The sequence below is a fragment of the Melozone crissalis genome, unplaced genomic scaffold, assembly GCF_028551555.1.
Source record: "Melozone crissalis strain CALT ecotype California unplaced genomic scaffold, PUWL_Pcris_2 ptg000026l_1, whole genome shotgun sequence".
Taxonomy (NCBI): domain Eukaryota; kingdom Metazoa; phylum Chordata; class Aves; order Passeriformes; family Passerellidae; genus Melozone; species Melozone crissalis.
Genome location: NW_026535804.1, coordinates 1,332,344 through 1,619,547, shown reverse-complemented (window position 1 = coordinate 1,619,547; position 287,204 = coordinate 1,332,344). Strand labels below are relative to the sequence as shown.

The 287,204-nt window shown below is 45.4% G+C and overlaps 4 protein-coding genes and 1 pseudogene across 8 annotated transcripts; all 5 read left to right on the top strand.

Moving 5' to 3' along the window:
* The first annotated feature begins 1,831 nt into the window (after window positions 1-1,831).
* Window positions 1,832-2,755, top strand: LOC128938570 (olfactory receptor 14J1-like). Its single transcript, XM_054278887.1, has one exon. It carries the CDS (start codon window positions 1,838-1,840, stop codon window positions 2,753-2,755), a length of 918 nt encoding a protein of 305 aa, XP_054134862.1. The 5' UTR covers window positions 1,832-1,837.
* Window positions 2,756-21,320: 18,565 nt separating this feature from the next.
* On the top strand, window positions 21,321-23,620 carry LOC128938427 (UDP-N-acetylglucosamine transferase subunit ALG13 homolog; annotated as a pseudogene).
* Window positions 23,621-64,525: 40,905 nt separating this feature from the next.
* Window positions 64,526-75,332, top strand: LOC128938428 (hydrocephalus-inducing protein homolog). Of its 3 annotated transcripts, none has more exons than XM_054278640.1 (4): window positions 64,526-64,838; window positions 72,330-72,429; window positions 72,900-73,068; window positions 73,277-75,332. In XM_054278640.1, the coding sequence occupies exons 1-4, from the start codon at window positions 64,721-64,723 to the stop codon at window positions 73,361-73,363; spliced, it is 474 nt and encodes a 157-aa protein (XP_054134615.1). In that variant the 5' UTR covers window positions 64,526-64,720; the 3' UTR covers window positions 73,364-75,332. The 3 variants fall into 3 exon arrangements, 2 of the variants coding, with proteins under 2 accessions (XP_054134615.1, XP_054134617.1); XM_054278642.1 differs by lacking the exon at window positions 64,526-64,838 and adding an exon at window positions 70,051-71,773; XR_008483144.1 differs by lacking the exon at window positions 64,526-64,838 and adding an exon at window positions 70,051-71,828 and having other exon boundaries at window positions 72,562-75,332.
* Window positions 75,333-152,888: 77,556 nt separating this feature from the next.
* LOC128938477 (protoheme IX farnesyltransferase, mitochondrial) lies at window positions 152,889-249,669 on the top strand. Of its 3 annotated transcripts, XM_054278754.1 has the most exons (8): window positions 152,889-152,976; window positions 154,167-154,291; window positions 155,765-156,089; window positions 163,070-163,194; window positions 215,657-215,727; window positions 233,818-234,050; window positions 247,272-247,747; window positions 248,786-249,669. In XM_054278754.1, the coding sequence occupies exons 1-7, from the start codon at window positions 152,934-152,936 to the stop codon at window positions 247,712-247,714; spliced, it is 1,365 nt and encodes a 454-aa protein (XP_054134729.1). In that variant the 5' UTR covers window positions 152,889-152,933; the 3' UTR covers window positions 247,715-247,747; window positions 248,786-249,669. The 3 variants fall into 3 exon arrangements, with proteins under 3 accessions (XP_054134729.1, XP_054134730.1, XP_054134728.1); XM_054278755.1 differs by having other exon boundaries at window positions 155,849-156,089; window positions 247,272-249,669; XM_054278753.1 differs by having other exon boundaries at window positions 247,272-249,668.
* Window positions 249,670-259,263: 9,594 nt separating this feature from the next.
* LOC128938604 (heparan sulfate glucosamine 3-O-sulfotransferase 3B1-like) lies at window positions 259,264-285,539 on the top strand. The gene is made up of 2 exons (XM_054278923.1): window positions 259,264-259,706; window positions 284,886-285,539. The coding sequence occupies exons 1-2, from the start codon at window positions 259,264-259,266 to the stop codon at window positions 285,502-285,504; spliced, it is 1,062 nt and encodes a 353-aa protein (XP_054134898.1). The 3' UTR covers window positions 285,505-285,539.
* The last annotated feature ends 1,665 nt before the right edge of the window (window positions 285,540-287,204 follow it).

Genomic DNA, 287,204 nt, shown 5'->3' with positions numbered 1-287,204 from the left:
GTCTGTGCTGCTCAGCTGGGCTGGGCTCCTGGCACAGAGGCAGCTCCTGGTAACCAAGCAAAGCTTCAAAAGCACATTTCTCTTGATGAGCAGCTCTTCTGCCAGCCCGGCAGGGCTGGGGCACTGCCTGCAGCCACCCGGGCACAGCACAGAGGCACAGAGAGCTTCAATCAGTGAGGGCTGGGAAGGTGCTGAGAAGTGCCTGGGACAGAATCACTGCCAGCCCTTGGCACAGGAACCTCTGGCTGCAGGACGATGCAGCTGCAGCTCCTGGAGTGATCTCCTAAAGCTGGAACATCCCTATGCCTGCAGACTCTGTGAGTACAACTCTGAGTATGTCTGGTGTCGTGTAGATGAAATGCTCATGGAGCTCTGACATGCTGAGGGGTTTGGTTAGTCACAGAATATTTCCAAGTCAAGGTTTTCTATAAAAATGAGGAAATTTCTTAAGACTTTTTATTCAGTTTCCTACTATTGGAGAGTGACGGGAAGAGAGGGTTAAATATTCAAGGTAGTATGAATTATTAGTTATGAATTTTGTCAAGTGCCTAAGACATCTGAAGTATTACTTTTAGTAATCAATAGGTTCATAGGAGATCCCTAATGTGCTTTCAGCCACTCTGACCATGGACAGCACCAGCCTCACCTTTGCTGGAGCCATCAGGCTCAGGTTGAGCTGTCCTTTCTCCAAGCTGCAAACAGAACCTGCCCCCAGTCAGTGCCCTGCAAACAGGTGGGGTTCTGTCAGACCAAGGAGAGTGCACAGAGATTTGGGGTCTGTGATTGCTGGCATGGAGAGATCAGGCACAGGGAAACACCTGCAGCAGGGAAATCTCCAGGAAGCAGAGAGAAGATCAGGCAATGAGGCAAAACAAAACCCAGAATTGCTGTGGCAGGGAGAGTTTAGAGATGTCCACAGGATCCCCTCCAGTGCAGCCCCTCCCTCTGAACAAGCCCCCTCCCTCCTGTGCCCCAGCCCAGCCTCTGCCCTCAAGGCAAGGGCTCCAAGGCGTGCAGCCCCTCCTGTGCAGGCAGAGCTGCAGCAGAGCCGTGGGGCAGCTCTGCAGCCCCGGGCCCAGTTCCCTCTGCAGAGCACAGGGCTGGGAGCAGCTGCCCGGCCCTGGGGGCTCTGGAGGGGGCACAGCTGGCTCAGGGTGATGCTGTCCCCAGTGCCCGGCTCTGGGCAATGCTGTCAGTGCAGCCAGGGAAGGAGCTGCATCTCCCTTCATCCAGTGCCATCATAAGGACACTTGGAAGTCTCCCTGAGATTTCAGTCCAAGCTAGGAGCCTCAATCCAGGGTGCAAACCTGTCCTAGAGTATCTGTGAGTTATAAGATTGATGGGGAAAGGCAGTGGTGTTGTGACACTGAAAATGCAGCTGGGTTGGTGAAGTAAGCAACGTGAGTCCTTGGCTAAAAATGTGAAGCTGGGCTGTGGTGGATCCATCTGCTCTCAGCAATACCTGGTGACATTTTTGAGGAAAACATGGGAAGTTGATTGAAATCCACCTGAGCACGGTTAAAGCCCACAAAAAATCTGAACAGATCAGCATGCCAGACCACCTCCCCTCACTCTCCTCTCGTCACTTGGCCTCACAGAACTGGCTGTTCTTCCTGATTGCAGAAAGAATGTTAAGGGTTTCTGATATCCAAGAATACCAGGAGAGACATGGGAGAGCTCAAAAAGAAAACCTCAGAACACTTAAACACAGAAGCAAGTCTCTGTGTGTTACAGAGGATGGTATATGGGAAATGGCTTGGATTTCGGTTACAGGTATCTCCTCTAACTCTTCCCTGTCCTTTATGCATGAACAGATACCCATGGCCAGAGACGGCAAATGTCCAACAGCAGCTCCATCAGCCACTTCCTCCTGCTGGCATTGGCAGACACGCGGCAGCTGCAGCTCCTGCACTTCTGCCTCTTGCTGGGCATCTCCCTGGCTGCCCTCCTGGGCAACGGCCTCATCATCAGCGCCATAGCCTGCAGCCACCACCTGCACACGCCCATGTTCTTCTTCCTGCTCAACCTGGCCCTCAGCGACCTGGGCTCCATCTACACCACTGTCCCCAAAGCCATGCACAATTCCCTCTGGGACATCAGGAACATCTCCTACACAGGATGTGCTGCTCAGCTATTTCTACTCATCTTCTTCCTTGGATCAGAGTATTCCCTCCTGACCATCATGTGCTACGACCGCTACGTGTCCATCTGCAAACCCCTGCACTACGGGACCCTCCTGGGCAGCAGAGCTTGTGCCCACATGGCAGCAGCTGCCTGGGCCAGTGCCTTTCTCAATGCTCTGCTGCACACAGCCAATACATTTTCCCTGCCCCTGTGCAATGGCAATATCCTGGGCCAGTTCTTCTGTGAAATCCCCCCGATCCTCAAGCTCTCCTGCTCACACTCCAACCTCAGGGAATTTGGGCTCCTTGTGTTTTCCATCTCTTTACTATTTGGATGTTTTGTGTTCATTGTTTTCTCCTATGTGCAGATCTTCAGGGCTGTGCTGAGGATCCCCTCTGAGCAGGGACGGCACAAAGCCTTCTCCACCTGCCTTCCTCACCTGGCTGCGGTCTCCTTGTTCCTCAGCACTGTCATGCTTGCCTACCTGAAGCCCCCCTCCATGTCCTCCCCATCCCTGGATCTGGCCCTGTCAGTTCTGTACTCGGTGGTGCCCCCAGCCCTGAACCCCCTCATCTACAGCCTGAGGAACCAGGAGCTCAAGGCTGCAGTGTGGAGACTGATGACTGGATGATTTCACAAACATTAAACTGCTGGCCATTTCCTGCAAACCACTTGTAATAAAAGTCATCTTTGATATTTCTTGTTAGTTTGGTTGTGGTGGCATTTTTTGCTTCATTTTAGGTATTCATATTGTCCATAAAACCATGTCACTGTTTCTAACAATTCTCATTTTGTTTCTCTCCACCTTCCATGTGGTCACAGACTGTGTCAATGAGGGGCTGCACTTCTGGTGACTTTAAAGGAACTAGAGGATCTCCCGGCAGAGTTTTCTGCAGAGATGCCCTTTTGTTGCCTTCTCTGGAGCTGTAGCAGCAATGTCTGTGTGCAGAGCTGGGGCAGATCAGTGCTGGCCCAGCCGCTGTGCCCAGCAGCAGCAGCACTTGGTGTGGCCAGTGCTGCTGCCATGGCCCTGCCCTGCTGCCCTGCTGGCCCTGGTGCTGCTGCAGGGCCTGAGTGCTCTCGGGGCCGGGCACAGCCCTGAGGGTGGCAGTGCCAGGGCTGCAGCAGAGACAGGCCATGAGCACTGCTGGGGCAGCGCTGATGCCTCAGCCCAGGGCCTGGGGGCTCCAGGCTCCTTGCCCAGGCTCTCTCAAGAACACGCCCAGGCCAAGGCTCAGCACAGAAAAGCTCCGTGAGCAGCCCCAGGGTGTCCGTGGGTAGGCTGGGGGCAAACAGCATGGCTGGGGCTCTGCAAGGGCCCTGGGGCAGACGGGAAGGAGCAGCAGAGCAGGGGCTGATCCATCCCCAATGTGCTGCACAGCCCAGGGCAGCGTCCCAGAGCGTCCTCATGGAGCTGCCAACAACATCCCCCCTCTGCAGCCCTGGCCTCTCCCCCATCTCACACAGGTGCCCCATCCTTGCAGGCACAGACACGGCAGCACTGGCTCAGCAGCCCCTGTTTGCATTGCACACAGCAGGGGAAGCACCCCCATGCTGTTGCTGTGGGGACATGAACCTGAGGAAGCACAAATGCCACCAGCCCCTGGGGCCAGCAAGGGCTGAGGGACACCAGGGGAACCACTCAGCTTTGTCCTGGCCTCTGCACTCAGCCAGAAAGTTTGTTCCCATCTGCTGGGAATTTCCTGTCCCACTGTAGATGCTGTTGCTCAGGGCCAGGGCTGCCTGGCAGCCACCCCCAAACTCCCCTGAGCATTTCCTTGGCTTCACCTTTGCTTTCTTTACTCTTCCTGATACAAAGTTCTTCCTCTTGCCCACCCCTGTTCCCTCCCCTGCAAACAGCCCATCCCTGTTTACCCTTTCCTCTCTGGCCCCACTCCCCACTGCAGTTCCTGACTTGGCCCCATGGGAATGTCCCTTGGGGAGCAGGATCATCCTACAAGTGCTGCAGGAATTGTCTGCAGGCTCCTGCAGTGCCTGGTGCTGCTCCCTTGCCAGAGGCACCCCAGGCCAGGAGGGCACATCTGGGCTGCTGTGTCTGGCTCTGGGGCTCCCTGTTCTGGGCAGTGAGGAGGAGCTGCAGAGGCTCTGCAGGACTGACAAGATGATCTTTGGGGCTGGCAGGAGAAGCTGAGGGACCTGGGCTGCTGGAGCTTCTGAAGAGGAGGCACAGGGCTCATCCTGCAGCTGCTCCAAGGGTGGTTTCAGAGAATCACAGAATCAGCAAGGCTGGAAAAAGACCTTGGAGATCATCAAGTCCAACCTGTGCCCTGACTTGGCCTTGTCTCCCCTGAGCCTCCTCTTCTCCAAAATAAACAACCTCAGCTACCTCAGCCACTCCTCACAGGACTTGTGCTCCAGACTCCTCTCCAGCCTTGTTGCCCTTCTCTGGACATGCTCCAACCCCTCCATGTCCTTCCTAAATTGGGGCCCCAGAACTGCAAACAGCACTCGAGGTGCTGCCCAAGCAGTGCTGAGCACAGGGGAAGAATCCCTGCCCTGCTCCTGCTGGTCACACCATTCCTGATCCATAGGAGTGCCAGGGGCTGGATAAGGGAAATGGTCGGGAGCAGGTAGGGACAAAGTGTTATTGATTGTCAGTCGTGAAGGGTCTTTTTTTTCATATCTGTTCAGACTGCATTAGAAGGTGCTGAGGGTCAGTAACAACTGGATATTGCTGATACCAAATATAAAGAGGAGATGTGTAGTGGACAAAACAGTTCTCTCTGCTTTTTTTTTTCAATATAGCAGATTCACTTTGAAGGCACTTCTGAAATATATCTGATAAACCACAGAAGAACTGAAAACTTAGATTACTCCCTTGTCCTTTTTTTGTTCAGGTGTTTTGAATAAATGTTTATGAGCTTTTCTCACTGAATTCCTTAACTGAAGAGCTCAAGAAAGAAGAGGCCTCTTGAGGATTAAAATTCATCAGTAACCTCCCCATGGCTGAGGATCCATCCCCATCAGAGCCTCAATGAACAGAAATGGGCACAGCTTTGTGGCTGCCCCAGCTCTGGGATGGGCCCTGGGCCTGGAGCAGGAGCAGCTCTTGAGGGCCCCAAGGCCGGGGCTCTTGTGCTGCCCTGGGCAGATGGGATGGCAGCAGGGGCTGCAGAGCTCTCAGCACCTCAGGCAGAGGGGAGCAGGGCAGCCAGGGAGCCTCCTTTGGCCTTGGCTTATAAAGCCTCTTCTCTGGCCTTATTATCAAGCAGTGCAAGTTAGCCCGGGAGCTCAGTCCTCAAGGGGACAGGGTGCCCAAAGCTAGGCTAGCTCGAGGCCGATGCCGCAGGCCAACCCCTATAGCAAGCTTGGTGATTATCAGCTCTTATAGTGATTGCAGGCTCTCTTAGGATTTCAGCTCTTGCTTGCTAGGTAGGTTACCCTTGGCTGAGGCTGCAGCAGATGGCGAGAGAGGAGAAGGGGAGGTGCTGGCAGTTCCACAGAGATGGCTTTATTGGGGGAGTCTGTGAAGGGTCCCAGCGACAGCTCTTCTTCTGTCGAATGGGCTAAAGTATGCCCCTTTTATAGGGTTGAGGAGAATCCAGATTTGACCAATGGTAAGGATTAAGTGACATAGCTTATAGGGTTACAGAGACAAGCTATGGGGCGAGGGGCCAGGGAGACAGGAACTTTTGTTACTGTCTCAGCAATTCCTGTTGTTCTACTCTCCACCGGGCTTTGCCTAGGTCCCTGTGGTTTACTACACAGCAAGACTGGCCAGTTTGCCCAGCTGAGGATTTCCCAGATGGAAACTGGACTGCAGGCAGCAGCTTACTGAGAGGACAAGAGAACTGCAGCTGCAGCCCAGCCCCAGCCAAGGCTCTGGGAGCACCTACACGCATGGCAGGGCTCACAAAGCAGCAGCAGCTGCACCCCAGCCCTTGCTTTGCCTTGGCCTTCCCACCCAAAAGAGGCACAGCCCACATCTGCTGCAGCTGCAACAGAGGCACCTCTGGCATGCCTCTCCCTGCACGGGACACTTGGCCTTCAGTGTCAGTTCTCCAAACACTCTTCTCTTCTTTCCCATCAAACAAAGCCTCTTAGAACCTACAAAGCTTCCATTTCCTCACCACAAATGCCCCTGCAGGAGGGATTCTTCCCAGGAAAACAAGCACCCAAACTTGGCCAACACAGGCTCACACCTTTTCATCCTTACCAGGGATAACATTTTCATTCCCTATTCTTTAGGAAGTCTGGTTTTACCAAGCAAAGCCTTCCCTGTCCATTCACAGCTGAACTCAAGAAGCTTTTCCTTCTCAGCCATGCAACAACATTCACAAGCTCTCAGCCCAGCCTCTTTCTTCCCCGCCCAATGCAGTTACCTGAGCAGAGGGAGAAAACATCTCCTCCAGCATCTCAAGCACCATGTCCAGATCCAGGGTTGGCAATTCCTCTTTCTCAGGAGTATTCCACAGCCAGCTGTGGCTGTCCATGCTGCAGAACCTGCACTGCCAGCTGGAGTGCTGGGGGCTGAAGTGTCTGGGGTGGCTGCAAGAATCCAAACACATTGGTCAGGCTCCACAATGTGTCTTTGGGACGCAGAGCTCTAGTGCTGCCTTGGATCAAACATCACAGGAAGCACACAGCAACCTCAGGTCCAGAAATGTATTCAGACTTCCCAGGGGATTGGAGGAGTGAGTTCTTCCTCTTAAAAATATTTATCTGAATTGACATGTACATAGATTAAAGCATGGACTGGAAATCTGATATATACACACACACTCACACACAAACACACACAAACACCTTATAATCACAGCCTTTTGCATCTTCCCAGCAGCTTTGGGATTTGGCTACATTTGGTTTCTCATCACAAAAGACCACAGAAAATGGATTCACCCAGGAAGAGCCAAGACCTGCAAACATGCATGCTAAACTTGTACTGTGAGTTTATTCTAATAACAACTTTGTGGGTGAGGCCATATTCTGCAGCTGTAGCTGTTGTGGGGCACACAGAGCTCATTTCAATGGCACGGCTTGATTTGCAGGGCAGACAGTCTTAAACATCTGCAATGTCCTATCAGAGTCCTAGTTTGGCTTCATTCAAAGAAAGAGGGGAGTGCACCTAACACTGACCACTTGTTAGGCAATATCTTCCACCTTGCCCTTGCACCCCTACAGAGAGGCTGTCTGCAAAATGCCCAGAACACCATCCAAATCTGCAGCAAGGACAGGAAATGCAGGCAGAGAATCTTTCTGCTTTCAAGGTCCCCCTTCCTAGGCGACTTGACCCTTTCTACCTGATTCTCACTTGAGATCTACCCATGATAGAGCACTGCAGGAAAACACTTTAAAGGGTCATTAACCAGGACCTGCTTGGAAAGCAAGGGTAGAAACTCTTTCCCTCCCTGATGGGATGCGGGCTGGCAACTGCTGCTCTGAAGATGTGCAGCTGCTCCTCTCTGGAGAGGCCATGGAAGGGCTGTGATGGTCTACGGGAACCAGAGGAACGATGAGCTCAGGTTGGCATTTAAGCTTCATGGGAACAGGCAGAATGAAGAGCTCACAGTGGAGATGAAATTTGCCTGTGCCTGGCTCCTCCAATGAAACCCCAAGAAGTCCAGATGAAGCAAACACCTTCTCCCAAGAAGTTAGGAAAACTTCGGAGTCCTGAGCACCTGCACTTAGCCCGGAAGGGCCTGGAGGCAGCTCTAAATGCTCAGGTGAGGCAGCACTGAGGTCCTGGTATGAGAGCGCTGTGTAGCAGGGTGTTGGGAATTTAGCTGACTAGAGACTGGAAAAGTACAAGGCCGTGGCTAATTCCAAGTCCTGCACCTGCAAGGTAGCGTGTCCTTGGGCCTAGCTGGGTATGATAACAAGTAGACAGAGAGAAGTGGGAAAGAGGGAATGTAGGCCCAAAAGAATGAAGAAGAGTTGATGGTATAGTTTAACCAATAGATTGCTTGGCTTACAGAATATTCATGAGCTTCTTACTTGCTGTATAAATGTCTGATGCTGTCTTCAATAAAGGGAACTTGCTGTTAACTCATATTGAGCCCCGAGTTTCCCTGCACCTGACAAATGGCTCATCCCCGACAAACAGATCATTCTGCAACACTCCTGGCAGTGGGGGGTTACAGCTTGAGGCATGTGAACAGACTCTGTTGGTGTATAGGGTTTGATCAGTCTCTTAGGGACCCATCCGACACCTGAGGGCATGGATACGCAGGCATATCCACAACCCCAAGTGATAAGCTGGAATGGACCCTGGATCTCTCCAGAGTCTGGGTCCCTAATAAGGACAGGTGGCTTTTCTTTGAATCCATCATGTTGTTGTTGGTGGAAATGTCTCAGGATTGGTGGTTCCGGTCTGTCGAAAGAACAGTTCAGAAAGTTGATAGTAAAGAGCGCTTTACAAAGTCTGAGATGTGGGGACAGAGCTTGGACATCTCCTCGTTGGCAGGCAAGGACTTGCTTTAAAGTTTGATAAGTGCGTTCTATTACAGCCTGGCCAGTGGGGAAGTGTGGAATTCCCATCCAATGTTGTACCCTCCATTCCTGCAAAAACTCACCAAACGCCTTGGAGGTATAAGCTGGGCCATTATCTGTTTTTATGGTACCTGGGATCCCCAAAACTGCAAAGGCATGCATCAGATGTTTTTGTGAATCTGCCACTTTTTCCCCGGTGTGGGCCGAGGCAAAGACTGCTCCCAAGAAGGTGTCCACAAATACATGGGCATATTTGAACCACCCAAATTCTGACACCTGGGTGACATCCGTTTGCCAGACTTCACAGCTGCGGAGTCCTCTAGGGTTCACCCCGGAACCCAATGATGGTAAAGCCGCCTTCTGGCAATTTGGGCAGGTGGCCGAAAATCGCATTGGCTTGGTCTCACCGCAGATGAAATTGGTGGACCAGTCCTGGGGCATTCTGATGAAATTGATGATGGCCTCATTTGGCCTGCTGGAAGATGTTAGGTAGGCCAGCCAGCTGCAGGGGTACAGCTAGGGCGTCTGCCCTGTGGTTTCCCTCACCAATAAACCCAGGGAGGTCAGTGTGTGATCTTACATGCATTACGAAGAAGGGTTGCTCTCAGTGGGAAACCAGGTGTATTAAATGCGAGAGCAAGTGATAGATGGCAGGATTGGAAACTTCCTTAAGCACTGCATGTTCTGCCCGGGACACTAAGTCTGCTACATAGGCCGAATCGGTTACCAAATTAAAAGGTTGTGGAAACTTCTCAAAGGCCCTGACGACTGCATCTAACTGACGAAGTGAAGGGAGATGACCCATCCTTTGATCACCACTGAACTCCGATTTATTGATCCACCAGGCACATTTTATAACAGTGTTAATTAAGTTCATACATATTGCAAAACCCGAGCTCATCATAGGTTACAGATTACACATTAACCCCTCCTTTTGTTTTCAATACCTGTGGTTTGTTATTGAGACCAAGACTTGTTTTCTCAAGCGGTTCTCAAGGCCTCCATGTTTGTCACTTTTGCTTTCCCATACCAGCCAAGGATAGACTACTTACTTGTTATTAAAAAACAGCCTGAGAACCCTGCTGTTTACAGAAATGTGCCTGAGAACTTTGTTGTTTACAGAAACCGGCTTGAGAATTGCTGCTTACAGCTGCCTTTTACTTTTCCATCAGCTGTATATTTTCATGGCCTCTTTCTTTGAGCCATGTTTGAACCAAGCTCTCTACATCTAACTGAGCAACTTGTGGAGAACCCTCCACAATCTGAACATCGGCTTCCCACTGCTGAGTCTGAGGGTCCTTCCAAGTAATGACGGACTTGTGGGATCCTCCAGATGCGTCTGTAAAAACTGTCAGGGCTTTGAGTGGGCAGTGACTTTGAACCTCTTTTGGAACCAAATTAAACTCAACATTAAACAATTTGTGGCCTGGATGGTCGACTGAAATTTGGCCTGTGTAGCTGTCTGTCTAGGGCGAACTGCAAATTCTCATTAGACCGGTATAAATTTTCCACAGTGCCCAAAGATATCCTCCCCATGGATGTCTGGATAGGGAGGTGAATGCATGCAAAATCACACCCAGCTAACACACGCAGGTGAGCCCTAGCCCTTGTGATCAGCTGAGCCATCAGCTCTTGTGGCTTGGTGATGCTCTTGGAGAGTTGATGACCCAGGAACAGCTACTCTATAATTAAGAGGGGGTCCTTTTGGTCTGTGTCCCATTGGAAAATCAGTTCTCCCAGTTGCCCCTAGTCCAGTCCTCGTCACTCCCGGTATGATCCTGTGAAATACAAAGTTGTGTTTCGTGTCAGGTACAAACAGGCAATGTATGTAGTTGTGAATGCGAAATGTGTAGACCCCGAAAATGAGAGAGCTGTGAATTCTAACAATAACTGAGGAGAATAAAGCATGGAAAAAAGCCTTTGAACCTATCTTTTGTTTGCAAATGAACTCTAGTTGATTTAAGAGCATTAGAATTAAAGTGTTAAAGATGTTGCTTTTTGTTTGCATTTAATCCATAAAGAGTTCTGCAATAATAACCTTTTGAAGTATAATTTTAGAATATTACTTGTATCTTTGAAACTATAGCTTTAGAATATATATAAAAGAAATATGCTTATCTCATGCCTTATTGAAGCAGAGAAAAACAGCTTGAGAAAGGAAGATGAACATCACCTCAAGGGTTTATAGCTTCAACCAAAAGGAAACTGGACCGCCACCATCTGGGATCCTCCTTTTGAGATACATCCTGAGAAACTAAGATTACAACAGTGTATAGAATCATGATGTAATAATTTAGAATAAAAAATTGCTGATGAGTAAAAAAATTAGAAATAGAAACTGCAGAAAAAGCTGATGACTACCCCTATAAATACCTGTAACCCTCAATTATCAGTGTGCAGTTGGAGAGAAAACTTCCCGCACTGTACCCAGCGCTGTATTGCTCATACTTTACCATATTAAATAATAAATTAATTGCTGCTTAGAATATTAGCCTAATCAAGCTTCTTATTCATAACAATCCCAGTCTCTCCCATTATGAGCCTGGTCACTTCCCCTCACTCCCTGAAGGATCCCTGTCGCTCCCAGTATGATCCCAGTCTCTCTTACTTGCCCCCGGCATGTTCCCAGTTCCCCCAGCACATTCCCCGTCCCTCCCAGTGTGGTCCCAGTCACCACACCTATGGTCTCAGACACTCCCAGTATATCCCAGTTGCCCTGAACATTCTGGCAGTCATTGCCAGGCACTCCCAGTTCCCTCAGTGTGGTTCAATTGCCCCAGTTTTACCCCAGTTGTTCCCAGTTCCTCTAATTATGTGCCCAGTTGGCTACCAGCATGGGCCCAGTAGCTCCCAGTAACCCCGAGTCAGGATCCAGTCACACCCACTCTCATCCCAGTATGATTCTAGCCACTCCAAGACACTCCCAGTCTAATGCCAGTGCCCCCAGTGTGACCCCAGTGACTCCCTGTCTCTCCCAGTATTTCTCAGTCACCCCCACCATGCTCCCAGCCTCTTCTACTTCCCCCCAGTTGCTTTCAGCACAATTCCAGTTGCTCACAGCCACTCCCAGTCAATCCCAGTATGATTCCAGCACCCTCAGTGTGATCACATTCTGACCTAGCATGGACTCAGCTGCTTCCACTGTGATCCCTGTATGATCCCAGTTGCCCCCAGCAAAGTTCCAGTTGTTCCCAGTTCCTCCCATTATGATCCCAGTTGCGCCTAGAATTGTCCCAGTCCCTCTCAGTGGTGTCCCAGTCATGCCCACCTGCCCCCAGCATAGGTTCAGCTGCCAGAAGCAGGGTCCCAGTTGACCCCAGCATGATCCCAGTGTGGTTCCAGTCACGACCCGTATTGTCTCAGACACTCCCAGTATATCCTAGTTGCTGCAGGAAGGTTCTAGACACCTCGGAATGATCCCTGTCTTTCCCAGTTACTTGCAGTTGCCACCAGCACAATCCCAGTTCCTGGGATTTGGCAGTTGCCCAAATTATGGTCCCAGTTTCTCCCAGTATGATCCCAGATGCCCCAGCTGTAGTCTCAGTCCTCTCAGCATGGTTCCAGTACCTTCCAGCTGATCTCAATTGCTCCTAATATGTCCACATTTTCCTCCCAGAGTGGGCCCATTAGCTCCCAGTAACCCCCAGTCAGGTTCCATTCACTCCCAGTATAATCCCAGTATGAGTGTAGCCAGTCCCAGTATGATCCCAGTCACTTGCAGACTAATCCCAGTTGCTCCCAGTCACTCCCAGTCTGATGCCAGTGCCCCCAGAGTGATCCCAGTTGGTCCCAGCATGGACCCAGCTGTTTCTAGTGTGCTTCCATCACTCCCCTATGGTTACAGACACTCCCAGTACGGTCCCAGTTGAACCCAGGTGCCCCTGCCCTAGTCCCAGTCACTCCCCATATGATCCCAGTCCCTCCCAGCATGGTCCCACTCACTCCCAGTTGCCCCCAGTGTGGTCCCAGTTCTGCCCATCATGGTCCCAGTTGTTCCCAGTGTGGTTCCTGTCACTCCAGTATGGTTACAGACACTCCCAGTATATCCCAGTTGCCCCCAGCATGTCTGTAGCCATTTCCAGGCACTGCCAGTGGCCCCAGTGAGGTGTTGGTTCTCCCAGTATGATTCCCCAGTCATGCCCAGTATATCCCAGTTGCCTCTAGCAGGCATCCAGTCCTTCCCAGTTGCTCCAGTTTGCTTGCAGTATCATCCCAGTTTCCCACAGTTGTTCCCAGTAGCCCAAAGTGTGATCCCAGTCACTCCCTTTCAACCCCAATATGATCCCAGTAAGCTCCAGTTTGATCCCAGTCACCTGCCAGCCCTCCCAGTGTGGTCCCAGTATAATCCCAGTTGCTTCCAATCTCTCCCAGTATGGTCTCAGCTGCCTCCAAGCATGGTTCCAGGTGCTTCCTAGATCAGCCCAGTCAGTCCCAGTATGATGCCATTTGCTGCCAGCGTGCTCCCAGTTGCTCCCAGTCAGGCCCAGTAGGGGGGATGATGCTCAGGGTGTGTTTCCAGTCGGTCTCAGATACTCCCAGTATTAGTCCACTCCCTCCCAGTATGACCCAAAGATGAGCCCAGTGTGCTCCCAGTCCCTGCCAGTATGAACCAGTTGTGCTCCACATGGTTCCAGTTTCTCTCTTTCACCCTCACTTTTGTTCCCGTCACTCCCAGTATCTCACAGTGTAGCCCAGTTCCCTCCAGCATGTTCCCACTCACTCCCAGTTGCTCCCAGTTGGGTTTTTGGGGGGATGTTTGGAGAATGAAGAAGTCCAAGGCTGAGCAGAAAAGGCCCCTCGGGGGGACATCGGGGGGTGGCGGTGGCGGCTGCTGGCAGAGGCAGCCTGGAGGAGCAGAGCCCTGTGTGGCCCAGGAGCCCAAAGGGGGGAGCCCAGAGAGGGGGGAGCGCTGCCATTGGCGGGAGCCTCAAGAGCCTGGAGAGGGGCAGGGGGGACTCCTTGGAGCCGCTGCAGCCCAGAGCAGAGAATGAGGGGAGAAGGGAGCCCGGGAGCCCAAACAGCCCCGGCATCCTGTAATGGGGAGAGAGAAAAGGGGGGAGCTTTTGGCATTGCTGGGACTGCCAGCAGCCTGGGCAGGGCGGGCATTGAGGAGAAGGGGGGCCCCCAATCCAAGCATGACCCCAGCAGCTGGGACAGGGGGGAATCCCTGAACACCAGAGGGGAGGGACCAGGGATGGGGAACTCCTGGGAGGCTTTTCCAGGGCTGAATCTTGGTGTTTGGGAGGTTTTTATCGAGCCCAGATGGCCGGTGACTTGTAGAGATGGACTCTGGCAGAGGGACCTTCAAACTCAACGTGCTCATCCCTTGTTTTCCCCAAACCAGGATTTCCCATTGCCAACCCCAGGAGGCTGTGAGAAAGAGGAAGATGCCTCAGGGCACTGAAGCAGATGTGGAGGAAGTCAGTGTCTTTGGAATGCTTAAAATCACAGGGTTTTAGGAAAGCTGCAAAAGACAAACCTAAGAGACAGTAGAACTATGATTAGAGCTTTGCAGCAGCCATAAGATTGGTCAGTGGAAAAATTATATAAGAGGTAGAAAGTAAGGAGAAATAGAACAATGGTCTGTGCATTAACGCTTATCTAGAATAACTCCCTAACCTGCAGAAAAGTATATCTAGCAAGATATTAGAAAGTTCCAAGCTTAATAATGGAGCTCTGTGCATCATGTTTTAAGGCTTACAAGCAGGTATTTTATCTGAAATAAGCAAGCATTGTTTTAACCGAAGGTACATTTGCTTGGATGGAACTGTGAATATGCTTTTGCTTTGTGTGATTGGTCAAAATCCTTTAAAGTAAGTTTTAACATTAGGTTCTTTGTCCGCTACCTGGCATGTGAGCTGCTGGCATCTTCCCATTGTCATAACCATGTAATGAGACTGATGCTGGAAAATAAAACAGGTCAAGACACGTTCCTAGCAGTCCAGTCCTGTTTGTGATTTGTGCACAGCCCCGAGCTGGTGATGAGTTCTCCTTTCCCCCTTCTGTGCTGCTCCATCTCCCAGCCCAGCATGGCCCCAGCTGCAGCACAGCCCTGGGGGGATCTCCTTGCCCTTGCCTGTGGCACGGAGGCAAATCCCATCCTGTCCTTGTCCTTCCTCCCCCAGAGCAGGAGCTGAGCATGGAGAGCAGGGAGGACAAATGCCCGTGGCAGAACCTGGTGGAAGAGGCCGTTTTGAGTGGCTCCACGGCGCAGGAAGCCAATGGGGAGGAAAAGCCCCGGAGATGCCGCACAAGGAGGGGCTGCAAGCACAGCTGGCGGGGATCTGAGGGGGAAAGAGCCAGCCTGGGCCGGGAAGGTGGCCGGAGATGGAGCCAGAGCTCGGAGCTGGTGCTCCATGAGCAGGCTCCATGATGGGGAGAAGCCCCACACGTGCGTGGAGTGTGGGAAGAGCTTCAGGTGAAGCTGTGACCTGATCAAGCACCAGAGGACCCACACTGGGGAGAGGCCCTATGAGTGTGGGGAGTGTGGGAAGAGGTTTCAGACCAGCTCCTGTCTCCTCCGGCACTATGAGAGTCACACAGAGGAGAGGCCCTTCCAGTGCCCTGACTGCAGGAAGGGATTCAAGCACAACTCCACCCTCATCAAGCACCGGCGCATCCACACTGGGGAGAGGCCCTACGAGTGTGATAAATGCAGGAAGAGGTTTCTGACCAGCTCTGATCTCCTCAAGCACTATCGGATTCACAAAGAAGAAATGCCCTTCCAATGCCCTGACTGTGGGAAGGGATTCAGGCAGAACTCCCACCTTATCACCCACAGGCGAATCCACACTGGGGAGAGGCCCTACGAGTGTCCCCAGTGTGGGAAGAGCTTCTCCAGGAGCTGTACCTTGACCCAACACCAACACAGGCACCGGTAAGGGAAGCCCTGCGAGTGCCCCAAGTGCGGGAAGAACTTGGTGCGCTGCTCCAGCTCCATCCCCCACTGGAGGAGGCACTTTGGGCACGGCCCTGGTCACTCACATTCCCTGTGAGTTGCGAACACACCTGGCTACTTCTCCTTTTGGTTCGACCTTAATGTTTCTCTCTTCTCCATCTCTTTGCACTCCAAAAGCCAAGAGGGATGGATCTGTCACCTCAAAAGCACCCAAATCCCAGTGAAAACAGCTCAATCATACCCCAAAAGGGCTCAATCCCACCTCAAAAAAACTCAATGTCATACCAAACTCACTTGATTCCTCAGCCATCTGAGTAAGATGGGGCTGGGAGGAGATTGGGAGAAGTGGGATCTCAATTAGAGCGGTGGGATGGGGATTGTGTGGGGCTGGGTGTGTGGGATGTATTTGATAGCAAATAAAACTCTCAGACTTACTGATTTCTCTCCCGTTCATGTTCAGTCCGTTGCAGTTCTGTTTGCAGAGTGCCACCTCCCCGAGTGTCCCCTCACAGTTGCCGCCCTTTCCCTGCCCCCTTTCCCCTCACAGTTCCCACCCTTTCCCTGCCCCCTTTCCCCTCACGGTTCCCTCCCTTTCCTCGCCCCCTTTCCCTTCACGGTTTCGCCCTTTCCCTGCCCCCTTTCCCTTCACGGTTCCGCCCTTTCCCTGCCCCCTCTCCCCTCATGGTTCCCACCCTTTCCCTGCCCCCTTTGCCTTAACGGTTTGGCCTTCGGGAACGGGGGAGGAAGAGGAGGAGGGAGGGAGGAAGAGGCCGAGCGGCCGCAGCACAAGAGGAGAGGAAGAATCTCATGCCTCGGGCGCTCCCCGGAGTTGCCGCAGTCCCGGGAACATCGCCCCCCGTTTTGCAAGTTCCCAGGGAGGAGGAGCGCGGCCCAAATATCCCAGGGGGTGCCTGGGTTTGGGGGGGTTTGGGGGGATGTTTGGAGCTGGCAGGGCTCCAAAGCCGAGCCGCAGATGGCCCTCGGAGGTGACCGGGAGGTGTTTTTGGGGGTCCCGGGGCCGGCAGTATAAGCCCAGTTGGTCCTGCAGTGTGCTTCCAGTTTCCTCGTCACTCCCATTATGAGCCTGGTCACTTCCCCTCACTCCCTGCAGGATCCTATTCGCTCCCATTGTGAGCCCAGTCCCTCCCAGTGATTCCCTATGATGATGCAATTTGATCCCAGCGCGGTCCCAGTTCTCCCCAATTTCATCCAGTGTGTTCCCAGTTCTCCCAGTTGTCTCTAGCATAGTCCTAGGCACTCCCAGTATGATCCCATTCTCTCCCAGCAGGGCCCCAGTCTGTCCCACTTTCCCCCAGCGTGTTCCCAGTTCCCCCAGCACACTCCCAGTTGCTCCCAGTGTGGTCCCAGTCACCACACCTATGGTCTCAGATACTCCCAGTATATCCCAGTTGCCCTGAACATTCTGGCAGTCATTGCCAGGCACTCCCAGCTCCCTCAGTGTGGTTCACTTGCCCCCAGTTTTACCCCAGTTGCTCCCAGTTCCTCTAATTATGTCCCCAGTTGGCTCCCAACATGGGCCTGGCAGCTCCCAGTACCCCCAGTCAGGGTCCAATCACACCCACTCTCATCCCAGCATGAGTGTAGCCACTCCCAGTCTAATCTCAGTCACTTGCAGTCTAATCCCAGTTGCCCCCAGACATTCCCAGTATGATTCCAGTGCCCCCAGTGTAATCCCAGTTGCTCCCTGTAGGTGCCAGCATGACCCCAGTAGCCTCCAGTATGATCCCAGTGACTATCTGTCTCTCCTAGTTTATCCCAGTTGCTTCCAGCTTGTTCCCAGTCACTCCCACTTCTTCCCTGTTGCTTTCAGTATCATTCCAGTTGCTCCCAGTCAATTCCAGCATGATTCCAGTCAGCCTCAGAGTGATCCCAGTTGGTCCCAGCATGGGCCCAACTGTTCCCAGTGTGCTTCCATCACTACCTTATGGTTACAGTCACTCCCAGTATGGTCCCAGTTGAACCCAGGTGTCCCTGCAGGGGACAGTCCCAGTCACTCCCCATATGATCCCAGTCCCTCCCAGCATGGTCTCACTCACTCCCAGTTACCCCCAGTGTGGTCCCAGTTCTCCTCAACATGGACCCAGTTCTTCCCTGTGTGCTTCCAGTCATCTCAGTATGGTTACAAGTTGAGAGTTTTTTGCAGATTGAGGGGTTCTTGCTAGACAAGGGCCATATTCAGCCGATGCACAATCCAGCCTGCTTGTACTAATGGACAATAGACACGTTCACAAACAATGAATAATGGACATATTCAGAAATGGGGTCGGTATATCCTTGAAAGAAATACAACAAGAAGAGTCATTAGGACTCAGCAGGTTTGTCAGTGAGTTTGGGAAAGTAAGAAAAAAGTGAGCCATAGGTGGGCCAGACAACCACAGCAAAACGCGTGAAAAATCAGGTGATCCAATCAGCATTCTAATTTAGACATGGGAACAGCTAGGATTAACCAATTGTGTATTAGCTAGAGACGCATGGACAGTAGAGATTTATTATAAATATAGTCTTGTTAGGGATAATAAATTTGGCTTCACTGGATCATGTTGGTCATAGTGTGATGTCCCTGAACCTCCGTACCCCGCATCCTGCCTTCCTTTGTCTGCTCCTTTTCCCTTCCAGGGTTGCCAGCTGAGGTGCCCTCCTCACTCTCCTTCTCTGCCAGCACTGAGCCCTGCTCTGCCTCTTCCAGCTGCTCCCTGGGGGTTTGGGCTCCCAGTGGGCTGGGTGAGGGGCTGGCAGGGCAGCAGGGGCTGTCTGGAGCAGGGACTGGGCTCTGTGTCCCTGCTGATGGCACCTCCTCCCTGGGGGCAGGAGAATGTGCCTGCTTCTCCCGGCTGTTCACATTTCCTTCCCCTCACTGGCTCAGCTTTGGCTCAATCCCCTCCTTTACCATTGGGGGCAGCTCCTGGACTGTTGCCCTTTGTTGCCCCTGGTAGGGCTGTTGCTGTGCCCCATCTCCCCACAGCACCCTCACAGCCACCTTCCACTGGTGCAGCTCGTGGGCACTCCTTGCTCTGCGTGGGGACGCTTCCTTGGCTGCCATTGCTGGCACCGACTGGGAGAATTCACAGCTTGTCGCCTCTTCCCTCAGGCCAAGCTCTCAGGCCCCAACATCTCCCCACTTGTCATCAACGTCTGGTTTCTTCTCTTCTTCCGTGATGACAAAGGGTCTCTCCTCCTCCTCCTCAGTGTCTGACCGTGGCCAGGCTGAGGCACCCACTGCCCCCACCAAGTGCCCGCTGAGGGCCTGGTCTTGCCCCCAGCTGGGCAGGGGGCTGGGTGACTGGAAGGAGTTGAGCTTTGTCTTGCAAAGGGAATTTTGGGGCATCAAGGGTGGCTTTGGTGTTACAAACTGAATGTAAAAATCCCCTGAGCAGTCACTGGCAGGTCAGGTCTGTGAGCACTGTGTGGTTAATGTGCAGGAACACGGGGCAGAGGCAGCAATGAAACAAGGCACAGCACCACACCTGGATTACCTGACCTCTTACCTGCCTCAAAACTGCACAGGCTCAGCTCCAAGCACCTCATTTTGAGAGTGATGTGTAGTTCTCACAGACCTCAGCCTAAAAACTCATGGGCAAAATTCTACTTATGCCCCACACAACTTCTAATTAAAACAGCAGGTACAAATTAGCATGAAATTGAATCCTTTAATGGATGGTTTTCCCTTTTCTCTTCCATTTAAAATCACCCTAACAAGCCTGATTCAATGTGCAAGTGGAATGCATCCTCCAGTGAAAATTCAAATTTAAGTCACTGCAATATTACATGTGAATATTTTTTCTTCTAGCCCCTATACAGTATGAAGCTGGAAGTGCCAGCTGCAGAGGACACTGACTTCCAGTGACACACAGGGAAAAAAAACCCCAAAACCCCTAACATTTAATTATCCTGTCCTTTACCAGGTGCTGAACCTCATCTCCAACACCTGAAAAATTTAGTATTTTCCTTTTCATCCCAAATCCACCTTCTTCTCCTACAGCTGTCAGGGCCCTGACTGCACTAATTGTGTGACCAGCCTCAGCTGGGGCTTCCACTCACACTCTTGGACAGGGACTTTAGCCTTGGGGTTTAAATAGAACCATAGAATGGTTTGGGTTTGCAGGGACCTTAAGTTCATCCAGTTTTAACTCTCTGCCATGGTCAGGGACACCTTCCTGCTCCAAGCCCCATCCAGCCTGGCCTTGGATGCTTCCAGGGATCCAGGGGCAGCCACAGCTTCTCTGGGCACCCTTTGCCAGGGCCTCACCACTCTCACAGGAAAGAATTAATTCTCAATATCCAGTCTAAATCTGCCCTTTTTCAGTTTGAAGCCATTCCCCTGTGTCCTGTCACTGCAGGCCCTTGTCCAAAGTCCCTCTCCAGCTCTCTCTTGGAGTTCCATTAAGCACTGGAAGGAATTCTAAGGTGTCCCTGGAGCCTCCTCTTCTCCAGGCTGAACACTGATCTCTCCCAGCCTGTCTGCCCAGCAGAGATGTTCCAGCCCCTGAGCCTCTTTGTAGCCCTCCTCTGAACCTACCTGACCATGTCCTTCTCCTGCTGGGATGACAGAGGTGACTCGTGGGTGTCTTTGCTGCTAATTCTGTTCGTGAACTGCTGTTTGGGTTTCCTGGGCTGACGTTGTGTCCGTGTCTTTGCCGGATGGTCACTGGACCATGTCCTGTTGGTGAGCTCTTTACCTGGCTGGTGTTGCGGCCACCCTCAGCTCCCAGATTCCTTTTCCTGAGGGACAACAGCAAGAGCTGGATGAGGCTGGGCAGAGCCACTAAGTCCCTGTGCACTCAGGACACCAATAATGTTTTGTTCTACAGCATTTTCCCCCCAGACAGTGTCTGCTGTCAGCACTATTTGCTTTAATCAAAAAATAAATACATTTCAGCGTGGCTCATGATGCTAAATGAAAACAACAGGGGGCTAATGAGCATTGTGAACAAGGCATTAACATGGCAGTCAGAGGTTTCCACAAGAAGCTGCATCCTTCTTCCAACACCATGTATACACAACTGTGTATACAGTTGGGACCTCATCTGTTGACTTTAATTCAGGGAATAAATAGATTTAGATGTCTAACTTTGGTTTATCTTTGTAGCAAATAATGCACTGTGTTACACTTACTAATAAGGAACAAAACTGCCAGCTCTGTTTGTGCAACTGTTCAGGGGTCATTCTTACTCTTCAGTGAACACATTTACCACATCTAATATTCATAACTGTGTTAGCACATTTAATATTCATGATTTTGGGGTAGAAGTTTAAATGTTACTCTCCCAGTAAGTGTTGTGGGAGGCTTGGGCCAGTGTCAGTCTGTAAAGGGAGGGTGGCTGTGGCCCTGCTCTGGCAATGGCACTTTTGAACACACCCACACAGGCCGTCCGCGAGTTATGTGCGTCCCCAAGGCTGAAATAACACGTGCAGTCCAAAACTTTCCGAATCCCTTTTCCAAATTTATTTTTTACCTCTTCTCCTTGGAAATCTAAAAACCTGGAACAGTCTTGGCTACCCCTCTAAACGCTGCCAGACCACAGTCGCTACTGGTACGGTACCGTGAGGGAGAACCCCACGGCGCAGTGGCACCAGACCCGCCGAAACGGGCGGACGGGAAAAACCCATGAAGAGAAGCCACGGTAGGGGACAAGGAGGGACAGGAGGGCCAGGGAGGGACAAGGAGCGACAGGGAGGCACAAGAAAAGACAAGGAGGGACAGGGAGGGAAGGAGGCGTTCCCGCCCCCCCCGTCCCTCCCCTCAGTCCGGCCGCCATTTCGGGAGCTCTGCGCGGGCGCGCGGCGCCCCCTGGCGGCCCCACAGCCGTCCCGTCCCGTCCCGGCGGCCATGCAGTCCGTGTTCGTCACCGTGGGCACCGCCAGCTTCGATGAGCTGATCGCCATGGCCCGCTCCCCGCCCGCACTGCAGGTCAGCCGGCCGAGACACCGACACCGGCCCCGGTCCGGGCCCGGGCCTGCCCTCCCAGCAGCGGTGCTGGGGTGCCTGAGGGTGTCGGGGCGGTTCGGGGGTGCCCGGCGGAGAAGCATGAAGTGTTGCTGGAGGAAGGGGAGGGACGGCCTGTGGGACGGGGAGGGGGCAGTGATACCGGGGCCGGGGCCGTGGGGGGGTTGGGCACAGCCCTCAGACAGCCTCTCTATCCCCGCCTCATCCCCTTCGTTCCACCTCCGCCATCCCCCCCTTCTTCTCCATCTCTCTCTCCATCCCCCCTCCCCACCATCTTCTCCGCCCCCGTTATCGCCTCCATTCCCCGGTGCCGTGCCCGCAGGCGCTGCAGAGCCGTGGGGACCAGAAGCTGGTGCTGCAGGCGGGCCGGGGCTAGCTGCCGCAGCCGCAGCCCAGCAGCAGCCTGGCCGTGGCGGTGGAAGCGTTCCGGTTCAAGGACCCGCTGGCTGAGGAGCTGCAGAGCGCAGACCTGGTCATCAGCCACGCAGGTACAGCCCGGCTGCTTCTGGGGCTGTGGGAGCTCCGTGGGATGAGGTCTCTCCATCCCGGGGTGAGCTGGCTGGGAGTGCTGAGCTCCACAGCTGGGTTGTTCAAGAGGCTCCCCTCTTTCAGCAGCGAATAGGGGGATATTTGATCTCTCACCATGTTTTCTGTTCCTCTCGTAGGTGCTGGTAGCTGCCTGGAGACTCTAGAGAAAGGAAAACCACTAATAGTAATAAATGACAAGCTGAGGAACAACCATCAGCTTGAGCTGGCCAAACAGCTGCGCAGAGATGTCTGTGTCCTCTACTGTAACTGCAGGTATGGAGCTGCTGGGGCTGTTCCTGCTGGGCAACAGCATTCAGTCCATGTGACTGCACAGCTGAGAACGCAACAAGGAAATTTACATCCTTCTCTGTCATCTCCATCTGGATACTACATTTTCCAGAGTGAATAGACTAACACTACATAGAAATTTACCACACTTACCAAGCCTTTTTACCAACCTCTTATAATTATTTTTCTCTATTTGAGGTAACATGTATTTAGATTAAAAAAAGAAAAACACTTCGATTCAGGAGATTAATAAAGCAGATATAGATATTATCTTGTTAGTAATTTTAAATACCCCTGTCTTTCAAGTCCTCATTCAGGCTGCCCTTTTAACTAAACTTCCTGAATCCACTATACCATCTGACAAGGAGTTTCACAGATCTACTGTCTGTCACTTCAGGAGAAAAATTTAAACTAAACTAACAAAAACACACAAAAAAACCCCTATCCCACAAGCAAACAATGCGTGAAAAAATCCCACCATCACCAACACTCCTAGCTCCTTTTTTTAGAGTTCATCCTGACTCCTGTTGGGTTTATTTCTTCTCCTGGTTTTGACTGTATCTTACTCTTTTCTCTTTACTCGTGATCGACTCCACTCTAAAAAAAAAGATGACTTTTAAACTGAAGGCAGAAAAAATGTAACTCCCTTTACTTAGTCTGCATCTTGTTCCTTTGCCTTGCAAGCAGAATTTCATGTGTTTCAGACTAGCTTTCTGAACAGACCAGGCCTGGCATTCATTTAAATTGAGCAAGTTTCTTAAACCTATTATCTTGGTGCTTCTGTCAGCTTTGGAATTTTTATTTCTTTGTGTTGGGCAGTGCCAAGCATTTAAGCCTTATTTGCAGCCTGATAATAGCAAGTGACAGCTTGATGTAGCTGTTCTTTCTGGCTCTGTGATCAGGGGAGAACTCTGCCATGTGTTCAAATAGGATGGATCTCCTCTTATGGTTTATGGAGCCGAGCCTCAGATCTTGCTCAGTCTCCCAGCATTGCAACCACAGAAGATTAAAAAGTGTCAAAGTTGAGTTTGTCTCAGAAAGCTGAAGGAAGTGTGTTGTCAGCAATGCTCCCTACCAGCCAGTGCTGGCTAGGGCCTGCTGCTCTGGGCATTCTCTTCTTTTCCATACATATCCTTATTTAATATTTCCATGCTAAAGAATTATGTATGGATGCATAGAAAGAAAATTGTATTTAAAAATTTCCTATGGGATGGCTATTTCTTCTTTAATTTTTGCTTTTGGTCTCTTTTTCCAGCACTCTTGTGGAGACACTGCAGTCGATGGACTTGTCAGCTTTGAAACCTTTTCCTCCTGGACAGGCAGAAAAGTTTGCTTCATTCTTGGATAAAGTTTTTGGGTTACAATAAACAAAACAGAGAAATAAAAAAGTTGGAATACAATGTCTCATCTCCTCCGCTTAAGATCTGCAGCTGGGCCAAACACTCAAAGAAAATATCATTTAATATTAACTGATATTAAATGGCTTCCAATTTAGTGTCAAACTCATTCAGCTTTATGCATAAACGAGTACAATGCCAATAAGGAGGGAGTATGAACTGTCCTGGGGCATGGACAGACATATTTCTATCACAAAAGCTGCACTGGGATGGGAATTCCACTGATGAGGACAAGCTAAACTACTTCTTTACAGGCATGACATATGCCTTGTGGTCTCTTGACCTTTTTTTTCTAAATACAGGTGGAAACGTGAAATACAAAGCTATGTTTCATGTCAGGTACAAACAGGCGACGTGTGTATTTATGAATGCAAAATGTGTGGACCCCAGCAATGGACAGTTGTGAATTCTAATAATAACTGAGGAAAATAAAGCATGGAAAAAGGCCTTTGAACCTATCTTTTGTTTGCAATTTACCCTGGTTGATTTAAGAGCATTGAAATTAAGGTGTCAAAGATGTTGCTTTTTGCTTGCATTTAATCCATAAAAAGCTCTGCAATAATAACATTTTGAAATATAATTTTAGAATATTACTTGTATCGTTGAAACTATAGTTTTAGAATATATATAAAAGAAATATGCTTATCTCACACCTTATTGAAGCAGAGAAAAGCAGCTTGAGAAAAGAAGATGAACATCACCTCAAGGGTTTATGGTTTCGACCAAAGGGAAGCTGGACATCACTGTTATGAGATTTAGAATCTCTGCAATTAAAAGGTGGACACACATCTGGGGAGCTGGACCCACCAGATGGGATTCGTCTTTCTTCTTTCGGAAACTGGACTGTCACCATCTGGGGATACTCCTTTGAGATACATCCTGAGAAATTAAAATCACAATGTATAGAATCACAGTGTATAGAATTGTGATATAAAAATTTGGAATAAAAATTGCTGATGATTAAAAAATTGGAAATAGAAACTGCTGAAAAAAACCTGATGAGTATCCCTATTGAAATAAACAAAAGGGCCAGGAGACTTCTTCTCCTTTTTAATGCCTTTATTAAAAGTGATCAGCTCAGGATTGGGCGGCTCGACGGGTCTGCAGCATCCGTCGTCTCTCCCAAGGTGACTCAGAGAAGGAGGATATGCACAGCTCTGTCCACTAGGGGCAGAGCTGGGGATCACGTCCTCGTGGGAGCCTTTAGGGCCTGCTGATCCCGTCAGATGGTACTTTTGCCGGCTCAGTCGGCCTGGTCTCACCGCCGGGGTCGTCTCTCATGGTCAGGGCGAGGGGCTCTGAAGGTGTTTCGCATCTCTGCAGGCTCAGCATTCGGCTCCTCACGTCCAGACATCACTCCAGTCTCTCAACTCTTAGGTGGCTCGTCGTTTTGGGGTCTTCTCTGTACACCGGGGGACCCATGCTGCATTGTGGTCTTGGAGTCACTTTGCATAGCCCCCCTCACCTTCTCAGGTCTCTTCTACTGTTCGGGAAGGTTCCCACCCTTCTGGGAAAGGTACAACTTAGCCTCGGGCGAGGCTCTGCTGATACAAAAGGAGCGATTAGCCACAACGACTCGTGATTACAATAACAAAACACAAAGAACTTCAGCAGCTACCTGTGGTCTGGCTGCTTTTTTGTAACTTTTTCTCTCAAAAAAAATATTACCCGAATTTTTGTTCATAACACCTATAAATACTTGTAACCATCAATTATCAGTGGGCAGTTGGAGGGAAAACTTCTCCCACTGTGCCCAGCGCCGTATTGCTCATACTTTACCATATTAAATAATAAATTGATTGCTGCTTGAATATTGGCCTAGTCAAGCTTCTTATTCATAACAGAAACAAATTGTCCTTGTTGATGTTGCTGTGATGTTTTGCCAATGCCTTCAGCTCTTGGTTCATGTGTTTACAGAAGCATTGAACAGACAGCTTAGAAGTGAGCTATTTAAAAAAGGCTCAAAAGGGGAAAAGGCATGTGGTACATCCAGGCGAAAAAAGTTACAAGCTGCCAAACTGCCGCCCTTTGTTTGGGTGATTTACCCACAAAACATAGGACAGGAATGGACTTGGCAATGCAATGGCTGCTTTTGCATGGTGTTACCCATCATAACCCATCACTTGGGGCTTTTGCACACCTAGTGTTTCCTACTTACATTATATGTAAGGAAGAAATTCTCCCCTGGAGGGTGGGCAGGCATAGGTTCTGGTCAGTGTCAACTTCTTCCTTCTAATCCTAACAGCGCCTTTGAGGCGGGAAAAAGGTAGTTTCTTCTGATAAGAGGGCAATAAATTCTTTTCCTCTAAAAGATTTAGGTGTCCTGTGGCTGATATCTTGCTGCGCGTCCTTTCTTTAAAAAAAGTATCTTACATAGCATCGTTTCTATTTTAACAGTTTTTATAACCTAAAACCATATTTAACACAGTACTTAAGAGACTTAATACAGCATTACTTTCTAACACAACACATATAACATTCATTTTAATATTTGCAAAAAGGCAATCATAAAATACATGCATTTTTCACAAAGTTGAATTCAGGAGCGAGCTCAGCCCAGGCAGGTGCGGGAGGAGCCACTTCCCACGGCTTGGGATGCGCACCCACGCCGGGCGCCGGGCACTCTAAAATCTGTCCTAAAGCACCCTAAAACGGCTCTGGCGGGATCCGGGGGGCCGGCGCCGGGCTGTCCCGTCCCCCCACAGGTGGGCGCGGTGCCTCATTAGCGGTGCCTCATTGGTGGTGCTTCATTGGCGGTCTCTCATTGGCGGCGCCTTGTTGGCGGCGCCTCATTGGCAGTCTCTCATTGGCGGTGCCTCATTAGCGGCGCCTCATTAGCGGTGCCTCATTGGCGGTGCCTCATTAGTGGTGCCTTGTTGGCGGCGCCTCATTAGCGGTGCCTCATTGGCGGCGGCCACGTGCCTTGCTTGCGTCTCCGTGCCCGCCGCAGCCACCCCAGCCGGGAAGATGCACAAAGGCTCCAAGAAGCACTTCGGGCAGAAGTCGCACGGAGGGGTGGTCATGGACGACTGCCTGGCCAGCCTGGGGCTGTCCTGCCAGAGGATGGCCAAGGGCACCTCCTGCCTCTTCCGAGCCGTCTCCAAGCAGGTGCGCAGCCGGTCAGGCTAGGGCAGCCGGGGCGTCTCAGGCCCAGGGCAGGCGGGGGTGCTCCCAGTGAGCGAGGAGGTGGCGCAGGGATGGCTGGGAAAGTGCATGGAGATGGGTGCGAGTGGCTCCGGGCGCTTGGGCTCCCCTCAGGTTCAGGTGTCCCCAGGTGTCCCCAGCCTCTGCACCGCCTCCTGTTGTGGTGGCGTTGGAGCGCAGAATTCATGCCTAATGCAAGCCGTGAGTTAAACTATCGACGTTATCTCTTTGTTACCGTTGTCTCAAATGTATCATGCAGAAGTTAGGAAAGCTTGTGTCCCGTATATGAGGCGGCACCAGTCGAGGTTTGAATCCGTAAGTGCCGTGAGATCTGTGTCTGAGCTGGATGCGTGCGGTTGGGAAGTGCTGTGGGAGGGGGTCAGTGGTTTAGCACCGAGAACATGGTGGTTTGTCATGCTTGATGCTTGAAAGACAGGAGAAATGATAGGGTGACTGCTTCCTTATGTTGAGGTGCAGTTGCACAAGTTTTATTTGCCTTTGGTTCTGAAGTTCCTGAAAATAAGCAAGTTACTAAAACCTTAGTAGTGAGTGGGGCAAGTTATTTGTGTAGTATATTCTCTGTGGAGTGCCCATTGCAGAATTTAGTAGGTGGGAAATGTGTGGATTTTTGGAGCAAGAAAAGAATATTGAAAGATGCTGGGAAATTCTGGAATAATTAATAAAGTCATGAAGTTCTGAGGTGTGCTTTTTTGTTGGTTTTGTCTGTGGCAATTTGTGTGTGTGCAGTGAGGGTTTGTAGGGCATTGATGTGTTTCGGGGGGATTGTGTTTTGGGGTTTTTCTTTGTTTTCCCTGTAATCGCATTTAAGCGCTTCATCTCCTTCATCTAATCTAGGAGGAACTTGAATATTACTTGGACTCATATGCTTAATATTTTTTTAGAGTCTCTTGGTATTCTCACCTTGATACCTCAAATCATTCCTATGTTCTATGTGCCTTGCCCCCTCCAAATCAACAGCTGATAGCTGTTAAGTAGTGTTTAGGTTTAATTTTAACTTTGCTTTCTAACTGCCTGGGTTTTATATCTGTTTTCTTCTTTTTTTTTTTTAAGCATGTGGAAGGCTCATTTGAGAAATACCTAGAACGACTAGGAGATCCAAAGATAAGCCTGATTTGAGACTTATTAAGAGATTTAAATTTGAAGAGACTAGAACAGGAAGGTGTTTAGATGGTTATTTGAAATGTGGTTATTTGAGTTTGTCGGTTTTTTTTAGATAGACCCAGAATCAATTACATAAGTAATATAAGGGTTTGTACTGATAAATGTGAATAAAGTGTACATGTATAAACAATACCAGTTTTAGCAGGGAATTTGCATGGGTGCAAAGGAGCAGTCCAGTCTCTGCAGGCTGGACAATAAAAGGTTATTCATAACTGTAGTTCTTTAAGAAGAAAAAAATGAAGTATTTGGAGTGTACCTTAAATGAAATGTCTGTCAGACTTTACAATCCCCTGCTTCCTTCTTGTCCTGATTTAGGGGAAATTTGTTAAAGAATCTGCAAAGGAGGGCCCCTCCAGAAAGCAAAACCCACATGGCCCCTCCCTGCAACCGGTTCGGGAAAAAATTTCTTGGAGAGAGGTGGAAAGAACCTGTTTATTTGACTGGCCCAGCACCCCCCCAGCACACAAAATGAACAATACCCGATGACACCGCTCTGAGAAAGATGACAAAATCAGAAAGTCTCTTTCGGGGGTGGTTGCTCTGTTCTCAGTCCCTCCGGCACTGGGGCAGCTGCTGCAGCCAAACGGTGCAAACCTTCGGTGTTCCTGGGTCCCAGTCTGGAGCAGGTTCGAGATGGTCACAGAAACAGGAGAGGAGAAACAGTCCAGGAAGGGATGTGGACTGTTTAGCTAGAACTAGTTAATAAGCAGAAGCAAAAGCGAGAGCAGAAGCAAGAGCAGAAAAGCCAGCAAGCAAAGCAGCAAGCTGAAAGCAAGAAGTGAAAAACAGCCCTATGTATTGCCTGTCTCTGTGTCCCTGATAAGAGAAACCCAAACAAAACTTCCACTGTTCAGAGTCGGTCTTAAAGGCACAGAACAGATGAATGGGGATACAAGCATCATAACCTCACCCCAGGACACTTCTTTACTGTTCAGACTCCTATTTCTTTAGTCTTTAACCAGTAACCTTGGTGAGTGCAGCAGTTTCTGAAACAAATGTGGGTTACAAAAAAAAAAGTATCTAAAGTGATGTGTTGGGGCAGCTCGGTCTTAAAAATGTTGGTAATTGTGGCCACCCCATGTAGCAGACTCCTTTTACCTCACTCTCCCCCAAGTCCTTATATCTCAACTTTCAGTCCATTATCACTTTAACAAACTGATGATTTTGAACAGGTATTTTAATAGTACAGAATTTTACTACTACAGAAATGCAGAATATAGTTTTTGATGTTTAGATTCTCCTGCTATCTCACATAATCCCATCATGTTGCATAGGAAAGTGCTGGCCTGCTCGAAATGAGTGCCTTATCAATGATGTATAAGTACGTACCTCTTTCTTAAGGTTTACTTTGTTTTGCCCTTGGCGTGGGGAGTCTGGCCCCAAAACTTTGTGTGTTTGCCGCTGAGAGGTCAATGTATGAAACAGGATGAAAAATGCTTCCCTAAAAACTTAACTGACATGTACATGGCGCCATCACATCCCCTGTTCTAATGGAGATTGAGGGCAGGGTCAGTTTCCAGAAATGCTTGTTTGTTGTCTTTTTGCTGATAGTGAACTTGAATGTCAGGTGTTTGCTTCTAGTGGCCGAAGACTGGAAAATGGATGAAACTGAGGAGCTGTGTGCAGTGCAAACACTGTGTGATAGTTACAAGCTTGGCTAAAACTCATGTGGGTGTTCTTGAAAGCTCCAGGAGTGAGGAGTACCTGCCCTACCTGGTGTGCAAACGCTGCTGTTTATTTCAGAGGTAACACAGAACTGTGCAGGTGCTGCTGCCTTGCTGAATTAGGCTAATTAATGATGCCAATTGTAAAAAGCAGTCTGGCTCTCTAGTGGTAGGAGATAGAAGCCCCCTTTTGCAGGCTCACTCTGTCCCAGTACTAAAGGCACAACTGAAGTTTGGCAGGAATTGCTACTTCCCTGCACTGAGGTTCTAGTCCTTTTGCAGGGTGCCTAAATCACTTAGACTGAATAGTAAGAATAGGAATTAAGTGAATAGTAAGAACAGTAATGCAGGAATTACTGTTCTTACTGAATAGTAAGAATAATTACTGTTCCTGTTCTTACTGAATAGTAAGAACAGGAATAGTAGGAACAGTAAAGCAGGAATTACCATCTCCCTGCACTGAGGTTTTAGTCCTTTTGCAGGGTGCCTAAATCACTTAGACTGAATAGAACACCCTTCTGTAATTTACTGTAAGTGTAAGTACTTGACTTAATCTATGAGTAAACATCATGGTCTTTCACAGAGAATTTTTGTTTTCCCCTCAAGATAGGTTTGTTCATATGGCTGTTCCTTTATGGTAGCATTCGTTTATCAGGGAAAGTCTTTTGCTTGATTTTTCTGTAAACCAACAGCTCTAAACTTTTCCCTGGAAACTTCTTGATAAGATGGTTCTACTGAGAGTGTGCTCTTGCAAGTCTTGTTTTCCCTCTGCTTACCTAGGTGGGATTTCATTGTGTACCAGTACCCCGGGAAGGCACCCACACATGCTACAGACAATGGCTTTGAAGACAAGGTCAGTGGAAGTGAGGGAAATTTCCAACTGTTCCCCTGCCAGTCTGTTTTCTTACTTTCCCTGAAGCTGGGAGGATGGATGAGTTGTACAATTTACAGCTGGATGAGCTGTACAATTTTTTTCCCTGGGAAGGAGAAGTTAATAGGAAGAGATGACTGTAGAAAATGGATTGATTTTTGTGACCTGAAAACTGATCCCAGTTCAGAGTGAGAGTTATTGGAACAGCTTATCTACATCAGAACTACTGCTGATAGGGGCAAAAGGAAGGGGCATAAAGGACGAATACTGTGTATTACCTTACATTTGACCCCTCTGGAGCTGTGTAGATGTGGGTGCACAATTATGTGGCTTCTTCAGTCATGATGCCAGTGAGGCTGCTGCGGTGTGGATTTCAGTGTGGGCTGCTAGATTTGCAAAGGTGGCCCGTCTGCTCTGAACCTGTGCTGCTGCAGCTGTTACTGATCTGTTGGTGAGCACTGCTGTCTTCATGACACATGCTTCTTTCTTCATCTACACAGTTTCCTGTGTAGCTTAATTTAATTCCAAAATGAGCTAAGTTTAAAAATCAAACAGCATGGTCTAAATGCTTAAGGCTTTCCTACCAGAACTCTGATTAAGTGTTGGCAGCTGTCTAGCATTGCACCGTTGAGTTTGGGCAGCAGCTCCTTCTGGTGTCTCTCCTCCTCACCACGAGAGGAGAGCTTGTGTTGTCAGAATCCACAGAGCACCCAGAATGAAGAGTCCTGGCATCTGGGCTCCTCTTGGGAGCTGGTTTTCTGGGCAGCATCCTCGCTGGCAGTGTGCTGACAGCTGCCTCAGGGCCTGCCCGTTGCAGTTGGCTGTGGCTGTGTGCCAAGAAGTTTGGTGGCGCGTGTTTACATGATGTGTCAATGCCTGTGATGCAGAAAGCATCTCTTCTGCTTCTTAAAAGCAGGTTAAGGGCTAGAGAAGTAAATGCTCTTCTGGTCTTGCAGGCAGAGAAGGATGAAATGTGCCTTTGGCACTTGGGACAGTGCGGTCGGGGTGATGCTTGCAATGGGTTTTGTTTATTTTACTTCTGGAGCAAATGGTGGTCTTGGAAACAAGCTCCTATTTCATGTTCAATGCAACAGGATGTATAGGTGGATTTTTTTCTTTGTATGATGCAAAGTTACTTAGAAACTTTACCTAAATTTCAGTTTTGAGCTGATGGTACAGCTCAGGAAAAGCTCAGCTTTTTCATGTTTATATTGAGAATATTTACTGTTCCCTTGGTGAGTTGGTGTCAGCTGTAGAATAAAAGGATATCAGGATTTACTGAATTCATCATAATTGATGGGATTACATTATTCCAGCCTCAAAACTTTGGGTTTTTTACAATTTTCCCAGATTTTACTGTGTTGTTCCGGTAACGGCCTTTATGACTCTGTGTATACAAAACAATTTGAGGAAAATGCTGCCATTTGCCAGGGTAAACTTGAAATCATTTTTCTGAGAAAGAGAATTGTGTGCTTTCATATGTTTAGAGGCAGGGTTTGTTTCAATTTTCAGGGGTGGGGAGAAGAGAGATGGAAGCTCGCTTCTGGTATATTTTTATGCATAGACTCATTTTTTTTTTAACTTGTTAAGTGGGTTTTGAACACAATGACTTCCGGAGGTCCCTTATTCCCAACTGAGTTACTTTATGGTCCTGTCCTTAACTGCATTTGATGTTACTACAGCCTTGTAACAGTAGATAATATCTGAAGATCTGCCTGCCTTAAACTGCAGGAGTTCTTATGGGTCTCATATTGTCGAGCTTTGTGCTGGTTTGTTCAGCTGTGTTATATGACATCCTCTACAAAGACGTGTTTGGCATGGATGAGGAAGAATTAAAGTCTGCAGTTGAGGTGCTCCGGAGTGCATCCAAGAAGAACAGAAACAGTGCTCCTGTAGGAAGTGGGGATGCAAACTTTGGCTGTCTCCATGAAGAAATGCCCCAAAATCCATCAGAAAAGACGTAGTATGTTGGGAAGGGGATCTGGTTAGAGGAAAGGAAAAAAAAAACCCTTAAAAACCTTGCAGAGGACAGCTTGTCCAAGTTTCTATGAATTTTATGGAATATTAACTCTTCTTTTCCTATGTTATGATACAAAGCTCAAGTATATCATGGCAGAGAGTGTGCTTTTCTTGGAGCTGGGAAGTGCCACATAATTGACTGTCCTCTGCTGCAGGCTATGCTATAGTTGTGTGTTGTGTTACTCTGTAAAATGGCAGCTTATTTGTAAGTAAAATTGCTCCTTATTCATTAGAGATTTTTAAATTATTTTTTAATGAGAGACTTATTCTTCTAAGCCTCCATAACTCTGAAAGGCTTGAGAGCTGCCAATGAATGCTTGCAGACAGCATTGGTTTGATGGTACCTGGCACAGAGTGTCTTTTTGTCCTTGACAGTACAAGAATTCAGTCAGTGGGATCACCTCCATCCTTTCCTAACGCAAGCAGTAGCCCTCATTAGGGGTGGGTATTGAAACGAGCAAAGGTCAAGTTCTTAAAGCTTGGAAAAGGCTGATCCTGCACTGCATTGCGCCTTGCTGGTGTTTAAGGCAAAATGTGCCCCTTGATAGCACCATGGTGCTTTTTCAGGTTGTCTGAACAGTTGGTGATATTGAGCCTGTCTGGAAATCATGTGTTGTGACTTTTGTAATCTTATTTTCAATTTTTTTAGACTGGAGGACTGGGAAGGCAATGATGCTGACAATCCGCAGGAAACCAAGCTCGAACAAAGCACTGAAGAACAAAAGGTTTGGCAGTTTGGGAAAAATCCTTATGGCTTGCTTTTGGGGTTTTTTTCCCCTGTTGTATGATGTTACCCTTGTTAGGGGTAAATCTTTTTTACCACTTTCTAAAAATGTATTTTTGGTTAGTAGGTGGTTTATTTCTTCCATCTACTTGTCTTTTGGTTTTGCCCTTGAGATTCTCTTAAACTGGAAATGGCTCTTTTTCTGAAATTCTCTAGTCTTTCTCTAGCTGATTTTTATTTCCCCCAAAAGATGGAGCTTAGCAGATGTTTCCTGATTTGTTTGTTTTTCCCAGAATGTGGTTTAAATTAGTTCACTTTTGTCTTGACCATAGTATAAATTGCTTCAGAATACTTCTGGAAATTGTACAGAGTTTTAAGATACAATAACTGAAACGCTCACTTACTTTTGAAGGTGTTGCATCATTGGTCTGGTTGGCTTCTTTAATTCATTTTGAGTACAGAACAATGCCAAGTGTTACTCTTGAACCTGTTCTGCTTTCTAGAGTCAGTTTGCTCAGCACCTGAGTGCCTGGATCTGTGTTCATACTCTTGAGTTTTAGTTTTTAGGGAAATACAGTGGAAGTGAAAATTTTGGAAAATAGCATCTGTACTTTTTTAAATGGTGCACAGATGCTGGCAGAATAGAGACTGTGCTGAACACATGAAATGCACTTGTTAATGCTCCATTCCAATTCCGTTTTTAGCCTCCAGAAAATCCTCCAAAGATGCCTGTTCCTTATAAAGCGCTAAAGGCACTGGACTCTACCTTCTATTGAAATGTGGAGTTTGATGTTTGGCTGGACAGTAGAAAAGGTATCTTTTGGAAAGGGAACAGTCAAAAACTCTTTCTGTAACAGGGTTAGCATTAAATTTATGAATCTTGAGTCCTGTCACTTGATTCTTCACAGCTGAAATGTGAAGGACACAGGTGAACCCAGCAGATAGCCATAGGTAGGACACATTCTTGGTGTCCTGTCTGCCATTCAAAGCACAAAATACCCAGCTTTGGATACTGTATAATGGTACAAGGTTGCTAAAAATTTGATCTCTGCTCCTCATTGACTGTACTCAGGAAATAGGAGGATTCACAGCAGAGCACAGAACTCTGTTGCCATTCTGTTGTATTGGAAAGCATTCGAATGTGAGAGTTTTTTGTTACAGCATGTGTGCAAAGACTTCTTTTTAGAGCACGATTTTGGCCTCAGAATTGTGTAATAATGAAGATCTCAAATTTAGCATTGAGATCTGTCAGATGAATTTTTCTCCTGCCTCCCAGCCATCCTGGGCTTGAACATTCTGCAGAGATTTTATGCTTAATGTGGCTTGGGAAAGGTTGGCTGCTTTTTGGCATTCTTTGTGGCTGATCTGTAAAGCAAGAAGTTACCAAGAAAGAGAACTTTTTAAGTGATGCTTGATGTCTGACCCAAAGTGCTTTGCATGCTGAAGAGCTCCAGCATTTCACCATGGCGCAATCAGTAATGAGGATCATTAAAGTTCTTGGAACAGAGCGTGGTAACCAATTATCTGTGTAGAATACTGACGTGCAGAAAAGCCAGGCAAGGAACAGAGGTAAAAAAAGCTGAAATCTAACAGCAAGGGGCCTTCAGGCAATGTTAGCTTTTCCTGGATGACATTTCATGTTTGCCAAGTGCCACTGGGACTCTGGCAAGATAAAGAGATGTCCAACATTTTTAATTCTAGGATTTATATTAAACGCAGGATTAGCTCTGTGCCACCACAGAAGCAGCAGTGTTGTAGCAGTGCTGCTTGCTGCATTATCTGGCTGTTACTGGTCTCATGTGACTTAGCCTGGTTATGGTCTATTGTAAGAACATAGACCATAGTTACTCCACTGTTACTCTAGAGTTACTCCACTGTTACTATGGAGAATATTCAGGTATGCACAGGAAGTATTTAACTCAATTGACCTATAAATTGTAGTTGGCTGCTGTCATGAAGTACTTGTAGAATATGTGAAAAAAGAACAGTAGCTTAAAGGCTTTTTTCCCCCATTTATTTATTTATTCATTTCTTTCTAGAGCTTCGAAAACCTGACTACATGGTGCTTGCTGGGAGACATTACTATTTAGGATATAAGTGTCAGGTCAGTACTCAAAGGAGACTTGGTTATGATCAACTGTTAAAACTACTCTTTAAATGGACTATGATAAACAATGAAGTCATTTGACTTCATAGAATTCTCTAATGCTTTTCTAATGCTCTTCCCTGTAGGTGTTCTTTTAAATGTAATTTCTTTCTGAAATCTACATTTAAACTTGGTATTCTGATAGAAAAGAAGTTTAGGGATTCAATGTAAACCATTCATCCACATTCTCTGAGTGTGGAAGTTCCAGGCAGAGCTCAGAATGCACAGTGCTTTTAATGTAGTTGTCTTTAGATTTTTCACTTGGGTGAAGCAACAATTCTGAATAGATTTATTTTTCTCAAAAGTGAAGTAGCAAAATATTTTTGTAAAATAAAAAGGGAAGAGCTAAAAAGGGAGGAGTAGAATGATCTGGACAGGAGATGCTGAAAGGAAGGTCTGTTTTCTTTGTATTCTGATATCATATGTAGTGAGGGCACATTTTTTTATGAATCTTTAAGGTAGTGCTAATTATTCACTCAGTGATTTGTTTCTTGCTGTGTAAAGCTTTCCTTTTTCTACTTTATCTTCTGTTCTCCTCAAGTTCTTAAGCAACAGTCTTCCTTGGCACTTATCTGCTGGGCTCAGGGGATAAAAATGAGTTAGGGAGCTGGTGTCTTACCTCTCAGTTGCTCACAAGACTGATTAAATTTCTTTTTATCCTCCCTGAAGTTAGTACACCGCTCTTTATTTTGGTTGCTGTTTTGGAGAAGTACTTGAGACTCCTGGGCCAGCTCACTAACACGGGACTGGCTGGGAGCAGCCTGTGCTATGAGTGGCTTGTGGACAATATTCTGATAGAGTTTAAGTTTTTCGAGCTTTCCTTATTCTCTCTCCAGGTGTGTCTGGAACCAGGAGAGACATATTACAATGCTCACATTCAGGGAGTTAAACAGGATAGCGACACATTGGCTGTATTTGTTGAGGAGCTGGCAGAAAAGTAAGCAGTCTGGTGATGACTTCAAGTTTAAACTCTTTCTGGTTGAGGGCTTTATTTTTTTTTTTTTTCCTAATGACCAAAATCATTATTGTAATGCTTTGTGTGAAATCTTGTTGCTCTTCCTTCACTGGAATGTAGAACTGTTCTTTACAGTTTGGGCTTAATTCACAGAGAGCAAATTGCCCTCTGCAGTTGGCTTTCTCTGAGTTTTTATGCTGTACTCAAGCAACGAAACAATTGGCACTTCTGGTGAATCTAATCACTTTCTCCCCCTTGCTGTTCAAACATTCATCCTCCTCCAAAGCTGGGATTGACAACATCCTGCAAAAATTCTGTGTACCTGCTTTTAGGTGAACCTCTGGAGGCAGGGAAGAGAGGCTTGACCCAAGAAATAAGAGTGTTTAAACTAAAGCCTAGCTTGTCTTTCCTTATTAAACAAGTGCAGTAATGTGTGCTTGGTGGCGAGAAGCAGATTATTTATTTTCACAAGCTATTTCCTCTGTCTTGGTGTTGCTTCAGCCTATGTTATTGTGCAGAGTGTATCCCTGGGGCACTGCTAACGTGTGTGTCCTTCCTGCAGGCACACAGTTCCTTTGGCAAACTTAAAGCCAGTGGCACAAGTGGCTCCTGTCCATGCTTGGAATATGGCTCACAAGAGAGGAGGAGCTTATCAGAAAGTAACAGGCGGACACTTCTCAGGAATAGGTTTGTACAAGGCTTCCTTGTACACTTCTCAGGAATAGGTTTGTACAAGGCTTCCAGAAGCATTTCTTCCCTGGGGAAGTAGGGGAGTTGCTCACGGGACTTGTAACTGTGGGAGTCTTTGGATATTGGAAGGGACTCAGTTCACCCTGTGATGTAAAACTTGGCCGTTGTGGGGGTTTGATGGGAAGCTATCTTTCAGACAAGGATGAATTTGACTTTGCAAAAGCGCAAATCTATTGAAATACAGAGCAAATTTGGTATTGCTCAAAATTGCCCAGAACAAATTTGCCACTTGAGAACATCTAAAAGACATGTCAGTGAACCAGAGAGCTTGTCTGACCTGGCATGAGCAGAGATGCATGGATGGACCAGGGACCTACTTAAATATGGGTTCAATTTAGTTTGGAGGAGGAATTGTAAGGGTTTTTTTACTTTTATAAATAAACACACCCTGCATAGAGAGGTTTTAACACTGAGTAGTGGTTGGATCAGCAGAAGTTAGGAAGGTATCCCATGTCAGATGCTTGTGTCATGTGGAATTCCTGCTCGATTCTTTTAAAGAAGGCTCTGTAGTGTCCATATTTACAACGCACTTTTTCTGGAACAAGCCACTGGCTTTCTTCTCTATGGGTTCAAATATAAATTCCTCACTTTATCATTTGAGGCCATAGCTCAAGTTTACAGTGCAAATCTCTTTTCTGTCTCAATGGAAACTGCAGAAATGGATATGAAAACACGGAAGAGGATGCCCAAGAAGGTCCCTGGGAAGGAGGTGTTCATGGCTGTGGCTTACAGCAGGGGCCAGCCAGTGCTGCCCCCCGGCCGCAGCACAGCGCTCCCCCAGGGCGCTTCCCTCCCATCCCCTGCTCCCAGGGAGCTGCAGCCATGGCACCCTGCACACCCTATCACCAGCAGAACCCTCCCAGACGGCACCGCCACCCCGGCATGCCCAGGCAGAGACCTTTGAGAACCTGAGCTGGTCACTTGTTTCCTGTTCACTCTTGCTGCAGACTGGTTAGGAGAGAGTTTGCGCTGTTCAGGTAAAACTACAGCTGGGAGACACTTCTGGTGGTTGCTCCTTTTCCCCTTTAAACTCAGGGGATCTGCCTGTTTTGTAGACGTGGTGTGTATACACATCTGTAGACGTGGTGGGTATACACGTTTTGTAGACGTGGTGTGTATACACGTTTTGTAGACGTGGTGTATATACGTGTTTTGTAGACATGGGCGCATACATGTTTTGTAGACACAGGTGTACATACATATCACCTGGAGAGAGAACAAGGGAAGCTCTGGAAAAACTTAACTGCATCAGAATATTGTCCACAAACCACTCATAGCACAGGCTGCTCCCAGCCAGTCCCGTGTTATAGAGCAGGCCCAGGAGTCTCAAATACTTCTCCAAGACAGCAACCAAAATAAAGAGCGGTGTACTAACTTCAGGGAGGATAAAAAGAAATTTAATCAGTCTTGTGAGCAACTGAGAGGCAAGACACCAGCTTGGCCCTCAGATAGCATTGTACCTCAGTCCGGGGAAGAGAGGCTGTCAAAGTTATGACAACTTGTCCTGGTGAGTGACAACAAACCTCTTCCACCAGAAATTGCTCTACCAGGTATTGGCTGGGATGCTGGGGTACGAATTGCCTGTTTGCAGCAGGGTGTGAAAAAGCAGGTTTCTTGGTGGCTCTGCAGAAAGAGCTGAGTTCAAAGTGAGCAGCCAGAGGCAGGTGGAAGTGCAGGTGGTGGTGACTGCTCACCCCTCTCTCGCTCTCCAGCTCGTACGGCCGCAGCCGCCACCGCTGCCGTGCGCGAACAAGGAGTGCCAGCGCGGCTTCGTGCCAGGGGTTGCCGAGGAGCCCCAGAGGCCAGGGGAAACTGTCACTGTCTGTGGAACCCAAGGAGATGGCACTGCTCTTCCTGCTCCGCCTGTGGGTTACCAACAAAGGGTAAGCTGAAGCCTCTCAAAGAGAGAGGAGGAGGGGGAAACTAAATGTGTGCAGACTGCAGCTGTGGACTTGGATTTCCAAGTTTTCAGTTATATTTTCCCCTCCCTTTCTCCCCCCATCCAAAACAAGTGTTAAAAGGCTTAAAAAAAGTCACTTGCTTTGGTTTAAAATTACACACTTGTAACTTGGCTTCTGGCTTCTTGTTTTGAAGAGGCTGTTGCCCCTGAATTTTTGTGGGAATTAGAGTTCTCTGCTTTGGGTTCCCCCCTTGCCGCCTTTACCCATTAGTGCCAAGTGTTTGCTAGAAAATTCTTTTCAGAAGGCAGAAGTTCAGTGTGACTCCTTTCACCTCCCCTTTCCTACAGCTAATTTTCCTCTTGAGTTGAGGTAGCAAGCCTCTGGAACACCATCACTTCCAGGAGAGTCACTGGCTGCGGTGTTGCAGTTTGTTTTTGTGACCCTGAGTTTCCTCTGTGCAAGGAGATCAGGTTTGTGGGTGCACAGGGAGCACTCTCCACCCTATATGCTATGGTCTTAGAAAATGGCAGCTATGAAAAAATTATCTTTTCCTTCTTACAAAGAGCACTTTTCCTGTCTTCTGTAACTTTTCATTTAATATCTAAGACATCTCCACCTTCCATTCTGCTCAGTTCTGTCTCACTTTTCTTATTTTTTTTTTTGCTCCTACTCTGCATGTGAGAGTTCAGTCAGCACAGTTCTCAAAGCTGTCTGCTCACTGGTGCCAACCTGCTGCAGCGTTAGAGGTGTGGGCTACCTAAAAGGATGTTTAACAGTTGTCTGTCCAAAAGATTTTTGTTCTGATACGTCTCAAACCTTCCCTTGTTTTTGTGGATTTACTTCTGAGGATTTTAGGTGATTAGCCTAAAGTTGTTGTTCTCTTACATAACTGTCTGCCCTAGAAGTCTGGCCTGTCTTCTAATATGAAGAAATAGTTGAAAAATACTTTTTTTCCTTTACCCGTGATAAACAGCTTGCAGATAGAAGTGCAGTTAAGGCTTGAGAGATGGATACTTTCCTTCTAGTTTTAAAATGTCTTCTGTACATCTTTCAAAGCGATTGCTGAACAGACTTTTGTTAGAGCCTGCATTTAGGGGCGCCCAGGTGTCAAAGTGCACGCTGAATTGTGTAAGTTAACACCTTACTCGTTTGACATACCATGGCAAAGTTGACTTTTTGGGTGACATTTGTTTCCTTCCAATTGTAGCAGTTCCTTCAGTGCCATTCCCAGTTTACTCAGCTCCTCCTCCCCCAGCGATTGAGGTGGGAGAAGCCAGTGCTGTTCTTCCAGCTTACTCCTGTGATCCCAGCGGCAGTGATTTGCCTTGAGGTAATCAATGATGGTGTTTTGTGTTTTTACTCCTGTTGCTCTCCAGCACACTTCTGACTTGTGCTCTGCTTGGAAGCTTAGCAGAACACCAAGTGAGAACACATAGTGAGAAGAAATGGCTCTGTGCAACTCGCAGGGAATGAGAAATAATATTATAGATATTTATGCTAAAACATTTTCATTCCCAGTTTGGAACAGAAAGTTTGTATCTGACTCAAATATGTGATTATTGCAGCTCTAGACAGTACCTTAAATGAAAGGCCAGGGAGAGGGTGCTTGGCCTGTATCATACTTGTGGCCAAGTAATCACTTTTCTGATAACTGATTAAAACGAGAACTGTGTTTTTATAAATTGTGCTGCTGCACAGTTCGGTGGGGTATTTTAGTTGTTTTCCTGAATGGCTCCAAGCTGTAATTCTGTGGTATCACAGACCAGGGCTGAAGTGTGGGCTCAGCTTGTTCCTTGGGCAGCTTTGTCACACACTGCCATCAGCTGGGACAGTGTCCAAGGTCCATGTTGAGCAGTGAGTGCAGAGACCAAGCCTGCTGCTTTCACACTGCTGCTGCCGTGCTCTGCAATTGCTCTGCTGCCTCCCCTGTGCCCTCAAACCCAAGAATTGTTCACCTTGGCTGCTCTGGCCCCCTTCCCTGCTGTGGTAGCATCACTCTGACCTCATGCACGCATCAGAGCTCCTGCTTTCCAGCTTGAGCTGAATGCCTTTAACTGAGGCTTTCCCCACTTGGGAGAACGGGGTGTGAAGTGTGCTGACAAGGATCTGGAGTGGATGTGGATTAATAACCTCTCCAGACCCTGCCTGGAGCTCTTCAGCTGAGTCAGTCCACATCATATTGGTGGTGTCCTTGGCACAGGCTGCAGGAATTCTAAAGGTTGCTAGTAAACAGTACTGCATGTAGCATTTGTGTTACCCTGCTGGAGTATAATCTAGATGGCCTTTAAGTTAAGAAACCCAGCAGGTTTGGAGTAGGGTGGGTGAAGTGTGTGGGTGTGCTTGATCTGGAGTTCTATGAGCTTTGCTAAAGACACCAGGCCTGGTACAGATGGGGAGCAGGACTTGTCAACAGACTGGAGTCCTGGACCTGGGAGGAAATCCTCCTGTGGGCTCAAGCATTACTTGTATCTGCATTTATTCCAGTTTTCATAGCACCTTGTGTCTTGTTTTAATAGCATTTAGGATTTGTCAAGTGTGTTTATTAACCTCAGGTGTCCTGCCCTTGCATGGTGTCTTGTATTTGAAGGAGCTGTTGATAAAAGCCTGCTTGAAATTGCTGTGTTCCAGAAACAGTGTTCAGTACTGGCCAGAGCTTCCCAGCAGCACAGTGAAAACTCTGTCACCACATGAGGTTTTTATCAGGCATCATTGTGATCTTCATATTTTCATATCAGGATGGGTAACTTTGTATGGCTTAGCTGTTGCTTCATAAGCAACATGTTTTACTGAAGATGGACTTGATTTCCAGACATCTAAAAGAGGAATATAAACACAAACTGGTCTCCTACTGTACTGGTTTCTTTTCCATCATTCCACAGATGTCAGTGTTTCCAGTTTGTCACTTCAGTTTCCCAGCAGTTCCTTTGTACTGTTATCGCTGCCATGGAAGCAGCTGTTGCATTCAGCTCTTATGCTTGCTTTGCATAGATTTGCATAAACAATTGAAGAACAAAATTGGGTTTTTAAAAACACATCCAACTTCTTCCAGATGTAGATGGAATTTCAGCTAGATACTAAAAGGTTTGCTCTTGCGTAAGCCTTTGAGTTATTTTTACTATTTCACTGACCATGGTCAGTGTTACAGCCAGCCCACCAATACCTCCAGGACTGAGTAAGGAAGGCTCTGTGAGCATTTCCTAAAACAGCTGCACGGATTGTTGCCCTCATAAACAGGCTGAGCAGTACAGGAATCGAGAATTGGCAGCAGCAAGAGGAATAAATCCGCGTGCATTTTAAAACTGTGGTTTGCTTTGCTGATGCTTTTGCCTTCCTGCAGCAAAGCACAACACGAAGTGCTGTAGGAGCAGGACTGGGCAGGTGTGGGAGATGGATGGGCAGGGAGGCACTGTGGAGCCTGCTCTGGGGCAGGGTGGGTGTTTGTGAGGATGGAATATGGGAGCTCTGGAGGTTTGCTGAGTTGAGTCCCTCAGTGGCTCCTTTTGAGTTGTCTCTCCTGTGACAGTGGTCACAAGGGTTGCAGGATGAAGAGAGAGGCGAGATTGTTGACCTCATGTTCAGAAGGCTTGATTTATTATTTTATGATATATATTACATTATGATTATACTAAAAAGAAATAGAAGCAAAGTTCTCAGAAGGTAGCTAAGCTAAGAATAGAAAAAGAATGAATAAACAAAGTTCTGTGTCTCAGCAGAGGCTGAGACCCAGCTCTGCCGTGAGTGGTCAGTAAATCCAAACATCCACCTGAGACCAATCACAGATCCACCTTTTGCATTCCACAGCAGCAGATAACCATTGGTTACATTTGTTGGTGAGGCCACAGCTTCTCAGAAGGGAGAAAAATCCCAAGAAAGGATTTTTCACAAAAGATGTCTGTGACAGTCTCCCTGCTTTCCCTTGGCGTTAGTACAGCTGGGAGCTCAAAGGCTGTGCTGTGGAACAGGTCACTTGCTCTGCCTTCAAAGCCTTCAAAGCAAATCTGGATTGGAATCTAAGAAATCAATTTTTCTCATGCACAGTTCCAGAACTGTATCATGAGATTAAACACACACCCTCTTTTTTTTCTCTTTTTTTTTTTTTTAATTTTTTGTCCTTTCCGTGGGTCAACTTTAAAGGTTTAATGCTGCTTCACAGCTTTTGGACAGTTGGAAACGTGTTTCCAAGTTCAAAACCCTGTTGCTTTTGGAGAGAGGTTTCAAAGTCCCTTCACACACCTGGGACTGTTTCTCAGCATATCACTTACTTGACTGGGTCAAATTATTCAGTACAGGGAAGACAGAAGTAAAAGACTCTGCAAGAAAGTAGGGAACTGAGTACCCTTGTGGGGAAGGAATTTATCCCTTATTCCTGCCTCCACTGAGCTTAATGTAACAGTTGGAGGGGTGCAGAATTTGGTGAGAAGCTCTGTGTGAAGTCCTAGTTGCTTAGACAACTTTTTTTGATTATTTTGTAAAAAAACTGAGTTATCACTTGAGTAATCAGGATGAATAAACCAAAACTAAAGCTAATGTAGTCATTGAATTAAATAATTAATTGGCCAGACAAATGCTCTGCCATTGCACAAACATCTAACTGGATTTAATTTAAAAGATAAAACTACTTTAACAACTATTTCTATTCAAGATACTTTCTTTACCCTTGAAATTTTAAAGAAAAGGTAGTGCTGAAATACTGTTATTCATTAAGTAAGAGTAACTTCAAGTAAAATGTTGTTAATGTAAGTTGCTTTTGCTTCTTGGTTTATATTCCTCTGCTCTTTAATGTCCTGTCCTTTAATTTCAGATATAAATGTCTTGTGGTATTATTTTAATCTGGGATTGCATGTAAGTGCTTTTAAAATGAGTATAGCAATTGCCTGTAAGGACTGCTGGGTTTCCTGACAAATTTACTTATGTATTCAAAACTTCAAGTGTGCTAAATGTGCATTTTGTGCACTGGACTATTAATATGGATGGACTTTCTTGGTGGAGATTAAAGCCTGGCTCAGGGAGTAAAGTTTTACCACAAAATGTGAAGTACACCATATTAGTTATTTTACTCTGGGTTGTGGTGGTGGTTTTTTAGTTTTAGTTTTTTGCGGGTTTTTTTTTGTGTTTTGATGTTGGATAAATATTCTTTCTATGAAGAGAAGGGAAGAACCTGAGCCATTCCTGAAGAGAATTTGTGTACTTGGATAAGAAATCAAAGACCACTTAGAGATGTGTGGATGGAGTGTCCTAGGGCTTGGACCAGTCAGCACCATTTCTGTGTTCTGGAAACTGCTCTGCTGAAGCATTCTCTGCAGCAGCAGTTAAGGGCAGTGTCAGTGCTGCTGCTCAGGGAAGTAGAAAGAGCAATGTGAGCTCCTTCAGCTGAAGAAATGGGGAAAACCTCTGATTGTGACAAAGTTATTAAATGGGAATCTTCTTTCACTGTAAAGACTTCAGACACAACAGCAGTGTGGCTGTTGCTGCAGGTATCGTTCCTGGTAGGCTAAGTTAGTTTGATGGGGTTTTTGTTTGTTTATATGCCTTAAAAGGGCTAGGGAGAAAAAAAATCACTTTTTCCTGACTTCACCTCTGAAAGTAGCAGTGATTTGGAGGAGGGCTGGGGAGTGCGTGGCTGTGACCGTGTTTTTCCTTTTCCTGCAAGTATTGCCATCAGAGCTGCTGTCCTTCCATGACGTACATTCAGCCAGGGCTGCCTCCACCTCCCGTGGAGGTTTACCCAGCCTGTGCTGACCCAGCTCCTGTCCCGGATCAGGCAGTGCCCAGCCCTTCCCTGGTGCTGGGCAAGCTGAGCTCCACCAGGTCCCCTTGGAGGCAGCAGCAAATGGTTTGTACTTGAGCGGTGCTGCGTTGGTAGTCATGAAATCCTGCATGAAAAGGCCATCAGTGTGGCTCAAGTGTGTGAATGTGCTTTTTGTTCTGTTTTTTTTTAAGGTAACTTCCAAAACACAGAGCCTCCACCCCCGTCCTCTGGGCCGGTGTATTACCCCGTGGTGTCAGACACCTTCAGCCAGCAGCCTGTGCTTGGCTTTGGCCCTGTGGCTGCTGCCATCCCCTGCATTGGCACCTGGCATCCAGTAAATCCTCCCCATGGAAATTCCCCACCTGTGGCCGAGGCTGGGCGCTCAGGAGCACCGCCCCAGCTGGGCTGCATGGCCTCCCCTAACCCTGCACCTCCTGATGCACCTCGGGGAACGCAAACCTGGGAGCTGGGGGCTCCTCCTCGGCTCCTCGTTTCTTGTTTGCCAGCTCTTGTTAATGTTGTTCTGCAAACGTTATCCTCCCTTGGAGAGTTGAATCAGTTTGCTCAAACCGTGTTCAAATTTCACGTTTCTCTTTAGTTTGATGCTACTGATACATGACAAGATGTTGCTTTAGTTGGTTAGGAAAGCATGGGAGAAAAGTACTGTAGTGCAGGGAACAGCCTGGCTGTGAGTAGAGGAAGGATGTGGAAAAGCTTGCTGTGACTAAAGACAGGTTGTGTGTCTCCGAGGGCTTGCACTGAGCACTGCAACACCTGGTTCTCGCTGAAGCACTGAACCACTGCCATCGCAGCTCAGGCAAGCGCTGCGCACAGGATCATTAGAGGTGGATAATAACGTTTAAAATAAGTTGGCTTTCTCAGATTTTGCAAAACAAAGCTGCTTTACCTCTAGTGGTCATGTATTTGTAGTAGCTGTATTTCTTCTGTCTGACTTCATGGTGCGTAGGTTTCATGGCTATGGAAAGCATTAGAATAATGTTTTGATCATTGCATTACAAAGCATTGATAATGTTTGTAAGGTTTGTTGTGTGAAAGTTGTTGCACACACGTGGTGGCCGTGGTGGTGAAGTTGCGCTGGCAGCACAAAATAAAAGTGTTGCACACCTGAAAGTGAGTGGCCATTCATCACTGGCAGGTAATGCTCCTGACAATGAGCTGTGCCACAGCCCGCACTGAAGGAATGCTCTGCTGTGGGACAAGGCTGTTCCGGCCTTCTGTGAGAAAGCAGCAGAAGCTTTCAGCATGGAAATGGAAGCAGAATAATTCCTGGTAATTGCACCTTTTCCCCTCTGAACTCAGGCACAACATGCTTGGCCCTCAAAAAGCCTTCTGCACAAAATTTAAATCGGCTCTGTTGGCCCATTCTACTGTTTGGTGATTTTTTAAAAATTTTTCCTTTCTGCAAAACCGGGTGGTGGTGAAAAGGGGATTAAGTGCAGAACTGGGAGAGGGAAAAAATCGTATTTCCTTTGGTATCGCTTTTTTAGTAACCCTGGAAGCAAAACCAAAGTAGGAAAAAGTGATTTGTCACGTTTTTGCCTTGAATTCATGCAGCACTGCTGGTGTTGATGATGTGACTGATAAGGGCAGGCCTGCGAGCCCAGCTTTCAGTTTGTCTGCTGCAATTTCTAATTGCAGCACATTTAATTTGGCAATTTAATACTGGCTTTTCAAAAGGGAGCAGCCAGGTAAAAAAGTCACAGTGAGACGAAAATGAGCCCTGAACAGCTGATGTGATTTTGAGCTGCTGTGCCCCGTATAGCCCAGTGTAACCCAGTATAGCCCAGTATGGCCATTCCCAGATTGTTCCCAATGCATTCCCAGCACAAACCAGTATAAATTTTTAGGGAGAAAAATTGGGATTTTTAGAGAAACAATTGGGATTTTTCGGGGGATTTTGGAGCGAGGGATTGTAGGCGGTTTTCTTCAGGTTTGGAGACCTCAGCATCCTCTCTGAGGGCTCCTGGAAAAGAGAAAACGGGGGTGAATTCTGAGGAAATTAGGGAAAATTTGGGGATTTTAGGGGAAAAAATTGGGATTTTTTTGAAAAAAATGGGATTTTTAGGGGTTTTTAAGGGGGGTTTAGGGGGGAAATTTGGGAATTTTACGGTGAAATTTGGGGATTTTAGAGGGGGTTTTGGGGAGAAATTTGAGAATTTTAGGAAAATTTTGGAATTTTAGGAGAAAATTTGGGGATTTTCTGGGAAAAAGATGGGATTTTTAGGGGGTTTTGGGCCATTTTATTGATATTTTGGGGAATTTTAGGGAGGAAATTCAGGATTTTTGAAGGGAAATTTTGGATTTGGAGGGAGTTTTGGGGAGAAAATTGAGAATTTTGGTCAACTTGGGAATTTTGGGGGGATTTGAGGGGATTTCAAAGGGGTTCCAGGGGGTTTGGGGGCCCCAGGGAGAGACGGGGCTGGAGCCGCTCATCCTGCCCAAAGGCACCTGCAAAAAATGCGGAGAAATCTCTGGGTTTTGGGAAAATTGGGATTTTTAGGAGAAAATTTGGGGATTTTGGGGGAAAATTCGAGGTTTTAGGGAAAAAAAAAGATCTTTAGGGAAAAAAATTGGGATTTTTAGGGGATTTTTGGGAGATTTTCAGGCAGTTTCAGGGGGGTTTGGGGACCCTGGGGACATCCTGCTCAAGGGCACCTGGAAAATGGGGAGAAATCAGCGGATTTTGGGAAAATTTGGGGGTTTGGGGGGATTTTAGGGCAAAATTTGGGGACTTTTAGGGCAAAAAATAGGATTTATAGGGGGATTTTAGGAGGTTTTTAGGGGATTTTGAAAGAGAAGATTGGAGCTTTTGGGGAGAAATTTGGGAATTTTGGGAAAATTGGGATGTTTAGGGCATTTTTAAACAGTTTTGGGGGGATTTTATGGGAGAAGTTTGGAATTTCAGGGAGGAACTTGAGAAAATTGGGAATTTTGGGAAAATGAAGAATTTTAAGGGATTTTGGGGGGATTTCTGGGTGGTCTCAGGGGGGTTTGGGGACCCCAGGGACACGGGACTGGAGCCGCTCATCCTGCCTGAGGGCATCTGCAAAATGGGGAGAAATCTCTGCATTTTGGGCAAATTTGGGATTTTGGGGCCAACTTTGGGGGATTTTGGGGGATTTTAGGGCCATTTTTGGGGGGATTTTGGAACCATCTTTTAGGGATTTTTGGGCTGGTTTTGTGGGTTTTGGAGCGGTTTTTGGGGGGGCTTTGGGGCCTTTTTGGGGTCATTATTGGAAATGTTAGGGAGGATTTTGGGGCCTCTTTCAGGGATTTTGGTTCTGTTTGGGGGAACTTTGCAGGGAGATTATTGAAGCTGATTTGGGGGATTTTGGGGCCATTTTTGGGGGCGATTTGGGGCCATTTTTAGGGGGATTTTGTGGCAATTTTGGGAGGATTTTTAGGTAGTGTTTGGGAGGAATTTTAGACAGTTCTTGTGGATACTGGGGCCATTTTTGAGAGGATTTTGGGGCCACTTTCGAGAGGATTTTGGGGCCATTTATGGGGGCATTTGGGGGCCATTTTTTGGGGATTTTGGGGCCATTTTTGAGGGGATTTTGGGGAGGATTTGGGGGCCATTTTGGGGCGGATTTTTGGGCAGTTTTGGTTGATTTTGGGGCCATTTTTTTGGGGATTTTGGGGCTGTTTTTTGGGTATTTTTGGGGATTTCGGGACCACCTTCAGGGGATTTTTTAGCATTCTGGGGCCACTTTTGGGGATTTTGGGGACATTTTGGGGACAATTTTGGGGCTGCTTTTAGGGGATTTTTTGAGATTTTTGCAGCCATTATTTAGAGATTTTTAGGGCTGTTTTTAGGGGATTTTTTGGGATTTTAGGAGCATTTTTGGGGTGGATTTTGGAGCCGTTTTGGGAGTTTTTTTTGGGGGCTTTGAGACCATTTTTGAGGATTTTTGGGCTGCTTTTAGAACATTTTGGGGCTGATTCAGATGATTTAGTGGAAATATTTTGGAACCATTTTTTGGGGATTTTAGAAACATATTTTGTAAATTTTGCAGCCATTTCTCGGGGGATTTTTGGGCTGTTTTTGGGGGATTTTTGGGGCTGTTTCGGGGGGGATTTTGTGGCCATTTTGGGGCCACTTTTGGGGGGGTTGGGGCCATTTTTTACAACAGTGATGAGGGGGCGGGGCCACGGGAGTGGGGGGCGGGGCCAAGATGTTGAAGCCCCATCTCCTGTGGTGAAGTCAAAGGGGGAGACAATTTGGGCAGGGAGGCGGTGATGACGTCACAGGAGGAGGAGGGGAGGGCAGGGGCGTGGCTTGTGGGGGCGGCGATTACATCACCTGGGGAGGGACCGGCGGGGAGGGCGGGGCGAGGCTTGACGAGGCAACGGCGATGACGTCACTAGGCCGGGCTGAGATGTCACTGCCCTCAAGCGCTGACTGGCCCGTGTGGGGTGAGGTGGGTGGGGCAACTTCCGGGCCCCACCCTCTCCTCCTCCCATTTGCTCTGCCCCTTTCTCTGTGCTAAGCTCCGCCTCCTCCAGCGTTAAAAGCCCCGCCCCTGGCGTTGGCCACGCCCCCCAAGGGCTCTTCCTCCACCCCTTCCTCGTCCTCCTCTTCCATGGGGAGCAGCCGGAAGCGCCCCCCGCCCCCCTGGGCCTGGTCGGTGTCCTTGGGGGGGCAAAGGAGGGGCGGGTGAGACCCCAGACCCCATTGGGGACCCCCAGACCCCATTGGGGACCCCCAAGAACCCCTCAAAACTCCCTCAGGAACCCCCAAAACCCCTCCAGAACTCCCTAAAAATCTTCCAAGATCCCCCCCAAACCCCATTGGGAATCCCCAAAACGTCTCCCCCAAATCCCCCAGGACCACCCCAAAAATCTCCCAACACCCCCAAAATCCCATTTGGAACCCCCCAAACTCCCCCAAAAATCCCCGAGAACCACCCCAAGAAGCCCCAAAACCCCCTCAGGACCACCCCAAGAACCCCCCAAACCCCTTTGGGACCCCCCAAAACTCCTTTGGGACCCCCCAAAAACCTCGGCCAGCTCCAGCTCCCTGCTGACGTCCTTGAGCGAGGCCTCCAGCAAGTCCATGGCGTAGCACTCAGTGTCGATCAGCTGAAAAATTATGGGGAGGGGTCAGCAAGGCCCGGGGGACCCCCCTGGACACCCCCAAAAAGTCTGGGATCAGAGGGGCCCCCCCAAAAAAATCCCAATTCAAAAAAAGCCCCCAAAAGGCCCAAATTCACCCAAAAATCTTCCCAAAATTATTTGGGGAGAGGGGAAAAAAGTGGGACCTCCAAATCGGGGGAGGGGGCAGCAGCACCTGGGGACTCCCCCCCCCCCCCAAAAAAATTCTGGATCAAAGGGACCCCACAAAAAAAATCCCGGTTCAAAAAAAGCCCCAAATGCGCCCCAAAAAAATCATTAAAAAAATCCAAAAAAGCCCCAAATCCCTCCAAAATTAATGGGGAAAAAGTGGGACCCCAAAAATTGGGGAGGGGGCAGCAGCATCTGGGGAACCCCTCACCTGCCACAGGTGTGCTTTACCTGCCCAGGTGAGCTTTACCTGCCCCAGGTGTGTCTCACCTGCCCCAGGTAAGCTTTACCTGCCCCAGGTGTGCTTTACCTGCCCAGGTGAGCTTTACCTGCCCCAGGTGTGTCTCACCTGCCCCAGGTGTGCTTTACCTGCCCCAGGTGTGTCTCACCTGCCCAGGTGTGTCTCACCTGCCCCAGGTGAGCTTTACCTGCCCAGGTGAGCTCACCTCTTTGACGAGCGCCGCCATCCTCTGCTTGGCCTTGCTCAGCTGCTCCCTGAGGGCTCCCTCCAGGCTCGGGCTCTCGCTGCACTCAGCCATGGCGGCCCCGTGCTCAGCTGGGGACATTGGGGACAGTGAGAAAAAAAGGGAGAAAATTTAGGAAAAACGGTGGAAAATTTGGGAAAAAACTGGGAAAAAAATTGGGTGAAAACCGGTGAAAAAAACGGGAAAGAATGGTGGAAAAGTGGGAAAAAATGTGATTGGGGGCATTGGGGACAGTCAGGGGGATTGAGGACATTGGGCATAGTGAGAAATAATGGGAAACATTGGGAAAAAATGGGTGGAAAAATGCAAAAAATTGGATTGCGGACATTGGGCTGAAATGGGAGAGAAAAGGGGAAAAAATGGGAGAAAAAAGAGGAAAAAATGGGAGAAGAAAGGGGGAAAATGGTGGAAAATTGGGAAAAAATGGGATTGGGGACATTGGGCAAAAATGGTGAAGAAAGGGAAAAAATGGTGGAAATTTGGGAAAAAATAGGATTGGGGACATTGAGGACATTGGGGGCCATTTTTGGGCCATTTTGGAGCCATTTGGGGACATTGAGGCCATTTTAGGACATTGGGAAAAAATGGTGAAAAATTGGGAAAATGTGGGATTGGGGTCATCGGGGACATTGACAGGATTGGGGGACATGGAGGCCCCTGTTATTCCCGCATTATTTCCCCTTTCTTTCTCAGTTCTTTCCCTGTTGTTCCCCCTATATTCCCCCATTATCCCATTATTCCCCCCATTATACCCCCATTATTCCCCTGTTTATTTCCCCCATTATTCCCCTGTTATTTCCCTCTTTATTCTCACCATTATTCATCTGTTATTCCACCATTATTACCCCATTCTTTCCCTGCTTTTCCCCCTATATTACCCCATTATTTCCCTGTTATTCCTCCATTATTTCCCCCATCATTTCCCATTTCCTCTCCCCATCCTTCCCCCGTTATTCCCGGTTATTCCAGGTGCCGTTCCGGTACCTGGAGTCCACTTTATTCTATTTTCTTGTATTTTACCTAATTTAATTTAATTTTGTTTTATTGTATTTTACTTATATGCATATATTTATTTATCCTTTTTATTTATGTAAGTATAAATATACAAATTTTATACATAAGTATAAAAATATGCCTATAAATACATCTATAAAATAGAAATATAAGTATGCCTATAAATATGCTATATTTATAATGCTATAAATATAAATTTATACCTTATTAATATAGAACAGTACTTAAAAATTGTTACATGAAAATCCCAGTAATAAAAAATAAAAATAAATCTCAATTTCCATTTTTTTATCCATCAACTTTCCTCTTTACGCTTTGATTTCTTAACCTTTATTTATTCTTTTTATCTCTAAACTTTGGTTGCTTTTTATCTGTAAACTTTGATTTCTTTTTCAACTTCATTTTATGGTTTTTATCTCTAAATTTGATTTTTGGACTCAATTTCTAAACTTTGATTTATTCCTTTTACCTCTAAAATTTGAATTGTTCCTTTAACTTTAATTTATTCTTCTTATCCCTAAATTTTGATTTACTGACATTGTCCTTAACTTTAATTTATTAATTTTATCTCTAAATTTGATTTCTGATTTTTTTTTCCAATCTTTGATTTTTACATTTTATTTTTCAACTTTGATTTTGGAATTTTCTGTCTCAACTTGAATTTACAGATTTATTTTTTTCCTCCAACCTTTGATTTTTTCTTTTTATCTTTGATTAATTTTTTTTATCATTAACCTTTGATGCATTATTTTTATTTCTGAACTCTGATTTTTTAATTTAATTTTTACCCTTTGATTTCTGGATTTGATTTCTGCTTTTTTCTCCTTCCCTTTTATACTCAAAGTCCCAGGAATTTTTTCCCTCCCCCATAAAATTTCTGGGATTGAGTTCTCTGAATATTCCCTGAAATTTCCATAAATTTAAACCCTGAAATCCCTGAACTTCCCCCAAATCTCAGCCCAAAAATCATCAGAAAATTCCCCAAAACCCAACCTGAAAATTCTCTGAAAATTCCCAGAAATTCCCCCAAATTTCCAGCTCTAAAATTCCCGGTATTTCCCAGAAATTCCCAACCCCAAAATTCTGTGAATTTCCCCCAAATCCTTGTCCTGGAATTCCCTGAAATTCCCATAATTTTGAACCCTTAAATTCTATCAATTTCCAGCCCTGAAATTCCCCCAAATCCCAACCCAGAAATCCTCTGAAATTCCTTGGAATTCCTCAGACTCTCAGCCCTGAAATTTTCTAAAATTTCCTGGAATTCTCAACCCTGGAACTTCCTGAAATTCCCCAAAATTCCCCCAATTCCCAGCCCTGAAATTCCCCCAAATCCCAGCCCTAAAATTCCCTGGATTTCCCAGAAATTTCCAACTCTAAAATTATCTGAATTTCCCCCAAATCTGTGTCCTGGAATTTCCTGAAATTCCCCCAAGCCCCAATCCCAAAATTCTCTGGAATTCCCAGTCCTGAAATTCCCATAATTGTGAACCCTGAAATTCCCACAAATCTCAGCTCTAAAATTTCCTGAAATTTCCCCAATTCCAAGCCTGGAAATCCCTGAAAATTCCTGATATTCCCTGGAAATCCCAGCCCTGAAATTCCCCAAAATTCCTGAAAATTGCCCCAAATCCCAAAATTCCCTGAAATTCCCCCAGATCTCAACACAAAAATTCCCAGAAAATTCCCTGGAATTCCCAGCCCAGAAATTCCCCCCAATTCCTCCAAATCCCAGCCCTGAAATTCCCCAAAATTCCCCCAATTCCCAACGCTGAAATTCCCTGAAATTCCCCAAATCACAACCCCAAAATACCCTGAAAATTCCCTGGAATTTGTTAAATTTCCAGCCCTGAAATCCCTGAAGAATCCCCGAAAAATCCCCCAAATCCCAACCCTGAAATTCCACAAAATTCCTCAAAATTCCCCACCCTGGAATGCTCTGAAATTTCCCCAAATCCCAGCCTTGAAATTTCCTGGAATTTCCCCAATTCCCTGCCCTGAAATCCCCAGAAATTCCCCCAAATCCCAGCCCTGGAATTCCCCAAAATTCCCAGAAAATCCCAGCCCTGAAATTCTTTGGAATTTCCTGGAATTTCCCCAAACCCCAATCCCAAATTTCCCCAAAATTCCCCCAAATTCCCCCATATCCCACCCTGACTCCCTAAAATTTCATGAAAATCCCTGAAATTCCCATCATTTTCAGTCCTGAAATTCCTCAAAATTTCCAGCCCTAAAATCACTCAAAATCCCTCAAATCTCACCTAGAAAATTCCCCTCTAATCCCCCAATTGTCAACTCCAAATCCCCCAAATCCCAGCCCAAAAATTCCCCCAAATCCCCTCAATTTCCAGTCCCAAATCCCCCAATTCCCACTTCCAAAATTCCCTGAAATTCCCCCAAAATCCCACAAATCCCCCAATTCCCAGCCCTGAAATTCCCAAATCCTGGTGCCAAAATCTCCCAAATTCCCCCCAATTCCCACCCTCAAAATACTCTGAAATCCCCCCCAAATCCCAGCCCTAAAATTCCCCAAAATTCCCCCAAATCCTCCCAAATTTCCCAAAAAATGACCCTATTTTTCCCCAGTTCTTGACCGCAAAATCCTCCCAAATGTCTCCCAAAATCCCCTCCAAAATTCCCCTAAAAATTCAACTAAAATCCCCCCAAAATTCCCTCAAAATCCCCCCAAATTCTCCCCAAGATTCGCCTAAAAATTCCCCCCAATATTCACAAAAATGCCCCCAATTCCCGATCCCCAAATTCCCTAAATTCCCCCAAAAATTCTAAAAATTCCCCAAAATTCCCCCCCAAAATCCTGCCCCATAGATCATCCCCGTGCCCCATAGATCCCGAATCCCTGCATGGCCTGGGGTGATCCACAGGTGGGACCCATAGATCTGCCTTATAGATCCCCATTTGTCCCCAAAATCCCCATTTTCTTCCCCAATTTTTTCCCATTTTCTTCCTCATAATTTCCCCAAATCTCCATTTTGTTTCCTCGGGATTTTTTCCAAAATCCCAATTTTTTCCCCCAGTTTTTCCTAAAGTCCCCTTTCCTCCCCTCATTCTTCCCTCATTTCCCCCCATTTCTTCCCAAGCCCCCATTTTTTTCCCCAGGCTTTTTTCCCAAAACCCCCGGGGATTTTCCCCCAAATCCCCATTTTCCCCAAAATCCCAATTTTTTCCCCATTCCCTCCCAGTTTTGTCCCCGTTTCCCCCATTTTTCCTCTATTTTGTCCCCATTTTTTCCCAAATCCGATGTTTCCCCCATTTCCCCCCCATTTTTCCCCAAATCCCCAGGATTTTTTCCCCAATCCCCATTTTGCCCAAAATCCCCGGTTTTGGCCCCATTTTTGCCTCATTTTGCCCCAAATCCCCGGTTTTGCCCATTGTCGCCCCATTGTTGCCCCCTGACCGTTTTCCCGCGCTCCGCTGTTTTCCCGCGTTCCCAGAACTCCCAGCGGCGCCGCGGCCCCGCCCAGCAGGAACAGCGCCCCAGCGCTACCTCGCGGCGGCGGCAGGAACTGCAGGGGGAGAATCCTGAACGGCATTTTGGACAAAATAATCGGGATTTTGGGGGGGGAAATGGGATTTGGGGAAAAACAATCGGGATTTTGGGAACAAATAATGAAGATTAGGGCCTTATTGGGGAATTATTTGATTTATTAAGGATTTATTAGGGATTTATTAGGGATTAATTGGGGAATTATTGAGGATTTATTGGGAATTTATTAGGGATTTATTGGGGGTTATTGGGAAAATATTGGGGATTTATAGGGGATTTATAAAAATTATTGGGGGATTTATTGGGGATTATTGGGGAATTATTGGATTTATTAGGGGTTTATTAGGCATTAATTGGGGAATTATTGAGGACTTTTGGGATTTATTGGGGAATTATTGGGGATTATTGGGGAATTATTGGGGAATTATTTGATTTATTAAGGATTTTTTAGGATTTATTGATGATTAATTGCAGAATTATTAATGAACTATTTGGGAAATATTGGGGAATTACTGGAGATTTATTAAGGAATTATTAGGGATTATTGATGAATTATTAGGGAATTATTGGGGATTTTTGGGGATCTATTGGGAATTTATTGGGGAATTATTGATGATTTATTGTGGAATTATTGATGAATTATTAGGGAAATATTGGGGAATTATTGGGGATTTATTAAGGTATTATTGGGGAATTATTGGGGGGTTATTAGGGAATTATTGGGGATTTATTGGGGATTTATTTGGGAATTATTGGGACCCCTAAACTGGGATTTAGGAGCCCCAAACTGGGATTTAGGAGCCCCAAACTGGGATTGGGATCCCAAACTGGGATCTGGGATTTTTGGGGTTTATTTGGGGGTATGGAGAGAAAAGGGGGAAGGCGAGAGCCCAGGGGGAATTTTGGGGTCTCACGGTGGATTTTCGGGATGGATTTTGAGGGTTCCAGGTTGGGGGTTCCAATTGAACCCCGGGACCCCTCCCCAATTAAACACGGGGACCCCTATTAAAAATCGGGACCCCCCAATTAAGCCCTGGGACCCCTTAATTAAACACAGAGACGACAATTAAGCCCTGGGATCCCCCAGTTAAGCCCCGGACCCAATTAAGCCCCGGCGCCCCTCCCCCATTAAACCCCGGGACCCCTCCGCCCTTTCCCGGCCAGGAGTGGGCGTGGCCAACAGGTGGAGTGGGCCTGACCGGACTCTCAAGCCCCGCCCACGTACGTTGGTCACGCGGGCGGGCACGCGGTGGCCGCGTGGGGGGGGGGGCGGGGCCGTGTGGGGAGGGGCCGGAGGGCGGCGCGTGCGCGGAGCCATCGAAGGTGCTGGAAGGATCCGGGCGGCGGAGCCGGTGAGGGGAGAGGGGTTTTGGGACCTCTTTGGAGGGAGTTAGGGACAGGGGGGACCCCCGGAAGGGCGATCCGTGAGGGGAAAGGCGGCCCTGAGGGGCGGGGAGGGGACTCGGGGAGGGGTTCTGAGGGGTTTGTGAGGGGAAACAGCCCCTGAAGGGTCTTTAGGAGGGATTCGTGAGGGAAAAGTGCCCTTGAGGTGGATCTGAGAGGGGTTTATGAGGGGATCCGGAGAGTTCTGAGGGGATCTAAGGGTGTTTGTGAGGGGAAATCTCTAGTGAGGAAATTCTGAGGGGATTTATGAGGGGAAATAGTCCCTGAGGGGCATCTAGTAGGGGTTTGTGAGGGGATAAAAACCCTAGGAGGGTTGTGAGGGGTTTGTGAGGGGAAGCGCTTCCTGAGGGGGATCTGTGAGGGGATCCGGGGGGTTCTGAGGAGATCTGAGGAGGTTTGTGAGGGGAAATTGCTCCTGAGGGGGCTCTGGGAGGGGTTTTGGGAGGATTTGTGAGGGAAAACGGTCCTGAGAAGGCTCTAGGTGGTGTTTTGAGGGGGTTTGTGAGGGGAAGCGGCCCCTGAGGGAGCTTTAGGAGGGGTTCTGAGGGAGTTCATGAGGGTAAACAGCCCTGAGAGGTTTTGAGGTGATCTGGGAGGGTTCTGAGGGGATCCGTGAGGGGAAACAGCCCCTAAGGAGGATCTGGGAAGGGTTTGTGAGGGGAAACAGCCCTTGAAGGGGATCTGAGAGGGGATCTGGAGAGTTCTGAGGGGTTTATGAGGGGAAACCTCCACCGAGGGGGTTCTGAGGTGATCTGAGAGGGTTCTGAGGGGTTTGTGAGGGGAAACTGCCCCTGAGGGGCTTTTGGGGTGTCCCGTAGGAGCTTTGAGGGGTTCCTGAGGAGTTTTAGGGTGTCTCTGAGGGATTTTGGGGAGTCCCTGAACTTTGGGAGGTCTCTATAGTTTTTGGGGGGTTTCCTGAGGAGTTTTTGGGGACCTTCACTAAGGAATTCTCCTCCAAATATCTTTGAGTGTCTGTCACTTCATGGACACCCCAAAACCATCCCCTTTCCCTACTCCTCCTCCACTTTTACCTCAATTTTTCCATTTTTCACTGATTTTACCATGAAAACGGTGGGGAGGTGACACCACCCAGAACAGGGACTGTCCCCTCACACCCTGGTGCCACCAGGTCACTGTCATCTGTGTCCCCTCAACCCCAGGTGCCACCACCTCCCTGTCACTGTCACCCCTCACACTCCCCCCTGTCCTCCAGATGCCACCAGGTCACTGTCACCCCTCTCCCCCAGGTGCCACCACCCCCTGTCACCGTGACCTCTGTGTGTGCCCTGTGTGCCACACCCCCTATGTGTCACCCCCGTGTGCCCCAGCACCACCTGCTCAGGTGTGTCACCTTAAAGAGACTGAGGCCAGGTGAGTGACAGGGCTGGGTGTCACCTCTGTGTCCCTTGTCACCTTAAAGCTCCTGTGACTTGGCCACTGTCACCTCCCTGTGTCCCTCTGTGTCCCCCAGCATGACCTGCTGCTCTGTGTCACCCTAAAGTGGCCAAAGCCACATCGGTGTCACCTCCCTGAGGTGGCCATGCTTCCTTCAGTGTCCCTGTGTCATCCTAAACTTCCCTGCCACCTCTCTGTGGTGGTCCCACCTCCTCTGTGTCCTTCTGTGTCAGCCTAAAGTGGCCAAAGTCACATCGGTGTCACCTCCCTGTGTGGCCACACCCCCTCTGTGTCCCTTTGTGTCACCCCAAGGCTGCTGTGTCCCCTCAGTGCCACCTCCTTGTCATCCCCTGTCACCCCAAAGCTGCTGTCCCCTGCTTGGTGCCACCTCCCTGTCCCCACCGTGTCCTCCCCACTTGTCACCCCCTCGTTGTCACCCGTGTCCCCCCCTGCTCTGGCCACCCTCCTATGTCCCCTCTCTTGTCCCTGTAGTGTCCCTAAAGCCACCCCAATGTCACCAGAATGTCCCTCAGTGTCACCTTGATGGGCTCTGGGCTCTGACAGATGTCACACCCTAGTGTCCCCCCAGTGTCCCCTTGTCCCCCCAGCACTGACAGCTGTCCCCTCTGTCCCCACAGTGTCACTTGAGTGTGTTCCCTGTGTTCCCTCTGTCCCCCCAAGCACTGACAGCTGTCCCCTCTGTCCCCACAGTGTCACTTGAGTGTGTTCCCTGTGTTCCCTCTGTCCCCCCAAGCACTGACAGCTGTCCCCTCTGTCCCCACAGTGTCACCTGAGCATGTCCCCTGTGTCGCCTCTGTGTCTGTCCCCCCAGCACTGACAGCTGTACCTTTGTCCCCAGTTTCCCCTGAGCATCCCCCCCGTGTCCCTGCCCTGGGGAGCACCTGTGTCGCCTCAGTGTCCCTCTGTCCCCCCAGCACTGACAGCTGTCCCCACAGTGTCACCCAAGCGTGTCCCCTGTGTTCCCTCTGTCCCAAGCACTGACAGCTGTCCCCTCTGTCCCCACAGTGTCCCCAGCACTGACAGCTGTTCTCTCTGTCCCTGCAATGTCCCCTGAGTGTGTCACCTGTGTCCCCCCATCACTCACAGCTGTTCCTCTGTCCCCGCAGTGTCACCTGAGCGTCCCCCCTGTGTCCCTGCCCTGGGGGGGGCACCTGCCCGAGCCCCGCCCAGCCTCGCCCTGAGCTCTGGGACACAGGTGAGAACTTTGGGGACACTTTGGGGTCACTTTGAGGCATTTTGGGGGCACTTTGAGGGGCTGGGGGGCACTTTGGGTCACTTTGGGTCACCTTGGAGTCACCTTGGGGCACTTTGGGGTCAATTTGGGGCACTTTGGGGTCACTTGGGGTCACTTTGGGGCAGTTTGGGTCAGTTTTGGGTGACTTTTGAGAACCTTGAGTTCATTTTGGGGCACTTTGGTGTCACTTTGGGATCACTTGGGGTGACTGGATCAGTTTGGGGTCACTTTGGGGACACTTTGGGGCAGTTTGGGGTCTCTTTGAGGCATTTTGGGGCACTGTGGGGTCAGCTTGGGTCAGTTTGGGGTCACTTTGGGGGGCTGGGGGTCACTTTGAGTCATTTTTGGGGTCACTTTGGGGCATTTGGGGAGATGGGGGTCACTTTGGGGTCAATTTTGGGCACTTTGGGGTCATTTTGGGGTCACTCTGTGTCCCCTCAGGCTCCAGCTCAGGGAGGCGGAAACGGAATTCCTGAAATTCCCGGCGGCCGCGGGGGCCCCTCCCCAACCGAGAGCCCCTGGCCAGGGTCACATGTGGTACAGACTGGGATGGACTGGGATATACTGGGAGGGTCTGAAATGGACTGGGACAAACTGGGAGAGGACTGGGATGGACTGGGGAGGGACTGGGAGGTACTGGGAGCACTGGGAGTCTGTCCCAGAGAGAACTCGGAGGGACAGGGATAAACTGGGAGAACTGGGACGGACAGACTGGGACAGAACCAGTATGGAACTGGGAGCACTGGGAGGGACAAACTGGGAATGTCCCAGTACGGGACTGGGAGCACTGGAAGGGACAAACTGGGACTGTCCCAGTATGGAACTGGGAGCACTGGGAGGGACAAACTGGGAATGTCCCAGTATGGAACTGGGAGCACTGGGAGGGACAGAAGGCAGTATGGGACTGGGAGGGACAAACAGGGAGCATTGGGAGGGACAAACTGGGAACGTCCCAGTATGGAACTGGGAGCACTGGGATGTAAACAGGAAGTGGGAGGGCTGAGCGCCCCAGCCCAGGAACTGGGAGAACTGGGCAAACTGGGAGAACTGGGAATTCCCTGTGAGGTCACTGGGAGCACTGGGATGCCCAGTCCATTGCTGGAACTGGGCAAACTGGGAGGGACAGACTGGGCAAACTGGGAGAACTGGGAGGGACAGACTGGGCAAACTGGGAGGGACAAACTGGGAGAACTGGACCTGCTGAGACGATTCTGGGGCTTGTGGGACAGTGAAGCACTGGGCAAACTGGGTTATACTGGGAGCTCTAGGAGTGCTGAACTGGTTTATACTGGGAGCACTGAGAATGCCAATTCTATAGGTCCAGTATAGGGTTACTGGTTTATACTGGGAGCACTGAGAATGCCAATTCTATAGGTCCAGTATAGGGTTACTGGTTTATACTGGGAGCATTGGGAATGCCAGTTCTGTAGCACCAGTATAGGGTTTATGCTGGTTTATACTGGGAGAACTGGGAATACCAATTCGATAGGACCAGTATAGGGTTACTGGTTTATACTGGGAATGGCAGCTCTATAGGACCAGTATGGGGTTTATACTGGTTCATACTGGGAGAACTGGGAATGCCAGTTCTGTAGGACCAGTATAGGGTTACTGGTTTATACTGGGAGCATTGGGAATGCCAGTTCTGTAGGACCAGTATAGGGTTTATGCTGGTTTATACTGGGAGAACTGGGAATACCAATTCTATAGGACCAGTATAGGGTTACTGGTTTATACTGGGAGCACTGGGAATGCCAATTCTATAGGTCCAGTATAGAGTTACTGGTTTATACTGGGAGCACTGAGAATGCCAATTCTATAGGTCCAGTATAGGGTTTATACTGGCTCATACTGGGAGAACTGGGAATGTCAGTTCTGTAGGACCAGTATAGGGTTACTGGGTTATACTGGGGCCATGTCCCAGTATGGATACTGGGTATACTGGGGGAACTGGACCTGGCCTTTCCCCCTGCCTACCTTACTGGTCCTTACTGGTTCTTACTGGTGTGTGCTCATCTGTATTGGTTTTCAAAGGTCCTGACTGGTTTATACTGGCTTATACTGGTTTCCAGATATCTGACTGCGTATCCGAGCATCAGCGGGCATGGCCTTGAGCCGGCCCTTACTGGTTTATGCTGGTTCTGACTGGTTTATACTGGTTCTTACGGGTTTTCACACATCCGTCTGTCTGAACCGAGCACTGTGAGCATGAGTGCTCTGAGTTATACTGGGCTATACTGGCTTATACTGGGTTATAGTGCTCTGTACTGGTTCTGACTGGTTTATACTGGTTCTAACTGGTTTATTATCCTGGTTTATACTGGTTCACAGATCTCTATGTCTGCACCAAGGACTGCAAGCATGAGCACGCTCTGGGTTATACTGGGTTAGATTGGATTGTACTGGGTTAGACTGGGCTATACTGTTCCATACTGGTCCATGCTGGTTCTAACTGGTTTATACTGGTTCCAGACATCCGTCTCCAAGTCCGAGCCAAGTACTGCAAGCATGAGTGCTCTGGGTTATACTGGGATTTACTGGGTTGTAATGGTCTCTACTGACCCATAGTGGTCCATACTGGTTCTAACTGGTTTATACCGGTTCCAGATACCCACCTGTGAGTCTGAGCCGAGTACTGCGAGCATGAGCGCTCTGGGTTGTACTGGGATATATAGGAATATATGGGGGTATAATAGTCTATATTGGTCCATACTGGTCCTAACTGGTCTATACTGGTTTTTACTGGTTTCAGACATCCGTATCTGAGTCCGAGCCAAGTACTGTGAGCATGAGTGCTCTGGGTTATACTGGGATATACTGCGATTATACTGGATTATAATGGTCTTTACTGACCCATACTGACCCATACTGGTTTCTAACTGGTCTATACTGGTTTATACTGGTTCCAGACATCCATGTCCGTGCCGAGCACTGCGAGCATGAGCGCTCTGGGTTATACTGGGATATACTGGGATAATACTGGGTTATGCTGCTCTATAGTGATGTATACTGGTCTATACTGGTTTCTAACTGGTCTATACTGATTTTTACCCGCCCAGACATCCGCCTGCCAATCCGAGCCGAGCACTGCGAGCACGAGCGCTCTGTTACACTGGGTTCCATGGGGTTATAGTGTTCCATAGTGACCCATACTGACTCTAATTGGTCTATACTGGTCCATACTGGTTCCAGAGCGCACCCTCTGCCTGGCCATGGCCTTGAGCCATCCTCGGGGCCTGGGCTGTGCCCTGGCCATGTTGGGCCAGGCCAGCGGGTGCTGAAATCCCGGGATTTGGGCTCCATCCTGTGCGACAGCAAATTCTCAAAGCTGTCGTACTGGGCTTGGGGCACACTGGGGCACACTGGACTAGTCTGGGTTATTATACTGGTTTGTACTGGTTTAGACTGGTTTAGGCTGGTTTATACTGGTTTATAGACATCTGTCTCTGTGTCCGAGCCGAGTACTATGAACATGAGTGTGCTCTGAGTTACACTGAGATATATGGGATTTAATGGGGTATAGTGATTTATACTGGTCTGTACTGGTTCTAACTGGTCCTTACTGGGTCCAGACATCTGTCTTTGTGTCTGAGCTGAGTACTGTGAGCATGTCGCGTTCTGGGCTATACTGGGCTATATTGGATTATAGTGGTCTGTACTGATCCATACTGGTTCTGACTGGTTTATACTTGTTCTCAGTGGTTTATTATACTGGTTTATACTGGTTTAAAGTGGTTTATAGACATCTCTCTCTGTGTCTGAGCCAAGTACTACAAGCACGAGTGCTCTGGGTTATACTGGGTTCTATGGGGTTCTATGGGGTTATACTGGGTTGTAGTGTTCCATAGTGACTCCTACTGGTCTGTACTGGTTCTGACTGGTCTATACTGGTTTCAGACATCCACCCGTGTGTCCAAGCCAAGTACTGCAAACATGAGCGCTCTGGGTTCTATGGAGTTTTTTTGGGATTCTGTGGGGTTATAGTGTTCCATAGTGACCCATACTGGTCTGTACTGGCTCTAACTGGTCTATACTGGTTCCAGACATCCGTCTCCGTGTCTGAACCGAGTACTGCAAGCACGAGCGCTCTGGGTTACACGGGGTTCTATGGGGTTCTTTGGAGTTCTATCCGGTTATAGTGTTCCATAGTGACCCATATTGGCTCTAACTGGTCTATACTGTTTCCAGACATCCATCTCCAAGTCCGAGCCGAGTACTGCAAGCATGAGTGCTCTGGGTTATACTGGGATTTACTGGGTTGTAATGGTCTCTACTGACCCATAGTGGTCCATACTGGTTCTAACTGGTTTATACCGGTTCCAGATACCCACCTGTGAGTCTGAGCCGAGTACTGCGAGCATGAGCGCTCTGGGTTCTATGGGGTTCTGTGGGGTTCTATGGGGTTCTGTGGGGTTGTAGTGTTCCCTAGTGACCCATACTGGCTCTAACTGGTGTTTACTGGTCTATACTGGTTCCAGACATCCATCTTTGAGTCCGAGCCAAGCACTGCGAGCACGAGTGCTCTGGGTTGGGTTCTATGGGGTTTTATGGGGTTATAGTCTTCCATAGTGACCCATACTGGCTCTAACTGGTCTATACTGGTTCCAGACATCCGTCTGAGTTTGAGCCGAGTACCGCGAGCACAAGTGCTCTGGGTTACACTGGGTTCTATGGGGTTCTGTGGGGTGGTACTGTTATAGGTAAAAGTTAAGTTAATTTAAAATAGGATATAGTTCAATTATATTGTGTTAGTTATGTTTTATTATTTGTATTATGTTAAAGGGGAGGGGCTTATTAGAATGTGCTAGAAGGGTCCAGGGTTTGGTGAAACAGGGGTTTGATGGGGCAAGGCAAGGTCGAAGAGAGATTGGATGAAACATCTGACCAATCATTCGAAGCCCTGCAGAAACTATTGGTCCAGAATGAACGGCGGTAAAGACGAATGAGAAGCCTGGAAATGGACCAGTCATCATGAGGATCCAAAATGCACCAATCCTGGACTCGAGGGGGACTATAAATGTGGGGAGTTCGTTTGGGTCGGGGTTCTTCTTCTTTTGGGGTACTTGTTGTTTGGGAGAACCCAGTGCACTTGGGGTGAGCGTACTGTTTTCGTTTTTGGCTCGTTGTGTGGGTGCCTGGGCTTATCCTGGGCACTCCGTTCCTTGTAGCTATTTTAATAAACGAGAACTTCTTTCTCTGGAGAAAGTTTGGCCTCGTTCATATCCGTAACAGTACTGTTCCATAGTGACCCATACTGGCTCTAACTGGTGTTTACTGGTCTATACTGGTTTCCAGAGATCTGTCTCCAAGCCGAGTACTGCGAGCACAAGTGCTCTGGGTTACACTGGGTTCTGTGGGGTTATAGTGACCCATACTGACTCTAACTGGTCTATACTGGTTTCCAGACATCCGTCTCTGAGTCTGAGCCGAGTACTGTGAGCTCGAGTGTGCCCTCTGCCAGGCCGTGGCCCAGATCCGCCCTCCAGTCCTGGGCTGTGCCTTGGACGTGTTCAGCCAGGCCAGCCTCGTTTTGCAATCCCGTGAGCTGGGCTCCATCGTGTGCCGTATGAAATTCTTGGAGCTGTCGTACCTGGAGGCGTTCTGGCATGATTACACGAGCGAGGCGCTGCTGGAGGTGCTGCAGAGCGCTTTCCTCACCGAGTGGGAGCACAAGGCCCTGGGTGGGGAGGACGTGCAGCTGTTCGCCAGCGTGGAGCAGGACGAGTACAAGGCGGGCAGGAGGCTGCTGATGGAGACGGGGCAAGGGGGAGGGGCAGGGAGGGTGTGAGATATGGGGAGGAGGGGGGGTGTGAGATATGAAGGGGAGGGGGGGTGTGAGATATGGGGGGAAGGAGGGGTGTGAGATATGGGGGGATGTGAGATATGGGGGTTGTGAGATATTGGGGGGAGGGGGAGTGTGAGATATGGGGGATGAGATACGGGGGAGGGGGCGGGGGAAAAAATGGAGGGGTGTAAAATTGTCAAAATTTCGGTGGTAAAGGGGGGGTAAAAATGTAAAACTGTAAAATTTTGGGTGGTGAAGGGCGGGGTAAAAATATAAAATGGTAAAAATTTGGGTGGTAAAGGGGGGACGTGAAAATGTAAAATCGGAAAAATTTGGGGTGCTGAAGAAGGGGAGTTGTGAAAGGACAGGGGTGGGAAAGAGGAGATAAAAATGTAAAATTGTGAAAGTTGGGGTCTGGAAGAAAGAGGGGGGTCTTACAATGGGGTAAAAATTTGTGGCGGTAACGAAATGGGGTGGTGAAAAATAGGGAGGTAAAAATGTAAAATTGTAAAAATTGGGGGTTTAAAGAAAGGGGGTGTGAAAGAAGGGGGGGGATAAAAACGGGGGTTTGGAAAAGAGGGGTCCTGAAAATGGGAGTCTGCAAGAAAGGGGGGTCCCAAAAAAAGGTGGGGAGTCCCAAAAATAGGGAGAGACCCCTAAAAATGGGGCGTCTTGAAAAAGGGGGTCCTAAAAGGAAGGGGGTCCTAAAAAAGGGGGCTTGAAAAGGAGGAGTCCCAAAAATGGGGGGAGAGACATCAAAATGGGGGTCCCAAAAATGGGGATCCTAAAAGAAAGGGGGTTCCCAAAAATAGGGGTCCTAAAAATGGGGATTTGAATAAGAGGGGTCCCAAAAATGGGGGTCTTAAAGGAAAATGGGGAGTCCTAAAAGAAAGAGGGGTTCCCAAAAATGAGGGTCCATAAAGAAAGAGGGGTCCCAAAAATGGGGGTCCCTAAAGAAAGAGGGGTCCCAAAAAGAAGACGGGTCTGAAAGAAAGGGAGGGCCTAAAAATGGGAGAGTGAGAAATGTAAAATTGTAAAAATTTGGGGTATGGAAGAAAGGAGAGGCCTAAAAATAGGGGTCCTGAAAAAAGGAGGCTGGAAAAAGAGGGGTTGCAAAAAAGGGGAGAGACACCTCAAAAAGGAGGATCCTAAAAGAAAGGAGATGTCAGAAAAAGGGGGGTCCCAAAAGAATAACGGAGTTCTGAAAATGGGGGCTTGAAAAAGAGGAGTCCCAAAAATGGGGATCTCAAAAAAAGAGGGTCCCAAAAAAGGGGGGTCCCAAAAAATGGGGGGAAGTCCCAAAAGAGATGGGGGTCCTAAAAGAAATGGGGGCCCTAAAAGAAAGGGGGATACTAAAATAAATGGGGGTCCCAAAAGAAATGGGGGTCCTAAAAGAAATAGGGGACCTAAAAATGGAGGGGAGTAAAAAATGTAAAATTGTAAAAATTTGGAGTTTGGAAGAAAGGGGGTTGTGAAAGAAAGGGGAGATTAAAAATGGGGCTTTGGAAAAGAGGGGTGCTAAAAATGGGGGTCTGAAGGAAAGGGGGGTCCCAAAAAAGGCAGAAGTCCCAAAAGTAGAGAGAGACCCCTAAAAAAGGGGTGTCTTGAAAACAGAGGGGTCCTAAAAGAAAGGGGGTCCTGAAAAAAAAGCGTTTGAAAAAGAGGGGTCCCAGAAATGGGGGTCCCTAAAGAAATGGGGGACCCAAAAAAGGGGGGGACCTTTAAAAAAAGGGAGGGGTCCCAGAAATGGGGGCCTTAAAGAAAGGGGGTGCTAAAAAAGGGGGGAAAGCCCTGAAAAAGAGGGAGGGTCTCAAAAAAAGGGAGTTCCTGAAAAAGGCGGATCCCAAAAAAGGCGGTCCCGAAAGAAAGGGGGGTCCCAAAGATGGGAATGTCAAATAAAGGAGGATCCCTAAAAAAGGGGGGTTCTAAACAAAGGAGTTCCCCAAAAAGGGGGTGACCCTTAAAAAAGGGCAAGTCCTAAAAGAGCAGGGGCGCTCAAAAAAAAGGGGGAGACACCCCAAAAAAGGGGGTTCCAAAAAAGGGGTTCCAGAAAGGGGGTCCCCAAACAGGGAGGGGGTCTGAAAATGGGGGAAAATCCTTGAAAAAGGGGAGAGGTCCTAAAAATGGGGGGTTCCCAAAAATAGATGAGACCCCCAGGAAAAGTGGGGAATTACAAAAAAGGGAAGAGGGGACCCTAAAAATGAGGAGGGAGAATTCTGAAAATGAGGAGAGGATCCTAAAAAGAGAATTTGGGACCCCGAAAATGGGGATGGGACCCCAAAAATAGAATTTGGGATCCCAGAAATTGAAAGGGGAGAGCCCAGAATTGAGGAGGAGGAACCCTAAAAATGGGGAAAGAACCCCAAAAATTGGAAGAGGACCTCAAAAAAAGGAGGGGACCAAAAATTGGGGAGGGGACCCAAAAATAAGAAAAGAACCCCCAAAAAAGGGAGGGGATCCCAAAAAAGGGAGGGGACCCCGAAAAGCGAATTTGAGACCCCAAAGAAGGAAGGGATTCCAAAATGAGTAGAGGGGACCCGAAAAATGAGGAGAGGATCCTAAAAAGAAAATTTCGGACCCAAAAAGTTAGGAGGGGGATCCCAAAAATGGAGAGAAAACCCCAGAAATTGGGAGGGGGGACACCAAAAATGAGGAGGGGACCCCAGAAGGAGAATTTGGGATCCTAAAAATGGGGAGAATACCCTAAAATACAGGAGGGGACCCCAGAAATGGGGAAGGACCCCCAAAAAATGAATTTAGGACCCCAAAAATGGGGAGGGACCTCTCCCCTCTGGGACCCCCCAATTATGCCCCTTCCCCCCCCATTTCTGCAGGTGACCCCTTTCCGGGAGGGGGTGAGGCTGTAAATATGTAAATGTGGCATTCAAATGAGGGGGCGGGGCTGAGGCCTGGCTGGTGTTGGGGTGGTGACGTCACTGGGAGGGTGCGGGGTTGCATCCCCAAAGTGCTGCACATGCGCCGGTGCAGGCACGGGGTGGGCGAGCGCGTGAAGCTCCTGTGTGCGTGCGGTGCGCTGGCAGCGCGTCCTGCCACGGCAGCTCAGCCCGGGCCCCTCAGCCACAGATCGGGGTGCCGCAGGAGCCTGGGGTGCCCTGGGCGGTGTGAGAGTCTGTCGGTGCTGCCCTGGGTGGTGTGAGTGTCTGTCCGTGATGCCCTGGGCGGTGTTAGAGTCTGTCAGTGCTGCCTTGGGTGGTGTGAGAGTCTGTCCGTGCTGCCTTGGGCGGTGTGAGAGTCTGTCCGTGCGCCCGTGGTGCCCTGGGCAGTGTGAGAATCTGTCCGTGCACCGGCTCCGGGCGCTCCTCTCTCTGCAGCGGCAGCCCAGCGGCGGTGGCGTGCCCCGAGGTGCTGCCCATCCCCGCGGCCGCCTCCGTGCTGCGGATCGAGGCCGCCTTCGGCAGCACGTGCAAATTATCCCGCAGGCGCGGCCGGTGACAGAGTCCCTGAGCACTGAGCTGGCCACGGAGATGGCCACTGGGCTGGCCACGGAACTGACCGCAGAACTGACCACAGAACTGACCACCGAGCTGGCCACACCACTGTCCGCACCACTGAACAAAGAGCTGAGCAAAGTACAGACCACCGAGCTGTCCGCACCACTGACCACGCCACTGACCCCATCCCTGACTACTGAACTGTCCCCACCATTGTCCACACCACTGACCATGGAGATGACCACAGAACTGACTGCACTACTGAACACAGAGATGACCAGAGAACTGACCATGGAGGTGCCCACGGACAGCCCCAGCAGCGGGCACAGCCGCGAGCAGTGCCAGCCACTGCCCCGGGTGCTCGGCCTGCTCAAGGAGAAGCACCTGGAGGAGGATGTGGGGGAAGCAGAGGATGAAGGAGCCCCAAGGAAGGCGCCGTGGCCCCGCTGTCCCTGCTGTGTTTTGGAGCCGCCCTGGGAGGCGCCCGGGGGGACGGGGTTGAGTTTGGGGGCCCCCCTGGCGGTGGTGCTGCCCTGATGGGCAGGACTGGGGGGACGGGGGTCTCACGGCCCCCCCAGTGCCCCACAGAGCCCCCTGAGCTGGGCACGCCCCCCCTGTACCTGTGTGGGCGCTGCCAGCAGAGCTGCAGCTCCCTTGAGAACTCCAGCGAGCACGTGATCATCCTCTCAGGTGAGAGCATCTGGGGACAGGGACAGACACACCTGGGGACACACCTGGGGGTCCTGTGGACATGCATGGGTCATGGGGACACACCTCGGGGTGCTAGGGCCCTGACCCACACTGACCAGTACTGACCCACACTTACCCACACTGACCAGTACTGACCCACACTGAACCACAGTCACCCACACTGACCCACACTGAACAGTACAGACCCACACTGACCCGCACTGACCCACACTTACCCACACTGACCAGTAGAGACCCACATTGAGCAGTACTGACCAGTACTCAACCATTATCGTGGGTGGGTGACACGAAGAACCAGGCAGATGTGCTGAACGACCAGCAGTCTTGGCCCTCTTGAAATTGCTCAGCCGCTGGCCATCCGACTCTGGCGCCATGATCATGGACAGGCGCCAAGATGACCCAGGCTGTTGTGCCAAAGGACAAGCAGACCTGGCCCCCTTCAAGTGCTGAAACCGCCGACTGTCGGACCCTGGAGTGGTGATCGCATGTGGGCGCAACGAAGACCCGCGCTGTTGTGCCGAAGGACAAGCAGTCCTGGCCCCCTTCAAGTTCCACAGCTGCCAGACGTCTGACTCCAGGGCCATGATCATGGGTGGGCGACACAAAGAGCCGGGCTGTTGTGCTGAAGGACAAGCAGACCAGGCCCCTTAGAGTTCCGCACCGTCAGCCGTCGTACTCCGGCACCGTGATCGTGGGTGGGCGCCAAGAAGACCCGGGCTGTTGTGCTATTCTGCAGAAGGAAAAGCATGTCCTGCCTTCCTTCAAGTTCCGCAGTCGTCGGCCTTCCGATTTTGGCGCCGTGATCACGAGTGGGCGCCAAGAAGACCCGGGCTGTTGTACTGAACAACAAGCAGTCCTGGCTCCCTTCAAGTGCTGCTGCCGCCAGCCGTCCGACTCTGGCGCCGTGATCGTGAGTGGACACCAAGAAGACCTGGGCTGTTGTGCTGAATGACAAGCACTCGTGGCCCCCTTCGACTTCCACAACCACTGGCCATCCGACTCCAACGCCGTGATCGTGGGCGGGTGCCAAGATGACCCAGGATGTTCTGCTGAAGGACATGCAGTCATGGCCCCGTTCAAGATCCGCAGTCACAACAGTCTCTTTTGCAGCCTTTTCTCCTTTTGTGGACAGGTACAAGGCCCAGAACTGTCCCGGCAAGTCAGAGACTGTAACCATCCTCAACAGCTCCCCCACGGATGCAGAGGTCCAATTCTCCTTTGAGAATGCAGGGCAAGCAGAGACATTCCTTTTGCACCCTCGCCGCATGACCCTGAAACCAAAGGAGAAAAAGGTTGGAGAAGGGCAGGTAGAGTGGGCACAGTTGAAGTGCCCAGTGGCTGCTCCTCCTGCTCACACTCAGAGCTCCTTTGATTTCTTCAGTGGGGCCATGTCCAGGAGCTGACCATTTGGGCACACCCCACCTCCCCTGACTTCCTAGGAGACAAACTCATCTGTAGCATTGAGAAGAACCCAGAACGAGTGGTCTTCAGCCTGTGCTGCCATGAGGTAGACATGAAGCTGGAGGTCAGCTCCCTGCAACTGTTTTCTGACAAGCTGCTTCTTCACAGGTCAGTCATCCCACAAGCACTCCAAGACTGGTGACAAAGAGAAAACGTTTGACTCTGGTTTCCGGGGCATAGATGGAGCTGCCCCGAATTCCATTCAGTGGTGAGGCTGGTGTACTCATCCAGCAGCTGATGCCAAGTGCCTTCCTGTCTCTGCAGGACTGACAGCAAGACCTTGGTCAAGAAAACCAACACCCTACTGCCCATGGCCTGGCAGCTCAGTGGGCTGGATGACCTTGTTGAGGACTTCTCCTTGTCACAAGATAATGGCATCCTTGATCCCCACTCAGAGTTTGAAGTGACACTGCATTTCAAGGCTGAGCACATTGGGGCAGCATTGAGAAGATTCTCTAAGTAGAGATGAGAGGGACTGTGCTCTGCCTGTCAGAGCAGGGCACAGTGAGCGGCCATGTGCTCCTAGGGACAGGAAGAGCTGCACCTGAGAGAGACAAGGGTGCTGTGATCCCAACTTCTGCCTCTACACAGCATTTGTCAAAACATGCAGTGCATCCACATCGCCCCAGATAAGCGGACACTGCATTCTGAGCCTGTACCACAACCACCTTGTCCCTGTGAATGGTTGAAGGCTGTTGTTTGGTGGTACGGACTGCAGCGTGATCTCTACATTCGTCCTGGACTTTAAAGCTCTTGCATAGTGCAACAAACTCTCCCCCTGGGATTTTGTTCCCCATGGTTTAGGGGCTGCATTTCAGACAGGGTACCAGGTGATTGGAGAGGGTTGTCAATGCCACCTGCTCTGAGACACCTCACACTTCTTGTGGTTGTTCTTACACCCCTGTGCCTCTCAAGGATGCTTTAGCAGCAGCATTACCTGCTGCAGGAGTGCAGAGTTGGGCTGATAGGGTTTTTTACTGCAGCAGAATCCCACTGGGGCAGCCCATGAGAGGAACAGGTTAGCAAAGCTTGGGAGTCCACCAATGCTTGTGAAGCCAGGGAGGTCATAGGGGAAGCAGTCAGCAGAGACAAGGACTTTCAGGCTGTCTACCAAAAGAATAATCTGAACAGTGTTTGTTTCTTGCTGCCTCAGGTTTCAGATACAGAAAACATCCTGGGGCATGTTCAGGCTAAAACCATCGAAATCTCTGCAGAGGTCTATGTTTCTCTGAGCATTGACATGCCTGAAGGTCAGTGGATGCCTCCCAAACAAAGCAGTCCAGGTGCACTGCATTACCTTGGGAGGTGGGCAACCAAAGCACTTGATGGGATGCAATGGGATGGGATGGGATGGGATGGGACAGCATACAAGGAAGACATGGATACGTAAAGCACATACTCTGCAAGCTGCCTGGAATAAAGCATTGGCAGGGCTCTGACAGCCTTAAGTCTCTCCCCTCTGAACTTTGAAGTGTGCAGTTTCATGTGCAGATTAGATTTGGGGGCTTTGAAACGACAGTGACATAAACAGGCAGTTGGCAATGCCCACAGGCTCAGCACAGCATATAAAGTAATTGGATTTGTGCTTGGGAGCGAGGAAATGGAAAGCGAGCTCTTTAGCTACTAAGCCTGCAGATATTTTGAGTAAGAAGAGAAAGGGCAGACAAGTAGCTGGAAAATACTTTCAAGAATGGGATCTTGCTGAGAAGGGTTTTGTGCCGAGACCTCCACGTTGATTGTGACTTGGTGTATTCTGCAGCAGCTCACAAATACGGTGTTTGACCTCACTCTGTGGGTTTTCTGCAGGTGCAGATGGAAACTTGGAGTTTGGAACCATTAATGTCCTGGATAAAGTGAAGAAAGTCCTGAGTCTACAGAACAAAGGGATATACAACATTGAGTACAGGTGAGTCCAGCTGCCTGGTAGTGAGCATTTCCCAGACCTTCATTCTCCCTCTGTCAATGGCTAGAGCCTGTTTCCATGCTGGCTCATGGTAAATACAAAACTTGGGCTCTCTGATCTCAATTATTTTACCAGAGAATTCGGCCACAAACCAGCAGTTCTTCACAGCTCAGCTGGAGCCCAAAGGAGAGCCCCAGAAATTTGAGCCACTGAAAAGCTGAGACTCATTGCCTTTTTTTGGTGGTCACCTCTTTTCTTTTTCTGAGACTCTGTAAAGGAGTGAATGAAAAATTTCAGTCTCAAGGTTTCTTGCAGTAATCTTGTGAATGTCTGCACTCTCTGTCAAGATTCAGGATTGCCTGAGCAGAACTGGACTCCCCCTTTTTTTCCTGGTCCTATGCAAAGTCCTGGCTGTGTTGGTGGCACCTGTACTTTTAACTGCAGAGATCTGCATTCCTTCCCTTTCTCCCCAGTTTCACGCAGAAGGGTGCAGGTCCCGTGATGCAAGACTTGGCATCCCACTTCACTGTTGAGCCTCAGTCAGGCGTGCTGATTCCTTCCCAGCCTGGTGAGAATGTTGAGATGCTCTTCCACCCTGCAAGTGAAATGGTCCTCAAGAACAAACCCAGCCTGTACTGCCAGGTGAGCCGCCTGGGCCAGGCTGCATTATCACACAGTGTTTTGGGAGCGTAAACAAGATAGATGTCTAATGGAAGGAGAGCTTTAACTGGAGAATCCTCTCTCCTACATAAACAAACAAAGTCTTTCAACACCATTTGCGAGGCTTCTTAAGTGGAGCTGGGAATCTGGCTGGCCTCTATTGTTTGCCAACCCCTTCCTGTGGACACAGGTGGCAGATGCCAGCTCAGGTCAAGCAGGCCAGGCTTTTGCCAACATGCCAGTGAGGGTGTTGGCCGAAGCAGAGTACAGCCAGTAGAGGATTGTGCCTGCCTCACCCACTGACTTCAGAGCCGTCCAACTTTGGCACTGTGATGGAGGGCGCCAAGAAGACCTGGGCTGTTGTGCTGAGGGACAAGCAGTCCAGGCCCCCTTCAAGTTCCACAGCTGCTGGTCATCCGACTCCGGGGCCGTGATCGAGGGCAGGCGCCACGAAGACCCGGGCTGTTGTGCTGTTGTGCTGAATGACAAGCAGTGCTAGACCTCTTCAAGTTCCGCTGCCGCCGTCTGTCCAACTCTGGCACCGTGATCGTGGGCAGGCGCCAAGAAGACCTGGGCTGTTGTGCTGAGGGACAAGCAGTCGTGGCCCCCTTAAAGTTCCACAGCCACTGGCCGTCTGACTCCGGCGCCGTGATCGCGAATGGGCGCCAAGAAGACTTGGGCTGTTGTGCTATTGCGCTGAACGACATGTAGTCATGGCCCTTTCAAGTTCCACAGTCGCAACAGTCTCCTCTGCAGCTTTTTCCCCTTTTGTGGACAGGTACAAGGCCAAGAACTGTCCCAGCGACTCAGAGACTATAACCATCCTCAACAACTCTCCCACGGATGTAGAGGTCCAATTCTCCTTTGAGAATGCAGGGCAAGCAGAGATTCCTTTTGCACCAGTGCCGCATGACCCTGAAACCAAAGGAGAAGAAGGTTGGAGAAGGGCAGGTAGAGCGGGCATGGTTGAAGTGCCCAGTGGCTGCTCCTCCTGCTCATACACAGAGCTCCTTTGATTTCTTCAGTGGGGCCATGTCCAGGAGCTGACCATTTGGGCACACCCCACCTCCCCTGACTTCATGGAAGACTAACTCATCTGTGGCATTGGGAAAAACCCAGAACCAGTGGTCTTCAGCCTGTGCTGCCATGGGGTGGGCATGAGAATCTGTCTGGCCTCTTTATTGTTTACCAACCCCTTCCTGTGGACACAGGCGGCAGATGCCAGCTCTGGTCGAGCAGGCCAGCCTTTTACCACCATCCCAGTGAGGGTGTCAGCCAAAGCAGAGTACAGCAAGTAGAGGATTGTGCCTGCCTCACCCACCGACTTTGGAGACGTCTGACTTTGGCACTGTGATGGTGGGCGCCAAGAACGCGTGGGATATTGTACTGAAGGATGAGCAGTCCAGGCCCCCTTCGAGTTCCGCAGCCGCCGGCCGTCTGACTCTGGTACCGTGATCATGGGCGGGTGCCAAGATGACCCAGGATGTTCTGCTGAAGGACATGCAGTCATGGCCCCGTTCAAGATCCGCAGTCACAACAGTCTCTTTTGCAGCCTTTTCTCCTTTTGTGGACAGGTACAAGGCCCAGAACTGTCCTGGCAACTCAGAGACTATAACCATCATCAACAACTCGCCCACGGATGTAGAGGTCCAATTCTCCTTTGAGAATGCAGGGCAAGCAGAGACATTCCTTTTGCACCCTTGCCGCATGACCCTGAAACCAAAGGAGAAAAAGGTTGGAGAAGGGCAGGTAGAGTGGGCACAGTTGAAGTGCCCAGTGGCTGCTCCTCCTGCTCACACTCAGAGCTCCTTTGATTTCTTCAGTGGGGCCATGTCCAGGAGCTGACCATTTGGGCACACCCCACCTCCCCTGACTTCCTAGGAGACAAACTCATCTGTAGCATTGAGAAGAACCCAGAACGAGTGGTCTTCAGCCTGTGCTGCCGTGGGGTAGACATGAGAATCTGTCTGGCCTCTTTATTGTTTGCCAACCCCTTCCTGTGGACACAGGTGGCAGATGCCAGCTCAGGTCGAGGAGGCCAGGATTTTGCCAACATGCCAGTGAGGGTGTCGGCCAAAGCAGAGTAGAGCAAGTAGAGGATTGTGTCTGTGCGTAACTCTAAACCTAGACAAGTAAACCAGCCTAGGGTTAGGGATGGTCCCAAGAAAGAAGGGTTGGAGGCAAAGAACTTCTGGCACTTCAGCGCTCCCCTTGGAATGCATATTGCAGCTGCAGTGTGCCTGGATATCAGGCTTTGTGGTTTAAAAAACCCTTACACTAACCCTAAGCAAGCAAATCAGCCTAGGTTGCCGAATTGTCCCAAGGACAAAGCTGTGGAAGCAGCCACATTGTGGCACTTTTGTGCTCCCCTTGGGATGCCTTTTGCAGCTGTCATGTGCCTGGATCTCAGAGATTCCTGGTTTAAAAAACCCTAGCCCTAGGCAAAACCCTACCCCTGAACTGAGGCAGGTAAATCAGTCTAGGGTTAGGGATGGTCCCAAGGAAAAAGCATTTGTGGCCACCATGTTGTAGCATTTTGTGCTCCCCTTGGGATGCCTTTCGCAGCTGCAGTGTTCCTGGAGCTCAGGGATTCTTGGTTTAAAAACTCCTAACTCTATCCCTAACTGGAGGCAGGTAAAAGAGCCTGGTCTTAGGGATAATCCCAAAGAAAAACGTTGGAGGCAGCCATGTTGTGGTACTTTTGCTCTCCCCTTGGGATGCCTTTGGCAGCTCCAGTGTTCCTAGAGCTCAGGGCTTCCTGGTTTAAAAAACCCTAACAATAACACTAACCCTAGGCAGGTAAATCTGCCTAGGGTTCGGGATGTTCCCAATGAAAAAGCTCTGAAAGCACCCATGTTGAGGCACTTTTCCGCTCCCCTTCGGATGCCTTTCGCAGCTGCAGTTTGCCTGGAGCTCAGAGCATCCTGGTTTAAAAAACCATAACCCTAGGCTTAACCCTAACCCTAACCATAGGCAGGAAAATCATCCTATGGTTAGGGATGGTCCAAAAGAAAACCGGGAAGGCAGCCATGTTGTGACACTTCTGTGGTTCCCTTGGGATGCCTTTTGCAGCTGCAGGGTTCCTAGAGCTCAGGGGTTCCTGGTTTAAAATATCCTAGCCCAAGGCTTAACCCTAATCCTAGGCAGGTAAGTCAGCCTAGGGTTAGGGATGGTCCCAAGGAAAAAGCAGTGGACGCAGCCATGTTGTGGCGCGTTTCCATTCCCCTTGGGATGTCCTTTGCAGCTGCAGTATTCCTGGAGCTCAGGGCTTCCTGGTTTAAAAAACCCTAACCCAAGGCTTAACCCTAACCCTAGCCCTAGGCCAGTAAACCAGTCTAGGGTTACGGATGGTCCCAAGGAAAAAGCTGTGAAAGCAGCCATGTTGAGGCACTTTTGCGCTCCCATTGGGATGCTTTTCTCAGCTGCAGTGTGCCTGGAGCTCAGGGCTTCCTGGTTTAAAAAACCTTTTTACTACCCGCAACCCTAAACATTGACAGGTAAATCAGCCTATGGTTATGGATGGTCCCAAGGAAAAATTGGTGGAGGCCACCACGTTGTGGAATTTTTGCGCTCCCATTGGGAGGCCTATTGCAGCTGCAGTGTTCCTGGAGCTCAGGGCTTCCTGGTTTATAAAACGCAAACCCTAAGCGAAACCCTAACCCTAGCCTTTTGCAAGTAAGTCAGCATACGATTCTGGATCGTGACAAAGAAAAAGCGGTGGAGACAGTCATGCTGTGGCACTTCTGCGCTCCCCTTGGGATGCCTTTTGCAGCTGCAGTGTGCCTGGAGCTCAGAGCTTCCTGGTTTAAAAAACCCTAGCCCAAGGCTTTACCCTAACTGGAGGCAAGAAAATAAGCCTAGCGTTAGGCATGGTGCCAAGGAAAAAGCAGTGGAGTCAGCCATGTTGTGGCACTTTTGCTCTCCCCTTGGGATGCCTTTTGCACCAGCAGTGTGCCTGGAGCTCAGGGCTTCCTGGTTTAAAATGCCCCAGCCCTGGCCCTAACTGGACGAAGGTAAATCAGCATAGGGTTCCGGATGGTCCCAAGCTGCAGGGCTTCCAGGTTTAAAAAACCCTAGCCCTATGCCTAACTCTAAACCTAGACAGGAAAAGCAGCCTAATATTAGGGATGGTCCCAAGGAAAAAGTGGTGAAGGCAGCAATGTTGTGGCACTTCTGCACTCCCCTTGGGATGCCTTTGGCAGCTGCAGTGTACCTCGAGCTCAGGGCTTCCTGATTTAAAAAACCCTAACCCTAGATGTAACCACAACCCTAACCCTAGGCAGGTAAATCAGCCTATGGTTAGGGATGGTCCCACGGAAAAAGCTATGAAAGCAGACATGTTGAGGCACTTCTGCGCTCCCCTTGGGATACCTTTCACAACTGAAACGTTCCTGGAGCTCAGGGCCTTCTCGTTTAAAAAACCCTAACCCTAGGCCTAACTGGAGGCATGTAAATCAGCCTAAGGCTAGGGATTGTGTTGGAGAGTTTTGTCAAAGAGTGGCTTTAGGAGAGGGGACACAGCCGAATCAATTTGGTAAAGATGTCCTAACTAGGGCAGAGGCCCTTTTGCAGGCAGGGTGTCCTTGTTCACAAAGAAGATGCTGAAGTTATATAAGGACAGGGTGTGGAATGCAGAAGTTGCTATTCTTGCTAACCACAGGAATGTAGATAAAGGCTAAATTAGATGGGGTTGACATGTATCTGAATAGCCAGTCCTGAGCTCAGCTTTTGCAATATGTATGTGGCTCATTATGTGCTGTATTTAGGTTGCCGAATCAATCAATAAATTAGACCTGTTGATGACCATCTGGTGTCCTGGTCTCCTTCTTTCGACAAATGGTGACCCCGATGTTTGCCCCCGCGTCTTGCTGAAAAGAAAACGGGGGTGGGGACACGCCACGGTCGAGGGAAGTTGGATTTGGGTCCTGATCACAGTCGGGACGGTGCCAGAATTTTGAAGTACCCTCGAGGTTCACATCGGTGACTTGAGCCATATGTGTCTCCCGGAGCCGGGAAAGCTGCAAGAGCGCTGACGTATACGAATAGGTATGGATAGGCAAGCAGCATATGATCTTTTCGCCGCGTATTTAGAAAGGCAAGGAGTAAAGGGGATAGATCTAAAAAAGGAGCTACCAGGGTTGTTAGCCTATGGCTATGCTAAGGGGGTTTTCCTTAACCCACATACGGTCCATGAGCTCGCGGAATGGAAAAAATTTGGGGATATACTGTGGGAAGCAGTGTTAGAAGATGATAAGATAGCAAAGAAGATGGGCAAGCCATGGCGGGTGGTGCACAATACACTGCTTCAGCATGTCTCTGAGCGCAAGGCAGCAGAAAGGGCGACAGAAGCTCATAAGAGGCATATAGGGTATGGTCGTGAGGACGATCGTCTTGTGCCTTCGGTAAACAAGGTGTTAATACCAAAGGGTTCACAACAGTGTGGTATGCAGGATCTTGTTACAGGCGCGGCGTCTGCACCTCCTCTGTGGGAGGAGGAGGACGAGTTGGAGGATGGCAGAGAGAGTGAGCTAAGCCCGCCGCCCCCCCGCAGAGAGAGCGAGCCAAGCCCGCCGCCTCCCCGCAGAGAGGGCGAGCCGAGCCTGCCGCCTCCCCCACCCAAATGGCCTGTGCAGAAGCCCCAACAGCGCAGAACTCTCGGAGAGTCAGATCCTATCCCAGGGGCACTCAGTGACCTGTGGGAGGAGATGGCTAAACAGAGGAGGGAGGCTTGGGCTACTCTGGCAACAGAGGCAATGCAAACGGGAGATGGTGAGGCTATGGAGGCTGCTTCTGCTCTTGCCTGTCTGGTTACATACACGCCACAGTATGATGCTCAGGGGAATCACACACAGGATCTGGTGAAGTATACCCCTTTAGACTGGAAGTTGTTATCTCAGTTGCGGTCCACAGTTGGTCAGTTTGGTGTAAAAAGCGAACCTGTTAGGCAGATGCTGGATTATGTCTTTAATACGCAGATTTTGTGCCCAAATGATTTGAGGGGAATAGTACGGGTAATATTTACTCAGCATCAGCAGTTGTTGTTTAATGCGCATTGGCAAGCCTTGGTTAATGAGTCACTTGCGACCCAGCGAGCTCAGGGGGACCCGCTGCATGGAGTGACGATAGATGAGCTCATGGGTTTAGGGGCATATTTGTGCACGGAGGCCCAGTTGATATCAGGAGCAGATAAGCTTAGAGAAGCCATGCGGTTGGTACGTGCTGCCATAGACAGGGTTAAAGAGCCAGGAGGGCTGCCGGCATACATGGGCATAAAACAAGGTAGAGAGGAGTTTTATTTGGGAGTTTTATTGACAAAGCAGCTGCAGCCATAGACCAGGCGGGAGTCGCAGAATATATGAAGGGGGCACTATTAAAGCAGTGCACCTTACAAAATAGCAATCTGGCAACACAAAGGGTGCTAGCCACTCCGGGAGCAAATTGGACCATTGAGGAAGCGCTAGAGCGAATGGCATTACAGCCAACAGCCTCACAGGCATTTTTAGTAGATGCCTTAAAGGAATTAGGATTAGGGCTGCAAAAGCAAGCAGAGTCCACTCAAAATCAGGTGTTAGCTGCTCTTGCTCCTCTCCAAAACAGCTCAATGGCAGTCACGCAGGGAGGCTCGAGATCACATCTCAAGTGCTACCGATGCGGCAATGGGGGACACATGCGCCGAGAATGCAGAGCGACTGGCGTATGGTGCCAAAGCTGCCAATCTAGCTCCCACAACACCACGGCTTGTCGGCACCGATCGGGAAACGAACGGAGGAGCACGATCAGTGGCCGCGCCCAGACACAAGTTGCCACCGTGACATCAGCGCCACCTCCTGTCCGCAGTCAGCAACAGCAGGGAGCCTCGGCTTGGACATATCAGCAGCAGTAGATGTCACATTAATGACGAACCGGCCTGAAAGGATACCAACTGGAGTAAATAGTCCTCTCACGCTACAAGGACAAAAATGTGGAACATTATTACTAGGATGCACCTCGACATCCATGCTGGGACTATTTATATTGCCTGGGGTCATAGATGTGGACTATACAGGAGAAATACAAATCATGGCTTACACCCCTTATCCCCCAATAAAGATATCAAAAGGTCAACACGTTGCGCAATTGGTACCGTTACCGCAGATGACATTGGGTATTTCATCGCTCACTGGACAGAAGCATGATGGAAAGGGTTTTGGCTCCACCGGCATTACACTCCTGACTGTAGATCTACAGGAGAGGCCAAAACAGAGAGTTGAGACCACCCATGGACATCAGAGTATAACCCTTTATGGACTATTGGATACGGGAGCAGACATCAGCATTATATCTCCAGAAGCATAGCCACAGCATTGGCCCTTGCTCCCATAAACAAATATGCTCACAGGAGTAGGAGGACTTACCTTGGCAAGCAGAACACCGCCTCTGTCGGTGCGCATTGATGGGCAACAAGTGTCCCTTGTGTTTTCAGTCATTCACTTGCCTCCTACAGTCTCTTGCCTGATAGGCAGGGACATTTTAACACAGCTGGGGGTGGTGTTGATCAATCACCACCCTTTGGGGTAATTGCCATTGCTTGGACTTTCCCCATTCCACTCACCTGGAAAACATATGCACCGGTGATGGCTAAGCAATGGCCCTTGAAAGGGGAGAGTCTTATGCATGCCCATGAATTGGTGAAGGAACAATACACGCAAGAACATTTATGACTCTCAACGAGTCCTTGGAACACGCCCATTTTTGTGATTAAGAAGAAATCAGGAAAATACCGCCTGGTACACAATATACGAGCTGTGAATTACCAGATGGAACCGATGGGGGCCTTGCAGCCTGGTCTTCCGAATCCAGCCATGATCCCACAAGATTGGCCACTTCTAATCATCGACTTAAAGGATTGTTTTTTCACTATTGGGCTGCATCCCGATGACATGAAGAGGTTCGCCTTTACCCTACCAGCAATAAATCGTGGAGAACCAGACAAAAGATTTGAATGGACATCATTGCCGCAGGGGATGCGCAATTACCCTGTGTTGTGCCAGCTTTATGTTGATGCTGCATTACAGCCATTGCGTCAGCAGTGGCCAGCTACCATAATATATCATTACATGGATGATATCTTGTTTGCGCAGAAACAACCATTTTCCCCTTTGCAGGTTGACAGCATCAGAGACACTCTTGCAGCATATTCACTTGTTATTGCCACAGAGAAAATTCAGACCACGAAACCATGGAAGTATTTGGGATGGGCTTTAATGGACCAAACAGTGGTCCCCCAAAAATTAGAACTGCACTTGGACATTAAGACTTTACATGGTGCTCAAAAGTTGCTAGGAGACTTACAGTGGCTAAAACCCATTGTAGGAATACCAAATCATTTGTTAGAAACCCTACGACCCTATTTAAAGGGCACTGATCCCACTACCCCTGTGTGCCTCACGAAGGAACACCATCTTGCCTTGCAGCAAATCAGTAACTGTGTGCAACAAGGATATGTGTCTCGTCGACAACTAGATTGCCCTATTGACCTCACCATTTGGAATAGCCCTTGTCACCTGCTTGGCGCTCTCTCCCAATGCGAGAACAAAACGGGGGAGATACGAGTATTGGAATGGCTGTCACCACCGCTACAACATAAAAGAACAATATTCTCAAAAATCGAACAATTGGCTGCATTGATCAAAAAAGGCCGTCTCAGAATTACTGAAGTGGACGGTCGAGAACCTGCCACCATTAGTCTACCCATGGAAAAAGAAACGCTGGACTGGTACCTGGTTAATTCAGCGGACCTACAGGAAGCATTATTGACATCATCTGCAAAAGTGGAGACAAGCAAGTTAGTGCCCAGGGTCCTGCAATGGATGACAGAATGGGACTGGATCACTTGGCCGCTGAGAAGAGAGCGCCCCATAGAAGGAGCCACCACAGCCTTCACAGACGCAGGGAAAAAATAGAGACGTGCTGCTGTCGCTTGGCAAGAAAAAGGACAATGGAAGCATCAACTTCTTACAGCAGACCCTGCAGACAGCCTACAAACCTTAGAATTGTTAGCAGTGGTATGGGCAATGTCCAACCTGCATGAGCCTTTGAATGTGGTCACAGACTCTATGTATGTCGCTGGAGTAGCCAGACGTATAGAAGGAGCAGCAATTAAGGAAGTGAATAACAAACGGCTGTATGAGTTACTGGTTCAATTAAAGAAAGCTCTCCGGGATAGAAGTGCAGTGTACTCTGTAATCCATATCAGAAGTCATAATTGGTCTGAAGGTCTAGGGGAAGGGAATGAGCGTGCAAATAAATTGGTTACCTTACCCATTGATAACTCTTGTCCTGTTGATAAGCATACATTGGCCAGAGAAGCCCATAGTAGATATCATCAAAATGCGAAAGGGTTGGCGAGGAACTTTGATCTGGGCTTATCAGAAGCTAAGGCCATTGTCAGGGCATGTCCAATATGCAGTTATCATAATGGGGGAATAGGTCTGGGCTGCGGAGTTAATCCTCGAGGTTTAGAAATGAATGAGAAATGGCAAATGGATGTCACGCATGTAGCTAGATTTGGTAGGCTTAAGTATGTGCATGTTACTATAGATACATATAGCCATTACATATGGGCTACAGCTCAGGGAGGAGAGAAAGCGATACATGTGATCAGGCACTTATTGAGCTGCTTTGCTGTCATAGGAGTCCCAAAAGGTATCAAAACGGATAATGGTCCGGCTTACACAAGTGCTAGGGTCCGAAAATTTTTGGACCAGTCATCTGTCAAGCATGTGACAGGTATTCCGCACTCCCCCACAGGACAGGTGATAGTAGAAAGAGCAAATGGTACCCTCAAACAATATATCGACAAACACCAGGATTTAAAGGACCCACAAGCATGCCTGGCTAAGGTTTTGTATGTGATGAATCATTTATGTATTTTTGGGGAGGACGATGCCCCCCCTGCAGTTAAACATCACCCGAGATCAAGTCAGGAAACTGTTAAGGAAACAGAGGTCTGGGTGAAGTATAAGAACCCAAGCACAGGGATATGGGAAAAGCCCGCAAAAGTGCTATATTGGGGTCGGGGATATCTTTGTGTTTCCTCACCAACAGGGCCCTTGTGGGTGCCTGACAAATGGACTAAACCTGTCTTTGATGCAGCATCTGGTGGACAATCTTATGGAGAGGGACAAGGAGTGTCTGAAGAAGAAGCTGCCGCTGATCTTATGACCCTTATTGCTGCAACTGAGGGGACACTCGAAAGCAGTGGACAGAGCAGTGACACGCCGCTACTGGACGGCCAAGGAGCTGATTGACACTGTTGAAGCACTATCAACCTTCCACATAAAAGGACCAGCGAGGGAGCGTTGCCTTGAGTGTCGCAGCCCCTATTGTGCTGCATGGGTAGCTCTATATTGTGGGGGCTGTGGTAAAACCTTTTGGTTGGAACAGCCCGGGATCTGGGGTTTATGTTGTAATACCTGCAAGCATGACTACACCTGGGGGGAAGACTGGCAAAGGGAACTAAGGAGACAGATGGGGCTAGGTACGGCTCTGGATTTAGATCTTTACGAGTCTCCTGAGCAGAAGATCTTTGCCTACTACCGGTGGTAGGTACAGTGTATTGTGAAAAGAGTTAAAGCTCAAAGTAAGTCATACATAGCTTCTGCTAGGTGTAGACAATTGTTGCCTTTAACACAGCATTCAGTTGTAGGACCCATCAAAGGAGATCCTGATCAGGCATTGGACTCCTGCATCGAGGCCCTACAGAGATGGAGATTGCAGAAGTTAGGATCGATGAGGTTAAAGACAGATAAGAAAAGGAAAGCGAGAAAGAAAACAGAAAAATGAGACTTATTTTTGTTATACTACTCAGTGCTGTGACGGATGGGGCAGTAGGAGTAACGCACTTTAATCAGCCAAGAGATAATATATGGATAATGCTTGCTAATCAAACTAAACAATCATTGCTTTTTCTTAGCCTTGAAGGGGTTACTAACCCATTTCGAACATGCTTGGTGGGACTCCCAGTGTGGTCTCCTCAGGAATTTTGCAGTCTGATTGATAACCAAACTCTATGCATGCACAGTATGACAAACATTAGGTTACCCACGCAACAAGGGTACACTACAAGTCAAAGTGATGGTTACCGCCAATGCTTAATAATCTTATCACTTAATACTACCTTGTACTCTCCTCCAGAGGAGTTGGATCTCTTTGGAAGTGCAAACGCCAGCATGACTAACACCTCAAATGGCGGATGGTTCAGTTTCGATCCCTTAGATCCCCAGAATTTAAATCAGCATAGAGGAACATGGGCTACCCTAGATTCATCCCTGAATTTGGGTACAGTGTCTCAGCAGCTTTACAGCCAATGTAATGGCACTAGCATCACGGCACCGATGAAATTACCCACAGGGATATTTTTAATTTGTGGAGACAGAGCTTGGAATGGTATACCAGCCAGGCCACAGGGTGGACCTTACTATTTGGGAAAATTGTCATTGTTTCACCCCAGTGTGTCTTTATTAATGCAATTGAGTCAAAATTCAAGTAGGAAGAGACGAAGAGACGCAGCCTGCATGACTTAGACTGCAGCCAGATAGGAGACCCACAGTTTTGGGGTGAGTTAAAACAAGTGATAGTTTCAACTATCTTGCCAGGAGGAGCTGCTAATAAAGCTATGAACTTAGCAAAGCAATTGGGATGCTGGGCCAAGGATGAGTTAAACAAGACGTCACAAATTTTAGATATGCTAACCACAGATGTGCAAAGTGTTAATCATGCTGTTTTGCAAAATAGAGCCGCTATAGATTTTTTGCTTTTAGCACAAGGGCATGGATGTGAAGAGTTTGAGGGAATGTGCTGCATGAATTTGTCCGATCACTCTGTATCTATTCATGCGAAGATAAAAGAATTACAGCAGGGACTTCACAATCTTAAAGAGGAAGAGGATTTAGGAATCAACGAATGGCTTAAAAGCTTAGGACTTGGACCGTGGCTGAGAAACCTTGTGACATATGCTATAGGGATACTGGGTGTGATTTTGATGCTTTTGCTTATTTTGCCATGTATCTGTAATTGTATTCAAAATATGGCCAGCTGAATGATAGAAAGAACCTGGCAGACTAGCCTCCTTGCCCAAGAACAAAACGGGGAAAGTGTGGAGAGTTTTGTCAAAGAATGGCTTGAGGAGAGGGGACACAGCCGAATCAATTTGGTAAAGATGTCCTAACTAGGGCAGAGGCCCTTTCACAGGCAGGGTGTCCTTGTTCATAAAGAAGATGTTGAAGTTATACAAGGACGGGGTGTGGAATGCAGAAGTTGCTATTCTTGCTAACCACAGGAATGTAGATAAAGGCTAAATTAGATGGGGTTGACATGTATCTGAATAGCCAGCCCTGAGCTCAGCTTTTGCAATATGTATGTGGCTCATTATGTGCTGTATTTAGGTTGCCAAATCAATCAATAAATTAGACCTGTTGATGACCATCTGGTGTCCTGGTCTCCTTCTTTCGACAGATTGTCCCAAGCAGAAAGCGGTGGAAGCAGCCATATTGTGGCACTTTTGCACTCCCATTTGGATGCCTTTCACAGCTGCTGTGTGCCTGGAGTTCAAGGCTTCCTTGTTTAAAAATCCTAGCCCTAGGATTATCCCTAACTAGAGGCAGGTAAATCAGCCTAGGTTTAGGGATAGTCCCAAGGAAAAGGCAGTGGAGGCAGCCATGTTGTGGCAACTTTTGCATTCCCCTTGGGCTGCATTTTGCAGCTGCAGTGATCCTGGATGTCAGGGCAGCCTGGTTAAAAAAATCCTAGCCCTATTCTGAACTGTAATCCTAATCCTAGGCAGGTAAATCGGTCTAGGGTTAGGGATGGTGCCAAGGAAAAAGCGGTGGAGGCAGCCATGTTATGGCACTTTTGCAGTCCCCTTGGGAAGGCTTTCGCATCTGCAGTGTGCCTGGAGCTCAGGGCTTCCTGGTTTCAAAAACTCTAACCCTAGCCCTAACAGGAGGCATGTAAATCAGCCTCGGGTTAGGGATAGTCTAAGGAAAAAACTGTAGTGGTAGCCATGTTGTGGAACTTTTGCGCTCCCCTTGGGATGCCTGTTGCAGGTGCAGTGTGCCTGGAACTCAGGGCTTCCTGGTTTAAAAAACCCTAGCCCTATGTGTAACTCTGAACCTAGACAGGTAAATCAGCCTAGGGTTCGGGATGGTCCCAAGGAAACAGCAGTGAATGCAGCCATATTGTGGCACTTTTGCGCTCCCCTTTGGATGCCTTTTGCAGCTGCAGTGTTCCTAGAGCTCAGGGCTTCCTGGTTTGAAAAACCCTAAGCATAGACTTAACCCTACATCTAAACTTAGGCAGGTAAAACAACATAGGGTTGGTTATGGTCCCTAGGAAAATGATGTGGAGGCAGCCATGTTGTGGCACGTTTGCTCTCCCCTTGGGATGCCTTTCGCAGCAGCAGTGTTCCTAGAGCTCAGGGCTTCCTGGTTTGAAAAACCCTAACTCTGGCCCTAACTGGAGGAAGGTAAATCAGCATACGGTTCGGAACTGTCCCAAGGAAAAAGCTGTGAAAGCAGCCACATTGTGACACTTTTGTGCTCCCCTTGCAGCTGCAGTGTGCCTGGATCTCAGGGCATCCTGGTTTAAAAAACCCTAGCTTTAGTCTTAATCGTAACCCTAACCCTAGGCTGGTAAATCAGTCTAGGTTTAGGCATGGTCCCAAGGAAAAAGTACTGGAGTCAGGCATGTTTTGGCATGTTTGCTCTCCCCTTGGGATGCCTTTTTCAGCAGCAGTGTTCCTAGAGTTTAAGGCTTCCTTGTTTAAAAAACCCTAGCAATAACACTAATGCTAGGCAGGTATATCAGCCTAGGGTTAGGGATGGTCCCAAGGAAAAAGCTGTGAAAGCAGCCATGTTGTGGTACTTTTGCGCTCCCCTTGGGATGTGTTTTGCAGTTCAAGTTTGCCTGGAATTTAGGGCTTCCTGGTTTAAAAACCCTAACCCCATCCCAAACTGGGGGCATGTAAATCAGCCTAGGGTTTGGGATGGACTAAATGAAAAAGACCTTGAGGCAGCCATGGTGTGGCGCTTTTGCGGTCCCCTTGGGATGCCTTTCACAGCTTCTGTGTGCCTGGAGCTCAGGGGTTCCTGGTTTAAAAAACCCTAGCACGAGGCTTAACCATAATCCTAACCCTAGGCTGATAAATCAGCGTAGGGTTAGTGATTGTCCCAAGGAGAAAGCGTCGGATGCAGCAATGTTGTGGCACTTTTGCGCTCCCTTTGGGCTGCTTTTCGCAGCTTAAGTGTGCCTGGGGTTTAGGGCTTCCTGGTTTACAAACTTGTAACCCTAGCCCTAACTGGAGGCATGTAAATCAGCATAAGCTTAGGCATGGTCCCAAGGAAAAAGCAGTGGAGGCAGCCATGTTGTGGCACTTTTGCACTCCCCTTGGGAAGGCTTTTGCAGCTGCAGTGTGCTGGCAGATAAGGGCTTCCTGGTTTACAAAATCGTAACCCTCGCACTAGCCCTAACCGTAACCCTAAACCCTGGCCCTAACCCTAGAACTATCCCAACCCTAACCCTTACCTTAACCCTAACCAAAAACTAACCCCAAATCCCAACCCTAACCCTAATCCTAACCCATAAAGTAACCCCTAAAACTAACCCTAACCCTAACTGGAACCCGACCTTTAAAACTAATCCTAACCCTAAAACTAACCCTTAAAACTAGCTCTTAAAACTAACTCCTAAAACTAACCCTAATGCAAGAACTAACCCTAAAAACTAACCCTAAACCAAGATGGCGGCCCCCATGTGGTCACGTGGTTCTTTTTCAAGATGGTGGCGGTCACATGGTCGGCGCCCAGGTTGTCACGTGGTTCAGGGGCAAGAAGGCGGCGCCCAGGAGTCACGTGATGCAGGAGAAAGATGGCGCTATCTAGGTGGTCATGTGATGGGGGGACCAAGATGGCAGTCTCTATGATGTCCCGTGATGCGGGCCAAATACAGCAGTGCCCATGGTGGTCAGGTGACCTTGGGAAAAACGGTGTCGCCTTGGGGCATACCTGGCACGTGGCAAGATGGCGGCGCTTGGGGGGGGTCACATGGTATGGGGTAGAGGGCGACCCTTAGGGGAGGTCACGTTGGGCATGGCAAGATGTCGGCACTTAGGGGATCATGTGATTTCCGGAAAAATGGCAGCTTTTGGGACCATGGTTTTTTCTCGGTTTTTGGCGGATTTTGCGCGCTTTTTGTGGGTCCTCGGTGGCTGGAATGCTGTTTCAGTTCGTGTCTAGCTGGTGGCATCGCTGGGAGGGGCTTCTGGGGCGCGGGGTAGGTGTCGGTGTTTCAATCAGGCACCTGGCGGGACGCCTATACCGTGGGGTCCTTCCTGGATCGTGTCGCTGTGTGACGTCACCCGGGGGCGCTGTGCATGCAGTGCGCCGCAGCAGACGGCAGGCGGCGCTGTACGTGCAGTACACCGGGACTGACGCCAGGGGGTGCTATATCTGCACTGTGCTGAGAAGGACAGCAGGGGATGCTGTAGCTCCAGTGTGCTGGGTAGGTGGTGCTATGCTGGATGGCAGGGGAGGGGTCTGGCGTGGGAAGGCAGCAGGGGAGGGGCCTGTGTGTGGGTAGGGTATGGATGGTGGATACGGATCAGGGTTGATTGGTGGCAGCTGGGGGGGGGGTACTGATTAGGGGTATATCCTATATTGTATATCCTATATAGTAAAAAGAAGAAATCTGTGTGTCCGGTGCAGCAGTAGAAAATTTCAGGCTCCTGGGGAGTAAATGGTTTGTTTTGGTTTTTTTAAATTTTTTTCCTTTACTCCCAGGGGGCCTGAAAGTTTCTAATGCTGCTTTTTTAAACTAAAGCTAGAAAGGAAAACAAAGTTAGAAAGAGATAGAGGGAAAAGAGAGAGAGAGAGAGAAGAGAGAAAAGAGAGAAAAGAGAGAGAGAAAAGAGAGAGAAAGAGAGAGAGAACAGAGAAAGAGAGAAAAGAGAGCGAAAAGAGAGAGCAAGAGAGAAAAGAGAGAGAAGTAAGAGTTGAAAAAATGGAGAGAGGGAGAGAAGGAAAAAGAGTGAAAAGAAGATGGAGACACAGAGAAAAAGCAAGACAGTGAGAAAAGAAAAGGAGGGTGGGAAAACTGAAGGACAGGAGTTAGAGGGAAAAGAAAGTGGTTAGGATTAGAGTTAAAGTGAAAACTCAGGGGTAGAGTGAAAAAGGAAAAGACTAAGAGCAAAAAAGACAAACCAAGGAAAAGAACACAGACAAAAAGCAAGAAGAGGAAGGGTGAAAGTTATAAAGAAAAAGAAATAAGGTGCAAAGTATAGACAAAAGAGAGAAAAATACAGTCAGACAGAAATAGTGAAATAGACAAATAAAAAAAGGAAGCAGATGGAATCAGAGTTACAGAGGCAGAGATACAGTGTTAGAAAGAGTGAGAAACAGAAACAAAGGGTTAGAGGCAGATGGAAGTTAAGTTAGAAACAGAAAAGTAAATTGAGGAGCAAAAGGAAGAGATACAGTGGAAAGAAATGACAGAACCACACCAATAAAAGACAGGAGCCACAGTGGGGGTAGGTAGGGCAGGGGCTATCTTTATTAAGGGTGATTCAACTTTATTAAATGAATGTTTTTATTTATACATCAGGAAAATACATGAAGACAGTGTATACGAATGCAAGTGCAGATACAATCCATAGACACACTGGTAAAAGTCTAATTTACATGTAGAGCAATACAGGGAAATGCAATACAGAGGAATACAGAGCAATACAGAGTAATACAACACAAAACACATATTAACACAAGATGATAACCTTTTCTATTTTCATGTTGATTTATTGTTACAGGAAACCCAAAACAACAAAAGCATACAGAAAACAACACTCATCTACCCTTAACACCCCCTTCAGATTACACACGAACTCACCATTGCTCTCATCACAGCTGCTAAATTACACCCCAGCAATCATTGGTCCTCAGGAACGTGGTTCCCGGGAGCCTCCAAAAAATCCTCCTGCCTGACGGTCCCTGGATGGTCTGCACCCAAACTTTGGTGATGAATGTCGCCTCGCAGACTGACCGGGACCAAGGAGAAAAAAACCCCAGCCGAGGGGGAAAACCACCCCCCCCATCCCCCGGCTGGGGATTTTTTATTCTAAATTTAAAAATGAGTTGAAAAACATGAAAGGCAAAAAGTCATACAAGGTTAGAATCCTAGAAACCTTCAACACATACACACTTCCTTCAGCTTGCACACAAACCCACACTCGCTCACACCACAACTGCTCTGCTAACCCCTAGCACACATTCACGCCGCTCCTCGGGAATGTGGTTCCCAGGAACTTCCAAAAAAGCCTCCTGCCTGACGAAAATCCCGGTCCCTGGACGGTCCACGCCCAAACTTTGGCGATGAACATCACCTTGCAGACCGACCGGGACTGAGGGAAAAAAAACCCAGCCGGGGGAAAAAAAAACAAACCCCCGGCTGGGGATTTTTTATTCTAAATTTAAAAATTAACTGAGAAGCCTGAAAGGCAAAAATCACATACACAAGGTTAAATCCAGTCAGAATGCACTCACATGTGCAGAGACACGTGGGCACAGACAGACACAGTCACGTGCTCTCACACACGCTCACACACTCTTCCCACTTACACGCCCACTGCAGCCCTTACTTGAGACGCTGAAGAACGTGCTGTGACACATCTTCTGGCTGCCGCTCCTTGACGGCAAATGGCAGATTCTGGGGAAATCGGCAGCCACGGGAACCTGTGAGGCAACAGGAAGCAGTCAACAAGTGGCTATTTGACAGCTAGGACTTGTCCCCACTCTGGACCAATACATTTTCTACCCAAAATCCTATAAAAGACAAATGAACAGTAAAATTTCTATAACTGTTCTACCTAACTGTGACTACGTGCCAGGGCAGGACAGCTCCGATTGTAAGTGGTGCAACAAAAGTACACACAATATATGCTGACACACAATGCAAGTTTACATAGAGTGTAAATACACACAATATAAGGCAACACACTTACAGTGTAAGTACATACAATGTAAGCCAACACGGGTACATACAATATGGGTATATACAATGTAAGCCAACACAGGTACATATAATACAAGCCAGGACTTCAGATAACTCTCTGGAAGATTAATTCTTGAGCCCTATACCCTTTGAGAAGATGGAACCTACAGAACTACTGCAGTCACCTGAGGAGGGAGTAAGACACTCCCTCTAGAAGTCCAAGAGAATGGCATAAAAAAAAGGCACTACCAAAGCTGGTAGTGAGAAGGAAGATGGATGAGAACACCTTGTGTAATCCTTCCTATCTCCAAGAGTAAAAATGTAAACATGCCGGAATAAGCAATATCCGGGAAGGAACGTGAGTAAAATACAGCCTATATGGCACAGAATAGTGCCGATAAAGCATTGGTGTCATGGGCCTTTGTTACATCGAGATGTAACAAAGGCCTATGACACAGAAGACAATGGACACAGACTACATACCACAAACACGGACAACATAACATAGACACAGATGGCATAACACAGAGACAAGTGTAAACTGCCTGACACTTTCAACTTACAGACCCAAGATTCCTACTGCAAGATGAGCCAGAGGCCGATGATGCCAAAGGAAAGGAAGCCCCAGGACAATAGCACATGATTATGAAATGTAACTCCTCAAAGGAAGTTAGTACCAAAGCAGTTAAGAGGATGCTCGAGAGGCTCAGCAAGCCTAGAGAAGGAACGAGACTGCCGGGTAACCATGGCTATAGCTCTGGACCTGAAGGCGATCTCCTTGGGGGAAAGAGCCGTGACGATGTCGAGTCGAAGAAGGCTGACAACACAAAGTACATGAGAATGTGGAGATGGGTCGGAACTGCCCTGCCCGGCAAAGGCTCTGGTGAGGCTGAGGAGAAACCCTCTCCCTTTACTTCCAGAGAGCCTGTCCCACTACAGACCTCTCCACTAAGCTGACATCAAATTGCCCCCCTGTGATAGTAAAGGTTTTTCCCCTTCTCCCAACCACTGGCCCCAACACTTAGCTTTTGGAAGACGAGCAGACAAAAGCCATCCTCGGTTGGATGTGGACGTTGAGATGTTCTCCATGTGTGCTTCAGTGCTGCCGTTTCCAAGCTTTCGCTACAAACCTCCTCAGGGGACCTAAGACAAAACAGAAAAGGTGACTATTGCCCTCAAAAACAGTAATCCCTGGGACTCCTCCACACCACTGCCCCAACTCACCTCAAATCTTGATTTGACTCCGGAAGCTGCCCAGAAGATACCTGCAAAAAGAAAAGGTACACGCTTAGCATGCTGCTGCATAACACTCACCAATGAGTTAGCCTGCCTAAACCCCGACTCACCTGCCCTCCTCTGTTCCTGGGCATGCCTAGGGCAGTGACAGCACCTGCAAGGACACAAAGCAGAAAAGCATGCTGAGATACTGTGAAAACACAACCTCCCTAATCTGACAAGTATGCCACACCGATATCTTAAGCTTGCACCCACCTGGCATGGGCATGCTCGGCCAGGATAGACTGGACCACCTAAAATAAAAAAAAACAAGAGGAGATGCTTAGAGCTGCAGCAGAAACTGAGACGTCAGCAGTACCAACTGCTTCTGTAAACTACTCAGTGCTCACCTTGCCCACTCAGCCTTGACTGCTGCTCTCTTCCTTGACTTCCTAAAAAGAGAGACAAAGAACAGCGCTGTAACAGCTACCATTTATGCTTCCTCTTCAGAGACAAACAGTGACTGACCTGCTCAGGGGAGTCCCCTCACCTGGGATGGAGTGCTCTGCCCTGGATTTTATCCTTCTGCATCTGAAAGAAAGGATGAAAGTCAAAGGGCTGCAGGATAACTTAAGAGCTCCAGAGATCCTGAGTCCATCTACAAATCCCATCTAGAGTCCAACTACACCCCACACTAAAAATTTCAAGTCCCCAGGACTTCTCCTATTGCACGAGGCTATGCGGCAGGGCAGAGCAGCTCCGGCACAAATGTATGCTGACACCAGTGACACAGGACAGGACTTGACAGACAATGGGGACACAACAGGAACAGAAATCTCTTGGCAAGGAAAATGGCTGCAAGGACTGAGAGAATGCAAAAGGAGATGACCGAGGTGAAACTGATGGTGGGCTGATGAGGCTCAGAGAAACCTGGAGGAAGAAGATGCTAACTGAATGATTTATTCCAAGAACAGCAAAGATGGATGCTCGAGAATCCTAGGGTCAGAATCCTCTAACTCTCCTCACATTCTAACAAGTCCTAGTCCACCATAATGGATCCTGGCGGGGCATAGCTGTCCATACAGCTCAGAACAAGACCTGAAAAGACATCTGACTGGATGCTTCCAAAGAGTTGCAATTCGGATGCCTGTCTAAGCCCCCAAGTCAAAAGTTCTATGGCATGGGTGCAGGGCCAGAAGAACGTGGAGATCACGGATGCTAAGAATGGTGCCAAGGTTTCTGACAGGCCCCTCAAAAGGCTAAGATAAAAGACACGATACACAATACATACCAGGACTGCTCTGCCCTGCATACCTCAGCACTGTGATCAAAAGGGAGACTTTGCTTTTATGGGGCCTAAGGGCCCAGTTCTTGGCTACCCTCATCTCCAGGGCCAACTCAAACCACCCCCCTTCCCAAGAAGTCCTGACCCAGCACCCTGCTTTCATTCCCTCTGTGGGTCGTAGCCCTCTACTTATCTCTCAGACATCTGGGGATGCTGGCCCATGTCAGGTGAGAAGGAAGACCGCCTCGCCGGCTGGGAAGGTCCTGCTGTCACTGGGCTGTTGTCTCTCAGACAGCTAGATTACAGAAAACCAAACATCAGTGCCTGATCTTAGCACCACATCAGCCAAAACCCCACAAGTCTGCTACTCACCATCCTCCTAAGATGGCCCGGCTCCTCAGGTCACATGTTTTGGCCGCGCTTGGAGGCTAATGCCACCATCACGGGGTACACCTGAGTTAAGGTGGCAGGAGGTGATGTGGCGTTGCTGAAAACGCCACATCACTCGCTCCTCCTCCCTACTTCCCTGACTCACCACAACTCCTTAGCGGTTCCTGACGGCTACCTGGAAGGCAATGCTCACGAGGGCGGAAAATCCAGTCTGTCAGCTGGTTGGGGATGGGAGCCTGGCATGCTCTGAGTGGATGGCCTAAGGCACAAAAACAAGAATGGAGACTTAGACTTGCCCCAGGAACTGAGACCTCAGCAACAAGAAAGTCTAATGGTCACAGCTCACCTTGCCCTCTTGAACTTGACTGCTGAGATCCAGCTATACTTCCTAAAAATAAAGATAAAGAGCAGTGCTGTAACAGGGTCACACTTGACACTCCCTCTGCACAGACAAATGGTGACTGACCTGCTTGTGGGAATTCCCCCCCCCCAGGATGGGCTGCTCTGCCATGGATGCAATGCATCTGCACCTGAAAGAAAGTTAGAACACATGTCAAACACCTGCAGGATAACTCAAAAGCTGCAAACACCTTCTATCAATCTAGGAATAGCATCTAGAGTCCAAGTACAGCCCACATTACAAATTTCAACTCCCCAGGGCTTGTCCTATTACATCAGGCTATGCGGCAGGGCAGAGCAGCTCCAGCACAAATGTGTGCTGACACCTGTGACACAGGACAGACAGGACATGACAATCAATGGGCACAAGGCACAGACAGAAATCTCTTCGCAAGAAGGATGACTGCAAGGACCGAGAAGATACCAAATGAGATGTCCGAGGTGAGACTGATGGCAAGCTGATGGGGCTCAGAAAACACTGAAGGAAGAAGATCCTAACTGAATGATTTATTCCAAGAACTGCAAAGATGGATACCCGAGAAGCCTATGTTCAGAAACCTCTACCTGTCCTCACATTCTTTCAAGTCGTAGTCCACCATAATGGATCCTGGCAGGGCATAGCTGTCCATACAGCTCAGAACAAGACCTGAAAAGACATCTGACTGGATGCTTCCAAAGAGAGAAGAGTCTGATGCCTGTCTGAGCTCCTGGGTCAAAAGTTCTATGGCCTGGGTGCCAGGCCAAGGAATGCAGAGATCACAGATGCTAAGAATGGTGCCAAGGTTTCTGACAGGCCTAAGGCCTAAGGTAAAAGACATGACATACCCAAACAACACATAATGCACTATAGATAAGTGACACGATACACACCGGGACTGCTCTGCCCTGTGCACCTCAGCACTGTGATCAAAAGTGAGACTTTGCTTTTATGGGGCCTAAGGGCCGACTTCATGAACATCCCCCACCTCCAAAGCGAACTCAAAAACCCCTCCCAGTAATTCCCAAACCAGCACCCTGCTTTCACCCCTTCTGTGGGTCGTACCCCTCTACTTATCTCTCAGACATCTGGGGATGCCGGTCTCAGGTGCAAAGAAGGGCCACCTCGTCAGCTGGGAAGGTCCTGCTGTCACTGGGCTGGTGTCTCTCAGACAGCTAGATTAAAGAAAACCAAACATCAGTGCCTGATCTTGGCAGCCGGTCAGCCAAAACCCCACAAGTCTGCTACTCACCATGCTCCTAAAAATACCCAGCTGCTCGGGCCACGGGCTTTGGGCACACTTGGAGACCGAGGCTGTTGTCACAGGGGATACCTGGGTTAAAAGGAGATGAGGTGATTTGGCATGGCTGAAAATTGAGTGGACCCTCGCTCCTCCTTCCTACTTCTCTGACTCACCGCAACTCCTTGGCAGTTGCCAAAGGCCACCTGGATGGCACCTTTAAATAGAAAAGTTGAAGGCTTCATCACCAGGTCCTGTAATGCATCCACAGGGCTCACATGTGCAGGAAACCCGGTGCCTCGGCCGGCCGGTGACGGGGGCTTGGCGTGCTCCGAGTGCATTGCATAAAGCACAAAAAACAAGAATGGAAACTTAGAGCTCCACCAGAAATTGAGACCGGAGCAATAACAACTACTTCTCTCCACTGCTTACCTTTACTGCTGGTATCCAGATTTACTTCCTAAAAAGAAAGACAAAGAACAGTGCTGTAACAGAATCACCATATATTAATACTTCTGCTGCAGAGACAAATGGTGCCTTGCCTGCTTGGGGGAAACCCCTCACCTAGGATGGGGTGCTCTGGCACATATTTAATCCATCTGAATTTGTAAAACAAGGCAGTACAAGAGTCAAACTGTTGCAGGATAACTTAAGAGCTCCAGAGATCCTGAGTCCATCTACAAATCCCATCTGGATCCAACTACACTCCACATTAAAAATTTCAAGTCCCCGGGACTTCTCCTATTGCACAAGGCTATGCGGCAGGGCAGAGCAGCTCCGGCACAAATGTATGCTGACACCAGTGACACAGGACAGGACTTGACAGACAATGGGGACACAACAGGAACAGAAATCTCTTGGCAAGGAAAATGGCTGCAAGGACTGAGAGAATGCAAAAGGAGATGACCGAGGTGAAACTGATGGTGGGCTGATGAGGCTCAGAGAAACCTGGAGGAAGAAGATGCTAACTGAATGATTTATTCCAAGAAAAGCAAAGATGGATGCTCAAGAATCCTAGGGTCAGAATCCTCTAACTCTCCTCACATTCTTACAAGTCCTAGTCCACCGTAATGGATCCTGGCGGGGCATAGCTGTCCATACAGCTCAGAACAAGACCTGAAAAGACATCTGACTGGATGCTTCTAAAGAGATCTGATGCTTCTAAAGCGTCTGATGCCTGTCTGTGCTTCTGAGTCAAAAGTTCTATGGCCTGGGTGCCAGGCTGTGGAGAGCTTTGTGGACAGTTGGTCAGTGGAGAAAGGTCACGTCGACATAATGCCGCTGATTAAGCTAGAAGTGGACAAGTATTGGAGTCAGTAGTCAGTGTCCAATAACAGGCAAGGACATTGTGCCCTTGGTGCAACAACAGGATAGGGGAGAACATCTTTGGCAGAAATATGAAGAATAGTTTCAATAAAATATCCACAAGAATGCAGAAGTAGGCGTAGTTGACTGAAAGTAACTAACCAATAGTGAGCTCGCTTTTGCAATATGTATGAGATTCATTAACACCGATATAAAGATGTGCACCTATCAATAAAGTTTGAGATTTGCTGATCACTCATATGGCATGCCACATTTCTCCTGTCGATCCCAACAACATGGTGACCCCAACAACATCATACCGGTAACGGTGACCACGGGGGATCGGTGAAGGAGTTTGGGTCCTGTCGCAGCAAGGACGGCGAAAAAGCACCGCTGAAAACACGGGAGGTGCCGCGCCCTGGGTGACTTCAAAGGATGGCCCGGCTGATATGTGCTGCTGAGACCTTGTGGGGCTGCAACAGCGCTGATGTTTAAAATTGAAAGGCAAGCAGCATATGATTTATTCACTTGCTTTTTAAAAAAGCGACAGGTTAAGGGCATAGGTTTGCAGAAAGAGCTTCATGGGTTATTAGCTTACGGGTATGCACAAGGATTCTTCCAAAATCCTCATACAGTCCATGAATTGAGTGGTGTAAGTTTGGGGATAAGCTGTGGGAGCCTGTTTTAGATGATGATAAAACTGCAAAGAAGTTAGGGAAGTTATGGTGAGTGGTGCATAAGAGTTAGTACAATATCAGGTAGGAAAGAAGGCTGCACAGCAAGCTACTGTGGCTCATGGTAAGAATAAAAGTTATGGAGATTGGTCAGACTGCCCATTACCTCCGGCCACATCTACAGTTATCTTGCCACCAACATCAGCTCCTGCTTCAAGCAGCAACTCACCCCCCATAACAGCACCATCTGCACCACCTGTTCCCTGGCCAGACCCTCCATCTCCTCCTCCTAGCAATGAGTCGATCTCTGGGGCAGAGAGTGACCTAGCAGGGGCCATTGCACAAGAGCAGAGGAAGGCATGGGCAGCGGTAGCAAAAGAGATCATGGATTCGGGGGATAGTGAGGCTATGGCAGCAGCTATTGAAGTGGCTTGCCCGGTGGTGTATACTCCTCTGGACAGGGGTGGATTACAGGCAGCAATTACTACCCTAGACTGGAAACTGTTGTCTTAGTTATGGTCCACAGTTAGTCAATTTGGGGTGACCGGTGAGCCCACAAAGTAAATGCTTGACTATATTTGGGGGACCCAGGTGTTATTGCCAGCTGATTGTAGAAGAATTGCGAAGCTTATTTTTACTCAACATCAGCAGCTTCTGTTTAATGCACGTTGGCAAGCACTTTACCAGGAGTGCGTAGCAGTGGTATGGCAACCAAGTGACCGTTTACATGGGATAACCTTAGATTAATTATTGGGTATAGGGGCTTTTGCTCGAACAGAAGCACAAGCGTTAATCGGTCCTGATAAATGTCGAGAGACTATGCGACTGGTGAGACTGGCTGTAGACAGGATAAAAGAACCAGGTGGGGTTCCCTCATACATGGGTATAAAGCAAGGAAGAGATTAATTGTTTGGATCTTTTATAGATAAGGTGGCCACTGCTATCGAGCGAGCAGGGGTACCTGATTATACAAAAGGGGCCTTGCTCAAGCTCTTCAAAATAGCAACCAGGCTACGAAAAATGTGTTAAATACCCTAGGAGCTAATTGGACTATAGAAGAAGCTTTAGAACGTATGGCAAATGTGCCCGTAGGGAGTCAGGCAATGTTAGTAGAAGCTATTAGAGAGCTAGGGACAGGATTGAAGGAGCAGGCAGCAGCATCGCAGAGTCAAGTATTGGCTGCTCTTGCACCCCTGCAAGCAGCGGCAACAAATAGTCCGCGATCTCCATCTACTGGCCAATTTAAATGTTACCGGTGCGGAGGCATGGGACATACCCGGCAAGCCTGCCAAGCAGTTACCATCTGGTGTCACAGCTGTCGCTCAGATACCCACAACACCGGAGCCTACTGACGCCGCTCAGGAAATATGAAGGCCAGCACGCTCAACAGTCGCCGCGCCCAGACACAAGTAGCAGCTGTCAACACCTCAGCCCAGCCGCCCTTCAACCAGCCACTGCCGGGAGCCTCGGGCTGGACGTGGCGGCCTCAGTAGCGGTAACATTGATGACCACCCAACCGGAAAAGGTCCCAACTGGAATAAAGGAACCAATCATCATTGATGGACAACCTATGGGAGCTTTGCTTCTGGGACGATCATCAGCCACCATGATGGGATTATTTGTTTTAACTGGGGTAATAGACACTGATTTTACTGGGGAAATTTGTGTTATAGTATATACTCCTTTTCCACTGATACGAATTGAGAAAGGACAGAGGATAGCTCAATTAGTTCCATTAGAAAAAATGACTAAAACATTGCCCCTTCATCAATCACAGTCCAGGGGAGAACAGGGCTTTGGCTCCACTGGAGGACTTACTCTATTGACAACGAATTTAAACGATTGGCCAAAACGTGCTGTATTGATAGAGTATCAGGGCGACAGGCAAACCTTGGAAGGTTTATTAGATACCAGCGCAGACTCCAGCATTATCAGCCCGGATTGCTGGCCCCACAACTGGCCGTTACAGCCAACCACAGTAGCAGTTACTGGGGTTGGAGGCCTAACGCTTGCAGGAAAATCACCCATGTTATCAGTAACTATCGACGGAAAAATTTTACGGAGTGTTTTCTCAGTTGTGCCTTTGCCTCCTACTGTGCAGTGCCTCATTAGTTGGGACATTTTGGCTCAAATGGGGGTAGTACTGACAAATGAGTACCCTCTGGGCTAATGGCCATTGTGTGGAATTTCCCAATCCCACTCATTTGGACCACGGACACACCAGTGTAGTTTAAGCAATGGCCATTAAAAAAGGAAAGCCTGGAACAAGCACATGTACTAGTACAAGAACAATATGAGCAGGGTCATTTACAGTTGTCAGCAAGCCCATGGAATACCCCTATTTTTGTTATTAAAAAGAAGTGAGGAAAGTATAATTTGCTACAAGATTTACAGGCTGTAAATGAACAAATTGAGCCTATGGGAGCCTTATAACCAGGTTTGCCTAACCCAGCCATGTTGCCAAAGGACTGGCCACTGTTAATTGTAGATCTTAAGGTCTGCTTTTTTACTATTGCTCTTCACCTTCGAGACATTTGGTGGTTTGCATTTACCTTACCAGCTTTAAATAGGGAAGAACCAGACAAGAGATTTGAATGGCTTACTCTCCCACAGGGAATGCGCAACAGTGCCCCCTTGTGTCAGCTGTATGTTGACAATGCTTTACAACCTTTGCAACAGGCCGGGGCCAAAACAACCATTTATCATTACATGGATGATATTTTGTTTGTGCAGCCGCAACCTTCTACAGGTCAACAAAATCAAGAAAAACATAAGGCCCTGGAACTACATGGCTTGGTTGTAGCTCCTGAAAAAATTCAATTATCCGCACCCTGGAAATATTTAGGATGGACACTTACTGATCAGGTTGTTACCCCCCAAAAATTGCAATTGAAAATTAAAATACATACATTGTATGATGCTCAAAAGTTACTTGGCAATCTGCAATGGCTGCGCCCTATTGTAGGCATCCCAAATGAGTTGTTAGATGAACTTCGACCTTTGCTAAAAGGGACTGACCCAGCACAACCTGTCCATATAACCTCTGAGCAGGTTAAGACACTTCAGCAGATATTGGACTGTGTGACACAGGGCAGTGTCCGGAGATGAGATCTTAACCTCCCCGTAACGCTGACAGTTTGGTGTGGAACTAAATTTTTACTAGGTGCACTTATTCAGCAAGACAGAAAAACGGGGGAGGTGTGGGCCTTAGAATGGATATCTCCTCCACTTCAACAGCATAAAACCCTTCTTCAAAAAATTTTGGCTGACTTGCTTAAGAAGAGTCATGAACAGGCATTGCAGATTACAGGAAAGGAGCCTGATCAGATATGGATACCAATGAAGAAAGATACATTGACCTGGTACCTGATAAACAGTATGGAATTACAAGAGGCGCTGCTGGGAGCTGGAAGCGTGATTGCCACTGATGATATTCCCAATATACCATTGAACTGGGTAGGGCAGTGGGGTTGGATTCAATGCCCAAAAAGATCACAGAAGCCCCTGTCGGATGCTATAACAGCCTACACAGATGCAGGAAGAAAATCAAGAACTGCTGCAGTGACCTGGCAGGAAAAGGGACAATGGCACCATCAGATTCTCCAGGCTTCCGAGTTGGATACTTTACAAACGATAGAGCTGTTGTATGGGCCATGATGCATTTTCCTGGGCCCCTCAACATAGTGACAGATTCTTTGTATGTTGCAGGAGTGTGTGAACGAATAGAGGATGCCTCTATAAAAGAGGTCAAAACAGGAGGTTACATGAGCTGTTTATTCAGTTACAGAGGGCGATTAAGCTGAAAAAACATCCCTTTTCTGTTATCCATATCAGAAGTCACAAATGGGATATTGGTCTGAGAGAGGGTAATGCACGAGCAGATAAGCTAGTCTCAATCACGCAAATGACTCCAATTCCCAGGCAGACTATGGCCAGAGAGGCACGTTCCATGTTTCACCAAAATGCAAAGGGCCTCCATAGAGAATTTCAAATATCTATGGAAGAGGCATTGGCAATAGTCAAAGCCTGTCCCATATGTAGTCATCATAATGGGGGCTGCAGGTTAGGTCTGGGAGTTAACCCAAGAGGGTTGAATACAAATGAGACCTGGCAAATGGATGTCACACATGTTGCTGAGTTTGGTAGGATGAAGTATGTGCATGTTACTATAGACACCTACAGTCATTTTATATGGGCCACAGCACAGACTGGTGAGAAAGCTGGACAAGTGGAGAGGCATCTCAACAGCTGCTTTGCTGTAATGGGAGTGCCATGCTGTATTAAGACATAACAGGCCTGCCTACTGCAGCAAAAGAATAAAGCAGTTCATGCAAATGTGGGGGATAGAACACGTGACCGGCATTCCTAATTCCCCAACAGGGCAAGCGATCGTAGAGAGAGCTAATGGTACCTTGAAAAGATATCTAGGTAAATACAAAGATATTAGAGAGCAGCAAGAAAGATTGTTAAGGTGTTTATTTGTTTTAAATCACTTGTGTGGTTTTGGGGAAAGCAAAGTTTCTGCTGTAATTCGCCACTATGTACAGGAGAAAGAAAGTGTAAAGCAAGACGTATGTGTAAAATACAGAGATCCCAAAACAGGACAATGGCAAGGTCCTGCTAAGGTGTTACATTGGGGCCAAGGATATCTTTGTGTCTCTACCCCTACAGGATCCTTATGGGTACCTGCCAAATGGACCCGAGCAGCTGTGTTAAATGGAACCACCAGAACTCCATCAACTGAGCGCAGAAGACCGTCAGCGAGTAGAGACGAAGCTGTTGACCATCCTTTGACCAATACTTCTTAAGCTGAAAGGACAGTGTAGTTTGGCTATCGACCGAGCGGTTGATCGGTGCAAATCCTTAGATAATATACTAAGCCTACTTCCAGAGCTTTCTACGTTTGAATTTAGAGGGCCTAAGAGCCTAGCTGGTATTGATTGTCAAAATAGACAGTGTGCTGTATGGGTATTGTTTTTTTGTGGGGGTTGTCAGCAAACTAAATGGGTACATCAGACCCAATTACCTGACTTGTGGTGCAGGAACTGTTGATTTTATTGGCAGTTGGGCTCCTGGCAAGCAGAACTCCGGGCCTTTACAGGATTACCTGGCCGCCAAGGATTGCAGTTGTATGAATCACCAGAACAGAAAATTCTCACATGGTTTAGATGGGAAACCCAGCATTTAGTTAAACGCGCTTTAGGACAATCCAAGTCGCATATCTTACAGTCTAAGTGTGGTTGGGGTATTCCCCTTTCACAGACAAGTGTAATAGGTCCAATTTCAGGAGATCAAGATCCCAACCAAGTGTGGGACAATTGTCTGGGAGACCTAAAGAGGTTAAATCTGGGCAAATCAAGGAGAAAAAAGGGGAAAGGAAAGAAGAGACGTTCTTAATGACTTGTGGGAAACATGTTTATCTCCCAAATGTCTGGGTGGTTCAAAGCAGGGCCTGGGAAGATCAGGGTGATGTGGCAAATTTATGCTGTTGCCTTACTAATCTTCACCCTCTTAGCAGACAGTGCAGATGCTGCCGGAGAAGTGAAAATTCATCATGCATGGGCCCCACGTCAGCCCAAGACTAACATTTGGGTCACCCTGGCAAACTTAACTAACCAGGAGGCTATTTGCCTGTCATTATCTTCTCCTGGTAATCCATTTACAACTTGCTTGGTAGGGCTACCAGCAGATCCCTGGCCATGTCCCTCAGGTGTACCCACCTGCAAAACCAACAATGCTAGGACAAGTATAGATAATTGAGACCAATGGGTTTCTCACTTCCCCATAGCATCACAGGAACCCCAAGAATTGGAGCTGTTAGGTTCAGTGATAGCAGATGCATGCCTTAATTTTAACCGTAGAAGCCAGCTTTCAGCCAAGAACCATTCCACTATTGTAACTTCCAGCATGGCTGTGTATTGTAACGCAACAGCTTGGTGCAATTATACCACAGGGAAAGTGTCAATCTCATCAAATGACACTATTCAATTGCTGGCCGGTTACTTCTTGATCTGTGGGGACCATGCTTGGCCTGGTGTCCCATCAATGCTGTGCGGGTGGCCATGTACAATTGGACGGCTGTCTCTGCTTACACCCAATACGTCCATGATATTAAACATGAGCCACCGCCGTCATCGACATAAGAGAATGATCCATGCATTTACTGCTGACTGTGAAGACGATGTAAAATTTTGGTCCCCAGGGGCCATAATTGCAGTATCCTTTCTGACTCCAGAGGTGGCAGCTGCAGGTGCCCATGCTACCCTAAATAAGTTGGGATGCTGGCTTGCAAAGCAAACCAATGCCCCCTCTTTGGCACTTTCTAGCCTTTTGCTTGATGTTGATTCTATTCGTCATGCAACGCTTCAAAATAGAGCTGCGATTGACTTTCTTTTACTTGCACAAAGCCATAGCTGTGAAGAATTTGAGGGCATGTGTTGCATGAACCTTTCTGACCATTCGCAGTCCATCCATGCCCAGCTCTCTGAATTGCGGAGGTTAACTGGAAACTTACAGGTAGAATCAGGTTTCGGTATTGATGGATGGCTCTCATCGTTAGGCCTGGGATCATGGTTACGTTCTGTTGTTAAAGTTAGCATTATAGTGGGCATTATAGCTCTGTTAGTAGCATTAATTTTGCTGTGTTTTTGCATGTGCTTACAGAACATGGTGCAAAGAATGACATCCGCTGCATTTAATCAGACTATGCTTGTCCAGTTGAAAAACAGGGGAAGTGTAGAGAGCTTTGTGGACAGTTGGTTAGCTGAAAAAGGTCATGTCGACATAATGCCGCTGGTTAAGCTTGAAGGGGACAAGTATAGGAGTCAGTAGTCAGTGTCCAATAACAGGCAAGGACATTGTGCCCTTAATGCAACAACAGGATAGGGGAGAACATATTTTGGCAGAAATATGAAGAATAGTTTCAATAAAATATCCACAAGAATGCAGAAGTAGGCGTAGTTGGCTGATAAGTGAGCTCGCTTTTGCAATATGTATGAACCTCATTAACACCATTATAAAGATGTGTACCTATCAATAAAGTTTGAGATTTGCTGATCACTCATATTGCGTGCCACGTTTCTCCTGTCGATCCCAACACCAGGCCAAGGAATGCAGAGATCACAGATGCTAAGAATGATGCCAGGGTTTCTGATAGGCCCCTCAAAGGGCTAAGGTAATGGACATGACATACCCAAACACACAGAAAGCACGATAGATAAATGACACGATACACACTGGGATTTCTCTGCCCTGCACGCCTCAGCACTGTAATCAAAAGTGACACTTTCCTTTTATGGGGCTTAAGGGGCTGCTTCATGAACACCCCCATCTCCAAAGGGGACTCAAAAACCCCTCCCGGTGGGTCCCTACCCTGCACCCCAATTTCATCCCCTCTGAGGATCATAGCCCTCTACTTATCTCTCAAACATCTGGGGATGCCGGTCTGTGCCAGGTGCAAAGGAAGGCTGCCTCAACATCTGGGAAGTTCCGGCTGGCACTATTGTTCAACAACTTCCTGTTGTTTCTTAGTCAGCTACAGTAAAGAAAACCAAATATCAATGCATGACCTCTGCAGCACACTGGCCAAAACCCAACAATTCTGCTACTCACTGTTCTCCTAAGAATGCCCGCTCCGGGGGCCGCATGCTTTGGCTGTGCTCCGAGGCTGATGCTGTTGTCACGGGGTACGACTGGGATAAGAGGAGAGGAGGTGATGGGCCATTGCTGAAACCTGAGCGGACCCTCGCTCCTCCTCCCTACTTCCCCGACTCACCGCAACTCCTCGGCTGTTGCTGAGGACTATCCTGGTGACACCTTTAAATAGAAACAGCCGAGGCTTCATTGCCGAGTCCTGTGATCCTTCCGCAGGGCTCGGGAGAGCGGCAAACCCAGTGCGTGGGCTGGTTGGTGACTGGGACAAGGTGTACTCCAAGTGGATTGCCTAAAGCACAGAAACAGATGCTTAGAGTTGCACCAGAAAGTGAGACTTGATCAATAACAACTGCTTCTGTACGCTACTCAATGCTCACCTTGCCCACTCACCTTGACTGCTGATATCCAGCTTTACTTCCTAAAAAGAAAAAGAACAGTGCTGTAACAGAGTCACACTTTACACTCCCCCTGCAGAAACAAACAGTGACTGACCTGCTCAGGGGAACCTCCTCACCCAGGATGGGTGGATGGACTTTGCCCTGGATTTTATTCTCTGCGTCTGAAAGAAAATGAGGGCAAAAGTCAAAGGGCTGCAGGATAACTTCACAGCTCCAAACATCTTGTGTCTATCTAGGAATATCATCTAGAGCCCGGCAACACCCCACAAACTGCGAGTCCCTGGGACTTGTCCTATTGCAGCAGGCCATGCAGCAGGGCAGAGCAGCTCCAGCACAAATGTGTGCAGACACCCGTGACACAGAACGTGACAAACAGGGGGACAATAAACACGACACATCATGCTTGTGGTGAGGGCCTCGAGGGGAAAAGGCAGTGATATCTGACCAAAGGGACCCCAAGGACACACCAGGTAACATGGTACACCGGACAACACGATGTGGACCGGAACTGTTCTGCGCTGCCCGCCTGAAAGCTGCCATCAAAAGTAGAGCCTCTCCCTTTAGCTGTCCTAAGAGGCCCCTTGGAGAAGATTGCTTTTCCCTCTGCTAATTTTTAAATCTGTCCCAAGAACTCCCAACCCACTACTCTCCTATCATCCCATCTCCAGGATGATGGGATGACTTATCTTTTGGATGATGGGTGATGTGAATCCATGTTGTGCCTGAAATGAGTCTGCCTCGGAGGCCCCTGTGATCGGCCTTGTGAGCCTCTTGGTCAGCTACAATAAAGAAAACCAAATCCAATGTATGAGTACGGAGTTATGTGGGCCAAATGTCAGCAAGTCAGCTACTTGCCCTCTCCTGAGTGTGCCTGGCTCCTTCAGGCTCCAGCTTCATCCTGAGTCCAAGGCTGTGGCCTTTATTAGGAGTGGCACCTGGGTCAGAGAAAGGCAAAGTTAAATGGCATTCCTGTGAGTGCAGCGGATGACCTTGTGTGCTGTAAGACATGGGAATGCCTCTGCTATGCTTCTGAGAAGCCTTGTGTCTCAAATAGACACGATTTCTGTGCCTCAAATAGACACGATTCGCTGCCTTCAACCCCCCCCACTCAATAACTCCTGACTGGATACCTGCTCACCCTCCCCTCCGAGTCACAATCCTCAATTCATCTGAAGCCTCAATCTCAAGCATCATCCTTGACATTGGGTAGATCCCATTTGTGACATGACAAATCTGCTGAAAGAAGTGTTATACTTGACACAAGCTGGAATTTTAGGGAGTTGCACTCCTCAAAAAAAAAAAACCCACCAACCCCCCCCCCCCAAAAAAAACCACCTAAATAAATCCACACCAAAAAAACCCCAAAAAAACAATAACCAAAGAACAAGCCAAAAAAACAAACAAGAAAACCAAACAACCAAAAAAAAAAAACCAATCAGAAAAACAACCAAAAAAAAAAAAAAAAAAAAAAACAAACCAAAAAAACAACAGCAAAACCAGAAGTTACAAAAGCACCTTACCACTCCGGAACACGCAATCTAAAAATCACGAACTTAAATTCTCCCTGTTTTCATTGCTGTTTTCTTCACAGTCTCTTCCAAGCCTCTGTTGCTTTAGATGCCCAGAAACACCTGCTGGAAACAACCTGAGATAAGCTGAAAGAGCCTCTTCACTGAAATGAGAGGAGAGCCCTCACCCCAGCACATCCCAGACAGGGAATGAAGCCCCTCAGCCAAGGCTGGGGTTAATATACCCCTGATGGCGCCCGCCCCTCGTTCCAATGGCACCCAGGAAAAGGGAGGGAGCGAATCCCACCGGGTATAAAAGCCCTCAGAGCAGCTGCAGCAGTTTGGCTCCTCTGATTCGAATTCAAGGGGAGTAAAGGGCTTGTTACAGGGGAAAAATATTCAGGGAAATAACAGCACTTTCTTTTTTGCTACAACTGCTTGGAGCAAAAGGGCAGAAAACTGGTAAGAAATAAAAATTTCTGTTTAGGCAGCATAGCTAGATAAATTGGGTAATTTGCTATTAACTTACATAATTTTTCCTTAGTGGCTACTAAGTAGTACTTCATGTGTGACTAAGCCAGGTTGGAGAAGAATACTAATGATATGAATAGTCTAAGTCTCCTTGGGACCTCTAATTTAGGCTATCTACATGATAAATAAAAATAAGGGAAATAAAAGCCTCCCAGGCAGTGTAAGGGTTACGTGCATGCCAGGTTCACCCTTCTCTGAGATATTTGATACTACAGTACAGAAAGAAGTGCCCTGAAATGTAGTTTTAAACACTTAAAATGCTGAAAAAGGCAGACCTTCCTTCCAGGGAACCCCTTAAAAAGAGGAAATGGGGCAGTTACCTCTACTGAAACTAATACATTGGCAAATAAATAGCTTCTGCCCTTTAATTTACTCTCCTTAAGTATCAGGAAAAGAGGGGCTTTCCTCACTTTAAATCTCTCCAGTGATGAAAAAAGAGGGATTTTTCCCTCAGTTCAAACCCTTAATATGGAGGGATAGCTGGCCTTCTCCCTCAGTTTAGGCCTCAGGACAACCAAAAGGGGGAGGCTACCCTTAATTCAAACCCATAAGAAACATTGTCAAGGTTTTTCCCTTCTATTTAAACCGGAAAATAATAGAAAATGGGGACTCCCTATCAATTAACACCCCTAACAGCATAGAAAAGGCAGGGTTTCTTTCAACTGAGACCATAAAAATTGCAGGGAAAGCAGAATCCCTCCCAGTTTGAACACAAAAAATAATGGAAAAGGAAGCTTTTTCTCTTTATTCTAAACCCTTTTTCTCCTAATAATCCTTCTCCTTTCTGGGGGCTCTGGGGAGGGACTGACACAGTAAAAGGGGAAAGCTGAAAGCCCTCTCCTGGAACCCCACTTGCTGCCTGCCCTGCTCAGATGCTGCCCCTTGGCCAAAAGGCTCTTCCCTTGGCATTTTCTCAAAGTCATGCTCCGTGCCCAGGTGGGTCTGGCTGCTCCCTAGTCCCTGCTGGATGCTCCGACCATGGTTCCTGGAGGGACGCTTGGGATACCCCCGTTAGCCCCTCTGGCCTAGCAACTCCCTGTGCGGGTGTGCCCGGGTAACTCTCTGACAGCAGCTGCTCACACGGGGGGCTGCTACACCTTGGCGTGGGGGCTGAGCTGAAGAAAGGTCCTGTGAGGAGTTCCCTTCCCTACACGGCCCTTTGTCTGCCCCTTAAACCATGGGGCGCCAGACTTCCTTTTCCAAGGAAATTAACGGTCTTTCCTCTCTGTGTGCCCATGACCGAAACTGCAATTCGGCCTCCAAAATTGCAGGTAGCAAATGATTTCTCACAGACCGCAGCTACCAACAACAAAAACACTTGCTATCCTTAGACTGCCAAATGCCTCCTGCGAACTGACATCAACACACTGGTGGGGTCAGTTTGATTTTACAAGGAAAAGGGCCTGTGCCCTGCCCAGGGGCCTGTTAGCCTGAGTGGGCTGCCGCATCCTAAAATTCCAAACAGCAGAGGATGTCTCCCAGACCCAAGCTGCCACCACTTCCAACTCAGGCTGCCTGGCAGTGCCAAGCACCTCCTGCAAACTGACATCAGGAAGCTGGGGTGAGTTTTGTTTCCTGTGGAAAAGAGCCGGCATTCATGCCCTGTTTAGCTGGAGAGGACAGCTGAAAGCAATGCTCTGATGTTCTGTTTGGATGATGAGCAACCTGGTCTCGAATTTGTGATAACTTGGAGGCACCATTTTTGCCTTGGCTCTGCACTCCAGGGTCAGCAGTGTTGAGCAGAGGGTTTTCAGACTCCCCACTTAGGAGAGTCAAGCTTTTGAGTTGCACTTGAGGCAAACACCTGATTTATTGCTTAGTTCAAAAAATTACTTCCCACAGTGTCTGGTGGGGCTGTGTGCTGATGAGGTTAGTGAGTCAAATCCAGGGTCTGGATTTGAAATAGCTTGGTAAAGAGTAAGATTCATAACTGTTGTAATTACACACAGTAGTAGTGGGGTAATGAAGTTCTTCATCTTGGAAACAGAGCCAACCTGTTAGTGTCCAGACAGCCCTGCAGTAGCTGCGAGGTTGATGATTGCTGTAGTGGTGGTTCACTTTGCTAATGATTTTTGGAAAGCTGGTCCATCAGCTGAGGTTATTTGCATCTGCAGATCAGCACAATCAGTTTGGTGGTGGTAATGGATTGTTATTCCTATTTGATTGCTATGCTGAACGTATCAACCTGATCTCAGGGAGTGCAGGGAAAGGAAAAAAGGGGATGTGAGAATACTCAAAGCATGCTTATGGACACAAACATGCAGATAGTCCATGCAGTCCATGATGTGAATGTGAGTATATGTTGACTAAGGGATGATTGAAATTCCAGCTAGTGGGATAACTGCAGAGATCAGCCATGCCTAGGAAAGTCTGCCATCTCCTGTTGCACCTTGAAGTAGCTTCTGTACCCACCATAACCCTGATTTTCTTTTCCAGATGTCCCTTGGACAGGTGCACTCACTGCAGGCAGCTTAGAGCACTGCTGCTGTGTACAGCCTGATGTGTTTTTGCAGCATGGGCTGTTGGATGCTATTTTGAACCCTACCGATGTGTTAGGATTTTAGCTTTTTTGTTTTTCTTATATTTGTAATCCTGCAGCCTGGCAGCTGCAGAGGTGTGAAATGCTGACACACCAGCTGCCAGCACCATTTACATCATCAAGATTGGTCTCTTAGGACAATAATGGATGTAGGACAAATGATGATGGTGAGCTGAAAGTGCTATTACTCATTATTGAAACTTTGGATTGCTCTCTGGCCAGTGCTAAAACTATAAAGCCAGCAGCCAGTGGACAAGCCCTCGGTAACCTCTGCCACTGAACTAAAAGCTTTTGGAGGGGAACAGAAGTGCTATAAATCTTGTGGGTGACGTTTAACATTTGTCAGAGAAACACTTTGGACTTATTTTAATCTCTTCAGTTTGGAAAGTTCATAATAACAAATAATGGGTGCCTTGAACCCAGGCAGTGAATCCCCCGCCTCTCCCGGCTCCAAATGGAAACTCAAAGTGACCCCTTAATAGAAAGGGCAGCTCTGCTCATCACTGCTTCTCGTGCACTGTGTGGTCTCCCAGTCACTGCTAAATGGATACAATCTTTGCAGTGTTTACACTTGCTGCCTGTTACTGCAATGACACTGGAGCTTGCAAATGTTTTTACTTGATTTTTTTTTTCAAAAAAGCTGTCCATTAATCTTCCTCAGTGCTTAGAAGAAAAGTAAATTATTTACCATGCGGATGTTATAGGGGATTGTTTCTGCATTAACATTTCATTTGGGAGTGTTAAAACTGTCTCTCATGCTAAGTTATGCATTGGGTTTATCAGGTGATTCGTCCAGGGATGAATCCTATCCAAACACACATCTACTAGCGCCTCTTCTTCTGCCCAGATGCTTCCCTACGATGAGTGTCCCGTGCTCCAAGTGAAACAAATGCTGGGCCAAGGTGAGTAACCTTATAAAGTTACTTTAAAGCTAAATTTTGCTACTCACCTAAATGAGAAGCGGTCTCAGCTGGACAAAGAAAAAGGGATTTTGTGCCATGCCATTAGTATGTCTGCTGTTTTTAGCTGGGCTTATTCAGGCCATGCTGATCTCCTTGATGAGAGGCTTTACTGGTAGGTAGATCAGTTACTACTGCACTAGAACAGATTCACAAAGAGTTGCTAAACCTAATTTAAAATTAGTATGTCAGGAAAAAAGTGACTTTTAATTGTCCCAGTGGTATCTAAATGGAAGATGCAGGGACAATTTCATGACAGGACAAGAGGACACAGTCACAAGCTGTGCCAGGGGAGGTTCAGGTTGCGCATTGGGAAGAATTTCTTCACTGAAAGGGTTGTTAAGCATTGCACTGGACTGCCTGGGGAGGTGGTGGAGTCCCCATCCCTGGGGTTCCTGGAAGTTTCCAAGGAATGACCGGAGGTGGCACTCAGTTCTGTGGTCTGGTTAACAGAGTGAGAATCGGTCATTTTGAGCAGTGATTTTCCCCCTCTCTCACCCACAATTAACCTTCTGTGACTGCAGAACAGGGCAGGTTCCAAAGTGCTCTGAGAGCATCTGCTGAAAAGCATTGGATAAACACACTGTAGAAAGAGCACAAAATTAAACCTTGACCACCACCGCTTCCCTGCTCCATGTTAATGCATAAGTGGGGGAAGTGCGTGTATAAATAAAAGCCAAACTATGATACTGAGGTGCCTGCAGCGTGTTCTCCAGAGAAGAAATGTTTGAACAGTGGCTTGGGAAGAAGAGGTTGAGACCCTGCAGTGCTCTCAGTTTGACCAGAGAAATGAATCTGTTACTGCAAATACTGAGGTTCAGTGTTGCCACCCAACCTGCACAGACAGTACCAGTTTTATTGATACATGCATAAGACGAACCATGACACCTGTGTCAAACGAATTGCTGGGTACCATTTAACTAACGCTTAAAGCAGCCGCTTTTAAAAGATTGCCTTCGGGCACAGCCCACCCAGGCAGAACAATATCATCTTAAGCACTCTCCAAGTTGTCGACAATTGGGAATTCTTGTCTTGTAGCAATATAATTATACAATACTAGTGGAAGTCAAACAAGAGGACATTCAGCACCTGATTGTGCTCTCTGGCTCTGTCTTGCCTTCACTGGTTTTACTGATACCTCCATGTACAATCGTGTCTCTGGGCATTTGGTCTCCTTGAGTGCCTGAGGTGCTGGCTTCAGATTTGGTTGCTGGTGTGCAAGCAGAATTGACTGTGAATCAAGATTTTGGGTTACTCTGCAATCTTCTGCATTACTGTTTAAATAAAAGTTGATCACCTTTTTATAGAATGTTCTTATCATGACAACAGGAGATGCATTAATATAATTTCTCACTGGAAGTGATAGAGTGAATTAAGGATTTGTATCCCTGTTCAATAATGAGCAAGTGATTAAGTTTTGTGTGAGTGCAAGAAACTTCTTCCCATACTGAGGATACAGTCAATTTTCTTTTTTCTGACTTCTCCTCATGTTTCTGCTTTCTACTTGTTAGTCAGCACACAGGAACAAGTGCCAGCAGGGAGTAATAGGAGAAAATGTAGATTTCTTTTTGACAAGGGTATTTTTACAAGGATCTGTACCAGATCTCATCTAGAATAGGGCAACATGCTTCAACCCTCACTGTTCCATAGCTGACCGAGGGTAAGATGAGTAGGGGACAGAGACATCTACTGTCCAGTGCATAGCTGCCCTGTCACATAGCTGGGTGGCTGGAGACTGCTGTGTGTGCTGACCACAGGCAACAGCTGCTTGGGTCTCCATTTCTGAGCTTTGTGCATCCCTGTAACTGGAGGATATGGGAGAAGCAGGGAGAGAGTATCTAGCCACCTCTCTCTTCCAGGAGTGACCTGTTAAATTAATAACCTGTCTCATCTCTATACATCCAATGCCTATCCCTCCATCTAATCTCTCCACCTCTTTGGGTAAATCATCCTTCTGTTAGAACTGCAGCATTCTTCCTAGGAAAAGGGTGAGTAGTGATGAGTGGTAAACTGAAAGCAGAAAATAGATCACTCATGATATGGCTATTAGTACATTTGCTATTAAGTCAGATATTCCTTAGAAGTCCCTTAAACTTTATCTCCTGACATTACAAGCTTGATAGTGATTCAGGGTGTTTATGGTTCCTATTAAATGAATCTGCTTCTCAACACTAATTTTGAGCTAATGGAAGGTCATCCATATGATGGAAATTCTACTGTCTTAGACCCTGATTCCTCAACATGATCTCACTAGAAGATCAGGGCTTACCCTGCAGGAGATTTATATCTAAAGCACCCTGGAGCTTTAGGAGCATAAATCCTGTTGACCAACCAGCAGAAACTCCACAATGTGCTAACACCTTCAGCAGGAAACAACAACCTTCCCCACATCTGCAGGCAGAGAGTTCATTTTGAAGGAGCTTGTGGCAATAAATCCTCTAAATACTTTTGAAAATCTTTTCCAGAACAGACAAAACAGGTTTGTGGGCTGCAGGGAGCAGATGTATCCTGTGCACATCATATATATATTGCTGCATCATGACATCACAAAACTGCTTGAGCAGGCAGCTCTTCCCCCTTTTCTGACATGGTTGCAGCTTAATGTTGAACTACTAGAGTAAAAGACACAACAGAGCCAAGGATATATAGCTTTATAATTGCTTTCTCCCCGTTGCCTTCTCTGCAAGCTCCCATCTTTTATCCTCCACTTGCTCCTCTTGCTGTCCTGCCGCAGCTGGTGAGAATGGGGCCAGATTTGTGAAGACATCACCTGCTCATGTCAAAAGTGACACAACCCAATGCAATCTAGAGCTCCCCATGTTGTGAGCCTCTGATAACTATATTTATAATCCAATCATGGTGAAAAACACAAACATAACTTCTGTCTGACCTTCTCTATTAAACTACGAGGACATTTTTTCCACTGGGATTTCTAATACCTTGACATATGCAGTGTCTGGTGGCATTTCCCCTGCTGCTCCTAATATTATTTCTGTGGCCAGGCTATGCATTGCAAATCTCTCAGCTTCAGCATGGTGTAAGAGCACCTTTAAAAGGTGCCTGCTGGTGATCCCTGGGTGGGATCTGTGCAGGAAGGGCAAGGGCAATGACTTGCAAGTGATGCCGGAATAGTCTCTGAAGAATGAGTGTAAATGATTGCTTTATGATATGTTGTTAAGGTAGAGGTAATGAGAAAATCTCTTGCTAGCTCTCAAGCCTTTCACCCTTGCAGTCTCTGAGCACCTTCAGGCTATGACCTCATCATCAGGATCCCAGTTTATAGGATACAGAGGTTAAAGCATCTGCTCAAGATCCTTCTGAAAGGCAACAAAAAGGGCAGGAATGAGATCCAAGTTTCATGACTCTTCCTGTGCCCCAAAAGCCTAATTCCCACTCTTACCTTTTGCTTCTAAAATCAGGCACTTCCCACGAACTGTTTCTCTGTTTATGGAACTGTGTTCAATGTTATCAGCAGAAACCCTTCAAAACACACTCACACGAGCCAAAGTGTCTTTTGATCAGGTTTGATCAAAAGGTCCACACCCACATAAATGACTGGTGGCAGAGGGTGGTGGAGAGCCCACCCTGACCCTCCTCTTTCTTGCACTGATATGCGTTTGAAAACTGGTGTGGGTACATGCTGCTCTGTTAGTGCCAGTCGCACCTATGTCTTCTTTTCAGGACTACTAAAGACCTCTTGATGTTGTGGTGGTATAGGTCAGACTAGATGCCAGCCTCTTCCTCGGTACAGCTGTTGTCCACCCTCTGGGGCCCAAGGCTTCACAGACATGCAATGTTAATGAAGACTTCTGTCTCCATGAATAATTGCCATGCAAATGAGGCCTTGACCTGGTTTTCTTTGGACTAGAAGAAATCTCAACTTGAAAGTTTATCAGCTTTGCCCAATATCTGAGTAGGAGGAAGCCAGCCTTTGCCTGAGAGATCACTTCTGGATTTGGGGATTCCCATCCTGCACTGGCCTGGGCAGTCTCGTGTGAACTATGTTGTTTATTGTTTCTTGTAATTAGTCCCATTTTTGAAGCTGGTGAAGTCATCAGCTTCAGTTTGAATGTGTTCTGTCCTGGTTCAGACCAAACTCTTTTAGAAGCTATGCATAATTTATGGGCTGGTTATACCCACTTCCAAAGCACAAATTAATGAATGGAATTCCTTTGTAAGCTGGCTCAGACATACACCAGCACCTCTAGCAGAGTAGGAGTCATGAAACCTTCTCCTGGTAGAAACGGCTGTGTCCAAGCTTGGCTGAGAAGCTATATTTGACCTTACAGGTTATGCTGTCATATGATGAAAATGTGCAAATCAGGTAGGTAGTAGTGTTGCAGTGTTTTCTTGTGCCTGAGTATATTCAGCTACCACTAAACTTTACAAATAAGCCTGGCCTAGATTGCTGGTGCTGTTATGTCAGCAAAGAGCATGGAGCACCAGTCTTACCTAAGAGTGCTGTGCTGGCAGGGCTCCTGGTGCAGAGGAGGGAATCTAGCTCAACTCTGTGCTAGGAACTCTGATTAGTGTATGCCTTGTCTGCTTCAATAACAAGAAAATTGCATTTACTCAAACCTTTTATTAAACACTTAAATCAAGCTTTGGTAGGTTTGTTGCTTTTGTCTGTTTTGCTGAGGCAGGGAGAAGGAGTATGTTGTTACAGCTTGGGACTGCACTTGAGAAAAGTTAACTTCTAAACCAGCCCAAACTGAGCATTTCTCTCCATCTGATGTTTCTTCGCTGCTATCAGACTCTGCAGTGCCCCAGAAGAGCCACAGCTGTATGGGATGGGCTTCTCTACCCCATATATACCTTCACATCACAAGATAATTGGGATGGCAGTTGCTTTTTTGCACAGACCATCCTTTTCCACAGCCTATAGGAAAAGAGAATCCTTGCCTGGTGTCTCACTGGTGGTCTCCAAAAGCCCTTTAGAAATTCATTCCTCCCAGGGTCTCTACAGACTCTTTGGATTTCTGCATGGCCACCGCCCTTGTCAAGGTCCATTCAAGGAGTGTTTCACTGCTCTGGAACCCTGTGCCATAGCCCTGTAACTCGAGTATCCCTCATGCATTTAAAATATCCTTTATGGCTGTAAGGAAAGAGAAAATTAAAGAGAATGGCACTTACAGGACATCAATGATACAAAGGACCTCTTTATCCAAGAGGCATCTCGGCATTTGGGGCAGTATTTTACCTGTTTAAATGGCTTCTTCTAGAGCTCTTAAGTACACTGTTGTGCCAGCTAAGTATGGATTTTTAATGAAGCCCCCTCCTTCCTCCCCTCTTTTGCACATAACTATAATTTTAGAGGTTAAGAAATCCCCTTAATATCTAGCGAGAGGTTTAATGCTATATGGTCTTTAAAAAGCCCCCCCTACCACTGTGCTGTATTAATAGCTCTGAGATGATAATTTTTACAGTCTTCTAGGACTGATGTCTGGTGTTAACATTTCATGATTTTGTCAAAGGAGCAGGGGGGATGGGAGCTATACCTGTCAGCTGATATTTTAACATGTGGCTTTAATCTTTTTAATTAACACAACTTCATGGGAAAAAAAACCCTGCAAAACAAAATCCAACAGGCAAAACCCAATATGTAAGCCTTTTTATCTGGGGAGGGTGAGTGGCTCTCACTGCTGCAGTGTGGGTGTTCCTCATTCACAGCAAATGGAGCATCACGGCAGAGCCCCATCTTAGGCTGTGGTCATGGGGGCACACAGATGCCTTGGTGACAGATGAATATGCAGGAGAGGATGACTTCAGATCTTTCTTTTTGCATAATTCATACATCAAGTAAACATCTGAGTAAGGTTTCTATGGTATCAGGGTTGTATATCATCCTGGCCATGTGTGCATTTAGAAAAACACACAAAAACTTGCAATGTACCAGGTTTTGACAAACAAGACTGAAGACAGAGTCCTGCTCTTGGTGTGGATCATGTTTTGTGTCTAAGAGCACCATTGCTAGCTGTGCTTATGACCCTTGAGAGATGGTTCTGCCGTCTCTCAAGGTGTCATGTCTCAAGGTGATCAAGTGTCAGACTGGATCACCTCCTGCCGTGATTGGTGGTAGAAGGGTGGTAGAATGTTTAACAATAATAGAAGGGAGAGGGCATGTGTGTGGTGCTGCTTCAGAAACACTCTCCCACACACCTTTTCTGCCCAAATCCAAGGCTGTCCTTGAACCTACCCCAGGCATTTCTTGGGCATTTCACTAATTAGGGTCACCTCTTCTCTGCCTGTTGTGATATCCTGAGGTCAGTGATGAGTCTTTGAATCACGTGTACATTTCATGATCAGTACATTTTACGAGTGGTACATTTTCAAGCTGACTCAGCCAGTCTATAAACTTGGTGCTTAGCTACTGTTCTCCACTTTTCAGTCATCACTACGCAGGTTTTTGCAGCAACGTGCCCTGGCAGCTGCCCTAGGGAGGGCAAGTTGCTCTGGACCTGTGTATTGGTTCTTTCCCTACAGAAATGAAGACTTGTATAAAACATATATTAATGCTGAAAAGCGCTAGGGATTTGATTATTTGCCTTCCATTTTACCCCTTAACTCCCTTGTATACAAGGCCTTTGGGGTCTGGAGTTGCACACCCTCATTTTGTGCCCTGCAGAAGCATCCTTGCTTTACTGTTCTCCTCCAGCTGCTCTGAAGTCAGCCTGGCTCTGGCTGCTCGTGCTGCAGACACCTCCACTTTGCTTTGTGACTCTTGTGAGAAGCTGGGCCGGGGCTGCAGCCACACAACCCAGCAGCAGTGGCAGCCCCTGTGCCTCACCCCTGTGATCTGCGCTGCTGTTGACAACAGCCTCCGCTTTGAAGGAGCATTCAAAACCTCTCGGGGCCAGTTGGGAGATGACTTCAGACCTCTCTGGTTTAGCCCATGGCATTTGGTGGGCAAAGATCCTTTCATTAAAACTGATAGATGACACATTTTTGCAATATTTACAATTCAAAGTGTTCTGATCAAAGTGCTGGAAATTAGGATGTTGATATGAGATAAGTACTTTTTTCCCAGCGTTTGCACTAGAAAAGAGCATGCAATCTGCTTTCCCTTTGTGTGCCCCATGTCAGTTGCAAGCATTTCTACGTAGCTGATTCCTGTAGATATATTTGCTGACTCCTAATGTCAGCAAATCCCAGTATGATTAGGCCTTGAGGTGACAAAACAAAGCCTTGACTGTTACACGCTAGGTAACTCAGTGCTGAGATAAAACCTAAAAATAAACCCCAGTAGCTTTTTAATGGAACTGAGCACAGCACAAAATAAATTTTTATAAGTTGTTAGGTCCTTGCAGCAAAAGGGAGAACTATAAAATCCTCTTTGATGGCTTTTTAATGGCAGTTGTTTCATTTAAATCTTTTAGTGAAGCAGGTTACATAGCAAAAGCAGAACAATGAACAGTAAGAAAATGTGTGCACCCTGTGCAACAACCACAATTAAATGCTCAGCAGAAACTTGAGGATATCAGCCCCAGGTTGTCTCCTCAGGTTTCCATCCCCAGCTTTCCAAGGAGTGCAGCTCACATCCCTAGTCACCCCCCGCTGGTTCTATCTTGACTTTCTCAGAATCACAGAACAGTGTAGCTTGGAAGAAAAAAATTATCTTGATCCGTCACCCTGCCACGGGCAGGGACACCATTCACTAGACCAAGCCCCATGCAACCTGGCCTTGAACACTACCAGGAAAGGGGCAGCCACAGCTTCTCTGGGCAGTCTGTGCCACTGTCCTACCACCCGCATTCTAAAAATACTCTTTCTTTTATCTAACCTAAATCAACTCCCTTTTATTTTAAATCCCTTACCACTTGTTCTGTCATAACTTGTCCTTCACGTTGGACAACTTCATAACTGTTTCCCTGTGCACAGTCTCCAGAGCTGACCTTTTTCTGTAGGATATTGCCCTGTTGCAGCACAGTAAAACTGTTTCTCCCTGGTTTCTCTGAATGAAATGAGAGGTGTATGAGGTGGTCTCAGCACGTTGACCTTCCTGATTCAGGCCTTTCTGTGGACTTTGCAGGTGAAATTCAAGTGTCACCAATAGCTGAACTAATAACAAAGCTGCACAAAGGGATTTCCCAGTCTGTGCAACCCTCATGCCCCCAGTGTTGTGAAACCATGTGCCATGGAAAACATACGAGTTTGGTACATGAGGAGACAGCAGGCAAGCTGGGAAGTGCCTCTTGCAGCCCAAGCCCACTCCAGCCAAAATGAAGGGTGGGGAAAGGAGTGGGCTCTGAGCACCTCCTGGTGCCCAACAAGCAGTGTTGAGTGGCTGTGTTTTGTGGGTGGAAATCTCCAACACTTGTCAGGGCTTTCTTCCTGTTTGCTGTGCTTTAGGTGCCAGTATGGTGGGGCCAGCTCAGTCTGCTGGGATGGTGCCAGGGAGAGGAACCCTTCTCAGAGGGGGTTTGGAAATACATGTTCCTCTGTGTGTGAGCTGAAGCAGGCTTTGCATCTGGTTTGGAAAAGGAGAGAGGGTTGTGATGATTCCAGCTTATCTCTCAGCAGAAGATTACTGTTGAACAGTAATTAATGAATTAATAAAGAATAATACTCTTTCACAGGGCCTTTGTTTAGAAATGGACTTATCTTCAAAGCTATCATAACACTGATGCTGGAAATAAAGAATGAGAAACGTCTGTGAATGCTTCCCTAAAATATTTATAAGCGATATGCTGGAAACCCTACCCACCACTCTAAACTATCCCAGTCCCAGAGGTGTTATAGGCAGCTCCGTCCTGGTGGTCACAGGCCAGCTGACACTGTTGGACATCAGGGGGGGATCTTGGTGCAAAACATTTTCCATACAGCCATCAAGAAATTCCTTCAGCTTGATTATAAATGTTGGACTTAAGCTTTTTGACAGTACGCTTCTAATAGAAGCCAACAGTCTACCAAAGTCAAATAAAAATTTACTCTGGTTAGTTAATTCCATTGGAAATACTTTCTTCTTTGTCTTTTTCTTTGAAGAAACAGAACATGAGAAGTAAATCCAAGCTCACATTTTCCATTGATCTCAGATCAGAGGTAAAACAGCTAGAATTTTAATGTCACACTTTACAGTGATGTAATCAAACCAAATTTCTGATATCAATTTCTTCATAACTGACCTTTCCAGATGAATGATATGTTGCTACACTGCTCCATAAACAATCATTTCCAATGGAAAGACCAACCATTCAGATCACTTTAATTAATCTTCCTCCATTCTGCTCTCACCCAGTAGACTTACAGCAAAGTTTAGGAGGCAGCAGCTCAGCTGTTGAAACCCATCACCAAACTGAGGGTCAATGATAAGTAGGGGGGAGAAAACTTCTTTCTAGGCAATGCAGAAGAAATATACATACACAAAGAATTCTTTTGAGTCTACCACTTTCTATGCTGTCACCCTCTTTTATCACCTGGACACAGCCTCAGGACATAACCATCTGCTGATGGTAGGTGAGTCATTCACATAGGAATGGATGAGAAGGTGACAAACAGTGCTTGGTGACCTCTTAACATGAGCAGGAGGGGAAAATGGATGAGCTGTGAAAAAGAAATGCTGAGTTTATACAAAGCTGATTTTTTAATAACTGGCTATGGAGGGCAGTGAGCACCTGGAAACATTACTAGGATCCTTACTATATGTAAACACAAACACATAGAATGGATAAAGAGTAACATCACACTGAACTTTTAGCCAGGAAGCTCCATTTACTCTTTAGAAATTACAGACAGAGACAGTATAGTCAAACAACCATTTGTCTCCTTTGGCCTGGCAGCAGAGGAATCACCAAAGCTTGGGGTGGGCCAGCTGCTTGTCAAATGCAGTAGCAGTTTAGATGTTACTTGACTTTCCTCTGAGATCCCTTTAGATCCTGCCAAAAGTCCAATGTAAGTAGTGGTTCAGTAGAAAAGTGCATTGAGATCACCAACCCCCATGACAAGTCCCATTTCAGTGTGACACCTGAAGATCACCACTGTAATTCCTTACTGGTCTTTCATCCTCCTCCAGTAGGTAACTGCATGCACATCAAAGTTCCTGCAGTGCCATCATTCTGAGCAAAACATCAAAGACAACAAAAAATCCCTCTGCAGACAGGGCTGAGGTAGAGGAGTGTGCTGGGAAGAGCATTGCAAGGTGTTGAAGGTTAGGGCTGACCAAGGATCACCCCTTCACTGATACCTCTCTGGTGTTTTGTACAGTCAGCCTGTGCTTGATGAAACTCAGAAGCCCAGGAAATTACACCCGAATTAATCAGGCATGTTGCCAGGAGAGTAAATAAGTCATAAGATCCACACTTTATGTTACAAGCTGCATTTTTTTTTTTTTTAATCCCTCATTACTGCCCAGGTAAGATGTAATGCCTATATCAATCCAGCCAAAGGCATAGAAACATAAACCCCTTTGACAGTAATTTCAAAAGAAAGAGAAATACATCTGACAATAAATTAGTGTCATACCAGCCAGGCTGTCTCCCTAGGAGGGAAGTTGAGGGACTTTGAACTGCTGCTTTTGTGTTGTGGCGTTGGTGTTCAGAGGGTCCTTTTTGACATCTCAGCCTCTCATCCCCGGGTGACATGACAAGCAGCTTGTCACCAGCTCTGCCAGATGCCACTGGGAGAAGTCACAGCACACTCCTCCACCTTTGGAAATGCCAATCACGGCCATGTCCTGTGTGGGGACTTGCTTGTCACTCCCCTTCAAAGACACCCATCTCCTCAGGGATGGCTCTGAAAGCTTCTCATTGTGGAGGATGTGAAGGCAAGGGAAAACCAAGGCTGAAGAATCCTGGCTGTTCTTCAGTGTCTTATAGAAAGGCACCTTTGCATCCTGCTTGGGGCAAGCTGAAGTCCTCTGCAAGCATAGAAATAGCTCCAGGGGAAAGGTGCTTACAGTAAGTTGTGGGACCATCAGGTTGGTCCTCTGTGCATGGTTTCCTCCGACAAGACAAAGCAGGTGTCTGCTGAAATTGGTGATGAACCAGTGGAGAACTGGAGCTATTGGGATTTTTGGAAAGGAAATGTCTCTTTAGGTTCTTAAGAAGGCAGTCTATTCCCTAAAACCTGGGGTAGTCACTGGAGGCTGATTTTCCTTACAGAAAAGCAGCCTAAGAGAAAGGAGAAAGGAGAGAAAGGAAAGGTGAGAAAGGAGAGGTCTGATGTTCCTGTGAGGCAGAGTACTCTGGGTGAGCTCCTTTTTCTTTCCCCAGCTCTGGTGCTGTGACAAGAGCTCTGCTTCAGGCAAACCAGGGTTTTACTCCAAGGGTTGAAATTTTGGGGTGTGATGCAGTGCAAGAGGGGCAGGGATTTGAAGCAGCAGAGGGTCCATACAGCTGTGTGTGATGCACAGCACATGTGACATAGTGTGTGAAGAAGGAGGGTGTGATGCACAAGGCTTGCCAGATCTCTGAATCCTTTAAAAGAAAATTATAGCAAACAGATGGGGAAGCTCCACTAGGTCCCCTGCAGACAGCACCTCTGGGGAGATCGTCTGTGAAGGGGCAGCGTCAATGCACACCCTGCCAACAGGCCCTTAGTCCCTCTGGTGACTGAAGTGACCTCTTCTTTCTCCATGCATACTTTTGAAGTCCTGCTGGGGGATGAAATGTGCTGCTATGCAGAAGGGGTGCACAGTACGGGCGTGTCTAGGAGTGAGATGAATGTTGTCTCTACCCAAAGGTGCTGCCATGGTGAACATCCTTTGGGCTTTGGTGCAGTCATTTTTGCAGGGCCAGCATCTTCAGGTCCCAACCGAGATAGCAGGCCCTGTTGTATTCTCCATCTGAGTGGTATTTTGCTAAATGAAGCCCAGCTGTGAGGATGTGGGGCAGGGAGGTGGAGGGGGAGGCGCAAGGGAAGGATGCACAGGATGCATGTAACAGTTTCAGAGCATGGCTGCATGCAGTGGGCATATCCACGTTTGTGTCCTGTTTCTGGGTCCCTGGCTCGGCTGGACTGTAACAGTGTCGGGACAGAAGGGGTATAAATGCCTTCATATTCCAGGGTCCCAGGGAGATTGTGGTGTGAGCAGTAGGATAAAATGGAGAAGGTGAAATGAGACTTGTACCAGTGTTCAGACAGCAGAGAAAAGACCAGAACTGGGGCAGAACCTGGATGTTCTGGGGTTCCCGTCCCACTCTTGCACAAATGTGGGGATTTTTCCCTAACAAATTACTTATATTAATTTTCCGCAAAGCAGCCTGGGCTATGTGTGCTGACAACTGGCCCAGGAAAATAAACTCCAATTAAGCAGTCACGGATCCCCTTAACCCTGCGAAAAGATCCCTTGACCTTGCCTGGCAGACAAATGTTTAGTCTGGCAGGAGAGGGGTCCTGTCTCCCTTCCGCCAGGTGTGTTTGGGGTATTTAGTTCTTGGAGCTATGGATGCTCCTTGCAAATATACAGGGTTGAAGCTTTTGGAGTGTGATGAGGATCTGGCCTAGCTTATGCAGGTTGACATGTTGGGAAATGGTCAGCTTTCCCAGTCCTGCTGCTGGTGGACAGGAGCTCTGTGCTGAAGCTGTGTGCTGGGACTGCCAGGGTCAAGGGTGTGCCTGGCCATGCAGACCAGGACTGAGGTGTGCATAGACATAAGCAGGGCAAGACAGATGGAAATTAGGGAATGGCACAGCAGTGAGGTGTTTGTAGGCACCTATGACTGCAGTCAACAGGCTTGAAATACTGACACTGGTGCTTAGTTGTGACAGAAAAGGGTCAAACAAGTGGTCGTGCATGCAGGTCACCTCTCAATCCCTGTTTGGCTTGGAGCAAAGGAAGCTGGAGGGTCAAGGCGGGCTGAGAGTCACTTGGCATTTGCTGCCACCAGTTAATAACACTGTTTCCTGGCAAAAAATCCCTCTAGCAGGCAGAGTGCCTGGAGGTGCCTCCATGGCTCCCCTCCAATGGACGTGAGCCAGAACAATAGGCATTGCTCCCAAAATAAGTAAGTTCCTCAGGATACCCACTGCACCTGTGTCAGTGCAAAGGGAAGTTGCTCTCAGTGCAGGAGCACAGAAAGAACAGCAAACGTGAAGGAAAACACAAGAAGCAGCCTAAGTTAATGAGACAGAGCACTGGGAATTAGCATAACTATGTTGCTTTAATAAAAACAGTTTAAATGCCAACATCAGTTGCTGAGCATCTCTTCCCTCCCCACTCTTGCATCAAATAAGCTCCCATTTTCCAGCTCAGCGGACATGCTTTGCAAAGACTAGATGAAATAATGGACTTGGGCCTCCTAACTAACCTTAGAGGAGAGTAAAATATAATTTACTGGTATTTAGCAGCAGCTATTTTGACGGTGCATAATAAAGTGATAGGCAAATATGAAAGCAATTTTTCCCAACTAGTAACTGAGAGCTGCTATTTTAAGTTCATAAGTTGCATTCGGTGTGCAAAATATGATAGCACACCAAATGCAACTATTTTATGATCTCATAAAAATAACACGGAGATGTGTTGTCCCACAGTGCACGAGGGCTGCTGGCAGAGCTGTGGGAGCAGGAGTCTGGGCAGGCACCACTGCCCTCAACTGCAGCTTATTCCAAACTGCCTTCCCGCAATTGCAGGGCAGGTTACACGTCATGGCTCAGCACCACATGGCTTCCAGCACCATGTTCAGACAAGGGGGTTGGATTCCCCAGACCTAAACTGGAACCAGCAGTGGCCCTGGACACGTAGTACTAAGGATGAATCTTGGGAGATTGCTGCCAAGGAACATTTTTCTCCTCTCTCCTAAGTTAAAGATACACTGAAGGTAGTGTAACCCTCTGGGTATAGGTAGTAGCAGCAGCAGCAAGAGTCGTGCTTGAAGGGCTGGGGGCCTTCCTTAAAACTAACGAACACTGGCTTGAGCCTGACCTAGAATTTCAAAATACCTCTCCTCAGTGCTCCCAGCCAGCAGCATCAGCCTCAGCATCATCAGCAGCTGCCACCTGCCTGCACAACTGGAAATTACCCCAGGTTGCTGTGTCTGCAGGCAGTGGTCTGTCAGCTGAGTGCCTCCTCCAGAGGCTGGGTCCAGTACAAATACATGCTTTCCTTTCCACATTCAATTTAGTGTTTAATGTAGTCCCAAAGAAAATGCTCATCCTTGTGCTGCTGGGCTTGTGGCTTAATTGTATTTAGACGCAGCTCTGAGCAGGACAGACCTCATTAGAAATATTCCCTACCAGCTGGAAACCCTTGTCTGAGGTAAAACTAGGAGCACTGACATGCAGCTGGGATGGCTGTGAGCTTCAGGCATTACCTTGCAGTTTGGGAAAGAAAGACATTAAAACCAGCAGCTCTTTCACTGGATGTACTTGGGAGTGATGCAGTATTATTTTAGGTGCAGTATTATCTTTGCAGCTAACCCTTCCCAAGAACCTGTTCCCCACAGCCCACGCTTCAGGATCAAAAGTTTGGCCCAGAGAGGAGTGAGGTCTTGATGGGCGGAGGGGGCTTTGATTCAGCCACAGTCTGGGGCTCTGACCAGATCCCAAAGCTGCTTACACCTCTGGGCAGACCACGGCACCTTCCAGTACGGCTCCAGGATCCACCCATGGGAGAGCAGCTCCTCCAGGAGAGGACACGCTTTTTGCCATAAGGCAAAAAAACCCGAGGGCAAGTCCATCTGAAAAAAGCTGCATTACCTCCAGAGATGTTTCATCTGAGTCTGTGTGGAGTGAATTTCAGTAAGCATAAGATTAAAGGGCACATGAGTTAAATAAATGGGGATCTGGGGATTGCCTGACTTTCAGGGGATGCAAACAAGAAGATGAAGCAGTAAATATGTTGTTTGGGAAAATTTCTGAGCCTTTGTCTTGTTGCTGTCTCAATTCCTGAACAAATCCATGAATCATCTCCTGTTTAAGGAGCCCTACTGACCAGCCCTAAAGTATCAGGATTAATGTCAACCTTAATTTTCAATTGCCACTTGCAGGGAAATATCATCCCTCCATATTTCATAAATACAGGCTGAATTTTGAAATCCTGGAGAAATGAAAACACTCTCAGCTTTTCATAACATTCAGAAAGGCTCATGAAAAGCAGTAACTTCTCCAGCAGAAGGCAGGATGGCCTCCTTCACAACTGGTTTGCTGTCATTTATCCAGCAAAAGCTGTCCCACAGACAGGAAATAAATTGTGCAATGCACTCTGTTTCTTGACATCCTGACAATGAAAATCTAATTAGTGTGAAAGTGTAGTTTGTTGGATCAGCTGGTTCAACAAACATCTTCCCCTCCAGTTGTACTTGAAACCAGGAGCAGGAGTGAGGATGAGAAACTCTCTCTGCGGTATTTCCCACTAGAGCAAGAAAATACACAGCCACATCTCTGCATTAAGGCTGTTGCTTACAAGATTGCCAGCTCATTTCTGCAAAGTACCTAAACAGCAGCTGCACATCCCAGCTGAGGAGCCAGCTTTAACGTACTCCAGGATTTTCAAAACCCCCTGGGGGTTTTGGCGATGTCTATCTCTTGGTCCTGCAGGATCTTCCCATGCCCATGTTCATCGGGGTTTTGATTTAAGTCTCCATATAATGACTTCCAAGCGAGGATGGAAGAAATGACACTCTCCTTTTTAATGAGTGATGGACCTCAAATTAATATTCAGAGTATGAAAAGGAAGGACTCTTGAAAGAGTGTCTCATTATTTTCCATGTCAAATGCTTTACAGGGGAACCCAAGATCACAGAAGACTGGGGGAGAGTGAGTGTGAAGTTGGGTTTGTGGGTCCTTCATCAGTGGTCTGAGTGGAGAAGTGATTAGCTGAGAGTGCACAGTGATCTATCTGGGCTTTGACTAATTTGTTGATGAGCTTATGATAGCCAACACCATGTCTATCTCACATGTCACCCTTGCTATGTGTAATTTATCCCTTGAAATTTAAATCAAGCAGAGATGCATTTTAACATAATTTTGGACTTGGTGTGGCAGCTGTGGAAACAGTTAATTATCACTGATTTTTACTGAAATTCTGAACTGATTCAAAGTTCAGCATCCTCCTAGAAAACTAGAAAAATACTTGAAGCACCATCCTATTATTTCTAGTTGTCAGATTTTGATAGAACTGGACAGATAATAAATGCAAGAACCTAAACTCAGCAGCCTGTAAAACAGAAAGCTACGGAAAGTTCACAAGCCTTGAAGAAGAAAGTTTGATTTGGAAAGTTTTGATAAAGAAATGATTGAACTGATTCTTGCCTGGACAAAAAGCATTCCTGTGGTGCACATTTCGCATGAGAATCAGTGAGGGTATCTGAGCTACCTGGCCCTGGAGCTGCAGTGACATCGAGCTGCCCACATCCAAGAAGCATCACCTTTCTGCTCATTGGTCAAGTCATATTCTAAATATGAAATTTTCTGTTGAGGCAGATTTAAGCCAAAAATATCTCTCTGACAATATGCACCAGATTTGGCAAAAAATACTTCTGGCCAAATGCAAAGCAAAAAATCTTCCATTTGGAAACTAAATACTCCAAATCTTCATTTGGGAAAGATTTTTAATACTTGAACTTACTTCCATTTACGTTTCTTTTAACAAAATCATTTCAGGTTGGGCAAAATGACCCAAATTGATGTCTCTTTCTGGTATTTCATTTCTGAGCAGCTCAAATACCATTATCTGAGAAAGGATTTGTTTAATACACTGAAACAGAAGTCATACTCTCAGAGCTCTCTTTTGTGTCACAAGATGGACTACAATAACCCATCATCCAGTAAAATGTCTGTAATTCACATCAGCCCTAACAAAGTCAGGAAGTTCTTGCTGTCTCTGAGAAACTTGTGCATTTCTCAGTAACTCCTCCTGCCTAGAAAGAAGTTACCAGCCTCAAAATTGCACTACTCGTCCTTTTCACTTACTTCACAGAACACGATGGTCTTGGCATAAAACCCAGGACTCAAACCTCTGGAGACAGTGTGAGATTTCAAGACATCTCCCTGAGGCCAGGTAAGCTTACAAACTTTGCAAAGGCAATGACTTAAAAACTTTGCCAAGTGCCAGAGCAGAGGACTATGTACCTAGATTAGCTTTGGTGTGGAGTGGGTAGTGGGGAGCTCTGGTTATCCCAGTCTGATCCTCCCTGCAGCGGTGGCAGAGGGGCTGCCCATGGCAGGGCTGGGCTCTCTGCAGCCCCCCGGGCAGAAATCCCCCATGGCTCTGCGGAATGACACGGCAGCTTGGGAAGGCACATCTGGAGTTTTTTACATACTAAATCAAGGCCATGGCAGGTGTGTAAAGCTGAGATTTCAGAGCCATTCAGACAGCTAATATATGTGGCAGTTGTTTATGCAAAGGAGTGACTGCTGAAATGAGGTCTGGAATTATTTGTTTTGGTTTTTAAATCCCCTTCTCTGAATTCATGTGATATTTGCGCAGCCATGAGGGAACAACCTAGTACAATTTTCTGACATGTGCCATCTCACTACAGGAAAGTTGCTCTACAATTTCTTCTCTGAAGGCAGAAATGGTCTCAGTTTCTTCTCAAAGCCAGGTCGCTCCATCATGGTCTTCAAGATCCAGAAAGAAAATGCAAAGGGACTTAAATATTTTGAGGCAGAATTCTGGTAATGCATTCCTTTAGAAAAGAAATATTATATATTTGCACTGTGAGCGGCCCATAGTCAGTCTGTCCTCAGTCGCAGTCCCAGTTCCATTCCCTAATGCCACTTCAGTAATTCCATGCGTTCTTCAGTGACAGAAGCATTTTTGTGGTTGCTTTAAAAGCTGAGCAGACCAAGATGATGTCCTAGAGGATGATAATCCTCTCTAGGAAGAGACCTCAACTCACATAGTCGTTGTCTTCAAGGAACATGAGTTGGGGCTGAGGGAGATTTTGATGAGTGATCTAATGGGACTGCATGTCTGAGGATTTGTTTGGCAGCTGCCTGGAGGCATCTGCTTTCTTGGCAAGCCACACTTAGTAGCATTTTCTGGGTTCTCCTTTTAAGAAGAAGCAACTGAGACCAGCACAAACCAGTGACATTTGTGCTTTCTAGAGTCTGATCCTGTGTCTGTGTCAGCGATGCTGCAGAAACAATGACAAGCTCTTGGCTTCACCAGTGTGGCCCTTACAAACCTGGAGAATGAGTGCCACTGTAAAGATGAGTGCAGCCATGGAAGAAACCAAACTAGGAACAACACAATTTAATAGTGCATGCTCCCTTCCAACACCCCGCCTTGTTTTCCTTTCCACAGCAGTAGCAAGTGCTCCTGTACTATTGCTTTGCTGTCTTTGTTCCCCTCACTGCCTTAATGTGTGAAACCCACAGAGGGTGAGCCACTAGCTGTGCTAAACTGGTGATTAGGAAGAAAACGGATTATTTCAAAAACTGTTACAGTGCAAAAGCTATTGCTGGGTGACATCCTTGGAGCAGGCACATCTTATGAAGACCAAGACATTCACCTGAATAGGTCTGTGCTGGAAACTGTCTGTGGGGTCGCACCTCAGTAGTGATGTGCAGAAGGGTGGAGGGAGTGTGGGTGTCCAGGGTGAGCTGCTCAGAAATGCCCCCTCTGTTGAATGCCTTCACTCCCATGACCTACTTGTATTGCATTAACAAACTGAATTTTAGAAAATTCAAGAGGTAAAGACCACTGTCCCTGCTCTAAATTGGAGCTGTAAAAGCAGATTGAAGTGCACATCAGCCACTTCCAGACACAGAAATTCCCTGTCCGTACTTTTGTAATAGCCTTGGGAATGCCATTCATTCTGTGAAAGTGTGTGATTATTTGGGGAAAGAAAAGCTATTGAAGACTTACTGCCAGCATTGGCTTTATTACAAATGCAGAAAGGAAACTGTCAAATAACTGTTTGTGTTTTCACATGAAACACATGTGACTGAGGCCATGTTAGAAAACATGATCCATCCCATGTAAATCATGAACCACTGAACAAAAGTCCTATTTGTAAATTTGAATACTGCCAGCCAGCTTTCAAACTCTCTGTCTTGAAAATAGTTCTGTGATACTTTGAGCAAGCACAGAAATGCAGTGGGACTTCGCCAGATTGCCTGGACCTTGCCAAATTTTGACTCAAACCTTCTTTGCCTGCATAAACTAGGAGAAAAACCAGAGTAAGGACCCCATACTTGGCTTGACATAGACATGAAGCAAAATCTGGCGGTAGGAAAATTTATTCCAAACAATATAATCTGTCAGCTGACTATATACTGTAATTCTACGAGTCACTCTATCACTTTTGTAAATTATTTCTGTTAATTTTCACACTTTGAGAACATATAAAAGAGAGAAACCCCATAAGTGAATTGAATCACAGTTTTTATTATGAGGGTTTTGAAAAACCTCGTAACTCATTAGGCCTCTTATTGTGGGCAAAAGGCTTAAGCAAAAAGGCTTGAAGCCAGAATACCATGTCCTGAGATAGCAGGACTTCTAAGGAAACTATTTTTTATTTAGTGTTCCAAGAGCATACAAACTGAGAATTCAAACTGAAAGAAGAGAAATTTAGGTCAGATAGAGGGAAGGAATTCTTCTCTGTGAGGATGACGAGGACCTGGCACAGGCTGCCCAGAGAGACTGTGGCTGCCCCAGCCTGGAAGGGTCCCAAGTCAGGCTGGACAGGGCTTGGAGAAACCTGGTGTAGCGCAAGGTGTCCTTGCCCATGGCAGGGGGTGGAACTGGATGAGCTTTAAGGTTCCTTCCAACCCAAACCATTCTGTGTTTCTGATTCTGATTTGAACCCAGTGATTTCACCACCCACCTGCCATTGCAGACCTCTCATGAAGGTTTGGTTTTACACTAGAGAGGAACAAAAGCGAATTTTCATTCTTCAACCAGCTGTCATCCTCTGGGCAGAGCTACTCATCAAAAGGAGGATTAATATGGGCAAGCCAGCACTGAGCCATGAAAGTGTCACATCCCCAGCTCCAAGGATGAAAAGGATCCTTCCTGAACACTAAACCTCTTTCTAAAAATACAACTGAAGTAGAGATCAGTGCTTTTCTCAGAGAGGCCTGTGACCTTGGAGTCAGATTGCAGTATGAAAGTTATAAGATTGCTGGGTCATCACCCAAATTGCACTTTGCATGTAAACTTAAGCAAGTTATTTTTTCTCTCCATGCTGGTATTTATGCATGGAACTCTTGAAAGGTGCTAAAGTTTTCTACTTATATGCAAAAAACATTTATTCCAAACTCAAAATAATCTAATTTTGGAGATTTATATTTTAACTTTAAAGAAGCACTGCACAAAATTCAGCCAGGAGGGCTTTCTTTCCAAAATGCATCCAGTAGCACCTAGGGGCTCCAGTGACACTTGCTGAAGGAGGCCAGTTTTCTTCAGTGTATGGTGGTAGGGCTGGGCTTGAGACCCTGAATGCTGGGAGATTTGTTCTCTTCAGTAATTATTTGAGGTGTTTCTCTGGTTTTGTTTTTGAGTCTCTGGAGAGCTTTTGAATAATGAAGTGATTAGAAATCAGTCTTGAAATATCTTAAGCTGACTTGATGGGCTCTTTATTTAACAAACTGCTTAAACAGATCATTGAGTGATTTATCTACTCCAAGTTTCTTCCCCTTTCCTTTGGAGAATGTCACTATGGCCAAGGGCAGGGAGCATGATGAACCCACGGTTTGTCCTGTCCTGGTAATGCCTTGACCTCCAGATAACAAAATATTCATTTTATATTACAGAAATTCTTTTTATTGTCAGACTTTGTAGTTGCCAGGATAAATATTTAGTTCCTGGTAAACTTGCCAAGACCTAGAGGCAAGTGTGCTTTTATGTCTTTTTGCACGTGTAATAGAATTTGTGTAAAAAATGTGGATTATATTTTACTATTGTGGTGGAAGTGGCTATGATAACACCAGCAAGGCAGCCAATATGCCACTTCTCACTGTTTTCAGTGCCAGCCTTGTCTCTCAGGCAGGTAAGGGTTTCCCTGATGTTATGAATTCCCATAAGGCAAAAGAAACCATCCCCAAAAAACCCCCACCAGTTCACTTTGAGATAAAGCTGAATTGAATAACTAAGCTTTTCATCTGACATGAAAAGACCAGAAGCTACATTTGAAACAAAAGCTAAAAGTTTAACAAGTTACATTGATCAAAGAGTTTTCAAAGGAACATTCAATTATATCTGCAACACCTAAAAGGAAGAGTTGTTCTTTTACTTATTTATTTTGTGATAAAAAGGGTTATTAGGTCTTATTATCTCTCTTCACTTTAATGCATTCTGCTGAAGCTCTCAGCAAAAAAAAGAAAGCTTTGTGAACAGCAAAGTGACAAGTGAAAAAGAAAGATTAAAATTAGTTCAAGGATAAAAAAGAGTGTATATTTTACAGTCAAAATCTCCTGGTCTAAGCATTGATGCATTCAAATGAAGAGAACAGATCTTAATTATGATGCCACTCCACCTTGCTGCACTGAGTCTCAGGCTGTGATCTTGCTGCAGACAACTAAAATGGCTTCAGAACTCAGAATTTGAGGGAAAAACAAAAAACAAAACCCAAACAACCCAGACCATACAAAAAGAGCTTACTGCTTCTGGAATCATCATGTGCATCACAGGAAAACTGAGAAGGTTGTGCCTGCTGGAACAAAACTGACAAGGGGAAACTGGGAATCATACATGTGGGAAGCTGAAATTTTCATTCCTGGGAAGATGCTGTATCCAGATGCCGGGTTATGGTTTAAAGTTACTGAGCAGTTGTGGTGAGAAGGCTCTCAAGCTTTACAGCCCTTGGTCAGAATCCTTTCCTACCTCCAACCTCCATATCTTTTTTTCCATGGAGTCGTCTTATTGATCACAGTTTTTCACTCTTAGAGCCTGATGCAAAGCCCAGGAAAATCAATGGAAAATTTTCTGTTAACTTAGCTGATATGTGGCTTAGGCGCCAATAAGCTTTTAGTCATTGACTCAGATGATACTTGCATGTTTTGCTAGCACAATTGTGAAAGAAATTCCTTCCCTAAATAAATATGTAAATCTTAAGTTTGTTCTTTGTCTCTTTGCTTTGAAGCCTGAAAAGAAAAAAATCTCTGACTCCAAACCAGAGGTTCATATTCTGCTTTGCAGAGCCAAGTCTTCTCATACAACAGAGTTTAGAGCAGTGGCACAGGCACACAGCACCCACAGCAATTCTACAGCTGCTTTCTACCAGCCTTTGTGATTTCCTTGGACTCCTCCAGGTGCCAGGATACCTAAGCATGAACAACACAGCTGGTGAAGGGTCTGGAGCAGGAGTCTCATGAGGAGCAACTGAAGGATGGCTGGGGGCTCAGCCTGAAGAAAAGAAGGCTCAGGGGAACCTTCTCACACTCTGCAACTCCCTGACAGGAGGGTGCAGCCAGGTGGGGTTGGGGGTCAGCTCCCACAAAACTAGGGACAGAACAAAAAGAAACAGCTTTGAGTTGTGCTCGGGAGATTTACATGGGACATTAGGGATTTTTTTTACTGAAAGAGTGGTCAGATAGTGGCACAGGCTACCCAGCGCAGTGGTAAAATCACCATTCCTAAAAGTAATGAAGAAAAATTTAAATGTGGCACTTGGGTGTGCAATTCAACACCTGGGGACATGGTTCAGTGGTGGACTTGGCAGTGCTGGGTCAGGGGTTGGATTCAGTGATCTTAGACATCTTTTCCAACCCAAATGATTCCATGGCTCTTTCCTGGAGGCTGAAATCCTCCAGGTGCTGGCCCTCTACCATTGCCAGTGATGCAGAAGCACCCAAGATGTTAATGGAATCTCTCCTGCTGTATGTGTAAGAGTAAATGTTCCACAGGGCACAAATACTTGCTACTGTTTTTGGTGCTAGGTGAGGACAGCAGGTTTCTGGAGCCAAAACATTCCTCCAAAGCTCTATAACATTTCAGGGAGCAGAAGAGTGCTCCCCATATGTTATCCTTGCTTGGTGAGGACACTGCATCCTGTGAGATAATAAGCTCTCATGGTTTGGACTGTCCTCCCAGCTCACCAGAGGCCATGGCAGGTGGAAATATCACCCTTCAGATCACACATACTCACAGCAACGTGGTTGCTGTTGTCAGTGTGAGCTTGGGAGGAGACAACATTGAGACATGGGAATAATGGCTGCATTAACAGGGAAAAATGCTGCTCACTGCATTGATAGTTACACTTGATTTCCTACTGAAAGAAGAAGGAGAAACCATGAAGACATTAAACCTCTTATCATCCTGATGAAATGAAATTGAAAAGAAAAAGAACCTCAGTTATTTGGCAGCAAATGGGTTTATTAACTTTTAAAACGGTGTGTGTTTGAATGCGATAGGGAAAGCAGCATTTGTCAGTGTTCCCCACATCAAAAGACAAATTAATCCTTTGAAGAAAAGTAGCTTTTAAAAATCTGCCTCATTAAACAATCTATCAGGAGACTGAGCTGTGGAGCTAGGCACTGGTTCCTGTGCAGGACAAGGACCTACAGGTGACACATATGGCTGTCCTCCTGTGTCAGGGTTTTCTAGCTGAACCTTACAAACCACAATGCAGGACCCATTTACAGGCTGTGTTTTCCCTTCCAGCTCTATCTTAACTCCTTTGCTGCTACAGCACCCACAGGGCTGAGGCAGTAGAGTCTCGCTGATGTGGCGTGAGGCATTTTGATGGCTTCCTCCCACTCCACCATCTCCCCATCACAGTCCCACCAGACTTCTCATGTCTCTGCCACCCTCTCCCTTTGGCAGCTGGTCAGAAATAACTGTTGGTGACTTTGTAAATATTCTTTGAAACACTTCAGTGAGTCACGTGTTGTAAAGGACTCTCAATTTCCTCTAATAATAATGTTTGACAAGACTAACTCAATTTTCTGTCATGAAAACTGGTGTTCTGGTTTCAGGGTTTTTTTAGCTAGGATGCTCTGTTTTTCCAATTTGCTGCTTCCTGTGAGATGCCTTCACCCCTCTGGAGCATTCCTCTGAAAGGCAGCCTTTGAGCTGCAGGAGCACAACACCCTCTGTCACACTAAAAATTAAATACATGAGTGGCGTCTCTCCAGATGGGAAAGTAACATCAGATATTGTGTTAAGAGGAATGATGAAGAAACTAAAGATTTTGCTACCTACTTCCTCTTGCCTCCTGGAAATCTCATAGATACTTTCAGGCATCTTTCTATGCATTTATTGAGCTCCTCAGCTACCTCGACAGCTGCACTTTGTCTAATACAGAGTAGTGACAGATAACACTAAAATCACCACACTGCAAAATGAGCTCATGCAACCACTACTTTGATGGCAGGTAAACCAGGCAAATGTGTGAGATCCTGGCGTATGTCCACAGTTTGCTTCAATTCCTGGTTGTTTCAAGGTATCTATACCTCTTTTAAATCCCTTCAGAAATCTTGACTCCACCTCTTCCCTGGACAGCCTGTTCCAATGCCTGACAACCCTTTTGGTGAAGGTGTTCTTTTTAATATATAATCTAAAATGCCCCTGGCACAACTTGAGACCCTTTCCTATTGTTCCATTGCTTGTTACTTGGGAGCAAACCAATGCCCTGGAGCCTTTGGTGGTGCTGGGACACCCTACTGAGGCAAAGATTGTGTCCCTGGGGGAGATACATGTCCTCTGTTTGGACAGGCACAGAGCAACCTCTTACAGCTCAGGGTGTCCTCATCCCTTGTTTGGTTGTATCTGACATTTGTCTGTAACTAGCACTCAGGTTTCAGATGATGAACGAACAGTGTTTTGTCCAAAGGGCCAGCAATGAGGACAGAGATACTACTGGACTGTTTTTTCAGCACCAAATCTAAAGCTTGGCAAGGATAAAAATATTTATTGTTCATCAGCTAAGCTTCCCTTTAGGTTGGAGGACAGACAGTCCTTCTCTTCCCATTTTACACATGTGCAGACAAGATGCACTGGAAAAGGGAGAGGCAGAATTAGATCCCAATCCCATGAATTCCAGGCTTCAACTTCCAGACAGCTTTGCCAGGCATGGATAACAGGATAAGATCACCCTTTTAGAACAGCTGCTGGGAGAAACAGATTTATCAGTTTTCTTTCTTTCTAAGGATAAGGTTCCCAAAATTTTAAATCAGCTTTCCTTCTTTTGAGCGGGGGCTATTACAAAAAATGAGGTCAAAACTGAAGCATGTCCCCTTCCCCTATTTCTCACTTACTATGCATTGGAATGGCATGGGAAAAAAACCCCGGAGTTAGTGTCTCCAGTCTGGAAAGACTAGGAAGCCCTGCAGCCCTGGCAGTGCCAGCAGAGATTTGGGCACCGTGTCTTTCCTGAGTCCATCCAGGCACACAAACAGTTCTGCAGGAGCTCAGCAGTGTCTGGTTTCTGGGGTTTGAAATATTCTTCCCCTGCTGCCAAGGAAGAGAAGAAAACAGCCCTTTGAAGAGGCTCTGAAACCCAAGTAGAGCGAGAGGGGGAGCATTTACTTTAAAGTACAATAATGTTTAGGTTACAGATCCTAATTCCTGAGCCCTGTCCCAGCAGGGTGTCTCAAGGAAAAGGGCTTGGTTGCAAGTGTGACACATGCAAAAGGCTCCCAGGGAAATGCTCTCACATTTTTCTGTACAAAGTTGTTTTAAAAGCAAGAGCGAGATGTCTTGGGTGGGAAATACATCCTAACAGATGTGTAAAATCACTAAAGCTGATTCTAATATAATCTAAGCTGCAGTTTGGTGTATTAATGCTTTGTTTCTCTTTAAGCACAGATGGATATTTTTATTAGCATTTTTTTGTTGAAGCAGCTTCTAGAAAGGCTAGTCCTGAGGACAGATGTTTGTGTATAGACAAAATATTTATGCTGGGGCAATTGATCAGAAAGGTGCAGCTTTTCTATGAAATTTCAATTAGAAAATTAAACCTTGTAAGCACAGGCAACTGGGATCTGCTGTTCAGTCCACATGGCCAATTAGAATGAGTCACAAAAGCCCCTCCTCCACAAACCCATGCTTTGGGCTGGGTATCCTGGTCACCCTTGAGCTCTTCTGGGATTAACTCTGTGTCAGTGCTGTGAGAGGAGGGCTGGCATGAAATGGGGTGCTGAATGTGCTGGGGAGTCAGGGAAGAACAGCAGATCCTGGCAGAGGGATGGGTGCCCAGGATCTTGGGTTTTTGGGACCTGTGATGTTATAATCAGCTACGTAATAGTTGGCTTTCACTATAATGTATTTGCTTTTGCAAGATATTATAAATTGTAATTGCTTGTAGATGATTATTATTCATTGCAATTGGTTTTAGATATATAGAATATATTGATATTTAGAATATAATTTGTAATCACTTTTTTGGGTAGTGAAACTAAAGGTATGCATAAAGCAAGGCGATCACAAGATGTAAATGGGCTTGCAAAAGATGTATTACAAGATAGGACTGCTTTGGCAAAGTGCTATTGGGGGCTGTACATTTTGCACGAGCAGTCATTTCATAAGGTATGGCTGGTCTTGTGAAGTGTATAACCAAGATAGCACAAGTGGAGAAAAAAGTACCATAAAAGGAAAATACCAAGTCTAAAGTGGCATCCGAGGATCATCAGAAGACTACTCTGGACTCTCCCCCTGACAGATCCTTGGACACTGCAACTGTGGACTTATGCAATGCTGTGGCAACCTGAGGCAGAGTTGGGGTAAACCAGCTTTGAAAATATGCTAAGTAATTCAGGGAAATAATGCTACTGCAACAGTATAAGGAACTGCTCGCTAAAGAAGGGGGTGTGGGGTGTGCCTCTGGCTGCTGCCATGCACCCAGCACTGTTACTTTTGCTTTATTAATTTGTCCTTTATTATCTTGTACTAAACTCTTAAAATTTTAAAGGAGTGGGGTTAGTTTCTCACATGTGATTTTGGGAATGAACGCAGCTGATGCACGGTCCTGTGATGTGATGGGACTGAGACTACACAGAGATGAAGGGACTTAGTTGAATGCTCACACTGGAAAGAAATAGTAAAACAGCTCTTAAATACAGGGCAAATTGGCTTTTCACACCCACTGGTCTTTTCTGGAAGTAAAACTCAAAATAAAATGTGCTGAAGGCACCTGTATTAGATCCAGACCCAGATGACTCGCTTTGCCAAGCATGGATAGCAGCACCCAGACCCATTTAAGTCTCAGGTGGCTGCTTATTAAATTAGATCCTCAGCTAGGGACTGCTGCTAGTTTCCTCAGAGATTTCATTGTCCCTGTCTGAAGAGAATACCTGATCCAACCAGAGCAGTGGGAGACTCCCTGAGCTTTCTCCAAGCCCTTGAAAAAGCCCCTAGTGCTGGTGATGGAGGAGCACAACGCTGATTTTGGCTACTCTTAGTGTGGCTTTCTCCTCTGCAGTGTCCCTGGGATCTAGGAAATGCCACAGTACTACCACATCTTCCCCTGTACGTTGGGACAGGAGGCAGTGACTCAGTTAGAAGAGAAGGAAGAAGTCTAAGCTCTGGTTGTGTCATTCCAATGTCTGAAGGAAAAGGCAGCTATCACCCATTCTCAAGAGATTTTCCATTTTATTTTAATTTTCTTTTCTTTTGCAAACATCTTTTGGGGTTTGAGGAGACATGGCAGAAGGGGGAGGGGGAAACCCCTCAATAATGGATGATTTTGAAGTCTGGGGAAGCTCAGTGGGAGAGAGGAAGTAGGAACTTGGGGGAAATCAATGAGCAAGAGTTAGAATATTTTGCTGGGCAGTCACTCATCACTCAAGCCATGTAATTATTAATTATCTCCATGCATTCACACGAGTTGTTAGTTTTCTGGGTAGGTAGATCCTGTGCTTAGTCATCTTGGCATTTTTAAAGACGAATGAAGAATTACCCAGGATGAAGGGTCAGGAGCGAAAAAGATAACACCAAGAAGCTGATCGCTGCCCATCTGTTATAAAATTTCATTAGTTTTGACAGTCTGTACATAAGCAATGAATGATTGCTAACTACATTTCCTTTGCATCTGCTTTCACTCATATTGCTTACCTTGGAAAAAGAGCTGGCCGGACAAGCCTTGAGGATGAAAGGAGGTGCTGGATGATTCAACTGGATCAGGATGATTAGGGATGAACAGGGATAGCAAGGCTATTATTTATTAGGCAATTTATTAGGCTTACTTTGCCAAGGGCATTTTTCACTGGGCACCACTAGAAACAATAGATATTGGTCTGTGGAGGTATCCCAGAGGATGGTTCTCCTCACAGTCCTGCAGGAGAATGAAGGAGCTGAGACTGTTTGTCATCTCAAACCCAGATCTTTTGCTGCAGTAACACTTCCCTCCGATTGAAAACTTTGGGAAAATAAAGTCAGAGAGAAGGCAAACAGGACCCCAGCCACACCCAGGTTTCATGATAGTGTGTTCTATGTTCTTGGTCCATGCAAGAGCAGCTGGCCCGAAGCCCTGGCCTTTATCATCTATGCTTCAGGTGACAAGTAACAATAGATACCTGAGACTTCACTGAAATATCCATCAGCCCCTCCTGTCAGAACTGCTGTTTATTTTGGGGCACAGAGACATATGAGACAAGTGAGGATTCTCCCAGCAGCTGTATGTAAGACCTGCTGCTATCCCATGCATCTTTGAGGTCCTTAGTAATTAAATAAATATTACAATGTCTATAATAATGACATGGAATTAGATTTTTGATCATATTAATTGCTCAGGCTGTTGCAATACAGGATCACAAATCAATGTTTCTCCTGTGACTGGCTCAGCCTCCCCATGCATGTTTAAGCAGATGTGACCTTGATGAGCATAAATATGGGGGCTTGAGGAGAGCTTGCACGACAAATGAATGTGCTCTGGCAGATTTATGAGAAGTTATTCTTCAGTGTAGAAAAGTCTATCCACTTTCACCTAACTGCTCCTTCAAAAGTGACTGTTCCCGTGTACAAAACATGAGCAATCTGCAGAACTAGAGAAAATGTCAAGAGGTCTTTAAGGAAAAATGTTTCCAGGGGCCTGGAGCAGAGAGGCAGCAAAGTGGAAACAGAGATGTGATTCATGGAGAACAAGGTGTCCTCATTCATTTATGGCCGTTTGCTCTCCCCGTAAATGACATCCTGCTTGGACAATGTGGGTTCTTTCTTTTAATTTGTCTCTGCATCTGAAGAGATCTTACAACTGAGACTCCTTCATTTCATGTCACATTCCATCATGCCAAGAATACCTGCAGGTTGAAAGGGGTGTTTGTAAACACTTGTTTACTGAAACTACAGGTAAACCAGCCCCTGAGGAATCCCCTTCCCAGCTCTGTGTTTCAATTCTTTCTATTCTTAGGCAATAACGTCAGGCTTTCACTATGTCCTGATGGAATTAGCAACAAGAAACCCAAGCACTGTGGGTAAGTGTGAACAGAACAAGACAGGAGATCTGCTTGGGACCAGGAAGAAAATGCTTTGCCTCTTTAACCTCCTGAAAAAAAAAAAAAAGCTGCAGTAAATCAGTAAATACAAATGATAGATGGGCCTAAGAATGAGAGGCTTGTTGGCATATTTAAAAACTCTAATTAGCATCACTGCTGCTGGCATGTGGGTATTCCAGGGACCCATCTGGTTCTGTTCTAAGGGTCTGGAGATACCCTCATAGACTTATGAAGGTCCAAACACTCAACAGAGCATGTTCTTCTGCCATGTTTCCCCTGGAGCCCCTGTCTCTGTAAGCCTCATGCAGCAGCATCTCACAACTTCAGAGCCCATCTTTTGGAGTCAAATCCAGATTGGTACATCCTCCTAAAGGTCAGCACTGATGTGGTCTCATAACCATTAAGGGACCATTGGGATTATCCAGGACTTCTCTGGACTCATGTCAGAACCACAGCATGGAAAAGCATACCACCTGCGCCTCAGAAATTCCAGTGGTGGGAAAATCCATCTTAACTTTTGAAAATTCTTCCAATAATTAATTACAGTCACGGCTAGAGATATTAAAAAAAAATCAACTTGGTTATGGTCTATTTTTTTTTTTTTTTGTTTCAGCTTTCAGGTTGTCTGAGGAAAGTATTGATAAATGTCTCAGGATAACTCTGGTTGAGAAGATTTTCTACCACTACCAGGTCAGAGAGGTTGAAACAAGTCATATTGGTCAGGTAACCTCTCCTTGAGAGGCCTAATTAAGATGATGGATGGGGTTATAAAAGGTTAAATCTCTGCAGGAGAAGATAGCCATCCTGGAGAGGGAAGCAGGGATTCCCTAGTTTGAGGGACTCTGGCACACAGCTTTGAATGGAGGGTGGCTGAGGTGTAGTTATGAAAGAAGAGGTCAGAACTGGACATCTCTCTGAAGGGACACAGTGAGGGCTTGTGCTAACACACTGTGTTGTCAGCAGAGAGAGAGTAATGGAGGAAATTGGGCTGGGATTCAGCAAATGGGGTTGCCTGTGCTCCTAATTCATGGTGAGCCCTGCCTGCAGCTGCTGGGTAAGGGTGTTTCTATGTCAGCACCTGAAAGCAGGGTATCTGTGGCCAAGAGCAGCAGAAGGACGCCCATCTGCTCCCCATCCCAGCTAGAGCACTCGCAGGGACACCAAGTGCTTCAGAGAGGGATGCAAGGCCACAGAGAGATTCCAGGTTGTTGATCACACAGATGTAGAAAACTCCCAACGTTTGTAGACTGGAAACAAGACTGAAAAGAGCTACACTGATCTCACAAGGAAGGTGGGAGCAGCAGTTTTCCACTGCGTATGGTTTCTGCAGACTCTTGGTTTGTGCTAACCAGTATCTGAACACAAGCTGGGCTGGCCCCAACCTCACTCTGCCAAGGCAGAGTAACAAAGGCAAGAGCAGAAAGGGAACTTGCACTTCATCTTGAGTGCAAAATAGGCTTGGGTCCTATGATAATACACATGGATTCTGCCCGCAATTGTTGCATCCAGGTGTCTGACAGCTGGACCAGAAGGGAAGTTCTTTCCAAACACTTCTGTAATTTATTAACGTATACATTACCACTGCAAGAAGCAACATCCCTTCTAAATCCTTGTTTTCCCTGCTCTTTACTGTACTATCTCAGGCAGGCTGATGTTAATTCACCCCACCTTTGATCTGAATCCTGAACAGTTCATTTCCTTGATCTTGTGGAAGACTTCCCCATGCACTAATTCTACCATGTTACCTTATCCAGTGTAAAAAACAGCTGATTCTGATTATCAAAAAAAGTAGCCCAGCAGAAGTCAAAACAAGGTAGCACCTTAGACAAGGCAGATTCATTAATTACCCAGTTTTGTCTTTAAACTGAAAATATCCCTAATTAACACTTTTTCACTCATGATAAATATCTTTTCCCCAACAGGCTGCAAGTTCATCAAGTAGGGGTAGAGACAGAGTCTTTCCTTATGATCACTGTGACTTCCATTAGCAAAAGTTTAATTATCAAAACAATAAGCTGTCCAATGTTGAAAAACTGGAAAGAAAGACAGAAAATATATTTACATTTGACCTTGGTCAATACATTTGACCTTGCTTCTGGGAGAGAAACTCCTGGTAGTCATTACAAGTCAGCTGTGGAAGTAGCAACACACTGATTTTAATGGATGTATCTTAAACAAATTATTTCCAAGAGTCAACATTCTTCTGTCCTTCAACCCACACCTAAAGAAACAGGGAATGGAGGTTGTCTGCCACAGCAAAAGTCCTTTGCTTCCTTGGTTGTCTGAGAAGAGAGCAGAAGGATAAGTGGAAAGTAATTTATCAGACCTGCAGGGAAACAAAGTTCCTCAGGATTTCCTCGCAGCCGCAAAGACAGCAGCAATATATTCAAATGTGGTTAAATGACAACACTCATTTTTCTCACTTAGGTCGTGGTTCTGGAAAATGTCTTGGAAAAGAATTTCAGTATGTGCTGATGTTTAAACCTGGATGTGAATCCCATGCAGACTACTGAAACTCAAGCATGTGCTTTACACATAAGTATGGATCCACTCAAGTGCTGTCCTCATTAGAGGCAGTGTTTAAGTGGCTCCTTGAGCTAGAACCTCCAGTTTCGAAAAGGCTCTCCTATTCTTTGTGTGCAATGCAGAGAGAGCTAACTAAATACTTGCTTGTTTTCTATAGCACTGACCAGAACCACCTCAAGTGCCAGGGCAGCAGACATAAGCAGGAAAATTTACTCCGATCATCCCTGGAGTCATTTAACTAAAACACACATTTCAGTGGAGCCAAGTGTTCAGTGGAGCCAAGTGCTTTTCAACTCCCATGGTGTCAAAACAATTAGCAGATCACAGCACCACTGATTCACTGGTGCTCCAAGAAAAGCATCTGGCCAACATATGGAAATTTAACACAAGCACTGAATAACCTCCTCCTTGCACCGTCAGCTGCCTGCAGGACAGAACCGTTTGGAAGATTCTTATATCATAGGTTTTACAATTCAAGTTAACCTTCTGAAAAGACATCACTGCAGAATTCCAATTACATATTTATATCATAAGCCTGCTTTCCATGCATTACCCCTGTTAGAATTCAGAGAATATAAAATAGCCTGAGATGGAGGGAACCCAAGAGGATAATCAAATCAAATTTATTTAGCAAGTTGGGGATTTTGATTTAGATTAGATATTTGGAAGAAATTCTCCCCTGTGAGGGAGCCCTGGCACAGGCTGCCCAGAGAAGCTGTGGCTGCCCCATTCCTGGAAGTACTCAAGGCCAGGTTGGATGGGACTTGGACCAACCTGGAACAGTGGAAGGTGTCCCTGCCTATGCCAGGAGTTGGAATGAGATGATCTTCTAGGTCTCTTCCAACCCAAAACATTCTGTGATGTTTCTAAATTCAAGACCTTCTGTTCATTTGCTATTGGTTACATCCCTATCCCACCTTGACAATTCCAGAAAGTATAATTTGGTACTCAAGCAATTAATACTCTTGCTGACTGGTGGATGAGATCATGGCTGTCAAATTGGAAAAAAGCTGTAGCACAATAATGAGCCTGATCACTTAAAAGGCAAAGGCAAGGAAGAAATCTCTGTATAGATAGTAGGTAGCTTTGAGACAGTTATGCATCTGACATTATCATACAGAAACAGAAAAAAAAATGGGGATGTGGAGGATGCTTAGTGTTCCTGAGGGTCTTTCGTTAGGGAGGACTACAGACCCTGATGGTAGGATGGTCAGTGTGTTTCCAGTTAATGCCCTTGTCCCCTTCAGTGGAACTACCATGTGTTCATCAAAGAGATCCAAGGACCCCAGTGCTGCTACACGGGGGAGTTACCCCAGAGTTCCCTGTGTTTCCAGCAAAAAGTGTCAGACAGGGTAAATGGCAGCACCAAATATGTTCCGTGTATGGTTCTGTGAATACTATTCCCTCACGATGAAAAGCAAAATGTGTCTCATCTACTTTGGTATTGTGTCTATTTCTTCTGATGCTCTAATTATTATTCTAGCACGGGTGGAGCAAACTCTCTGCACAACTTGCATCAACTGCCGGGTGACTTGCTATGTGTTCCCATCTCCAAAGGGGATGAAAGGCTGCAAGTGACCTCCAGCATCTCCCATCAAGCCACTTATGAAAAAGGCCAACCAGAGAGCAGATCTTGTCAGATACATTCTGAAAAGCTGAGCTGCAAATGCTTGCCCATCAGGAGTAGGACACAGATAGATTTTCAGATGATTATAAAAGTCCCATACAGTCAGAAATGGATTTCATTAACCAAATGCATTTTTTACATAGCTTCAGACCTGGCTTAAAATGTTCCTTCTGATTTTATTTATTGGCATTTATTAACACAGCTATTAGCTATGTTAATGCAACCTCAGTGGTATTTTCACTAACTCCTAACAGACAGTTTTTGCATATACCACATAGCAAATGTGACCAGAAGGAATTTGACACAACCAATCCCCTTCTTTTGGAATCAATGTGGGATCCAAAACAAACTTCTGGTGATCTCAGCATCACTGCCCAAGGAACCAGGCATTCTACAAATAAATACTGAATTTCAAACTTGTGGCTAATTGAGAATAAATCTGCTTCACTCGAAGTGGAAGACAAAGCAGAGTTCAAGGCTGCTACTAAATTGGTGGCCAAATGCCAATACCATTCACTTTAGGGCAGTATAAAATCATTCATCTGACAGGCTGACCCTCCAGGCTGGGAAAATAAAGCCATGTAACTACCCTCTAAGTCTGACAACAGTGTTTCTATGCCCAGTTGAAAGGCAAGCATCTCTTTCCATGAGCTATTCACTCACGCAGAGCCCATGCAGGACCTCAGCAATACTTCTGCAGCCCCATGGTGGCACATTCTTGCTGGTCCCTGCAAGACAGGCACAGGGATGGTTGGGCACAAATGTCTCCTGAGCCTTTTGGGATCTGCAGTTTAACAACGACCCTGTCTTCCATCCCTCTCCCATGCCAGGCCCTTGCACCTTTGAAGATGCCCTGTCACATGCCCAGAGAATCCATCCTTTGCAGCTCCCTGGGCCTGCTGTATTGATTTCATCATTGCACCTCTGAAATACCCTCCAGATTTTGACACTCTTACTGTTCTTTACAATTCCCTTCTGCTTCTGTTTCTACCTTTACAGTTGAAAGTTTTACTGTTAATTTTTAAATTAACCTGGCACCAGGTCAGATTTATCCCTAACAGAAGGTGTTTGTTCCTGATCTGTCCTTACGGCTCCTCTGTGCCCTGCCTGTATTCAGGTCTTTGCTGTTTTCCAGAGGTGCAACTGTTACTGTGTTGGATCGGACTGGAATCCATCTAGCCCTAGCATCCTGTCTGTCACTGAGGGCTTTGGAGTTGCAAAAAACCCCAAAATCAACATTTATAGGCCATCCCCCCAGTCTTGCCAGCAATAAGAACACATTCAGTGGCTCTGTCCCACTGCACTGCTATTTTTGCTCTGCAGTTCACACTGGCTCCAGTTCAATTTTAAATTCTAATCCTTTCAAAGAGAAGTACAGATGCAGTACTTCTCTTTGAAAAGATTTACTATTAATCTCTCTGGTGTCTGTGACAAAGGACAGTTTCTCAGCATTACCTCAAATGTTAAAATATTAATGAGGGAAGAGTCTGGTATCTGGCAAAGGTTGTCTGCTAGCACTGGAGATGGACTTAATGATCTCGTTGCCTTTGCTACTGAAAAATGAATATCTTACACAGGAGAGATTAGACAGACCTGACACCTTTAATAAAATAGGGCCTCTATTTCTACAGATGTATTTAAAGTCATTTTAATCCTTTCATGTTTTATGGAATAGCAAAGCTTTGACTGAATCTATTTAGAATGGCCTCTAAGCAGTATAGTAGGGTTTTTTTGACCCAGCTCCCATTTGTAATGTGCTCACTCTTTATATCATGTATATATATACATATATATATATATATATAATTCTTTTCTACCCAGATGACTTTTTGAAATGAATGGCCATAAAAAGTGCATGGTTGATAGTGCAACACACCAAGATTTTGGAAACAGGCTGCCTGTGGGCATCTTAAATCTCCACCTACGAGCAGAAACAAGCAGCCTGGTTTTCCTGTACTCTTGGCATCAGTGATCCCACTGAGCCCCATCTCTGCTAAGTGTCACCTTGTACCAGGACACAGTCACTGTGAGCACAGACGTCTTTGAAGAGAGACTGGCCACATCCAGACAGTGCTTGGTGACCACTCTCAGCCTGAGTCAGTACCCAGAATGGTCCACAGGAGAGTCTGGAGGCCTTGCCTGAGTATCTGTACTGGTTTGGGATGAGGATAAAGCTGCTGTTATTGAAAACTCTGAACATTCCACCTATTTCAAAGGGGGAAGGCAAGGCAAGGTAAGGTAAGCTCTAGGTTCCTTCTGGCATCTCCCTGCCAATCTTACAGTCAAAACACACTTTGGGTGGCACAGGGCTTCCACTGCTTCTGCGACAGCCTAATATGCCAGTAAGGTGGATCCTGCCCCTTGGGGAACACTGCCAACCTGCTCTTGAACAGAATATAAACATTTAAGCCACTCACATAGAAAGTTGTGGCTCTGAAATGTCTCAACAAGCAAAGATGGGTCTGGAGCAGAGAACCTGTCAACCACCTCCCTATCCACAGGTCTCAATCATCTCCATGCTGTGGGAGGAGAACAGAGAGAGCACTGGTGAGAAGGATGCCCATGTAAGCTCTCTGAGCTCACTGCAGAGAGGTCATGGCTTTTAAATTCAAGGGTTTTCCTTGTCCCAGCTGGGGTCCTGGTACAGTTTTCAACTGAAGAAGTGGAAGAGCCCATGCTTAGGGACAGGGAATAGGAGGGGAAGGCATTTACCTAGCATGCATTAAGGATAGGAGAGGTAAGAGAGAGGTCCTCACCCAGGAGATGGTTTGACCTCTCCCTTGAGGAGGCAGGGGCTATGTTGTCCCCACAGTGCAGAGTCATCCTGCATGGACACACAGGGCTCAGCTCCATGGGCTGGCCTCAGTGAACAAAACACTGACTGCGTAACCTCACTGTGTATCACCAGGGGCTGCCTGTCCTCAGCCCTGAATTAAACACTCAACCCTCTGCCCATGCAACACTGGGCCAGGTGGACGTCTGTGAATAACCAATCTTTTAGTTAATGGCTAATTCTCAAAAAATCTAAAAGCTCTGTGGCTTCAGCTGTGTTCCTAAAATTTAAACATTTTTTCATAGAAAAGGAATATAATGTGCCCAAAAACCTACGTGAAGGATGGGGACTCTCCCATTTCCCTGCAGCAGGCTAGGAACATGGGAGATCAAGTTCAGTTCCCACAACTGCCTGGTTACAATTTGAACTCTTTTCTCCCACAGAATAACTCCAAGAAGCAGACCATTTATACATGTTCAGGCAAGCTCCATCCATCCCATCAGTGGCACCAGTTCCACTTAGTGCAAACTACTTACCTGGTCACAGAGACAAGGACTGACCTCATGGGTCTCATGTTTTGGACTTTCCTGGGAGGAAGTTACACAGCACATGTTTCCCCTGACACAACAGGACGCATGAGCTAGGGCTGCTCACATCCCTTGTGAGCAGTGCCAACCTTCAAGATGCTGGTAAACCAATTCTCCGTTTCCCACACTCCTTTGAAGTTGAATTTGCATTTCACTTGCTTTTGTTACAGTGCCTAAAATGAGCTTTCTATTTCCCTAGAGGAAGGTGAATGGAGCATTGCACAGTCACACAGTTTTGGTGGATTGCCTGAGAAGAGCAAGCCATAAACTTAGGCTTTGATTACCTCCAGCCAAGAGCTTGGTTTTGAGAGCTGGAAGCTGGAGCTGTGCCTGTGTGTAGTCATACAGGCATGTGGAGCACTGGGTTTCAGTCCTAGACAGAAATTAGGCCCCCTTGCACATGATTTGGTCAAACCCTCTGTCTTTTCCCCCAAAAGAAACACAGAATCACAAAATAGTTTGGGTTGGAAAGGAAAATATAGATCATCTCATTCCAAACCCTCTGTCACGGACAAGGACACCTTCCACTAGTTCTGGTTGCTCCAAGCCCTGTCTAACCTGGCTTGGGACACTTTTAGGGATTGGACAGTCACAGTCTTTGTGGGCAACCTGTGTAAGGGCCTCACCACCCTCCCAGGGAAGAACTTCTTCCTAATACTCATTTAAATTTCTCCTCTTTTAGTTTAAAACTCTTCCCTCTTGCCCTATCACTAAAACAGAGGTGACATCTGATCTGCAAACACAGATGACTTTTTAAAAAGAGCAGCTCCTGCCAGCAACAGCACTCTCGGTTCTATAGTTTGTTGCAACATCATAGGATAAAAAAATTTATATTTGCAGGTGAGCTTATAGAGAGCTGCTTCATGTAGGCACAGCTTCGGTCTTTCATGTCTTTTAGGCATAGTCCATGTGTTATAAACACCAGGGCAGCAGGTTAGCAGCTCTCCTCATAAAATGAGCTCAAAGCCTTTCCCTGTTGCTATGCTTTTATTTTCCATTAATTTCCACCAGCCATTCAGAGGCTGGTGGAAATTAATGGAAAGGTGACCTGCACATGAAAACTTTTAATTAAACCACTAATACAGTGTCGAGTCATTTCTTTTGGAAGTTTAGGCAGCCTGTGGAAGAAGAAATGAGTTCTGGGAGAGGAAGACAGTGTTTATCTCCAGCCCTGGAATTTGTCCATTCATCAGTCATCCCAGGACTTGCAGATGATCCAATTGCATATTAACAACATTGGCCATTCCTCGCTAGAAATCAGTTGTAAGAAGTTCTTTAAAAGAACATTAATTCATCTTTCTCTTCCCCCCCCCTCCCCCCCTTGCTGTGGATTTTTATCACCCCTAGTGAGAATTTTAGGGGAAATTGTTTTGGAATGGCTGTTTTCCAGGGGAAGCAATTTCTTTTTTTCTGTTAGAAATTCAGATTAGTCTTTTTAAAAATGAGTATCTAAACTCAGGCTCCCAAACTCACAGCCTAATTTGCTAGTTGAGCAACAAAAGGACACCAAAGGAGCTCAGGAAGTCCAAATATCCCCCAGTTCTTGATGTACATTACTATGAACTCTGGAGTTCCCTGTTTTTATCGCTCCAGCTTAGCCTCGACAATGCAATAAACCATTGACAAATGGCTCCAGCCAGATTTCCTGAATTTTCTTTGTGACACTGATTCTACTGCAGACAGTATATCAGGTTACCACTTGGGATTGGTGCTGTTTTACTTTATCTTCCTTATGCAAGTATAAATGGATGCATCAGCCCTACGGAACTAAAGGGTATATTTGCAGGGAAATCTTTCACATACCTTCTTCTTATCCCTGTGCAAATGACTGTGATGGGCCTCACACTGGCGGCTTTTCCTCACTGCAGCTCCACTGACCTCAGCAAAAGTGTCTTCTAATTTACGTTATGGAGATCAGACCCAGCCTAAGTTCACTGGCATTTTATGCCCCTATTAGTTGCTCATGCTCATGCAAGGAGACATGAATCCTCCTTGTACATGAGGACCTCAGAGAACCAGATACTCCCCACATCAGGGGTTTGCATGTTCCTGGAGGTGCCAGCAAGCAGCACTTTCTGAGACTTCTGCATTCGTATCTCTTTTCTATTGGGCTGAGATGGAAGCTTTCCGAACACTTTGTATGGAAGTGGGAGCCATCTTCATCCCAGCCCACTGCACAGTGGGGAAGCAGGGAGTGGTCCCTCTCTGCCATTCACCAGAAGAGTTCTCCAGCAAGGAGGCAGGACTCTTTATCTATCTCCCATAGAAGCACTACCATAAAAAATTCTCACTCACAAAGACATGGAAGAAATCAAATGTTGCACACAGTCACCGTTTCCCAGTGTTGGCTTCTGGCCATGGGCATCCACGTGGGGATGTGCTGTGTGAGACTATGGGTGATGAAGAGGCACTTACCTATTGCTGGGAGGTTCTGAACCATTACTTACCATTCTTTGCTCCTGTTCATATTCAAAACCTCATAGCATTATTTTGTTAAATGAGTAGTTGCTGGTCCTCAAAGAAAATATTTAATTTTCTATAGCAAGTGTGTGCTTCTAACACATCCAGCCCATCTGGTCACACCCTCATATGTTTGAACCCATTTTAACTCAGCTAAGAAACAACATTCTGTTCCTTCTAGAGCAGGTACTAATATTCTCTGGCTCTGGCTTGCAACTTACCTTTGCACAGTAAAGAGAAATTCAGCAACTATCAGTTTGCTACTGGGATTTCTAAGCAGGTGTAAATTTAAGGGCAGAAAAAAGGGCAAAAACGAGAGATGCAAATAGGAACTGCGAAGTGATATATGCTCGGTGATGAGAACTTGAAGTAAAACCGGATATTAACTGTAAGAAATGTGAAGTCCTAATTTCTCCCTAGCTCCCCAAATAGAAGGAAATAAATGCTTTGAAGTAGGATATTCTCAGTGAATTAGAGTGAGTGTTTTCATTTTATCTTCCTAATAATGATTTAAGATGACTTTTGCATGAATTTAAGCACTATAAAGAAATGAAAGCCTGGGAGGAAGATGGTTCTGAGGAATATTTCCATGAAAAAATATTGAGAATGACTTTCAAAAGCATTTAAGTGACTTATAGCCTACATCTTCTGAACTTAAACTCTTTGGAGAAAACACTTTAAATATGCCTGGGGGTGCAATTATGCCTTAGAGCTGGAGCAGTCCTAACCATTCCCCTCCCTTTTTGTTCAGACTCTGGTCCAAGGCCCTTTCTCTTTGCCCTGCTTTAGCTTTTCAACCTTTACAATGGTGCCTGTGCAGGACCAGTTCAAACAGTATAACCAGCAGAATTAGCAATTTCTCCCTTTCAGTTTAGCAAGTTGAATCAGCTTAGCAAAGGATCCAGCCACCCCCAGAACATGTATGAGGGCATGGTGCAACAGGACAGCTGCAACAGCTCTTCAATATGACCCCCTGAAATGCGTATTTTACCCAAGGAGTATAGGAACCAAACCTTCCATTTCAAAAATGACTTTAGAAACTAAACACTTTTTTTTTTTTTTTTAACCAAGAATTTGGCTCATTAAAGCTCAGGTTCTTTTGGGAATGAGACTCCATAGAATTACAGCAGTGATTCATTTTTTATTAGCCCTCTCTTGGCTGTTTTACAAGGATTTTGCACTGTCCCAATGCACTGCTGGTCACCCTCTTGCTGTGCCAGACTCCACATCCTGGCCACAATTTTTCCCTGGGGATGACCCAGAGGATGCAGCAGAGAGAACAGGCCCCATGCCTGGCAGAGGCCATGAGGAGGCTCCAGGCAGGGCTCTGGGCACTTGCTCGTGGGAAAAGTGACCGAGATCTCCCATCTGGCCCTAGCTCCCACTGAAAGCTGTACCCCAAAAATGACACCCTGGTCTTCACACACACTCACTGGCTGGTTCACTGGGTGAGAAACTGCTCTGGCACTTTTGGTGAGATTGTTCTGCAGGAGCAATCTCACCCACATCTCCCTCCAAGAACTGTTTTTCTTTGCCATAACAACTTTTTATAATAAAAAGTCCTTAATTCAATTTTGAAACTTTTTGTTTCATTGCAGTGTGCTGATAACATAAACTGTATAATGGCCATTTATCTTTTCATCTCAGTGTTGATGATACATCTCATGCTTTGGACTTGCACAACTGATCTTGTTTGTACATCTAAATTTTCTTCCTCATTATCTGGAGTGTTGTGTCCAGTTCTGCACTCCTCAGAAGAAAAAAGACAAACTACTGGAGAGGGTCCAGTGGAGGTCACAAAGATGATGAAGGGTCTGGAACATTTCCATATGAGGAGAGACTATGGGAGCTGAACCTGTTTAGTCTGGGGACGACTGAGGGGAAAATCTCATTAACGCATATATACAGCTCCAAGGATGCCAAGAGGATGTTGCCAGACTCTTCTCAGTGGTGCCCCGTGACAGGACAAGGAGCAGTAGCCATGAACCAGAACATATTTAATTCCACCTCAACATGAAGAACTTCTTCCCATGGAGGGTGGCAGAGCCCCGGCACAGCTGCCCAGGGAGGGCGTGGAGTCTCCCTGTTTGGAGCCATTCCAGTGCCACCTGGATGTGTTTCTGTGTCCCCTGCTCCGGGTGACCCTGCCTGGGCAGGGGGCATTGGGCAGGGTGATCTCCAGAGGTCCCTTCCAACACAAACGATTCTGTGATTCTGTTATTTTAGGTCGTTTATTTCGTACCGGTAGAGAAAAGCCTTTTGACTCCTTCCACGCCGCTTTTATATATTGGCCTGGGGAATTTCAAACTTCGGTATAAAAAAAACTCCCACTCCCTCGGGGCACGGCCACCCCCCGTCGGCGAGCAGCCCAAGGCTCCAGGACTGCGCTGACACGACCGCCCCCCGGTCGGGACAGCCCCGGCATGGCCGCTCCGCCTCCGCGGCAGCGCCGACCCGGAAAGCGTTTGGAGGTCGCGCCGGCAAGATGGCGGCGCCCAGGCGGTGAGAGGAGAGCGGCGCAGCAGCCGCGGCCATGAGCGCCGCCCGCAGCTGCCGCCCGCCCCGGGCGCTCGCAGGTACCGCGGAGCCGTAGGGCGAGAGGGCCGGTGTGCGGGCAGGGCCGGGGCGGCCCGGGGCTGCTCTGTGGAGCGGTCCCCGGAGCCTGCAAGGCTATGCGTGTGCGTGTCCCCGTGTGCGCGGTGTCCCCGTGTGCGGGGTGTCCCCGTGAGCCAGGTGTCCCCGTGTGAGGCGTGTCCCCGTGTGCCACACTGCGCTGTGTGTCCTCCACACGTGTTTGACTTTAGGGCTCTCCTATGGCAGCTGCTTCCTCGCCAAGATAATCTTGTCGATAGTGTATATAGTGGTGGGACAATACTGTGTCGTATGATGCTCCATCACCAAGGCTGCCTGAGCTCAAGCAGCGTTTAGACAACCCTTTCCAGGTCAGGGTGGAATTGTTGGAGTGTCCTGTGAAGGGCCAGGAATTGAATTCGATGATCCTTGTGGGTCTTTTCCACCTATATTCTGTGAAAATACGTCTTACTGATGCTCGGGAATTTGGAAGAAACACCCAAAATTATTGGGGCTTCCCTACAGTGTAGTTTTGGGCCCCTTGGGATAAGAAAGAAAAGGGGGGGTTGGAATGTGTCCAGGGAAGAGAACGGAGCTCAGGAAGGGTCTGGAGCACCAGAAGCAGCTGAGGAGGCTGGGGGGCCTCAGCTTGAAGAAAAGGAGGCTCAGGGGAACTTCCCATTCTCCGCAATTCCCTAGCAGGAGGATGAAGCTAGGTGGAGATTGAGCTCTGCTCCCAGGAAGCAAGGGACAGAATAAGAGGAAGCAGCCACAAGTTGGGCTAGGGGAAGTTTCTGTTGGATATTAGGCAAAATTTCTTCTGTGAATGGGTGGTCAGGCACGGGCACAAGCTGCCCAGGGCAGTGATAGAGTTACCATCCCTGTAAGGGTTAAAAAGCCATGTGGATGTAATACTTGGGGACATGGTTCGGTAGTGGACCTGGCTGTGCTGGGTTAATACTGAGATTTGATCTTAAAGGTATTTTCCATCTTTAATGATTCCATGATTCTGCAGTGTCATGTCTTTCACCTGGAGAAACAAACATTTTCCAGTACCTGACCCTGGTTTCCATTTGTGGGGCTGTCCTGTGTCACAGCTGACAATAGGCACTGTAGTCTCAATTAGAAGCAAACTCAGTGGCAGAGAAGAAACTGGAATCTGCTGTTACTTTTTTTCTTGTTTTCCGTTAAGCAGGATTATTTGTGTGGCGCCTGAGGAGCACTGGTGCACGGCAGATACCGTGCCGGTTTGTGCACCTTTACCATGTGACCAGCAACAAGTTGATTACCTTTCAGTACTTCAACTTTCTCAAACGAATGGTAAGTCACGGAGTGTATCTATCCCCTAATTTTCATTCATCCCATGTGATAAGTCAAAAGGGAGATTAATTGATAAGAGTAATTTTCTTATCAGCCAAACTCAGCTAATTTAAGCATTTCCATTTTTCACTAAATCAGTCAAAGCACTTGGTGTCCTAAAACATCTCAGGCTGGAGGAAACCTTTTGTAGCAAGGACAGTGCCTTGTGTTGCAAAATCTCCCCTGCTTGACAGGAGGCTTCTGTACCCTTGAAATAGGGCACTCACCTCCTGTTGAGAAACTTGACATAAAATTATTTTTAAATAATTATTTATAAAAAAGTCACTTTTTATAATAAAGTCACATCTTGGCTAGCAGTCATACAAGTAGTAGATGGAACTCACTTGTGGAGGTGGTGTGTTCTCAGTTCATTGGTTTATTTGAGTCAAAATTCCTGAGCTCATTAAGTTAATGGGTTACATTTACAGTGTGCTGTTAGTTTTAGGTATTAAATAAGCTGTAATTATCATTAAGCCCCTTGAAATTACATCATCTTCTTTGACCAGTTGTGTCATATGGTGGTGGATGGTAGCAATTTTTTAAAATTGTGCTGCTGGTTTGAAGTGTATTCACATTGCTCATTCAGAGTTGCAGACCACTCTTCTTCATTGTAATTACTACTGTACACTTGAAATCAGGATTGGTTGAAAGTTCTTTATTTCTATGCTTCTGGTGCTTGAAATAGATAGAATATTTGGGGGAAGAAAATATGAGAAGAGAATTTAAATGCTCTTTTTCTTATTCTGTGTTTATTCTGTGAGCTCTAAAAGAGAGCAAACAACTCTATTCTGATTTATTGTTCAACATATTTTCCTTTGAAATTTGTTGTCTAATTAATTAAAAAAAATTGGCATAAATAATAATAGACTAATATGGGAGATGATTTTATATCATAAGTGGTAGATTGTCTTTTTTGGAATATTTTTAATTTTTTCATTTATTAAATATGCATAAGTTTACTACTTATGTTTGGAAACTGAAGTTGTGTGGGCATTTGTATATTTTTCTGTTTAAAGGTGAATTTTGTTTGGTCAAAGGTTGGGCTCAATGACCTTGGAGGTCATTCCAACCTTTATTATTCTGTGAAATCGTTCAGTTGTAAGTTACATTGGATTACGTAGTGGTTTTGAATATGAACAAAGAGTTTGCTGTTGTAGCTGTTGGGGGGGAAGTAAACATTCAAATGCAATTTTCCAAGCTTACATAAACATTGATTCAGCTGTGAGTTGTAAAGCTGCTTTTGTAATAACTAAGCCAACTTCAGAAGTCTTTCTGTGTGTGATATAAGTGTCTGAAATTCAGACTAACTCAGTTGTGTCATAGAAGTAATTCTCCTAACAAGAATAAAACAGTAGTAATATTCTTGGTGTTAATAAAGTGAAATGGACAGAAATATCTTTATCTATTTGTTTTAACATTTCTCATTGTATTTAGTATGTAACACAGAGCAACAAAGACCTCAGCCAACGAGCCAAGCCCAAGTCCGATTCAATTGTGTCTCCTTTTCGTGAACTTCAGCAATTGGATCAGGAAAAAAAGGTTGTACACAAAATTAGCTCAGCTTCACCTGTTCCTCAGTCGTGGCCTGAGATGTCAAGGAGAAATGAGTTGAGAGAAATGAAATCAGCTGCAGAAACTGAAGACTCAGTCATACCAGGGGGAGCTGAATCCAAGGAAGACAGACAGTGGAAAGAAATGAAGCTACGGCCGGATGATTTGCCAGGAATTTTGGCACGCTTGTCCAAAATCAAGCTTACAGGTATAACTGGTAATTTTTTCTCATTTCTCCGCATTCTGCTTGAAACAGAATTCTTTGGGATGTTACTGGTATGGTTTAGTTTTGCATGTGATAATTCCCACTTTATTGATGCTAAGTTGGATCAATTTCAATCAAGTATGTGCTAGGAAAATTGTTTTATGGAAGCATTTAATAGTTGTCCCATTAATTTTGTTTAAAAACAATGAGAGTCAGCTAGTTTCTGGGAAATAGGCAAGTGTTAGTAGACAGACTACAGTGAAACTGGGTAAGGAAGTGAATTTACAAATAATGTGTTCAGTATTTGAGGTTGTCTTGCTTAAGTTTTCCAATGTTTTGTCTTATTTACATACCTTTCACTATAGTACTGCTGGTTGTGAAATTAGCACTAGAAGTCCCAAGGTAAGATAATCCAAGCGTTTTCCTATATTAGAAAGGAAAATGTTTGAATCTGACTGATTGAATTTTGTAAAAGAAGATCTGATTTACTTTTCAGACATTGATAGTGTTGTCTTTTCAAACCGGCAATTTGTTAAGCAATTGCCTTGCAGCCTTAACTACATTTTGTCTTGTTCAAGTAATAATACTTAACGACTTTATGTAACTCCTTTGCCAATAGGAGCAATTATAAATTACCCTTTTGCCAATAGGTAGTGCTGTGTATACTTTTATTTCTAAGGAGGCTCTAATTATCTGAGCAAAGCCTTACATCTTGTCTATGATATAAAGTCCAAGAACAGAAATGTAATTTCCTAAGTCCTTGCCTGGGAGCTCTCCAGTTGGTCAAGTGAATTCCTCATAACAAGACTGTTCTTTGCCCTAAAAATTTGTTATAATGAATGTCCTGAATTCAGTTTACTTTTAAAAACTTTTTTGTCTTGCAACATATGAGTTTTCATTGTTTGTTTTTCTGTGGAAAAAGCTTGCTGACCACATAGAGTGTGTAATGGTAATTTACATTTTCATCTGTGTTCCTGATAAATCTTGTGTTTTGGACTTGGCACAACTGATCTTGTTTGCGCATCCTAATTTTTTTCCTCATTGTTTTTAGAAAGCCTTAGGTCATTGATTTTGTGCTGATTAAGGGACCAGAGAGAAAGAAAATTGACTATTGTTGAAAGCACTTGAGGTTTTTTTATATGTTTGCTGATGGGTAAGCTCAGTGCTTGTACCACATCTCAGTGTTACTGGTGCTTCTTGAAATGGGAGTTTCAACAACTTCAGCAAGATGGGAGAGTGTCATTTTCAAGAGAAAATGTCATGAGATACATTTCTGTGTGGCCTCAGAGTTGCTGCAAAACTCTTCAACAGTTCCTGGTAGCTTCTTTTAACTAGGCAAGCACCACTCTAGATTTAAAATAGGGCATAGAAGGCAAAGGTTAAGGAATTTAATTCCCTTCAGGACTATTGTTTTTTATGACAGTGCCTTTTGAAGTGTAAGCTTGACTGCTAGTTTCTGAACAGCTGTACAATTTTTAATCAAGCTTGCAAGCCTGTTGGAAAAGGGACTGTGATTTTAGTCTATCTCTGTCTTATCATGTGCTTGGAGGAATTCTTGATCCTAGGTAAATGTAGTAAACTTCATCTATTGAGAAGGTATAGAGAGATACAGGGAAAAACTTACCCTCTTTTCTCGTTGTGATCTTTATGTGTTTGGTGTGCAGATTTTTTGTAAGTGGAAAGTGTAAAAGAGTAAGCTGGATGAAGATGATTTTGTAGAAGGAGAGTTCTATTGTTGTTCTTTATTGGTCATGGGATAGGATAGGCCGTAAGCAGGAATAAGACTGTGTGTAATATGTAGAGCAAGGAAAATTTTTAACAACTTGTGTAATCATTTAGACAAATTATATATTCTGTAAAGACTGTGGTGTTGTAGTTCTTTGATTTTTTTTTAAAGAAGAATATATTCTCTGAGGTCAGTTTTTAAGTTGCAAATGTCATACAACTCAGTTCCTTTCACCCGTGAAGTTGTGATAGATCTCATATCCTGTGTGGTTTTTTTGGCAGACACTTTATTTATACTTTTTAGAGTATGAAATAACAAAAAAACAAACTCTGCATGATGCCAAAATGGGACTTCCTTATGCTCTGTTCTTTTCCTGTTGCTGCTGGAAAGAGATTTTTTGTTTGTAGTATGAACTGTACTTCACCTTGGAAAGGAAATGAGTTTTGCTATTTCCATGCTTCATGTAAACTGCAGCTTTTGTGACTCTGCCGTTAGAAACTCTGCCTTAAAAACAGGAATAGATTTTTGTTTATATTCTTTTGCCATAGAAAACAATTAGGGAACTTTTCATTAAATGTCACATAATCTACCTTTTTGGGTTCAATTTTCATCCATTCCCATCTCTGTGGTGTTTTATGTTGGCTGCTCTCTGAACAGCTGTATCCTACCACCCAGGCACTTGGAAAGCTAATGCATCTGTCTGATAGATTTTCAGAATTATAAATGCATTGTTTTCAACTTGATCCTAAAGCTGCTGTGTAACTGAAAATAGGAGAGAGACAAGGGAAGGAATGGGAATAAGGAAATTCCAGCGATTTGTAATGCATGCACACGCTAGGAATTTCAGGTTGTCTCGTCTTCTTAAATTTAACTTCAAGTTTAGATTTAAGTAATGTTTCCTCCAAGGATTACAGATGAAAACTCAGATGAACTATATGTAAAACCACAGGAAAATCAAAGTTCAGTTTTTAGTTTGGGCAAACTGAGGAAAGCATGATATGAAAAATGATGAGTATTCCCTTAGATAACGCTCTAGGGTTTGTGGACATTTCCTTGTTGTTGCTCCTGTAGCATGTTGGTCTTTCTGTGAGGACAAGCAGCTAAATTGGAACAGGCTGTTCCATCCCTGGAAGTGTTCAAGGCCAGGTTTGATGGGGCTTGGAGCCACCTGGGATAGATTCCACCCCCCCCACCCCATAGGGGGTTGGAAATAGATGATGTTCAAGGTCCCTTGCAACCCAAACCATTCAGTGATTCCATGATTCTGTGATGTGCAGCAGCTTGTGTCTTTGAGAAAAGACTGATCATGGTGCTCAGTGCTTTAGTGCAATTGGCAGGGTGGTGATCAGTCAAAGCCTGGACTTGATGTCTTGGAGGTCTTTTCCAACCTACTTGAATCTGATTACATAGCACCTGTCTGAGATGTGGGTCAACGTGTGCAGACAAATATGCTGATTTCTGAGCATTTTCAATTTTGAAGACTAAACTAGAAATTTTTTTCATACATCTTGTTACAAGAAAATAATTCTGTTGTGCATACTAGCAAACAGTATTGGATGTATTGCTTCTGTATGGATTTCTGTCTGTGGAATAGTGATCCTCTAGCACAAATGTGCTGAACCTGAAACCAGAAGCCTGAGATATTTGGTACTGATTAAAGGTGTGATTGTGAACATCCTACTTCATCTCTTGTCTGTTGTGTATTGGTGACACGATGATGAAGATCTGGTTTTGCAGATGACTCTTGACGCTTACCAAACTGCAACAATGACTACATAAGGGGTCTGTGTTGTGTTTGTAGGCTGAAGGTCTGGTAATAGCTGCTATAGTAAAAAAATGCATTTACTTTAGTGGATGTCTTCTATGTTCCCAGTTAATTCTGGAATAATAGCATTTATTCTTTAAATGAAAACTTCAGTATGGCCGGAAACTTTGAAAAATATTTATTGGTTGTTACTGTTCTGATTATTGCCAGTTTACCTTTATTAACAGTTCTAAATATATTTAATATACTTGTCAAAGTAGTTCTTTTGTGATTATTAAACCAGTAACTATTATCGCATCAAAGAAACTAAAGCATTCTGGCAATTGGTTTTCCATGCTACAAGAAAAGCAAATGAAATAAAAAGAAACCATTACTGTAGTTCATATTTAGCAAAGTATTTTAAAACTGTTTGATGGTAAGAGGTTTTCTGTTCTGTTTGTAATATTGCACTTGAATTTTACATGATTTGGTGCAGATTTGTTTCAAATGATTTCCCCAAGTTTAAGTTTGCTTCAGGAGCGTGGCCTTTATTAATGTGCAGGTTATAATCTGTATCAACACTTTGATGCTCCCAAGCAAACCTGGGTTTACAAAGGACTTGTTGGTTAGATGAGGATCTCTAAATACTGCTGCTACAGTTGGCTTTCTAGAAACTGAAGTGTGAAAACTCAGGAAGGAGTATTTCTTCAGCTTTTGGGAAGCAACTTTCTTTTAAGGGCTATAGAAACTTTTGCAGTAAAGCAGTGAAATTGTTTGTTGAAAAAAAAAGTAAAAATGCATTTGCTTTTCTCCTTCTTTATGTACTGATATATCACCAGTACAGGAGTAGAAGGGAATTCCAGAGCAAGATTGATTTGCTTTGGCTTTCTGTGCTTTTATTTTGGCTTGGCTACTTTTTAATAGTAGGTAAACAAAATATGGCATAATGATTCACATGCTATAAATACGAAAGATTTATATAGGCAGAGCACATTGTGATGAAGTGGAAAAGGAATGTAAAGAACACACTAAACTTTTGGACTGTGTTTTTATGCCAGAAACATTATAATTCACTCTTTGTCACCAATCCATTAGCATTTTCTTTTTCATCTACACTGACGTGGGAGACAAATGTCCTCTGTTAATTTTTGTTAAAGCAAAAAATGTTTAAAAGACTGAAAATAGGGCTTAGGCTGAGATCATAAGTTTAAATCTTGGCTTCTTTTTGAAGAGCGTGTATAATGCCAGCTCCCATCAACAAGTCTTGAAAGGATCGATTCCATCTATTATGCAATAAGGTGAAGTTAATTTGGCCCCTAATGCACTAAACTAACAGGGATTAAAAAACAAACAGAGTCAGTGACCTCATTCCCTTGATGTGATCTCAATTAAATACACTTTTCCTCCATGAGGGAAGTTGAAGAGTAAATTATTGCTTCCACAGTTAAAGAAAATAAACTTTCCAATCCAAAGGGAGCATTTTCCTATTTACTGCTAGTGTGCTGTATTGGAATATCTGGGCGATGAGGAAAGCAGGGGATGCCTGGTGTGCAAACCCTGCCCAAACAAGAAAAAGTACCTGCTTTAGGGAGATGTGGGAGAGGATGTACTGCGGCCTTTTTAAATGAGATCCTGATAAGTCATGCTCAAATGACTGGCTAAAATTAATCTAGAGAAATCAATGGGGACTTTAATTAGTGTTGTAACTGTACAGTGTTAGAATTTCTTTGGGGTCAGGGTAGTGGTAATGTTACACTGACTGTTTGCCAATCCATTCCACCTTTCTTCTCCAGTAAATGAGTTGGTGTTTTCCCCTAATAAATTGGTGTAAAGTGCTCTCTAAGATAAGTTTTAATTAAATTCTTGTCTAGAAGTGAGCGTGTGATTTGTTATGCAAAAAAAATGAATGTAATCACTCTTGGAAATGCAAATGCCACTGTTCACTGTCATTTTCAGTGCATTTTTTGAACTTTCTCAGTTGTACCAATGCATTTCATGTTTTTTTGTGCATTCCTAAGGAGGATTCAAGAGTTTGGAAACTAACATAGTGTTGTAATTATATAATAAATGAGATCTAGTCTTTCAGAATGATCAGTACCTTCATGTTCATTTGTCTGGTGAGGTAGCAGAATCTGTGATTCTTTCAGAGCTGCTCAGAAGGGTGAAGTTTTGTCATAGATCCACTGTATTGTAGAAGTAGCTTGTGAATCCGTAACAAGGCTATATAATTAATACTTATTATAGTATGCATATTATTATTATAATATTCAGCCATCAGTGGATTTTAATACTTAGAGAAAAGTTTTGATGAGCAGCAAGTTTTGTCCATCGTGTTTTCAGGATTAAATCCTAAGGTTCTTAGGCAGGCCCAGTTCTTGAAAAGAGCACTTTTCATGTGCATCCTTACTGGCAGGTCTCTGCCATGACATTTAGTATTTCATCCCAAGTAGTGCTGCTTAATAGATAATCTGGGTATTTTCATTTCAAATAATTTTCAGCAAGATTATTTATTTGTCATTTAACTTCAGACAAAAAGGAGACTTCATAGAAATCAGGAAGATAAGAAAATTTTGATACTTTGATTTGAAGTAGCTGAGGTCTGAAGCATGTAACTACATCAGAACATACTTTAAATACCTTCTGTTTAATAATTAATAATTTCAGATTGTAAGGTTCAAGGTTATGAGCGAGATGTTCCATAAGTGTGCTGACTTTCATAGTATTTGTCATATCATACTATTTCTTGCAAAAAGTTAGGCTTTTGAGACCTATTATTTGGCTAATTACAATACTGGGATTAAAACTTGGGTAATTTTTATTTTAAGGATGTGATTTGCAGTACTGTGCTAAAGTTACAATTTTGCATGACAAAACTGAAATTGATTTTTTATGAACCCACTCAAATTTTGAGGCCATTAAGTGTTGTTGGGTCTCTGTGATGATATAATTGTTCTTTCAGCCCAAAATGGGTGTGTCAAATAGAAGCGGTGGAAACAGAGATTGTGCAGTAAAATTTCTGCAGCTACATGCCCCAAATATCTTTTTGACTCTGCACTGCTTAAATTCCTGCTATAATTTTATATAAAGCATGTATCTCAGTGTGGGATTTTTTTTTACTCTTTTTTCTTCTGCATTAGACTTTGCAGTGATGTGTGAGTTACTGGAACAGATATCTGTCCTGTGCATGTTGTGTAGGGCAATTTGGTCCCATAGGAAATCCATAAAATAGGGAATACAGAGACACAAGTTGTATCCTTACATCTTCTGCTAATGTGCTGCTGCTTTTGGGTTTCTTATTTCATTTCTGGCAGTTCTCCTTCTCATTTTTGATTTCTTTATGTATAGTGTTTGTATTAATTGTATCCAGTTCCTGGAGCTAGTGTGAACCATAAAGATAGCAAAAAGTTAATCTGCACAAGAGTTTTTTCAGGGTTTGAAAGCCATAACTCTAGTGTTATGTACAAAGATGGTTTCTTGTTGATGCTTTGAACTGTGCTCTCACTTGCGTTGCAGCTCTGGTTGTCAGCACCGCGTCCGCTGGCTTTGCCATGGCCCCGGTCCCTTTTGAGCTCACCTGTTTCCTGCTCGCGTCCCTTGGAACTGGCCTGGCATCCTGTGCTGCCAACTCCATCAATCAGGTCAGTCCATCTCTTCATCTGTACAGCAAACCGGTGTCATCCTGGCTTCTGAAACGCTGCCAGGACTGTGACTGGATGGCCGGGAGTGCTGTGCCTTCAGCTGCTGCCTGAGCTCTGAGCTGCTAAAACTGACACCACAAAAGTAATATATGCCTGAGAATTCAAGTGGGGTTGCTAGGCCCAGTTTGTTAGTACAGAATGGAGTTGATGAGGTTTTAAGCCTCCCAATAATAATGTTTATCTTGATAATACCCAAGCCTGGGTCTCTGGAAATGACAGGAAGAACTGGGTAATTGGAGTGTAAGAATAGCCAGTGGGGTTCCAGCCTTATGGGCTAGATTCTTCAGTTGTGTTACTGTATGACCTTATTGGATCTGTCTTAAGAGAGGCTCAGATCCACTTAAAACATCTATAGTGGGACTTCAGTGGGATTTTGTCCAGGCTGGGATCATGGTATCTCCGGCACATCTGCAAAATGAACCGAGAACCTCCATTTTGTGGAAGTTGTCCCATGCCAGAGATGTTCCAAGTGCCTGAACTTGAGCTTCCCTGTGTGTGTCAACAGGCCTGTGGAGCTTGATGCTGATCTTGGCTCTCCTGCACTCAGTTGTGAAGCACAGTGGCTCTTGGGCTCTCCCAAAGGAAAGCCTAACTAGTGAACAGGTTGTAAAACTTGTGGTGCTGAGTGGTGTTTCAAAGTGTAGTAGCTATGGTCGCTTTCGGTTGTAAATGTGGCCTGGAAAAAGAAGGAGCAGCCCAGTGCCACTACTGACAGCACTTCATGGTTTCAGCAACCACTTGTGACCCCTGGAACTCCAGGAATGGAGGTTTCCTGGGATCCACACTCTGGAGTCAACTTGGTTGAGTTGGGCTCTTTGATGTTTATACCTTGTAACACCTCAGTTGTAGGCATGTGGTGTGTTTTTCAGGATTGCACCCACCAACACACATTTTGCTCAGCCTGGAGTAAGTCCTATTTACTGTTTTTACAGGTTTTAGTGTTTCTTTCACTGAGCTTAAAACTGGGGCAGGCAGCTAACTTTGTTTTCTCTGCAAAATGGGAAGGACAATGCATGATGTTTAATTGCTTGGAAATGTTTATGTAGCTTGCCTAACTTGAAAACGCATAAATATCCTTGAAAAATAATTTTAAATAAGTCATGCTATTTTCTGAAGAGTGCATTTAGTTATCATCTACATATTTTTCACACAAAGGCTGGGAAGAAAGGCTGTCATAACTAAGGTGAGGTTTTGCTGGGTTTTGATGCAATTTTGGATGCACCCTTTTTTCCTCCCTTTTTTTCCTTTACTACCTTTTTAATAAGAAAAAATAAATTTATGGGTTATCCTTTGAAATATTTACTGTCATATGTGCCTTCACTTTTGATGTGGATGCTACTGGATGAAGAGAGTTGATGATGGCTTATCTAGAGACTCCTGTGCAACTTGTCTTGAGGTTTTGCTAGATCTTCTGAGAGGTGACATTCCCACACAAGTAACTGATTTTCTTTGTCTTCAGCTTCCATGTATTGCTCATTGTATTTTGTCCCAAAAGCAGGCACTTTTTAAACTCTTGGAAGCCATTTCTTAAACTCTTGAAGTACTCAGAAGTACAGGAATTCTGTGCTGTAATTTGGAATTGGACACTTGGGATAGTAAAGGGAAGTTAAGAGGACGTTAAGAGGAGTTGAGAGGAGTGCAATAACTTTGTACTGGGTCTTGTAATTCACTCTTTACTCACTGCAAGTTACTCCAGCCTCACGGTGTGTCAAACTGCCTTTCACAATTTCAGCTGAACATTTTAAATTTTCACACTCACTCATATTGACCCACTTTCCTGTGTAGAGAGACCTTGAAGGCAGATTACTCCTACTGCAAAAAAAAAAAGGAGCAGAGTTGGTAAGGAAGCAAAAGGAAAGAGCTGTGCTTGGTGATCTGTTGTTTATCAATGGATCCTTTCAGTCGTTGAGTGTCTTTTTCCCGGTGTTGCTGTGTCTGAGCTGGCTGGGAATTTAATTTTCTGTAAATGCTTAAAGCTTGGGTAATCCATCTTGACCGTTGGGAAGGAGCACATTTGACTTGGAACTTCCTTTATTGCTACTTTGCTCTGCCCATTGCTCCCCATACGCATCTACTTCTCTGGCAGCTCATGACTCATGTTTCCCCTGTTGCTCCTCTCTGTCCCTTAGGGACCTTTTTATATGATAACCGTCTTTCCGCTTCCCAAATTGCTATAAATCTGTACATCTTTAAGGGCAACTCATCTTCCCCACTCCTCATTTCTCTGATAAATCTATGTGCACAATTTACAGTCCCCTCCTATGTTGTGGGAAGGTGAAGTGTGAATTGTGTAAGATTCTTCCCTGTGATTTAGGACAGGATATAAGGGGCCTTGTCCCGTGACAATGTACTGAAGATTCTGTAAAATTCATAGAAGTATTGATAGAAACTTGTAAGTGGTCAGGTTCTGAAGTTTGAGGGAGTTTTCCTTTTTTTTTTTTTTTTTCCTCAACTGCTTGATTTTAGCAATCTCATAGGAGCTGAGACAGTTTTGCCCCCAGTGAATTAAGCTGAATTACCTAAGTTGACTTAAGTCCTGGGGTTGGAGCCAGGCCTGTGCTAAGTCATACACAGACACCAAAACATTGTGTTTTATTTCTTTGCTAAGTTGGTCTGAAACAATCTTCTAATTATCACTTCCTCCTTGTTTTCAGATGGTTGAATGCCATACTTTAAAATTATTTTTTCCTGCCTGCAAGAGCCAGAAACTTACAAAACTGTGCTTGCTTAAGTGAGGATCCTTGCCCCACTTCCACTTTTTTTAACAAGAAAAAACAGACCGACGGTGCAGATCAACAACTTCGTAGTTTTTCATTGTTTATAGAAAGACAGTCTGAATATTTATCCAGCTATGTGTTTAGAAAAAAGTTTCACAATTCATAAATTCTAAATTGTGGCGTTGCTTTCCAAGAAAAACAGAAAGAATGCATTTTGATGGTGATTCTGTGAAATTGGACAATGATTTTTAAGGAGCTTGTGATTTATTGTTTTGTGACTTGAGAGTGAAAAAGTTGCATTGGAAAATACAGACAAAAAATAAAAAAGGGAGATGTGGTACCTGCAGAACAGCAAGGTCATTCTAGAGACATTTGTTTAGAAAATGTCAAGAAAAGTATCTTGGTATAATTTATGACAGACAGAAGAGAAACAGAGAAACAGTAGAGAAACAGACTCAGGCTGGTGGAAAATGCTATGAATTCTGTGGATCTGGATAAATATCAGAGGGTCCTTGGGTTTTCCCATGGAGTGTGTTGGGTCTGTGGGCTGTGAGGGAGGAGTCTCCTATGGGAAGGTGCCAGAGAACAGATTGTGCTTTATTTCTCTTGTCCTCCACCGGTGTCTCTGCCTCTGCCTCACTCCTTCCTATCACAATACTTCAGGGTTGTACCTCACACCTAATCCAGCATTGCAGTGCCTCCCAGCGCCGGTGCTCCCTGGTTCTCTTCCACATCATCCAACACCACGTTATGTCCTCCGGCCCTTTGGAACTGTACTACAACATGTCACCACTTCTCAGTCCCACCTGCTAAAACGGCTTTCGTCTTTTTTTCCCTCTCTTCCTAACAGCATTCTTTATTTTTTCCATCATGGAAGTAACTTAAAATTATTTCAGACAGGGGTTCTTTATTGGTAATCTGTCTTTTAAAAATAACCGTTATTTTACAGTAGGTTTTGATTTTAAAAAAATCACTTAATGTATTTACCGAGGAGAGGATTGAGATACATTGTGTCTGTAACATTACTAAGCTAGCCAAAATCTCCAGAAAATCTCATAAGGAGTCAGTCTTATTAGTTGCAGTTACGGTAAGAAAATGGAAATATATTCTGGAGTTTCATCTTGTAAACACTGCATAATAATCTTGAATCAAACAAATGCTTTAGTGTTGTTGCTTATAAGTTACTAATAAATTAAGTAAACCCTTGGCTTTCTGAGTAGTGAAGACTAATTTTGTATCTTCTTTTTTTGCCATACTCCAGGCTGTCATAGAAATGGAGTGGGAGAAATTTATATTAAGTTAGTTAATAATATTTTGCTTTTTCATAGCTCTCTTTTTTGATAATTTTTGAAAGCTCACTCAAGATTCAAGGAGTAGAGGCTTACATTTATATTAGAGAGAAAACATGTCATTTTTGAGACTTCTAAGATAGCCACCTCTGATTTATGGAGAAGGAGATAAAACATGAAGAGATGTTTACAACGCAATACACGGCATTAAAATGTTAAAGAAATGTCGTGCAGGTTTTATATGTCAAGTACATTCTTCTGTAACTGCAGCGTGGTTAAAAAGTGGGAGAGAACTATAAAGATGAAAGCAGGATGTTTAAAGTGGCTTGAATTTAGTAACCAAGAGATAAAATTATGTGCTTGGGTTTGACTGATGGTGCCTTGACAAGGAAGTACACTGGGCTGAATATCTTAGCTGAAGTTAAAGAGCTGAAAATGAGGAATACTGTAAATATGTTATCCAGCATGAGAGAACAAATGTAAGTTAACATCCCTTTAGGATCTGATCTGATGGCTGTGTTTTGCTCCTAAAGTCTCATCTTCTGACAGTGGTGATTCCTTAGAAGCGTAGCTGTAAGGAGTGAGAAGGATGGGTTATTGTTAGATTAGTGGAGTGAAATTTGGGGTTTGAGTTCAGTTACCAGCCCAGGGAACCTGTATGTGATCTTTGGTGTAAGACAAACTAAGAAGGTCATTTGGATGTTGCACAAGGCTGAGTAAAGTAAAAATAGAGCAGCCTTTCCTCCAGCTGTCAATCCACTCACTGGATTATCCTCATTGGAAAAAAAAAAAAAAAGGTCAGGTCTTCTTTTATCTAGTCTAAATCTATTGTCTTTTGTGTTTAGAAACCATCACCTCTTGTCCTGTCAGAACAGGCCTTGCTAAAAATGTCTGTCCTCATCTTACCCATGTTCTTTAAGTATTGAAAGGCTGCAATGAGGATAGAAACTTGTAAGTGGTCAGGTGAACACTCTCACCTTTCCTAGCAGGTCTCCAGAGCAGAGGTGCTCCAGCCCTTGGAGCATCTCCATGGCCTCCTCTGAATTCGCTCCAGCAGCAGCTCCACATCCTTCCTGTGCTGGGACCCCAGAGCTGGAGACAGCTTGCCAGGTGGTGTCTCGCCTGAGCAAGCAGAAGGGCAGAATACCTCCCTTGACCTGCTGCCCAATTAAAAAAAAAAAAAAGAAAAAAAAGTTCTAAGAACTCCTTTACAAGAAAAAAACCCACCACCCCAAGGGTCACAGTAATACATAGAAAGTGGTGGCTAGTGATAGATGCCTGGATTATTGATGAAGTGGAAAATAAAAAATAGCATGATTCTGGTCCCTCTGTTCCCTTTCTTTTTAATCCCAGTAAAGAAATTAAACACAAAAGAAAACAGCAATAGTTCTGTTCCCCAAAACTAGCTGTGTTTTTGGCATTATCTCTGTACCAAACTTCTCTTACCAAATAAGTATTTTATTGAATATCCATGGAGTGGGAACTTTTTATTCTGAAGCTAATGCTATTAATAATGCTCTGCTCCAAGTTGGAGGAGCTGACCCCTGTCAGATCATGCAACCCACATCCACTCAGTGCAGGAGGTTTTTGCTAAGTTAACGCCTCAAAGTTCTTTCTTGCCCAGTTTTGAAATCTCTGAAAATTTATTTTTTTGCTCCTTCCCCTCACAGATAACTGCACTGTCATGTTGGAATGAGAGAACTCGTTTTAAATGCGAACGAGATTTTCTCCATACAACGTATGTAAAAATGATATAGTTGAATGATAGAAGTGATTTAGAAATAGTCCAAAATTACTTTCCAAGGTTTTTGCTTTAGCACATTTCCCCTCCTGCCTCTGGAATGATCCCACTGGCAGGCACTTACTCTTTTCCTGGGAATGACACTTGCAGTGTCAGTCAGCTCAGTCAGGCCACACTCCCACACTCCCAGTTGCTCATTTGGGATTCACACCTGATGGATCTCTGTCTCTCTCTGAAGTCCCTTTGTTTTGACTGAAATGATAGCCTGCAGGAGCTGCCTGGCCTTTCATCTGCCCCCCCTCCCCATTCCCACCAGTGATCAAACAACTGGCAGGAGGGGTTATTAAAACCTGGTGTTGAACTCCACACTTCAGGACTGTCAGTGGCAGAGGCAGCCTGGGATGTAATTTGCAGTGGATAATAAATATAAGAAAAGTCCAACACTGAAAGTCTATCTCATGTCTAAAGTGTGCTGATATATGCTGCTTTGATATTTTAACTGCTAGGCAGTCTTCATTAGTGGTCATTGAAGATCATAACTTAGAGCTCCAACAGATGATTCATAATTGCAACAGTTGGATCAAGTTAGTATGGCGGAATCATTGATTTGGAGTAGGACTAACTCAGCCTGTGAGGATGTATTTCATGAGCAGTGAGAACGATGAGCACTAATGGGAACCAACCTCTGAAGGACTGATAAATTTTAAATGCAAGTATTATCTTTGCAAAGCATGAATCATTTGACCTACAACTGAAGCATGATAGAAGGTCTTAAAAAATACTATAAATTAATGCATATCATTGTTGAAAGCAATTCTCTTTGCTCATGTGCATATTGTGTGAGTATGGTAGGCAAAGAGTCTTAAAGTGGATGGATTCACATGATCCTTAAGGACTTAGACCCCAGTCACTTCTGTGATGTTCAGCAAAGACAATGAAAATGAGTAGAATGACACCTTTGTTACTACTTTCCTGCCCTCTATGGCTCTCACTATTAGCATAAAGCTTCATATTTTAGTAGACTTTGATTCTTACTCTACTAAGTAGAGTTACTACTATATGAGATGCAACTAAGTGTTGCATCTCATATATATTAAAATCCAACAACGACATAAACAGTGGATAAAAAAATGAATTTAGTGTTGTGCCCCCTCTTTTATGGATTGTCCTGCTCCTGATTTGATAAAGACAGTTTTCGGTGGATGCACGAAGTATGTGCCATTGTTAACAGGGCGACTCGCTTTCTCTCCCTGGTTGCATTTCTGATGAGCAGTTGATTTCCTAAATGAACACCAGCAAGGTGGTAGGGTGGTAAAACGGAATTTTTGGAGATGTCAGTGTAGGGACTGCAGTCCCCTTTGTCCTGCTGGACAGAGCAAGGGAAATGGCCTCATGTCCTCTCTTTTCTCTCCATCTGAAACCGTCCTTTCATCTGCACAGGTGTTGATGATAGACACGGGCTGGGAATGAACAGACTCCTGTTTTTCTGAAATACCAATGTGATGGACTGGAACTTTTGGGTGCCAGCTTCAGAAGCTTGTTAACTTCTGTGCATCCAGAGATCCTCGAGATGATGCATTTGGGTGCAACGGGATCATTTGCACCACGCTCACAGGTTCTGTGGAAGTACTGGGTGCAAGCAAGGTAGGGGGTAAGAAAGAAATAATTTATCAAGTGATGAATTGTCAGGAATATTTCAGTGACATGGGGTTCCCTTTAGATCCAATGCCAGATATTCCCCGGAAACCCTGATCACAGGCAGAACAAAGGAATTTCAAAGGGCTGAAATGAGGGAATATGAAGAGAGAACTAGACAAAAGGGAAAACCTAGTGCTTAATGAGATTTATCTGGCCTTTTGATCTATAGGGGTATTGCCTTTATAAGCTTAGAAGAGTGAAAATAACTATTCTTTTTTGCCAATCTATAAGTATATGTTTTGACATTTTCAAATAGTTCAGAATTCCTTTTGCAGTGCAAGTAAAGTACTAAATTCTAACCTTATTAGATAAGTAGTGAAATGTCATTTTCTTTTTGTAATTTAAATGGTGCCATAGTCAACCTGTTTATTGCTTTGAATTAGACTCCTGACAGTTTCAGAAACAGAAATACAGGACCTAGTGTACTGTGCTGTAGGAAAAATAGCATCAATGACTCAGAAGGGTTAAGGAAAATTATTTCCTGATCCCTGAAACAGTCTACTGATACCATTTCTTTGGAGAATAGCATATTGAAGCACAAATCCAGAGCATTCTTGTAGTCCTTTTCCTTTTGAACTATTTTAGGGTTCTCTTCAAATTTCCATAGTTAAAAAATACTACATAAATACCATGAGTTCACATTCTACTTTGTCTTCTTAGGAAAGGACGTATGTGCAGTAAAACCCAGTTAAAGTCCTCTTGCTTTAATTTTCCATGACTTTTGTCTCTCTTAATTTTAAGTTTCACTCTGCTTTGACTTTTAATTTTGTTCCACAGTCTAGTTGGAGGAGTTGACCTGCCTAGGAGAGAGTTGATCATGCTTTGCTGCAAGCCTTGGCTGGAGCAAGCACTCGAATGCTCATTTATATGGGCTGCAAGAGGTTTAGTTGTCCTGTGTGGCTTTTGACTTATTTTTGCTAAAGCTGCAAGGCTTTACAGGAAGGTGTAGTGCAATATTTGCTTTTCTGACCTGATCTGGCGCAGCTTGGGACAGGCAGGTGCCCTAGTCATCCCTTTCTCTGCTGTAGCTTGTAATAGAGAGAAGTTAAAGGAGGTACCTGTAGGATATGAGAAGATGGACAGGGAGGGTCTTGGCACACCTTGTAATAGGAAAGAGGGATTATAGTATTGGTATGAAAGGAAAGCTGAAGTAAATTGTATTTTAGAAAATTTTTATTTGTAGTGTTAAATAGCCATTTGCCACTAAGTGGCTTTTTAAGAGGATTCTTTGCATAAGCTCTTTAATGAACAAGTGAACCACAGCTCTGGGCAGTAATCCATTTCTTCTGGCTTTTATGAGGTCTGTATGGAAACTGAAGGAGGAGGTTAGTGTTCAATACCAAAATCATTAGGTACATCATCCAGATTGGAAAGCTCAGGACATGTTGGAAGTATTATTAAACTAGGACAAGAAATAAAATGGGACATGTGGATGGAGATGTAAGAGTTGTAGCAGCTTAATAATATAAGCTTTGACTTTAAACCAGACATGTCTGCAAATCTCGGAGGTTTGGTATTCTTAGGTCACTAAAGGCTAACTCTGCCTGGATCTGTATAGATTATGTAAATTTTTGAAGTAAACCAGACTTCTAGAAGATGAAAATCTATCCCTATAATTCTTCTTTTAAGACTTCTTATTACAGTCAAGATTTATGTTGGTGCTCCCAACAGAGACATGACAATCTGTTGTAACTTCAGAGAGTACTATAAAGGTGCTGGCATTTCAGAGCAGGCTGGATTGTTTGGCCTCAGTCTAATTTTTATGTTCTGAAGTTAGATACTTTTAAAAATAATAACCTTTTACAAGCTGCTTAAAGGCTTGGAATGCCTTGTGTTTATTAAAGGGCATTAAAAGCAAAATATTATCTTTGAAGGGCATCCATTATAAAAGTGTTTATCTGAAATGGCCTTAGGCAGCAAGGGAGCAGAATTGGTAATAGAAAATAAAGTTACAATGAAGGGAAGTCTATGCTATATTCCTCTTGTGCTGGTTATGGCCTGATTGCCAAAGTTTTTTTACCATGGCTCTTGGCCTCTTGCTGGCAGCAGAGTGTGCAGCAGAGCCAGCCCTGCTTCAGGCAGGCTCCTTCTTCTCAGCTGAGTTTTGCTCAATGAGGAAGGTTCCTGTTGGTGTGAGGGTAAGCAGCAGAGCTGGGTTTGGAAGGGACAAGCGGAGAATATCACCTGGCAGAGATCCAGCTGTAATGGGGAGATGTTGAACTGTGATCTTTGTGTTGAGTTCACGTTCTTCATCCCTGATTAAAGTCTTCAGGGCAAGGACCACTCCTTGTGGAAATAATTCGTGTCTCCCCTGTAAAATGACAGTTGACTTCAACTCCCTGCTGATCTGGATGTTTCTAAAGTTTCTTTTGAAGTGGGGCCAAGAGGTGATGGAGAGGCTTATGAGCAGTGCAAGTTTTGTAGGGAGATTTCAAGCATTTTATTGGAGTTACTGCTAGAGTCAGAGAAAATTAATAACCTGTAAAGCACAAACTTTGTTGAAGTCATCATGCAGATGTAATTCCATAGCTCTAGTCATATCTGGGATTAACTTGGACTAGGGTAGAAGTAGAGTTGGTTTTGTGTCAGGACTGTGCAAAAATAAATCAATAGTATTATTACAATGTCATAATTATTACAATGTCATAATTCTGAGTAGAATTGAGTAGGTGACAGTGGGGCAGAGTGTTATGAAGGGCTGTAAAAACACAACTGGTTGGGAGAAGATGTTTAGGAGATGGTTATTTAGTGTCTCTTGAAAACAAGAACGAGAAAATTTAGGAAAAGGCAAGTTAGAAATGAACAAAAGAGTGTGGTTTGGTGCTGAACAGGCTTCCTGGGGAATGGTCATGGCCCCGAGACTGCCAGAGCTCCAGGAGGGTTAGGACAACATCTCAGGCATGGAGTGGGATTGTTGGGGTGTTTGTGCAGGGCCAGGGCTCCATGATTCTTGTGTCCCTTTCTACTCAGGATATTCTGTGACTGTGGTTCTTCAAACAGTGCAGTTACAGTGCAGCTCCTCGCTCCAAGAGGTTTGGATGTTCAAGGTTTTGGTGATGGTGCTTATGTCTCATTTGATATCTTTGTGATTTGCTTTGTTTACTTTTCATTTTCAATTTTGCTACTGACCACTTGAATTACATTGAGACATAAAAATTGAGCACAAGTTATAGAAAAAAAATCCCTAACGACCAGAAACTGAAACCCTCAACACATCCCATCCCTAACAAGATGCTACTGAAAATTAAAGGTAATGGACAGCAAATAGCTTTTCTATCCAAAAGTCCAGCCACTGCAGTCACTTTACTCTCAAAATCTTTACTTCTGCTGCTGTCACTGCTAACCTTTTGTTAGGTTGGCTTGGAAAACTGTAACATTTTAAGTCTGGATTTTGCTGCAAGGGCTTGGGTGGCTTTTTTTGTCTCTTCTATTACAGGTTGTGCAACTTTTTGTTGGTTTTTTTGTGGTTAAAAAGAGAGGAAGGAAAGGCTGATTACAAAAGGCTGATTTGTCCCAAAGAGATAAATAGAATAAAGAGCCAAGTGCTTAACTGCTTTGAAATGAAACATACTTATCACAAATGGCTCTTTATGTTGCTGGAGAATGTGAAGAAGTGTTGCTTGGGGATGCTTTTGGAAGATCTGCCCTATTCAGTGAGATCTAGAGCAGAAGGAATGAGTTGAAATTATCAGTTACATCTAAAAGTAGGCTTTGTCTCTGTTTCACGTTTAATTCTCTGTTACTGCTGAGAATATAAACTTTTAACCGTGCTTCAGGCACATGCTTCAGGCAGTCATGGTAAAAGCTTACTGTTTGCCACTCATTCCAAGAGGAGCTGTCCATAGGGGCCAAAATTGCGGAGTATTTCTTTAAGGCACTCTCTCCATGGATCAGTCTGTTCTGGTGCTGCTTTAGAGATAGAGATTCTGTGTGTAATTGTGACTGCCTGCAACACTTTCAAAGAAACCCCTCAAATAATTTATCCCATGACCTATTAATTGTATGATTTTGTGGACTTTGAATTTGCAGCTCAAGTGCAGAAGACTTTTTTTTTCTATGTCTCCAGACACTGGAGATATACTGGACACATATTCTTGGATATATTTTTTTAAATGCCTGTGAGTTCTGTGTGAGCATTCTTTCTGCAGGCGACAGTCATTGTATTTCAGAAAGTGGCATTAATTGTGATAATGTACCATGGAGCTCCTCTTTGTGAAATTCAAGTCTTTTTAACATCACCACCTTCAAAGACAATAAAAATTCCAGTCTACATTTATCTATTCCCATGTGAGGAGTTACTGCACTGTATATTGTATCATTCCATATGAAATTCTTCTGCTTAATAGTCTCATTTATACACAGTTGTCTGAGGTCAGTTTTCCATTTTGCAGTTGTCAAACAGCTGTCAAATTAAGAGACCAGATCCCAAAGTTCATTTACATTTTATGCCATTCTTTGGGTGCCTGTTTCATATCTTAATATAACTAATGATTTATCTACATATCTTAGTCTTCTCTCTGCACTTGTTCTTCACAGATGTTCACGTCCTCTCTTTCTTCAAGAGCAGCCCTTAAAATAAAACTTGTGTAACATTTCATTTGGTGAGGTTTAGTTGTACAGCAAAAGGAAGACGGTTCTGCATCTTCAGTGTAGTCAATGAAAATGGAGACAGTTTAAATTCTGCCTCGTATTAATGATAATTTGAATTCTGAACTGAGAAGTAGAACAATAAAAAGAAAGTTTTGAAATGTGCTGCTAGAAATTACAAAAGAGAAAAATCTTCGTTTCATTCATTTATTTTTGGTTTTGGCTAATAATTAGCCCAGCTATTGATTTCCTCCTTTAACTTTAGATTTCTTGTTCTTCAGTAGGAAACCAAAATAAAAAGGGCTTTGTTCAGAAATCATCTTTGTAGTAAAATGTATTCATTTTTCATCATGGGGAATATCAAAGGCTATCACATGAGTGAGAACATAGAGACTGAATTGAATACTATTTGTGGTTTTGTGGTATGATGATTCTTAGGTTGGTGAGTTCCAAGCATAAATTTTTATGGTGAAGATTTAGGGGTTGTTTTCTTATTTATTTCCAGTGGTGTAGTGATCAAAGGAATATCACTACACATGCCATTGATGTCTTACTACAAAGTACTTAAATAGCCCGAGATAGGCATCTATTTTATAAAAATTCCTTAAAGACAGGTAGGACCCTTGGGTGTTAAATGTATACTTTTGAGCTCAGTGTGTTGTCAGGAGAGGAAGGCAAGAGAGGTTGTGTTACAAGCCTCAGCAGTTCTCCGTAGCACTGAGATTTAAAGAGCTGTTTTAAAACGTTGCCTTAAATTATGGTCACCGGGGGAAGTTTGTCTGGGATATGCCGGGCTAGAGAATGTTCCTGTGCCATTTCAACGTCATTCACTAACGTATTCAAGAAGTGTAACTTGATTAACTCTTTCCAGGTTTGGGGGGAAACATTTCTGGTCCACACATGTGTATTTGTAGCTGCTTTCCATTCTGGAAACAGACCGTTTCAAGGCTGTCGATCCTCCTTTGTGCCAGTCGCCTCAAGATGCTGTGCTTTGCTAAGGGAAAGGGAAACAATATCCACACTATTTGCTGCATTTCATAGGCATTTCATAGGCAATTATTAGTCTTTTCAGTTGATGGGATTCGCATTGGGATTGTAATAAAACACAAGTCAATGTGAAATTGGATGCAGACTAGGAGAGAAGATAAAACCAAGTGAAAATTAATGGCAGATGTAAAAGTTATTGGTAATAACGTAGTCATCTTCTTACAATCTTTTTCCAAACTATATTTTTATTTCAGCAGATGTCACTTGAAATCTTCAGAGTAAATAATCTCTTTGATTTTGATTATGATCTTCAATAATGAAAGTAGCTTAATTGTGATGGTTCTGACTTATTTATGAACAGGTTCTGATATTTGAGGGCAGCTGCTGAGTTGTTCTGAATGGTAGGATGCAGAGTGCTCCAGTGACCGTCTGTAAGTTTCTTTTAATGGCTTCAGGTACCCCTAGTGTTAACTCCAGAGTCTGCAGAGCATCTCTGAAGCTGGAGATCTGTAATTGTCACAGCTGGGACGTGGGGAGTGGTAGGGCTGATTTGCCTAATGTTCCCTAAGAAAAATTTGGGAAAGCTCAACTTTTTGGTACTTGTTCAGCACTAAGCATAAGCAGCACTTCTATAGGTGACTGCAAAAAGCCTTCCCCATTTGTTTTAAATCATAAGCAAGCTTTGTTTTCTTAGTTTCTTACATAAGAAAGACCATCCCAGGCATGGTCAAGCCAAAGGCTGTCTGGTACAAGGATTCTCTATTCAGCAGGATTCACGGATGACCCTCTGTCTCAGACCCCTTAAGTCTTCTCATTAATCTCTTCCTGGCCCTGTTGCCTGTTGGCAACAATGGAAGGAGGATGCAGAACATGGGAGTTCCTAGAAGGTGAGAATTTCTTCTTGTCCTCCATGAAGCATAACTGGGCAGGTCCCACCCACTCCCCTGGGTGCCTGCAGGGGTAGTGGGAATTCTTGGGGAGTGAGAGCCTAGGTTGGTGCCTCCAGCTCTTCCCTGCTTCTGCGCTCTTGAGGTTCCTTCTCCTTTTCCTTGTCCCTTGAGCTTACCCTGCAACACTTGTTTGGAGTAGAGATGGAAAAGGGTATTTTTCTTTAGAAGGTGAAATTCCATAACAAAATTATATGGTAGTAGATACTTAAGATGTGTATAGACATGAGGGGATAAGTCTCCATCCAGAATACTTTCCAGCAAGTCTTTTGTCAGAGATAGCGATGGTGTCTGTGTGTGCAAAAACTTCCCTCCATGGATTTGTCCAATTCCCCTTTTTAGCGCTGGGAAGGGCAATGGCCACTCACGTCCCAGTTGGTTCTCCATGCCTTTTATGATTTTTGGATATCTCTTGCATTCTTCCTTTCTTGTCCTTTTCCAGGCTGAGGAAGGCTTCTCCCTCTTGGTTCTCCTGTATGGAGCTGTTCTGTACACGTGCTTGTCTTCCTCGCTTCATTTTTGAGCTTCTCTCTGGGAAAGGTGGACCCAAACTGCATTCCCAGAAGGTGGAGGCTCAGATACAGGATAGTGCAGGAGAGCATATCCATTGGTGACCTCGCTGACAGAGCAAAAAAGTGTAAACATCAAAAAAGCTTAGACATGTTAGATAGACTGGCTCTATTAACAACAGTAGAACAAGAGGACACAGTCTCAAGCTGCGTCAAGGGAGATGCAAGTTAGAATTAAGAAGGAAGTATTTTACAGAAAGAGTGGTCAGATACTGGAATCATCTACCCAGTGAGGTGGTGGAGTCATCATCCCTCGAGGAGTTCAAAAAAAGACTGGATGTGGCACTTGCTGCCATGATCTAGTTGAATAGTTAGAATATGGGTTGGACTTGATGATCTTATAGGTCTCTTCCAGCCTTGAATTTCTGTGATTCTGTGATTCTATTTGTTATGGTTAATTACTGAAATTAAAGGTATTAGAGAGGCAGGAGCATTTTTCTCTCATGATTCATTTGGTTTGGCCCTGAAAATCCATGCTACTAACTGGATGCTGGTAAATTTTTTTTGCACAGATCATAAAATTAACAGTAGATTTATATAAAAATGTATAATTTAGAGTGTTCAAATGTTATTTTTATGGCATATTAGGTTGAATTATTTTAATGTAGATGGTTTATTTCAAGGAAACTGTGAAATTGATAAATAAATCTACTCTGTTCCAGTGCTAAACATGTGAAATGTAATCTTCTTGAGTCTTACATCCCCAGGCCCACATCCTTGTGTTTGGATTGGATGTAGGTGCTACTAATGCGTGCAACAGGTGCATGTAATTTAGCTGTGGAACTAGTCAAAATACCTTTAATCAGTTAATGTTAAGTCAAACCATATGTGTCCAGGCTGTTTTTCTCCTGTTCTCTCGTCAATGCTTTTGTGGCTTAGTGTCCTGCATCATCCAGCAGTGGGATGGAGGAAGGACCTGGTTGCTGAAATTTTAATCTTTGTGCTCCAAAGTAACAGCTGTAGATTCTAGGAGTGCACAGTGATCTGTTTCAACTTTTCTGCTTTTATGAAGGCACTGGTTTGGGAAACTGCAGGGTTGTGAGTGATGCCTTGAGCCGCACAAAGACCAGCGTGTTCCTGGGACTGGGGAGCTGTTAAAAATGCTTCAGCATCAGTCTGTGTGAGAAACGTAGCTGAAACTTGAATGTGGAGAGAACAGGATGTTCGTATGGTCAATTGCTTTCAACACCAAGTTTCTGGAATATTTTAAAACAGATGCAGTGAAAACAAAGCATAAATGTCATGGAAGATGGAACCACTCACCAAAAAGGCTTTTCCTGCAGTGGAACTGCTTAGCAACCAGAAAAAAGCTTCAGTGCTTATCCAAGGCGTGGATATATTTTTATGCATCTAAGAGGCAAGTTGCCTTCTCAGTGTGGAATATTAGTTTTGCCAAAGACCATTTCAAATGGCACAGAAACAGATTTGCTGGTGGACTGGTGTAGTGTGAACATCCGACAGCACTGAGAAGTAAGTGGGTCTAGTTTTTCCTTTTTGCCATAGGTGCATTTCTGCTTGAAATTATTTGCGAGGATTTAATTTTTCAGGCAGTGTATTTGGTGTGTGTGTTCCCTGTTAGCTGGTGCTACTGGAGGAGAGGTGTTCAGTGGAGTTGTCTTTCTGGGTGGTCCTTCCAAAGCCGTAATCAGCGTATGCACGGCGGGTGTTGTCAGTGTGGGGCTCAGCGCCACAGATTTGTCATGTAAGATAGCACCCGCCAGAGCATGTGGCCAAGGAGCTGTTCAAGGATCCTGTATATAATTAATAAAACTAACTTTTGAAGTGGCCTTTTTCTTTCATTTTATTGAAACAATTGGGAACATCAAGTTTTCTCTTTGAAGTTTAACTTCATCGGCTGTGCTAGTGGCCTTTATTTCTGTGGATCACAGATTCAAATAAATCAGATGATAGATTTACTCCTGAAATGTTTGTAGAATTTGTTTTCTGGAAAGCTAACCTTAATTAATGTTTAGCTTCATCTTTAGAGTCTCCTCAGCGACTAGGTGCGAGCAAATGCACACAAATAAAACGTTCCTTTTACAGGTATTTAAAATAGCCGTGGTAGTAAGTACAGCATTAAACATAAAAATACTGTCAAAAAACTTTTAAAGGCCATTTTTATACTTTTTTAAAAATCCTATTACTTACAGTATTTTCAAGTCATTAAGTTAATGACTTACTCTTTTTTTCTGTTAATACAGTCTAAAAAGCAAATGTTGGTTACTGTTATTAAACTATTTTTTGGAAAACTAACTATGGAGAAAATATATTAGATGGCATACTTAGGATCAGAGAGATACAAAATCGTAAAATAATTTTGATTAAACAATTACAGGAAAATAGCTTTTGTTGCTGGTTATAGTAAAGAAAAAACAAGCAAACCCAGCAGAAACAAGGCAGAGCTGTACTACAGGGAGTGCGTGCAAGAATATTGGCATTTCTTTTATGCCCCTTGTGAAAAGATTTCATCTTTATTCTCTGCCCTCTGAGAAGACTTCAGCTCTAATGTTCTGGGTAGCAGAAGACATCTGCTCTACTTTCAGCTTTTAAAGCATGCTCAGCACTTAAGTTGGGTAGACAGCAGCACTAATCATGTTAAGCGCCGTCTCCGAAGGCCGGGCGAATGCAGAATTAATGCATTGTTTTAGGTGCGGGGCTGGGGCGCAGGGCAGAGTGTGCAGCTCCCTGCCAGCCTGGAGCTCCCCAAATCTTGTTGGTTACACCTCGAGCAGGAGCCAAGCCGTCAAGGAGCCCCCATTCAAGTGTTTGCCACACCGGGCTCTGGGGTAGTAAATGCTAATTTGGTGTCAATTAGAAAAATGCCAGTGGCGGGGGGCGCTGCAGTTAATCAGAGGTGCTTCTGTTAATTCCTGGCTAGGTGGGCTTATTCCCACTCCCTGTATTTAGTGCATCTTTCACCACTTTGCTTTTTCAGTTTTAAGCAATATCAGTGCATTTCGCTATTTCATCTCTGTTGTAGACATTACTCCAGGTTTACTTTATGCAGTATGTCCTTTAGTCTCCTGATGCAATAAATGGTTGTATGCCCTCTGTTTAACCATTAAATGGCAGTATAACCCTTGTATCTGAGGGTTGTTTATGGTTGTTTTTTGAAATCAATTACAGGATTGAGTGTTAAAAATGCGTGGCAGACTGTGCTACATGAACGTGTGGGTACTCTGCTGAAAATTTACTCCCAAGTGAATCCTGGTTTAAACTTTTATCCTCACCTTAACTTTAAAAAGGTGTAAAATATATGTTGCAGATACATGGTTGCAGTCCGGTGTTTTTGATTTTCTTTTTTTTTTTTTTTAACATTCCTGTGACAACATTGTTTCTCCAAGTTAACCAAGTGTTAACCTCAAAAATGTTAGTTTTATGGGCATTGTTGCCCTCATAAAACAGAAATGAATGGTTAACACTTTAAAGAAAAGTCTGCAGAAGAGAAGGAGTTTGAAATAACATTCAGCTCTGGATTTCTTGACTAATTTAAACTACTGTTATATTTTTGGTTAAAGGTTAATGTTCCTTTAATTGGCCTTTTAATCGGACATCTGTGTTTGGCTGGGGGGGGCTCGCATTGAACAACGTGCCCTTACCATTCCCATTTCTCCCTAGAAATCTCGAGGGATTCTCCAGCCTTTCTGAAGAGTGCTAACAGAACTAATTGCCTCCATGCCTGGAACAGCTTTCTGCCAACAAATAGGATAATATTTTAGAAACTAGCTAAATTCTAGCACTGACTAGAGTTTGAATAGCATGTGTCTGATCTTTCAGATGCTCTTTGTGATGATTTAGAGAAGGGGAATATAGAAGAAACTACTTTTAGTTAGCAAAATAAGATTTTAATAAAAAAAGTAACCTATGTATTTGTTTGTATCATATGAAAGGTCTGAGAATTTTTTTTTATATTTGAAGTTTATTTATGCCTTGTTTAGTTCTCTATTCTCTTGCTCAGAGTAGTGTGTTAGTTCGTTGTATTTGCATATGCTTTAGTCAAAGTCTGTTTGGACACAACTCAGTGAAAGATCTATGCTGCATGTAACAGGCATAGGATTGATCCTACAGAGCTAAATAGGAATATTTTTATGTGCTGCTTGAAAATAGGAGGGCAGTGAACCTCAAAAGGAGACATCTCATAGTGAAAGCATATTTAATTCATCCACCCACTGGCATCACTGCAAACATGGGAATGGCTTTGATTTTATAATTGGAGTAATCAGAAGTGCTAGGAGACAGTCAATTTAATTTTTAAAATTTTTTTTAGATCTCTGAATACTGATGTGCTTGGTGTGTAGCCAATTTCAGTTTCCTGTTGAGAAGTATGTACTGTATTTTCCATTTGATTGTGTAGGCCTTTCTTACATTAATAGAGGACAGAGAAAAGTTGGAAAAGAAATAAAACATGTTAGCAGGGAGTCTCAGTAATTTTGCAATGCCTGAAATAACTTCTAGCTGACTTAATGCTATTTATCTGTTACAGAATAATAATCTCTCTGTAGCTTAACTAAAATGTGAATTAAATCATCGGTTGTCCAAAAAGATGGAAAACTTATGAAAACTCTGTGGTAATTGGTAGAAATAGAGCTTTTAGTTATCAAAAAATATTTTGGGGTGCCTGTGGTTTTATGCCTGGTAAACACCAGGGGCTTTTTGGTTTTGAAAACCTGAATGGTTCTGCTTTGTCTCACAGATTTATAATTTGCATTACGCCTATGCTCTGCATTTCTTATCGGAATAATGATTTGTTTATTCTAGTGAATATGGGGGCCTGTAAAATAAAAAGTTATCTTTAGTGTAATAAATAATAATAGGGAGAAAGATGCAAATCAAAGACCTGGTCTAAAGCTCTTAAAATTTTCCTCCCCACTAACATCAACAAATACAGCTGTATGTGAGTGTTTTTGCCCACACTGAAAATCTGCTTTGTGCCATGTGCGGCTGTGATTTCATCCGACATGTTTGTTCTGTCCATGGCCCTATGTGCCTGACAGTGGCTGCAAGTCCTGCTCCGGGTTAGTTTATTACCAATCCACTACTGTGTAGTGTCTGATTTTTTGCCAGTGCCAGAACAGCCTCCAGGAAGCCACATAAAAGTTCAGTTCCCCTTCCCACGAGTGTTCTTAATATATTCCTAAGTCACATTTCTAATAGTGGTATAAAGCTCCGGCGCTGTGTGGTTTTGGAATTACAGCAGCAAACCACAAAGATAAAAAGCTCCCAGCCCAGATCCTGCCGATCCTGGATGTAAAGCTGACTAGCTTCCCTCCTTTTCTATAGTGGAGAACTTTATAAAGATTCTGTCAAAATAACTTAGGATCACAGTCTAGGTTGTGGAGTGTGGCGGAGGAAGAAGCGATTTCCTGAATAGTTTGGAAAACTTGGTTAAATAACTGCTGTAAGTTGCTGGGGTGTGTTGTCCTCTATTACCTGCGCTGTCAGTGTGCAGAGGCTGCTGGAGGTGCCCACACACCTGTTGCTGTCTGGAGCTGGGGGGGTGCATGTTGTGCTTGCACAAGCTGGATCCAGGCTGGAGCTTCCTTCAAACTGAGAAAACTGCCCTGGATCCAAAATCCAGGGATTTCGGAGAAAAGTCAGGGCTTCTAGCAGTGTTTTCCCTATTTTTGTTAAAATACCCAAACACATTCTGCACGCAGTGCCAGAAACGCTATGTTGTGTATTTAATGTCTGGAGTTTCTCAATACATTTTAAAACTTAAAGTACATTTCAAAATTATTTTTTTGAAATTAACACTTGCTCCTTTTGGGAAAGTGTGCATCTGCTGCTTAAACTTCATCCTGTGCTGCTAGAAAGCCTCTTCTGGAAAAGGTAGCATGGCTTTATTATTTCAGCAGTAAGAAGCAGAAGTTGTTACCTGATCAGGAGAACTTGGCATGTACGATACTACACATTTAGAAAACTCTTATGAACAGTTTTTTTTAAGTACCTAATTTATTTTTATTAATAAATTCATTTTAGAAGTGGGTTTTTATCATGTATATAGTGTCTTTTTAAGACTATGACAGAGCCATACTTTGCAGATGAAATTTGTTTTCTCTTGCCGTGGTACCTCAAGTTGGCACTGCTGTGATCCCCACGGAGCCCACACTGGGGGGAAAGCTGCAGTATCCAATCTTTGGAATTTGTCCTCTCCCATCCCAGATGCCTCTTGCCGAGCTTGCAGCAGGGCAGACACCAGTGTCAGGATGGATTCAGGGATATTTTGCTCTAGCAATGTGAGATCTTGAATCCGTTCTTGTGTATTTTTCTTTGGCAGCCCCATCGCCTTTTGTGGTGACACTGACAACTGTGCAAACCAGCCTTTCTCGTGTGCGTTTTGATACCAGTCACTGATTTAAATCTCTGAGTGAGCGCTGGAGGATGAAAATCATGAGCTGGCTGGGTTAGCATACCAAAGCCGTTGCCCTGCAGGGTGATGATGCCTGTGTCCTGCACCTCCGGTGTTGTGGCAGGGCTGGGGGCCCGGGCACAGGGAATGAGTGCCGGGGAACGTGAGTGAGACACGCTGCTGTGGGCAATTATCCTGCTGTTGGGTGGTGTCAGCTTTTAATTCAAGTTAACAGGGTTCTTGCATGACAGTTGCAAAGTTATATTTAGACCACACTGGTGTATATTGCTTACAGGACTTCATTTTTCTATTTTAGTTTATAGAAGTTCTCATCTTCACATATGGTAACATTTTCTCATTTTCCAGCAATATAGCAGTTTTGACTATTACATTATACAGGATATTATGGATTATGTACTTTTAGTTGGTACTTTTCATAAGAGCCAGGATTTCTGCACTGACTGACTATTTTGAATGGTTAATTTGTGTGTGTTTTTGAGGCTGCTGGGAGGGACAGATTACAGCCAACCCTTAAATCATAGGTAGCTCCATACAGAATGAAGTACACAGCTTCAAATTAACCATGTTAATTATCAGCTTCAGAAGAGAAAGTTCTTTCGTCTGTGATCTGACTTCTTTTTTAAAGTATGTTTTCTTATGTGAGAGATAGTATTTTAATGGATAAAAGATGCACCAAAGTATTTACCATTCAGGCTTCTGTGGTTTTGCTTCACTGGCTGCTCACTGAAACAGGACTGAATTTTAGATGAGAGCTGGGTAGTCACCCAGATTTCTTTACAACAGCCATGGTGTAGGATTAAAAACAGACCACCTTGTTTATATCCTTATATCAGCTCAGTTTATTGAATCCTTATGAGTTTTAATTTACAACTATTTAGGAATTCAGTCATTTAATCACAGAGGATGAAAGGAGAAATTCTGAAAATGGTTTAAAGGAGATTTTGAGGGAGCAGGATGCATCTGTGTAAATACTTGGATATATCTCATTGGAGGTCCATACATGTGGGATACAGGACGAGGTTTCCCTTTGGCTTCAGGTGAACACACATTCACCTGCCTACTGAAGGACCAGAATGCTGTTCATCCTCTTTCTTTCATATCAACTCTTCTAAGGGATTGTCTGGACTGGGAAACTGAATCCCAGCTGGAAAATATTCTAGGTTTTAGGGCTTCACAGGCAGAGTCACTCATGATGGACCACTGGAAGGACAGTGGTTGCAGGAGTTGAGGTCCTGCAGCATGTCCTCCCTGGAGCCTGTCCCAACTTCTCATGTGTTGTGCCAACATGAACTTTACCCACCTATTTTACAAAGGGAGAGTATTAAATAACTTGAGGTTCATTGCAAACTTTTCAAAGCAACCTTGAAGTTTCATGGGTGTGGTTCAACACTGAGGTCTGGGATGTCCAGTGACAATTTTGAAACAAATCCTTTAGAAAACTTTTCCATTTTAAGTAACTTCTACTGAATTTTTGCTCTTTCCCTTAAATCTCTTTCACATCCTGGCTTGATGTCTCTGGGTTGTGGACAATGAAACCTCTATCTCTACTCTGTAATTTGTAGTGAGAAAAGGAATCTGTTTATGGAAAAACTCTGCAGAGAGAATGTGTAGGGATTGGTGAAGTTAATGTTTATTTAGTTTGCACTTTAATAAGTGCTTTAAGAATGAATTTGCTTCAGATTTTAAAGAACCTTATAAACTAAGCTCACATCTTCTTGGCAAGGAGGCAGTTATCTAGATTTTGTTGCTCATCACAGAGTGGGTTTTTTTCCTTGGTGATTTTTTTCCCTCATTTGGGAAGAATTATTTGTTAAGCATAAAATTGCATTTAGGCTGAGAAATGTTTCTTAGAATTAGCTTAAAAATGTGTGAATGTGTTAGTGTTTTTTAAAGGATGGCATTATACCATTTTTAATTAATGTAAAAGATGCATCCTATTACTCAGAATGCTGTATGGAGACTTCAGGTTCTGACATCTGTAAAATATACAGAAATGACATTTAATCAACCTCAGCTCTATTCTGTATGAACATCTATCTGGAGAACGGGTTTTGTTCTTCTGCAGCCATAGGCTGGGAGGTGGTTGTTTATGCATTCTCCTGCTAAAAGTTTATAAGAAGCAAGATTTGAAGATGAGGAGGTCTTGCTTGGAGCAGTCCTATGGTGAGCAACCACAGGTCTTGTATTTCCCCTTCATTTAGTAGTGTCAAGATCAGTTAAGCAGAACAACTTCTGAATTTTCAGAGTGCTGACCTAGCGTTGGATGCCTAACTTCCACCAGACAGGAGTCTTTTTCATACTTGGTCTGTAGTCCATTGAAAACTGGGGATGGAAATCCTGCTGGGCTTCAGGGAACTTGGAGAGCATCTCCTCTGTTATGCCCCATCATGTGTGTGCTGGCAATTGTGAGCTGAAGGTTTCTGAGAGGGAGTGGTGTTGAAAAAGTGTTCCTTGACTGTCCAGCAATGGAGATGAAAAGCCAGTTTCTCTCCCAGACATGGTTTCCGAGCACCGTGGGGCTCTGCAGGGAGCCTGAGTTTGGTTTCTGTGTGCCACAGATGCATTCAGCCCTGGGAAAGGAATGCAGCTGTACCCAGGACGGCATCAAGTTTCTGGAACTTGCAGGTGCTGTACCTAGGGATGGGTTTAAAAAACTCAGCAAGCTTAAAGCTCGGAAAACCAGCTCTGAATGTAATCACCTGCAGCTTAAGCATGGAGAAGTAAGTTCTCAGTGCCAATTTGATGGCTAAAGTAATTTTGCATCCCTGGCATGTAAAATGTGCGGTGCCGAGGGACCTGCGCTGCTCTGCAGAGGAAGGAAAAGTGGCTTTTTTATCATTCAGGAGGAAAAGATGTGTCTAAAATCCAGGTAATCATGTACATAGCTACTAACATTTCTTAATTTAAAAGTTTAACCCTATAGCTGTGACCTGGGTAAAAGAGAAGCATTTGAGTCACAGAGCTGCTGTGGCAGCCCTGGTTTGTCAGACCAGATGTGTTTGTCACACTTGGAGTAACGCACGGCTGTGCCTGAGCTTCTCTGCAGTTTTAGGTACAAGTATTTTAGTCACAGCTAATATGCTATTGTACTTCAGTTACTCTCCTTGGAAGCTTTTGTTACTGCTCTGGACTAATAAGGAATTTTTATCTCCGTTCCTGAAGTAATGCATTTATGACATTAAATGGAGACATTTGAGTAATTCAGCTATTCGACAATATTTTTTAATCACTGAAATCTCAATTTTTGCAATCAATCCTCTTACCCTTGCTTTCTGTTGGATTGATGTAGCTGTTACTTTGGGTGCTGGAACCAGAGGAGTTATCTTTTGGGGAGACAAATGATTGATTTTACCGCGAAGTTATAAATATTTACCTCTTCCTTCTTCTACTTTGAAGTGACCTAGAGGCTTTCCCAAGCAGGTTAGTTGCCTCAAAAAGCTACTAAAACCATCTTTATACTTTCTTTGCCATAATATTTTTGAAGCAGGGTGGCTGGGCCATTGGCAGTGTGGAATAACTTTTCCTCTTCACCATATGTGCATAACTCTCATTATACTCGTAGGAGAGCTACATGTGCATTGAGGAGAAAAATAGGTCCCGAGTGTCAGCGCTGTCAGGAATTTTTTCTTCCACTACATTGCTTTGCTTTCTTTCTACCTCCAGGAACTTTGCAGCTTTTGCACCTTGTTATCCACTGCCAGTCAAATGTCACGTTTCCTAATTCCTTATTCTGATCTGCCATGGTGCTATGAAGGTTTCAGGAGGATTTCTCAGCCATGTGTATGTTGCTCTGAAAATCCTGCACCACAACACAGAATTTCAGCTGTAATAGGAGAGAGAGAAGTCAGAAACACAGCAAATACAACATTATAATTTGGTCTTTCCTATTCTGATATGACACACCTTTCTGATGCCCGCCTGACACCAAATGTGAACAGCAGAGCTTCGCTCCCTTCTCCCTTTTGTTTAAAAATGTGACACATAAAAATCTAAGCTATAAATAAAAATCATCTCTCCTACAATGTTTTAAGAGCTATTTTAAACATTCATATAAATAAAAACCAATCCTGTTTATTCAGCATCTTTGCCCTCATAAGAACATTGGGGTCTTTTCAGAGAATCAGGCATTTGTGGAGGCAAGTAGAGATAAGTTTCAGAAAAATATTTGGCTTAGTGAGGATCGAAATTCAGTCGGAAAACTGAAGCTTGACAGAAGAGGAGAAATAAGTTTCTGTGATTGATGGTTCAGTCAGAGCATTTTGTAATGCACGAAGTTCTAAATATTTTTATTCAATAGATGTGGGTTAGTTTTTTAAAAGAAATGTGAGTTGTGGAAATCAGAGCTTTCCTTCTGTTGTCAGTTTGCTCCATTCTCCTTCAAAATTTTGTTAATATGTCTGACACAACTTTCATATTTTTCTCTTTTGCTTTCTTTGTTTCCTCTCACTTTTCTTTGAGAAAGGTAAAATAGGATTGGTAAAGAAAATACATAATATTGATAACTGTTCTCATTGCTTGGGAGAGTTCAATAACTTTGGTGGTTGTGCTGTTCGCTCTGGTGACCTTAGTAGATGAAAATGCAGTGGTTACTTTTAAAATGTCTTCATCTGGTTTTGCTGATTTGACTTTGGAGTTTTGGGACTTAGGTGATGGACATGAAAACTTTTTCTTTCTTTCTTTCATCAGTAGCTGTGATTGCCTGTGGAGACATGAAACCACCATATTTTCAGATAAATGTACTATGTGGCTTGTAAAAGAATTCCTCTCATTTGGAAATGGAGAAAAAAAATCAGTTCTTTGTGGTTATCCAGGGCTTGGACTCAATTAGGGATGGGGCATAAGGTGTTGTTTATCAAATGCCTACTGAGTTTTGAGCTCTGCATTAGTATGAGCCTAATCTTGCCTTTTGTCTGATTTAATACTAAGCTTTTATACTGATCCCTTAGCTTCCAAATCAGTTCTAAAGTGTGGCTGTAATTTTATTTTGAGGGACAAGGGAAGGTCCTGCTTTTGATGGCAAGATTTTCTAGACCTGCCTCTGTGTGTGCTGCTGACAGTGCTGGTGCCCATTTTTAGCAATAAACACCTAAATGAGCAGTGTAAATTTAACTTCTGGTTTTCTGCAAGGAATCAATGGTAGCACAGCTTTGTGTTGTATAAACAAGTATTCCTGGGGAAGCTGAGGTTCCTTGGGTAGTAAGCAGGGTAAGGAGCACCATTCTTGATGGTGAGATAGCTGCAGGCAATTGAGCTAACAGAAAAATCAATACAATTTCTGGCCCTTAATGATGGTTTGTGAAGATGAGAGGTGCCTCCCTGTGTAATTGTGCTAATTGCTGCATTAACGTTTTGCAAGTAAGCTGTATTGAGAGGGGAGTAAATCTGACAGGAGGTTTTATGGAAACGCAGCAGTTTCATACATATAAAATGTTGGGATTTTTTTTGTGTGTATGATAGTGTTGTAAGACTATCTTTTCAGTGCTGAGGATTTGTCAGGCAGGTCATGGCAGAGGGTAACCCTGCCTGCAGAGAACAGCTCTGTTTGCTCATCCCTGAGTGCTTGCAGGATAGAGCTCCACAAAGGTAATATCTTTAAGCCACTGTTAGATCCCACCAAGTCTTGGCAGTTTTATTTAGAAGTTAAATATGTGCGTTGCTCACACGTGCTCTTATATGTGACATTTCCTTTAGGTTTTTAGTACCCATTGTTTGTTCTGATGTTTTACGAACACCTAGAAAACACAAATACATCTTTTCATGTTTGATTCCCAAAGGTTTGCATAAGAAACCAGATAATGAATGCAATGGCTGAAGCTATCTTCCCAGTCTGGCTAATGTGACCTTTTTTCTATTGGTTTTTCACTAAAACAAAACTTGAAATGTGTAGGTTCTGTATCTCAGAGCAAAAAAGCTGATAGTGTAACTTCAGCAGAACCTTTCCTGTCATCTGTTTTTCCACTTCTCTCTTTTCTATCAAGGCATGGCTTAAGAAATTCCAGGAAGAAAGCATGGATGTGAGGGGGCATAAAAATGTTTGCTACGTCAGTGATATCTGTAAAATTTATAATCTTGAAAAATCAATGAAATTCAGCCCAGAAATATTAGCATATTACAAGCGAAATGATTTTACTGAGGGGAAGATTACTACTACTGTCTCTTCTAGACAGTGATTGAAAACTGTGAGCAAAGTTTTATTTTAAGGTTTGGGTTCTTAGAGTGTACAAAGTTCTTGAAATCAAGAATTTTTGTTGTTTGCATTTGAATCATCTGTCATGCAGCTTTAGATGAGTTAAATCAATAGCCAAAATCCTATATTGTGGTGTTATTTAATTAGAATTGTAAATAATTTGGTCAAAATCATAATTCATTATCAGCTCATTAGTGTATGAGCTTGTATGAAAAACGTCTTTAACTAATGCTCTTTTTAAATAAACCAGACTCTTTCTGTTGAGCAAGAGCTCTGGGAATTCCATTAGCTAACAGGAGAATCTCGTTCTGTATCTTCTCTGTCAGCAACTTGCAGCGTTTCTCAAAAATATGTGAAAATCTACTGTTCCTGTTAACATCTGCCACTTAATGTTTCACATGTTCTGCTGTGTTATAAATAATTTATTATATCTGTATATTTTTATTTCACTGTAATGATTGTATGCAGGGCATTATACTGTGAAGGTGCTATGTGGTGCAGTACTGGAGGGGGTTTGGGTTTTAAGGATTTGTAATAGTATTGTAGGGCATAAATTCCAATCCAAGTGGAGTCCAGAGTGATCTTTTAATTTACTTTTGAACTGATATTTTAATTGCCTCCTGTTAGCTTTGAATTATTTTATAAAAGATCATATATTATTGATAACTCTTTGTTCTACATAATTTCATTGTCAGTCTGTAACTGTTTCCAGTTGACTACAAGAAAGAATTGCTTAATATGTAAGCTGCTGTGGCTCTCCCATATTATTTCTTGCAATGACGAGTTTTTTCTTTGGGTTGTGTCATGTTGAATATAATTCCTTTTTAGCCTGAAACCATGGTTTAAAACTATTGCAGTGCCTACAACTGAAAAATTTCATTCATCCTTTTCCCTCTCCTCATAAAACTATTTAAGAAACCACAAAGACTTGACCAAGAATTTTAAAATTATAAAATTCATTGCAAGATTAGTGAATTTATACAAATCTACATGTTGATTTTAATACTCTTAAATTAGATCCATCTCCTTGTATTTACAAAGAGAAATCTCCTTCTTCACCAAAGCCTTGGCTGTAAATCACTTTCCATCTGTGTGGCCAACACTTGATTGCACATGCCATCACCAGGAAGATTTCAGCACTGTTCTTCATTATTTAATGATTGAAATACTTTTTTTTTTACCTGTTCCCAAGAGCCAGAAGATTTATAATCCTTCAGGGACCTCTGGAATGACAATATTTCCTTTCACAGTTCCTCCTACTCCGATTGCGAATGGTACTTGCAGGGTAACTCATAGTATTTCCTCCTCCTACACTCCTTTTCCCGAAGCCGTCAGATTTGTTTGTTTGCTCCTATGTGCTCTTGCAAGGCACTCTACAGCTCTGGTTTGTTGACTGACCAGATTTCAGTACTTCCAGTTTGAGGGTTTACAGACAGTGATCCCTCTTTATTCTAAAATCTTTGTTTCCTGTGCCGCCTTCTGTTGCAATGGATGTGTAGGAAATAGCTGTGCAAAGTACCCTAGAAAAATGTCATGGAGTAAAACAAAAATCACTAGCAAATTGTCCTTATATGTGAGATCTTTTAGTATCTTGTATGTGATACTGGAAATTTTATGAGTCTTTCTCCACTGCAGTTGAAAATTGGGAATGTGATGAGCACAATAATAATTGTATTTTACGATTGTATTTAATGAAATACCTACACAGCTTTGCATTAAGTAATCTTCAGCACTTGAATCAAATAACAGTGCTTTTTACTCACTACAGTACCTGCGAATAATATACTAAAAATATTTGTAGCGCCTTCTGGACACAGTCATCAAATATTTTAGCAATCCTCTGAGGATTCCTGTTCCTTTACATCATGTGCTCTTTGCATTTTTCTAAAGTCTTTCAAAATGAGAACAAGAAAAAAGAAAATGGAGAAAATATGAAGAAAGTATTAGGGTTAACTAATAGATAGTTAACCCTAATACTTAGGGTTAACTAATAGATAGTTCAACTTGGAGATTATCTCTGGGAGGGAAGCATCCCCTCTTGGAAAACTTCATGAGATCTATGAAATTTTGCAGAATTGAACATCTTAGGTGAAGCATTTTAGGAAAATAAGTGCCAAAGAAATCTTTGTTTTGGCTGAACAACCAATGAGATGTCCTTTAAAATATCTGTAATCGTCATCTCAATGGTTGAACACCAAAATATGTTATCCATAAGCTGAGATTGTTTTGAATGCACAGGAGTGGATTTAAGAGTGTGTGGTACTTGATTTCAGGATATGGGAAATCATGTGTCTGTAATAAGGAAAAAAATTCAACATCGTGTTTTGTATATCATAAAAATATCATGTTTTCTTGAAGAAATGAGCTTTCACAAAAAAGCATGGTGAATTCAATCACTTTTCCCTTCTGCATCATCACGAAACATTATTGTTAGAATCCTGAATCTTGTATATTTGTCTGGTGCTGTTTTACTCTTCTTTTTAGTTCACTTCTCAACTTGAGTGGTAGTGCACATAAGTTTCATTTATTTTTAGTATTTTATCACTCTAAAAATCTGTTCTGTTCTCCTTCCTTCCACATTGTGACACTGATCCAACCTAAACCTTGCTCTTGCGGGTTTTTTTTATTTGATTTGGATTTGAAAAACTGGAGTCCTAAATATTATTTTGGGTAACTGGATGACATAAAAAGCGTAACTTATTAAGCACTTCCTTTCCTTAAATTGTTACACTAATATATAGGATTTAATGTGTTTTTTCCTGTGTATTTTTTCCATTGGTTGTAAATTTAAGCATTAGTATGTGATACAGACTCCATTTCCTCAAACCTTTATGGGTTTAATTACATTTGGGCTTAATTTGGTTAAAAAAACCCTGATCTCCTCACTTGTGGAAACAGAGGATAATCAATTATTCGCAGTTTCTGCTCCTTGTCCAAACTGTCGTGATACACAAGGAGACTTCTTAAAATCCCTCTGAACCTTTAACCTGTGCTTTTGAGTGTCTTCATTGTAGCAGAGGATAGGGGCAGAGACGTGGCAGTGTGTAACCAGAGCACGAGGTGCATGTGGCTGAGAGTAGCTGGTCCCCAAATTTTTCAGAAGGTGATTTGCTTTATTTGGGAATGGCAGGGGAAGGGCTGCTGCAGCTTGGGTGAGGCTGTTGGATTGGGATGGGCAAATGCAGTACTCCCCTTGAAAAGCTGAATTCAATTTTATTTGTTTGATTTGGTTTTTTATTTAAGTTCTGTTCCAATCCATTATGTGAATCTGAAAGGCTTTATATTTTTCTATTGGTGTTGCTCAGATCCCGAGCTATCTATGAAAAGTCATGGATTCTTGAAGTTGTTTTGGATATTAGATTTCAGGCAGTAAGCTGCTGGCTGCTGCTGATATTTCTGTTGGCTGTTTTGAGTTTGTATTTTAACTTTTATACATGGTATTAAATAAAAAGTGCCTGTGCCTTATTTTGAGGCACTAAAAAGCTCAACAGGTGACCCCAAGATCTGATCCATGCCAGTGGCATCAGGACTGGTGCATCCCTTCCTTGGGCAGGTCCCACTGCTAATGGAACAACCTTCCCCTGCCCTCCCTCTTCTTTTCACATTATTCTGGAAGATTGCAACATACAACTGACTCTTTCAAAACACAGAACCTGTTCTGATACCACGTCATAGAATTTCACAGGGGTTTTTTTTTTCTTCTTCTTTTCCTCCTTTTTTTGAGAAACAGGCATCAAGTAGTACACAGGCCAACTAAAATACTGGGAAAATACTCAGCATCCTATTCATTATGCATGGCAAGTGTCCTTCATGCTGTGGGACATATCAGCAATTTCAGACCTTTCAGCAGCTCCTCCTGTGGTCCCAGTCCTGCCCGTCTGTCACGCAGGCTGCCAAGGTTGCCCCATCTCTCTATCATTTGATATGGGCTGAGAATGACAGGCAGGGGAGCGAGGGTGGGCGGTGGGACTGAGGACAGCTGCCGAAAGCTGTCAGCATCTTGCCAGCGCATCCCCTAAATGAAGATCTTCCATTCTCTGTGGCTAGAGACTTTTCCAAACCCACTAGGTGCTTTTCTTGAACAGAAGTTGCTGTTTGTAGGGATGAAAAGCATGGCAGAGATTTTCCCTTTTGTGCCTTCAGCATCTTATCTGTCTCATCCCTGCACACCCTGGCATTGTTTAAAGCCACCTTTGTGTGTCCCTTTACATCATGTTACCACAGTTTGCTTTTCTGTTGTTTATTTCATGCCATCTCTTACATTCTGGGAAGCTTCCCCAGTGCTGTTGGACAGCCATACCCTTTCTCTTTTCCCCCATCTCCCCTCATCTCCCCAGACTCCCTTTTCTCAAAGTACAATTTCAAGTGAGCTGTAACATTCCCCCATATCCTGCTCCCATTTTGGCTTATCCTATTTTGCCTGTTTAGGCAGAGCCCTCCTCCTCCTTTTTAATAACAAGCAGAATGCTGTCAATTACAAACCTTTCCATGTTGCCAAGAATCACAGGATTACTTTATAAACCACTCTGTCAAAAAATAAAAATTAAAAAAGCGGTTTGTGTTGATGTAGCATTAGAAATATATATTATTATTTACGTCATAATCCAAGGCAGTAGTAGCTGGTTCCCAGTGTGCAGTTTCCTTTTAAGCTTATGATATAGACACAGGACTTTTGAGTTGGAAAAAAAAGCTTTAGGAAAGGCCCCCAAAATACCCAGCCTATGTGGTGTGCTGGAAGTGTTAATGGGGCACCCCCTAACAGCTTGGCAGGGTGAACTCAGCCCTCACATACCCATAGAAAGAAATATCTCGTCCCAAAACGTTTATTCATTAAACTGTGTTTATCCTGCCTCCCCTACTCACCCTGCAGACTAAGCTACTACACAAGTAGTCCTATTTTTAATAGGAACATTCATAAATAAATTAGCCTCAGGGGAGGCCAGGAAGAGGTTACATCTGCAGTTATAGATGGAACAGCTCCGCAAGGCCAGGATTATATTATTTACTGCTTGGTTCTGTATTTCTGCTTACTGCTTTGAAGTGCACAAAAGTCGCAACGACTTCAGCATTGAGGGTGGCTTGTTTTGCAGCTGGAAATCCTGATTTAAAATGATATCAGTACAAGTCCTGCATTTTGCTGGAAAATGGGCACTTGGTTGAGCCTTTTTCTTCCCTGGGTGCCCCAAGGAGGTAATGCATGTGCTGATGATAAACCCAACAGGTGCCAGGGTTGGTGGGTACTGCAGCCAGTTGGCTTTGTGCCGGCAGCGCACAGTGGCTATATTGTGTCTCTAGGTTTTTGTGTGCTTCCATGTCCTTGTGAGGGATGGTATAACCCAGTTGAAATACATACTTAAACTCCTGAGGGATTAAGTGTGTTTCCTTTGCTTTACAGTTCAGAATTTTACAGTTTCTTTGTTTGGGGGTTCTCAGATTGCTTAATGATTTTTTTCCTCCCGGTTTTGCCCAGATGTGTATAATAGCAGTATTTGAACCTTACTAGGTTTGCCAATTTTATTACTCAACATATGGTATATCCTTTTATTTTTGTCTAGTATATCATTCTTCTGCCGAGAAATCCCTTGGTACAGGCTTTTTCCTTACTATTCTTCAATGGTTCAGTTTGCGACTTGTCTGTACTCCAAAATTCAGCTTTTTGCTAGTGATTCAGGGAGACAAAATGTCAGATCTTTTGCTTCTGTCTGAAAAGTATTGTTTAAACTGTCACTTACTAGAAATACCACGGTCAATTATTGTTAAAAAAGCCCTTTTTCCCGCCTCCCTGGGAAGCTGTTGCTCTCTGATAGAGCAGCACCAGGAGAAGGCCTGAGATGATGTGCGTGCTGCGGTGCTGCAGCAGCCCAGGAGCACAGGTTGCATCCCAAGCCCACGAGTGGCTCCTCTGTGGGTCTGCTGTTGGCTGTGCTGGAGAGCCCAAACTTCCTGCTGAGGAGGATGAGCCCACAGGGGTCTGCTCAGCCAAGGCTGCTGGTGTTCCAGATGCACCATCAGCCTGGATTCCTGCAGAGCTTTGGGAAATCAATGGTTATTTCCACTTCTAAAGCGTTCCCAAGCCCAGACTCTTATCTGTTCTTCTCTTGGCCTTATGGGGAGGTTAGAAATGCAACTGACATGGGCAAGCTGGTTTCCCATGGTACAACGATTCATTGCTCCGAGCACTGTATCTGTACTTATGAGCGCATTATAGTTCATCCAAATCCCTGCATCTGTGGCTCATCCTTCCATATTTATTCTGTATTTATAGTCACCAGCATTTACAGAGAATGCGAGCAGGGGTTGTTTTCCTAGTAGGCTTGGGAGCAGATTCTTTTGCAGTTTACATCTCTATAACTCAATTAAATGGCATTAGGATATTCTTACATCAGCTGAGTTCTCCTCCCAGAGTCAAAGTATAATTCCTAATAATGATTTTTTAAAAAATTTTATTAGTGTTTTCTGCTGAGCAGTTTCTTAAGTTTTTCTTCCTTTATAGCAAAGTCTGTGTGTAAGAGACTTCAGACTATTTTGTTTGAGAATCAGAGACTCAGAATAATTTGTGGTCTGCTGAAACTATCCCCAATATCCTATTTGCATAGCTCTTGTATAAGCTTCCCAATTCAGTTGTAAAGGCACAGATCGCTTGAATTCTAGAATTTGTTTCCTGTGCAATAGAAATAACACGTGGCTTTCTCTTGGCAAATTGTTAAAGTTTGTATCTGAGTTTGAAAATTATAAATTGCTGTCTGGTGCTAATTGCTAACTGCCAGTAGTAGTAGTAGTAATAATAATAACAATAACAATAATAATAATAATAATAATAGCAGCTGCTCAAGTAATCTTCCATATAATGAGAAATAAATATTATATCCTTAAGTCATGCCTGATATTCACAGTGGAGTGGTATATGCCTTTTGAGAAAAGGAATAAAATTCTGCAGCTACCAAATACATCAGTCATGTATCAGACAGGAAGACCCAGTTAGAAAAATCCTTTTCTTTTCAATTTCTTTAAAAAACAGGCAGAATAAGTTGTGTTTTGTCATTAAATGATATAATTTTCAAAGCACTAATAATATCTGGCCTTCCCTTGTCTGGAACTCAACTGTTGACTTCCCAATAAGTCCAGTTATTTGGAAGCTGATGCCCAAAGCACTGAGCTGTCATTCCAGCATAATTAATTCCTAACCTTTCACCATGATTAGGTTGGCTGAGCTTTTGGTTGCTGTACTGGGGTTATCCTGCTGGTGATACCTACTGGGACATCTGCTGGCTCTTTCTGCAGTTATTCTCACAGCAGACACTCGGGGTTAGGTTTTTTGCCAGACTTTTCTTTCCTACAGGCATTCAAATCAGTAACTGTGAATGAGGGTGAATACTGAAGACAAGATGAGACATAGAGATAAGTGGTAGGGAGCTGGACAGCTCTTTTTTTAAGCCATATTTCAGGGCAGTGTGTTGTTAAGGCAGACAACTGGAGTCCGGAGAGTGTTTTAAAATCAAATAAGTCTTTCACAAAGGCACCAAGCTGGGGCAGTGTGACTGTGAAATATGGGGTTTGTAGGAGTGATAAGTAAGAAGGATCAGGATCACCCATTTCCTTCACTAAAACCTTACATTGAAATTTCTCCTTAAGCTTCTTTCTCAATGTTCCTGCCATCCTGAGAAGTTTTGTTTTGCCATTAGAAAGACACCCAGCATGTGTTGCAGTTTCACCAGGCACTGTGCTGCTGGAGCTGGACAGAGCTGCTGGCACCTCCTGCTGCACCCACCAGGAATTCCTCGGCATCTCCAGTGTGTGTGGGCTGAGGATGGGATTGAACCTCTGTTACAGCTGAAGCAGCACGGCATGAATAGCACACAGGATACACTTTTGCTCCAGTGATACGATTAAAAAATATTTTAATATGTGTTCTGTTTTTAACATGTCGTTTAGAAGTCCTGCTGCCCAGCTCTCTGAGTGGGGAAGGTTTTTCCAGCTCAAATTCTTGGGAAGGCTCATCTTCAGGGCTGGTACAAGTGCCAGAAAAACCTTGGGTAATCCCACAGCTCCTTGCTGTCTATTGCCACTTAACTTGTGTTTTAAATGACTTAAAACAAAAAACCTCAACATATTAGCTCTTAAAACTTTATCTATTCAGAAGTGCTTCTATTTAGTATAATTATACATCTCATACTATTATATTTTTAATTAGCAGTATTAGGAGCTACATTTGGTGGAGACCTGTTTTGGGTTTCAGTTGTTTGAATTCTGGGGGTTTGTGTGTTGTGGCTAAATTACAGCCTATATGAGTGATGGTAGTGCTGCACTCTCCTAGAAGACATTAAATTCCCATCTGGATATTGGTTGGTAGAACATAATTTGTCTCTGATAAATGTTCAAGGCCAGGCTGGGTGGAGCTCTGGGCAGCCTGGTCTAGTGGAAGGTGTTGGCATGAGATGATTTTTAAGTTTCCTTCTAACCCAAACCATTCTGGGATTCTGCAATTACTAATAATGCTTAGATCTCCCATGCCCTATGGCAAGTTCAGAAGGATTGGTTTCCTCTCCTCAATATACGTTTGGATGAGGGTTTTTTCTAATGCCGAGGGTTTTTCTAACTTTATACATATTTCGTTGTGATGACTGACTGACTGTTAACTTGTATAATTTGTAAAAATTTCTGAAGAATATCCAAGAAGATCATCCTCTCTTCACAATTTGATTTTTATGGTGAGACAGCATGCTGGGAGCCTGGAGTAATCCTGACCAACACTGTTCCTATCTGTTCTGGTTTTACAGCAGGCATTGCAAAGTGCTCAGCGGATTTCTATCTCCCCAAATCCAACTTGCCTTCTGATTTTCAGTAAATCTCACAGCCACTGTAGTCCCCCAAAGGTTGCTCAGTAACTTGCAAGGTCCTGGAAGTGCCTTTGAATTTTGCTGTAATTCAGGGAGCCATTAGCAGCTTGCTTTCTATTTACTAATACCACTCTATTTACACATACTTGTGTGGCTATGCATTAAAATACATGTCTTTCCAAACAATGACAAACCAGGAAAATAATTGAGAGCTAGATTCTTGAAACTTTCGAGCTTGGGAGGCATAAGGATTTTTTCCAGCCACAGGCAGAATTGGTTTAAGGCACTGGGATAATTTAGATTGCGAGGTAATGCTTGACCTCAATGAGTTCTGCATTTAAATAGGTAAGTATAGGAATGAAGAAATAAGAACATGAAATGACTTCTTCAGGATCACTCTGTGGGTATTAACACGTGACCTGCGTTAAAAGCCAGGTTTTTGCTTTTTAGTTCAGAGTTTTATCTACTCTTGGATCAAGCCTGAGGGTTTCTCAGGCAGAAGGAACAGAAAAGGAAAAAAAAAAATCTCCTTTTCTTAGAGCATGACTGTACAGTACTGCGAAAAAGGCTAATGCAATCTTGACTCAAGCAAGGCATTTCTATGGAGGCTGGGAACCATTAATGCCATTAGCAGATAGCCATCTGTAAAACTGCACTATTCTGGTCTCCCATATGCAAGAAAAATTAATTCAAATGGGGACAGGTGCTGAAAAGTACTTGCTGGGATGTGGGAGAGAACAAGGAGACAGAAGAGGCGGCTGAAAGAGCTCGGCTTGTGTGGCCTGGCAGGACTAAAGCTGTTCTGGATCTGACTGCTCCATAAATATATCCAGGGGTATGTACCAGGAGGAAAAGGACCTTGCTGTGGATGGAGAGCAGTGTTGGGAAAAGAATTAGTGGGTTGAAATTAGCTGTGTGTAAATTTAAGCTGGAAATGGGATGTTGGTTTCCAGTTATCATAAACTTCTCTAGCCATTTGTGAACCAGATCCCTTCTGCATCACGTAGTTCCCTGTGTTCCAGAGGCAGCGCAGCCCCATCCCCTTATTTAGCACTTTGCTCGCCTCCACAGCAGGGTTGAGTACCTGCTCCAGCTTTACACCTAGCTGTTAAAAAAAAAAAAAATTCCCATAAAAGTGTAGATTATTGTCTTGAATTTGATGAAATTACCAAAAAAAGTATGAAAGTTGTTTAATAGGTCCATTATTTGCCTGTTTATTCCTCTAATAAGGACTCATTCCATTTGGAAATCTAGTTTCTGGGGATTTTTTTTCCTATGAGAGGCCCTAGACTGAATTTAAAATGTGATCTATTTGCATCATGCAGAGCAATAGCTATTCTAAACAGCTGAAATCTGTCATGTTTCTTCAGTCCAAAGAGCTGATGCACCTGCCTGGACCAAGAGAATTAACTAGATAAAAACTGGGAGCTTGGGGAAGCTTCCCTTGAGCCCCTTTCTTGCGCTTCAGGTCTAGGGGTTTGCACCTCTTGCAGATGATCACAGGAGCTGTGTGTGAGGAGCCCTGCTCCCTGCAGAGCTCGGAGCCACCGTCCCGTCCATCCCCAGGCTGTCCTGGTGCCTCCTCCGCAGGCGCCACGGCTGCTGCTCGCAGAGACCCCAGTGACTGATGGTGCCACCTAATTTTAAATTGCAATTGAAGCCCTATTAGTCTGTGATTGCTAATCAGAATGAAAGTTGGCTTTTGTTGGCTTTTATTACTCATTCCACTTTGTCCATATTAGTTACAGACATAATGTGATTTCTGCTCTGCTTTGCTGATGCATAACATTCCCAAGGGGTCCCCTTCACTAAAATCTAGATTTCTCTTTACAGCTTGACAAGTTGCTGTTACAGCCACAGAATGCTTTTCAATACTTTATAGCTCTCAGTGCAAAGAAACTTTATGTTGTTTTCATAGGTGAGGGTGACATAAATGTTGAAGTGCCTCCTGTTACTTGATATTTAATTATGAAAGCATCCACTGGAAAAATAGTATGAGCCTGGTGTAATCAGCACTGGGGTAGCCCTGCTAATCTTTTCATTTGGTCTAGACATCAAGGATGCTTTGTACTAGTCTGGCTGTAGCCTGATAATCTAAGACCTTCTGGTCTATCTAAATGTTTCGGTACTCTTTATGAAGGGAAAGACTCCTCCATAAAACCCCTTAGGTTTGCCTGTTCCTCGGGCTGATAAATGCCTGTTTGATTAGTTCATGGAAAAGATATTTGGATGAACCTGACCATGGAGGCAGCTTGGCTCTGTGTTAGTGCCTTGATGTCTGGGAGGGCAGCAGCCCCTGGGTGTCAGGACAAGGGTGCTGCTCCTGCTTCTCATGGCTCTTTGAACTCAGATAATTCTGACTAGACAGCATTTCCACGTTACTTAGAAAATATTTTTGTAATTAGTTACATTCCTAAAGAGATCCACAGTTCCTGACAATTGTTTGGGAGTGACAAATGGGTTTGCTTGCTCTTCTCTTTCTGTTAAGTAGCAACAGTTCTTCTTCTTACCTATTTTAAACCAATTCAGAGATTCTAAATAAATACCAAAATAATTGCCAACAGTCTGTTTTCCAAAACCTATCCACATGTCCACATTCTTATGTATCAAAGTCCAGTTTTAATCTGTAACATGGTTTATGTCTGACCTCTGCATCTTTAATTAAGGAGTGGGTGGGAGGGCAGCAGCTGGAACCCCCTTCACCTGTAAGATGCATTGGGAAAGTCATTCAGGGTCAAAACAAAGAAATGCTGTCTCAACAGTGGCCAAAACCAAATGCCTGAGGAGGAGTATCATAACAGAAAGGAGGTCCTGTGTTTTTGATGAGTATTTTAGTTCTTTTCATGCAAAAATTTAGATTTTATCTAGGCTGGAACAATTCCAGTACTGTTGAAAGAAAACTTGCTGTCTGAATAAAACCACTGTCTGGTCTGGCACAGTGCTGGGAAGAGCTGGTGTGGCTGCTCCTTGGGGAAGTGGTGATGATGTGAGTGCTGGGCTGGGTGAAGCACGATGTGCCTGAGCTCGCCTTGCTGGGCAGGAGCAGGAGCAGCTCCCGGTGAGCTGTGCCAGCTGTGCTGACCTGCCCCCGCCAGTCCCTGGTAATCCGATGTTACCCTAGAAATAGATATGTGTGACATTAAGGGAATACGAGCTGGGAAATGTATAGTGGAATTACTTTTTGTCCTCTGGATAGGAAGGCAAGGCCTGGCCTGTGGCATTTCTGCAAATCTGTCGCCATGGACTGTGCCCAGTGTGGGAACCCAGGCGAGGAAAGAGTTGGAACCCCACAGGGGTGAGATGCAGCTGCATTGTCAACTTTGCTGGTTCATACTTGGTTTGATTTTGTGCTGCTTTCCTGTAGTGCTGTGGCTTGGTGATGGTGGAAATACCAGTGTTCTGTGTTCAGAGAGTTCTGTGTTCATTTTTCTGTGTTCAGAGAGTTTCAGGGAAGGTGCAGATACATATCTGTACTCCTGGTCCCACTTGCCTTTTTTCCTCTCCTTAAAGTGTATCTTCTGTAAAATGCAGATCATAATCTACTTATTTGTGGGGAGGAAAGACAAGAGGATACAGCAAAATTAAATAATGTTGTTTTTTTGTCTTTGCCTTATTTTGAACAGTGAAGCAGGAGAAACAGCCCTTCTAAAATGTGTAGAGATGGTGGGGCTCTGGCACATGCTTCCCAGAGAGGCTGTGGACTCCCCAGCCCTGGAAGTGTCCAAGGCTGGGTTGTTTGGGGCTTGGAGCCACCTTGTCTAGAGGTAGGTGTCTCTGCCTATGCTGGGGTGTTGGAACAAGATGGGCTTTAAGGTTCTTTCTAAACCATGCTATGAGTCTGCAATTCTGTGTCTGTAAATATGGTTTGTTTTCCAGTCTATAACTTCTTGGAGCAACATTATCTTTCTTTAATCAAAAGCTGTGTTTGCTAAGAACCAAGTGGTGTTGGGCAAGGGGATGGTTGACTAAGGTGAGATTTGACTGAAGTACCCTGGAATGAGAGGAGAAACACCTCAAGCAAGGGCTCAGAGCTTGACTAGGCCTTTCTGTGGCATCTCAGTATTTGCAGGTCATCCTGCCTCTCTCTCTCCTCTTTCTCTCCTCTCTTTTCCTCTTCTTCTCTCTTATCAGATCTCAGTGCCAGATCATCTCCCTGCCAGCTTTTAGAAGTTCAGCTTAGTTGTCAGCAGTTTGTCTGCTAATAGGCACAACTGTTCTCCATCAGGGCTCTCTGAGCAAAACATCTGGAAATGTGGGAATTGAAAAGAAATATCGCTGGTGAAACCCAACAGAGAAAACCTGTGCAGGTTTGGAGAGGAAGCTGCCAAGCTATAAATATTTATATACTAAATGCATATGCTGGTGTGTAAATGAAGTGCTTGTAAAGCCTATGAGCAATCTTCTAAACCTGCCTTGGGTATGGTTTAGGTTAGAAAATATATTTTAAACCTTTATTTGTATGAGCATATGTTTAGACAGACACTGCCAAGGAGTGTAACAGCAGTGGGTGCCCAGCGTTCCCCTGGGACAAGACACATGGTGCCAAGTTCCTTTTTCCTCATGGCAGTTTTTCCTTTCGCTGGTCCTGGGATCACAATTGGAGCTATTTTGTAACTTCTGATTGTATTTCAAAACTGGAATTTTTTTACCTAGTGAAAGTGAGTTTACCCCAACTTTTCAGACAAGCACCTAAGGATAGAGCTAATAAAAAAAATCGTATTTACTAAATCACACAATCCTGTCAGTTGTTTTCATTATTTGTTCAGTGTTTAAATGATTTGTAAAATGCACTTAGATGTCTTTCTAATTTTAATACTTCAGTTAAGTAAGTAGGTGGGCTTAGCATTACCTTCTGCAGCAGTTTTGGTAGTATAAATATCTGTGTCCAGGTATTTATAATTTTCAATGATTATTTTAATTTTTTTCCCCAGTATATTCTTAACCCAGTATAAATAAAATAATTCCCCAGTATATTTTTAACCATGTGCTGTGATCATTTTATTTCATGCTTCCTTGATAAATCATAGTTCATAAGGAGCATTACTGAATGTTGTAACTCATTTCACCACTTCATATTTAATGATTATCATGTAAGAGCATCTTGGGACTTGTCTACACAGGAACTACAACATAATTAAATGGGGGAATACATTTAAGGACTTGCCTACATAGAGAAATTAATTTGAATTTTAATATGATGTGAATTTTTAAGCATATTGTTTTTTTCTTGGGATGTGTTTTATGGGTATTTTTATTTTGGAGTATTTCTTATTACAAGCTTGTTTTGGAATTGCAAAGCTAGTGTTTCTCACACACTTTCCTCACTGAAGAACTTGAAATCTGGTCAAAAGTAGACGTTTCACCATGTATTTTTGGTCATAGAAGTATGGCAATATTTATTTGAGTTTCAGTTTGTAATGTTGGTGGGTTTTTTTTTTTAATTTTGAGAGTTTCCATTGGAGCAAACAATTTGATTTTGCAGTTCTTTTTTCAGAGGACCTAATAGCTTTTTATATTTTGATTTTTGTAAATTTTTCTTTTTCATAGGTGCATATATGTGTTGAGTGGCACCACATATGGATCTGAGCTTGGGGATAAGCAAATTAAATTCTTTGTTTTGTTGTCTACTTGCCAATGATCAGTGTAACCTTGATGCTGGACTTCCAGTACTTTGTTTTCTTCTTCTTATGCAGAATCTCAGGATGGTTTGGGTTGGAATGCACCGTAAAGCTCATCCAGTTTTACCCCCTGCCATGGTGGGGGACACCTCCGCCTATCCCAGGTTGCTCCAAGCCCCATCCAACCTGGCCTTGGACACTTTCAGGGATGGGGTAGCTACAGCTTCTCTGGGCAGCCTGTGCCAGGGCCTGCTCGCCCTCACAGAGAAGGATTTCTTCCTAATATCCCAGGTGAGCCTGCCCTCTGGCAGTGGGGAGACATTTCCCCTGTCCTGTCACTCCATGTGCCGGGATGAAGTCCCTGTCTTTCCTTATGGATGTATCCTTACTTGCCTAAATAAAAAGTCTGATCCAGGGTGAGCTACTATAATGCACGTCCATTACCACAAAAAGATTTTTCATGCTTCTGGGTTTAGTTTCATGGAGAGTGAGCACAATGTCCAAAACTCCCATGGTGCAGTCTGGCTTTAATGGCTTGCACAAAGTGCCTCAGTAGAGTGTCCTGCTGAATCCAGAAGATTTTTTTCCTTTTTTCCTTGTGATTGAACAAAGCACTAGTCCCAACCATTCAGCTTTAGCAAGACCTGTGTAGTCAAAGCATCCACGTGCCTGTGGTGGCACCAACAGGAAGGAGTTGGAAATACTCCCCCCAGAAGCTCTTGGATGGATGGATACTGGCACCCAGGGGAAATCAGGCCACTGAGGTGCAAGGTTGGTTGGATTTTTTCCCAATAGATACTCAGAAAACTTCATATTGGGCTAACACTTAGCAAACAAAGGTGACATTTGAGGCACCTGGAAGACAAACCTGACAAGAGTGGCATTTCCGTGTCAATATTAAAAACTGCTGGGAGTTCACTGCTCTGGTAATATCCATGGCATGAGCTTCAGGAGCTTGAGCCCTTTGGCTGGGCAGGGAGTTCCTGCTTTAATAACCCTTTTCTTGTGTGCAGTTTTGGACACTTGCTTTGATGTGGAAAAGTGGTGCTGTAACAGCACTCGTGAGCAAGAAGCTGCAGTGAGGCTGAAGAGAGCAAAAGCTACCCCCAGTTCATGTGGAAAGCACTAATTTATTCCAACATATTGATGCATATGCAGTCCTTAGAACAAGTCTTGCTTATATGTCATTATGTTTCTTATTATGCTTATATTTTAAGAATGGCCTTCTAAGATAGAGTTATCCTATTTTGTCAATATCTTTGACTGCCTTTTGGCAAAAATCCTCGTGTTGCCAGAAGTCAGATTAAAACTAATGATGTTTAAATTTGTAAGGCTTTTGAAAGGATCACTGGCACAAAATAAATAAATTTATGCAAGTGAATAGGTCATTATACCTTAAAAAGAGGGGAAGTAATTTGATTTGGTTTCTTAATTGGTTTCCAAGCTAAAATTAATAGTGTGTGGAATCTCTCTTAGTAACATGACTCAGAACTATTTATTTTTCAACTCCTCTTTTCAGATTGATGAGTGTGTTATCTTAGCATTTGAGAGATGCAAGCAGTACTGGAATGACAAACATTTCTCGACAGCTTTAGAAAGATGGATGATGTGATGACCCTGCAACAGGTTTGGGTGTTTGTGCTTTCCAGTGGATCATTGTGAGACTCTTGCTTCACTTTCGTTCTTAATGAGGGGGGAAGGAAAGGTGAGATCTAATTATGGGTTTGAGATGTCTTTTGTAATCTGACTTCTCAGTGTACATATTTATCATCCAGCCCTCAGCAGAAGAGCATAGTGATGGTCATCCCCAGTTCATGGTCCCAGCTGGTGAATTTTGCTTTTGGAAAAGAAGATAGTTACTGGATTTTACTGCAAAGCTGGTGCTAAGTGATTAGCTACACCTTGGATAATTGTTATTGTATTCTTATTGCATTGTTACTTTATTTGGCAGTTCTACACGTTCTGCATAAAATCATTACCAAAACTAACCTATTATAGGTAAAATCCTTAGGCTTGACCAGGATCTTTATATCTCTTCCATGTCTTATGATCTGCAGAGTTGTGATAGCCTTAGGAGGAGAGAGAATGCCTTGAAAATACAATGCGTGGTCTGCCACATCAAATATCTGTGAAATTATAAGAGAAAAAATACATTATTAATATATTGATAGCTTTCTGGTAAGTTCTATATAGATGGAAGAGAGTGATGTCCTTTAATTTGCTTTATTGCCAAGATTTAAAACTAAATGAAACTACTGTCATACAAATTAAGTTACAACATTGCACTCATCAATGTGCCTGTGATATTCTCCCCTAACAATTAAAACTCTTCAGTGTATTAGAAACTGGTCTCCTTTTGGATCTGGGAGCACACAGTGGAGGGAAGCAGTGAGGCCAGTGCAGTATAAATCCTGAAATGCCCCTCAGAGTTCCTTTGCTCTCTTTTTAGATCAGAGAGCAGATCAGATTTAGAGCAACAGGAGAAAGTTTGGTTTAAATTTTGTTGTAAACTCTCTCCTATAGGCTTAATCGATTCCATAAGTGTGCTGTATATAAAAATATGACTTGAAGTTCTCCTTGATATCATCTCCTAATATTTAAAAGTAGTAATTACTGGGGAATTATTTTATTAGTAGTTTTGAGCTGTGGGTAAGTGGAGCAGGTCAGCTCTGTGACATTTGGACAATGTTGGCATGCTGCATTGCTCAGGCACATCAGTAAAGGCCTATGCTACTTCACACCCTGGTTCACATTTAAACTTTTTTACTGATTCTGTTGCAGCATTCCTTCATTTCACCCATTGTGGGGTTTGTGGCTTTGAGGTTTTTAATATTTTGGCCAGAAGGAGCTGTAGATTTTAATTTTGCTAAATATGGCCAGGCCAAAGCAAATTCTCTTTCACTGATGCCAGGAACTTCAAGTATAAAAATTAATTTATTTCTGAAACAAAAAGATATTTTGAACAAGCAGTTTATGTATTTGCTTCTACTGAAATAACCTCTGCCTCCCCAAAAGCAGGCAAGCCTGCTGCTGTGTGTACAATGCTACTTTTGTCTGTCGTGTTAGAGGAAAAGCCTCACTAATAGGATGTGTCAGCCATGAGCAGTTAAAACCGACACATCTCCGTGTCATATAAGAGAGAAGTTTATGGATTAATATTCAGGTTCCTGACAGGAAGCACATTGTGATGGATTAGTATTCTTATCATTTGAGTGACAATTTTTAAAAAGCTACTTAAAATGACCTGGATCTGGGACACGTGGGTTGGAGCCAGGAGATATGTGGAAGTGATTTAAATCTCACCTTCCTATTTCCCTGCTCTAATCTCCTGGGCAAGAGCAGAGCCCAGTGTGGCTGCTTGATTTTATAGCTCTCTAGTGGTCACAGGGGGCTGAAAGCAGCTGATACTGATGGTCTGGAGGACTCTTGAGTGATCTGCTCCTTCTGCATCTGCCCTGCCTAAGTCCAGGAGCTCAGGATCCGGCTGTAGTTACTAGCAGAAATAAAGTCTTTGCAGCTCCTGCCTCTGTTCTCACTCCTCTGGAGGAGATTTGTGTCTCCTGGTTAACTTGGGATCTCCTGCTTGACTTAGGCACTGCATTGAGCAGCAGAAATACTTCCCCAGGAGTTCCTCAGTAACAACTTTATTCCACCACAGGAATTTGTCTAAGCCATCTTCAGTATCAGATTTCATCTGCAGTGTTGCTCAAAGCAGCTGCACTGTGTCCAGAGGACCTGGCCTGGTGTATTTTAGGACATATAGTAACTTAAACCAGATACTGCCCTTGTGCAATACCTATCTTCAGCAAAGAGATTGTTATTTGAAGTTTTGTTTGTTTTTTAAATTATATGTTGCACTCAGGGCATGCAGACATTGTGACTAATATGATTTAATGCAAAAGAATCTCTTGAAGAAAATGTCTTTGCAAAGTGATTCAGGGGGATATTTTGGTAAGGCATAAAGGTGTTTTTTTTTTTTTTACTCTAATAATGCTTCTTAAAGTACATAGTAATAAAATAGTTCCTGAAGACAGCATGTTACAGATGTCACATGCTTCTGACATCTATTTAGTGATAATAATTCTTCATTAAAAACTTGCAAGGGTAGGCAACAGATGTGGGGTGATCAGAGCTCAGTTGTGGAAGTGTTTGTGGGGAGGTGAAGTTTTCCATTTTATTCTAGGGCAGCACAACACAGATAAATATTGAAACCCATTTTTTAGCACTTTTCATTTTAAGTTGAAACGGGAGAGCCCGACAGCAACAAAATCCGAAATGATGGGAAGATATTTAGTGAAGCGTGTCCTGCACTTAGAAATTGCCTCCTTTGATCAAGAAGGCAAAAAGTATTGATAGGCAAGTGTCCTCCTGGAAGAGGGGCTCAAGAAATGCTTGGAGAAAGGAGCTTTGTTTGTGGATCCATTAATTGTGTGCTAAATAAAAAGGACTTGATGGTGGTAAATGTATAATATTATTAGGCTTTAGCAGCTGGCCAGAAAGCAGTATTCCTTCCCATGGAGGTTATTTCTCCAGTGAGGATCACATGAGGTGAAGCTTGTCTGTGTATCCAGCTTTCATTTCCCCTGAAGCCATGGCTGACGTCCGTGAGGCCTTGGGAATACACTAGTTAGGTGGCTCACAAAGTCAGCATTTTTGGAGATGGAACAGCTTATAAAGGCCTGCTTTTATTTTTAGTATTTCATTTTCGTTATGCTATCTTCCTAGAAAAATACGATTTTAATGAGCCAGGCTCATTGGTGGTCACCTGACCTCCTCATTTACTAAACCAGGAGATTCATGTCTTTTCTCCCATTTCAAGCTTTGGACATCAGGTACATTGAAAAAATTAGGTTAAATGAGCTAATTTTTCATGCACTGGTACTAGAAAACTTGATTCGAAGATGAAGACAAGAAAAATTTTTTATGTGGAGTAAAGCAGATAAAGAATTTTGGTACAAATGCCACGTTATTTAATGTAATTAATGTTAATTTCTAGCTCCTTGTGGTAGGCTTGGACAGCAGGCCCGGGATCTTTCCTTCTATCCTCACTGCTCTTCCTCAAGCGAGTGCTACAAGCACATCCGCGCCTGCAGCACCCCTGGGTTATGCAGCTGGGCTTCCCTGGTTACCAGCAGTGTATTTCAGGATGGGTCCATCATCCTCTCCTCTGTCCTGACCCCTCGTCACTGTGACAAGCCCCACAGATGCAGCAGTGTTAGGAGCACGTTGCTGTGACACTCCACATTATCACAGCCCTGTAATGGCACTTGTGGTATCAGCAAAGGATGCTGTTTGGCCAAAGTGCTGAGGAAGGGACCCAAGCTGCAAGAGCTCAGTGACTACTTGTTTTGTTGGTCGGAGCCACTGCAAGGATTTGGATGAGCTGAAAACAAACGTGGAGCACTGTGTCAGGCATGCGGCAGCTCCAGCCGCTGTTGCCAGTTAAGGGTACTGAAATACTAAATGCCATGTAAAGCCTAAAATGCCCAATTCTGGGTACAGTGTCTCTGGGAATCCTTGAAAAGCCACACTTGTGAGTGGTCAAGAGAATAACAGCATCACCTCTTGAGCACTCAAAAGCAGAGCTGGCATGACAGGTTGTTAGTCCAACAGGTCAGACAGGTGTATACCAGTGAGTCTGCCTTCTCCATCCTGAAAAATCTCAAAAGTCACAAGTATCAACATTTTCTTAGCAATTTCCTCCTGTTGTATTCCCTGTACAGAGCAACGGGCTTTTAAATGCTGGATAATAATAGGAATGTGTCTTTTGTGTGGAGAAAAAAAAAAAAAGAAACTGTGTCAGATCGTTTATGTGGCAGACCTTTCCAGTTTTGTGGGACATGACAGTCTGGGGTTTAGCTGCCCTCCTCTGTGAGTAAGATTGCTCAGGCTTGCATTGATCTCATTTTTAATTAGAATCCTCTTTGAGATGGAAAATATCAGAGCAGATCTATAGTAAGACAGGGAACTTCACTGCCAGAGGGTTTTCAGATACAGCCTTAAAAAAAAAAAAAAGAAAAAAAGCTATTTCTAATCCTTAAAATATTTGCCTTGCTTTATTTTCATATCTTGAAGACAAACAGGTGCTGTGTGCCCTTTATGATTCTCAAATATACAATCTCCAAGCCAGCAGTCTCCAAAGCCTTTCCTTGTTTGTACAATTAGGGTGGGATTTTCAGAATCACTCAGTGTTGGTCTGTCTCTGCTCTCATTGAAGTCAAACTGCCATTGACTTCAGTGAGAATCGTGTTAGATCAGCATGAGTGCTTTTGAAAATCCTTCCCTCCACTTTTATTTTAGTCACATCTGTGTACAATTGAGTAAAAAGACTTTTGTAATATGCTTTAATTATTCTTTGTTGTTTCCATATAAAAGTGATTTAAAAGAAACCAGAAGGAAACCTATAATAATCTTGACTTTGATCTTATTTACCATGAATTATATGTTATGTTTTTCTTCTCCATTTATGTAATTATATATTACTTTATGACAATGTAAGATAAATCACTGAAAACATGAGGAATAGAAATAATTAGGTAATACAGAGAGGAAGAACAGTCTCAGAGGAAAGTACTTGACGCTTCGTGGTCTGGTGGGTTTTCAGTGTTGCTTGAAGCTACTTTCTTTTGGCTGAATGGGAAAAGCAGGAGACTTCATGTGAACGGCTGGTGCTGAAACCTGATGAATTTGGAGGCTGCATGACCAGCTGGGAGGAGTGACTTTCTGGATGTCACCTTCCCAGGAAACTGCAGGTTATTGCCCAGGTGTGCACAGTCTGCTCTGCCGCTGTGCTTTCCACACAGTTTTGGTCCATCTGCTCCTCCTTGATTCATGCACCTTTTTGGTTTCCAGCATGTGTTTCAGTGGTGTTTCTGGTTAACTGTTTGCTCTTGGGAAATACCAAAGAAAACCATAGAGAATCAGAGCTTTCTGTAGCTCAGGGGAATTGGGAGAACGCAGAAAGACCTAATTCAACAAGATCAATATTTGCAAGATTTGCCCTGTGCAGCCTGGCTTCTACCTCTGGCTGTAAATATTCATTGAAGTGCTCTAGAGGGGCATCCAGCTGTAGTGGTTTTTATTTGCATCGTATTACTGTTTGCTTGGGTCCATAGCAAGAGTTTTTAGCTGAGGAGGAGCTTTGGCCATCGCCTATAGCTCATCTCTACCTCCCCATGTGGTACAAATCAGGGGGGATTTTGGAGACCAGGAGGAGGAGGTGACTGCATCACTCATTAGTGCTGAAAATTTACCTGAACTGCCCTTCTGGGAGGCTTTGAAGAGAAATATGTAGATCCAGAGGGCAATTCTGTTGGCGAAGAACACATGGAAGCCTCCTTGGATTCAGGGGTGGATTTGCAGTGGGAGAACCTCAGAGTTACATTGAATTAAATTGTGTTGTAATAGCAAGGTTCCATTCCATCTTTAAACTCCTGGGATTGTCAGTTCTGCTGTAAATACGTGTTTAGCATTAGAGTAAAATGTTATGTCAGTACATGGCACGCTGGTTGCCTGTTTCAGCTGCTGCTGTTTCCACCACATGTCATTGATTAGAGCTGGGCCAGCGGCCAGGCTGGTCCTTGATACACTCAAAATCCAAAGTAGTCTATGAAAGATGCTTATTAGCTGAAGTGTGGCAGATCTGTTTGATAAACTCTACGACATATTGTTCCTCTTAGTGCACTCTGTTGGTGTTTTCATGTGAACAGGAGTAAAGGTGTTGGACTGTTGTGATTCAGTAGATGTGATCTCTCTTGCAGGACCATGCATGGCAAGTGCAGCACGTGCTCAGGGCTCCACTGGCCTAATTAACTGAAAATTGTCAGGCCACTCTCTGAGAAACTAAATTGGTGGTCTTGGTGTTCAACACCCGGAGGGAGATTCCCCAGGGAATGGTGACAGCCCAAAGCTGCCATAGCTCAAGGACTGCTAGGACAACAGTCTCAGGCGCAGAGATGGGTTCTTGGGATGTCTGTGCAGAGGCAGCAGTTGGGCTTGATAATTGTTGTGGGTCCCTTCCCACTCAGGAAGGAGAAGTCACCTGCACAGGCACTGGACCCACTGTCCTCTTGCACTATCAATAGTCCTGAAAGTACCACCATCATGTAATCTGCAGCTGCAAGGTGTTGATACAGAAATCTTGACATAGTCTAAATAAAATTATTATTCTGTGAGCCCTCTGGAAGGTCTGAGTGCTCAGCCACCCTCTGCAGGCACTGCTGGTTCCAACAGGTAGTTTGAAATTAGGCATTCTTTAACATTTCACATATAAACAAAGTGGAAACCAGTCTAAAGAAGCTGAAGGACAGAAAGGCCATGGGAGTAAACAGCTCTGAGCAGTAATGTGACAGCTATGCTAGGAATTGCGAGATGCTTAAGATATAATTACTCTATATTAATGAGATGAGATCTGCACAAAAAGCATGATGAACCTGCCAGAGAAATAAACCACAGAGTACTGGCTAGCCTGATTTTTTTTTTTTTTGCCATTGTCATGTTTTAAATGTTCATGCATGCTGATTAAAATTTAGGTTAGGTTCTTGAGAGCTGTTGCCAAGTTTTGTCACTCAGGGCTTTTTAGATGGTGTAGATTTAACCCTCAGTCTGCCCTTTTGGTGGCCTGTTTCCCAGATACTGAGGGCAGATAATATTCTGCCATGTCCAGCTGAACTGGTGCATTCAGACTTCCTGGGGAAAAAGCCTCTTGTGTGCTTCTAAAGTATTTATTTATCTAGGCTTCATTTTACTGAATTTACTGTTTGCTGAAACAGGCAGGTCTCTGTTGGCCTGACATGAGATAATATGTTTGACTTCACTCTTTCATTCTTATGGAATGATATTTGAGATGCATGGCTTTTTTCATTTTTTCAAGAATATCAGGGGAAAATAATTTCAAATGGAGAGAGAATTTTGCTGAACATCTGGGAGCAAAATGAGGAAAGTTTGATAAATGACATCTTGCTGACATGGAATAGCAGCTAGCTCAGTGAAGGAATCTAGGGCATTGCAAGTAAAAGGATTTTTTTAAGTTTAGTTCCATTGCAAGTATAGTGCCATGCTGTATACATGCGCTTGACAGTATTATTCAAATTGTCATATTTAAAAAAGCAAAAAACTTTAGTCTGAAGTCATGCAGTAGTCTTAATTTCAGGAGCAGCCATGTCTGTATACAATAGACACAGACATTTTTTGACTACTTAAGTCAGCAGAGGAAATTCTTGTTCAAAATTTATATTCTGTTCAGAGGTTGATTGCTGTATTAAATATATGGAAATATTTGATACACTAAGCATGGCATCATCAGCTTATATTGATAACCCAACTGCATAAGTTTAAATTCTTACAGGTCTTGGCTATTCAGCTGTTCTTTATTTTAGCCATTTTGTGTCTGAGACACATTGAGTTTAAAACTTGTACATTATTTTGATTTTTTCCATTGCACACAGATACCTTTATGTATAAGCTTAAATACTGTCAAATAAGCACAAAGCTCTTCACCTGCACTGTTTTAAACTGGAAGTAACTCAAGGCAGTCAGACCTTTGCAAGTAGAAATAAAACCTGTGACTTACAAAAAAAAGTAATCGTAGCCCCGATATTTTCTGGTGAACAGACTTTAGCCCTACAGAGGTTTTTTTTCCCCTTGTGTTGCTCTACCAGTCTGATGTCAAATGTCTTTTTGTTCCTCCATTTACCGTAATTGCCTCTGAAATACAACAATGAAACAAACCATTAGCAAAACACTGAGCTGTCAGAAGCAATCACTTGTTTCAGATCCAAGTGAGGTGCTTTACTTGATCCGAAGAAACTTGTGTCTGTATCCTATAAAGGTTCTTTGTGAAACATCCAACATTTCCAGGTTAGTGTTGAAGTTGAGACCTGACCTGTCCTTCCGGCATGAGTTTTCCCATAGGCCATGTTTGAAGTCAAATTGGGTTGTGACATTAAATAACACTGTATGGTGTGTTCACTCTCTCCTGCTCCAGCTGGAGGCTCAGAGCAGTTCCAGTAGCGTTTTACAAGAGTTGATTGATTTTGGGGTGGGTTATAGGTTCTGGCAAGGTAGGTGATACTGGAAAAACCTTACTATTTGTCTTTTAAAGACCAGAAGGTCTTCAAAGAACATTTGCAAGGACAATTTGTATTAATATAGAACTGTGGTCTATATCATCATTTTCTGGGGAAAATGAGCCTCAGGGGGGACCTTCTGGCTTTGCACAACTCCCTGACAGGAGGGTGCAGCCAGGTGGGGATTTGGCTCTGCTCTCAGGGAACAGGAACAGGGCGAGAGGAAATGGCCTCAGCTGGTGCCGAGGGAGGTTCCAGTTGGGCATTAGGGAAAACGTCTTCATTGAAAGGCTTGTCAGGCTTTGGAAAGGGCTGCCCAGGGAAGGTGGTGGAGTCACCAGACCTGGAAGTGTTCAGGAAACTTGTGGATGTGACATTTGAGAATGGGGTTTAATGGTGAACATAGTGGTGGTGCTGGTTGGACTGGATGATCCTAAAGATCTTTTCCAACCATAATGATTCCATGATTTTCATGTGTGTATGCAAATGTATATCTAAAAGATGTGTCAGACCTGTTGAGAAAAGAACTTGGAATCAAACTGTACTTCAAATGATGAACTTTTGGGGTCATGTGCAAACAGTTTTTGTCCTCTTGGTGATTTTCTTTCTAAGGGGGTGCCAGAAGAATCAATGAGAGCTCCATAAAACCCATTTACTCTTTTCCTTGTATCCTTGAACCTTCAAAAGGAGAAACTAAAGCACCTGCAGATGCAGACAGGACATTCCATGCGTGGCATGTTTTCCGGTATCCTTTCATTCTGATTCTTCCTTTCTTTTTTTAATTACAGTTCTTTGAGGTTCCGTTTGACTCAAATATGAACAGGACTAAAAACAGACCACTGGTGCGAGGACAGATCAGGTAAGGCAATGCACACCTGCTCTGGCTAAGAAGGAATGAACCTTTTATCTATTTCCAAGTTTCTCTCCCTCTTCAGATGACAAAAAGTAGCACTTTGAGACAGAACATTTAAGAGAAATGCGCTTCTTTGTTCCTTGCTGTTTCCTCATGTTTATAACTTCCGTGTGAGCAGTTTGGGCACTCACAGCTGTAAAATACTGAATTTCTCAATACTGTAGAATTTCCCTTCATATTACATATTTCTTCATGTGTAATGACTCTGTGTATGGTGTGGCAGCATGCAGTTATGTTCCACTGAACTTTTGTTTTGTAATAATAAATCCTAAAATTTTCCCATCTAAGAACAAACACAAAAATGTGTGTTGCTTCTACATCTTTAGTTGGTTGAAAACTCATTGTGGCATCTTAGGAAATTGATTTAAAAAATTGTTATCATAAAGTTTATCATAATCTACAAGTAAATTCCTCCCCCCACCAAAAAAAGTCCTTCATTAGCATAGGAATTTCCTTTTAAAAAAGTCCTCTCAGTTCCCTCTGTTTTCTGGATAATGTATCAGTTTAGTTTCTCAAAGGCTGTTTGGCAACTAAAAAAGCAAAGTGAAAAAGAACATCAATAAAAATCCTCTAACTTATTTGCGAACTGAAACTGAAGGCCCAATTCATAAATGATTCAACAAACAATTTTAGGATTACATTTCCATGATTTGTGCCAAAGAGTATTTATAACAAAATTATGTTTTCCCTTAGGCTTCTGTGAACAGTTGGTCCTATTTATTTCTGTGTTTTATCCATCACCTTTGGAGGACTGAAAAAAAACATGATAGATGAAACTACAAGAAAATTGAGACAAAATACTCAAGTGAACCTTGGGGGTAAATTCAGTCTTGTGGTAAATAGTTAGAGCGCTTCAATAAACTTGTTCTGATTTGTTCTCAAAGGTGGTGCTAATTGCAGATTTCCAAGTTAATTTAACTTGAAAAATATTTGAGGGACCACTGCAGTGAGGGCATCTTTTGGATATACAGTGAGCCAGGCTTAATTGTGTGGTTCAGGGGACTTGCACTTCTGCCTCCCTTGCATGTGGTCCTTACATTCTGGCAGAAGAAATACTTATTAGGAGGAAAAATGATGGGGGGATTTTCTTTTTATTATTGTTATTTTATTTTTATCATGGTCTGCTAGCATGGCTTGCAGTGCTTCTGGAGTCAAAAATATAACTCAGAAACTTTCTGTCAACTTCTGATTCAGAGAACGCAATTTATTTTATGTTTCCAGTGTCCATAAGTGAACTTCACTGTCATCTGAATGCACCACAAATTGGCAAAACTGTATTTCATGGATTTTCTTACTTCCCCCCCTTTCATATTTGCTTTCACCACAAAATGGTAATGTTGGGGACATTGGGCAATCACTCATCAATCTATCTACCTGCCTGTCAACAGCTAATTTAAAGTTCTTTAGTGTCACTTCCCTTGAGTGATGCTGCTCTTGCTCCCTGCAGACCGTGGAGTACTCAGACCTTGACTGGGGTTATTTCTTCTGTAGTGTGTCAGAGGAGAATAAACCAATGCACGTAATCTAACCTTGTTGTATTTTGCCACATATTTCTTGCTGTTCCTTGAACTCTTACCTTCCTGACTGATAAAACCTGTAAATGGTTATGCTAAAACCAGTCAAAATCAGACAATAGAGGGATGGACATATAGTACATAAGAGACTAGTGTCTTGGCTCTGGGAAACAATTCAGAGAGTTTGGGGAGTTCTTGCCCAAAATTTGTCAGATATTTCAGTGCTGACATTTTCTTCTCTTTAGCTGCTTCATTTAATGAAACATTCACTGCTTTTTAAATTCTGCTGTGTTACAACATCTGTGCTATCCAGTGCAAACAAGACATAATTTTCTAATCCATCTTCATTTGCACTCTTTGTAAATATATTCTCTTTTTTCCTTGCTTTCCTTGCTTTTTATTTATTTGGCATAGTTGTTGTTGCAGAACTGGACAGTATGGGTAGTAGTTTTTGCCCTGAGCTCAAGATCCTTTTTTAAGAGAGAAGGCTGTTAACTCTGGGTCATGTTGGCTCTGCACCTCCTTGGAGAGGCTTTCAGTGGTGGCTTTGATGTGACTCCTGCCCACTGAAAACTGCACTGAGGCCAGTGAGAGTTTTTCTAGAGCTTGTGTCATCACAAAGAGAATTCTTACATGCTTTGTATGTACTGCAATCACACTGGTAGCCCCAGTGAGGTTCTTGGAATTACTGAGTCATGCAGTCCCTGGATACGCTGGTGTCTCCATTTTAAGTGAGACAGTTCACAGAGGTGGCTCATTAGGAAATGTTAAGCTTTTGTAGAGAAACTATTCCCATGTGTTCTGCTTTGTGGCCTCCACTTGCAGCTTCAGCCCCCGGTTTGTTCAGGGTTAGGACCAGCTGTCCATTGAAAGTGATCTTGCTTCCAACAACATTTCTCCCCTTCCCTTCTGCCGGCAGCCTTCACTCTGAGAAAACACAAGTCCCTCTCAGGGCTTAATTTCTCTGCATACACATTCATGTGGTTCCCAAACCCCCACATGTCACCCTTTTCTGTGAATTGCTGAGGACTGGAAGTTTTCTTTGGCATTGATGAGGAACATCAGTCAGTAGCTCTCAGAAAAAGGCTCTGTGGCCCAGGCTGCACTTTGAGGTGTGGACATCTGGCTGGAGACAGTATTGTTCTCTTACTGGTGATGTTCAAGAAGTGTCTCAGTTGGGCAGCTTTGGCCTGTCCATCGTTCCCTGTGAGCCAGGAGCCAGTTTTGCAAAGATCTCTGGAAGGATGAGGCTTTTCCTCCGTCCTCCGTATTGCATTGTTGTGATGGCCAAGAATTACTTAGTGGCTCAGTATGCCCCTGCTTTATATTTTATATGTTCAGGCTGGACAATCCATAAAGGCAATGGCACAGATGGTTTCTGCAGAGCTGGGGCTGCTGAATGTAGGGACAAGAGCACATTTACCTTATTTGCCAGTCCCCTGCTCTGGTGTCCCCAGGCAATCTTCTGACACTGTTGGGAGATCTGTGGCAAACAACACAGATAGTTTATTGACTCCTTGCTTTACAATGTTCTGTTTAATTTGTAAGGCTCTGAAAAAAATGTTCCCTTTGAGCCCTGAGATGTAACCATCCTTATTCTCTATTCAGAGAGTAATCAGAGACATCCTGTTGCAAAACCAACAAGAGTAGCCCCAAACACAGTGTGCCACTGAGTGCCATCCATCATCCTGCCTGCCCACATCTTCCTCCCTCCTCTGACCCTCCAAGTCTTGTTTGGAAATGCGAACAGCTTGAAATGTTCTTCATACTTGGACTGCAGTGTTAACCTCATTGAGCATATTTGTGTTCTGCATTATAATAACAGCTGATACTGTTTCCTTCTATGAATTTATTTTGTGTCATTGACGAGGAAAAATTTCACATGCCCACATAATCTTAGGTTTGTCTGAAGTGGCAGCAGCTTTTCATGATTTCCTGTTGGGTGTGATTTATTCCCTTACTTTTTAAGGTAATGGATTTAATTTTCCTGCAGATTAATTTTAACAAATCTCTGGTATGAGCTGTAGTAGCTGAGTGAGATCAATCTCAAGGGTGACGAGTGTCCTGCTCTGTTATGTTGTGCAAAGGGACAGGTTTGATCACCCTTTACCTGCACACACTCCTCCTGAATATTGACAGTTATATGAATTTAGAGTACTGCTGGATCCACTGTGCTAATCACTCATAAAGACTTCATAGTTGTACAAGGATAGTTTCTCATCTTAAGAAAAAAAGACCTCGAACAGTGTGTTCTAAATAGCCAATTCACGACCGTGTAGACATTGTTCACTTCTGCTCCTGCGCTACTTTGCGGTTTACAGCTGTTTTCTGTACCCAGTCCTTTGGCTTTGCACTCAGCAGTGGCTGCATGGAAGTGGGCCTAGGGCTTCTCCTTTGCTTACCTGGACCATGAAGCATTATACAGGTACCTTTAGAGGGTGGTCCAGGCTGAAAGAGGCCTCAGAAGAGATGAAGACCCATCTCTTGCTCACAGCAGTATCAGCCCTGAGGTCAGACCTGGTTCCTCCAGGTCTTGTCTCAAAACCCTTCAATATAATGGCTTCAAACTGCAAAAGAGTAGATTTAGATTAGATCTTAGGAAGAAATTCTTCCCTGTGGGGGTGGGGAGGCCCAGGTCCAGGTTGCCCAGAGAAGCTGTGGCTGCCCCAACCTCGTCCAGGACCAGGTTAGACAGGGCTGGGGACACCCTGGGACAGTGGAAGGTGTCCCTGCCCATGGCAGGGTCTTGGAAAGAGATGAGCTTTTTGGTCCCTTCCAATCCAAACTATTTTGGGATTCTATGACAAAACTAACATGCTGTGGAATTTATTGCTGTTCTCCTTATGCAGATTATTTGTACTCAAGCTACTTTTCTATGCCCGTGTAAGATGTTTAAGTCTATTAAAATGGCAGCAGGCAGCACAACACAGCTAATGCCTTGAATGCTTCAACAGAAATAAGTCTTTGTGTTGTTTGATGAATATTTGTTCCAAGAATTCCATTAACCTTTTCCCTTAGCAATGCCCAAGAGCTGTGTTCTGTCTGTGAGCTTTCCATTTCTCATGTTCACAGTTGATGGTTGCTGCGGTTAGTGGAGACAGTAACACTTCTACTTATTGATGTTTCTGAGTGGAGTGTTGATTTGGCATAGTTTGAACTATAAACCAGACTCTTGAAGAATCAGACCAAAAAGGGCTCCTGTGCTAGTACTGTTTCTCACCAATGGCTTATATTTGTGAATTGTAGTCACAATTGCAGATATGGAAGTTGGATGTTCGTAAACTAGTAGAAAGCTGCAACATGTGAAATTTTATTTATTCAGAAGCACGTTGTGGCTCTAGACTATTTCTATGTAACACTGAGTTTTCCACTCTGCTGCCTGTAGCCAGCCGACTATTACAAGTGTAACAAAACCAGTTCACGCTGAAAAAATGTGTGCATTTTAAAACAAAATTTCTCCTGTAATCACTGTGGATAACTCAGGGTAATTAGCTTGTTTCTTTGCTTAACATTAATGTAAATTAGGAATGTTCCTACTGATGTTAGTGGAGCTGCATGGATGTAAAGTGAAGGAAAATCCATGTCCTAGGCTTACGCAGAGACCTGCATTAAGGGTTTTGCTAGCTGTGGTTAAGCCAGAGATTTAAAACCTCCCCAGGGGTCTTGGTACAACTTTGGGTCCCCTTTAGAGCTCAGCCCCTGCTTAGCTGATGGCTCTGCTCCCTTGGGTGGTCATTTCAGACAGGTTTCATTCTACTTAAGTTAAAACAAATAAAACAAAAACTCCATAAATCTGCAGTTCTTCAGGAATAATAATTTTTAAGAGATCAGATGCTTATTCCCTGCAGGGGAACATTCTGATGCTTTGTTTAGAAAATACCTCATTTTAAAGGGACTGCCCTGAGATCTTTTTGAATGATAAAAATGTTTCTTTTTTCAGTGGGAGGCTTTCCTCTTGTTTAAACACGGCACAATTCAAAGCAGACACCATCACAGCAGTCTTTTCAAGAATTTCTTATCCTGCTTGTATTCAGGCTTTATTATTTAAAAACAAGTAAATGCATTCCTTCCCCACCACCACCCTCCTGCCTTCATTTTTTTTTCCACCCTGTGTTTTCCAGGAGCTGTCATTGACTGTGTTTGGTAAACAAGAAATTAAAAAGGCAGTTTTATATTTTTGACATGTAGAATGGCTTGTAAAAATGTATTTCTTGCCTTTTGAACAGTGGGGTATTTAAATTTTTTTTTCTGGCATGGTCATGTCACAGAGAGGTTTGGAGGGAGAAACCTTGGGGCTAAAACATAGTTTAATGAGAATAAAACCCACATCAAAGGATGGTCTAATGCAATGATATACTGTGTCTCTTTCCCAAAGGGGACATGGATGACAGTACTTATATTTCAATTATCTATTCACTGCCTGCATGGGATGTTGATTAAATGGTTCTAAGGTATTAGAGGCCTTTTGTAGAATGCACAGAAAAATGGTGATACTGCACATTCTCCTCAGATCAAAATGTGTATTAGGAGGAAATTATATGGCTCTAACTGCATATATATTTTGTTTCTTAGGGCAGTAAAGAGGGTTGTTTTATTAACTCCACATTTAAATTTGTTCCAGTTGAAATGAAGCAATCGCTGGTTCTCCAGCTCACTCCTGCCTCATTCTGCCACAGCTCAACCCAGACATTCCTTTGCATGCAGCTCTGTTTGGTACATATAAATCCTGCAGAAACACTTGACCCCTCATGCCTTGCTGCTTTTCAGCTCAGTCGATGGGTGTTTACCCCCAAATTATTTATCTGAATCTTTAATTGCTTGTGGGACAGTTGATAAATCGGAGTACATTGTGCCTTGCTGCACATTAGGAAACATCCCACATGCTCGTGTATAAAGCTGGAGTCACGGTGCATTTGGCTAAATAGCTGCTCCATCTGCCTGTGGAGAGCACTGCAGAGAAGTGATAGGGGCTCCTGATGGAGTTGTCTTATCCTCTGATGTCAGCTCCTCGCCAGGGGGCTGGAGGCAGCATGGTGCACTAATCCTGCCATCTCTGTGTCTTGTGTGAATGGGCCTCTTGGACACTGATTGCAACCATTGCCACTTCTCTTCTTTAATTGACTAGCAGTGAGTCATTTTCTCCAAAGGTAATGTTAAAGTGAATTTTTACAAACAAACAGTATTTAAGCTTGAAGCCCATGATCCTTTCCCCATCTTGGGGGCAATGTTCTCCTGATGGCTTTTCTTCCAATATCTGTCAAACATTTCAGGTTCATGTTTGTAAATTCTGGCTTAATGCAGTCAAAACCCCCACACTTTGTTCCTTGTATTAGTATTGAACCTTGTCTGGTTTAACAACAACAGCATCATCATTCACCCTGTGCCAAGTGGTGTAGGAAGTGTCACTGCTCAACAAGTCCATTATGGAGCTGCCTCTGATTAGAAGCTGCTATGCCCTGAGATCTGTGTACAGTGAGTCATGTTGGAAGTCCATTTCCCTCTGTGAAGGACAGAGTTTGTCATGTCTCATACAAGTTATAACTTATATGTTATCAGCTTCGCAAGTCAGATATAAAAGAGGTTTTTCTTGCACTTTAATTAGCTGTGTGAACACAGATGCTTGCTCTCTGGTCTCTATGACTAGAAAAGTTGCATTCCTGAGGTTGAGGTATGTGGAGAACTGCTTTGATATGTTTTAGTTAGTTATTTTTTTGCTAGGGATGTAAAATCACAAGGAATATAAAATTATAAATCTTGCTGGAAAGGAGCCACAGGGACTTCTATTGCTGCCTGTGTGACAATATTTATGACAATTATGTTCTATTTGTGCACTTTGATGGTATATGAAGGGTTTTTCATTTTGTTTTTCCTCTAAAAAATGCTGTAACTCCGGATGGTAACTGTAGATAATCTACCTAGATGGTAATACAGGAATCCAAAAATACAGCCATCCTCATCCTCCTCACCTCTGAGATGAGACTTGGCAGTTAAGATTTCTCTACAGAGTGTTCTCGTGCTGTGGGTGTCAAAGGCATGTTTGCAGTGGTGCAGGGGAATCTATAGATGGGCAGAAAGGAAATTTGAAATTTGAAATTTGTCAGGCTCAGTCTGCTTCATTGCTCTTCCACTGGCTGGTGTCTAGAGACTGATCCTCTTCCCATGGCAGACCTTTGCTTCTTGTCTCGCTCTGTTTTACTGTAGGGAATAACTTAATTCTTTCAATTTCATTGCTCCTAGAAAGTATTTAGAAGCAGTGTTTAGAACCTGTGCTGAGATGACTGAACTATCTTCTCTCTTCTGTTTTTCCAAGAGCAGGTTGATAAAAATACCCTAGAACATCAGTTTTCTCTGTCTGAATGGGATTGAGATCTCACCTGAGACTTCTTTACCACTGCTTTCCAAATCTTGGCTGAGGGCTCAGCAGAAGCACATGTTGTATTTAATCATTCTAAATCAGAAAAATATTTCTGGAGGAACCAAATTATCCATCTTGTTAGTTAGGTGGTGTCTGGCTCTAAAAGAGAGGACTGAGATTTTGAAGTAGAATAAATGGATCACTTAACTGCCACACTCTAAGGTTAGATCAAAGAGGAGAATTTAGTTTAAATATTATGGGGGACATTTTTCAGATTTACTGTAGGTTTGTCTTGTAAGCACTTAAAAAAATATTTACATTTTCATGACTGCGGGGAAGCTGTGAATATTATTAGTCACCCTTTCACTCCTACCTAACAAAGCCATATACCAAAAGCCTGTTGACACTCCACAGGGTTGCTCAGGGTTGTTATGATTAACATTCTGATGTGGATATCAAGTGTAATAAGAGCATAAACATTTTGTAAGTATAGGTCCTTTTCATTTGTAATTCTTTATTTCCAAGTGGAGTGATGAGGCCCAATTAGAGTATCTGCTTAATAACAAAGGGAAGCATAAAAGTTCTACTTTTGTCTGAACTACAAGTCTCCCTACGGTGCACTGAGCTATCTCATCCCAGACCTGGGCTCAGACCTCAGGGCAGGCTCATGAAAGCATGAAATAATAGATCCTTGTATCATTTGCAGAGAGTTAAACTGGTTAAACTGAGAGCAGATGTGTAGGAGAAAGCTCAATGCTGAGAGTGGGACTCTTGATCTCCTTCTTTAGCTGAGTAAAAATTTTTGCATCACCTTAGCAAAACCTTCAGCAAAATCAATCAAGCCAATTTTTATTTATGCAAGCATAAAAAAGAGAGATGTGTCCCTTTCAGGATGAAATGATTCTTTTAAATCAGCCATGTTTGTTTATGATAGTTTTAAAGCACCAGAATCTAGCAGGGGAGACAGAACATCTGCAGCTTGGATTCTTGAGGAGTGAGGGGAGCATTGCCCCCACTTTGTGTAAATTACAGTGTTGATCATGCTTTTGTACAATGATACACACCTGTGGCAGGGTGGCCTGGGCTATATGCTTGGTCTGTTTCTTCTTTGGGAGAGAAATGAATTGACGCAGACGGGCAGTATGTTAGCCTGGTCTGTGTTTGTTTACACTAAATGCACTTCTGAGTAAGTATATTTGATGGCAAAGCCAGAGCTGGTGGCAATTGAGAGGCAAACTCAAAAAGGCATCTCCATGATGAGACTTAGCCAGCAATACATGAATTTTATCCATCACTGAACTCTGTTTATGCCAAGTTCTCACTGTATGACATTCCTTGAGAGATTTAGACATCACTCACTGAATCCTTCTCTGTTTCCCTGTGGATGGTCCAGCTGTCATTCAAAATCATGTCCAGGTTGGTGCTGATGGGCCTGGCTGGGCCCTATGGACAAAGGAAAGGTATCAGGGGTGATTCCTTTCAGAGAGATTTGAATTTTAAAGAGGATTGTGTCTGTAAACTCTTTTTCTGCAGACATAATTGCTGTGGTGTTTAAGTGTGCTTAAATGCTACTGGTAACCCATCTCTTTAGATTTTTGGGGAGCATCTGCCACTCTCATACTTCCTCTTAACACTGAATTCTTCCTCAGCTCAGATTTTATGTTACAAGTTAGGTTTAGAACTTTTTCATTATTTTCCTCGCTTTTATTTTTTTCCCCATTTGGGGAAAAGTACTGTCCAGTCTGAGATTAGCAACATCTTTATCATAGTCATTACCAGAAAGCAGATTACAAAAAAGACACTTACAAAACCACAGGTGGGCAGAATTGCAACAAGTGTTTTCTGGTAGTCTTAAAAATCATGGTACACCCAGTTGAAGGGGATTTGATATGAGTTTGATATAAAATTCAATACTCTTAGTACTTGTAGACCACAGCAACATGTTTTTGGGGATGAAATACCAGACACTGACAGAATGTAGATACTACTTCTTAACCTGTGAAGACAAAATTAAATCATTAACTAAGAAAAAAAAGAGTTTGACAAGGCTCCCCATTTGTTTGTGCGTCTTCAGCATTAAATGATAGACAATCTGTATTCTGATATTTGCAGTTGATGGAGAAAAATTGAATTCCCAATTAAAAGTGCAGTTTACTCTCATGCTTGAGTTTTAAACTGCATCATCCTTCACCCCTTGTCATGATTCATAAACTTTCTTGCATGACTGAAAGAGAGTAAATTAATGTCTATTAAACTCTTCCTCAACATTTTCTCCCTTAAAATAATGCCATATTTCACTCATTGATATATATATTTTAATATATATTGCTCTGTTTAATATAACTCTGGCACTTTGCTAGTTTAAGCTTCAAATCAGCAGGTTCTTGGGCTTTTCATAATATTCAGCCACAATGTACCTGTAAAAGAGAATATCAAAAGTGAGAGCATGAATTGCCTGTGGTAAGTAAAGCTTGTGACTGGTGCTGAATCAGAACTACATGAAAGAAATAAAGGTCTGGCAGTATGTCCATTCTGCCAGTATTACAGCTATGGGGTTTTTTTTGTTTTAATTGGAAAGAAATCATTCCTTGAGACTAATCCAATCTATAATTGAAAGTTCTAGTTGAATGTAAAAATATTTTGCTTTGAGTCCTTAAAAACCTCAGCCTCAAAACTATACTAATTAGGGGTCATGATGTATTACAGAATCCCAGAATAGTTTCTGTTGGGAGGGACCTTAAAGACCATCTAATTCCAACCCCTCTGCCATGGACAGGGATGCCACCCACTAGATCAGGTCATCATGTAAACACTTTGATTCAGAATCTTACATCTGAATGTGGATGTTTTTTCTATCAGGTATGTCCTCATTTTGTAGAGCTCTTTGAGAGTTTTATCTAATTTTTTTTGTAGAAAAAAATTAGAATCATTTTAGTAAAGTCATCAGCAAGGAAGCTACTGATCCCTGTAAGTTAGTAGTGTTGTTGCTATGATAGAACTGTTAGTAGTGTCGTTACTGTGATAGAACTTTTACAGCTGACAGTGGTCATGGATATGTTTTTTATTACTAAATATATAAATAGACAGCCTGAAAGGATTTGTGTGGAAAGTTAAAATTTAATTTCAGAGTTGGTAGAATGCCATCATTCAGCATTCTGCCATGATTACTGCTTTCTTTTGAATGCTCTGGGCCTTACCTCAAACATAAAAACTGTGTGAGGCAATTTTTTACCTTTCCATCAAAAATAATTTCAGGGATGCTGTTGTTGCAATTTGGGGCAAAATGTCTTTTCCAGCCTTCTGGCTCCTTTCTTGCAGTCAGCTGAGTTGTCGGCACTCACACAGCAGACGACTCCATTGCCAGTTCCAGGCATCTGTCCATCAGGGGAGGCAGGGCTGGGAATGACACTAATGCAGTCCAGATGTGTGCTTGAAGGAGGTGGGCCTGCATCCCCGTTACCTCAGCTGTGGGAGCATGAAGGCTTCTGTCAGTCTTCGTAACACCCTCGGCTCTTTTCTGTCTTCTCCAGGTGGGATGAGGTTGCCTGCTCTAACTCCTGTTGTTGATGGCCTTTTCCAGTTTTTCTGGTGGATCCCTAAAAGCTGCTGAGCAGAGTTCAGCAGTTCTTGGGTGCTGATCTTAAAGAAAATAAATATAAGTTTAAAAAAAATACTTTTGGCTGATGCTCCTCCCATTGAGGGAGGTGACCAAGCCATAGCCCAGTACTGTAAGACAGTCATGCTGACTACAGGCACAGCTCCTGCCTGGGACTTGTTTTCAGCAACTCTTAGTCTTGCCTGGCTGTAGGAATTGAGAAGATGCCAGGAGATGAGCAAAACTAAATCAGCAGCTAAGGGGGAGTATGGTTTTCTGCATGGATGTAGGTAGGTGTCTCCATGGACATCCTTTCGCCTTCATGACCATGGGCTTCTGCAGCCACAGAAACCATCAAAGGGGTGGCACTTGAACTTCTGTTTGTGGAACCTCTCATTGCTGTTGCAAAAGGGTGAAACCTTCAGACTGACACTTTTGTCTAAATTAGTAAGTGGCTTCAGAAGCCTTGAAAACTTATTGCTGACCTGGAAAAAATTAGGGAGAAGAGGAGGGGGCTTTCTCCAGTAGCTTTGTACTGACAAGTAGTCTGGGGACATTTTTAGTACCTAGAGATTCCAGAAATAATAAGCAACTTATGATGCTTCCTCCTGAAGGCTGATTTTAATTATGGTTTTGGAACAGCACTGGACTCGTATCTCAGCTTGTGATGGTGAAATGTAGTCGCAGAGGAGGGTCACACTTGTGTTCTTTGTCTGCCAAAATACCTTCTCTTGAGCTCCTGCTATTTTCAGCCCATCCGTGCAGGAACCTGGTTCAGGCTGTCCCTCTTCTTATTACAACAAATTGTTTTGACACTATATGCAGATAGAATTTGGGCCCAGAGTAGCAATATTGAAATTAATTTAAGCCATCAGTCTCACCTCTGTTGTCTCAGCGTTGTTTGCCTGCCACCATGGAAGATGCTGAAGTCAGGGATAATTTAGTACCGTTTCTGTGGGGGAGCAAGGGGAAGAAGCACAGTGGTCTTACTGAACCTGTGTCTTGGATGACACAGAAAACTCACGAAAACCAAACCCAGTTTTTGTCTCATTAAAAAGTAGGTAAATTGCAGTTTATTTAAAGGGCAGAGTCTGTGCAGAGTATTTGCTGTTACTAAAAACCCACACAGAGGAACACAAGGGTATGTATTTGGCTTCATTGGGATATGGAAATTACTCTAAATAAGGTGTCTTCTCTTTCCACCCTCCTTGTTTCACAAGCTCTTGCCTGGATTCTTCCTTCACCATCCCTGCTCTCCTTATTTTAGAGCATCACCCTGTATTTGGCAGAACGGATCCATGGTCTTGTGGCATGAGGGACAGTTGTCAATACTGATGAGATCTAATTCAGAATAAGTGACTGGGAATTTAAATGTTCCAAATCCATTAAGGTATTCCAGTCATGCTGCAACTAAATAAAAGAGCATTGTTGTTTGGGGTTTTTTTAGTTTACACTTTTAGAAGTAGGTGACACATCTATGAAGGATTTTTGACAGACAGGGAGAAGATAAGATTTATTACTTTTTGTATTAGGCTTTGAATCTAACTTTAAAATATATGCACTTATACTTCACCTACTTTTTATGTAGGTTTGTTGTGCCCATTTTCCCATTGACACATGGTCACAAATTGAGTTTCTTATGTATTTACATAACATCTGAATGTGAATCCCATAGAAGTGCTGATTGAATAAGTGCACCTATTCAGGATTCATACGTGCTTTGTGTCTGCACTTGTATGGGAGTGTCAGTCTCTTCACAGGAATAGGTTAAAGCATTAGATGCTGGTACAGGAATTTTCCATAATTTCAAGTACTCACAGGTTTTGAGAGAGAATTGTGTTTTGCTCTTCGTTGGTTTTTTTTTATTTTTTAAAAAATTCATTAAACTTTTGCCCCATTTTTAACACTGTTTTTTAGATTGTAGTTCAAACTGTATTTTGACAGTCACCTTTACAAAATGTTTTGGCAAAGACAGCACAGAAATGCCTGTGTAAGTAGTCCCACTGTTGATCATGATAGACATGAAGCTTGCTGATGCTGCTGTGAAATTGGTAAAATACTACATTAATTTTATAGACAGGCAAATGCTTTGATTTGTTTTCACCTCCTAATTTTTCCAGTAAATACTATTATCCATGGTTTCAGATCCTGTTAAATAAATTTATTTCCTGCACATGTGTGTAAGCTCATTATTTGAGTATAACCAGAATATCTGTAAGTGGTGACTAGTTTAGGGATTATATTATTGCACATGAATTGCATTGCTGCATCCTCCGAAGCCTCCTCATTCCTCTGGATGAGGGTTCACGGGGATGTCTCATGGTCATGTGCGTAGGAGATAGCTGAAGAGCACCCATGTGGAATTCCTCCTGCCTGTCCCCATTCCCCCCAGCAGCCCTGGGCTGTCCTTGAGCAATCCTCCCCAGCCCAAACAACAGCATGTCTCCTGAATGAGGAGAATGTGGGCCCCATCTTCCTCCTGCTTCTCATCCTCCTCTTGGATGCTCTCAGTGGAGTGTGACTCGGGTGGGGCCATCTTGGGTGAACTCCCTGGGAAAAGAAATGACAACACATTTCCTTTGCGTCAGGAGAAGTTTGATTATTCACTAGTCAAGCTGAAATTCTAAAAAGCTGTTAGTTGAAGGTGGATGTCTTTTAGCACTTTAATTAGGTAGACTTTAGTGTATTTGTTGTCAGTAGAAGAGAGAAGAGGGACAAGGCACAGCTACTAGGTTTTGGTTTGGCTTTAGGAGGTGCCCTATGTGGTGACATACTGGGTATTTTAGAGTTGAAATTTCAAGAGAACTCATTTGGCACTTGCAGTATTTTTCCAAAGCCTGATTTTAATCAGCCAAATAACTGAAACCAACTCCTCCCAAGAATCCATCATAAAACACTAGTTTCTTACTCAAGATGTTTGCTTTCTGAGCTAGCTCCTTGGCCAGTTTTCCAATGGAAGATTGCCTTTTTTCCCATGGGAATGATTCCCTCAGCAAACATGAACGCCCAAATGAAATGAGTGTCTATCACCAGCCTGCACTTACTGCATGGGATGGTTTAAGGATGAAGAAAACCATCAGAGACCCCTCAGCCCCTTTTGAGCACTGTGTAAGAATTCTGTGGCATTGGGTTGCCCAAGGCTGACATGGTCAGCATGGTGGCATGAGGCTGTACTGAGAGGAGCTGTGTGAACCTCAGGTGGTGGGGTAAATTCAGTGACAACTCAGTGTCTCAGCCTTTCTCTGGCTCCAGGACGAGATGCTGATCTCCTGTGAGATCCTCCCCTTGATGAGATGTGGGGCAATGGAGAGTGCATCAAATCAGCCTGGCAATGGGGAGTGCACCCCCCGAACCTGAGTACTAACAAACAACGTGAGCATGGACATGCACACCGGTCCCTAGAAGACGTAAACTAGTAGAAACCAGAATACCCTTTAAACTGCTGTGATTTAAACCTAGGCTCAGTCTTGTCTTAAAATTCTGCAGTGTCACTGAAGCAGAAAGAGCATCACCAGTGACTGAAATCTCTCTACGTTTTCCTCAAATATTTTCTTTCTCACAGTGAGGAATTGCTTATACAAGTTTCCATGAGAGTGAGTTGAATTCTCTTCTACCTCATTTTCCACCATTAAAGAAAAGTCCTGATTTCTCATTTCAGTGTCTATGTGGTGCCAGAGAGTATTTTAAGAGGCAGAAATAGCAAAGCTGAGTCATCAGATCACAGTATGACCAGAGCAGTTGGAGTTTTAGGAACAGGCCTTTGTAAGTCAAACAATTACTCTTCTTTGTTGAGGAAACACTAGAGAGAAATAGAAAATGTGATGTTCCCTGGATGTCTGAGAGTAAAGTAGTTCAGCTGCTTAAGAGGAACCACCCCACTGACTTTATGCCCTCCCCCGAGAGCATCAGGACAATTATAGACACTGTTATAGACACTGATCAAACTGCCTCAGATTGCCCAGAGAAGTTGTGGCTGCCCCACTCCTGGAAGTGTTCAAGGCCAGGCTGGATGGGTCTTTGAGCAGCCTGGTTTACTGGAAGATGTCCTTGCCTTTCAGAGAGGGATTGAAACAAGGTGGGCTTTAATGTCCCTCTCAACACAAACTTCTGTGATTCTGTGGTTACATACTGTGCCTCCAGGAGCTCCCCTTAAAGAGGCAAAAAAGAAGAAACTGAAAAACAAAAATGTGTTCTCGTCTATCACGATCACAGCAAATCTTTTGAAGGTCTCAGCCACCTAACTTCATGCCTCCCTTTTGATAAAGCCATATTTTTAAAGGTATTTTTCTGATCCAGTGGTTGGAACTGAAGGCAGCAGACACCTGGGGTCAGGGCTGGCACCGAGGGCTGTTGGTGCTGCAGGGACACAGTGAGGCAGAGCAGGGTTCATCCATGCAGGAGGGCTTTACACTCCCACCCTTTGCCTTCCTGTCTGAGACATGAAGGGCTGGTGCCTGCTCGTGGAGGGCAGTGTTCGTTTAAACTGGAGACATGTAGATAAGTCTTCACTCCTTATTAGTGAGAAAAGTGCTCATTGCATTAGATCAAACTGTGCCCTCATTTGTGTCTGTGAGCCCTGCAGGGTAGATGTGGGAAACCCAGCCCTCATAGAATCACACTGGTCTTTTGTTGCCTCGAGAGTGAGTATTGTGTGAATCTGGTGTTTACTGTCTGACTGTATTTTATTCAAGAATCAGTCAAGATAGATTTGTTTAACCAGGCCTGCTCAGACTTTCACTGCAGAGGGGCAACATCTACAAAGTACTCTGGCGTTTGTGGTCAGTATTGGGACCATTGGCAGTACAGATTGTGTTTTGCACAGGAGCAAAGGAGCTCCTGCACAGGAGCACCACAGGCTGCAGAACCAGAGAGCACAGCTCCATATGACTCCTTTCCTGAAAACAGCCTCAGATTTTATACATCTTATTGTCAGTGACAGGCTGTGACATACCCTCCCTCAACCCCTGCTGTATTGGTAACACCAGGGGTGGTAATGCTGAGTAGAAATATGTTCTCTACACACTGCATTGCCTAAAATCTCTTGATGGTTTAGAAAAGCTGGATAAAATTACTTAGTCAATTTAAATTGAAGGCGGATCTTTAGCATAAGATATGCTCATTTCAGTTCTTCCAGGTATTCAGGATCTCTGTACTGTATTGGTCTAAAAATATCTTAAATATAAAAATTTGACTGGTAGGAATTTTTGCTGATAAAACTCCCATAAAATTCATCTCCACCAGCAAATTTTTCTTATTTTCTTATGAGGCTTGGAGCGGTGCTTGCAACACCTATTTTAGGGTTCAGGATTTAACCAGAGGGCAGAGTGGATTGTAGAACACAAAGGCTTCATGGTTTTCAATTAGACAAAAGGTGTAAAGCTAAACTCCATGCAGAGACCTTCGTTGCAAGCACACATATTTTCTGGTTTTACATGGATGACTGTGTGTATTTAGCCACATGGGTTATTAAATACAACTAATGTAATGGCATTTTCCTCCTTTCCAGAGCTTACCCACACCACATTATTTCTTAGGGGCTTTTAGTTCTCTCTTCCTATTATACCAAGCACCTCAAACAAGCACACAAGAGGAGATCCCCACCAGCAGCAAACATGTTGATCTGGCGCAAGGAACCACAGCTAAAGCTTCCTTAGGGTTGTGGCATCATGCTGCCTGTCAGGTGTGGTTCTGTTAGCCAGACAAAAAATCCTTGTTCATCCTATTTGAATGTTTGTTGTGGAATTTATTAGCAAAAGTTTACATAGCTCTTGCCACTTTCTGACAGATTTTAATATGAGTTTCCAACCTTCTCTGAGCTCTCAGCTGATGCACAGTAGAAATGCACAGAGTTAATTTGTTCCACTCTTGTTTGCTGCTTTTGACCAAACCTAAAATATCTTCAGTTAATTTCAGTCGTGCTTGCAAGATAGCCACTTTTGATTCTGCTGCCAGCTTTGTTTTGTTGTGCATCCTCTGCTTAGTACAGTGCATCAGATAAATGGGGGTGCAGAACGTTCAGACTTTTTTCAGTAAAGTCAAAGAATACTTTATACCTATTGATGTAATTTCAAAATGATTGAATGTACTCCTTTTCTCATAAATGCTTATTAATTTTGTGTCTAACCCTGTTGCGTTTTGAAGGATCTGTTGCATAACTGCAATCAATTAAAAATCTGACAAACTGCAACGATTTTAATTTACTCTCAACTCCGAGTGCTTTTTCCAGTGGTTAAATTCACTAAAATTAAAATGAAGGAGGAAGATGTGCTGAAAGCAGCAGTTCTCCATAAGGGAGAACAGTTCTCCATTACCTGCAGAACTTGAGTTTATTTGGTGAATGCAGCGATCACAAGATTAAGAATCACCTCCATTGCAGAGCTGTAGCAAGATTGTCTTCACGTTTTGGGAAGGCCTTTGTTAGGATGGGGGCTCAAACAAGAAAATTTAGGATGGCTGAGTAAAACAATAACAAAAATTCAGTGTTAATTTTGGGGGGGAGGCCGAAGGGAAGGGACGGCAGCCATTCTCTGAGGCCACCTCCTGCTCAGCATGTGCCGCGTGTCTCCCCACAGCCCCCTGCTCGCGGTCTGCTTTGCTGCCTGCTGTGGAATCCCGGGAGTTGCCCTGCTCACACTGGGAGTGAACCCTCTCACCGGGGCCCTGGGCGCCTTCAACATCTTCCTCTACACGTGCTGTTACACGCCCCTGAAGAGAATGAGCATTGCCAACACGTGGGTGGGAGCTGTTGTCGGCGCCATTCCCCCCGTCATGGGCTGGACTGCAGCTACTGGGAGTCTGGATGCTGGTGAGTACAAAACCCGTTCGTTGGGTGAGTGCTTGTCAGGATAATGAACCTACTCAAAAGGCAGTAAACTTGGTTCTTTATGTTCTTGACCTGACCAGGCCATGTTGGACACAGCTTGCAGCAGCCTGGTTTAGTTGAAGTTGTCCCTGGCCATGGCAGAGGGTGAAAAGAGATGATCTTTAAGGTCCCTTCCAACCTAAACCATTCTGTAATCCTGTGGTAAGGCTTTGAAAGCAGCTAATTTTGGTAACATTCTCCTTACACAGGTATTTCAGGGCAAAACAGAGCCGATAAAGCAGCATGACCTATTTAATATGTGTTCTGACCATCTTAAAAAAAATCCAGAAGGAAAGTAGCATATTTGATATTCACATAGGAGAAAGTGTTACATAATTTCAGGATTCAAATCGTGTTCGGGATTAAAACCATAACCAGTAAGATGAAGCTTGCAAGGAACTTGCAGTTGGAAAATTCCTACATGTGTTTTACTGTCTTTCCACAAGCCAGAAAATATCCTGGGAAGATTAATTTATTGGTGTATTTCTTAATTACCCATTGCTAAACTCTAAGTTACAAATGCTCCTTCCCTCATCCTTGAAAAGCAAACGAAGATTTCTATTTTAGTAGCTGTGAACCACTTTTACATCCCTTGTAAAACACTGATCTCTTCAGCAGCTCAACTCTGACACAATCAGGCCTTGTTTTTCCTGCCAGCTAGAAACTTAAGAATCAAAGTGGCTCCACAAACTTATAGTCTGAAGCAACTAATGAAGTGCAATTAATAGGTCTGTTAAGAGTTGGTTTAGCGCACACTCATCCCACAGGGGGGGCATATTTAAGGCTTGAATAATACTTTCAACAACAAGGCTTTTAACTGGAAATTATCAGAATTTTTGCAAAATCTGTTCTTTATGCACTTCCTAATAAAAGTCAGTCTGAGTTGGCTTTGTGTCCACATGTTCTCACACAGATCTAAACCAGAGCAAGGATGGAAGGTGTTGTGGGGTTTTTTTTCATTGTGTGCTCCTTCTACACAAATATTTTCTTCTCCAAAAGTTACTTAGACCTAGAACTTTTATGTAAGAGAATGTATAGTGTCTTGTGTTAGGACTGCATATCAGACATAGTTAGCAGCTCTGTACTTTAGAAGAGCAGAGGGAACATGACAAAAAAGGCATCAAGGGGCTGGAGCTTGTCCGGGGAAGGGAACGGAGCTGGGGAAGGGGCTGGAGCAGCTGAGGGAGCTGGGAAGGGGCTCGGCCTGGAGAAAAGGAGGCTCAGGAGGGACCTTCTGGCTCTGCACAGCTCCTGACAGGAGAGGGCAGCAAGGTGGGGGTCAGGCTCTGCCCCCAGGAAACAAGGGACAGGATGAGAGGAAATAATTTCATATCATTCTGGCTACAGATACTTAGACCTTGACTAATTGTTTGGGGATTTCTGTGATGGTTTTACCACTTTATTGCAGAGTTGGTGTCCAAAGATAACGCTCATATGCCTGTGCTTCACCTGCACAGTTCAGCCTGGAGGAGCTGGAGTGCAGAGCTGCATGTCTCCAAAAGCCCTTGCTGTAGAGGCTCAGCAGGTTAAACTGGCACTGATTGTCATTATCTTTAATTTGTCAACTTGCTCTTTGAGATCTATTTCGCAAAGAGCAAGGCTGTCCCTGTACAGCAGCAGAGAGGGCAGCAGGGAACCCCACTGGAGGCCAGGTGAGCTCTTCCTCTCTAACTTGCAGCTAAAATGTGGTTATGTGTCCCTGTGCCAGCTCTACTGTGAAGGCAATGATGCCACCAGTGGAAGATGCTACCTTTAAACCACCCAAGCAGAATTTGTCAAAACACGATAATCTGTTGCATAGTGTGTTATGTATAGCTAAAACTTTTAAAATCATCTCCCAGTCTGTGTCAGGGAGGCCAGGCAGCTTATTTAATAGAGAAAGAAATGTTATTGAGCTGATACTGGTGTTTGTAATGAAGCACACCTGGGGAGAGTCCTGAAAACAGGGACTGGAATGTAATATTTTAGTGCATTTCAGTATCAAATGGAAAACAAAAAAAAAAACCACAACACAAACCCTACAAACACTTTTACAGAGAAAAGAAATAACTGGAAGAAAACTATGGCATTGTAGAGTATGATTTTCAGTTTTAAGCATTCTACTTTTGCAATAAGAGAGTTCAGCCCCTGGCAGCATCGTATCCATGCGGAATACAGGCGTGCATCTGTACACAATACACAGACCCGTGTCCCTTCCCTAACCAGCCTGGTCTCAGTTGTTGAACTCATTAATAATATGTAATTAGTGTGGAGACTTAACCTAGTTCTAGGTAGAGGTGTGAAAATGCCTTTGCACCTCATTTTAAAAAAATCATTCTACTCGATAACAAAGAGGAATGTGAAGGAAGGGAGGCAGGAAACTAATGAGGAGGAAAGTTCTCACCACTAAAGTGGTGGGTTTTTTACATTTTCCTGTGGATTTTCTCTCCTTGTAATATTCTCACAGCAGCCACATTGTTGTACATGTTGCTGGTTATAGGGAAAACAATATTTAAGTGTAGCCCTTTCATTACCATTTGTGGGGAGCTAAGTGTTGAACTGTTGTAACTGTTGTAACAGTTAGGACAGCCATGTCTGCTTCCTTCTGGAGTTCCGTGACATGGATGCTGTGAGGTATTTTGTCCTTTGGGAGAGTTGGAGATGGTGCCTTAGAGAGTTGAAGTTGGTTCCTTGTTTCCAATTCCAGAGCTAATAACAAAGTATCTCAGAGTGGAGCAGCCTTATTTTAATTTGCCCTCATTTTGTTTATGACTTTTAAAGATGAATACCTTAGCAGTTTCTTGCACCAGAAAAAAATACTGTGTATTTACAGATAGAAATCTGGGACCCTCATATTTCCAGTGACGCAAATACTTGCTGTAGTTTATAGAATTCTCATAGAATCATAGAATGACTTGGGTTCATAAGGAACCTTAAGGACTGTCCAACCCCCTCCCATGGGCAGGGGCACCTTCCACTAGATCAGGTTGCTCCAAGACTCATCCAACCTGGCCTTGGACACTTCCAGTGATGGGGTAGCCACAGCTTCTCTGGGCAGCCTGTGCCAGAGCCTCACTGCTCTCTGTGTAATTTCTTACACTATGCATTTTTGCAGATCTCCTGGTACTTCCCAGGAATGTTTGGTTCCATTTCTACCCCAATAGGTAACTTCAACTGTATGCTCCTAAGCCTGATTGAACATCCCGCCCCCATGCCTGGATTTTGTGCCAAAGTAATTTAGGGAAAACCTCCCATTTCAAAAGCAAAAGATAAGATTATCTCTGGGAAGATGTGGAATTCTTTGTTGTGGGTTTGGGGGGGGTTGTGTTTTTTTAATGGCAGCTGTTTGAAACTGATGAAAGATGGGGAATGTTAACATTTCCTCACTGGGGGAGTGAGTGCAGGTGAGACGGTCAGAAGTGCATGATAAATGTAATTTATCACAAGGATATCACTGCCACATATCTGGGGTATTTATGCAGAACTTAACTGCCAGCCTGTGATCTGCAGTAACACGTTTGCTTCCTTGAAAGCAGATTTCATTGTTCTTTCTTGGTACTATTTGTTTCTGAAGAGATTTGTTTTTCTAGTAAATCAAGGTACCTTGAAATTATTTTGCAAGGGAAGGACTAGCAGGAAAATAATGACATTCACTTAAACCTTAAGTGATAGCAGAGAGACAGGAAGGTAAGTCAAATTTGGCAGTGTCCCCTGTTCTGTGCCAGATCCCCCTCCTGCATGGGATCCACAAGCAGAAGAGCTCCTGGCTGTGCTGCAATGCTGCTGAGCTTCTGCACAGCAAGAAGGAAACAGAGCTGTTTATTCTGGTGTGTAAGAGTGCATACATGCTTTAAATTATCCTCACGCTGCTGTTCTTTCTCCCTTGACTAATGTCCATTTAAACTTGTTATTTTTAGTTAACAGAACACTGAAACTGGAGTAGATTCAAATGCCACAACCAGGAATTTCTTCCTGATATCAAATCTAAATTTCCCTCTCTCAGTTTGAATCTGTTCCCCCTTGTCCTGTCACTACATTTCCTGAGTTGTTCTCGGGCTTCCTTGCAGCTCCTTCAGATCCTGGAAGCTGCTGTGATGTCTCCACACAACCTTCTCTTCCCCAGGGTGAGCAGCCCCAATTCTATCAGCCCGTGCCCATAGGGAAGATGCTTCAGCCTCCTTATCAGCTTTGTCGACTCCTTGGGTCTTGCTCCAAAGGACATGGTCCCATGTCCTTGCCATGCTGGGGGCCCAGGAAGTTTTGTACTTCTTCCCCTGCCCATGCTCTGCTCAGGCTGGATCCCGCTGGCGAGCAGGGTCGGTGTCACAGGGCGGAGCACTTTGGTGCCACGGAGTTCATACAAACCACCCAGTGAGATGGAAGTGACAAGCAGGGCTCCTCTACCTAATGTGCTTATCAGCTAAAGAGATTTATTCTGAGTAGGTGGTGGCAGAGCAGATAAGGGCCCTGACAGTGCAGCAGACATTGCAGAGCCTCAGTGGCCCAGGAGCCATAGGTATTACTGCACCAAAGAATGTTTATCTAAAGAGACTGTTTAGTTTATCAGATGCTCCACTCCTGGTCTCGTTCGCCTGAAAGACATCTTGTACTGATTTTCATTCATTTTCAGAAATTTAAATAATTCCTCGGGGTATGGAATTTATAGACTCAGTATCAATTGTAATCATGTGGAGGCTGATTTTTAAATTGCCTTTACTTTGTAATTCAAATTGTGTTGTATGGTAGACATTAATTATGTCAGCCAGCATCTATTTACAAAAGGGGATTTAAAAATGGGCAGTTCTTATCAGCTAGTGACATTTGGCAGATGGATGGTTTCAGTAACAAAAAAAGGAGAATAGGAAAGAGGGGGGCCTGTGCCCAACCTGCCAAAGGCTGGAGTCTCTCATACTTTCCCTGGTGTAGCACTTGTCTGATAGTAGGAAGGAGAGCAAAACAACAGCTTAATTGCATGCTAAATTAGCTTGAAGATCTTTGTGTCCCTTGCAGTTAAGCACTTGGAGCTTTCAAAGCCCCTTAATGTGGGAGCAGGTCTGGGAGCCAGCCGCCAGAGCAGGGCAGCTCCAGCATCCCACTGCCGGAGGAGAGGAGGCTCCGGCTATAAACTCCCACTGGTAAACTCAGCTTTTCAGGGTTTCACTTCCCCAGATGAAAGAGCAGAATTTGTGGTCTGTTCCAGAGGAAACAGAGATATTCATGTCACTGACATATGAGACGTGGAGCTGGGGGCCCAGGAGTATGCTTTGTGGGGGTAAAAACTGTAAAAATGAGGCAGAGGGACAATACTAGTGAGCAGCTGGTCTGAATTTAGGACAAAAGCCAGTGGGCTATTTTTTTCTTCCTTTCCATCTTCATAAGAGACAAAAGAAATGGCAGCTCCACTGCTGGGGCACCTGGGGACCGACCCCACAAGTTCACAGGCAGTATGCCCTTTGCCTGGTTCTCGACCCTGTGTGTGGCTGATGGGGTGGCCCTGAGCCCCTGAGTGTGAAACACAGCACCCACAGAGAAATCAGGATGGGGGGATCTGCAGAAGGGACTTGGGGGAAAGAGGTGGCTGATGAGGAGCCCCTGCGTGGCTGTGCAGATTTACAATCCTCTGCTGAGTCTGGCCCTTTGGTAAATACTTCCTAAACATATTTGCAAAAGACGGTATTTTCATCTTACCCAACAGGCTCTTCTTTTATGGCATCTGTTGCTGGGGTTAGCTAAGGCGAGTTACATGTGGTGTTGTTTCCTCAGCCTTGCCTGTGTAATGAAAGGTGTTTCCCTGTGAGGCTTTTGGCTGCAATAACCTGTTGTGTCACACAAGAAGTGCACATGCCTGTGTGTATCCATACACACACAGCTTTTTTCCTATGTGGTGGGCATACCTAAGGACATCTGGCTTCCTTCTGTTAAAGGCAGAAGCCAGGAACACTCTCTCAAGGTGAAAAATCCCACAGCCAACTTCATTTCCTATTCCTGGTGGATGCTGGGGATCCTTTGTTTTGCAGACAAGTCAAACACAGGGCCAGCACCCCCTTCCCTTTCAGTGCTGCTGCAGAGGAGTCTATTGCAGCCCCTGGATGCTCCTGCTCCACAGGCCTTTTGTGCCATCCTTCAAAAGAAACAGCTGTTGAAACCCCTGACCATGAAGCTTTTGAGTTTTCCAGTGTTTTTGTCGTCGCCCTTGGTTTCCACGACGGTGTAACCTTGGAGGGGCACAATGCAGGCTGGGCCGTGCATCCCACGGTGACAGCCGGGACCATTGTCCCAGCCCAGGGACCTTGTGTGCAGCTTTACAAGTGACACTTTCTCTTTCTCCTCTCAAGGCTGCTTCGCCACTCCTGTGCCATCCAGCACAAGCAGTAGCATCTACTTTTGTTTTCCAGTGGAAGCAAAAGCGCTGATTGTTGTCTTGCTGTGGTGCTGATGTGGGTAGAGGGAAATTGCATCAGTTGGGTTGGGGTTAGTGTCTAGGTCATTCCCAAATGTCTTTATGTTTGAGAATGCTGCATAATTGCAAATTAGGATGTAAATTTTGGCAAGCTAATCCTCTTCCTAATTCTAAAGAGAGTGGGAAGAATTAAGTAGCTGGTAACATTTCTCTTCAGAAGGGATGATATCAGGACAGTATCTTGAACACTTGTAACTGGAGGTCACTTGATTTAACAATCATTTTCCATCACCAAAACAAGCTGAAGCACAGGCAGTAATGATTGTACCTTCCAGCTCTCCTTCACAAACAGAAAATGCAACCAAGAGCTGGACAAACCAGTCCTTCTGGATCAGAACATCACAGTGTGTTCTGGTCATGACTCTCCAAACCACTGTGCATCTTTGTACCAATACTCCCAAATAATCCTGTAAAATTGTGTTGAACCTGAAGTGGGCAACTAGGCTTTGACAAGATTTTAAAATCTTTCTTTACCCCCAGAATTGCTCACAGTTACAAATCTCTAGGGAAGACTACTGTGTGAAACTTCTGGATGAGCACAGAAGACAGAAAATAAAGGGTTTGGACATGTATTCTCTACATTTCTTGTCAATTTAACATCCTGTGAAACTTATATAGGACCGTGGTAAAGAGTTTGGGACTGGTTATGTTAAAATTTCTTGTAGAAAAGGTGGAAAAGGCCGCCTGAGACAGCACGGGTGCTCACAGGCAGGTGGATGCAGCTGGACCAAGTCAAATCTCTGAGCTCTAATCTACCTTGTCTGAGTTAAAGAGGAGTAATTTGTTCAACATCTTTTAAGGGAAGAGAGCCAGTTGTGTGCTATCAAGTAAAACGGTGTGTGGTTGTTTCCTGACTATGATCCATTAAGAGGCTGAGCTTACACTGCCAAAGCCTTCCCCTCCCTACAGCAGCCAAACCCATACCCGTTTCCTAGAGACAAAAGGCCAGTGCTTTCCTCTCTTAAGTCACAGCTACCAATGTCTGGAAATAATTTTAAAATTCCTTCACATTATTCAAGGCAGAAGAATTACTAAAATTGTGCTTTAAGCAAAACAGCATTCTTAGGTTGCCAAGGCAGTAAACACCAGCTTTGGGAAATGCAGTTAAGATTTCAACATCTGTTTTGGAGCTGATATTTAACTATTCCATGTTTATTTTAATGCCTGGTTGGCCACTTTCCTGTTATACATATGCAGCACCAGAGCAAAGGCAGAAGGAGCAAGTCTGTTCTTGAACTGATGCTACAGGTAGCTCCCGTTCCTTATTTTTTTGTTTTATTGATTAAGTGCATAGGTGTTTGTCCTATCTGCAGCCTGAACATGATCTGTTTGCAGAACCCTGTGCAGTGGGAAAGCACTGTGTGTTCTTTACAGTACAATGAGAAGGGCAAGAAGAGAGCGCATGTTGTTCCTCTGCAGTGTGTTTCAGGAACATGGTGTTGATACAGCAGTCCCTGCAGATAATCTGGGACGTTTGTCCTGACTTGTGTGGACAGGCCCATGTTCACCTGCTTTCCCAGGCTGGCCAGACTCTAGCTGATCCTGCTCCTGAGTCTGGAGCTTCCACAAACACAGACTGTGCTCCAGCCTGTGCCCCCCTGTAGTTCAAGGACTTTTCTTTGCTGGAAAAACCTGTCTTCAGAAATTTTTTGAGAGTTTCAGCTGGACCATCGCAAAGTGTTGTGCCTCATTTAAGCTGAAATAATCTATGTCTGGGTGAAACCATCACTGTGGCTCCATGTGCCAACTGGACAGGTATAAAACTCTTTGATGATGAAAGGTACTGCCAGCCTGAAAGAGGCATATTTCAAATTGTTACTTAAGAGAGTGCCATCCTCAACACGAGACAGGCAGAATTCAAACATTATTTCTGCCCTTTAGTGGTTAAGAGGGTAGGTTTGCAGCCCTCAGGTTGCTCAGTTTGCTCAGAGTTATGTTGGCACTAATAACTCAGCAGCTCTATGTACTTATTCTTTCTTGAGTAAATGTTGTGTGAACTTGAACACTATCCTTTATGGGACATGAGAAGTTTGGGCAACTGGCATTTGATCTGGAGCTTTTAATCACTGTGTCACTGATGTTGGTGTGAGCTCAGGGTGGGCAGGACAAGGAGCTGTTAATGCCTGAATGTTCTGCTCTCCTCTCCAGATGTTAACCAGTGGTCAGAGCCCATAGCCTGCAAGGACTTACACTCAAAAAATCATTTTCCAGCCTCCTCCTCTTAGGGGCTCTTCCTGCCCAAGGACTTAGTCTGGCTCCTGCACTGACATTTCTCTCTCATCTGAGATTTGGACCATCAAGCAAATGGGAGCATCATAAATTGCTCTAGAAGGAGCAAACCATGAAGTTTGAATCACGATTTATGAAGAGCCACATGGCCTTCTTAACACCTTAAAGAGCAGAACTTTAGAAGGGTGTGCTTCTTGCTCTTGTAATTCTGAAAATTAGACTGTCAGCTGCTGCAGTTTGCAAACCCAAAGTCACTATTTCCTTTTGGAAGTCTCATCTCACAATTATTTCGAAATCTTATCCAAATTTGTTGAACTGTAAAACATCCAAGCAGTTGCTGAATGACTGTGAAATTTAGTGTCCTGTTTGTTTTAGGAAAAGTGCAATTTATAAAACTTCAGTATTTCACTAGATGAAAATATATTTACAGAGAGAAAGAACCATTTTCTACCTTCTTCAATGCCAGCTGACATTTTTGCTGTATCTTACATATTAAAATAAAATAAAAATCTCAGCTTGTTCTTGTTTATTATAAAGGAGATCTATTACTATTTAAATAAATCACAAAGAAGAATTTAAGAAAAGAAATAATAGCTTAACCTTAAAATTCATGAGGAATAATAAAACCTGTTATTTATCCTGAGCTCTTTGTGTGCTTTAGGACCTATCTGGTTCTCTGCGATCCTGGAACTTTTGAGATGATTTAAGACATTGAAAAGAGATGAAAGAAAATGAACTCAGGAAGAAGATATTTTATTCCTGTTTTGCACACAAGAGTGAAAGAGTTCTGGAGACCTGGGCCTTGTTTTCTTTAGGTGGCCATTTTTTTTCCAAAATCAAACAGGACTGATCTGACAACTTATTGGGATTTCTAAGTGTCTGCTGCATCTGTCCCAGGTTCTCACACTCAGAGAGAAGAATTTGTCATAAATGGGCTCAATTGCAGCAATTAAAAATTTGGCCAAAAAGATTAGGGAGTTTGGGATACCCTCAAGCCAGCCAGGTACTTGTGGTCCTGGAATTTATGAACCGTTGCAGAAAAGCAGACAGATCTGAGTTCCTGTCAGTGTGCCTGTTCTCAGATTTCCACAAGCTGTGGAGGAACCAAGAGACCCCAAGGTGCTGGGTGTCCCTGGATGTCCCTGGGTGTCCCTGGGTGTCCCTGGGTGTCCCTGGATGCTGGCTGTCTCCTGCTGCCCAAGCAATGACTCTGGTCCGACAACCAGCTTTGCTTTTGTGAACCCTGTGCCAGGTCCATGTGTTCCAGTTGGGAACAACTTTGTCTGATGTTCATTTAATTATAAACTCTGTAGAGAAAAGGGAGATTTGCAATGATTAAACTGAGTTCCCAAACTGTTGGGAACAGCACAGGGGCCATAGAGTAGATCAGCTCTGTTTAGAACCAGATTAGTCTCCAGAGTTTGTCTTACTGTAATATTGCTTAAAAACACTGCTGACTTAATTATGACATAGTTAACATTCATCTAGTAATTAAGGAGTATTACAGTGTCTGCTCTGGGCTTGACAGGATTCCTACTGTGAGCTCATTTGATGCTGAGTTGTACTGTACCATGTGTCGTGCTTTGCAAGTCATCAGTCTTACGTGACACTTAAAAATCTCTGACAACCCAACAATCTTCACCTAGGTCAAGGAAATTACAGGATGTCCCAGCACATGGGAACCAACCAAAAAGATTGGGTCAGTTAAAGTCCTCATAATGGGCTATTAAATTGTTTCACTCTTCAGCTTCTCTGTAAAATATCAATTATCTCAATGGTTGTAATGTAATCAAAGTAATTAAATTCCAAAGGCTTGCATGTAAAAACCAGAGCTTTGTAAATGGGAATCCAGCCTCAAGTATTTTAGTTGGTCTGTTTGTGTTTAAAAGTTTCTCTGGATGACTTTTTTTAATGGTGTCATAGTTAGGGAACTCTTAAAGGGCTTTGTGTGCTTGAGGTTTAGGGTGTGTTTTGAGCTTGGCTGCGCACATTTGAACAACTGAATAAGCAAAATCTGCATTAGAGCCGAAACACAGGGACACACACAGACACAGGTCTGGAGCCGTGGGAAGCAGGGACTGCCTCTGCCCCATGTCTTAGGCCCTGGCTTCATCTGCTTAAGAGTCATTAACTGATGGATAATTGTAGCTTACCTTTACCTAAGTTCTGAACAATGACAAGGTAGTGTCTCTAAAGCACTTCAGATGTGATACTTGAAAAATACTGCTCTCTTAGGTGTAGCACATTCAGGATCTTGCCTCCATTAATGCGTTTTACAAGAATAGGAAAAATCTACAGAGCGACTTATGACAAGAACATTTTCTCTGTTGTGTCTCCTGATGTAGGGAGAACTGCTCCTTCAGTAAGTTTAATTTTGCTTTATTTCAGCAGAGCTGCTCCCTCAGGTTTCAGCAGAACTGAATTAAATACTGTTCTCTTAGGGCCAAATTGACTTTTCTGGCTATGAAATTCTGAAATTATTGGTAATTTTGGGGTACATCATTTTCAGCTGTCTTAAAAGGTTCCAGTTGAGAAAAGCTGCTAACATCCATGTCAAAAAAAATCTACTTTAGAAGGATTGTGTAGCTGGATTTGAAGCATTTTGGGCCATAGACCAGGAGGAAATGGAGTAGCCTAATTGTGGCCTTCCAGTACCAGACGGGGCCTAAAAGAAACCTGGAGAGAGACTATTTACACGAGTCTGGAGTCACAAGGGGAAATGGCTTCACACTGACAGAGAGTAGGTTTGGATTAGATGCGAGAAAGAAATTCTTCCCTGTGAGGGTGGGCAGGCCCTGGCAGAGGGTGCCCAGAGAAGCTGTGGCTGCCCCATCCCTGGAAATATCCAAGGCCAGGATGGAAAGGGCTTGAAGCACCCTGGTCTGGTCAAAGGTGTCCCTGCTCATGGCAGGGAGTGGAATGAGATGATCTTTAAGTTCCCTTCCCTGTGATTCTCATGAAATCACCTGGAATTTGTGGCAGACAATGTTGTTCTGAAAGCTGCACACTCAAGTATGTGTGTCTGTCTCTGCTTCATGTAATCAGTTTCCAGAGGTACATACTCACTTCAAGGAGTATTTGTTACTCGTTCGAAAAGCAGTGAGATGTGTCTTTTGCATCACTCCTGCATTTATAAGCTACTGGTAACCGGCATGAAGTCTAATGGAGAGTTCCTTCACGAGTGATAAGGTAAGGGGAAAAAAAAAGGCAATTTTGCAAACCGAGATTACTACTATTTTCATGGCAGCACCAGTGCAAGTTGTGCTATTAGAGACAAGAACTAGGCATGCACAGCTCCAAGAAATAGACGGAGAGGAAATCTGAACCATGAAGCTGTTCAGAGGACACAATGACTTGGGCTTTGTCAGAATTGCTGGAGAAGAATTTGCTGCTTCTCTCAGGTCATTAAGGTAACGCTGGATGCATGGCTCCATTTGGAGAAGAAGTTTCCATAGAGAACTGGGTTCATGGAGGCAGGCAGATACAAAGAAAGCATTTTAATGTGAGAGCAGAGGCTTTGGGAGGTGGATAAACAAAAGGAAAACCTGAAATGCCCATAACATTGCAACAGCCTTGGGGGGATTTTTTTGAGTCTTCAAATAAAATTAGTGAAGGGAGCTTGGTCTGAGGGGCCTCCTGGAGGCTCATTAAATTTAGCACATGAGCTGCTTCTGCTTCAATAAACCCTGTACTGTGTCCCAGGAAGAGCTGTGCAAATGTGGTGCTTCCATAGCTCCTTTTTGAATGTGAAAGTAGTTCATTGGTGTGAATAGAGTTACTTGATCAAACTGATTAGAAGTTTCTCCGATGGTTTGAAGGAGTAAGTTCTCCATCTCCTGTTAGTTCATTAACAGCTTCTGCCAGTTCTGCCCCTTGCCCAGGTCCATGATGGAGCTTGTGCTGTGCCAGGAATAGTTCCCTCCTTCATGCAGTGGGCAGACAGAGGGCTTGGCCTAGCTCCAGCCTTCCAGGTGTGGTGTTCCCCAGGTCTCAGGAGCAGCAGTTTGTCCTCCTTGTCCTCTGTCACTGAGCTGGGCTCCTTGTGTCTGGTTGATGCAACCACTGCTTTGCCCACTAGCTGTTTTCTTCTCTGGACACACCAATTCAGAGAGTAGAATCTAGATGCTCCCAGGAATACAGTCTCTTGTCCAATTTCACTTCATTCCCACCAATCTTCCCTCAGGTAGAGACAGTTGGTGCAGGAACCAATTAGCAGTAGTTCTTTAGAAGGAAGTGACTTGCTGAAATGCTTTTCAAATTAAGTGCTCCAAAATCAGATAAACCACCATGCTCCAACCCTGTATGAATGCCATGAAAACCAGAGGTTCCTTATCTCATGGGTCTGCCCCATCCCTGCACAGAGCAGTGCCACCAGTGTGCAGTGTCACTGGTGTCACAGGGGAGTAGCACTGCCCTCTTGCAAACAGGGTGTGACATCTGAGGTCTGTGTGTGGCGCTTCCTGAGGGATCATCTAACACTCTGTCTCCCACTGCAGGTGCGTTACTGTTAGGAGGGATCCTCTATTCCTGGCAGTTCCCTCACTTCAATGCCCTCAGCTGGGGTCTGCGGGAGGATTACTCGCGAGGAGGATACTGCATGATGTCTGTCACCCACCCGGCGCTGTGCCGGCGGGTGGCTCTGCGGCACTGCTTGGCCTTAATTGGACTCTCAGCGGTGGCTCCTGTCCTCAACATCACCACGTGGACTTTCCCCATCATTTCGCTCCCCATCAACCTCTACATCTCCTACCTCGGCTTTCGGTTCTACAGGGATGCTGACCGCAGCAGCTCCAGGAAGCTCTTCTTCTGCAGTTTGTGGCACTTGCCATTGCTGCTGCTTGTCATGTTCACCTGCAAGAAGTCGGTCCTGGAGAAGGAAGACAAAGGCGAACTACGCGGGGGAAGTCATGAGATGGCTATGGAAATTAGATTGCCTTAAATGTCAATACCTGTCATTCTCATGACATATCAGGTAGTATATTTTAGTGATTGCAAGGGGGAATCCTGTGGTAATCTGTTTGAAGAAGAATCATTGTGCCTAGCGACCACTTCATGTGATAATTTCGGGGTTTTTTTTTTTGAAAGGGAATAGTCAGGAGAGCTTAAAGCATTCAGGGTCTTAGGCCCCTTAATTCATCACAGGTTATGATTTAGTCTATGCCAGAAGCACATCACTTTGGGATGGCTTTCCAAAGTCCCTGTGAGTCATGGTCTCTGTCCTCATGGGTAGTTGAGGTAATAAGTTAGGAAGTCACATGCGCACACGTGCTGCCTTTAGCACTGGCAGCCTTGGTGAAGCCATCAGGAAGTGACCAATGAATGATTTCTCACCTTCTCACCTTTCTCCCCAAGCACCCTTTCCTTTAATTTAATCTTTGAAGAATATGAGAGGGTGAACTCTTCTCTGAATCTGTGCCATCCCTGCACTGGTATTACACCAAATCCCTCAGTTTTGGGGTTTTTTTTTCAATAAGCTGCTCCTCCCAAGGTTCCCATTCACCTCAGTAGATTTTTAGCTCTCATACACCTGGCACAGTGCTAAAGGAGTGAAGAAAACTGTCTTTCAGCACAACACATACAAGCATTTCAACAGGTCTCCTGTAGCATATCCCTTGGACACACTGAGCCATTCTACTGTATTTCCATCACAGGGAACTTCTGACTCCCATGTGGTTTTATGTCATTAGTGTTTGAGCCCTGTGTCAGGTCTTCAGCTGGTAAAAACCACCATCACTGTTTATGGCAGAGAGGCTGTGAGCTGTGGGGAGGGTGAGAGCTGGGTGGTTGTAAGGCTTTTCCATGTTAATGTGTCTTATGCCAGCCCATTGAGTCTCAGCATCCTTAGACAAGCTCTGGACTGGCACCAAGAGCTTGAGCTGTGTTTAATGTCACAGTGTGGGTGGTGGCTCAGAAGAGCTTCGCTTTGGGGGTGATTAAAGGTAAAGAAACACATTTTACAAAAAAAGGGCTGGGGATTTTAACCTAACAGAATGTTCACTTGCTGATGCAGCCAGTGTCTCGCCGAAGCAATTATTGTGGATGGTCTCCCGAGAAGAGTGCATTATCCCTGTTAAATGATACACTGAAGAACATTTCTGGTCACAGTTTAACATGCTTTTGATCCTGCTGCTCAGCTGTGGCTCACCCTCATCTTGCCTGGAGCTGACTGTGACCTCCTGGTGTGCTCCCTAACACGGCAACATCGGGGGCAGACAGACACAGTGGTGATAGTTTATTGTGGTAGTGCCTGTTATGACTTGATGTGTTTTCCTGCCAAGATTTCTTTCCCATGTGGAGGGGGACTGGGCAGCAGGATGAGCACTGATCCAAAGATACAGCAATACCTGAAAAGGAAGACACTGTCTCGAGCTTGTTCTCAAATAAAGCCCCTCAGGAAACGTCACAAATCTTTCATCACAGGTGTGTCACACTGACATAAAACCTTCCCTGGCTGCTCTCATGGACCAAGCCTGGCTCTTGGTCTCAGTTATGCTGGTGTATCTCTGGAGTGACACAGTTTAACCTCTGTTTTCTGGCAGAGGTGCTTGCAGGAGCAGGGCCACCTGTTTCCATGGCTCTTAAACAATTGCCTGCAAGATTTGGTGACTTGAGTGATTGCAGGTGACAAGATGGAGCTCCCTCACTGTCTGACAGCCTCCATTGTGCTCTGCTTACTGTGGGGGACACTTTGTGGAACTGTATGGAAACTGTGCAACTCCTGAATTTGTTTTAAAAATGCACCCAGTCTTCTCTGCAATAAAGTGCATACTGTCCAAAAAGAGTTGAGTGCTCCAAATCTGTTACAAACTATTCACTTCTTGTTGAAACTCTGGTCGAGTTCAGTTAGTTGCAAAGATATTTGGTAGTTTTGGGGCACTTCTCACAGCAGCAATGTTCTTGACCACTTAAGAGTAAGGACAGCTTGTGAAATTCTGATTTATTGTGCAAGCAGCACACTGAAAATAAATCACATGTGAGTGGAAGGGGTTTGTGTGAAACCAAATAATTTGGTCAACCTTTAGGTGGGAGACGAACCTAAAAAGAGCAGATGGCTCACAAAAAACCACAGATTTTTCTCCCAGAGGCAGAAAGTGGTGCTGAGGCAGGAGGGTTGTGGGTTTCTCCTAAGTCATTATAGAGCCAGGCTTCAGATGTTCTGTAATTCCCGGGTGCTGCTGAGGAATTCCATTCTGATTAAAGGTTTCAAGGACATGCCTGTGGTTGTGTTCTGAAGAGAGTCATCTTCATTCCTTGGGCCAAAATGTGTAACATGGACAGGGTTCAGGGCTGGACAGGAGCTTGGTAATAATCACTGAATGTCTGTAAAATGCAGGTCACTGGGATGCACCAAGATCTCCACATCCAGTGGGTCTGGCCTTGAGGGAGAACATGGCTTTAGAATCAGTCTAACTGGGATTTAAATGTAAGATAATATCTTATTTAAATTTCTTATTTAAAAGAAATGCTTTCTTTACCTGAGAAAGTGTTCTCAGCCCTGCTGCACATTGGCCACGTGTCCGGTGTCCATGTGCTGCCATTTTACTGCCTTTAGGAAATTTTGCTGTTGCATGTGCTTTGCAAGCACCTTGCCAAAGTGAAGACATAGCAGGGGATGGATATTGCAGTAGGTGCTCTCAGGTCTCTTCTTTGGTATTGCTGGTGTCACTATGGAAAATGAAAAATCCTGAGCTGTCTGCCATCACCCAAGGGTGTTTGTGGTCCCTGTGATCCCCCAGGAAGGACAAATGTCAGCCATTCCCCCTCTGGCACTGCTGATACTGCTGCCCAAATTCTGCAGGGAAGGAGGCAGGTGAGGTGCATGAGGGGCCTTGCTGGGATGGCTTTGCACAGGAGATAAACCTGGGCTTTCTGCATTTCTGTGCTGGGCTGTGCACACATCCGGCTTTGAGGACTCCTTGAACTTGGAGCAGCAGTGGAAATGCAATGTTTTTCCCTTATCCCATCTGGATAATTTGAATATGGTTGTTTGTCACTATTTATGCTGATTACTCAGGAACTCCCTGTGAACTCGTCCTGCAGAATCACAGAATGGTTTGGGTTGGAAGGAGCCTTAAAGACCATCTTGTTCCAACCCCCAGCCATGGAATACCTGTTCGTTATGTGGTAGTAAAACAAATAGCAGTGGTGTGCTGTATCCCTCCTAGCCCTTGGTCTACTGGACAGGGTCCCATGTTGGTGTTGCTGTTACAGGAGGCAACTCTGCACCACCAGAAGCCTGTACTGAAGTTCATGGAGGAATCTGAACCAGTGACTCAAGAGGATGAAGCTGGGTTTTGTCTATTTGGCCTTTAAATATTTTGTGTGGTTTTGTAGATAAAACAGTAGCCCTGAGGCTCAGGAGATCTTCATTCTTTCCAGATCTCTGTTGAAGAAATGCACTCCAGCTGTAAAATAGGGATGGAGATACTTCTTGTTGGAGGAGGGAACAGCTCATGTCTCTGTCAGCCCACCCCCATCGTTCTGAGCAGCCCTGCAAGGTGAGGGCTGGGTGAGGCTTTGAGGAGCTGCAGGGACACTGGGTCCCCTCCTCTCCTTTGCCCTGACGTTCAGCAGATCACAGAGCACAGCACTGGCCTGGCAGGGTGGTTTGGGGAGCTGAGCTGCGTGGCTGGGAGTTGCCCTGTGCTCTCAGGTTCACGAGGAGCCCCAGGCTTTGTGTGAGCTGTGTGTGGTACCCCAGCAGAGCAGGGATCCCGGTACCCCTGCCGGGGAGGCATCCCAGCACAGTCGGCCGTTGCTGGAACAAAATGCTCTGCTCTTTGTTCCAGCATGAGTGAAGAAACACAATCCCTGTGCTCACAGCGCTTTTCCTTCTCATTTTCCCCACTGGGTTTTTTTTTCTCACTTCCTGTATCAATCTCTGATATAATCTGCCCCAGCAGAGTCACACATTCACACTCTCCTGGCTCCAGCAGCATTTCCCGCTCAGCCAGGCCATGGCATTTCAAGGCTTACACAAAACACATGTCCTTTTCAGTTCTGACAGTCCCAGAAGAGTAGGAATGGAGGCAGTGATACTGTTAGAAATCATCATTACAGACAGAAGGCATGTTGTCCTGGTTGCTCTCCAGAGTTGATTAGATATTCCATCTTTCTAAGAAATGCAGGGTATCTATAGAACACTTTGCTATTAAAACAGAGATATCAGCACTGTTTCCCTGCAAACAGCTCTGCTGGAGGTGGTAATTCTATAAGGTCCATTGCAGGCTGTCCCCAATGGCATTTTGAGTCATGGAATTTCTTAACCAGGCAAAGAGCCGCTCCTGGTGAGGGCTCACAGGATGCAGGATGCCACTTGTGCTGTCCGTGGGACCTTGAGTCAATTATTTGCCTCTTGGTGCTGCAATTCCTTCTTCCCATCACGGCAAGGTCAGTGCTGCAGGGCAGGGCTTGTCCCCCAGGGGAACATGTCCAGTTCTTGGCCTTGCCCAAGATAAGTCAGAGTCTGCTTCTAATGTTCATCATTAGAGGGTTAACATGGGGTTAATTTGGAGTCAAAGGCCACAACAGTGTTGGGAGTTCAGAGGTGTCATCAGTGATGACCCTCCTCCCTGAGATCCCTCAGACTGTGTACCCTTCTGGATGGTTCCGTCGATGTTTTTTAGTCCCCTCTGAAATAAAAGTACTACAGAATTCTATGGCTCCAATAGGAGGTCTAGTGAGCTTCAGAGCTGGCTTCTGAACCCTTTTGTTCACAGAATCGCAGAATAGCTGGAAGGGACCTCTGGAGATATTTCATCCAATGCCCTGCCAAGACAGGGCCACCCAGAGCAGGTGACCCAGAAATGTGACCAGGTGGGATTGAAATGTCTCCAGATAAGGAGACTCCACACCTTCCCTGGGAGTTCCAGTGCTCTGCCACCCTCAGTGGAAGTAAGTTCTTTCTCATACTGAAGTGGAACTTCTTGTGTTTTAGTTTATGGCCACCGCTCCTTGTTCTGTCACTGGGCTCTGCTGCAGAGTCTGACACCATCATCCGTCACCTCTGTTTTTTCTGCTTCCAGACTTTACCTGTTTGTGCTGAAGATTTTCCAGCCTGGGTCAGCACTTCGGGCTACTTTCCAGTATTTCAGAAAAGTACAGTTCATCTGTTTCACAGAACAGAGTTGGCAAAACAAGCTGTTTTCCCACAATGTGGAGATGTTTTCCTACCGTTCCTAACCAGTTCTGGCACCCCCAGGTCTTGGAGCGAGAACTGACGATTTGGCAGCGGGCTCAGGTTGGCACATTAAACCATTCTGGGAAGGTGTTGGGTGTTTTTCCCGGTGCCTGAAAGGCTGTGGCTCCCAAATGCTTGTTTGAGCATTGCTGACCCTTCCTAAGAGATGCTTTGCATGTGGTGGGCATGGATTGTACTGGGGAGCTGCTGCCATGGTGCATGTGCTTTGGGAGAGCACAAGGACTCAGAAAAAGGTGCTAGAAGGGAGGGTGCCTGGCCCTCACCACTAGTGCTGGAACATCTCTAAATTCGTGCCTGTATTCTCATTTTTGTAGGACACCTGACTCAGCCTGCCCACCGAGTGAGGGGGGTACCCAAAGAGAGGTTTCCATGTGTCTCCAAAGTGTGGGGAGACCTCAGGACTGGGGCTGTTTGGCAGTTGAGGTTCTTCCCCTGGTTTTGCTGTCCCAGATGCATCCCATGGTCCTTTCTGCCCCCTGTTCCCCTTTTAAACACTTTCTATTGTAATTACAGATTCTTTTTAATACATTTTTTTCATGGAATGTGTGCTGTAACACACATTGTCTGTGCCCCTCAAAACTAGGTGTAGTCAGACACAGACTCTGTTCTTCAACAGAAATGCAGACTTTGAGGAATTGTCCTGGGTGATTGGAAACAGCAGGGATCTGATCTCCCACACTGACCAAACTGTCCCTAACTGGGGTGACTGCGAGAAAGGTGCACAGAGAGCAGACCTTGCTGCCAGCTTGGCAGGACAGGCTCCAGCACTGAACTTCTTCAGGTGCAGGATTGGCATGGCACTCAAAGCTCATTTGCAAAGAGGTGTCTGGCCCAGAGATCCATCGTTTAGGTTTTTAACCAAGGAGAAAGATCAAGATTTTTGCTGCTGGGAAAGGCTGGAAGATGTTTGGGATTTGTTGTTGTTGTTGTTGTTATGGAGAGGAGACACTGTATCAAATTAAAATTGAAACAGAGATGCAAATAAAGTAATTAAGGCATTTCCGCAGTGCTTCCAGGGAAGCTGCTGGACAGGACCCAGACTGGGGAAAGGAACAGCCTTTTAGTTTATCAGCTGAATTCCAAGGTTTGGATGGATATTCCTGCTGCAAAGCTGCCAAGGCCATCCCTGCACTGAACCAGACCCAGCAGCACTGAAGGGAGATTCAGGCATGCCAGGGGTAAGCAGGATGGCTGGGGCCACGCACTCACCCACCGACAGAGAGGAATGTTATTTAGGTCTCTTCTCCCTTTTCTGATTGCTCTGGCCTGGTTGTTGCATTGCACTTGGCTTTCAGCGGGGGCAAGGCCTGGCAGGAACTGTCAATATGTTGGGAGTGAGGCTGATTAACCCTCCTCACTTCAAAAATGAGGATTGGGAAGAGCGTAGTGAAAGCATCTGCAGGGCGCTGTTCCCATGCCATCCCTTCCCTACGCTGCTCAGAGCTCGGCCCCCACCCTGTGGGACCCCATGGCCCCTGGCCGGGCCAGGCCGCGCCTCCGAGCGCTTCTGTTTGGGGTGGGAGGGAGCTGTCCCCCGGTGTCCCTGCTGCTGTCCCCGGCAGTCACCGGGGCAGCACCGCTGCCATCGCTCCGTGCGTGTCTGGGAGGTGAGGAGCCGCAGGAACCAGTGCAGCTGAACGAGGCACCTGCAGAGCTGAGCCGTGGAGCCGTGACAATGCCAGAGCCGCCGGCGGGCTGCAGAGCCCAGAGCTCTGGGCACGGTCCAGAGCCGCCCGCCGCTCGTGTGCCCTTCTCCCAGTGGGGAGGACAGAGGGACAGAGGGAGACAGAGGGACAGAGGGACAGACGGACAGAGGGACAGACGGACAGACGGACAGAGGGACAGACGGACAGAGGGACAGAGGGACAGAGGGACAGAGGGACAGAGGGACAGACAGACAGAGGGACAGAGGGACAGACGGACAGAGGGACAGACGGACAGACGGACAGAGGGACAGACGGACAGAGGGACAGACGGACAGGGATTGCTCCGCGCGGCTGCCGGGATGTGCGGCCGAGTCTCGCTGGCCGCGGTGGCGGGCACTCCACTCCCTCTGTTGACTTCTCCCGAAGTTGCATCCCTTCATCCAGCAGTGTCCCTGGCTCTGTAATAAATAGCACCTTCGGTAATGTCTGTAGCCCTCACTAAACCACAGACCAGACTGATTATTGCTGCTTTTTTAGCCTTTGCAGAGCTGTTTTTATTTATAATTGCACCCCGCTGCTCTGTTCATAATGATTTTCCCGGCTGCATCCCATGCGGTCCACTGCTGCAAAGCCACATTTTCATAGTAGCTGTTGTTGGTTTTAATCACTTGTTATTTGGATGATATATTAATGGCAGTATCTCTGTGAAGCTTCAGAGTGTTTTCTTTTCCAAAACATTTACAATAAAAGCTAAGTGTTAGCCCTAATAACATGTGTGTTTCCTCTGGCTGCCTCCTCCAGCGATGAATGCAATTAACTGTGTGCTCAGTGCAGAGCCTGTCTCACCCCGTCCTGTCCCGTCTCGTCTCCAGAGCCTCTCCTGAACCTCTGATTAAAAGGTGTTGGGGACCCCAGTGGGAATAAGGGTGCTTGAAAGGCACTGTGTGGTTGGAGGGGCGTGAACTTTTAATTGCCCATGTGCAGACTGTAGGAGGCTATAATAATCCCAACTGTACTTTGCAGATGTTCATTTGTGTCTTGTGCTCTCCTAAACCCCAAATAACCCATCACACCTTATTTCCCAGAGAGGAAGGGTGATGAGGCTGGGTGGTTTGATGCTCTTGGGATGAGAAAGCACTAGTGAAAACAGAAATAAAACCAGAGCTGTTGTCTCCTGAGTATCCTGAGTCTGTGGGTGGGGAGGAGTGGGGTGATGCTCTTTATTTTAGACATTTATGGGGGAAACCACCCCCCCTAGCCAAACCTTTGCTGGAAGTGGTTTAAATGCAACACTTAACTCACTGGGACTGCTGCCTTTAATTTCATTCAGAAGGCGACTGTGAATGGATTCTTCACCCACTTCAAAAGGCCGTGGCCGTGTGTCCACTGTGGTGCAGGTCATTCATGGACACTACAGGAGATGTGAAAACATCTGCTAGGTCCATGCCTGCTCCTTTCAGTACAGTTACTCCCCTTGGTAATAATTGTCTGTGTTCTGTCATCTAGAAAGGGACCTTGTGTTCCTCCCAGGTATTCTAATGCTAATTTGTTTAGTTAAAAAGAAGAGGCTAAACAGATGTGAACCATTTGGTTAGGTTGCAGTTCATTTGTTAGGAAGTGCAAAGGATTCTTGGCAGGATATTAAATATTACCTTGGCTGATCACAAACACTTCATATTTCAAGAGAGGAAGGGAGGTAGGGACTCCACTCCATAAATCAGCCTTTTCAAAGAGACAGAAAAAGGCAAACATTTGATAAATCTGTGTCATTATATTTAGAGATCAAAGGGGGTTTTACATATGTATTTATGCAACTGGCAACCCAGGAGACAATAATAACAAACATAGATCTCTGACAGCTTTACAAAAATAAAAATTAGCCGGTTCTAATCTGTAATTATCTGGGAACTGTGTGAGGTAGGAGGTTGCTCGCACTAGAGCTTTGCTGAGACAGTGAGCAAATGTTAAGTCATTCATAAATACATTAGGAAGTTCTGTGGGCAAGAGGTTGCCAGAGCCACTGGGTGGTAGCAGGGCACAGCCACTGCATCTGCAGCCCTGGTTTTATCCACAGAGCCCAGGTTAGGCAGGCAGGGGCTACCAGAGCCAGAGGTCACCAGGGAAAGCAGCATTTCCTTCTGTGCCTTGATGAGAATCATTCCTTTGTAATGAAAATACAGAATGATGAAAATCTATAGAGATGGAAATATGTAGTGATGAAAATCATTCCTTGATGGTTTTCCAGCAAATTATCTACAAGGAATTTACCTGAAGAATCCCTGAAGGCAGGAGAATTTCCATCTGTGGGGTCTCTCATGGCCTGGATGAGCCCTCACACTATTCCCAGAGGCTGGTCCACTCTGTACAGTTCAGTAAGTACAGGACTGGAGCCAGAGGCTCGGCTCAGTCAGGGAAGAAGCCTGAGAAGACCCTAGAAGGGGTTTACAAGCAGCAGAATAAGGGAAAGACTAATGGGGGCTGCAGTGGGTATTGCTATAATCCAGGGCAGAATTTAATCCAGGGCAGAGGAACTGAAACTTCTCCAAAGCAGTCGGGGCCATCACATCACCCAAAAGAAGGCGAAATCCAGTTGCGTTAAAATAATTTCATGGACAAAGCAATGCAGCCACAGAAATTAGAGACGGAGAAGTAGCATGATGTCATCTCTCCTTCCTTCTGGCCAGTTACCGGGCTGATTTCCTATTCTCTTGTGCTGGTTTAAAATGACTTCAGCAACTTGGTTTCTGCCCGTTCCCATGGGACACTTCCGCAGTCTATAGATTTCACTGGTAGGAAACTCTTCTTGACAGTCAGACTATATTTTCCTTTACTCAATTCCATCACATCACTCCTACTTATGCCTCCTTGGAGCACCCTAAACGCTCTTCTCCATTGAAGTCAGTGCAGTTATGTGAGCAGTAAATTTGGCTTATGGCACTTGGAGAAATAGATATTAAAACCCCAGGGACAAATTAGGGAGTAAGGGGAGGGAGGGCAGTGGGGGAAAGGAAATGGTTTCAGGTTAAGAGAAACAAGATCTCCTCTTACATCTGTAGAGCAGTGCTGCCCATGGGCCTGGTGGGAGCATGCCCAGGACACCACAGCGGGACACTGTGAGAGGCAGGGATGTCCCTGGGGTCCCCCGAGGTTGTTCCTGGGATGTCCCTGTTCAGTGGTGGGGTTACAAAGCCACAGCTGAGGGCTCTAAGGCATTATGTGGCACTTGGACTTGGGTGCAGAGAGGTTGCATAAAGCCCTGGGCACTTGCCTTGCCAGTGGCTGAGCTGTGCTGAGTCCCAGTGATGGTACCCACAGGCACCCCATGGCCACTGCCTGCTGCTCCAGCAACCCTGTTCCGAGAACACTCACTGCAAGCTGCACCTCTATGGGTTATATTTATGCATCTTTTAATTAAAAAAAAAAAAAAAGCAGAAAAGAAAAGCTGCCCAAATGCATTGAAGCTGTAAGTTACCTGATTGCCGGGAGAATGCTGGCTAAAGCACTTGCATGGAATGTGCAAAATCCCCATCCCTGGAGAATGCTGGAGCAATCTGGTCCTGGAAAGGAGGGTCCCACAGCTAATGGTACTGTGGCAAGGATCTCCTCAGACAGATTCTCTCAGTCTGCCTTGCAGGACCTATTGTGTTGGGTTTGGTTTCTGTGTGTTACTCCCATAATGTGGACTGTGGCAAATCTCACCAGGAACTTTTAAGGGCCAGGATTTCAGAAAATACAGCACAACAGAAGGTGCAGCAGTTTGAAAAGCCAACTCATCAACAAAAAAGGCAAATCATAGTATCACAACATAGCTTGGGTTGGAAGGGACCATTAAAGGTGGTATAGTCCAGCACCCTAGACCAGGTTACTCCAAGCCCTGTCCACCCTGGCCTTGAATACTTGCAAGGATGGACCATCCACAGCTTTTCTGGGCAACCTCATACAGTGTTCTATCACCCTCATTGTAAAAAAATTCTCCCTAATACCTATTCTAACCCTACCCTCTGCCAGTTTAAAACCATTATCCCTTGACTGTGCTAAAATAAAGGCTTGTCCCCACCTTTTTTATAATCCCCACTTAGATACTGAAAGACCACAATAAAGTCTCCCTGAAAACCTTGCTATCCACGTATCTGGGGACAAGGAGGAGAAGAAAATGACTGAGATGCCCCCCACGCCATGCTGCCCCCCACACCATGCTGCCCCCCACACCATGCTGCCCCCAGTGCCTGGCTGCTCCCTGCAGCCGTGGGGGGACAGGGCACGGGCAGTCCCAGTCAGGGACGAGCGTGCGGCGCTCGGAGCCCCCGGAGCCGCCCGGGGGTGCCCCACGGGCCCGGGGCCCCGACGGCGCGGCCCCTCCTGCCGCCAGCCAATCAACGCGTCCTCCGCTCCTCTCGCCCCGCCCCTCCTTATTATGCGAGAAGCCGCGGCTGTGATTGGCCGAGGGCGCCGCCCGTCCCCCGGGCCCGCGCCCCGCCCCCGCCGCTCTGCCTGCGCTCCCGGCGGCGGGCGCGGAGCGGAGCGGGCCGGGCGGCAGCGATGGGGCCGTGCTGAGCCTCCGCGGGTGCCCATGAGGCGCCGGGCAGAGCCGAGCCGAGCCGGGCGGGCTCCAGCCATGCATCCCCCTGCGCCCGCGGGCACATGGGGCAGCGCTTGAACCGCTGCCTCGATGCCCCCGTCGCGTTGCCGCCGCTGAGGCGGAGGCTGCTGCTGCTCTTCATCATGCTCTTCCTCTGGCTCTACATGTTCTACTCGTGCGCCGGCTCCTGCGCCGGGCTGACGACCCGCGGGTCACCCGCGCCGCCCCGCGCCGTCCCGCCGCTGCCCCCGCTGCTGCCGGGAGAGCCGGGCGAGGAGAGCAGCCTGGAGGAGCAGCGGGCAGCGCCCGACGCCGTCAGCCCCATCTCCAGCTTCTTCAACGGCTCCGGTACCAAGCGGCTGCCGCAGGCCATCATCATCGGCGTGAAGAAGGGCGGGACGCGGGCGCTGCTGGAGTTCCTGCGGGTGCACCCCGACGTGCGCGCCGTCGGTGCCGAGCCGCACTTCTTCGACCGCAACTACGAGCGGGGACTCGCCTGGTACAGGTACGGGCCGGGCCGGGGCTGAGCGGGGTCCCTGCCGTCCTGCGCTCGCCGCCCCGATGCGGGGATGCGGCCGCCCCGGGCTCCGCAGCAGGTTGGGGAGCGCCCGAGGCGAAGGGTGAATGCTCCGCTGAATGCTTTCCCCCGAAAATCAACCCCTACAAATATAATAAACCCAGAGCGCAACTTGCGGTCCCCGTTAGCCCAGGCGGCGGCGGAGCGTCTGCAGGTTTTCCGCGAGCCAAACACTATTTAATTTTTTTATAAAGGTTACATATTAATTTAATATTTTTAAACCCTCTTATTCCGCTGTACTTCCCGGTCTTTTGCTGGAGCGTACTTTTCCTCCAGCTCAGGGTGTTGCTGTGGGATGACTGGTGTGTCTCCCGGGTCTGCGCGGGCTGGCGGGCGGTGCGCTCAGCGACCGCGTGTTTGCGGGGTTTTTGACCCGTTTGGGTTCGGGTTTTTTTTGATTTTTGGGGGTTTTTTGTACCCATTGCGGTGGGGCTTGACCCATTTTCTCTTTTTCCCTTTTTTTGTGTCGGGGAGGCGAGGTGGGGAGGATTTAGTCATTTGGGAATTTTTTTGCACGTTTGGAGGGGATTTCACCCGTTCCGGGAGCGCTGCCTGGGACTGGCAGGCAGCAGCTCCACGTTCCAGGTAAAGCTTCCTCACTCGCTGTCTGCATTCAGTCTCCGTTCACTTTCTCCTTCCCCGTAATCATCTGTGGAGCTGATGGATCGCCAGCCCGGCGCTGCACTGCGGGAGCGGCGTGGGGTGCAGCGGGTACCGGGCGCGTCGGGAACGGGATGAACCCTTTGCACTGGGAGAAAATTATAAATCTGTGGCTTGCAGCCTGTAAGGATGGATGTAATTGCAAGTGATTTTGCGAGGAGCAGCCCGGGCCGGGGTGTCTGTGTGCGGGTGGGCTCGGCGGACAGGGCGGCGGTGGCTGCGGAGCAGAAGCGCGATCGGACACCGAACGAGGGGCGACCCCGTTTCCGTGCCTTTCTCACCCTTTTCCGACTGAAGTTTCTTTATCAGGGTGTTTTGAATACGTCTTTCTACTGAGTGTTTACAGGAATGCTAAAGAAGCCGAGATGGAAACTTTGAAGCTAAAGGGGAGCTGTGAAGTTCCGAATTGTAACCTCTTTGTAGTCTTGAAACTCCCACCCGACAAGTCCGCTTACGTTTATGTCTCTTTTTTTTTTTAATATTGCCATCTCCCAGCAGTTAGTGAAATGAGTGAAGGATAAGATCTAATGAGGAGGAAGTATTTGAAAGCCGTTTCGTTTTAGGAAATTCTGTCATCTCGATGGAGGCTGTGGCATGTCGTCCCACAGCAGCCCAAATGAAACCTTTGTAAATTCAGCTGAGTTTAAAAATCTCCCATTTTGAAGGAGAACTTGCATATAACAGAGCAGAAAACCTGTCAGGATTTATCAGCAAAATGGTGTTGTATGTGTTGAACTCTGTTTTTAATTAGGCACCTAAATTAGACCATAAAATGGTTGATTAATCTTTTACAAGTAGGAGGTGGAAGGGGAGAAGGAGAGAATAATCTTTATGATTGAATTCATCTGTTGTCCCAAATGTAGTGGGTGAAAGCCAATATTTAAAGGACATACATTATTTTTAAATTTGGAGAACAGGTATTGTGTTTAACTTCTTAAAGCTTCACCTTATCAGCTGCTGAATTTTAAGCAGCGTGGGCCCTATCCCTGCAAATACTGTGGTTTTTCATTGGTATCTTTGCAAAAGGGCTGTTTTAGCTGAGATCTGACAAATGTTGAGGTCTGAATGGTGATGCTCTCAAGCAGCAAGAGATGCTGGAAGTCTTGAAATCAGTCATGTGTGATTTACCCCGAAGATGGGAGTGTGTCTGGCTGTCTGTGGGACTGGGGCCTGGGTCAACTGGGGGGGAACTAATTAATGCAAAATACTTGGGAGAGGATGGAAAACCAGCAGACAAGTTGTTATATATTGTGCATTATTTCTAACTTAATTAGAATTAGATACAGAAGTTTGTTCCTATAAATTTAGTCATTAGAAGTCAGATCCTATGGAGTAGTAACTCCAAGCTCTTGCTGACTTCAGTGAATCTTGGCTTCCCAGCGCTCCTCAAGAACACGTTTATTTCTCCCAGACCTAATGAGGCTTTTATTTATTATCTTAGTATCAATAAGGAGATGTGTTTGTATCTTCTTGTTAGTGTTTCAATACAGTTGGATTAAAGATGCTGTAGAAGGTGTGTGGTGTCAGCACAGTGCAGTGAGCTGGGCAAGCCTTGTCTTTATTTTTCAGATGCTTTTGCTCAAATCTACTGAACTTTGGAACTGGGGAAGTTACTGTGTCCTCAGCACTCAGAGTGTAGTGCAAATCCAATTGCCTGACTTTGAAAAGATGAAGATAGAATTTTTGACCCATGTCTCATTTGAAGTGTATTTTAGCTAATTGACTAAATCTGTTTATGTTTGTTAGGAGTTTTTGTTTGTTTAAGTTGTTCCTGCCATCCAAAATATTTTTCAGATTTTTGAGATGGAGGGGCATGATATTTACTTGTTTGGCTTGATGAATTCTATTTTTGGAGGTGATTGTGATTAATCCTGTTTAATTACTTGTTTCTGCCTGAAGTTTTCATCTATTGAAAATAACTTTAGAAAGAGAAAACACAAACTTGTTCCTTGCTCCATTTTCTGTCAAGTGAAATGAAATCTGTTGGTTTGTTTCTGTAGTCTGGAATGCAGAACACCATCAAGTGGTGCTGGGTATCGTTCCTGAAAAGCAGGGGGGAAACAGGACAAATTAAATGGGTTTTTTTCAATAGTGAGATAACTAAAAATTGGTGGAAATAACTTCTGTATGCACATTGCAAGGTTTTCTCCCCCCCCGTAATGAATACAGCATGTTAACTGCTTCTAGTGAAAATATGTATTGTGACAGGGGAGGAATGAGATCCAGCCACTATTGCAAACTAATTTTATGAAGTGCCTTGAATTTTTGGATAGTAGAGAAGTTCCCTCTTTGTGGCAGTAGGGAGTTCAGCTCCACAGCCTGTGTGCATGTGTCTGGCTGAGCAGCCTCAGGGATGTTGCTGGTCTCTTTGGGGTTTACTGTAGAGCTTGGTGGAAGTGTTTTTTCCAAGCCTAGAAAATCAGTTGTTGAATTTCTATTATGATTTTCTTCATTTGATTCAACAATGATGCATTTTGAAATGTCCTATGGACTTGAAAGCCTGTTGTCCTCTAATTATTGTAAGAAAAAATTATTGTCATTAGTGTTACGTGTTTTGGTTTTTTCTTTTTTTGTTATTATTTTCAGCCCCGTGGGCTGTAATGCCCAGTCCCTCCTGCCTTGGGCTGGGTGTTGCCAGCCCTACTCAGCATCACTGATTTATATTTCAAGTCTGTAGCTCTCTGCTAGGAACCTCTGCCGCGGCTGTGCCGGCTGTAACTGCGATAGCAGGACCAGGCTGCGCTCCTCTGCTTCCAGCAGGGCACCAGGGACACCTCTTGTCCTTTTTTCTTCTTTTCTCTTATGGAAAATTCTTAAAATGCTGGTGCTTTCTCTTCCCACTACTCCTAGGTTGCCTTAATTCATTGTCCTTGCTGCTACTGGGCGATTTGGATCAGCAGGATCAGGCCCTGTGGTCTGGTGGTGTGTGATAAACTGTTTCAATTATGCATTTCTTAGACTCTGAAATTGTTTGGACTTTAGGGTGCAAGGTGCTGCTTGAAAGCAATTCCTGAATTTTGAGAAACTTCCTTATTTATATTTTTTCCCATGAGCCTGCTTTTTTTTCCCCCAAGGAATGTGTGGGGGTACAAGCTGGTGCTTGCAATTGGCCAGGCTGTGAGCAAAGAAGAATAAGGTTAAAAGTTTGGGGTGAAAGCCCTGATGAACCAAATCTTGAGCAAGGCAGGATTTTGCCCCTGTGTTTGGCCATGGTCTATAATCTCTGCTTTAATGAAGGTTTAATACCTGCTGCTTAATTGCCTTCCCAGTGATGCATGGACCCAGCAGCACAGACAGAACCGTGGTTGGTTTCCACTGAGTGTCACACGGTTTATTGGCCCCAGGAAGTTTGGGAACAGTCCTGATAGTCCCAACTGGGCTTTGGGTGCAAATGACTGCATCTGAGCAAAGACTGGTTCCTCCACTGCATTCCTGTGAGTTGTGCTGGGTCAGAACAAGCATCTCCCAAAGGACAGTCGTGTTCTCTGGGAAGGTTTTGCCAAACAATTTTGGTATTGAGATTTTATTTTCTTGATGTGAAAAAAAAATTAAAACTCAACTATTTACCTTGCGTTGTGTTGTGCTTAAGCAAGCAGGGACTTTTAGTGGCCCCTCAGAATGTGCATGGAGTTCAGTGCCCCCTTGGCCACTGCAGCGGCTCCCCACGACGTGTCCTGAGCTGCCGTGTAACGCTGGGAGGAAAATGGCCCCCGAAAGAAGGGCTGGACTGCTATAGTCAGTCAGCAAGGCCCTTGTGTTTGCATGGGATCATTCCTTTAGATCTGAGGAGGATTGAGTTGTTCAAACAGATGGCAAAGATTATTCGTGTTGCTGGGGTTTCAGTGCACTGCTCTGTTTCAAGCATGTTGCCCGATATGACGCACGTGACAAGTTCTTCCCAGCACGACGCTGGGGGGATGACATTGTCTGTTGTGATCGGGTTTCATGGCCTCACCTGTTGAGCTGCTGAACTTTTCAAAGTTGACCAAGCGTTGGGGGTGACGGATGCGGATGGTGGATCTGCCTGGCTAATCGTGTTAGCGCAGGACCCCGTGGCCTGCCGGGAGCATTGTGCTCCTTGGCATGAAAATGATGGGAATGAAAACCCACGGGCTCAGCTCGGAGTTTGGGATTTATTACTTTTTTCTTTTCAACTGGGCCATGGCAGGTGTCTGTAACACACCCCGAGCGTTGGATAGCTCAAGGCACTTCCAGGCAAGTCTTTGTTTTTAAAAGCATCCAGCAAGGCCTGCATGCAGCGGCTACAGAAACTCTACCCGAACTACTGTTCTTTGGAGCTGTATTTCCAATCTGCTGATGATAAGAATGTTCTGAATTCAGGCCTCTCTTGCTGCTGCTCTGTTCACTTGAGCTTGGGTTAGGGGCTATTTAATTAGGAAGAAGTCTAATTTAGTGACCATTCAGCACAGGATTCATGTCTCCTGGTGGTGTGGCCATGGGTGACCGATGGGTTCAGGTGGTAATGAATGGGCCAGGGCCATGTGGGATGGGTAACATATGGGTTCAAAGAGCAACAGATAGTGGGGCATGTTGTCTCAGTGGTGTAATTAGTGGGTCAGGGGCTATCAGCTACTACCTGTTGTCACCATGTGGTGCATGAGGACAGGCTGGAGAGGCTTCTTCCTTGGTTTGTGGGAAATGACTAAGTGCTGTGCTGGGTCCTGACTTGCTGCTGATGACTGTATTGGGGCTTGCCCTAACCATTGCAATTCCAGGTCTTTCAGCAGCTTGCTGTATGTTTAATTAGCTTTCCAGAAATACCATGTACTTTTTAAAGGTACTCAGCCCAGCAGCAGCCAGAAGGCAATGGAGGCAATGGACCTTATCTTAGATTTCTTAATGGAAACAAGGGGTCCTGTGACAAAACATATTGATTATCAGCAGGCTCAGAGGAAAGGAGGGGTGAATTCAGGACAGGCATTTGTGGTGGTGTAACTTTGCCTTCAAGGAGTTGCTCCCAGTCTGAAGTTGGTGAGAAGGAGTGCAGAGACAAGTGGGAAAGGGCATCACATTGTGCCATGGGTCAGATGAGGGGAAGAAATGGAAGAGCACAGTCCCTCTGTCTCCACCTAGGGAGAGCAGGGTCTGCTTGGCTGGGATGTGCGGTGTACCTGAGTCCATTCATAACAGTGATCCAGTGGGGACAATCTCTCCTGGTGCCATGCTGGCTTTGGGTATCCCCTGTGGTGGTTTTCCTCCTAGGAATAGCCATGGAGGAGGAGGAAATTAACTCAGTGATGATGATTTAGCATGTGGTGCCCCTGTACTGGGAAGGTCCAGAGATGAGGAGGGACTTTTGGGAGCTGGCTTGCTTGGGTGCCTAACCTTTCTTCCTGGCCCTGTGGCCTCAGGAATCATTCAGACAAGACCAGAAAATTTGGTGTTTGGGACTTTAGGTGATATTGGTGGGAATGTTAGAGAAAAATTGGTGTGCATGTGCTGCTGGCAGATCTCACACTGATTTTTGGTAAATGAATAATTCCATTTTTAAAATCTTTCTGTCAAGATATGTGAGCATGGCAGTGTCCTGCCACGTGGTGGCTAGAGAAACTTTATTTAGAGAAAAATAATTCCAGGTTCTGCTCAATGCTTTACATCTGCGTTAACCTCCTTGGAAACGCCCTGGAACCAGCCTGCTTCTGCAGCAGTTTTGTTTTCTTCTATCCATACAGAAAAGGGAGGGAGGGAGGAAGAACATCTCTCTAGAGGGATGGTGTGACCTAGCCCTGGCACCAAGGGAGTCATGGCTCTGTTTGGCAGCAGGTCTGACCCAGAGTTTAATTTGCAGCCTGTCTGGGATGCAGAGCAGCTGGCTCTGCCCTGCCCTCGATGTGGCTTGTAAGGTGTCACACAGGGAGCCTGGCTTTGCTATCCCTATGCTGGTGGGTGTCATCCTCCCTTGTGCTGGTCTTATTGTGAGTGTTGTGCTGATAAAATTCCATGGGTCAGAGCTGCAATTTGGCCAGTCTTCTCTGCTGGTACAAGGGATTTCTACGAATACACCAAAGTGCCTGGTTTGTAATAAAAGTGAACAGTTGTAACCTTTCCCTGGAACTGACACAGACTTTGCATTCCTGTCAATGTAGCAGGCAGCTCTTCCACAAGAGAGGGAGAATTATTGTGCATGGGCTTTCGTTTTATATGCCAATGTACAATATTATAGCTGGATGTGTGCATTTGACAGATCCTTCCTAAAAGTGAACACAAGGCCAAATCCTGCATTGCCACAAACATGGTCCAACAGTACTGAGTATGACTGTATTCTGCTACACTAATTCCCTGTAAAAATACACTTTTTCACATGGGAAGTTGACTCTGATGAGGAGACGAGTCTTCAGCAGCATGTGGTGACAGAGACTGGACCAGGTTCCCAAACATGACTCTGTCCAATGCAGTCCAGAACTCTGCCTAGGGATGGGCTCCAAGACCAAACCCTTCGGGTGTATCCATGTCTCTGTGCGGAAAATGACCCCACAGAAACCAAAATCTGTTACAATTATGGACCTCAATAAAGCATCTTGACAAGCTTTATATTAAAGCCCCAAGGTTTCAGCCTCTTTTGATTATCAAATGCAAACTTGCGTTAAAGCTTGAAAGTCTTGAAACTTGAAAACTTAAACTTCAAGTGTGGGTGAATGGCACAGGGAGGCGTAGGAAATCTTTGAAAAAGTGCTCATTTAGTGAAAGGGCAATTGTGCTGGGGTTATGCTCCAGTAGTATTTTTGATTTGGAATGGGGTCCAGAGGCTGAGCAGGCTCAGAGCATGGATCCTCCTGTCACTAGGGGGAGGATGAAACCCCAGCGTCTTCCTAATAAAGTGCTTTGCTTCTTCACTGAGCTATGAAATATAAGAAAAAAAACAAACTGGCAAGGCCTGCAGCTTTGGCATGCCTTCCATTTGTTTTTCTAAAGATGTATTAGACTTGGAAGGAAATCAGGAGGTGTTGGAGTAAACAGGAGGTGTGTCCCAGCCCTTCGGTCCCGGAGTGGCTGTACACGGTCCTCAGCTGTTTGTACACAGGGTCATGAATGCAGTTGCTAAACATGAATTGCAGAGGGACCCCGTGACTGTGCTGTGCCCCCTGTCTCTGTGTGTGGGAACAAAGGTGCTGCCTGCCACTGAGGTTCTGTGCCTCTGCTCTGAACCCCTGCACACGCCGCTGGTGCCACATTCAGTGAATTGTGCTGGATCAGAGCCAGTGTCCCGAGTGCTAGGGAGTTCCATCTTCCACAAGTGGGTTGGAATGGAGAAAGCTCATGAAGGTCTCACCCGTGACCAGTAGGGCAGTGGTAGATGTCTGGGTGGCTCTGAGCATCCCTGGGCTCCTGCTCTGACTTTACTATGGCTGGACCAACCAAAGTGAGCTACAAAAAGCCAGGCAGCCTGGGCATTGCCCCTTGTTGAGGGCATGCTTAGCAAAGCCCATTTTCCCTTTCCCTGCAGTGCACTGACTTGCTGCAACTTAACACAAAGCTTGTAACACTTTTTTTTCCTCCCCTTTTAATTTTCCTCTTGAGCTGGTCTGGTAACTAATGAGCCTTGGGCTGTCTGCATGGCATTTGGAAAAGCAGAGGGAATAGCTAATACGGGGTGTTGAGCAGGGAAGGAAGCCTTGAGAGGAGATATCAGCCTTGCCAAAGCACAAGTGGAATAGCCGGTTAGGGTTTCAGCCTGGGTTTGCTGCAAGCCCAGAGGGGCCGGGAGCTGCTGTGTGCCCTGGTAATTGCAGAGGAGCCACCAGCACACACCGGAGCCTCGGCCAGCTGCCCCGGCTGCACTGCCCCTGCTGCCTCCCCCTGGAGACGATTCCAAGGTCAAACTGCTCAATGCAGTCTAATAATTAATTGGGCTATATATAAACAGAAAGCTCATGTGGTTCTAAAGTAGCTTAAGAGCCCGTGGGTTTCCTCTTCTCCGCCTTCTTCCCCACCGTCTTCCTCTTGCGGGGCTCCTCTGCGGGTGAGCCCTGCAGTTGTCGCAGGCTCGGCTGTTCCAGCAGCGCTCACCAGTTGGGTTAAGCAGCTGCACAGCTGGGTCAGAGCCCAGAAATGGGGGCAGAGCAATGCCTGCTCTGCCCCACCCAGTTCCCCCATCAAACCTGCTGCTGGTGCCGGGGGACAGGGCACATGCCAAGTCTCTGCCTTCCCAGAGTGAATCCCTTCACTCAGTGGTGGTGCCTGATGGGGAAGAGCCCCGAGCTGGGAATAGCTGCTGGCATTTGCCTTCAGTAACAGGCGTTCCAAAGCTCCTCTTGCTTTGAGACTCAGTATGGCAAGAGCTAAGCTGGACAGCTTGTTCCCAACATGGGGAACATGGGGAAGCTACAGTGTGGGGTTCAAAACCTCCCCGAAGGCATATTTGTGTGGCATTTGCAGAATGGAGGGGAAGAATAAGACGGGCTAGGTTTCCTGGAAGAGCTATGAAAACTTAAGTTTGTAATGAGGCTTGAAGCTAAACCCAAACAATTGCTTGTCTACTGACTCCTGGGGAGCTGAGGCTTGTATGGTATCAAAATTGGTAATGCTCTTTTATTAATTTTCTCACATATTGATATAAAACTGGTTGAAGCTCTCTCCAAACTCCAAATGTAAAAATTTAGGGATAACATTTGTTTAAGCTCTTTGTTATTTTCAATGTATCTGCAGAAACATCTTAGTGAAAATTAAAAATCAGATTTCTTAATCAAACATTAGTGATTATGTGCTGTTAAGGTAGTTGGAGAAGGGCAGAGCAGCTTCCAGCTCTTCCAGACCAGCCCAGGTTTTACAGCAGGGGCATATACATGCCCTGAACCCATCAGCAAAGTCTGGCCCTTGGTTTTGCACAGGGAAATCCTTGAACACCAAAGAGACTCCACGTCTGGCTCCAGGAGTGGGGCAATGAGCGTTGTCGCTGCCCATGTTTGCTCTGGACCCTCTTCTGCTGCTTCCTAGGACATTTCCTGATGCACATCTAGGTGACTGAGGGCCACCACCAGGGTGAGGACTGGTGGAGGAGATGCTCGGGGTGATGGGCTCCACGTGAGAGGCGATGTTTTGGTAGTGTAGTTCATCTCCAGCTCCCCGGCTCTCCAAGGCAGAGCTCACTTCTCTCACTTTTCAAGCACCAGGCTGCATCTACATCTTGGAGATGGAGGCAGAGAGAAAGGACTTTGTGAGGCTCACAATGGAATCCCAGAGCAGTTCAGCCGGGTCAGAGGGGGTTGTGCTGTCTCTTTAAGAACCCAAGGGTGTAGAGATCAAAGGTGTGGGTGAGTCAATTACAATTCACATTTGCTTCATCCATATGTTTGGGTATTTGAAAAGCTTCAATAGTCACCCATTTTATATCTCTTATGCCCATTGATTTGTTAATCTGACACTTGGTTTCATCTGAATAATAATAGCTGTCATTCAGAGTCCTCAGTGTTCAGGGAAAAGTCATTTCACTTGGGTTGTGCTCTAAGGCCTTGGCAGACTGGTCCACGGTGCTCTTTATGTACAAGGGCTCGAAGGACCTGTGAATAATTCAGCCCCATGGCTGGCTCTGGAAGGAAATTGTCTCTGAATGAAAGCAGAGAGGGATGCTGGAGGTTGCTCGAGAGCTTTGGCACGTGTTGTTTTACTCCTGAAGTCCTTTCTGGTTGTCACCATAGCCATGGACCTGCCATGGCAGTGCATGGGGTGTGAGGAGATGGCAGGGTTACACACAAGGACAACCCAAGCCATCAGAAATGGCAAGCAGGCCCTCTTAAATAGTGCCTGAGTGCTCTGGACTAGATCAAATCATTGGTATGGCCATGTGAAGTCTCTAATTATGTGAATACCTTTTTAATGAGAAGCAGTGCTTTGCATCTGTTGTACTTGCAGCTGAGCATCTCCACCAGCTGAGCCTGCTCTTTAAAGAGCTCTTGGCTGGGTGTCATTGACTGTTTATGACCACGCCAAGATCCCAGGTAATGACTGGGCAGAAAGGCAGTCTGCAGACAGACCTGCTCCTTCATGTTTCCCTAATTGGCACCTGTCTCCCTCCTTCACTGGGAATTTCTCTCCTTCCCAAGGCTGGTTTGGTTCCTTCTGTTTTACCCTGAGTCCTGCAGTGTCATTGGGGACGCAGGGATCTGGTGGCACCACAAACCTGCAGCCTGATTGCCTCAATGGGCATGCTGGATTTTAGTCCTGGAAATTAGTTGTATTTTCTCTCTTGGATTCTTGATGTGAGATGTCAAAGGGAGGGGAGAGTCAGGAGGTTCATCCTGGCCTGACTAGAGATGTTGGTGGAATAAATCTTATTTTGGACAGATGTCTTGCTGCCCTGGTCTGTTTGCCACAGAGAGATCTTGATTTCCAGCACTACTCCTTTATGAGAGCGAATCACAAATCCATTAACAAATGAGTTGAGGTGACAATCCCATTTGTGCTAAAATGCATTTAGGGATCAGTACTGAGAGGATCACCGGTGTATTAATTTGCCAGGCCTTTTGTTCCAGTGGGTGGCAAACTTGGCTCATCCCAATGAGGGTCACACTGACCTGGCCAGTGCCCAGATTAGTGATGGTTGGGGTTGGTGCCACCCCTCCCTTCTGAGAAGGAAGCATGAGACTTTCAGAAGTTAATTAGGTGTTTCAGCTGAGAATAAAGTCTAAACCAATTTTAAATTCTTGACCCACTCAATGAGATGCTAAGGGTAGTGAGCAGCTGGTGAGTACAGGACGCGCTTGGTTGGTTGAGCACCCTCCTGGTTTTCATGGATTTGTTCTTCCCTGCTGTGACTGGCCACGGGAAAGGTGCTCTGATGGTCGGAGGGGCACCCCCTTCCCTGTCCCAGAGCTGAGGAGAAGCCTCAGTGCTGCACAGTTCCAAGGCTGGTTTGGGTGATGCTGAAGAGGCAGGTGGAGTCGTGCAGCTGAGGGTTGACAGAACCTCGTTGGCATTACTTGGCCTGTGAACATATGTGGATGATCAGAAAGGGCAGGAAAAACCATAACTTACTTTCTTCATAATGAAAATGAAAAGCTGAATGTTTTCTGTGCTGTTGTTTTGAAGGTGTTTGCAATTCAGGTGGTGCTGGATGCCTGTTGGATCCCTTTTGGAGCAGAAAGTGAATTCCTAGAGATTCTGCATGGCTTTTTCATAAAACTGTAGATGTAAATGTGTTTCAAGATTTGTTTCAAGCCTGGTCTGGCCCTGGCCACCCTGTGAGATCCCTTCCCACATGCTGTGGAAGGGCTAGTGGTCTCTGGTTCAGATGTGACATGGAAGTTGTTCCAGAGCAAGTCAGTGCACAGAGAAGAGTGCTGCTGGGTGAACAAAGTGTCCCTGCTCCCGCTCCCTGCTTTGTTATGTCCATGGTGCGGAAGAGGAGCAGGAGCAGAGCTGCCCCCAGACCCTTTTTGGGGCTCTAACTCAGCACAGTGTTTCAAGCCTGACTTTGGCATATCTTACTGCAAGGTTAGACAAATCACGGGGGATACTCCCCCAGCATGAGTTATGATCCCAAGGGTGAGAGCTGGGGTATCACTCAGGTCTCCAGAGTCTATCAGAACGCTTTTTTCTCTAATCATGTCTGTAAAGACCCAGAGCAGGAAGGCTGGGCTTAATTAGGAGAGGTGTGTGTCAAGGTGGCAAACAAAGTCCTCCCTGTGCAAATTCTGGGCCACTCGTGCAGGTGTTTTACAAAAGGCAACGTTATCAGTGTAACTCATTACCTGCCCGTGCAGGCACACAGATTAGGGCATTTGTTTCTGTGTTGGGGAAAATACAAAAGACCTCTCAGCAGGGCTGTGATTTATGAACATTGCATTAGGGGAACATGGTCTTACCTGTATCTTGCTGGAGTGGCTGTTGACTTGTATTTCCTTTTGGAGTTGGCTCTTTGCTGTGTGGGTTGAGGTTTTTTTCCCTCTTTCTAGCAGAGTTGGAGCAGGTGAAATGTGGTGGCTTGGCAGTGCCCCAGAGGAGAGGCAAAGCCTGGGAAGTTCATCTCCTTGTAGTGCTCTCCTGGGTAGAAATTTGTCAGGTGTTTCTCAGTGTCAGCAGGGGTGGACCAGGGTTGGCCACTCACATTCAGCTGCCTTTTGGTGGCTGGAGAGAGGCTGCTGCCATGGTCACTACAGGGTTACTTAACCAGAAAGTTGATTTATGAGTGTGTGCCATACAAATCTATATCCATATAACTGGCATGGACCTGCACCCTAGAATGGCCCAAACCAGAGGCTGTTTCTGTTGAGCCAGCTCCTTTTCTGGGAAACTGGCAAGGTTCCCTATTGCAGCACGGCTACAGAAGCAGTGTGGCAGTGTGTTGCTGCTGTACAGATGACTGGGGGGTAGGAGATGTGACCATCTCTCCTACATTGATTGCACCAGGTGTGCTCTCTGGGTCCAGATCGAGGTGTACCCTGCTCGCTGGGCTCCCCACCTCCAGCATGCAGCAAAATGAGTCCCTGGAACAGGGCCTGGAACAGGAGGTACTGCAGGGATGAGGCTGGTGGGATAACCTCCTGGGGGCCGCCTGGATTGGGAATACCTGCATGTGTCCTAGCCAGGGGCAGGAGCCTCAGGGTGCTCTGGTGTCAGGTGGAATGAGCCAGGAGGATGTTCCGGTCCATGTGCAGCAGTTGGTGATTCGACCCTTGGATGAGTTCTGGTGCCACTTGGTTTGGGCATCTAATTCCTGAAACCCCTGGTGCTCCTGGGACAGCAGCAGAATGCCAATAGGCTGTACTCTTTCTGCAGTGCCAGCTCTGTGTGTCTCAGTAGCCACTTCTGCCTCCCCCAAATCCCAGATCCTCACATCTCTGGGGCTTGACCTGATTATATTGCTCCCTTAACTGCAAGAAATTATTTTCCCAAGACCTAGGAGGAAGAGAGATGTCTTGAAGACCTGTAAGGAGCAGTGCTCCGGGTGGTTTAAGTCTTTGAGAGGATTAGTGCTGTTGTTACAATTAAGAGAGCAAATTGGTGGCTGTGGGAGCTGTTTGGGGCTGTGGACTCGATGGCTGAATGTACCACCAGTACTGGCTGGTGCTTCTGCCACACTGGGGATTCGTGCCTGAGCCTTGGTGGCAGGTAGGGGCTGAGAGGGAAGAAGCTGTGGTGTGAGCAGTGGGCATTGGTGCCTCTTGGACATGTCTGAGTGGCTGCTGTAGGGCAAGAAAGCTGGCAGCAAGGTGTAGGCTTTGGCTGGGACTGGTGGGGACAGCCCAGTTACTCTCCTGATGGAGTTGAAGCCAAACCCCTGAGATCAGCCTCTGTGTTCATGTGGACTGTCTTAGTCCCACATCCTCTGCTGCAGGAGACCTTCCTGTCACCTGGGTTCCATGGATGTGTTTTGGATATCCCACCCTTATGATTTCTTCATCTGCTTTTAAGCCTCTTCCAAGACAGGCTTCGTTTGCTTCCTTTGCACAGGCCTACTCTGAGCGAGCAAACACCTTGCAAGATCTGTGGGGTTTTTGTCTTTTTTGTCTCCACAATTAAGCCAATAACTCCAGACCCTGACTCTCTTACTTTGCTGGCTTTTCTCTGGACAAGGACATTCTGTGCTTGCAGGTGCTTACCCAGTCCAGATGCTGGTTTCGGCTTCTCATGAGGGCAGGATTGGTGCTACTAAAGTAAAGCTGAGTTCAAGAATTCATGTCTCTGGTGCAAGGATGTGTTTAACCAGCACTCTTCAAGAGCAGAACTTTGTCTTGCAATGAGTCTGTAAGTGGATCTATCAAATCTTTACATAGTAGGAGGTTAGTACACATAATGTTAACTCTAGGCTATAAATTCTGGAGGGAGGAGAAGTTGCTGGTCTTTCTGGTTGCAAAAGAGTAAGAGGCAGAGGCAGTCCAGAGAATTTATTTTTTACCAAGAATGAGTTGTAAGCACTGAAATCTCTCTGGATGCCTAAAATTCTTCCTCTTTCCTCCCTTTCAGGCTGTTGTCTGTTTAATTTATTGAGAAAAATGTTTCTACAGCTTTGCAATAAACTCTCGGATGCTGTGACAGTGATCTTGGCTCATTTCAAGCCTGCAAGTGGCGTAGCTCTGGAGCAGCTTCTGATTTCCCAGAGCGAGCAGAGCTCAGTGCTGCTCCTGGGGCAGGGCTGGGGACTCACACTGGGGCCCTCCAGGTGCCTGAAGAGAGGGAAGAGGATTACACCGGTGCAACTGAGGCACTCCTGCAGGGAAACATTCCAGTTAAACACTCCAACGGGGTGTATGAAGAGCTGACATGGAGCAGCAATAAAGCACACCGTTTGGTGTAGACAGTTGGTGCTGCGATCTGCTGATAAAGGGGCTTTAGTTCCAGTTTGTCAGTTAGCTCAGTCATATTTCCCGCTGAGTTCAGGGGATTTTTCCCCCTTAAATCATGGGTTTCACAGAACTTCCCCCTCCCTGCTCTGCTTTTAAACAAAACCAGTCTTTTTGTCCTTTTTGGGGGAAATGGAGACAGATTAGAGTTATCTCACATGGCTTGACCGGTGGCAGCACAGCCCGGGGATGCTGGGCAATATTCTAAAGAACTCACCCATGAACAGCAATTAGCTTTTAATGGTGGCACTGCCGCCTGCCCGGGGCTGCCGGAACAGCACCGGGAGCTCTTTGTGGCCGGACGGCACCAGGGGGACCCTCGGCCATGAAAGGGGAGCGGCGGTGACCCAAAGGGATAAGATGCTCATTTCAGCCCCACCCCCTTACCGCGCTCAAAAGCTCTTATTTTCAGAGCAAAGCACTATTGAAGCATCGGGACAATGGAGCCCAAATCCTGCTGGGGGAAGGGAGATGCTGGCAATTGCGTCTTTTGTTGCTTTTCCTTCTTTATTTGCCTATGGCCTCCCCCATCCCACCCCTCCAAGAAATCCACATAGATGCTCGCTAGATGATAATGAAATCACTTTCTTGGGACCTTGCTAATAGGATTATAATTATTACTGGAGATGGACTGGAGTGAATAGAATATTTACCATTTCATCTTAAATTATTGTAAATCCCTCCAAAGCAGCCCTTTGATATGTAAAGTGCTGCTCCTCTCCCCCCGGTGAAGATAATTATTTAGTGGAAGTTCAGAGCTTTTAAGTATGGTGGGGAGTAGAAAGAGGCTTCCGTGTTTACATAAAGAGAAGAGGAGGGCCTGTGTAATGAACTGGGGATGTTGATGAATATCTTGCCTGGCTCCAGCAAAGGAGGAGGGAAAGTTCTTGCTTAGCAGTTGAAACATCTCACGCTATTATTTGGGCAAGAGTAAAAAAAAATAATTGGAAATGTAGCTCTTCCTAATCCACATCCCTGCAGCCTGTGTTCGGTTGGTGCATGACCTACCCAGTGGCAGTGGCAACATTCTGAGTTTGTTCTGTAGAGCTGGAGGAATTTCTGTTGGAGGAATGACCAGGTAGGCTGAGCATCCTCAGCCTGGCAGAGAGATTCCTTGGGGAAGGTATGGTGCTTGCCAGATGTGCAGCTAGGCTGGAGATGGAGGGAGGGGTGGACTGGTGAGATGGTGCAAGGACTGGGGCTATGGTGTGAGGGCAGGGCCTGGTGAAAATGGGCAAAGCAAGGAGCTTTGCCTTGGATGGGCTGTGCATGCAGAGGTTCAGGAGAAATCATAGAATGTCCTGGGTTGGAAGGGACCTTGAATATCCCCTCATGTCATTCCCCTGCAGGCATACCGCCCACTAGACCAGATTTCTCAGGGCCCCATCCAACGTGGCCTTGAACACTTACAGGAATGGGGCAACCACCTAGACAAGGGGTTGGAAGAGAGATCAGCTGAGGATTGTTAGGTGGACAAAGTGCATCAGGCAAAAGAAGGCCTCTGGAGCTGAATTTGGATGGAGGCTGAAAAAGAAGTAGGGGACAGCATGCTGCTTGCCCCATTCCTGGTCTGTCCTTTTCCTCCTCTGGCTAGGGCTGGAGATCCCCAGGCCACAGGAGAGAGGGCCACAAGAAGAGGACTGCACCCTGTGGGCACGTTCATGTTAGTGTCTGCAAGGAGGGTGCCCTTCTCTCCGCTTTCCAGGGTGGTCTCGGCTCCTTGAACCCTCCCTCCCAGAGGCTGCCCTGCATGGAGCCTGAGCTCAGGCAGGAAGGGGGATTGCTCCAATCAGCCACCTCCAAGGCCACCTTCGTGCCCTTGCATCCTTTGCCAAGGAACAGGCATGTCCCAGGAGCCATGGTGACATCACCCATCAATGGCCCCGGAGTCCTTGTGCAACCTGGGCTTCTCTATTGTGCTTCCAGGTGAAAGCACAAGCCTGCTCTGTGCAGACAAGACTCCCACCAGGTGTTTCTGCTGATCTAAGTTATTCCTGCTCTGTAGGTTGCAGCTATATGGTACACCATATGTGGCACTTTGATATAGAAGGCAGCAGCCCTGCAAGGGATGGCATGTCATATCTTGGTTGTGAGACTGCTCCTAATTAACCCATTTCATCTCATGCAGTAGGGGAGACATGGGTAAGAGCTGTGTTTTGTCTGGCACAGGGTGGGAGGCTGCCTTTGCAGCAGAGGCTGGTGGAGCTTGTTGTACCCATCACTGTTCCCAGAGGCACAAACCCTCCATGGACCAGGCCCTGCTTTGTCCAGGTTGGTGCTCAGATGCTGCTGCAAACTGTTCAGCTCTGTGGCTGGGTTAGCTCCTCATGTCCCAGCATAGAGAGGGTCAAGCCTCTGTGGTGGCTCCTAGGTCTGATTTGAAGGCAGTGACTTTTGAAGAGGTGAATAAAGTCTTTTATTTAGGAAAAAAAACCAAACAAACCTAAACCCCAAAAATATCCTAAGCCATGATATTTGCTGTGGTGTGTTGCCCCCTCCTTGGGGCACTTCTTGCTTTGGTTTGCCAGGGCTGTTTGGTGTGTCCTGGCTGTGCCACGTGCAGTGGGGACAAGAGGGCCATCTGCCACTGCCCTGCACGTCCCCACTCCGCAGACCTTTGATGGAGCTTTTCATCACCATCAAAGGAGCTTAGATCAGGCTCCTCAGCCACACCAGAGCCTGTTCCTGTGGGGCACATGGTGATGCCACCCATGGCCACCAGCTCTTTGGTCCCATTGAAGTCCCAGAGTACCTTCATCACAGGTGCTCTTCGCACACAATTACTGTGCTCTCCCTTCTTTAATCCCCAAAATTCCCCAAAAAGTGAAGGGCACCTAGCAGATCTGGGGACAGGGAGCAAGGAGAGTGAGAAAAACATTAATTTCAGGCCGACGTATTTTTTCCTCCTTTCCCTCCTTCTTCACCTACTCCTTCCTCACCCCCAAAGTTCATTAATTCCCATCATCTGGTTTGTGTAATCATCGTGGCAAGTGTTCGACGGAGCTGGATAGAGTTACATCCATTTCAAAAAGGCCGAGGCTGGTTCCCAGCCGTTCCCTTTTATTGTTGTATAATTTGCCAACCCAAACAACAGACTCCTGCTTGAGACAAAGGCACACATGTTGCTCTTACCACTGGTCATAAAAAATGGAGAGACTGCCTGCTACTGTACAGGTCTGTGGTGCAACAGCAGCTGAAGCCAAGGAAAATTTTTTGTAAGATGATGTATCAAATAATAAAGCAGCAAGCACTCACACCCCCAAAGAGGAATTTGCTACTGCTTCTCTCTCTACTTCTTCCTCTTCCTCCATCTCCCTCATTGCCCTTTCCCATTGCTGTCACCAGAAAGCAGAGTCAAAGCCAAGCAGGTAATTTTGAAGCCAGTTGACCTGTGTGCTGGTGGCAGGGTTTGTGATGCAATTAAAACTATTTTATTTTTTATTTTTTATTTTTTATTTTTTAAATTTTATTTTATTGTTTATTTTCTTTATATTACTTTAACATTCTTTCCCAGAGCTGGTTAGGTCCTTGCTTTTAAGGAGCATTGCTGGCATCCAACAGTTTTGTGATCAGCCATGGAGGCAAAGGGGCCTGACAGGGTCGGGAGGGGACCAGTGTGGTGGCCTCAGGAGCTGAGCTGGTGATGCTTTGGGGTTTTGATTGATGAGCATCTGAGCTCTTGCTCGTGGTCAGGTGCCAGTATGTGCTACAGCTGTGTGGTTTTGATCCAGCCCCTGGCTGCTCTTGCCAGTGCTGTACATTTTTCCTGCTTTCTGACAGCAACATGCTGCCTTGCAAACTGGGAGCTACTGGGTATCATCTTGGCAGAGGGGATGAGCTGTAAGGCAAAGCTACCACCAATGGAGGTACCCCATCCTTCCCTGAGTGTCTACAGCTCTTTTCCAAGATATTAGAATTAACTTGCTCTGCCTAAATTTATTTATTGCTATGGGGAGGAGAGAAAAGGCAGAGAAGCAGCAGGAACTAGAGTGAGAATTGGCTGTTGCAGTAAAGCCCTCCAAAAAAAATGTTTCGCTTAAGATGACAGATGGACAGATAGACTGCAGTGTGAAATGAGCCCTTTGGCTTTGGTGGGATCCTGACCCGAGCAAAGCTGAACAGGCCCATGCTGAGATGGGAACAGGGTACCAAACTGCCCCTGGGGTTGGGACAAGGCAGAGGGAGATGCAGCATGCTGGAAAGAATCAGCTTCTGAGGGGATGCAGCTTTAATCTCCCTCATCTTCTGCACTTGGTTCCTCAGAGCTGTTCCAAGACTGAACAGACCACTGCTTGGCCTGTTTGCTTTTGAACCTGTAAATTAAAAATGCAGAAAAAATCTTAAATTCATCATGTGCATTAAGTTGTACCATGTTCTAGGTTGTTCTGTTACTGGCTATACTTTAGCTTGGTGTCATCTTGGATTTTCAAACCCTCTGTCATTACTCTCCAGGCTAAAAAAATCTGTTTTCCCCTAGGATGGGAGAAGAATTTTGTTGTTTACCTTTTGGATTTCTATTCACCTTCTCACCATAACTTTTCAGTCTAATTTATGCAGTTTCTTGGGAGGGTTTGGGGGGCACTTTCCCATGAAAAAAATCAGATTGTCTAAATTGGGTTTTCTGAAAAGGAATCACTTTTTGCCTTCTTGAAACATCAGTGAGGAATGGGGCAGAAACTGGTCAGAGATAGGTCAGATGCTTTGTGTGTGCAGTGTTGGGCTGCAAAGCAAAGGTTGTCGGTTACAGACATGTCCTGAATAATTGGACTTGCTTTTCCTCACATTTCCCATGTTTTCCTTGCTTCTAGGGAACAGCTGTGGGGGGAAAGTCTAGAAATTCTGTGCTAAAGTGGTTCTTGCTGTATTTGCTGGCAGAGCTGCTGTGGGGACTGCTGTGAGTGCACTCCATCTCCCCCAAGAGAGTTTTATCCCCTTTGCCGAGGGAAACTGAGGAAGCACAGAGCATTGAGCAAGTGTGGTGGTGTGGAGCAGAGAGGCTGGAGACTGGAAGTGCCATTGCTGCAGCTGCATCACAGGACAACCTGGTTTTAAGACTTACCTGTGGGACTCATTACTTGAATTTGTTGGAGCAGGGGGAGCATCTCCCAGAGTGGTGCTGGGTGGCTCCAGGGCCTGGATAGGAATCTACCCAGCATGAACCTTCCTCAGAAAGGCAAGCCCATGGCTCAGCTCTGGGGCTCCTGCTGGGCAGCAGCACACCTGAGGGAGCTGGGCCTTGGCTGGGCAGCCTGGGCCGGGCCCAGGGCAGACGGTGCTGGGTCAGCCCTGCCTTAGGCTCCAGCACAGCAGAGGGTTTATCCCAGCAGGGGCTGGCCGTGGCAGGAGGTGCACGGGGGGCCAGCAGACGTCCCCAGGGATAAAACCAGACACCACAGCTGTGCTCTGCCCTGCACTGGTCTGTCCTACCTGTGGCAAATAAGGCAGCAACAGGTTGTGGGGGTCCTCTCACCCCCCTGGCATGTTCCTCCTTGAGAAGTAGCAGCAGATTAGCCTGGAGCCCCTCTGTGCGGACAAAAGCTGCCACAAAGGGCATTAGGCTTCAGGATTGGATTACCATGTGGCCACCTGTCATCCCCACTTTGTAAATTTATCTCGCTCTGGGTCTGATTTTCACATTGGAAAAGTTTGCACCTAAACTTTCCCCCCCACAAAATGCCCTGCCCAGTGCCTTTCCAAGTAACAGCCTGGCTGAGTTCATCTTAGTATCCCTTCTTATTCCAGGCTTCAGAGCTGTGTGGGGCTGGGGATTAGGGCTGTTTGAATGAGGAGAGCCTTTATTACATTAGTTTAAGTGGTTAATAGGTAAAGTAGGCCAATCCATCTTTAGACTAAGCCTATCACTTCGCCTACGAAGGGTGCAGGCTTCACCGAGGAAATATTCATTAAAGGAAAAGCTTTTCCTCTGTCCCTCTTGACATGTTAATAGCTCAGGGTTAGGGGCTTGCTCTTTGCCTGTGCAAAATTCATAGCTGTGCAAAATTCATAGCTGTGCTCATGCAGCAGCTTCCTCCCCTTGCCGGGACCCAGCTGTGGCAGCTCTGCCCCAGTCAGCAGTGCTTTCTGGCTGGGCTGGGTGGGGAATCAAGGATGTTGGGAGTCTGCTGGTGCTCCTCATCCTCGTTTCCTTCTTCCATGCTCAATAAGCAGGTGCCTAGTCACTTCCCAAGCAGGGAAGTGGGGATGGAGTTCAAATGACAGGTAGAGGCAGTGATTTGGTGCTGGGACTCTCTACTGTGGGATATTCTCAAGGCCAGAAGTATTTGTGGGTTTGAAAGGATTAGACAGTTCATAGTCACTATGAAATAGGATGATTTGGATGCAGATGCTGTCTCCAGAGGTCTTTGAACTCCAGGTTGCCAGAAGGCAGGAGGATAACAAGGCAGGAGGGATGGCTTGCCAAGGTTTTCATGCTGTATTTTCTACTACAGTTTCCACTATGGCCCTCAGTGGTGTCTCTATCCAGCCCTGGGGCTCAGTTGATCTCTCTGTTTCCCACAGCCTGGTTCCCTCTCTCCTCTCCCTTTGCTCTCCTGTATGGACAGCAGTGGTAGCTGCACCTCTGCAGCTTGTGTCAGGCAGTGCTGGCAGGAGCTGCCCACATCTCCATGGTGCCTGAGAATCCTCCACGGAAACAGAGGCTCCACAGTGTTCACAAGCTGCCTGGGGTGATCTGTGTCCACCTGAGCTGAAAGCAGGTTTCTGCTGGACCCCACTCCTTTCTCCCAAGGGGCTGCATCCCACCAGGCCATCGTGGCTCCTCACCATCGCAGCTCCTCTTTCCCCTCCCAAAGCAGCAGCTGTAGTTTAGCATGGCCCTTGCTGTCTTGGAGCCCCAGGAGCAGATATGCTCAGCTCTGGATCTGGTCCTCCTCCCACCAAAGTGTATGTCCAGTGTGTTGTGTTGGAGCTGCAGTGCTCTGCTGGGCCAAGTTGCCCTTCTCCAGCTGTGGCTTGAATGGGAATAAATTATTCTTCTTTCCACCACTATGAGTTCAGATCAGCCAACGTACCAGTTCCTTCTGTCCCTGAGGCTCTGCTGTCTCTGGCTGCCAGGATGATGGATGGTGCCTCTGTGGGAGATTATGGAAACCATGGGAAAGCTCCCACAACCGACATGCCCATGCAGTAAAACTTTGCTTTCCTGGATGTGGTGTTGTCAGAGGTTCAAACGACATCTATGGGCCACAATATTTGGCTTCTCTTGCAGCTGTCTTTCTTTCATGCAGCCACTTTACAAACAAAGCAGAGTCTGAGACAATCTTGAGGGTCTCAGTTTCGGGCTGTGCCTGGCACCCATGTGGTACAATGAAGGGAGAGCAGGGGCCCGAGGGCTGTTTCTGGTGGATCCAGGCCTTGTACGTGGGATGAAGGTTTTGCTTCTACCTCTGCTCACCTCAGCCCGTGTTGGCCAACCTGAGGGCAGTAGGTGTGTCAATGTGCCTTGTTCTGCTTTGCTTGCTGTGATGGGTCACCAGCAAAATGTTCTTAAATTGCCAAGAATTTAGGCCCTCTCCAAAAATAACAGTCTGGGAGGTTTAGGCTTGCCCAGAACTGAATACTTTCAGCCACAAGTGCAGTGTGGGCCCAGGAGATGAACTGCTCTGCAAAGGGGCTGATGCCAGGCCAATGGATGCCTCTTAGGTAAAGAGCTACTCCCTGCTTTCTTCCACTTATGGTGAGCTCCTCTGTATTTGCTGAAATGCTAATTAAGAACCTGTGTTTCCCAACTGAATCAACTGACTTGGCACTCCATCCCCAGCAATTTCCTCCTGTTTCACAGCCCTGCCCAATGCCTTTCTTGTGCAAGGAGGGGAAAAATAAACCTTGCATCATTCCCAGGAGACTGATAAATACTGGCTGTAGTAGTCCTGGATGAGAAATCAGTCCCAAAATGCAGGGCCCCATACAACCAGCAATCCAATGAACCTGACCTAAAGCTGAAGGGCTTCAGTGGAACACGGGCGACCTGAGAATGTTTTGGGAATCTTTCTCCTCTCTAGGCAGGTCCCAGGCCATTAAGGACTTCATGGGTGGAAAACAACCTCTTAAATCAAGCTGAAAAGCAGTTGGTGGCCAGTGCAGGATGTAGAACTTGGGTTTAATGTGGCCGTAAAAGGGGACACACTTAATGAGCAAATGTTGAAATCTACCTCAGCCCACGACAAATTTAAGAGTTGCTCTGAGTGCTATTGACTGGCCCTATTCTGTGACAGCATTATGGGGTTGCAGAGTTGGCCAGAAAGGCAAAGGATTAGTCAGAGTTTTATTCTGGTTGCTGGTTTTGGCACACATACTAGCTCCTGCATTCCAGAAGCTCTCACATCTCAGGTATCTGGTAGACCAGCATGATTTTTATCTGCATGTGAAACTCCACTTGTGTGGACTTGAAATCCCAGCCTTCAGGGTTGCCACCACCTCTGGCCATGACTGGAGGTTCCACAAGCTGATATCTCCTTCCTCCACCATCCACCTCGTCCATTGCCACTCCTACCTGAGTGCCATGCAGGTCTGGCACAGGGATTGTCTCCCACCTTGGCGCTGTGGGGAAGGGGCTTTATGGGCAGCCTGTGGGCACAGCTCACAGGGAGGATGGGGGCGCAGCCCCTGGGTGCCCCTTGCCAGTAAACACATTGCACAAAGCAATGCCAGAGGCTGGTGAAGTAAAATACCAGGTACAGTGTGAGCTCACCAATGGTTGCATAAACAGCTACTGACCAAATTTCATAGACATGGGATGATTTTGGATGCAAACAGACCTCTCATTCCTGGATCCCCTGTTATTTGCCCTCAGAACAGACTGGTCAGCTTTCTTCCCTTGCATTCTTAATAAGTGCAACCATTGGCTTTAGCACAAATTATCAGTGGCTGTTTTAATTGCAAGAGCCCTGGTGATCTTTGCTGTGGAAGCATGAAAGCAGTCAGGGAGGAGATGGCTGTGGGAGCAGCCTCTGTGTGGTGTCCTACAGCTGAGGGAAGCACAGCTTCAGGCTTGCAGATCACACGCTGGCTGCTTATTTCTCTGTGCTGGGTGGATGCTTTGAAAACTTAATGAAGTTTTATAGCTTTAATTTTGTACTTGACTCCCCTTTTGCCTTTTCTTTTCAACCGTCTCTCAATCGAGAGCAAATGAGTCCATTAGGGCTATAAAGGGAAAGAACTGGCAAACGGTCTAAAATATTTTAGCTTGCCTAGTGAATAATAGGAAAAAATTACTCTTCCTGCTTCATGCCACTTCCATCAATTCTGCAAGCTCCCTACTCTTTCCCCATGTGGTTAATTAGGAATAGGCAGGGAATAAGGTGGAATTGCTGGAACCTTTAAGTTTTAAAAGTCCTTTGTGGACGTATGTCCTGCCCATGTGCTGAGGTGGTGTTCTCCACAGCTGTTCCCCATATCCTGACCTGCTGTAGCCCGTGGGGCAGTGCTGGGGTGGGGTTGTCCTCATTGTCTCTTGGACTGGGATGTGCTGACGATGCCACGGGCAGCTCTTGATGCCCTTTCTTGCTCATGTGAGGAAACAAGTGATAGGGAATAGTAAAGCAGGGGGAGAAACTGGATACAAGAGGACACCTGTGAGTGAAGTCCTGCTGATGGTAAGCCAGAGAAAAATTGCACCCTCTTGCCTGAATTGGGAAAAGTTTTGCATTTGGAATGCTGAGGGAAAATGAGGTGAACATACTCTAGTGATCTCCTGCTTTTCTGCTGTACCATCCTCTCATTCCCACAGGAAAATGAGCTCTGGATTGGGGCTGAGGTCTCAGTGGTGTAGTCATGAGCCAAAACAGCCACCTCAGGTGCAGCTCAGGACCCATCCTGACCAGTCTAGAGCTGGTGTGGTACATTCAGCCATGGTCCAAGCACAGAGTGTAGCTCAACTAATCCACTCATTAATAACTAGGGGATTACTCAACTGGATTTCTAATACAGTGGCCTTTAATAATAATCCTCCCTTAATCCCTAAATCAATGGGAAATGGATTTGTCTGTCTGATCCAAATGGCCTGTGAAGGCATTCTATGGAGAAGAATTCTTGTGTATCTATATGTGGACATACCTGTAAATGCATATGAATGTTTTTGTTCCTCTTCCTTGCCCTTCTGACCCATGTCTGTGTGTTTTGCTGGCAGGGAGCTGATGCCCAGGACACTCGAGGGGCAGATCACCATGGAGAAGACCCCCAGCTACTTTGTGACCAAGGAGGCACCGGCCCGCATCTCATCCATGAGCAAGGGCACCAAGCTGATCGTGGTGGTGCGCGACCCCGTCACCAGAGCCATCTCGGACTACACCCAGACCCTCTCCAAGAAGCCTGACATCCCCACCTTTGAGAGCCTGACCTTCAAAAACAGGACTACAGGCCTCATAGACACCTCGTGGAGCGCCATCCAGATCGGCATCTACGCCAAGCACCTGGAGAACTGGCTGCTGCACTTCCCCATCGGGCAGATCCTCTTTGTCAGCGGGGAGAGGCTCATCAGGGACCCTGCAGGGGAGCTGGGCAGGGTCCAGGACTTCCTGGGCCTCAAGAGGATCATCACGGACAAACACTTCTACTTCAACAAAACCAAGGGCTTCCCGTGCCTGAAGAAGGCGGAGGGCAGCAGCAAACCCCACTGCCTGGGCAAGACCAAGGGCAGGACCCACCCTGACATCGACCAGGAGGTGGTGCAGAGGCTGAGGGACTTCTACAGGCCCTTCAACATGAAGTTCTACCAGATGACAGGGCAGGACTTTGGCTGGGACTGAGCCTGGCATGGGAAAGTCCCCTGTTATTACTTGCCTAGCAGGGTTTGCTTATATAAAGAGATATATATGTATGTAAAATGTACAGAAATCTATTTTATAATAATTTATTTTTAATTCCTAAGCAATTAATTCACTAAGCTGCCTAACCGCACTGGCTAGAACGGTAGCCTGTAACCTGTTTAACATTCCACGGTGTTTAATTCTAATGTCTCTCCTTTCCTTGGTTTTTTGCCCTTCTTCTTTGTCTTTGGTTTGGTTTGTAACAGACAGTGCTTCCACTTTTCCTAAACAAAATTTGTATTTAAAAATCAAAAGGAGGGAGGGAAAGCACAAGTTTATTTTTGTTACGGGTATCTGGCCTTTATAAATGGTTGCTTTCCCTATTCCAGTGTCCCAGTCTCTGCTCCGCTGTTGTGCTCCCTCATCCCACATTTTTCTGGCTAGTTCCATGGCCCAGGGGGGTCTTTCTCTGGGGTGGGTGGGAGGAAGGCTGGGCATCCCTGCACCCCACATACCTCTGCTGAGCAGCAGCATGTTTTCCCAGTGGCTGTAAGCCTGGGAACCCCAAGCCAAGGGCTCCTGCTCAGGATTGCCAGGAGGGCAATGTGCTCTTTTTCTAGCAGACAAGCTGCAAAGCTGGTTGCATAGGCAAAGCTCTCAGTACAGTTTTCCTTCCTGCTTTTTGTCCAGGAGGTTCTTTCCCATAGTCCCTCTATGCATTTAAAATCTTTACTGCAGGACAAATGTAAAATGCTGTGTCTGTGTGTGATGTGTGGTGCTGGTCAGAGTGACTTGCAGAAACTGTTGCTCCAGGGACACCCATGCACACCAGGCACTGCTGGGAGATGGCAGTGCCTGCAGCACCTGGAGCACCCTCCACCACCAAAGACACCAGCAGAACCACTGGGAAAACCTCAGGTGCCTGCCTGGCATCATGCCCAGCATGGAGCGTGTCCCAGGACATGGCACAGGCACTGTTTCCTCCAGCCCCACAGCCGCCACAGCACGTCCCAGTACGTGAGACTGGGGAGCAGCACCCTTAGCCCTCTTAATTCCATCTTAATTCTATCTGTGGTCTCTCCCGAGGGAGAAGCGCTGCTTTACCAACAAGGGTGAATCTGTAGGAAAGCAGGGGGGAATCTGGGCACGCTGGGGTTGGGGTACTCCTAGCAGTCCCTGGGTGCCCTGGCTGAGCAGCCAGGCAGGACAGGAGGCTGCAAACATGCAACCATAATGAAATCCTTCTCGGATGTAAGCACTTGCTGTGGGACTCCAGGACAGGTTAGGTCTGTCCTGAGAGCTCTACCAGTGTTCTGTGAGCCCAGGAGGTCCTGATAAGCACTGTGTGTGTCCAATGCCTTATCACCGCTGTCAGAGGGTCTGCCAGCTTGACTGCAACACTTCCAGGGCAAGGTGGCAGCAGAAGTGATCTTCTCACTGAATATTTAACAGAAAGAGAGCTCTGATGTCTCTGGGCAGCAGAACTCCCCACTCCTCATCTGCAGCCCTGAAAAGATGCACTGCAGTGAGCATCACCTGGTGCTGCTGTGGGAGCACTTCCAGAGGCAGTGTGAGCGAAACTGGAAACAACAAAAGCACCAATGGGTAGAGCATCTAATTTCATATGCATTGCCTATAGAAATCCCTGCTCTGCACCTCTCCATAGTTACCTGTAGCTCCCCCTTAGAGCTCCCCATTGT

What these genes read in the sequence shown, in the direction of transcription:
- LOC128938604 (XM_054278923.1), top strand. Translation starts at nt 259,264, where the DNA reads ATGGGGCAGCGCTTGAACCGCTGCCTCGATGCCCCCGTCGCGTTGCCG. An exon ending in CGGGGACTCGCCTGGTACAG is followed by an intron (nt 259,707 to 284,885) that starts GTACGGGCCGGG and finishes TTTTGCTGGCAG; the next exon opens with GGAGCTGATGCCCAGGACAC.
- LOC128938428 (XM_054278640.1), top strand. Translation starts at nt 64,721, where the DNA reads ATGATTACACGAGCGAGGCGCTGCTGGAGGTGCTGCAGAGCGCTTTCC. An exon ending in ATATACAACATTGAGTACAG is followed by an intron (nt 72,430 to 72,899) that starts GTGAGTCCAGCT and finishes CTTTCTCCCCAG; the next exon opens with TTTCACGCAGAAGGGTGCAG. An exon ending in AACCCAGCCTGTACTGCCAG is followed by an intron (nt 73,069 to 73,276) that starts GTGAGCCGCCTG and finishes CTGTGGACACAG; the next exon opens with GTGGCAGATGCCAGCTCAGG.
- LOC128938570 (XM_054278887.1), top strand. Translation starts at nt 1,838, where the DNA reads ATGTCCAACAGCAGCTCCATCAGCCACTTCCTCCTGCTGGCATTGGCA.
- LOC128938477 (XM_054278754.1), top strand. Translation starts at nt 152,934, where the DNA reads ATGAGCGCCGCCCGCAGCTGCCGCCCGCCCCGGGCGCTCGCAG. An exon ending in TCAACTTTCTCAAACGAATG is followed by an intron (nt 154,292 to 155,764) that starts GTAAGTCACGGA and finishes CATTGTATTTAG; the next exon opens with TATGTAACACAGAGCAACAA. An exon ending in TACTGGGAGTCTGGATGCTG is followed by an intron (nt 234,051 to 247,271) that starts GTGAGTACAAAA and finishes CTCCCACTGCAG; the next exon opens with GTGCGTTACTGTTAGGAGGG.